Source organism: Lonchura striata, chromosome 28 (assembly GCF_046129695.1).
Source record: "Lonchura striata isolate bLonStr1 chromosome 28, bLonStr1.mat, whole genome shotgun sequence".
In the NCBI taxonomy this organism is placed as follows: Eukaryota; Metazoa; Chordata; class Aves; order Passeriformes; family Estrildidae; genus Lonchura; species Lonchura striata.
In genome coordinates, this window is record NC_134630.1 from 2854245 (window position 1) to 3135689 (window position 281445).

The window sequence follows — 281445 nt, forward strand, 5'->3', positions numbered from 1 at the left end:
CCCCCCACATTCCCTGCTGAACTAAGGGCGCGGGGTTGGGCGCAGCGGGGATGGAGCCTGAGGGTTAAACAGCCGCCTCGTGCTCACGAGTTCCACATCTGATAAAATGCTTGGAATCCGTCCCGAACGATGGCACACTGGGGCGGGCCGGGCCGGCAGGGTGGAGGCTGGGAAGAGCCCGGAGCCAGGGGAAATCGGGCATTGCGCTCCCTCTGCCTGTGAAATGGAGCCAGGATGTTCCCAGCCCCGGCTGCCCCCAAACAAGGGGGCAAAAGAGGGCGAGAGCGGTGGGAGGGAGCAGCAGGAACACCCCAGCCCACCCATGGGACCTGGTTTGGCCTCTCTGTCCCCTCTGCCAGGGGCTAGGGCACGGCAGAGGCTCCCTGGACGGCAGCAGAGGCTCTCCAGAAGCTCTCTGGTGGTGTGGGGTTAGACACAGCCAGGGCTGCAGCACCGGCTGATTCAAGCTCCAGCAGAGCCTGAAAGGACCAAACTGGGTTTGTTTTCCCCTGGCAAAGCAGATGTGATGGAAACCTCCAAGGGCTGGGTGGGAGGGAGCCACTGTGTTCCAGTGAAAATATTCCTGGTTCCTCCCTTGGCATTCAGGGCTGCTCTGGGTGCTGAGCAGGTGACTCTCTGCCATCAGCTCTGCCTGGCACAGGCAGTGCCCCTGGTTTTGTCCCTCTTGTGTTTTGCTGAATCTGGGGCTCTGGCTCCTCATGTACATACAGTGCTCCCATCACTGTGTGAGGGAGGCTTCAGCAGTGGCAACTATATCTTCTTAGGGACAAAAACTCCCAAAATGGGCTCAAACCCAGTTTGAGACCAGATCCAGGACCAAAAGGGAGACCCTGACAACCACAAGCAGCTTTATCCTGCCTGGACCTCCACTGCACCAGCGTGGTTTTGATGCCTCACCCACCCCAGGTCCTCAATATCAACAGGACACCCAGTGCAGAGGAAACTGTTGCATCACTGTTGTTGTGGCAACTGCAGCCAGGGCATCCCTGGAGAGCTTTTGCCCAGTGAGTTGGCAGGACAGATGGAAAGGACAGATGTTGCTCCACCATGTGGAAGGGAACTCCCTGGTGCCATGCAAGACTGACCCCAAGAAATTAAAGTAGGGCTTGGAAAATTGCATGTGGGGTATTTTGCATGAGAGAAAGGGAAGTTGTGCACAGCCATCAGAGCTGACTCCATCCCTGGGACTATGGACCACCAGCATCCTGCCCTGCCACTGCAGAGGCTCCGCTTGGGATATTTCATCTGATGGGAACAAACTTGCCTGCATTAACCTGCCTCGTGATCCAGCTTGTTATTGTCAGCTAAATTGGGTCAATACTGAAGATGAGCTGTTGCTGGAAGGCAGGTTCACATCAGAGGAGCTGATGTGCACCTCAAGCCCCTGTGCCAAGCACTGGCCCTCCCTGAGGGTCAGTGGACACATGAGGATGATAGAAGCTGACCTCACAGTAACCCCAGTGAGTAACCCAGTGTGGCATGAGCTCCAGAGGTGCCTTTGCATGAGGTTTGTGCACAGAGTGTCAGAGCACTGCTTGTGTGAAGTGTCCTTGGTGCATTAATGCCCTCCCTGTGTCCTCCCCTGCCTGCACATGGGACCCCCATTCTGGGGGATCCCTGACTGGGGCTGTGTGAGAGCAGAGGTGGGATGTGGGAGCAGCAGGGAAGGAGGGGTTGTGCCAGCTGCCTGTGGGCACCAGCTGCCCACTGTACACTCTTGACAGGGAAAAATTTATTTTCCAGTGCTACAGGAGCAGAGTTGTGTGCACAGAGCTGTGCAGAGCTTCCCCATTTCTCCCTATCCAAACTGGTTCATCTGGTGGTGCCAAAAAAATTAAATTCAGCTCTCAATTGAGCCAACCTGGATCCAGGACCTGCAGCAGGACCAACACACCTGGGAAGGAGATGGGAACCTCCACAAACCTCCACACCAGAAAAATTCAACTACTCCACACCAGAAAAATTCAACAGAAAATTTCAACTACTGCTGATCTGGAAGTGGATTCTTGATTCTCTGGAAGGGCCAGTGCTGCAGGTCACTGCCTGGTGTCTCTGGAAAATCATCAGTCTCTGGAACCCTGGCAGCACCCAGTGTGTCCTGGTGCAGAGCAGAGAGGAGCTGCAGGAGAGCACAGGGTGAGAGGGCAGAGAATGGGAATGGTTTGGGTTGGGAGGAACCTCAGTGCGACCCCCTGCCATGGCAGAGACACCTTCCACTATCCCAGGCTGCTTCAAGCCCTGTCCAGCCTGGCCTGGGACAATTTTAGGGATCCAGGGGCAGCCACAGCTGCTCTGGGCACCCTGTGCCAGGGCCTCCCCAGCCTCACGGAGAGGAATTCTTTCCCAAAATACCATCTAACCCTGCCCTCTTGCACTCAGAAACCATTCCCGTGTCCTGTCACTACCTGCTCTGGTCTGAAGTCCCTCTCGAGATTTCTTATAGACTCTCAGGACACCCAAAAATGCAAAAATGCAGAGCTGTCCAAGAGGACAGAGTGGCTCCCAGCTCTTGGGGATTCTCACATGTCTCAGGGGCCAGTTCAGCTCACTGAATCAGCCAAAAACAGGGCATTGCCCTTCCTTGCTTCCGTCTCTTCTTCCAGATGTAAAACTCAGAGAAATCAGTGAAAAGATGTCTGATTCAGGCAGGTGCTTCAAAATGACCCAGTCCCCACTACCTGCCAGGAGACATCAGCTCCAGCACTGAACCCCTGCATGGTGGCCAGATGGTTGGGATTCATCTGGGAAATCCTGGAAGCTTCCATTACTCTTTATTAGCAGCCCAGGAGCCTGCTTGGGCCACACAAGGACTTGGACGACAAACTGATTAAAGACCAACCTAACGAACTCAAAGAGAATTCTTTAAATGGAGCCTGCTGTGCCTTGGAGAACTCCTGCCATGTCTATTTATTTAAATTTAATGGAATTTTTGTGGTAAGCTAATTAAAAATGAATTGATTATTTAAGAGGCAGTCAGAGCAGTTTAAGCACTGCTGACTTGATGATTTTAGTGTTTTCCTTAGAAAAGTGTTCCTAGCTATGGAGCTTTCTGCACGTACAGACGTTTAAGGGGGAGAAAAAGGATACAAAGAGGGAATGGATGAGTTTGGAGCTGGCCTTGGAGCAGTTTCTGGATAAGGGAGCAGCCACGGGCACAGGAGCAGGGGCACATCCCAGCCCCCATCACAGAGCTATGCAGCTGCCCCCAATAAACAGCTCCTGTCTCTGCTGAAGGCAGAGGCCTGTCAGGAAATACAGGCGTTAAATAATGCACAAAATCCCTGTGCAGGGAATATCCTGTTCTGGTACTCGCTGGCTCTGGATGCATTTTGGGCATGGTGCATTCCCTGCCTTCCCATGAAGTACAGGGCCACAGGCAGTGACCCCAACCAGGACACCAGTTTGCAGCTCAAACAGTGGATGTCTCCATGCCACATCTCCATCCCAAAGGATTTGCAGAGGTTCACTGAATGCAGGAGGCTTTGCCTGGCCCTGGAGCCACATCCCAGAGCAGGAGCAGAGTGGATGTGATGGCATCGACACAGGGGCACCAAAGCTGAGCTCCATAGCCCCCAAGCTCCCCAGCATGCCTGAGCCACATCCTCTCCAGCACCATAAAAGAATGATGGGATTAATAAACTGGGGACAACAGCCAGGAGAGTCAGATGGCAAAAGCATCCTGCCCCGAGCCGTGTTTACTTGTCTTTGCCTGAGAAAGTGAGGAACCACAGGGGGAAGAGTGCCCAGCCCACACTGGCATGGCCGGGCAGCAGCTCCCAGCACCACGTCCACCACCAGTCGGATGGGGAAGGAATGGTTTTCCTTCCAGGTGCCATCTGGCTCTGCTGGACCCGACTGCAGGTCAGAGCTGGGCTCAGCCGTGCCCATCTGGGCTATGGGCACCTCCTCAGGATGCTCCTGTCCCACAGGGATGCTCATCCCCAGCAGACACTGGCTCCCAGCTGCTCTTCCAACCCTCAGATGGAGCCTGGCACCAGGCACAGTGTCATTGTCCCTGCCGGTGTGAGCAGGTGCAGTGGGGGGTGTGGATGCTGTGGTGGTGCTGGATGTCCTTCCCTCGGACTGCAGGACAGGGTGGCAGGGCCCCCAGATGTCCCTGCACCCCAGGCCATGCACATGTCCCTGGAAGAGAGAAATTATCACCGGAAAGACTGTGAAGGAGGAAGCTCTGGCCTGATTTTATCGCCCAGTTGGGCACCTATAGAAATGCAAACGGTGTCACCCTGCCCTGGGGACACCTATAGACATGGAAAATGCTGTCGCGGAGCCCATCACGGCCTCTATAGAGATGCAGCTCCCAGCCCCCGCCCAGGTGTCACCGCTCCCAGCCCCCACCCAGGACACTTCCCGGTTCTGTCCCTCTGCCCGGCTGGGGTGCACTCAGCCCTGCTCCCAGGTTACACCGTGTTGTAAGGCTGTAGCTGCCGCCTCAGTGCTCCCCATGCTGCTCTTGGTGCCCAGTGCTTGGTGTCTGTGGCTGATGGATTCTGTCCCCATGTCCCTCCTTCCCCGTGTCCCCCTGTCCCGTTGTCCCCTTGTCCCCACTGGACACTGCTGCGCACAGGGCTCAGCTCTGCTCCCCCATGTCAGAAAAGCTCCTCCTTGGAGCAGTGAGGAGCCCCCTGCACAGCCTGGCACACACACCCGTGTGCAATGGGGATGCCCCCTCTGTGCCCCACGTGTGACACACCCCACGACTGTGGCTGTGACCGTGTGGCACCGGGCAAAGCTCACACATCACTTGTGTGCAGACTTCACACCAAGAGCTTTGGGGGCTTGGTCCAGCGACCCATGAGCACAGCCTGGCCTAACACGAGTGTGCCAGCCGTGTGCCATCACAGGTGTGACAGCCCTGTGCCATGATGTGTGTGCCAGCTGTGTGCCATCATGTGTGTTACCCAGCCCTACAAGGCCACATGAATGTCCCATGCCAGCCTGGTGCTGTCACACAGAGTGTCCCACCCTTTTCTTGCCACACGTGTAGCACCACTGGGTTCATATGCCACCCTTGCTTTGTCATGATGGGGTTGCAGCCTGGCACCCCCCAAGCACCTTGTGCCGCCTCATGGTGTCACATGGGTGCTCCACCCTTACACAGACCCTGAGCCTCATGGCCACCCTCGCCCCGTCTAACATGTGACAATGTGGCCCGTCCTGCTCCCCTGTGCCACCCATCACACATCTGACAGCATGGCCTGTCCCACTCCTGTGCCCATGTGCCAAGCTTGGCCTTGTCACACGTCATGCCACAACCTGTTCTGCTCGCATGTGCTACTCTTGCCGTGCCACGTGTGTCACACCACAGGCCCTCCTGCTCCCATGTGCCACCCTCACCTTGTCACACATGTGTGACAGTGTGGCCTGTCCCTTCCTGTGCCCATGTGCCACCTTCGCCCCATCACACTGCAGCCCGTCCCGCTCCCGTGTGCCGTGTGCCACCCTAGCCCTGTCACACACGTGTCACACTGCAGCCTGTCCCGCTCCCATGTGCCACCCCAGCCCTGTCACACGCGTGTCACACTGCAGCCCATCCTGCTCCTGCATGCCATGTGCCACCCTGGCACTGTCACATGCGTCTGACACCATGGCCTACGCTGCTCCTATGTACCATGTGCCACCCCGGCCCTGTCACACGCGTGTCACACTGCAGCCCATCCCGCTCCCGTGTGCTATGTGTCATATGCCACCCTGGCCCTGTCACATGCGTCTGACACCATGGCCTGTGCTGCTCCCATGTACCATGTGCCACCCCGGCCCTGTCACACGCGTGTCACACTGCAGCCCGTCCCGCTCCCATGTGCCACCCCGGCCCTGTCACACGCGTGTCACACTGCAGCCCGTCCTGCTCCCGTGTGCCGTGTGCCACCCTGGCCCTGTCACACGCGAGTCACACTGCAGCCCGTCCCGCTCCCGTGTGCCATGTGCCACCCTGGCCCTGTCACACGCGTGTCACACTGCGGCCCATCCTGCTCCTGCATGCCATGTGCCACCCTGGCCCTGTCACACGCGTGTCACACTGCAGCCCGTCCCGCTCCCATGTGCCACCCCGGCCCTGTCACACGTGCCCGAGCCGCACCGTGCCGGTGCCACCCGTGTCACACCGCCCTGCCGGGGGTCCCGTGCCCGCGCGGGGGGGGCCGCGGGAGCGCGCGGGGCCGCGGGAGCGCGCGCGGCGCGGGGGCAGCTGAGGACAGGGGGAGGGAGGGGAGGGAAGGGAAGGGGGGAGGGACCGCGGGGCCGCGCCCGCCCCTCTCCCCGCCCGCCCCCTCCCCGCGTCTGTCGCGTCGCTCGGGCCCGGCCCGGCCCGGCCCCGGCGCCTCATTGTGCTTCGCCTCACGCCGGCCCAAGATGGCGGCGGCGCCCGAGAGCCCCGCGAGCCGCCAACGACAATAGAGGGAGGGACGGGACCCGCCGCCCCCCGGCACCGGCCGCCCCTCCCCGCCGCTCCCGCCGCCCCCCGCCCGCCGCACCGCGCCCACGCCCCCGGCCCGGCCCGGCCGCCGCACCCCGCCCCGGCCGGCCCCTCTAGCATGGTGCGGGGCCGCCGCCGCCTCGTCCTCCCGCTGCCGACATGGGCGAGAGGCTGGAGCTGCGGCTGAAGTCGCCCGTGGGAGCCGAGCCCGCCGTGTACCCCTGGCCGCTGCCCGTCTACGTGAGTATGGCCCGGCCCCGCACCTGCCCCGCGCCCTGTCAGCGCCCCGGCCCTGCCCCGGCCCTGGCAGCCGCCGGGCGATCGCTCAGCGCCGGCCCTTGCCGGGATCCGTCGGGATCGCCGCCCCCCGTGCGGGAACCCTCCCGCAGCCCCGGCCCCGGGTGCCGCCGCCGCTCGCCTGGAAGTCAAATCCCCAATTTCATTTTATAATTGGTTGACTAAACCGAAGGGCGGGGAGGAGGAGGACTGGTTAATGAAAAGTTTTCGTGTTTTCCTCGCGCTGGGCTCGTGTAACCGGTTAATAACCGGTGCTGCTGCGAGCGGGGTGGAATCCAGGGATTCTGGATGGGGGAATAGCGCTTAAATTATGAATGGCCTCGGGTGGTCGTGGGGACCCCAGGACCGGCCGCAGAGTGGGAATAAACAGCGGCCAGCGGCGGCTGTGGGTCTGGAGGCAGCGCCGGTGTCTGGGGCTGCCGCCAGTTCCCCTCCAGCCGTGCCCTTGGAGCTCCCCTTTTATTTATCCCGAGGAGAATTCGAGCCAGCCGCAATCCTCGTGCTTCCAAATAAAATGTCACTTGTCCTTGCTTAGCTACCGAGCGGCGTTTTTTCTTAACTTGCCTGACTTTCTCCCGAGCCCGGACGAGCGATGTGTGACCTTGATAACAATGTCCATGTTCAAATTAGTGACAATCCCACGAGAGGCGAAAGGCTCCGGGGAGGGTATTTTTGGATGTGTGTAGGCTTCCTATCAACCCTTGAGCAATTTCTCTCCCTAACTGCGTGTAGCCCCTCGGAGCACAGTTTGCAAAGGCAAAACGTCTCTCTGTATGTTTACTTGGCGCAGGCACTGTTGATTATCCCCGCGTTCCAGGCTGTGCTGTTGTACGTGAGCCGTTTCCCGGCGAGAACACGCCGGGACGCACAGGCTGGGGCAGCTGATACTGCTGATGTTGTTGCTCGCTTTGGCAATCGCTTGTGTGTGAGTGATTAGGACTATATCGCTCGTGGCAGGGAGAGACGGCTGCCTGCTCCTATCTGCCGCCTGCCTTTCGGGGCTGCTGCTGTAGCCGTGCCTTTCCAAAACATCCTCCATGCAGTGCTGTTCCCGGCGTGTCTCCCAGCACACACTGGTTAAACGCAGCCTTTCCTGTTTGGGCAGCTCTGTCAGTGTTGGCGGGCGCGCGCTCTGCTCAAATTGTCAGAAACTGAAAGTACAAGCGATGACCGGGTTCGGTTTTCCTCGCCAAATATTAACTCGTGTCCGCCCCGCCATCCACCCCCCCCTCTCCGAGCGGGTTGTGTGAAGCGGAGGTTAAAGATTACGCGGGACAGGGATTGTTCTGGGAGGGAGAGATGGTTTTATGTCTGTTCACAGAGACTCCTGCGGGCTTAAAAACCTAAAAACCGAACCCCCCGCCCTTTATTAAGGGTGAAACGTGTGTTTTGCAGCATTGGAAATAAGGATTTAGTTGGTTTGGGAGAACTTGAGCAGTTGTTTTTGAGGATGGCAGAATAAGTCGAATTTCTTCTCAGTTAATCAGAAATGCGGATGGTGGTGGTGGTGGGCGGGGGGTGTGATCCCCCCCATGTACTGAGAAATACCACAAACATCCTGCCCTTAAACCGTCCGCTTGGCATCGCCAGCTTTCCCAGAGTAATTCCCGAGTGGGTGTTTCACCCGGAGCCGAGCAGCATCGCGCCGCGGGGAGCTCCGGCGAGCGGAGCGCAGCGGCCGCGGCTCCGGCCGGACCCTGGGGCTCTGCACACAAATCCCCGTGTCCGTGGCAGCGCTTGGCCTGCTGACATCGTGCTCTGCTGAACTGCAGCCGCGCTTTCCCCGCGCTGGCGCGGCCCCGAGCTGCCGGCAGAGCTCGGCTCGCTTTGACGTAAGCAGAACATTTCTTAGTTTCACCGCCCGTGGTTCCGATGAAGCAAGGTGGGATAGCTGAGGGGAGGAAAAAAGAAACCCACACCACGCTGGTTCGAGGAGTTTTATTTAGCAGCGTTCTGGTTGCTTCCTGTTGTACTCTGTGAGACGTGTTTTCCGAGGAGGGCTGTAGGGAAAGGGAACGGGAAACTCACGGTCCCGGCAGGTTATTTTTGGTGAGAGCAGCAGCAGTGGCAGGGAGTCATCTTTCCCAACATCCGAGGCTGTGTAGTGTCAACCTGCTGCGTGCCCGGGCTCCGTGCTGTGATGTAACCCTGCCTTGAGTAACTTGGCTATTTTTATGCTCTTACTACATCTTAAATTAGCGGCGTCAGTGTTGCTGCGTTGAAGGCTGGTCTCTCCTATTAATGGACGTCTGGGTTAATACCGTGTCTCTTTATTGCTGGGCTGCTGCTTATTTCGTGTAGAATAGGAAAAGTGGGGTCTCTCCAGACTGCTGAGTCCGGATAATAGCCCGGCTGACAACCCTGTGCTTGTTGGGATGCTAAAAGAGCCGGGGAGGCTGATGTGAAACATGTATTTCCCTCCGAGTCTAATTAGGGCCGTGGGAGGAGAGAGAGCGGCGGCGGTGGTGCAGCTCCAGCCTCCCACTGGCTTCCACACAAAACTGAAAGTGCGGCTCCTTCCCCCGCCTTCCGCCGCCTCAAAGGAAAGGCCACGGTGCCCTAATGAAGCCGTGGTGAGCCGTGCTGGCCGTGCCACACTGTGATGAGTAAGTTGAATAGTGCATGGTGAGTAATCTCTCCTCATGACTCACAAAATATTTTCTGATGTTGACCTCTGTTTTTGTGACTGCCCCGCTTAATCAGAGCTGAAGTGAGTGTACTCTTTTGTGTGCTGGTTAACTCCTCGGCTCCCACGTATCTGCCCCACTTTTTGCTGGTGCCAGGTATCAAGAGACCCAGGGATATGGTGTTGAAATTTTAATTTTGATACTACGAAAGATACAGGCCTGGATAAAGGAAGTATTTGGGTGAGAGATCAGAGTTATTTGGCCTAACCAGTCTTAAATAGTCTACTGCTGGTGAGGATGGCATTTGCTGTCGTACTTGAAGTGTTGCTAAGCATAGCTTGGTACTCATAATTTAGATCTGAAGAGTTTAAGGGGTGAAGTCCCGTTGTGTAGTTTTAAGGCTTGCAAATATTTTTTTCCCTGAGAATTTTTCTTAAAATGGTTCTTTCTCTTGTCTCTGACTTCTACTATAGTTAAACTTGAGTATGGATTAGGTTTAAATGTAGAGATTTTTCGTTTTATACCACAGTAAGGCCTGCCTGATCTGTGAGGTGTCTCAGGTTGTACTTTGAACTCCTGACAAGTTCCTGTGTAAAATTGCAGGCTGTTGTGTGTGCAGGAGTAAGAAAGGGGTTGGGGTGTTGTGGGGTGGATCAGCATTACAGTCTGGTCTGGCAGGGTTCTGCTGATCTATGTGTGGCACCAGAGAGGGATTGCTTGCACAGAGAGCTGAGCAACAAGAGGCTCAGAGCTGCTGAAGCTGATAGTTGTCCCCAAAATCCATGTTTGCTGGGCTGCACCCTATTGGAGCAGGGAGTTGGTGAATGGAAAAGCCTGTTTGCAGTCTGTCAAAGAGAGGAAGCACTCTGTGCTTCATTGATTTGCTCTCCTTAAGGCCTGCACTGCAGGTTGGCAGTGCTCCGTGTCAGTGGGGACAGGAGGCACAGCCATGTGCTGAAGGAGGCCCTGCCTGTGCAGGGCTCTTGTGGCACCGTGTCCTTGACCCCGCTGGCTGCAGGTGACTCTGCCTGCCGTGTTCAATAGGGTGCAAGTCCCTTCCAGGTCCAGAATGAGCCATCTGCCTCTTGTGCTCTGTTCACTGCTGGGTGGCATTCCTATGGAAGGCCCTGCAAGCATCTCTGTGCATCAGGTTGTTGTGGGTTGTGTGGGGTTGAGTTGTGACAGCGCCTGGGAACTCCTCCTGCAGCCCCTGGGGATCCATGTAGGGTTGTACTCTGAGCAAATTATGGACTGTTTTGGCTAGGAAGAGACCTTAAAGCTCATCTTGTTCCACCCCTTCCATGATTTCAGGTTGCTCCAAGCCCTGTCCAAGCTGGCCTTGGCACTTTCAGGGATGAGGCAAATACAGCTGCTCTAGGCAACCTGTGCCAGGGCCTCACCACCCTCAGAGGGTTCTATTTACCATATGGTGATACCATTTTTTTTTTCATCTACCGATTTTATTCCCTTTTTCCAGCCTTTGACTGTCCCAGGAGGGGACAGTCCTGGTCATGCCACTGTGCACATCTTACCAGGGTGAGATGCCTCTGCCCTGAGCTGCTGGAGCTTAAACCTCCAAATCAGCACCTGTGATGAGAAGTCTGGCTTGAATAATTAATTAATTTGTTTGTGCTCCTCATCATTACTGCTGACTTTCCACTCAGCTGTGATGGCAAGAAAATTCTCATTTTCTAATTGAGTGTTGTCAGAGCATCACCCTGCACCTGGAGGTGTGTGTGTGGCTGCTACTGGGAGTAATGGGATACAAGCTTCTTACTACTAGATGCTTTACAGGTGGGAGGGTGCAGAGTGTGGGTTCTGGTTTATTTTCTCTCTGCTGTTGAGATCCGGCTGATACCATTCTGTCACCAAAGGAATGTGCAGGGAGACCTCAAGGGCAGGGAGTGTTAATGAAAATCACAGCCCAGCGGGGATTGTCACCTTTGAAATTAAAGATCAACGGTGGAGATGAATAACAAACCTTGTCTGAGAATTTAATCCTTTTTTTTGTGCCTGTCACTCAGCTTTCCTGGGAAGAGTTTCTGTGATGCATGGCTTTGACTTCCCAGGCATCCAGGCAGGTGTGGGAGTGCCATAGAATGGTGCCGTAGATGATTTTGGGAAGGACCTAAAGAAAACCTGAATTGTTCCCTTGGGGTTGGAGCTGCCCTGCTGCCGAGGGTGGTCCTGTGCATCCTCTGCCACAGATCCATGCCATGGGATCCTCATTCCATGCCCACTGCCCTCCTGTGGGATGAGCTGATGGGAAACACGTTTTGCACGTGCTGCTGGTTTTTCCCTGGGACCAGCCTGAGCTGGAGGGGGAAGGTGAAGCCCCACTGATCCTCCCTGCGGTTGGGAGTGTTGGTGCCTGTGGAGCTGTGTGTGGGGCGGCTCTGGGAACGGGATCGTTGGCAGTATCTGGGCTGGAAAAAAATGTTGCTGTGTTTTCAGAGGCGGCCCCCCGCCCTGCTCTGTGAAATGTGAGTCAGGTTCTGCCCGGGGCAGCCGGCCCTACAAAGGAGGCAGAGGAGGAAACTGTTGCTCTGCCTTTGCCAGGCAAAAACCTCCTCACCCCCTGAGTAATCGCCCAGAAATTCGGCTGAGTCTGGGGGGGTTTTCCCTGTTGCTGCAGCTTGTTGGGAAATGCTTGTGGGGATGACTAATCACTTAGCAAAAGCTTGTCTAGTGAGGGAAAGGTTTGAACGCTTGAGCACAGTTCTGATTTCTCAGCGCCTCTCTCTCTTTGCCTGACCTCCCCAGTTGTAAAAACACCTGGAGTGGGGAGAGCATGCAGCGTGAAGCTGGGAAATACTGACTCAGTCGTTTCAAAAGCACTCGGGTTCCTCTGCTGCCCAGCAGATCACAGAGCTGGCACAGTCACATCATTTTTCCTGCCCTTTTCCCCAGTGCCAGAGGGACTCGGGAATGTGCTCTTGGGGGGCACAAGAGCCCTACAGCGTTAATTGTGCAGCACGTGGGCAGCACAGAAGAGCAGTTTCCTTCTGGGCTTTACCCTTTGAAGTAGAACTTGCCCTGAGTGACAACCGGTGCTTGTTCAATGCTCAAACTCCTTTGTTCCAAGCCCTGACCCGTTGGATACAAGATAAATAATGAGTTCAGTTAGCAGACATTTTTTTTTTGCCCAGTGTGAAAAGTGGAAGTTGGTCTCTTGTCTTGCATTTTAAAGACCACACTAGTATTTATTTTATTATATAACTGATTTATCTGAAAGACAACTGTTGAAAGACAGAGTAGGTGTCCAAAATTGCTTGTTTTCCCCCTTTCATTCGTCAGCAGATGAGTGAGGATTAATGTTCTTGTCCAGGCCAAAGTTCCAGCCCAGGCAATTCAAATTTATCTACCAAAAATTCACCCATCAGCTCCAGTTGGACACAGCACTGAAAGCTTTCAGTGTGCCAAGGGAAATCCATGCCCCCACATGCAGCTCCAGCTCTTGTCCTTCATGGCAGCCTTATTATATATGGAGATGATTATCCTTTCAAGTCTCAGATACAGGACTGAATTGTGTTGCCTCTGGGAATTTAGGCAAAATATCTTACCTCTTGGTATGTGAGATTTATGGGGGATTTAATCACCCTTCTCCCCAGACATCCATATGTCTACTTTTGTACTCTTCCTTCTTTCTTTTCCCCCTTTCTCATTTATTTGCTTTTTTTTCCCTTCCTGCTTTGAGTTAACCTTTAACAGTCTGATTAAAGTTTTGCACTGTAATGATCAAGACCAGGATCAGGGGTGGGGTGAATTTTTTGTCACTTACAGTGTCTTTTATCACAGATTGATAATCATAAATTGTCTCAACATATTTTTGCTGAAATTATTTTCTCCTTCCTAACAGAAGGAGGAAAAGTTAATGTTAGGAATTGTGAACATGTTTACTTTCATGGTAATTATTAAAGACAAAACTAACTCTGAAGAGGAACAAGAAATAAAACTGAATAGAAGAGTTGGGCACATGCTGCTAGAGCTATCGAATGAAGTAGGGACTATTTTTAGAGCATAGGAAGAGGGTGAGTATATTTTACAGCAGGAAATGATGCTTTCATAGATAGGAGCAGATCAGTGAATAACGAAAAAGTTCCTGTTCAGAGTATTTTGGTTTGTTCATTTCACGAGTGAATGAGAGTTTTCTAAAAATTTACGCTGAAAGGACTTTGTAGTGTTGGATGAAAAGTCTAAGGAACTACTGAAGACAAAATGAAGCATTGGAAAACTTTTCTGAACCAAATCCTGGAGAAAGTTCTGAATTAAGTTTCTTAGTAAAAATGAATGGGTTTTAATAGTGTGTTATTTTCTGTGTACTGTGAAGGGCAGCTTCCTGAGGTTATGTAATTAATGTCTCATTTACTTCAAGCTCAGCAATATTATTAATATTTGACACTTCTAAAATTCTAACAACTGTGAGCTTTTGAAGCTTCTCATTCATTCCTCAGCTGGATTCCCACTGGGCTGCAGGTGGTTCTCCCTGGTTCCCACATCTGTTGGCAACCAGACCTGGGAGATCAGGTGCTGGCTCGGGGTGGCCTCTTACCTCTGGGGCTGAGTTTAGAGTCTTTGTGGATTTACCTTGGCTTCCACCCCTGCTCATTACAGCAAACAGTCATTTGAAATTCTGCAGTCTGTGAAGAATACATTGTAATATTGTAGGGTCATTTATAAGTCTTTAAAGTAAAAGCTTATGGAAATGGTTGGTGGCTGGAAGTTGATGTCTGCTGTTCAGAACCTCCACTGGATCGCTGCTGTGCTCCACAAGTTGAAGCTTATAAAGGAAAACACATATGTATTATTCCCTTTTTTTTTTTTTTTGTACCTAACAAAACTCCACTCCCAGTGAGCTCCAGAAAGAGTATAAGATTTTACTGCTCATTTCTGTTATGTGGAATATTTATGTGTATTAAGTAGGAGCAGAATTTCTGAGCTGTCCAAGACTTGAGTTATCTTTACAGAATATAAAGTGGTTATTTAAGATGTTGTCTCACCAGTTTTCCCTGCAGGAGATGGGGCTCAGGTTGTGCCATGAGCTTCCTCCCAGTTCCCACTGAGGGTGTGGGAAGACCCTGGGCTTGAGAAGGAGACGGTGGCTGCTTTCAGTACCAACAATTTTGGGACTGTGTGTTGATTTCTTCCCTTGGGTTCTGTGTGCAGGTTTGTTTCTGGCAGTGTGGATGATCAGAGATGTCTCCTGCTCTCCTGTCCTGCATGGGTTTCCCTGCTAGCACAGCTGTGGCTCCTGGGGGGGGTGCAGGCCTGCAGCTGAGACATCTGCAGGTAGAAATTGCTCTTGTCATCTCCGTTCCCTTGTGCTGAGCTGCTCTCACCCTTGGAGAGCAGTGTTTGTGAGCTGGGCTGGGTTGAAAGGGAACTGAGCAAAAACCCCACAAAGGTTTGGTTTTAGTTCAGGCCTCCCCTGCCTTTGCTGTGTGCGAGCACAGGCACTGCTGGTCCAGAGCAGGAGGTGACTTTTGGGGAAGTGGTGGCAGGGCAGGTGGCTGGGTGGGGTTAAACTGTCTGTGAAATGGTGGCAGGGCTGCCTTCCTCTGTTTCAGGGAGTGAGAGCCCAGCAGTTCCCTCTGTCCCAGAACAAGCAGTGCTGGATTCTTGTGCATGTGCACATGGGATCACCACAGCATCTGCCCCCTGCCTGCAGCTGCCTTGGTGTGGGCAGGGTGTGTCACTGCCTAAAACACACCTGGGAGGGCAGTAGGACACACCAGTGAATTGCTGTTTTACCAAAATAATTGCATTCCTCTATGTGTTCTGTTTATGTTAAAATACATTATGTTACTTATTCTAACATAAACATTATTTTAAGCTGTTTTTTGCATAGTAGAATTACTTCTTTCGTCTGGCTCATCCTGCTGTGGCTGTCCTGTGTGCCTCCAACACTCCTGCAGGCTGATTGTATGTTAATGGATTGACCCAGCCCCTCCTGCACGTACCAGGGGAACCATTCCCTCCTGCATCTGTGCAGTGTCCGTAGCAACAGTTGGGATTGCTGCGTGAAAGGCAAAACTGTGTTACAGTGCTTGAAGCAGCAGCAGTGAAAGTGCAATCCCTGTTGCAACCATGCTAAATCATTATCCAGAGCAGTTTGGATCTTCTTTCTCAATGCCTGTTTCCTTTGTTCGTTTATTTTGGAGCTTGGACCAACCTTTTCTTTTCATTTGAATGTCCTTATGTAGTCATTAAGGAGGCCATAGTGACCACTATGTTTTCCAGTTGGTTTTGTGTGACAGTAACCTAGAAACTACTGAAACTACCTCAGGCTTTTCTGCCTCCTGCTGTGTGGGAGATGGGCTTCAAAATGCAGTCTTGGGAGCTCTTCCTTCCCTTGTCTTTTCTTTCCTGAAACTGGGAGAAAAAGATGGAAACAAGGTATTCTCTGCAGGAGATCTCTTTTTATACATTCTAATAAAAAAGTATTCTTGTGAATGTCCTTATGCTTTCTTGATTAAGGGAATAACAGTAATTGGGTGGTTCAGAGGAGGCTTTTGGTCTTTGTCTCTTGTGGTAAGAAAAATTGTGCTATGGTTGTTGCTATGGAAGCTAAAATGGCACAATCTTGATTTGGGATAAAATCTGGTAACATTAAACCAAGTCCTGCTATCCAATATGGAATACTGCATGGAACAGGCTTTCCCTTTCCCTTACTCAAGGCTTAATTGGCATTTAAACACAAGACAAACACCTGAAAATGCTAAGTGGTGGGAGGCAGAGCTGGCAGGACATGGAGCCTGTGATCCTCCCTTCTTGAGCAGTTCCTGGCTGCTGCAGTGGCTGGAAGTGCTTTGGGTTTTCAGAGACTCTTGTGACCCTCTTGTGTTCAGGGTGTTGGCCATGGACGTGCCCTGGCCAGGGGGACTCTGCTGGTGGGTCTCTCTAGGTGGGTTAAGTGAAATTAAACCCTGTGGGAGGAGGAACACAAACTTGTGACAGGCTGAAACCCCTGGTTTGTGAGAGCATCTGTGTGCCATGCAGAATGCTGGATCTTTCCTGGCTCCCAGGGAAGCTGCAGTGGCTCATGTTGCCATTCCTGGTGTCCAGAGAAACCCTTATCATCCTCCCCAGATGGAAGGAAGCAAGGGGCTTGAAAGAGGCACTTGTCCCACCAGCATTCTGCAAGATTGATTGGCTTTTCCTAATCCATCTTTTTGATCTCTGCTAACCATCTTGTCTGCAGCTGCAACATCCTCTCCTTTGGATTTATGGACTGCTGCCTGGGGAGAGAGAGCTGCCACTGCAGGCAAGCAAGCTGTTGTTTAAAGCCAGGGGCTGGTGGGACTGACCTCTTTTGTTTTGCAAGTTAAATGGGTCATGTGGAGATCAGAATTTGACAAATCCCAATGACTTCTGTTAATCCATGAGTGGGGTCAGTGTCCAGGAGCTGGGAGGAGCTGGTGTTACATTGGAGGCTGGAAGTGTATCCAGGCAGGTCATTAAAAGGTACACAAGGTTGCCATTGAATTCTTTGTAACTGACTTGTTTCAGCTTTGGTTTAACACATCTGGCAGACCGGGGAAAGCTGTAGGAGATCTGTCCCTCCCGCTCTGCCCCTGCTTGACCACAGCTGCTTTTCACATTTCTGAAGAGCTGCTTTGGTCACCTGGCCTGTTCTTAGGAGAGGAAGCATGGTCTGGTGAGCCAGAACTGGCTCTGAAAGGGCAAGGGTTGCTTTGCTGTGGGACAGTTTAGTCTGGGCAGCCAAAGCTATGCCCAGATATGTTCCTGCCAATGAAGGATATGATAAAGGGTCATAAAAGTCTGTGTGTTGCTGGGAGAGTGAAAGATTGAAGGGGACTGAGCTGTATTTATTTTTTTTGCAAGAGCTTATCCAGGTTTTCACAGCATTTGTTGGCTGCTCAGGTCTGTAGGCTTTTTGTGCTACCTTTTCACTACCTGTGAAGATGATGTAGTCCCACAAAGATGCCTCTTTCAGAGAGTCATGGAATCCCAGATTTGGGTTGGAAGGGACTTTAAACTCATCCAGTACCACCCTTGCCATGGGCAGGGAGACCTTCCACTATCCCAGGGTGCTCCAAGCCTTGTCCAGCCTGAATGTGGCATAGCTTGGCATGTGGGGAAATAAAATTTAGAAAAATATGTTGTTCACCCTCAAGCCCCAATTTAGGCTTACCCCAAGGCTAGGCACAGTTTTGTAAGAAGAATTCAAATAAAAAAAGATGTAAATTTGGGAGGACACTGGAGTGGTGTTTCTTGCCTGCAGGCAGTGCTGGCTGCCCAGTTTAACTGAACAAATTCTTTGTGTTTGAGGATGGAAACCAGAACATTTAAAACTGTTGCTTTAGGTTACAGATTCACTTTAGACTATGGATTGTTGCACTGGGGGTTAACTGTTGTGTACAAACACACCCAGGAGTCTGGGATATGGTAGTGGATCACAGAATTAAATCAAAATCTTGCCATTTAAGTATCTTAAGGGATGTTAGTTTGAAGATTTTATGTAACCAAAGAAGCCACACCTGGAGAAGGAGTGTAGGGCTTTGTGTTCAGGGAGAATTACAAACCCTTCCTGCAGCCAACTTGTGGCAAAAATGTTCCCAGCTCTAATTTATACCTTCCCTTGCTCTTGAAGGGTGTTCTGTAGAGATGTCTGATTTGGCTGTTTTTAGTAGGAATTTGGTGCTTTGTAGAAGGAAGCTGTGCACAGATAGCTGAGCTGGGGCTGGTGCTGATCATGTCATGCACGCCGTCATCTCTTAGGGTTATTATTGGGGTGTTATTGGGGCTGCTTTAGTTTTCTCACCCTGGTGGCAGAGGAAGAGCTGTGAGTGCTGCTGAGTCCTGGAACATCCTGAGCTGGAAGGGACCCCCAGGGATCAAATCCAGCCCCTGTCCCTGCCCAGACCCCCCAACAGCCCCACCCTGAGCAGCCCTGAGAGCGCTGTCCAAACGCTCCTGCAGCTCTGGCAGCCTCGGGGCCGGGACCATTCCCTGGGGAGCCTGGGCAGTGCCCAGCACACTGAGTTCTGGTCATATTGGTGATTTAAAAATTTAATTTAACAAACAAAGAATGTGATCATAGAAAAGGATAATGATTGCTTCAATATGCATATTTGAAAAAAGCTTTTGGGCACTGTCTTATCTGGCTTTCAAATCACACGTTAGGACTTCTCATATCTGCAAAATACAAAATGTCTCTTTTATGAGGAGATGAAGGGAAAGATTGAACTCTTAAAAATTGCTCTGTGGTTCAACCTGCATGGCCTGAAGGGCAACACGAGAACTCAGCTCTGTGTGTGTGGGACAGGAGCTCTGAGTGCTGGGGCCACTGGTGTGCTCAGTTACAGCAGTGGGGCTGTTCCTGGCCCCAAACTCCTGTGCTGAGAGTTGTAGGAATGTGTGGCTGGAGAAACCTGTTGTAAGAATCACAAGGATGAAGCTGTTCAGTCCTGCTGGCTGAAACTGCTCCACTGTTTTCCATAGAATATGTTGGATGCTCTTTGATATGACTTTTGACAAAGTGTCTGCTTTCTTTCTGTTATTTTTTCCAATGAAATATCTTGGCAAAAACTATTGAACTTTCTCTGGGAACTCATGTTTTAATTTAAAATTCAGCATTTAGGTTGAGGACTAGAACTCTGTGAAAAGTTCAGCTGGAGAGAGTTGGCTGCAACAACTCAATGTGTGTTTAAGTTTGGTTTGTTTAAAACTTGTGAAGAGCTTTGGGCAGTCTCAATAATTACTGGAGACTGCAACTCTTTAAATACTTTCCACGTTAAAGAGATAAGGTTGATTGTGAAAGGCTTCCATTTATGTGGCTCAGAAGATTCCAAGGGCCTCTCAGACAACGTAAGTACAGGAACATTGGAAAGTACATGCAGGCCAGGAGCAGCACGTAGTGCTCCATCCCCTCCAGTGCAGGGAGGAGGGAAGGAGGGAGAGCAGCAGCCTGGAGTGGGAGGAGGGTGAATGGAGCTGCTCTTTGTGACAGGGAGCACCGTGGTGGCATCATCTCGTGACTGGGAACAGAACACAGAGGCTGCTTGAGCTCGGCCAAAAAGCTCCTGCACGTGGGATTCCAGGATTGATGGAGTGTGTGGGAGGCTCTTCCCCAGGAGCTTCCACTGCCAAAGCCCTGTGGCTGTCAGAGTCCAGCATGACACATGAGCACAACCTGCCTGCAACCCGAGTCATGGGCGCTGCAGCTGGGAAAAATAATATAAACGCCCTGAACTGAGCCAAAAGCCTCAAACTCAGAGCTCTGGCTGAACGGAAGAAGCTTCAGGCCACCTTTGGGGGTGCAGGGTTGGCTCTTGGCTGAGCAGGGTGAGGTTGATCAGGCTGCTGGTGCTGCAGCAGAGCAGGAGTCACCATCCATCCTCCCAGGCTGCTGATTCAGTGCTCATCCATCCCCTGGGGCTCTGAAGGATCCAGGTTAAAGCTGCTGCTCCCAGCTCTGCTGTGTGTCTGACCTGCACCACTGCATCTGCTTGGGGTGCTGATGGAGCAGGGTCAGGATTTGGGGGGGGGGGGTTCTGTGGGAAATGGATTTGTAGAGAACTTTCAAAGTTTGATAGAAGGTGTATACAGTATGTATTTGTCAAGTTTGAGATAAATGCTGACTTAGAAATGCCATGGAATGAGAAAGACATTGTTGAGAGAGAAATGGAACTAGAAATAAGTTTTGAAGGATGGCTTTACAAATAAAATTAGATACTTTAGAGAAATAGAATTATGAAAGATGCAGTGTAGTGGGACTCATGAGGGGTAGTTTTAGATGATTTGCTTTAAGGCATTTACATCTTGGTGTGACAAAAACTAAGTCAAGAAATGTTTATAATGTATTGTAATTAGGAAATAGTTGGTTACTAATTGTGATGAATTATAACATCTATATTGTTTCACCCTTCACATGAGACTAAAAATAGAATAAAAGTTTTTGAAACACCTCTCAGTTGTCTCATCTCTGGGTCAGAAAAGAGCATAATCCTACAGTTTCTATTCCATTTGCCTTTTGGTTGCCTCAGACTCTGCCAATGCCATAACCAATTGCCTGAGCACAGATGTGATGCCTGTTGCTGTTCAACATCTTTTCTGATTAAATCATACAACCATAATGATGAAACAGAGCTGGAAGTTTCTCTAAGAAAAGAGAAGCTGCTCTGTACTCCTTTCAGATATGTTTTCCCCTTCCATCAATTTTCCAGAGCAGCCAGCTCTGCTTTGAAGAAATGTAGGAGATCCTACTGAATTTTTAATTTTTTTTTTTTTTGCGAGATTTACTTGACACCTTGGGGGCTTCTCTGCTCAGCCAAAGTCTGTTAGAGAGCAAAGTAAACTTGGGAAGTGTTTCAGCATGGGGAGTTCAGCAGCAGTAGAAGTGGAACTGGTTTGGATTTCTTTACTCCTAGATAATGTCACAAACTAAGCTCAAAAGCCCCTTCTGCTTGGAGTTTCCACGTGAGGTTCTGCAAAGTTACTTAAATTGGCTGAGCCGTAGTTGTACATGTGAATTGTGATTTATTATTACTATTTTTTAGATTGAGTTTTTTACTTCTTAACCCAAGAACAGGAGAATCTGTTAATTAAATAATTTTTGTCACTTATAGGGGCGCTTTCATGAACAGCTGCAGGACAAGGGGTCTCTCATGTGCTCTGCCCACACTACAAGTGTCCAACCCCAGCAGTGGGGAATAGAACTTCCTCCCAGGAAATGGTTATGCCAGAATAAGCCTGAATTCACTTTTCCTGTATAATGTGCTTATGTTGATAAAGCAAATTGTGACTCTGCAGGAACACAGTTTATTGGGAGAGCTGGATAAGCCCAGGGGGGCTCTGCTGGGATAATTCTGCATGGAGTGAAACATGAACATTTCTGCCAGATGTTTATGGATGAGCTGCTGTCCTGGGTTATTCTTACACTCGGCAGCTAAGAAATGAGAAGAAAGAGAAGTTCTCCTCCCTCCTTGTCCCCTCCTTTCAGTGCACAGAGAAAAGAGGAGAGAACATGTTCTCTTTTATTTGTGCACTGAGAGGCAGGAGCAGGTTTTAGTTTGGTTGCTTTCCTGGTTTCTAGGCCAACATTTATCAAAAGAATTACCTGACATTCCTGGGAGACTGGATTATGGATGCTGCTGTTTTCTGTTGCATTTGGGCTGTCCCACCCAGGAGGCTGGAGGAAGCACAACCCCAAATTTATTCTGTGATGTTTGGGGTGCTGCTGTGGCACCAGCAAGTGGCCAGGACAGTGCTCAGCTAGCTCCAGGTTCTGTGTTCCATCCCAAGTATCCTGGCTACTGCTGTTGGCTGTTTTCCTTCTCCATGTTGTAACTGGAATTATTTGGTTTTCCTTGTGACTTCTAGATTTGGGGTTAACTTTTTGCCATCTGAAAAGAAAAGCTTTTTTTCTGGTAAAATGGTGTTCTGTCATAGCTTAAGTGCAGAATCCCAGACTGCTTTGGGTTGGAAAGCACCTTAGATGTAATTTAGTTCCATTTTCCACTGTCCCAGGCTGCTCCAAGCCCTGTCCAGCCTGGCCTTGGGCACTGCCAGGGATCCAGGGTGGGCACCCTGTGCCAGGGCCTGCCCACCCTGCCAGGGAACAATTCCTGCCCAATCTCCCATCCAGCCCTGCCCTCTGGCACTGGGAGCCATTCCCTGTGTCTTGTCACTAGCTCCCCATATTAAAATTTCCTCTCCTTTCTGTTTATGAGCCCCTTTAAGGCGCTGGAAGGATGGCAGACCTCAGAAATTCTTGCCTGTTTGTCCTGAGATTTTTAACTAGGCATTGAAAGGGCTGTGTACAAACTTCTTGGAATGAGAACTCCTGCAGGCCTGGCTGACCCCAAGTGCATGAAGTGGTTGTACAAGGGAAAATGTCTTTCATCCTGAAAATAGGAAAGCTGAGATACTGATGGAAAATGCTTCCATTTGACTCAGATCATGTCCTTTCCTGTCTTGAAAATGAAATAATCCAACCCTTTTCTGTTATCAACCATCAGTGGTTTTCTTCTTGCCTTCCCTTCCTTCCCCTGCCCCCAGTCCTCTGCTTTGTCACCTGTCTGCCCTTTGCTACAGAATTTCCCCTGGTAACTCTACAGAAATGACATTTCTGCAGCACTAAGCAAGGGAAGTGATTTGAGGGAGCCTTTGCACTTGTATTTCTGGAAAGGCTGTAGATACAAGACTCCTAATTAAAAGGTCAAAGCCACTTGCAGAAACAAATGTCTAAATATAACCCCAGCTTTGTGCAGATGGACTCTGGTAACCAAGGCTTCACAAGCTGGATACATCAATGTGTATAAGGGACTCCTGTGGCTTCTCTAAAATAGAACTTTTTTTTGTACAATGGTGCATATAAATGCAGCTCCAAGAGCTCTTTTTAGCATGAATTTGTGATAATTTGCTAAATCCACTTGTGCTTCTGTTGCTCCTGAATAAACTCCCAAATGAAATCAGCAAACCTCCATGTCCCACCCTGGTGTGGATGTGTGATGCTCAGGGTTTGGTGTGTTTTGGCTTTCAGTTCATGAGCAGGGCTGCATATCCAGGCCTGTTTCTGTGTGCTCTGAGGCTGTTTTTCCTGCACTGACATCTGCTCCCACTGTTTATTGGATGCTTTATTTTGGAAAGCCATTCCCTGTGCAAGAATCTCACTGCCCATCTGGAGCTGGGAGCCTGTGCCAGATGCTGGGCCAAGGGAATCAGCTGTTCATTGGAACTTGCAGTCAAGTACCTGCTGCATCCCAACAATCCCAAAGGCTTCAGTCCCATAATCCCCAGCCACACAGTCCCTGACTGCTGGCAATGACAAAGAAATAAGTAGAATGACACTTCCTTCATATCAATCAGAGACACTTGAAAAATTTATTTCCTTATGCCTTATTTTTTATTAGAGGGCTCATTTTGATGGCTTTAATGTGTGGAATTGAAAGGCTCCTTTCCCTGTATGCTTGGCACAAACTCCTTAAACACTGTGATTCCTATAAACTCCTGACAAACAGCACCTGATGTGTTTTTTTTTTTATTTCTGTTTAATTTCAGGACAAACACCACGATGCTGCTCATGAAATTATTGAGACAATTCGGTAAGTGCTCGGTGCAGCCTGCCTGGGACCCTTCCTGTGTCTCACTGCAGCTCTGGAAAGGGATGGCTGGAGTCAGGACATGCAGGAAGGCAGCAGTTACCATTTAGCAGCTCTTGAGTTATTTTCTAAGCTGAATTTGCTGCAATACAGAGTTCCCTGCCAAAGAGATTTTGTTTTATCTTGCCATATTCCATTCTGTGGTGAACAGAGTTAAAAATGAGTGGTGATGTTCAGCTTTAATACTTGTGGCAGTTTGTATTTGAGCTGTGGACAGAGAAGGTTAAGGGAATATCCTTGGCTTGATGTGTGATGTCCTGATCTTGCCTCTGCCCACCCTCTCTGTTTCCCCCGTTGCTGTGATCTTGCAGCATTTGGGTTGTTTGGCAATGATCTCCCTGTAGCATTGCTCTTAATCCTGCTGATAGAGTTGGAGCAGTGTGGGGAAAATGGGAGGATAAAGGTGAAAGACAACTGTGAGGAGCAGGAAGTCAGAGGATTTCCCAACACAGGCTCTCAGGACGTGACTTGCTGTTATTTCAGCAGGATTAGGAGAGGACTTGCCAAAGAACAACTTTTAATAAATGCTACACGAATTCCCCAAACACCTGAGGGATGAGGATGAGTTATCCCCATTACAAAGCTGCTCTTGTTAAATGTTTTAGATCCTTACAGGCTGCCCTTGGCTCAGCTCGGGGCTGTGTCTGCAGCAGGTTTTAGTGCTTGGGTGGTGCAGGTAACAGGTGAGGGAGGAGGTGTTTCACCTGCACAACCACCTGAGCTCAAAGTTTAGTCACACATGGCAAAGGAAAAAGTAGTAGGGAGCCTTGTGTGTTCCCAGTGTCAGTGTGAGAGAGCCAAGTGCTTGATAACATCACTCACATGCATGAAATCCGAGCATTTCCCATGGTCTGGGGTGGCAGAGGATGTGGAATGAGGCTGGAGCTGAACATTTTTCTCCTAAAGGAGTTTCTTTTTCAATCTACAAAATACTGCCACTGGTAGCAAACTGCTACCAGTTTGCTTAGACTGGTGGGGATAAATCCTGTGTTTTGGGGTTTTGTGGCATCACTTATCAGTGGGGTGTGGAGAAGGCCCTTTCCAGGGGGCTCAGAGGGGGTGGCTGGAGTGGTTGGTGCTTTCTGTGCTGGAGGCAGAGGGAAGCTGTCTTAGGAAGCAGTTGGGTCATGTTTCACAACTGTTTTCAGCAAGGTTGGAGTGAGCTCAGTGTCAGAAGCTCTCGTGCTGCCTTTGCCTTGTGCAAAGTGCCCACAGTGCCCACGGTGTTGTGAAAGTGGTGGTGAGGAAATGCAGAGGAGCCTTTACCTCATCAGGCAGTGGAGTCAGGAAATAGCCCAAGCTGGAATGGACACAAGGATCAAGCTGCTGGTAGGTTCCTGGGATTTAAGTTTGCAGGTAGAGCCCTGGTGCTTTTAGGGGAGATGTGAGATACCAGAAAAGGGCCAGCCATACATGTCCAAGTTCTGGTTTACAGTGGCCTGTGTAGTTATCAACCACGTGTGAATCACCCAAAAGGAACAGAATGCTGGATCTTTAGTATTATTTTTCCACCATTTTAATAGTGAAGAATGGAGCAACGTTCATGAGGAAGAAATTCTGTGATTCCTATTGGAATTCATCCTGTGATGTGGGTTTTTCTGATGCTGACAGTGCTTTCCAATTTGACATTTGTTGGGGGAAATTTGTGTGCAAAGCTTCTGTGGCTTTTAAATTGCCCTTGAAGGGAATTAATCTTCCTCCATTCCACAAGTGAAGCTCTCTCCTGTGAGCTGCCATTGTTGGATGCACTGCAAGTGGGCATGTGCTTCCCCTTTCTGATGGCCACAACACACTGGGCTGCTAATTCAGATTATCAAATGGACCTTTTATCAAAACAACTTGTAAAAATCGGGTTTGGTGTTTAAGGTGTAGGAGCAGTTTAGACACTCCTCAGAGGAGAATATCCTGGCACTCAGTGGTTGGTGACAGAGATTTTGGGCTGCTGTGAGAAATCTCTTCTCCACATTCAGCCTTGTCAAAGCTTCCTGCAGCATCAGAATTCTTTGGAAATGCTGCACTTCTGCATTTTACGTTAGATTAACATCAGCCATGACTTTGAGTATTTTTAGACACGTGGAATACATTTATCACCTCATTTTGAAGCTTTATGCTCCTGCTAGTGTCTACAGGCATCTTGCTGTTTATTCAGTACAAATGTGAACTTGTTCAGTTTCCTATGATGTCTGCCTTATTCCTAACAATAGTGTGAGCTCCCAGGGCTGCTGCAGTGTCCTCTCTCCATGTAAAGCAGTCCAAATTGAGACAAACCACCTTATTACACTTAATTGGCAATACTTCTAGTCATTATTTCTTCTCTCCTTCTAGGTGGGTCTGTGAAGAAATCCCAGATCTCAAGCTTGCCATGGAAAACTATGTTTTAATTGACTATGATACAAAAAGGTGAGAGGAATGTTTTTGTTCCCAGCAGGAGTTCAGGGTGTAGTGAACCAGTGTGTAACTGGTTATTCTTAGACACTACCAACTGAAGTTTTCTCTCAGAACTGGCTTCAGGCTCTGCTGGAGTTATTTTGGTAGGAAATGTGTAACAGCAACATTGGCAAAGGCAGTTGGATTAAGGACATAATTGGAAACTCCACAAGCTCCAGCCCAGCTCGGCTGTACGTTGAATTACTCACTGTGAAACAATGATCGGTATCTGTGCCCTTGGAGCACGGCCAGGGTGGGAATCTCAATGGTTCCTACTCTTGTAGTAACCAGGAATTCCTGTTCTCAGCAGGCCGTGGCAGAGCTGGGTGGCAGTGGGAGCTGCACCTTCCCCTCCTCGCCTTCCTGCTGGCTGGGGGCTGAATTCAAAGGTGAAATGCCCAGGAGTGTTGTGGGCAGCTGGAGAGGCTCTGAGGCGCCTCCGTTCCGTGGAGTTCATGCCCACAAGCAGTTCAGAATGAATGGCTCTTAGGGGATGTTGCCCTCCTGGCTGGGAGAGGCAGATCCTGACCTGTGGTGTGTCTGTGGAGACTTCTGAGGTTCTGTGCATGGACTGGGAAAAGGGAGGATGCTCAAGCTTCAGTTTATAAAAACCTCCCTGGATGCCTTCATGGGGAAGACTGAATTTATCCAAGTCCACAGAATGACTAAACTGTTAGAAGAAAGTTTACTGATGAAACTGCATTGCTGTGAATAGAATCCCAGAATATTCTGAGTTGGATCCCCAGGGATCATCAGCCCAGCCCCTGTCCCTGCCCAGCCCTGAGAGCGCTGTCCAAACGCTCCTGCAGCTCTGGCAGCCTCGGGGCCGGGACCATTCCCTGGGGATGGTCCCTTCCCTCGAGGGGAAGAACCTTTCCCAACCTAAACCTTCCCAGCATCAGATATTTCTGTCATGATCTGCTTCCTCCTCTCTGAATTTTCAATTGTTTCATTGCAAGGCTTGTTAGTCCCTGCCTTCCTCCTGGAAAATTCAAAAGGAGTAATCAAGGTCAAGAATCCCTTGCCATTAAAATCCATTAATTTGGATTTGTGGATTACTCCCAGCAGCTGCATTACTGTGTTTTTGTGGTTCTGGCACCCTCACCACACCATCAGTGTGGTTGGCAGCAATGCTGAATAAAAGTGAAACCCCTCTGTTCCCTAAAGTCTCCCCCCACTATCTTCCTGAAGCTTTTCAAGAAAGTAATGAACTAGAATTCTGGTAATGATTTCAGCCTTTTTTCTTCCTTTGAAAAAAATTTGTTGGAAAAATCACTGGCAGCAGATGGGCTGAGCCAAGGATGTGAAGGAGAAGCAGCAGGTTATGGAAATGCAGACAAACCCCATTGCAGCCTCGCTTTTCCCAGCATCGAAACAAGCACGGGCAGCTGGGAGAATTCATGGGAGAGGTGTCCTGGCCAGTGTAGTGACCCTGATCACAAGAGACTGAAGTGTCCTGATGTCCCCTGGCACCCCCTCCCTTCCCAGCTTTGGGAATGGCTGTGATTTAACGAAGTCACTCCTGCAACTCCTTGTATTGTTTTTGCTGCTGCTCTGTGGGTCTGATTACATAACGATTGATGTTCCCAGGAATATACTTTCTTTCCTGGCCTGAGATGAATTCATTTAATCCTCTCAGTTTGTGTCATTAGGGCATCTGCTGGGCTGACCATAATCCCATGGAGCTTTCCTGATGGGTGATGTTTTAGGCTGTGTTCTGGCTTTGTCTGCATTTTCAGTCCTAGGGTGAATTTCTGGAAAAGCATCTGCTTGTCTCAGGAGTGATTATTGTGGAGAACTAATAGCAAAAAGGAGAAAAATACACAGGGCTCTTAAATTTCTGTGCAGCTGAAAATATGGAGAAGAGGTTCTGAGAATACAGAACTTTACCAGGAAAAGGGCTGTACTCAAAATATGACTTACAATAAAGGAACTAATAATTTGTCATGTACTCCTGGTCTACTGGGGATTTTATTTAAAGGAAACAAAGTCTTAAATCTATGTATGTAATTACATATCCTGAGAGGAGCAAACCCTAAATACCTACTAGCCAAGAGGATGGAAAAGCACAAGGTTTTGCCTTCAAACCTGCCTGTTTTGAGCTGTCCTTGTGTTTTCCCCCAGCTTTGAGAGCATGCAGAGACTGTGTGACAAGTACAACCGAGCCATCGACAGCATCCACCAGTTGGTAAGTATTGAATCTGGCAAAAACCTGCCGTGGTTTTTGTGTGCCACCTTTGAAGTCAGGTTGTGAACAACAGTGGAAAGCTGGGACTGAGTTCTGCATCATTGCTCAGTTCAACATCAGTTCAGTGGGGATAGCAAAGAATAAAGGAGTGAACAAACCTTTACACCCATCCCAACTCTATTCAGTGTTGTGCTTTACATTGCCAATTGTTTTTTGCATCTCTTTAAATTCCCTATTATCACCTATGAAATTACCTGTTAATTGAGATATGACAAATGTGGTGTTCCAGGAACAGCCTGGAACATCAGCAATATCCAGCACTTCCAGTTTTTGGGGGGCTTGAGCTTGGTATTAAACTTATTTTCTTGATCACAGCTGGGCAGTCAAAGAGTTAGTATTGGAGGGATATTCCTACAGAAAGAAAGGGAATGAAACACCACTTTTTGTTCCCAAATTCAGAGCTGCTGCTCTTCCTTGTGCACTTCTGGCACTGTTATTTTGTCACTTGGAAACAGCTGACTTGCCTTTAGGAGGAAGGAACAGTTTATCTACATTTAACAAAGGGATTTCTCATATAGATTGACTTTTGCACAGGGAAATCTATGACTTATGGGTACTTAAATAATCCATATGAACTCTCCTGTGTGTTGTGGAAGTGATCCATGGCTTAGGAATTTCCTTGCCACAGTTCAGCTGCTCTGGCCTGTGGGATCACTAGCTAAAGTAGAATGTAATTTCAGGCCAATTTAATGAGCTTTTTGGTTCTCTTACCCCCAGAAATGGTTGAGCTGGAGGAAGCAAAACCTGAACAATGAATAATGTTACTATTCTTCTTAATTTGAAAGCATAGGTGGATTTTTTTCCTCTGCTGTGCTTATGGGAATTATTTGAAATATGCAGTATTATGGCAACAAGCCTTTTTTGCTGGGATTTTCTTAATATTTTGGGCCCTAAAAACTTGTGCTTATTTGGATTCAGGCACCTTCATGTCTGTGTTGGTTAATAGCTAAATATTACCAGCTATTCAGCATTTGCAGTTGCTATCTGAACTGGCAAACCTGATGGGCTTAATTTTTTCCTTCCCATCTGAATATCATAGGAAAGTTTAGGAGGGGTAATGGAATTGCCCTTTTTTGGTTTGTTTTTATCAAAGGGAGAGGTAGACATTTTTAAAACTTAACAACTTTTATGCTTAGGATGGTGTTTTTTTTTTTTCCTGAAGAAGAAAGGAAGCTTGATTTCCATCTCTTTCCTGCCACTCCCTGTCTGAGTGCATCTGATCCCTCCCATGTGACAGCTTCTGGAGCAAAATTAACCTGTTCTTGTGTTGTCAACATCAGTTCAGTGGGGATAGCAAAGAAAAAAGGAGTGAACAAAGCTTTACACCCACCCCAAAATGTTGTGCTTTACATTGACAATTGTGCATCTCTTCAAATTCTCCTTTATCACCTGTGAAATTACCTGTGAATTGAGGTGTGACAAAGTGCAGAGCAACTGCTGGTGTGCAGTTTCTGCAGTATCAACAGAGTTGTGTGGGTTGGGAGGGACCTTAAAGCCCATCCAGTGCCACCCTTGCCATGGCAGGGACACCTTCCACTGTCCCAGGCTGCTCCCAGCCCTGTCCAGCCTGGCCTTGGGCACTGCCAGGGATCCAGGGTGGGCACCCTGTGCCAGGGCCTGCCCACCCTGCCAGGGAACAATTCCTGCCCAATCTCCCATCCAGCCCTGCCCTCTGGCACTGGGAGCCATTCCCTGTGTCCTGTCCCTCCAGGCCTTGTCCCCAGTCCCTCTCCAGCTCTCCTGGAGCCCCTTCAGGCCCTGCCAGGGGCTCTGAGCTCTCCCTGGAGCTTCTCCTCTCCAGGGGAGCACCCCCAGCTCTCCCAGCCTGGCTCCAGTTCCATTCACTGGTTTTATCTTTAAGCAGCACCTGCAGCCCAAGCTGAGGGCGAGGGGCTGGGAGGGGACTGTCCCTCATTGCTCAGTGGCTTTGGTGGCAGTTCCTTGTCCCCACGGTGGGTTCACCCCCGTCCCTGCTGTCTCCTGCAGTGGAAGGGGACGACGCAGCCCATGAAGCTGAACACGCGTCCCTCCAACGGGCTCCTGAGGCACATCCTGCAGCAGGTCTACAACCACTCGGTCACAGACCCCGAGAAACTCAACAACTACGAGCCCTTCTCCCCCGAGGTCTACGGAGAAACTTCCTTTGACTTGGTGGCCCAAATGATCGATGAGATTAAAATGACAGAGGATGATTTGTTCGTTGACTTGGGCAGTGGTAAGTGAACCAATAACTCCTTTTTCTCCTTTGCTTTTGTTATAAATGAAAATTTGTCTAGCTAAATTTAAAATGAAAAAATAAAATATTTATTTGTAATCAAATTCTATCTAGCCAGCCACAAGAGAAGAACAGAACAGAGCCGAGCCCTGGGTCGGCCCTGGGTGTGCAACAAGAAGTCAGCCTCAGCAGAGGTTTTCCTCCATGCCCACACACCTCCATCCTGGCACAAACGGTTTTTATAGGGAAAATTCCGCCCGAGGCTAAGATTTCGGCAGTCAGTCTTTTCTTCCATTTAGAATTTATAAGTTAATAAGATTTTCTTTTTTGATAATGAAGAAGAACAATTCAGTGTCCAGAGTTGCTAAATCCCTTGATGAAATGTATGGGAACGCTGCATTCACATGGATCTGCCCAAAGATTTCCATGAGATCCATCTCGGGTCGTTCATGCGACGATCAGTGCCTGGGGTCCTCATATCTCTCCAGACATGGCTCATCTCTGGCTGAGCCACATCCTTTTACTTACAAATCAAGTTCCAATATACACCAGATTTTGCACAAAAGTGGGGGAGAATCCTAATACAAACGTATATACTCTAACAAATATTCAGTATCACATATATCATACTAGAAATGGCGCTAATTATATCTACTACACGTAACACTTTGCTGTGCTTTCTCTTTTTCTTTATACTTTAAAAACCCCATATTTGGGAAGCCAACCAGGACTGGGGGTTGTGTAATCCTTTCTAGATAATCCCCAAAGATGCTCCTGCTTTTTATGCTAGGATTAAGTGGACCAGACAAACACCCCAGACCTCTTTTCTGGTGGCAGTGAAATATCAGCCTGCAATGCAATAAACCCTTGTTACAAACCCCTGTGTTTGTGTTGGGATTGTTGGATACACTTGTGAAGGAGAAGCAATGTTAAAAATGATGTTTGACCCATAAAGTTGCATTCCTAAAGATTCATCTGTTTTCACTGGATTTGTTTTATGCCCTTTGTATCTGAAAATTTGATTTCTTGATCCTTCCCATGTGAAACACTTGGTGTGGAATCTGAAAATGAAGGGGTTTTTTTGCCTCTGACTTGTCAGTGTGTCAAAAAAGCTTTTATAGTTTACTTGAACAGTTGTGAAACCCCACCAAATCTAACCCACATCTGCAACAGAGTCGAGTTTTAAAAGGAAATTGATGTGTCTAGTTAGTGAGGAAACCAGGTATGACTCAAGCACATGTGCAACAGAGACACTGTGTAAGAAAATGTTCTTTTTCTTGGTAAATCTGGTTTAGAACAGGAGAGGAGTAATAAGAATTTCCCCTCTTGCCTGATGTGTTCTGAAGTTTTAACACATTTAAACCCAAACAAGTATGTATGATACAGGACTTCTGGGGAAAAATAGATTTTTCAAAAAAATTATATTTTAAATTTAGAAGGATATTTTAAATATTAAACGGCTATATATATAAATATTCAATATTTATGTATGGTACACATAATAAAACAATAGATTGTAGAACAATTAAATATTAAATTGTGTACTATTAAAAGAATAAGAATATATTAACATGTATGATAAAAATGTGAAATATATTAATGTATAATATATAATAAATATATATAATATGTTACATACATTATAATATATATTATATTAGCTATAACATAAGCTATATACAATATATTGATAATATATAGAACATATATATTATATATAAATATAATATACATATACATATATACACATATATATAGATATACATACATATATACATATATACACACACACACATACACACACACATATACATATAGATATATGTCTACAGGCTCTTCAGTGATTTTCTTACCTCTGTTTCCTCTCTCAGTGGGACTGACTGAAATTTCCTGTCAGGGACTGATGCTCAGATGAGACCTTTAGAAAAACATCAGAGCTGAGAAACTCCTTTTTCCATCTGGAGGGAAACAAAATCTCCACAGATTCTCACAATTGTTTGTCCAGGAAGGTTAAAGATCATATCTGGGAGTGCTGCAGGTTGGGTCCCAGACCCATGTCAGATACTTTAATCTGCTATCCCCAGAAATAAATCAGGTGTTTCTCACTCTGACCTTGGGGCTGAGCAGCACCAGGCAGTGGGAATGATTTTAGGAATGCCCAGTGCCTCCAGTGGGAGTGTCAGACCTGCCCAGTCCCACAGTTCACATGCTGTGGGAATCCAGGGCTTCCCTCTGGCTGCCCTGGGACCCTGGCAGGGCTCAGGAACCCCCCTGGACAGAGCACCCAGAGACACTGGCTGTGATCTCTGGCCATGGAAAAGAGTTTTCAACCTTACAGGATGAATTACCAGCTCTGAGTGTTTGATATTAAGTGTAGCACGGGTGCAAAAGTAAAATTTTAGGATTCTAGATAAGGGGTCCAAAGGGGACAAGATGGAGGAAATTGGGTGTGCCTTGTCCTTTTTCTCCTTCTTCATGCCCTCCATGTTTCACTGTGGTGTTGGCATTTTTCTGTTGGTTCAGGCTGGGCACACACTGTCCAACGTAGGTGACAGATATTGGCACGTTATTGTAAATCCAGCCCAGGGAGTTTCTGGTATTTAATGTTTGTAACATCCCACTGAGGGCAGAGCCCCACACGCTGCCCTGCAGGACAGAGCTGGGCAGGGCAGCAGAACATGTGAGAGATAAACAGAATAAACAACCTGGAAACCAGCACTGACTAATGATGGCTTCTGCTTTGGCAGCAGGCTGACAGACAGAGACTTTCTACAATCTTGGGATCATTAATACCTCAGATTCCGACAACCTGATGGGTTTTTTTTGTGCGCACTTTGCTCTGAAAGCTTCTCTCTCCTGGCAGTGCTTTCCCTGAAGGTGCTCTCAGCCCTGGGGTTTTTGTTCCCTGCAGGTGTGGGGCAGGTGGTGCTTCAAGTGGCTGCAGCCACAAACTGCAAACATCACTACGGAGTGGAGAAAGCTGATATTCCAGCCAAGTACGCCGAGGTGAGTGAGCTGGGCTGTGCTGGCCTGCAGAACTCCCTGCTGCAGCCCTGCTGCTGTCTGCTTCCCTGCTCATCCCTGCAGCAGCCACAATCAGCCTGCCATGCAGGGATGGGCCTGAGGAAAGAAGTGTGTCCAGTCTGGAGTGTTCAGAAGGAGCACTGGCATCTTTCCAGAGTGATTTCAGGCCCTGAAAGTTCTTCTTAACAATAAAGCCAAGGCCTGTTCAAAAGGGAGTGCAGTGTAAACTTCTCCCAAATACCATTCCCTGTCTGGAATGGCCCTAATGCAGCTCCCAGAGGCCACAGCATACAGCAAATCCAGGAATAAATTCACCAAACAATTAGTTTTAAAGTATTTTGAAGGCCATGTGTCTGCCTGTGGTGGTGATGCCCCTTTTTCAGGGATTTAACCAGAATTCCTCCTGAGGCCTGTGCTGGGTGTCTGGTGAATAACTGCTTAGCAGGCACCTTAGTGAGGAAAACCATAAAATGGCCTGAAGCTGCAGAAGGGGAGATTTGGATTAGAGATTAAGAAGGAATTCTTGGCTGTGAGGGTGGCACAGGGTGCCCAGAGCAGCTGTGGCTGCCCCTGGATCCCTGGAAGTGTCCAAGGCCAGGCTGGAACGGGTTTGGAGCAGCCTGGGATAGTGGGAGGTGTCCCATGGCAGGGGATGAACTGAATGATATTTAAGGTCCCTTGCAACCCAAACCATTCAATTTTTTGATAATGTTTTGATTGTTTGATAATTTTTAGTCATGTTTCTTTGCATTTCTAATTCTGTGCCAATGGGACATACACAGATGATGAGTTCAAGGCAAACCTGGGAGGCCACAAGCAAATAGGGAAGGTCAGTCATGGCTTACCACAAGAAGTTTGCTTTCTTCAGTAGCCTAAACAGAAACTGATCCCTCTGAATTGTCAAAGCACAAATACAGCATGAACAGGCTGGAAAATTATCCCTCTTGGAGGGAGGGAATAAATTAAACTCCTTGATCCTTTTCAGTGATGTGGTCAAAAATGCATAAACACAGTGGTGAGGACCATCAGTCAAGGACCTAAAAATCCACTTTGTTTCCCCTGCCAGGACTGAGTGGAAGTTTTTACCTGAAGGGTTCTGCTGTCCCTCTTGTGAGCATCCTGACTTTGGTTTGGAGCATTTACAAGACCAGGAATCCCCTCTGTGTCTACCATTAAATTAGAGATCAGCTTTATAAGGAAAAGTGAAATTCTCACTTTTACTAATGCTCCTTCCTGTCACTGTGCAAACACAAGGCTTTGGTGAAAACAGCAAACAAAAGAATGACCAACAAATGGAGAATTGGGGTAATCGCTGCTGGGGTACCTTCAGCCTTCCATGAGATTATTTCCCTGGTTAAATCCTGTCAGATTTAACAACCAAGGAGCTGCTGCAGTGTCGGAGTGTGTGGAGCTGCCTTGTGCCTCTGTTAGGGCCCAGGTTTCCTCCAAATATTTGTGGAAGAAGTTGGGTTGCGTTTCCAGTTAAATTGGCTGTGGCACCACATCTGTGGCTCTATGATAATAGTACCCTGATAATAGGTGGATAATAAAATTTGAAAAGCTTCACCTAAACAGATTTATTTTAGTGAAGTTGCCTTAATAAATTGAAATGGAAGTTCCTACATAAAAATACTGGGTATTTTTTGAGTTATCCTGCTCAGCTCTGGAGTGCTTTTGAACATAAAACATGTCTGTCCACACACAGTTTTGTTGAGCAGCTGATCAACCATCAGCTTGAGTTGTCAGTGGGATCAGAATTTCTGCTGGGCTTCTCTCACAGAATCACAAAATAGCTGGTGTTGGAGGGACCTCTGGCAGGGTCACCTGGAGCAGGTGACACAGGAATGTGTCCAGGTGGGTTTGGAATGTCTCCAGGGAAGGAGACTCCCCTCCAAATTTGGGTTAAATGCTAAAGATCAGCTGGGACCAGGCTGCTGGCAGGGTGGTGTGGGGATGTGTGAGGCACTGAGCAGTGTGGATCTGGGATTTTGTTCCTTTCTTCCTTCTTTGGACAATAAAAACCAGCAGCCCTGGTGTGTTTGGGTGCAGTTTGAAGCACTCTCAGTTTCTGTGGGAAGCAGGATTTGCTGCAGGATTCTCCCTGCTTGCTGCTGGGATGCTTTTCCTGCTGCTTTCTGCCTCCTCAGTGACCCCAGCAGACCTGCCCTTGTCCTGATTGTCCCTTTGCTCCCTGGGCTTAGGCTGGGCTCACCCCCCTCCTCCTTGTGGGATTATGCACCACAACTTAAGGCAGGGCTATTTTTAGTGCTGGGCAGTGTAAAGGCTTTTCTTAGAACATGGAACTTCTATGGGAAGGGGTGGGGGTGAAAATGCCAGCTTTGCCTTGGCCCTAAGGAAGTGAGGGTTTGGTTTTTTTAAGAAAACTGAACAGCAGGAGCTCTGTGTTTGCCTGGCCTTGGAATGTTAATGGCAAAAAACCTCCAACCAGACAGAATTCTTGGGGATCAGTGAGGGATTCAGAGCTGTGTCTCCATTGCTGTGATGGAATTGGAAATGTGAGGTATCCTAATAGCTGCTTTTGGTTTTCTTCCCTCTTGCAGACGATGGACAGAGAGTTCAGAAAATGGATGAAATGGTATGGGAAGAAACATGCAGAATACACAGTGAGTGATTCTCAGCTGCAGATTGGGATCCACACCTAGAGTTTGTAAAGTCCCCTCCAACCCTTCCTCAGGCAGCTGAGGCCCAGCTGCTCCCTGGTTCTTGTACTGATCCTGGGGATGGTGTTTCCAAAATCTCCTCCCAGACCCCTCTCTTTGTCTTGCCTGACATGGGGCATGGTGTTATTGGGACCACTTCCAGATATTTCCAGAAACTTTTGGAAGATTTATTCTTCTAAAATGTTGTTCTGATTGGGGCTGCCATGAGTCCTCTGTTAGTGTTAAATCCCCTTTCCCTTTCCCCACTCTCTCTCCATAGATTGGAGATTTTGCCAGGTATGGCAGCAGCTCCTTGGGGTTCTGAACTCTCCTGCTGGAAATAAGAGCTGAAGCTTTGGTTCTGCAGGCAGGGGAAGGTGTGGGCCCAGTTCTGGAGGGGATGGGGTGGCAGGGGGGAGGTTCTGGGTGGGTGGAGATTGGAGTAGGAAGCTCCAAGAACAGGTAAGAGGCTGGATGGTCCTCAGAGGAGGGTGGTGGGTGGTTAGTTCTGGTTTGGAATTGGATGCTCTGAAGGTGGAGCTGAAGCAGAAGCAGTAAAGGGGTCATGACAGGGGACCTTCCAGCCTGGGGCAAGAATTGTGTTGGAAATCCTTTCTCTTCCTCCTCATGTTTCTTTATTGTCTGAGGATGTTTTGCACTCCAAGGATGGTGTGAGGAATGTGTAAATCCATGCACTATCCTGTCCATTCCTTCCCTTTCCCCTTTTTTCCCCTTTGTAATTGTCTGTAAGAAAATCTGTACTCTGCTTAAAAACTTTCCAGTCAGGAGATGGATGTACAACAGGAACCCACTGTGGGTTTTTAAAAACACTTCTATTTGTGCTTCTGCCACTTTCCTGTGGTCAGGGAAGAGCATAGGGATCCTGGGTAGATCAGGGATATTTCCAAATATCCCAGGGAAGCTAGGTCACTACTCAGAGGTTGCAGCTGGCTATGTGTCCTGCATCCAGGTGTGAGCAAGGATCGGGAAACTGCTTTTTCCATCTTGCCTTCTTCCCTTCTTCTTCTTATTCCCTTCTTCTTCTTATTCCCTTCTTCTTCTTTTTCCCTTCTTCCCTCCCTGCAATGTCCCTGGGGTGGTATGATCCATGTGGATCCCAGCACTGTGGGATCAGTGGCAGCTTGGAGCTGACCAGCCTTTATTTCCCAATTTTCTGTCTGCTGGGACTCTTGGTGGCCTCATCCTGCAGTGAAGCTGCTCCAGCTGTCCCTTTGGAAAGCAGGCTGGGAAGATGATGGTCCCACCTGCCCCTAACACCTCCCTCCTGCAATTCCTGTTCTGGGCAGAGGGATTCCCTTCCAGGGGATGCTGGGCCTGCTCTGCAGCAGGATTGATAATTCCTTCCTGCTGTGGAAGCACTGGCAATGCTTTACTTTTCCTGAAGTGGCCATATGGCATTTTTCCATTGTGTCACCCAGCTGGCATGACTTGAAAGGAATTGTTCCTGAGGATGCTCTGCTTTTGGGCTGGGTAATTTAAGGAGTAGGAGAAGAACTTGGACTAAAATATTGGAAGCATATTGCTTGCCTTAGGCAGCATTTCCATATTGAGCATTCCAAGTGACAGAGTCTGGTGCTATATTGAAACAAAACTATTTATTTTTGCCAGGTTCTTTGGCTTTTATAACTCTGTTTTCTGCAGTGTTTAGAGTAAAATTTCCCTGAATATATAATCTGAGTTTTTTTTGAGAAGAGTTAAACAGTTGCAGCACTTCTTGTCTGAAGGACAGTTGGTTTCCTGTCACCTTGGAGTGATGCTTGAACAGAGATTTTGGGCTTTTACAGGAGGCACACAGGGCAGATTTTATTTAGTTTTTATTTATCAAACAGACTTTTGCCAAGCAGTTTATGTTCTTTAGGAACTCCTTAGCAGCATCTGCTATAGGTGAGTGTTAAACACAGAGCAAATCTGCTCATGATGCAGCTGGAGGACACAGGAAGATGTGGAATTGAAAGCCTGGTATCTTTGTCTTTCTGGAAAACAGCTTTATCCCTGCAAAATGTTTTGTGAGGTCCCAGAATTCCAAACGTTGGAGACAAAATAAGCACAAATTGAAATAGTCTGTCATCAGCAGAGCTCAGCTTGTGAATTCCACTCCAGTGTTAGAGGCAGTCATATGAAAAATCAGTGTTTTGAGAAAAATCAAATGCTGGAGGAGAAGAAAGCTTGGTGGGAGTTCAGTGGGAAGTATTTCAGAACCCACCTATAGCTCTGGCTGAACTTGGTGGATGGTGTTTCTCTCTTGCTCTGAAAGTAAAAACTGTGGTTCATAAGACAGCAATAAATCCTGGACATGGCCCTGCAGGATGGTGCTGGGTTTTTAGGTTATTTTAAGAGCCAAGATGCCAGTACAGTTAGAGATTTCCACCTCAAATGGATTTAGGGTTCTCCCTGAAAAGTGACCTGCTGAAAAGTTGACTTTTGCAGAGTGTTCCATGCTTGTTTGGGTTTGTACATCTCAACAGTTCCTTCTTACTTGGGAAATTATTATCTCTGTAGCTTTTCACCGTCTCTATCCTTCCCACCTAGTAGAATCTTCCTGAGGAATATTTTCTGTTCTTTTTGCCTATTGCAGCAGTCCAGGGGACTCAGAACCTCATGATGTTTTTGTGACCTGTCCCAAATCCTCCCAAGAGGATTTTTTCATATTGCCATTAAAAGAAAGTTGCTGGGAATGTAAACGAACAAAACCCCAGGACCCCCAAAACTCTCCAAACAATAGAGTTGTGTTTGAGCTCCCTTGTAGAGAAGGGCAGTCACTGTCACCTCACCAAATTGTTCTGCAGCCTTCAGATTCCCCTTCTGGCCTTGCCCATTGGATTGTTCTTGTTCCTGCTGGAAGTTCTGAGCTTGGAGCTGAATTCTGGAGAGCAAGGCCCAGTGCCAGCATTGAAAATAAACCCCAGTTGCCCAGGTGTATTTCCACCCTATTTTGACCACTATTATAGAAAAAAACCCAACTTCTTTAACCATGTTTCCACACAAAAGTGCAGCTTAATTTGTTCTGTAGCCACTTGTTGATAAAAGCACATGACAGTTCCCCATCTGCACGTGGCAAAGTACCCTGGGGGTGTTGGATGCCCAAGGCTGCTGAGCCACAGCTGGAGAGGGGGAAGATCCATGTGGGGCATGAGAGGAGTGGGAGGGATTTGCTCCTCGTGCATTGCCTTGGGAGGCTCCTGATCTCCAGCTGTTGTTGGTCACTGAGTCTCATAATCCTCTTAAATGAATATTGCATCCCCTGCTCTGCCTGGGAATGTGCAATTCCTGCTCATTTAGGGAAAATCAGATTCTTTGCTGCTCATCTCTCCTGCATTCCAAGGGGAGGATCCTCCTCTAGAGCTTTTCATCATCTTCAGCTTTTTGGACTAGAATGTCCCATTTGCAACACGTGTCTCTTTATTCCAACTCCTTTTATCTTCTTTCTCTTCTCATGGAACTGAGACGTTTCCAAGATTAACTGTACCCCACTCTTTTCAAGTAAACTTGTCTGAAGGAAGCTGGAGACTTTGGGAAGGTCATTAGGCCTGGCTAATTAACGAGTCTTTCTTGGGGAATTCCTGCATATGTGCAGCCATCCAATTAAAACCCAGCATGAAAATAAATGAAGAGGCAGATGGGTTTTCATGGTTTCTAACTGTAAATATCCTCATGTGGCCTCAAAATCAGAGCCACCTCAGGTATCTGGGGCAGGAGGCTGAGATTGCTGAGTAGCACAAAGTTCTTCTCTTCCTGGGCTCCCCTTGGAGAAAGTTTTTGGTATTTGTTTGGTTTTTGTTGAGTTCTCAGTGCCTGTGACCTGTTGTTCCTTTTTCCTGGGAGAAGAAAACACAGAGCAGATTTGCTCATGTTGTACCTGGAGGACACAGGGAGATGTGGAATGGAAAGCCTGGCATCTTTGTCTTTCTGAAAACTTTGTCCCTTCAAAAATGCTTTGTGAGGTCCCAAAATTCCAAACGTTGGTGACAAACTAAGCACAACTTGAAGGATCCCAGGCTCAGCTCAGAGCAGCTGGGAGTTGGTGCAGTCCCACATTGGACTCTGTTGAGAACCCGGCTTAGTTTTGTGTTTATTTACTCAGGGTTGTTATAACAGAATTCCTGCCCTGCTTCAGAAATCTTCTTTAGCAGGAGGTGGCAATGACTATCAAACTCAGCATTCCCAAAGGTGGTATTTTGGCTGGAGAGATGTCTCTTTCTGCTCCCAGGAAACCCCAGGAGTTTTGTGGCTGCAGGTGGTTCAGCCCTGAGGATCAGGGGTGACTTTTGACTTTGGGCATGGATCAGTGCAAGGTTTGGGGTGCCTTTCTGTCTGCTTTTCCTGTTCTGAGCAGAAACAGGGAACTGTGTGGGAGTTCCAGAGCCCAGGAGCTGCCTTGTGATGGTGACTGACACCACTTGCCCCTGAAAACCTCCTTCTCTAGGAGCTGCTCCCCGGGCAGGATGAGCCAGCTGTTTGCTGGTATTTTTGACCTCCACATTTCAGCAGGAAATTTGCTGTTTTGCTTTTTGAATATCCCTCCAAACGTCCCCTGTGGCTTTGAAATGATGCCACATTTTGGAGGTTTGGATTCGTGCCTCTGGTTATTTTTGAAAAGAACAAGTACCTAAAAATAACCATGTGTACTTTTCCAGGCAGAAATGCTGGGATTTTGGGAGCCAAGTGTTTGCACGGAGGCGGCTGCAGTGAGGCATCCTGCCTGTGAATTTATGGCTCCAGCAGCTCTCAGAGAGCCTCCCTGTCCAGCACTGGGCTGAGAACCCAGCCCTCCTCCCCAGCACAGCTGAGCTTCCCAAATTCCTGCTCTGCTCTTTCTTACTTGGGAAATTATTATCTCTATAGCTTTTCACCATCTCCAGCCTTCCCACCTGGTAGAATCTGCCAGGGAAATGTTTTCTGTCTCTTTTGCCTATTGCAGCAGTCCAAGGGACTCAGAACCTCATAATGTTTTTGTGTGTTTGATAAAAATCAAGTGCTGGAGGAGGGGAGTGCTTGGTGGGAGTTCAGTGGGAAGAATTTTGGGTTCCACCTGCAGCTCTGGCTGAACTTTGGATAGTGTGTCTCTCTTGCTGTAAAAGTAAAAACTATGGTTCATAAGACAGCAATAAATCCTGGACATGGCCCTGCAGGGTGGTGCTGGGTTTTTAGGTTATTTTAAGAGCCAAGATGCCAGTACAGTTAGAGATTTCCACCTCAAATGGATTTAGGGTTCTCCCTGAAAAGTGACCTGCTGAAAAGTTGACTTTTGCAGAGTGTTCCATGCTTGTTTGGGTTTGTACATCTCAACAGTTCCTTCTTACTTGGGAAATTATTATCTCTGTAGCTTTTCACCATCTCCATCCTTCCCACCTAGTAGAATCTTCCTGAGGAATATTTTCTGTTCTTCTTGCCTATTGCAGCAGTCCGGGGGACTCAGAGCCTCATGATGTTTTTGTGACCTGCCCCAAATCCTCCCAAGAGGATTTTTTCATATTGCCATTAAAAGAAAGTTGCTGGGAATGTAAACGAACAAAACCCCAGGACCCCCAAAACTCTCCAAACAATAGAGTTGTGTTTGAGCTCCCTTGTAGAGAAGGGCAGTCACTGTCACCTCACCAAATTGTTCTGCAGCCTTCAGATTCCCCTTCTGGCCTTGCCCATTGGATTGTTCTTGTTCCTGCTGGAAGTTCTGAGCTTGGAGCTGAATTCTGGGAAGCAAGGCCCAGTGCCAGCATTGAAAATAAACCCCAGTTGCCCAGGTGTATTTCCCCCCTATTTTGTCCACAATTATATAAAAAATAAAAACCTTTTTGAGCCATGTTTCCACACAAAATTGCAGCTTAATTTGTTCTGTAGCCACTTGAACTCACACCCTCTGTGTACCTCTGGCTGCCTCCCCCAGGCTGGTTTCCATCCAGTTGCAGGAAGTGTTACAGGAATCAGATGCTGCTGAGTGTATTCCTGCAGTATCTGTTTGAAAAACCTGAATAAAAACCTGGTCTGGCTTCTAAATTTAGAAGCAATACAGGCAGCAGCTCTGGAGGCGATTTCGCTGAGCTAATTATCCTGTTAGATAAAGCATCTCCTGCATTGTCTAATCAGATGAAAATATCTGTGTTACAGATGGTCCCTTCCATTCATTATTCACTAAGGAGATTAAGTTTCTGAGAGAGAGGAGGGACAGGGTGAGGGAGGGGACAGTGGAGGAAGAGATTGAGTGTGGCCCTGTGGCTGTCACCCTGTGGATGTGTCCCCTTCTCCCTGAGTGACCAGCACGGACCAGTTCTGCTGCTTCAGCAGATTGGACTTTCCTTAATCAGCTGGATTTTCCTTCCCAGTTCTTGTTTCACTCTCAAAATTATTGCAAACCACTGAGCTGACTGGGAGTTTTGGGAGATTTTTTTGGGATTCTCTGGTGGGTAAAGAGCTCCTTTCCTTCTTTTAGGGTGTCATTTATTGGTCCCTGCCCCAGCACAGTGGGTAAGGAGCTGGTTAAAGGTTCAGGCAGCTCAGTCCTTGTTGGAGGGGAGCATCCAGGAATCACTGCCTTGCTTCCAGAGGGAAAAAATAACCCATTTTCTCCCAGCCACAGTTGCTCATCTGATTATTTCTGTACTCCAGTGTTTTTCCTCGTGAAGTTTTTCCCTTGACTCTTGGCTAAGGATGAGCTGGGGAAGCAGTGACACACAAAAATAGATGTGTTTAAGCTGGGCTCTGCTTCATTTGAATTGTTAAATGGCTCTGGCTTGCCAAGTGTTCATCCTGCATGGGTGATATCAGGTTAAAACCTGGAGATTTTGGTTATAAGTGCTCTTTTAAGCACAGAGACAGGGCAAACTCAGAGTGAAACTGGACCCAAGTGAAGCCTAACAGCCACACAGGTTGGATTTCAAGACCTTTATGAAGTTTAGCATTTCAAAATAGTTTCGTGTTACGCTGCTTCTCTGTTCTCTTGCAGACTGTGATGTTTGTGGTTCCTGGTTTTCCCAATGTTTTTCTTTCCCTGTTAGTGTAGGAAAACCCTGTGGAGACTTTAGAAACTGGTGGTGTGGAGGATGCCATAAAGAAGCTGACTTGCAAAAGTTGTTAGAAAATAAACATAGTTGCTTGTCATGTGGTTTTTCTTTGACTTTGTCTTGGTTACTCAACCATAGAACAGTTCACTACAAGAATAAATAAGGCTGAGACAAAATTATCTCTTAAAATCAATCTAGAGGTGGTGTCCACATATAAGCACCCAGAAAAAAAAAAATCTTTCCTTATATGAGATGAGAAAAACTCTTCTTAGAACTTTTTTGATGTTGAGTCTCTGGATTAGATTGTGACAGTACCCAGCAAGATGTCCTTGGGCTGGATCTTTGAGTTCAGCTTCCAGCTTATCCTTTGTTTTTATTACAGCAGGGATGTCAGAGGTGCTTCCCCTCCCAGCAGGTGGGAGATCACAGGTAGTAATTCTGGTTTAACTCTGATTTCAGCCCAGCTGGTGGAACAGGTATTTCTGAATACCTTGAGCTAAACTTACCTGCTCTGTTCAGTTTCTAGCACTTCAGGCTCTTGACAAACTTCTTGATCTCTTGCCTGAGAACCTTGGATGTCCACTCTTGGCTCTCTTGTGTAGCAGCAGGACATTTTGGTGGTTTCCCCCTCCTTTCCTCCTGGAAGCAGCTCCATTCCTGTTGGCATTCTTTCCCAGTGGCTCAGGCAGGTTTGTCACCCTCTGTGTCCCTGCGTGGCACCAGGAGCTCCCTTTGGATATTCCCAGCCCTGAGGGATGGAAGTTGTTGCAGTGCCTGCACTGCAGTGCTGGCACTTTGGAGTTGGCAGTGATGAGAATTAGTGCTGGATGTGAAATCCTCACTCCTTCCCAGACAGAGAAATCAGTGCAGGAAAAGGATCCTCAGCAGTCGCTGCCGTTGCTTTGATGTTCCTGAGGTTCTGGCACAAACCATCATCTTCAAAGGGTGTCATCAGCATTAATTAGAGACTTGCACCTTATTTTTCTCTCCCCTCTTATCTTCCTCCCCCAACCCTCCTCCTGCCTGGCTTGTGGCACAGCACAAGAGTGTGGCCCATGGGCTCCTCTCTCATTTCCAGAACACGACTGAGGAAACATCAGTCTGTGCCAGAGCTCTGTGCTCACCTGGGATGTGGTGTCACCAGAAAGGTGATCCACAACCACTGAAGTCATAACTGTCCTTATTTGCAAACAAGGCCTTTTTATGTTACTTCATTTCCAACTTGAAAGTGTTAGAAGTGCTCAGGGTTTATATTTAGCACCACAAAAATCAGATTGTTGTTCGTGCAGTGCAGCAGGAGCCTGCATAAAAAAGAATCTGATTTTTGTGGTGCTAAATATAAAAAAATATATAAATATATAACATATATATATAAATATAAATATATATAAACAGCAGGAGCTGTTCCCAATCCATGCTCAGCCCCCTGTGCAGAAGCGGGGGGGATCACCAGCCCTGGGGGCCTTCAGGAGGCATTTACTCATCAGTTTTGTAATGGGTGCCAGCACTTTTGGCTTCTCCATGGAGCAGCCAGGGACCCTTCCCTGTTCTTCCCATGCAGGAGAGTGGCCAAGGGTGGGAGCAGAGGGGGAGAAACCTCAGGCTCAGCTCTCCCAGCTCCACCTCTGGCTTTCCAAAAGGTTTCACTTGTCCTTGTGGGGTCAGGGAGCTGGTGCAGCGTGTTTGTCCCTCTCTGAAGGGAGCAGGAGGGAACCCTGTTAACCTCTCTGTATTTCTGTGTTCTTTGTCTTGTTTTCAGCTGGAAAGAGGTGACTTCCTCTCAGAAGAATGGAGGGAGAGGATTGCAAACACAAGGTACAGTACAGCAGTTGAATGTTGCTTTCTGAGCTGGATATTTGAGAGTTTGTATAATGGAAATTGGGAGGCTGGCCAGCTTTTTATATAGAATTTCCATAGCAAATACCCAAAGTCTATCTGCCAACTCTTACACTGGCCTCTTTAGATCCTGTTTTCTGACTAGAAGAATGGCTTTGAGTGCACGTCCCATGATATTCCATACAAGGGTGTATCCAAGATAAATTCTGCTTATAAGAGGAGCACAAACCTCCATTTGTTTTGCATGTCCCAATAGTTCATGTCAGGGATTTTGGCAAAACACTCATTCTCTTGGCTATTGGGGCACACAGGCTCACTTTCCCTCTAATAAAAAGGAAAAGACCCAAGTGAGTTTGTTTCAATTTAAATTGAAAGTTCATTTAAACTAATTGTCTTGAAGATTTATTTATGTGGAGTACTGCACAGAGGGTTGGGCTCCTTTCTGAGGGAGCAGAAAGGGAGTAAATTTGTTAAAAGCAATAAAAGTCGTCTGTATTTTTAAAGCTTTGCATTCTTTCAGCCTTATGGGTAGAAAAAAATCTCTTTATTTTTATATGACCTTCTGGGCCACCCTGTTATGTGGGGGAATGGAAGGCAGTTGTCAAAGAGAGCACTGAAAGCCTTCAGAGTTGTGGCAATTTCTGGATTGCTCCCAAAACTCTGGTTTTGAGAGCCTGAAGGAGGCATCTGCCAGGCTGGTGACTCCTGCAGGATTCTGTCCCTCACTTTCTTCTGGAGGTGCCTTTTAATTTGTGGACAGACTTGTCCCAGCCTTGCAGCACACTTGGGTTTGGCTTTGTTGCTTGTTATTCCAAGTGCACAATCCTCTGCTGCCTGGGCAGCTTTCCTCTGACTTAATTTAAATTTTTTAGAGAAATTTTTGGCTGCAGGAACTCTGGCTGCACCCAGAAGTGCTGGGAGATGTTTGGTTTGTGTGGCATGGCACTCATTGTGTGTCTCAGTGCTGCTCCACCTCATTCTGGTGCAGGATCAGGGAATTCTGGAATGGTTTGGGTTGGAAGGGACCTTAAATTCCATCAAGTGTCACATCTGCCACGGGCAGGGACAGTTTCCTGTACCTCAGGCCCTGTTCAAGTCTGGCCTTGGGCACTTCCAGAGATGGGGCTGCTACCAGGACACAGTTCCTTGTGTGTTCCAGGGGATCCCTGTGCCTGTGGCTTGGCAAAGCCTCCTGGAACGAGGGCTGAGCCCAAGGGGATTCGGGGTTCCTGTGCCCTGCACGCACACACAGAATCCTGTGCCAGAGTGAACACTATAAAAACACATCTGCAGGCTCTGGCTTTTTCCCTTCCTCTCCTGGATGTTTTCTAGTCCCATTAATAAGTTTGGCTCTTTTGCAAGGCCTTTTTTTTTTTTTTTTTTTGGCACATGGGAAGGAGGAGGAAGAAACCCCTGCTAGCTTTACTTGCCAGGCAGGGTTTCCCAAATTTCCAAGAGCAAGGCGTAGCAAGAATAACTTTTTTCCCCTTAGTGAATAAACTTTTTTTTCATTCGTGGTTTTTAATAGCTTTGAGTACTGCTCTTAAACTCCCCGTGTCCTCGTTGAACACGTTTCATGTGTGGAGGCACTGGGAAGGGAGTTTTCCTGCAAAGAAATCAGTTCTTCATGTGGGAACAATAAGCCAGGATGGCTTTTATGCTTCACAGAATCCCAGAATATCCTGAGCTGGAAAGGACCCTCAGAGATCAAATCCATCCCCTGTCCCTGCCCAGACCCCCCAACAGCCCCACCCTGCCCAGCCCTGAGAGCGCTGTCCAAACGCTCCTGCAGCTCTGGCAGCCTCGGGGCAGGGACCATTCCCTGGGGAGCCTGGGCAGTGCCAGCACCCTCGGGGGGAAGAACCTTTCCCTGAGCTCCATGCCAAACCTCCCCTGACATGTTCATTCAGCCCAGAGCTCAACCATTTCCAAGAGGTGTTGAGGACTCGTGTTGCAGCCTGGGCACCAAATGGGCCCCAGGGACATTTAGACTAGGCTGATTAGACCTTTAAACTGAAGGGTTGTTTTCTTTTTTAATCTGTGGCATGTTTTGTTTCTTTCCCAAGCCCTTTTATAATTTGTGAGATTCTACCTCTGTGCAGATTTTTTTATTTTCATGTGATTGTTTTTTTCTGTGAACAACCCCTTCTCTTATTTAATTTCTTAACCCAGAAAGAAAGATGCAGCTCCTCTGTTGTGGGTAGGGCTGAAGTGCTGGGTTTAGGACAGGGAAAATGTTCAAAGCTGTCACTGTCCTCTGGCATTATGGGGAATTTGGAGCTGGAAGAGAAACAGATTGCCCAGAGCAGCTGTGGCTGCCCCTGGATCCTGGAAGTGTCCAAGGCCAGGTTTCAGGTTGGACAGGGCTTGGAGCACTTTGGGACAGTGGAAGGTGTCCCTGCCGTGGCAGGGCACTGGGTGAGCTTTAAGGACCATTCCATCCCAAACAATTTTATGATTCTAAAATACATTTTGATATTTTACTGTAATACTTTAAGTCCCCACTAAGACGTACCAGGAGGAAGTGCTTAAGTGCTTGGTGTTACTCTCCATGTGTTGGGTGACAGGAGCTGTTGAATTGGGGACAAGGAGGATTGTCCATGGTAAGAATGGCTGGGAAGGCTCCAAGTGGCTGTGGTGTGACTGGGGGTCCTTGTGGGGTGTCCCTTTATCCCTGATCTTTAACTGGATCATTGTTTTGCAGTGTTATTTTTGTGAACAATTTTGCCTTTGGGCCTGAGGTGGATCACCAGCTGAAGGAGCGCTTTGCGAACATGAAGGAAGGTAAATCCAGCTGGGAATGTTTTTCCCTTCTTTCCTGATTCCTGTGGGAGCTGGGGTGGGAGGGGGGCTCAGTTCCAGCTGGCAAAGCCAGGTTTTGGGGTTTATTCTGTGCCTTGGGGCCAAGTGTCTGCACCACAGTGGGATTTCTACTTCCCTCCTTTGTGTCTGCCCACACCTGCCTGGCTCCTTGGAGCATCCCCTCTGCTGGGAAAACTGGAGCAGGGTTGGGGTGAGAGGAGCTGCTGGTTCATCCTTCCCTCTTTTGGGAGCCTACAAACATCCAACAGCCAAGGCCAAACTTCCTGGATCCCTGGAAGTGTCCCAGGCCAGGCTGGACAGGGCTTGGAGCAGCCTGGGACAGTGACGGTGTCCCTGCCATGGCAGGGGTGGCACTGGGTGAGCTTTAAAGTCCTTCCAACCCAACCCATTCCATGATTCTTGGCTGCAGAGGCACAGCTTTGGAAGGCCAATCTGTAATTCCATACAGAATTCACTTTTTGCTTCTCCTGTTCAGAGCTGGCTCATTTAGAGCTGGCTGTTAACTCCTGATTTTGGAAATGCTCCAAACTTGTGGGGATGTGGCACCTGGGGATGGGGTTTAATGCGATGGACTTTGATGGTTGGACTTAAAGGCATTTCCCAACCTTAACAGTTCCACAATGCCATAAAAACTGGGCCACAGTCACTGGGTGCTCCTGAGAAGCCACGCTGCAGACTGGGGACACCCCCTCACCCCATCATGGCCTCTCCATTCCCCTGGGGGTCTTCTCTTTGCTCTTAACCACTGGGATAGCAACAGTTTTACTTGGTTGTAGCAAAAATGACAGAAATAACAATTTCTGAAAAGAAAAATATGTGGTGTGAACAAAGCAGCTGTGGTTTCCCATGGCACAGCTTTGTGCTGAAATAAATAATGTGACTTCTGGGCTCTGCTGCAAACCATAAAAACCCAAATTTAAGCTGTTTTCTTTAATTTAACTGGATTACTTTTTAGTTTTCAAACTTGTTTAATGATGGCTTGAGAGCAGTGGGAAGGTGGAGATGTTTCAAGCACCCTTTACAATGATGCAACCTGATTTCTCTTCCCAGAGTGTTCTTCAAGCTCTGCTGAATGACCCCAAATACCCATGAAATGGAGATTAGTGGCCTCTAAATTAAAGGGCTTTGGGGGCTTGTGTATAAAAGATCCCAAGTAGGATGGAGATAATTGAAATTTCTTTAAATTGCCACTGAGAATTAACATGCTTTTATTTCCAAGTGTTTCAAGTCTGTCATTTTAAAGTGATCCTTGATGTGTCACCTGGCAGGAATCATGGACTGGCTTTCTTGGGGCTGTCAGAATGAGAATTAAGGGATTTATTTATTTTTTAATGCTATACAAGGGGCAGTTTTATAGGACTGCTCTTTAGGGCTCTGTATTAGGTTATATTTAATAAGTAGTTACTTCTAGAACAAATAACGGAGCTGACTGTGCTCTTTGTTTTTTCCTCCTTTTTCCAGGTGGGAGAATTGTGTCCTCAAAACCCTTTGCACCTCTAAATTTTAGAATTAACAGTCGAAACTTGAGTGGTATGATTGCCCTTTTTATTGTTCATTACAGTTGTGGATGTTCATTATCTGAAAATGTCTGGGAGGGTGTTACTGCTTTTTAGAGTTGTTTAAGTAGAAAATGCTGTTGGATTATTAGGGCACACCAAGTGACGGGTACTTAAAATCAATTTAAAATGAGGAGAGGACAGTTTAAAATCAATTTAGATCAATTTAAAGAGAGGAGCAGACACTTTTGATGGGGTTTGTGCTGCTGTGTTTTGGTGTTGGTTCCATCAATGTGTCCCTGAGCTGCAGAGAAATGAGGATTTCAAGGGTGTGATTCATTTCTTCAGCCACAAAGAGCAGCCCTGACTCACAGGAGAGTTCCTTACACCCTCAATCCAGGCAGGTAAATCCCACCAGGCAGGATTCCTAAGGCTTAGAGGTTATGGAGCCAGGCTGGCAGAGCTGGGGGGGTTCACCTGGACAAGGAAAGGCTCTGGGGAGACCTCAGAATCCCTTGCAGATGCCAAGCCCTGAGATTTAAAGCCAAGGTGTTTGAGCAGTGGCCTTGATTTCAGTGAGAACAGAAACGTGTTCAGATGTGTTCAGTTTTTGAGGAACCAGGGCTGGAAGCAGGAACTGGGGATGAAATAATCTGCTTTGCTTCTGTGCTCTGGAGCCAGGCTGGGAGAGCTGGGGGTGCTCCCCTGGAGAGGAGAAGCTCCAGGGAGAGCTCAGAGCCCCTGGCAGGGCCTGAAGGGGCTCCAGGAGAGCTGGAGAGGGACTGGGGACAAGGATGGAGGGACAGGACACAGGGAATGGCTCCCAGTGCCAGAGGGCAGGGCTGGATGGGAGATTGGGCAGGAATTGTTCCCTGGCAGGGTGGGCAGGCCCTGGCACAGGGTGCCCACCCTGGATCCCTGGCAGTGCCCAAGGCCAGGCTGGACAGGGCTGGGAGCACCCTGGGACAGTGGAGGTGTCCCTGCCATGGCACTGGATGGGCTTTGAGGTCCCTTCCCACCCAAACCATTCCAGGATTCTGTGAAATGTTCAACTTTGAACATCTCCTGTGTGTGCCTTGAGCAAACAAACCTCTCCCAGACACACCCAGGCCCTGGTTCATTGCCAGCACAGGGTCGTGGTTTCCTTCTCCTCTGAACAGGCCAGATTGGATGTTTGGCAGCCTTGTCCTTTGCAAGGACATGAGCTGCAGTTTGAGGAGGTTTTGGGACATTCCGTGTGGTTGGTTATAGTTTTGACCTTTTTCAGACTTTCACTGTTGAAACTGGGGTGTCTGTGCAGGAGTTGGACTGATGCTCTTTGTGGATCCCTTCCAGCTTTTTTTAATGCAATTTCTCAAGCAGAAGAGTTGTCCATGCTGGGATTCACATTTATTTACTGTGTCCAGTGCTAAATTTTCCTTAAATCAAACCCCCCTCATTCCCTCCCTGTGCAAACGTGGGGAGCAACTCACTGAGTTCCAAATCTCAAGCTGTGCTGTCCAATTTTGGCCTAAGCTGCTTTTGAAGAATAGTAATTTTTGGACTGTCATGGAGTAAATTGTGCCCTTGGGAGTTATTTTTAAGCTGAAATTCTTTTGGATGTCCCACACATCAGGCACCCAAACCTGCACTTTTCTTCCCTGTTTGAAATTCTGTTCTGGGGCCTCTGGTGGTTTGGAACCTTGTTGAACCTTGAGTGCTGGCCTGCCAATTCTTTGGAGACATGGACTTGAAAATAAAAGGGGAAAAGGGTGGAATGATGCTCCTGGAACTCCTCAAGCCTCAGGAGAGCTGGGACCAGGCTGTCAGTTAGCTGATGAGGCAAAGGGAGCATGAGTGAAGCTTGGGCCCTCTTGCAGAACCCACCAGAGCTTGAGAAAATCCAAGGATGCCTTTGGAGATGTTTAATTAGACCTGCCCACAAAAATACAGGGCTTTGGCCTCTCAAGCCTTTTATTTCCTGGATTTTTTCTACTCCCTTCTCTCTCTGCTGCATTAGGGAGACTGAGGCCAGCATGTGCTGCTCTTTGACCTCAGAGCAGCCCTGGCTACCACTGCCATTTGAGCAGATCTTTATCCCAGCCCAGCCTGGATTCACTGGGAGTGTTTTCTAGAATGCTGAAGTTTCAGATCTCAGCTGTTATTTAATGCTGAATGGAAATGCTGATGTTAAAATTATATTGAGATGGTTAATTGGAGTTTGGATGGGTGAGAGGCTTAGCAAAAGGAGAGCCATCAGCTTCCCCAGTAGGAACCTTCCAGGGATTCAGATAAAAGGCCCTGAAAAAAGAATTACATTACTCTGCTACAAACAGGGAGAATTGTGTGAATAAATTTTGGGGCTTAATCCCTTTCTGAGACCATGGTTTGCTGGGAAATACCAACATCAAATGAGCTTGTGTGGGATGTGCTGGGCATGGGGCTTGTTCCAGTGGCCTGTTCCAAGTGACAGTCCCAGGGAATGCCAGCCCCAGCCATGGCCAGTGTCCTGCACATGGAGCAGGGAATGTCCCTGCGCTGCTGCCTCTGTGCTGCCCCATGAGCTTTTCCATTAAACTTTTATTCATCAAGGCTTCTTTTGGTGCCTGAGCATGCCTTGAGTCACGTCTCACCTGTCTATCAAATACTCTGATCTGGAGTATGAACATTTAAATAATTTATACAAAACACTGGAAAAGATCAAGCTTTAAGAAGGAGGCACCAGTTCCCTCAATAGCACTTTTGTCCTTAGCAGTTCCATCTGTAGGAAGAAGGGGAAATGTGGAAAGAATTGGGACAAATGAAAACAAGTATTAAAACGCGGTTAAAATAGTGGTTGAGGTTGCTGAATCCCAAAGCTTGCTTTTGGCCTCTTCTGGGTCATTTTTGTTTAATTAGAAACGAGCCATAATTTCTCCTGCAGCCCAGCCACTCGCTCAGTGGTTGTGGGAATGTTTAAGGCACATCCCCTAGCTATTAATTCTGGAGAACAAAATAAATATAGACAAGAAAGCAAACCCAAAACATGTTTATGCCCAGCCCAAATATGGGGCAGCTGCAGCTGAGAGGGGCTGGGCTGGTGACCTTCTGGGACTGTTTAATTCATTCCTGTCACACACATGTGTTGTTCCTTGGCAGAGTTGCCTGGGACACAGTTCTGCTGGCCAGAACTGACTCACTCTGGGGTGGCTGGCTGAAAGGTACATATCCCACATGTTGGTTTCTTGTGAGGTGCACGTAGCAAGAGAGTAAAAAATTCCCTTTAAACTCCCAGCAGTGTTTTCCTGCAGGATCTGCAAACCAGATTTCTCTGTGTTGGTGCCTGGCTGGTCTCAGCTGAGCTTTCCCCTCCCCTGCCTCTCCTCCCACAGATATTGGCACTATCATGAGGGTTGTGGAGCTGTCACCACTGAAGGGCTCTGTGTCCTGGACGGGGAAACCAGTCTCCTACTACCTGCACACCATTGACAGAACCATAGTGAGTACCAGGGCTGCCATGGGGCCAGGAGCCTGTGCCCTGCTCCAGGGCAGCATTTTCCAGCTCCACATCCTTCTGCCTGGGGCTTGTGTTCCTGTCCCTTTGTGCATTTACACACCTGAGTGTGCAAAGTGGCTGCTCCAGGGTTGCACACACCCTGGGGTTAAGGGCAGTGCTGATTTACTGAAGCTGCAGAGATTCCCTGATAAAATTCCTTCTGCAGCTGCTCAGATTCAGGCTCTCCTGCTGTCATTTCCTCACAGGGAAAGACTCAGTGGGGCTTTGATTCCTCTGTGGTGCACAGACCATATCATTCAGTCATTTTCAACCAGTAAATCTCAACTTTAGTAAAAGTCTCAGCTAGAAGCAGCCCAAGCTCCATCACAATGATGATGCATTCACTGCTTTTTTTTTTAATTAAAGAAAACTAAACCCAAAAAACCCCAAAACCAACCAACAGCAATAAACAACCCATGCAACAGCCCCCTCCCCCACCAAAAAAACCACAAACTCCCCACGAAAAAAAACACCCAAGCCCCTCATAAAACCCAACAAACCCTTTGGAAATGAAAAATTTTGTAGACAAATAATTTCTCCCGCCCCAAGGTTTTTGCAGTGGGATAGTAATGCTGTTTTCCTTACTCTGCTGTAGTCTAATAAAGCTTTTGTTCAGGAATGTGCCAGAGTGCAGATAAATGGTGAAATACGAGGGTGCAGCAGCTTCAGTGAAAACTTCATTGAAAATCAGCCTCTGCTGAGGGGAGATATGTGACACAAAGCTTTAAAACAAGGCCAGGCAGTGGTGGGGATGATAAAACCTTGTAGAGGTTGGATTATGCCCTGTTGCACAACAGGCTGGGTGCCTGAAAAGAATGAATGTAAATGGCTTCTTGATGTAGCTTATCAGAAGCAAAGCAGTCAGAATTTCTGCAGTTCTGCACTTGTTTTAAGCTAATATTTTATTCTTCTGTGTTCATCTGCCATGGCTTTGAGGATGACTCTCTTCTCTTTCTATTTTCAGCTTGAAAACTATTTTTCTAGTCTCAAAAATCCAAAACTCAGGGTAAGTTTCAGTCATATTCTGTAGAAAACTCAAAGTAAGGGAGCAGCCACTGTGAGGAATTTAATCACAGGTGGACAGAATTGATTGGAAATCAGATTTTCTTGGTAGGCAAAGAACATGGAGCTAATTGAAGGGAAGTCTCAGATGCCATCAAGCACTAATTCAATCATGTCCAAGGGATTTCTAATAGAGAATTAATGGGGCAGCCCCAAGGTGCTTTTACCTTGCACTGGAGGCCTGTAATGAGCTATTTCTTCATTAAAGAACTGGAATTAAAGAAGGGAATGATGGTTTGAATCTGTCCCAGTGCTCAGCTCCTGAAATGAAGCTGAGCAATGCTCTGAAATGTTCCTTTTGGGATGTGCCATTGGAGGCACAGAGTGAGTTGTCATTTGCTGCAGTCTGGGCTGTTGCACGTGGAATTAAAATGCCAGAGAGTTTTTGGGACTGTGCAGGGCTGTGTTAACCTGAAATAATCAATGGATTCCCAGGAAGAGAATTAAGTGAGGCCACTTAATTTAAAATTTCAGGTGAATGTTCATCCTCAGGCTGACTGGCTCTGTAAGAACAGGCTCATGGGGGCCCTGAAAGGGAATTATTTCAGATTGCTCCACTCAAATTTGGGACAAAAAAGACTTCTTAGAGGAAAAAAAAAATCAGGGTACTTCTGATGGTGCCTGCTTTTCACACTTAGACCTGCCACTGATAATGTGCTTAAATCAAAGGAGTGTTGGAATTGCCAGAAATCTTATGCAGATTAAATCTCACCTGGAAGGTGCAGGAAAGGCTTTGACTGAGCTCTTGGAAATTTCCTGTCTGAAATAAGTGAAATTTTCTCTGAACAGGGGAATTTCCTGTCAGCCTGGGAGAAAATCAGCCTGAAAAGTTGCTGTGTTATTTTTCTATTAGTCACCTCAATAAACTTGGCTGAAGCTGAATGAGATGATGATTAATGGCTTTGCCATTTCCAGTCGTGGAAGATTTTTGAAGTGTTACCATGAAATGTTGGGGATGTGGGGCAGCTATTGAATTATTATTATTATTATTATTATTATTATTATTATTATTATTATTACTACTACTATTACAGTTAATATTATTACTACTAATAATACTACTACTACAACTACTATTATTACTATTGTATAATAAATGTTAATAGTAATCATAGATTACTATTATCATTTATTATACAATAGTTCTATTAATAGAATTATTATTTATATAGTAATTATTATTTATACACACTATTTTTATATATACTCACTGTATATTTACATATTTATATATTTAATAATTAAGCAATGTATTAAAAAATAAGAATAATAGTAAAATAGTAATAATAATACTAATAATAAAATAATAAATTATTTATATATTAAATAATTAAGCAATGTATGAAATAATAACAATAATAGTAAAATAGTAATAATAATACTAATAAATAATAAATCAAAATTAAACCTGATACAGCAGGATGGGGCTGGGAGGGGAGAATATGGGAAGAGGTTGAGATATAATCTCTGGAGGTGGAAAAGGATTTGTTCTCACCTGAGCCAAGGGGAAGTTTGTTCCCTTTTCTTGTGGAAAATGAAGCTGGGAAAGAAGGTGATGTGTATTAAAAAGTGACAAACACATGAGCAAATGGTGAAATGTCCCATCCCTTCTCCCCAGGAGGAACAAGAGGCAGCTAGACGTCGTCAACAACGAGAAAACAAAAGTAACACAACGACTCCAACGAAGGTCCAGGAAAACAAGGTGACCCTCCTGCATTTCTGGCTGCTGAGTGTGCTTCCTGTGGCTGAGCACGAGCTCGTGCTCTGAGTCAGGACAAGCCTGGCTCTGTGGGAAGGCTGCTGGGTTTTACTCTGAGCACAAAAAATGTGCAGCTGTTGCTGTGCCCAAAAATATGCTGGAGTGAGTTAATAAAAGCTTCACTTGGGAGTTGCACCACTAATTTTGGAAAAGGAAAAAAAGGTGTTGCAAGATGAATAGTTGGTTGTCCACCCTCGCTTGCATCCAGCAGGAGTTTGCAGAGCTGTCCCTGAGTCACAGCCCACTGAATGGAGATCACAGTGTGCTGAGTCTCTTCTGCAAAGACTCATTTCCTTTCTTGGGTAATGCTGTGAGAAATGCTCTGCCTGTTCATGCCCAAAAATATAAAGTATTGATGGTACTCTGAGTTTTGAGTGAAATTCAGTTGAAGAATGTAGTCAGGGAAGGATGAATAATCAGCTTTTGTTAGACAGCAGGTACAGATTTAACAGAATCACTCAACAGTTTGGCTGGGAAGAACCTCAAAGCCCATCCAGTGCCACCCCTGCCACGGCAGGGACACCTTCCACTGTCCCAGGCTGCTCCCAGCCCTGTCCAGCCTGGCCTTGGGCACTGCCAGGGATCCAGGGGGAGCACCCTGTGCCAGGGCCTGCCCACCCTGCCAGGAACAATTCCTGCCCAATCTCCCATCTAATCCTACCTGAAGTTCCCCTCCCTCAGCATTTTCTTTTCTTTAATGAATTGTTGGACTAGACTTTTTTCTGACTTAAAGATGGGGCAACTGAGAGGTGCTTTAAAAACTTTTATTTCATTTTCAGTCTCATGAGAAGAGTGAGACAATACAGATATTATAATTCACACCGTCACAATCAGAAGCCAATTATTTCCTAATTACAATGCATTATAAGCATTGTTTGGCTTATCAGTTTCAGCTGCACCATGCTGTAAATGCCTTAACACAAATCATCTAAAATTACCCCTCATGGCTCCTACTACAATGCATCCTTCATAGTTTTATTTCTCCAAAGTATCTATTCTTTTTTGAAAGGCTACCTTTAAAAACCTGCTTCTGATTCTATTTCTCTCTCAATAATGTCAGTCCTATTCCATGGCATTTCTGAGTCAGCATTTCTTATTTCAAAGTTTACATACAGATACATACTATGTGAGCCTTCTGTCAAACTTTAAAAATTTTCTATAAATCCATTTGCCACAATGATTAAGTCCAGAAGAGAATGAGCCCAACCCCTTGGGAACAACTCTTATCCCAAGCAAGTCCACTTCCCTGGCAAGTTATTGAACTACAATGCATCATTTTCCTTTCATAAACATTATTTCTGATATTATATATCATATATATATATATATATATATATCATTATATATAGACCATATCAGAAATATATGTCATTAATAACAATGAAACACCATTATTTCTGATATATCATATATATGTAATATCATAAATGTATTTTATTAATAATGAAACACTAATATTTTTGATATTATATATATCAGAAATATATTTCATTTATAAAAATGAAACACCATTATTTCTGATATGATATATCATATATATAATATCATAAATATATTTCATTAATAACAATGAAACACTGTTATTTCTGATTATAAATAATATAAAATATATTTCATTAATAACAATGAAACACAATTTCTGATATGATATATATATATAATATAAGAAATATATTTAATTAATAAAAATATTTCACAAATAAAAATATATTTCATTAATAAAAAATAAATTTCTCAGCAACCATTATTAATGAGTGCTGAGAAAGAATGCTGCATATGGAGGTAGAAATGACCAAAGCTTTTCAAAATCTCTCAGGATTCTGGTGCTGAAGAAGAAAAAGCTGCAGCAAATTCTGTTAAAAAGCCATCTCCCTCCAAGGCCCGGAAGAAGAAGCTGAGCAAGAAAGGCAGGAAAATGGCAGGGAGGAAACGAGGGCGCCCCAAGAAAATGAACACGGCGAGTACTGAGCGCAAGACCAAGAAGAACCAAACTGCACTAGAACTTCTGCATGCTCAGACTGTCTCCCAGACATCTTCATCCTCTCCTCAGGGTGAGTGCAGGGGAGCTGGAAGAGCCTGGATAAGTCTCTGAAGCTCTGCTCGTGCTGGCTTTTCCTTTGTTGCCAGGTTGAGTTGGGTTTTGTGGCATGGCTTCCCACCTGGCAACGCTGAGTTAGAATCATAGAATCAAGAGCAAAGCTGCCCTTGAGGTGGTGATGGTGACGGATGTGCTCATGGGGATGTGGCTGGGATTCATGTGTTGATGGTGATTAATGTGTTAATGGTGGTGGTATGCTTGTGTTGATGGTTTTTGGGTGGATTAATGGTGATTGATGGTGATTAATGTATTGATGGGGCTGGGGGTGGGATCTGTCTGTGGGTACTGAGCCAGGAGCTGGGGCTGTTGCCTTCTCTGAGCTGCTGTCCTTGGGATGGATCACAGATACCTTTCCAAAGAGTGTGGAGCAGTGTGTGGACGTGTTTTGAGCTGTGTGTTGATGGATTAAGCTGCTGGATCTCCTTACAAATCGCCCTGTGTGCCCCACCTGGCAATGCTGACTTAGAATCACAGAATGCCATGATGGTTTGGCTTGGAAGAGACCTCACAGCCCATCCAGTGCCATGGCAGGAACACCTTCCTCAATCCCAGACTGCTCCAAGCCCTGTCCAAGCCGTGTCCAAGTGTCCTTGGACACTTCCAAGGATGAGTCCCTCCCAGCCCAAACCAACTCCAGGATTCTCTGCCATGTTTTCAGTGGTAAAGCTCCTTGTCCCAAACACTGAGTGCTGACCCGAGGTTGTGTTTGTGTCTCTCCAGATGCCTACAAGTCACCTCATAGCCCATATTACCAACTACCTCCTAAAGTGCAACGGCATTCGTCCAACCAGCTCCTGGTGACACCCACCCCCCCTGCACTACAGAAGCTGCTAGGTAAGGCCTGCCCACCTCACCTTTGGGCTCTTGCATGGGGCAGGAGGGGGATTATCTCCTCCCCACCTTCCCCGGCCTGCCCCACATCCTTTGGCAGCACCACAAGGTCCCCTTTTCCAGCTGACATTGGTGTTTCACTCTGTTTTCTTATGTTGGTTCAGCTCTCCTTTGGCACAACAGGCAGCGAGCCTGGATTGAGCAGGAGTAGTCAGAAATAGCTTTATTTGAAATGAAACCATTCTCTTCATCCTGGGGAACACCACTCCATTTCCTCTGCTGAGCTCAGCCAAGAAATGAGGTCCTGTCTGAGAGGCTGAGGTCACAAAGGGGTGGTTGGAAAATGCAAGAGGTGACTGAAGGGAAAACCTGGAGGCTTTTTTTGTTTTATCTTCTGCTGCCTGTCACCTCCCAGCTGTTTCTGGCTTTTGGCATTGGGCATGAGCCTGGCCAGGATGCTCTGGGAATCTGGCAGAGTGGTCCTGTGTGTATCAGAGATGTCCTTACCTTGTGCTCTCCTGCTGCTTTGCCAGTTGTGGCTGATTCCTTGTGGAAGAGAGAGAAAAAGACTGATATAGAGGGATATTTTATGGCAAAAGAGGGATTTAGAGGGATTTTTTTTGGTAAAAGAGGGATTTTGAAGGATATTTTGTGGCAAATGAGTGAATTTTGAGGGTTATTTTGTGGCAAAAGAGTGTTTTTGAGGGATGTTTTGTGGCAAAGGAGAGATTTTTCAGGGATATTTTGTGGCAAAAAACTGATTTTTGAGGGATATTTTGTGGCAAAAGAGTGATTTTTTTTTTTTTTTTTGAGGGATATTTTGTGGAATATTTTGTGGCAAAAGAGTGATATCTTTTGGTAAAAGAGTGATTTTGAGGGATATTTTGTGGCAAAGCAGTGATTTTGAGGAATGTTTTAAGACAGGGTGGATGAGGTCATGGCTTTCATTGGACTTGATGAATCTAAGAGTTCCTTTTGTGCCAGGAGAGGCATTTTCAGCATGTTCCTAAATCCATCCTGAATGGCTTAGTCTGACTTAAGAGTCCAAATCAAAAGCAAGGGAGAGACAAGTGAGGAGAGGTGGCCAAGGAGGAAATAGGGGTGAGCAGGGCCATGGCATTTACCCCTACTGAAATTCCTCATCTGATTTATTTTGCAGACTCATTTAAGATCCAATACATGCAGTTCATGGCATACATGAAAACTCCTCAATACAAAGCAAGTCTGCAACAGTTACTGGAGCAGGAAAAGGTGAGTCTCACTTTTTAACATTTCTAAACAAAATTACCAGACTCTGAGGTTCCTTGGATGTGGGGAGGAGTGCTGGAGATGGGAATTGTGTGCATTTACATCAGTCCTGCTTAGGCTGAACAACTGCCAGGTGATTTTGTTGATAAAGTAACTTTTTCTGTGTTTAAATTGCACAATGAGAGAGCTGCAACTCCCCTGTTCCCTGCGTGCCCCCACCTGGCAATGCTGAGTTGGAATCAGAGTACCACGATGGTTTGGCTTGGAAGAGACCTCACAGCCCACCCAGTGCCACCCCTGCCATGGCAGAGACACCTTCCTCAATCCCAGGCTGCTCCAAGCCCTGTCCAAGCTGGCCTTGGACACTTCCAGGGATGAGTCCCTCCCAGGCCAAACCAACTCCAGGATTCTATGTGCCATAGTTCATAGAACTTGGATTAAGAAACACAAAATGTCATCGCTGGTTGTGGGGAGTTAGCACAGCATCCTTGCTATTGCTATCAGAATTGGATTGCACTGATGAGCAAGTGTAAATGTCCCAAATCATGGACTGGGAAATGTGGAAAGGCAAGGAGAGTCCTGGAGCTGTGCACTGGGATGTTTCTCTGCCATGGAGCCACCAGCAGAGGGAGGAGATCTCCTGCCTGAACGCTCCTTGTCCTGCTTTGTCTCAGTTATGAATGATTTCATTGCTGTATCAGGTAGCCTTGATGAGTCTGTCCTGCTACTTCTGTGGAGGAGCTTTCACCATAATGCTCAGAATTAAACTTGAGCTTCCACTTAAAACCTTCCAGTGCCTAAAGGGGCTCCAGGAGAGCTGGAGAGGGACTGGGGACAAGGCCTGGAGGGACAGGACACAGAGAATGGCTCCCAGTGCCAGAGGGCAGGGCTGGATGGGAGATTGGGCAGGAATTGTTCCCTGGCAGGGTGGGCAGGCCCTGGCACAGGGTGCCCACCCTGGATCCCTGGCAGTGCCCAAGGCCAGGCTGGACAGGGCTGGGAGCAGCCTGGGACAGTGGAATGTGTCCCTGCCGTGTCAGGGCTGGCACTGGATGGACCTTAATGTCCTTCCAACCCAAAGCAGTCTAGAATTCTGTCCAGGTCCATCTTTTGGCATTCCCTGTGAAAACTTTCCTTCACTCTGTAGTCTTTGTGAGAGTGTCAGAAAAAAGCCACAGGGCTTTTTTATCATGTTTTCCACATTGGGAACTCTACAGAGGAGAGAGATTAACTTTTGCCACCCTATTCCTTACTGAGAAGTAGTCGATGCTGGTCTGGTGTTCATGGAAACCTCTTTTAATGTGCTTATTTCCATTTGCTTTCACAGTCAATCAGCACTTGGAACTTTCATCTTTTTCCTTAAGCAGCAGATTTTTCTGCTTGTTCTGCACTTGTCAGGAAAGTTAACATGAAGTGAACTTGTCTCCTGCACAAATGAAATGATGGTGTGCAAGGGTTGTACCCTGCACAGAGAATGAATCAGGAGTGTGGAAAAGTCATCACTTGGTGATGGTGTCCAACAGCTGCTCCACACTTTTAAACGTTAAAATGAGGAGTTCAGTATGAAAATATTTTTTTATGGAGTGTTACATGGCAAATTAAACCTCACAGAGGCAGAACTTGGCTGGGTGAGGGGCTGGGTATGGTCTGTTCAGTAACTCCCTCTTACAGGAAGGTTTTCAAGTACAATAAAAATCTCTCTGTAGTAATGATTTTGAAATCAGCTGCTGCTTCCCAGAGTGCCCTTAGATGGAGCTGTCAGCCCCTGCAGTGCCTGGGAAGGCTGAATGAAATGCCTTCTGTTGAAAACAGAAATGATTTTCCAGCATCCCCCAGAGCAGCCCCTTTAGCATTGCAGGGACTGTTTTCCCAAGCCAGGTCTGTGTGTTCCTGCAGATGGGGAATTTCCAGCACTGCTGCTTCCCTGCTTGGAAGATCAGTCATGGAATTATTAAGGTTGGAAAGGATCATGGTGCTGTTTGCCCTTGTTCCCCAGTTCTCCTGGAGCACTGGCTCAGTCCCTGCTTGGCCTCAGCAGCACAAGGTGGAGAACAGGATAATCCTAAAGCTCCCTTGTGCTTGCTGCACTAATCCTGCATTTGGGGCTGGGTAAATGAAATTCAGCCAATCCTACCCTGCCCTTTGGTGTGCATGGCCATGGACTGAGGGAGCAGGGGCTTGGTTAAGGAATGTTCTGGGCAGGCAATGTGCTGTGAGAGGCTCAGCTGACCTGCTGGAATAATGGTGGCACAAGTGGAAAACTGGTTTGGCTTATTTAGGACTTTGTTCCTGCCTCCCCCTCTCAGTGTATTTTCATTTCCTGCATCTCTTCCTTGAGTATTACACAGGGAAAGTCTGAACTGGGGCTCTGGGGATTTCGAGCCAGTTCCCTGTTTGGGAGCAGATTTCAAGCAGATAATCTTTTCCAGTTCTATTTCTTGCTCTGTGAGATGTGATTATTGCTGCTGCTTCACGATGCACTAGGAGGATAAAAATGAGTTTCTAAGAGTATCTTGATTGTATTTTACCATACAGGAGGAAAAACCTACTTAAAAGCTCTTCTCAGCTGACTTAACTCCACCAGTATCACACCCCAACAAATCCAGGCTCTCAGGAGTCTGGGGCAGGGCTGGATGAATTCTCCTGCATCCAGGTTCACTCCTAAAGTGCTCCACAAATCTCTTTGAGATGACCCATGCTGCAGTTGGTGCTAAAAGTGTGGTTTTTCTCTCTTGCAGGAGAAGAATGCTCAGCTGCTGGGAACAGCCCAGCAGTTGTTCACCCACTGCCAGGCCCAGAAAGAGGAAATCAAGCGCCTGTTCCAGCAGAAGCTCGATGAGGTACCTCTGTGCTGGGGGGGATGTTTCTGAGTCAGCTGCATGCCAACATTTCTGATGCAGAGCAGTCTCAGGTCTTCAGCTTCTGCTGTGCAGCAGATCAGGCTCAGAAAGGCCCAATCTGTGTCACTCTTTGGTGATGTTTTGTGTTTGTTGTGTGCCTGGTGCCCAAGGAAGGGGACAAATCACAGCCATGTGGGGTTTGGTGAAGGACTCATCCTCGGCTGCTCAAACAAACTCTGTGCTGCCAACCTAGCTCAGGAGCACAGGAGGAAAATGTGGGTGCTCTCCTCAGGGACTTATGTTGGCTGGCAAAGCCTAAATGCCAATTTTACAGGTGAAGGGATGGAACAGCAGCTCCAAGGTCCTTACATCCTTCCTTGTTATCCCCCAGCAGCCACTAAGTGCCTTGGAGAATGCTGGGGGAGGTCCTGAGAGCTGCAGAGTTCTGCAGATCTCCTCAGTGTCACTTGGGAATGGGACAAATCACCAGGAATGAGGGTGTCAGGACCTCATTGACTGTTCTCACCCTTCACCTTTTAGCTGGGAGTTAAAGCTCTGACATATAACGACCTGATCCAGGCTCAGAAGGAAATCTCTGCTCACAACCAGCAGCTGAAAGAACAGACAAAACAGCTGGAGAAGGACAACAGTGAACTCAGGAACCAGAGCTTGCAGCTGGTGGGTCCAGCCCCTGGGCTGGGAACAGGGGATGCTGCCCTTGGGCTGAGGACAGGGCACAAGCTGGGGGCCGAAACATCACCCAAGTGCTTAGGGTCCTTTGAAACAGAGGGAGGATGGGGGAAAACCTGCAGGAGTCCTTTTTAACCTTTGACTGACCCCATAGCAAGTCCTGAGGTGGCAGTCGGCTCTGGCTTCAGCTGTGTCCCCAGACAGCTCTGGATGTCACCGGGTCAGGATCTGGCTGGGCAGGGAGTTTGTGCAGGCCTTGCTCTGTGGTGCTTATCTTGGTTACTCAAACTTAGAGATTCATGGAACTCTAATATGGGAAAAGACCTGCAAGATCTTTGAGTCCAATCATCAAGCAGCACCACCACCATGGTCACTGAAAGTCCTCAAGTGTCACAGCCACTTTGTTGTTTGAACAATGCCAGGGTGGGGACTCCACCACTGCTCTGTGCCAGTGCCTGACCACCCTTTCAGTGAGGAAATTTTATCCATCTAAAGTTCCCCTGGCCCAGCCTGAGGCTGTTTCCTCTCCTCCTGTCCCTGTTCCCTGGGAGCAGAGCCCGACCCCCCGGCTGTCCCCTCCTGTCAGGAGCTGTGCAGAGCCACAAGGTCCCCCCTGATCCCCCTTTTCTTCAGGATGAGCCTCCTCAGAAGGTAGGTGAGGGGAATATCTGGATGTGGAAGCAGTGAGGATGGGTGATAACACTATTTTAGAAAGAGCCAGGCCACCTCCTGCCACACTCCCTAGCATGAAGCTGGCAGGCCTTTTCAGTGAGCTAAGAGGTTCTTGCACATTCAGTGCAAAGTTCCTGCTTTCAGCTGGGAGCCCAGGTGGTGTGCAGAGGTGAGAGCTGTGTTCTGACCTCTTTGTCCCTGTCCCTGTGTGTCCCTGCAGCTGAAGGCTCGGTGTGAAGAGCTGAAGCTGGATTGGTCAACGCTGTCACTGGAGAACTTGCTGAAAGAGAAGCAGGCCTTGAAGAATCAGATTTCTGAGAAGCAAAAGCACTGTTTGGAACTGCAGGTAGAGATCAAAAAACAAATGCCTAGTCACCAGTTTGGGGTACCCTTGGGCAATGGGCCAGTTATGGGTGTTACACTAAATATGATGGGTAAGGATGAGCCAGATGCTGCTTTTTTGTTTATTTTTTTTTTTATTCCCCCAGAGATTGAACTTTCTATTAGAGGATTTTAATAAATAAGCATGTGGATAACTTGTAAAGGCAGTAGATACCATCATCTGATTCCTTGGTGATGCTGTGGAAGGAGGAATCATGGTTTATCATTACATATAATTAAAAAATCACAAGCTGATGATTGTTATGTGTGCTCTGATCAGTTCAGGAATCACAGAGTCCCAGACTGGTTTGGTTTGGAAGAGATCTTAAAGCTCATCTCATTCTACCCCTGCCATAGACAGGGAGTCCTTCCACCATTCCAGGTTCCTCCAAGCCCCATACAACCTGGCCTTGGACACTTCCAGGGATAGGGTGGGAATCATTTCCCCCAGAGTGACATTTCTCATAGTGACAAGAAAATGAGCTCCTTTGTGTGAAGAGCTTTTCTTGCCCTGTGAGATTGTCTCCAGAGCTATTCCATCCTTTTGCTGGATGCCTTGGCATGGAGTGACTGTGCAGTACTTAGGTACTCCAGACTCTCTCTGTAAATTGGAGATATTTTCCTTTTGGTTTTAAGATCTGAAATGTTCTTTTTCAGGGTCTCTCAGCTACTCCCCTCACCTGGGCCTTTTGGTCTTAAGCTCAGAGCAGAAATTTTCTCTGAAACTTTGGGTCCCTTGTTCTGCATTGTTCCCAGAAGCAGAGACACCTTTACTTAGAAGAATTTGGAATCAAAACTCCATAATGTGATGGAACTATTAGGCATAGTATTTAATATTTGTTTTCCTCTTCATTTAAAGATCAGCATCGTGGAACTCGAGAAGAGTCAGCGGCAGCAGGAGCTGCTGCAGCTCAAGTCCTACACGCCCTCCGAGGAGCCCCTGCCAGTGCAGCTGCACAGCAAAAGCCACCTGAGCCGTGAGCCCGAGGCTGAGCACGGCAGGTTCCAGCTGGAGCTGGAGTGCTCCAAGTTCCCCATGCCCCACATCAATGGCATGAGCCCTGAGCTGTCCATGAACGGCCACGCCACCCCCTACGAGCTCCAGCACGCCTTCAGCCGGCCCTCGTCCAAGCAGAACACCCCCCAGTACCCCAGCTCCCACCTGGACCAAGACATCGTGCCCTGCACCCCCAACCACAGCAGCAGGCAGAAGGCAGACAAGGTGACCAGCCTGTCCCTCCCTGATTACACCAGGTTCTCTCCTGCTAAAATCGCCCTGCGCAGACACCTGAATCAGGACCACGGAGTCAATGGAAGAGCAACAGCTAATGAGATACAGAGGTGAGAGGGGTGGGGAGGGAGGCTGGATACCACAATAAATCACATGGACTCCATTTTGTTCATGGTGGAAAAAGCGCCTTCTTTATTAACATCACTCATTTTTATACAGTTTTATACATTTTTATACAGACCCTGTGTGTGACTCCAGTTAGTCAGTAGCTTTCTTTGTGAGTGGCTGCTCTGTAGCAGAAATCTTCTGGGGCCATCTCTTTTTGAGATGTGACAAGTCCTTGCCTCTCTGAGTGGAGGAGGAGTTCAAATTAGTTATTAACAAATTATTACCCTGTATTGATTGGTCAGTCAAACCCCTGTGTGTATGTGCAGGGAAAGTTGTTTGTGAGAGATAGTTTTCATTTTCCTATCTAAGAACAGTTTTTACAGGTGCTGGTTGTTTTTTACCTGGGAAGAGATTGTTATCTTAACGAAATGCTCACACCAGGATTGCTTTCACATGGGAACTTGCAAAGCGCTGGCTTGACAGGGCCAGCCACTGATTCCAGGAGAGCAGGCTTTTCTTTATAATTTTTCTACCTTACTGCAACAGGTGGTGGTAGTAGCACTGGTAACTTAGATTAGGAAAAGATATTTTTCAAAGTAGAGGTTGATCTATTTTAAAAAGGTTTTTTTTTTTTTTTTTTTGCATGAAAATGTGCAATGAGAGCTGATGGGGTAAATAAGGTGGGGCAGTGCCTTGAGTGTGGTACAGGAATTCCTTGTCACTGGCTTTTGGAACCTGACAATTGTATATCTGTCTTCCAGAGCTGAACATGTCAAAGAGAATGGCCTTACCTATCCAAGCCCTGGAATTGCAAATGGCATAAAGCTGAGTCCTCAGGAAACTCGGCCCTCCTCCCCTGCGGCCTTACCCAGTGCAGGAGAGAAGGTAAAGGATCTCCTGCTCCTCTGTGCTGCCCCTGGGGCAACAAAGGGCAGACTGGAAAAAGCAGCAATGGCCTGGAAAATGCAGGGTTGGCCAGGCTGGAAAATGCAGGAATGCTGCATTCTGTGGCCAGCTTGGCATGGGAAATGACACAAAATACAGTGATGCAATAAATCAGAGCTGGTCAGAGGGAGAGAAAGATGTGCTCCTTTCTGAGCACCAGTAATGCAGTGGGACTGCTGTTTGATCTGGCACGTGTCTGCTTGAAGTGGGAAAGGAGGCTCTTTCATAGTTATAAAAATAAAGAGTGAAAAATATGGTCCATGTAATTGGTGCAGCCATGGAGCATATTGGGGCTCACAGAGCAGCAGGTGCCCTGCAGTAGCAGGTTGCCATGGAAATGCATCTGGCTGCTACAGAGGGCCTCAAGATACAAAATCTGACATCTGAGTGCTTTTCACAGAGCTCGAACCAAAACACAGGGAAATGAGCTTGCCTAAGGCTTCCTTTTCCTCATGCTGAGGGCCAACAGTGGCCTTAATTTACCCATTTCTGTGCTGTGGGATGTTGCTGTCTCTGGAGCCTGGTGCTGGAAACCAAGCTGCTCCATGCCTGCCCTGTCTGATGTACAGTCCTACCTTAAAAAATTCCTTAAAAAAAAAAAAAAATTGAGTGGGGGAATGACACACACAAAGAAACAAGCAGGTTATTATTACCTAAAAAACCTTTTCAATATCCTGTGTAAGAACTTTGCTTTCTCTTTTGATTTTCCAGGTTTTGAGAGAGAGAACCTCTGTGAGTAATGGAGAAACTATCACCAGCCTCCCTATCAGTATTCCTCTGAGCACAGTGCAGCCCAATAAACTCCCTGTTAGTATCCCTCTGGCCAGCGTAGTCCTACCTAGCCGTGTTGAGAAGGTGGTGAGTAAGGGATTGTCAACACTTTCCATCCCTAACTAAAATCCCAGTGGGCAGGAATGGGGTGCTGTGTTCCAGGATCCTCCATGGGCTGCTAATCCTGGAGGTCTGCTCCTCGGGGGAGGCTGCTGGGGGATGCATCCTTATGGCTCTTGTTTCCTGCAGATTTTTCCTCTCCTTTCTCTGTGGGGTGAAGGTGGGTTCAGCCAGGAGGGAGAGCCTAGTCTGGAATGTGTGTCTGGGTGAAAAGCCTGAGAGTTTGTGGCAGAGGAAGCAGATAATTGCATGTGTCAATTAGTTCTTAGCCCTGCTTTCTGCAGGAACCTGGGAGAGAATTCTTCTGTCTCAGTCACCTCAAAGCTGCCTGTTCTCCTCACACATGTGCAGGGTGAGCTTGAACAGCCCCTTGGGGCTGTGATACCTCACATGTGAGTGGCTGCTCTGTAGCAGAAATCTTCTGGGGCCATCTCTTTTTGAGATATGATGAGTCCTTGCCTCTCTGAGTGGAGGAGTTCAAAAAAGCCTGGTCCAGTTTCTCACACCAGTTTGTCACAGAAGTGCTGCAGCAGAGAGCTGAGAAGCATTTGCTGCTTTTGCTGAGAGCTCTGAGTTAGAATCCATCCATGGCTCGTCTTTCAATCCCAGATTGGGAAAGCTGGAGTTGGTTCACAATATTAAATCCATTGCATTTTTCAGCTGAAGACTTCTGGCTTTAGCAGAACCAGAGTCTGCTCAGCTCTGGGTGTCTTTAGGGCAGTGCCAGCCCTGGGTGGCACCTCCCTGTTTGTTCAGGCTGCCATTTCAGGTGTTTTCCATGTTTAGGAGAACATCCTCAGAGAATGTCCCAGAGAACATGGCCTGAAGCACTTCATGTTCCCTTTTTGGGGAGCTTTGTGAGCACAGGCCTGGGGACATGATACAACCATCAGTCTCCTCCGTGCTGCAGCAGTGGGCTGAGCCATTCCTGCTCCTGGCAGAGCTGTCCTGAGTCTGAATATCCTGTGATGAGGAGCCTCTCTCTGCATGGTGCCTGCTGTGTGTGAGATACTACTGCAGTATAATTAATCGCCCAAATTATAATTTGGGGCCATGACGTGCTGATCCATGCTTTTCTCAAAACAAGCTGAATCTAGGGCCTACAGGAAGCAGAGCCACTTCCCGGGCAGATGTACTAATGAATTTGGTTTAAGCTGGAGATTTCTGATGCTGTGTCCTGAAATGCCTGTTTCTCTCCCCAGAGAAGCACACCCAGCCCAGTTCACCAGAGCAGAGACTCATCGACACTTGAAAAGCAGATTGGTGCTAGTTCTCATAATGGCATAAGCAATGCTGCTGGAAACAAGCCTCTGGCTTTGGCTACCTCAGGTAACTGCCTCACCTGTGCACAGCTGCTCCTCCCTTGGGGCAGCACCCAAATGCATCCAGCTGAGTTTTCCAAGCACTTCTTGCCAGGTTCTGCAGGCTCTGGAGTGCTGGATAACTCTGGGTGAGACCAGAAACTCATGGATGATGCTTTGATGTGCCTGCAGCTTGGGTGCATCTGGCATAAAGTGTTGGACTGTGTGCTTTTACTTGTAATTAAACAATTACTTCTGTAAATTCTGTGGGGATCCAGAGATTCCCACAGGTTTACAGTGTGGCAAACCTGCAGAGCATTGCACAGCTGTGTGCTGAGCTAGTGATCTGGCTCTGGAAGTTTTATTTTACAGGGTCTTTAAATAGCAAAATGAATTTTTTGGGGTAGGTTATGGAGGTGCCTTGTGAACAGCTGTAAAGGCACAACAACCTGGGTAGGAAAAGCTCAAATGGGAGAGGCTGGGGATCCCTTTAGGTGCAGACATTGCTTCTGACTCACTCATCCGTGGAAATCATGGTCTCTAGCTACTCTGGGAATGTTGTGGGCCAGGAAAAGTAGGTTCTACAGCTGCTCCCTCACCAAAGAGTGTTTTGTTCTCAGTGTTTACCATCCTGAGGGGCTTGGGTTGTTTCAGTATCTGTTTAGCAAAGGTCTTGGCTGCAGTTTTCTATAAAGCAAATAAGGTATTTAAAAAAAACTTGTTGTAAACCATTACCATGTTGTTCCCTTCTGCCCTTTTCATTTAGAGAGCCCAGGCCATCCTAGAGCCCTAAACCCATTTATGATACCCCATGACAAATGCTGAGTTCCCTTCCCAAGATTCCTCCCTTGTGGAATTTTTCTGCCATTATATCTTTGAAGGTCCTCTGTCACTTCCTAAGTCCCAGCCTTTTGTTGAATTTGGAGGAGATGGGCTGTGTGGATGGCAAAGTCCTCTTTTTGGGGAAGGGAAGGACTGAGTCTGGCCATCCATTTCCTTGATGAAAGGAAGGAGTTAAGAGTAGAGGAGCCCTGATTTCAAAAGGGGTAATAGTTCAAACAAAGCTTAAACTTGAATTCCATGTAAAACTGGGAGGAGTACGTGTTCTGTGGGATACCTCCATATCCCAGGTGAATTTTCCTGAACTGGCAAGAGAGCAGTGGAAGTCCCTAACCCCCAGCTGGCACCTCAGCACCAGAGAGCCACGTTCTCACTGCCCCGTGGAAAAGCAGCTGTGTGTTTCCTGTGCAACCCAGGGCCACTGGCTGTTCTCCAGGCAGAGCTGGAATCCCTCCTGGCCCTCCCAGCCCTGTACTCAGTGACCTCTCTCGCTCAGCCCCAGCAATGATCTATACTTTCCCTCTCAACAGGTTTTTCTTACTCTTCTGGCTCCGTGGCAGTCAATGGAAATCTTACAAACAGCCCAGCCCATCTTAACCATAGTGTTGATCAGGCAGCTCTGGACGACTCTGGGAGTCTCTTTAACTCTGTAGGGTCTCGGAGTTCCACTCCACAACATCCTTTGCTAATGATGAGGAACTCTGGGCAGAGCTCCCCTGCTCAGCAGCACTCGAGCCCCCGCTTAAGTGGCCCGGCCCAGAGCCTGGCAGGGGGACTGCAGAGTGCAGAGGCTCAGAAGATCTTTGCCGAAGGAACAAAGGGGGACCTGCAGTCTGATGCAGCGTTTTCAGATCCTGAGAACGAGGCCAAGAGGAGAATCATCTTTACAATCTCTCCTAATACAGGACATGTAAAACAATCCCCTTCCAGCAAGCACAGCCCCGTGCCCGGCAGCGCCCGGCCGGAGGGCGGCCAGGCCCACGCGCAGGACGGGAAGAAGCGGGGCCGGCGGAAGAGATCCTCCACGGGGAACGCCAGCGGGAACGCCGCCGTCTCCCCGAAACGCAAACCCCTGCCCTCGGTGGCCGGGCTCTTTACGCAGCCCTCGGGGTCGCCGCTCAATATCAACTCCATGGTAAGGGCCCACGGCACGAGCTGGGCTTCGGGAGAGCTCTTGGCATTTGGGGTTTAGAGGGTGCTTGCTGTTACCTGTTCCCCTTTCCCTGTGGAAAAGCTGTTCAGGAAAGCGTTCAGGCAAGGCAGTCAAATCCACACAGGCCACACTCGCCATGGCAAGTTCATCAAAGAGGGGCAGGAGGGCCTTTTGTATGATGTGAACATTTAAGAAGTTTAATAAGGGGCAGACAATAGGAGACAAGGATCACAGAGCAAAGGTTATTACAGCCAGGTGCATCTTGGCACTCAGCCAAGAGCACCCTGTTATTTTTGGGGATACCCCTTAAATACCTTTTTCCTTACCTCAGCCTGTTGCATATTCATAGACTTATGCATATCCATAAACTAGTTTGCATATTCCAAGAACTATTTAAATGGCCCCTCCTTGAGTTTGCCTTTTTAGAGCTTGCATGTTTCTTGGCTGGGTTTTGGTTCCTTCTCTTTATCACCTCCAGTTTGGGCCTTGGTGCTCACTTGTCTTCAGACAGTGAGTGCTGATGGTTGGCAGATCTGTACAGGTGTCCTCATCCTGTGTTCATGGGATGTTATCCCATCCAAGCAGGCACTTTAACACAAGCACACTTCTATCAGCTATTTCACTACTATATCTAAGCTTAATTAATAACAGAAATAAAGACTATATATTTATAACACAGTTACTTTAACATCAGGCATATAAAATCCATTTTAATATTTGTAAAAAGTCAATATTATAATATGTATCTATAACGTATGGTGAATTCCAGCAAGGTTTATTTCAGCACACCAAAGGAAAACCGGGGACAAAAGACAAACCATGTGCACTGCACAAGGTTTAAGTAGGGCAGGGCACAGGGGTGGTACCAAGGGCAGGGCAGAGGGCATTGGCTTTCAGAGAAGATGGGGCTGGCCATCAGGAAACAACAACCAAGCAGGAAAAGGGAAAGGAGAAACCGGGGGAAGTTGGAACATATGGGGGAAGGAACTGGGATGGATCAGTGTTGTGCAAGACTCCATGGGGAAGTCTTTTCTGTCCACTCAGGAGGGGAAAGTCTCCATGGTAAACTAGGGTAAGTCTCTCCAAGGCAAGGCTCTGGGGATTTCCCTGAGGGAGGAAGGAATTAGAGGATTCCACAAGGGATAAGCTCCAGGCTCCCAGGCTGGAGCTGGAATTGCCATGAAGGCTCTTTGCAGCAATTCTCCTGCCTCTCGTTTTCTCTAAGTTGGTGAACAGTTTCTGTTTGGGCAGAACGTCTTCAAAGAACTCTTTGCTGTCAGAGGATTAAAAATTAAAAATAATCTCTTCCCTCATGACAAAGAGCTTGTTTCTGCAGTGAAGTTGATTTTTGAGGCTGTAGATTCAATATTTTGAAAATAGTTTAAGCTAAGATTGACTAAACAGCAGAGGAGTGCCAGAAGCATATGGCATTCCTGCTAATGAAGCCAGCTAGAGAGTTGTGTGCATGTGATCCTGCAGTATAGTTTGAGAAGAAAAGTTTTATCCCAGGTTGTCATTTCTGATGTCAAACATGAAATCAAAGAATGAAAATTAGCTATTTTTCCAAGTTACATTGGAGCTTTCACCCATGTTCTAATGCAGGAAGTGGAAGACAGCAGCAGCAGTGCTAAACAAGCAGCTGTTGGATGTCCCAGAGCAAGTTAAAAAACCTGCATTAAAATCCTTAACAAGATGTTTTTCCAGGGATGCTCTCATGTGTAACTGCTTTCTTTCCTTCTCACCAGGTCAATAACATTAACCAGCCCTTAGAAATAACAGCCATTTCCTCTCCTGAAAACTCCCTGAAGAACTCTCCTGTTCCTTACCAGGACAATGACCAGCCCCCAGTGCTGAAAAAAGAGAAGCCCCTCGTTCAGAGCAACGGTGTCCATTACTCCCCCCTGACATCGGATGACGAGCAGGGCTCTGAGGATGAGCACAATAGCAGCAGGTGAATGCACAGGCACAGTTTCAGGATAGGGTTTCTCTCAGGGCTGATAACACTGCTCTCAGCAGGAGGGGTGTGTTTAAGCCTCTTTGTTCTCCCTGCTTGAAGGCCCATCCCATTATCCCAAACCTCTTATGTGGCTGAAGCTGTGAACAGGGCAGGTATTCAGGCAGTAGAATGGGGGAACCTGCTGCTGCTGTGTTTGGAAGGCTGGCAGGATCTGGCCTTGGAGATAACTGCTGGAAAAATAACTGAGAAATGGAGGAGACTGAGGAGAGGCTCCTGGGGGCTGCAGCTCCTCCCGAGGGGAGGCAGAGGGGCAGGGGCTGAGCTCTGCTCTGGGACAGCTCCTGGAGCCCAGCGAGGGCTGGAGCTGTGCCAGGCCTTGGCATGGAGCTCAGGGAAAGGTTCTTCCCCCCGAGGGTGCTGGCACTGCCCAGGCTCCCCAGGGAATGGTCCCGGCCCCGAGGCTGCCAGAGCTGCAGGAGCGTTTGGACAGCGCTCTCAGGGCTGCTCAGGGTGGGGCTGTTGGGGGGTCTGGTCAGGGACAGGGCTGGGCTGATGTGTCAGGACACAGTGACACATGTCAGCCACCACCCCCACCCCTAGCTGCACCTCCTGCACCCCGAGTCCTGCTGGCAGCCCCCCAAACCAGCCTGGTTTGCCCCTCTCCTCCCCTCGACTCAGGAGGGGGCTCAGCCCAGGGTTGGCAGGAGCCTGGGAGGGTCCTGGCACAGGGTGCCCAGAGCAGCTGTGGCTGCCCCTGGATCCCTGGCAGTGCCCAAGGCCAGATTGGATGGGGCTTGCAGCAGCCTGGGATAATGGAAAGTGTCCCTGCCATGGCAGGGGTGGAATGAGATGAGCTTTGAGGTCCTTCCCAATCAAACCATCCTATGGTTCTATGGAAAATAATCACTATACTAATGTGGTTCTACCTTTTGTTTTGAAAGAAAAATAACAAAGTTCTCTGAAGGTGTACTAATCCTGTCAAAGAGCAGTTAATTCTTGTAATAGCTGCTGCATGAAAGTTGTGGTGGGTTTTTTGATGCTTGTAAATTCCTTTAGTGACACAAAACTGTGGGGCTGAGTTGGTTATTTATACCCTCCTCATGATCATGAGGAGTATAGATTGTGAGGGGAAATGTGCAAGAAGGTTTGCTATAGGTGCTATAACCTTTCTATTTTCCCACTAGAATTGAGAGGAAAATTGCAACAATATCATTGGAAAGCAAATCTCCACAGAAGACTGTTGAAAATGGTATGTGTGAGGAATGGGAATTGTTTGTGGTCATGGCTGGACTTGGGGATGGGTGAAGCTGGCAGTCAGGGGGATGTTTCTCTCTGCTGCTGGACCAAGTGTCATTCTTAATCATCATTAAGCCAGGTGGCTGCTAATTACAGATTTTGGGTCACTTCTTTCTGTAGTCACAGGTCAGCAAAGCTCTGATGAGTTTCACTGACTCAGGGTTTGAGGAGGGACCTGTAGTACAAAAATGGGGAAAAAGATCAGTATTCTTAGATTTTCCAGAGTGTAAAACTGAATTTTAAATACTTTTATGACTTCACAAACATTTCTGCCTTTGGTTCAGAAATATAATTACAGACTGATAAAAGGTGGGCTTTGAAGGATAAAAAATGTGCGTGCTGCCCAGAGGAGGGTCTGGAGAACCAGGAGCAGCTGAGGGAGCTGGGGGAGCTCAGCCTGGAGAAAAGGAGGCTTGGGGACTCCTCACTCTCTACAACTCCCTGTCAGGAGGGTGCAGCCAGGGGGAATCAGGCTCTGCTCCCAGGGAACAAGGGACAGGACAGGAAGAAATGGCCTCAAGGTGTCCCAGGTGTGGTTTAGGTTGGATATTGTGGGAATTTCTTCACTACAACGATTGTCAAGCATTGTTAGGGGCTGCCCAGGGCAGTGGAGGAGTCCCCATCCCTGGAAGTGTTCAGAAAACCAATGGATGTGGCACTTGAGGACATGATTTAGTGATAACCATGGTGGTGGTGCTGGGTGGTGATTTTAAAGGTATTTTCCAGCCTTAAGGACTCTGTGATTCTATAGAACCCCCTTTTCAAGGGGCAGATTTAGTGAATGCTGTTTATTGACATTTGTAAACCTTCCCCCCCAACCAGGTGGCAGCATATCGGGGAGGAAACAAGCACAAAGCAACGAGAGCATGAACAGCAGCAAATGGAAATCGACTTTTTCACCGATATCTGACATCAACCTGACCAAAACCACAGACAGCCCCTTGCAGGCCGTGTCAGCTCTGAGCCAGAACTCCCTGTTTGCCTTCAGGCCGCCCCCCGAGGACGGGCTGCCCATGGACACCAAGGTCCCGGGACACCCCAGGAAGAGCCTGGCAGTGCCCTCGGATGGGCTGAGCCCTGGCACAAACCCCCCCAATGGCTTCAGCTACAACGGGGGCCTGTCCTCCGAGCTGGGCCTGCACGGCTTCATGGACGGCGCTGCTCTTCCACACAAAGCCGGGGATGGCTCGGCTGCCAGCTGCTCCCTGGGCTTCCCCTCGCAGCGAGGCAAGGAGCTGGGGGCGGCAGACACGAACCTGTTCCTGAACAAGAGGCAGCTGGAAGCTCTGGGCTCCAAGGGAGAAGAGCTGAGCCGGCCGGGGGTGAAGGGCAAAGAGCTCAGCGAGCTGAGCGCCCGAGCGGGGGGGTCCGTGGAGAAAAACTCTGTGCAGCACAACGGAAAGGTCGGCAAGGGAAGGGACCGAGACGTGGAGTTTAAAAATGGCCACAACCTTTTCATTTCTGCTGCTGTTTCGTCTGGTGGCCTTCTGAATGGTAAAAGCCTTTCTACTGCTGTTTCCTCAGCAGGGAACCCAGCGCCGTCTGTCCCGACGCACCATCCTTTCCTCAACACTCTGACCACTGGATCACAGTTCCCCCTCGGCCCCATGGCCTTGCAAGCAAACCTCAACTCGGTGACAAATTCCTCAGTATTGCAGTCCTTATTTAATTCAATGCCAGCTGCTGCCAGTCTGGTCCACGTGTCATCAGCTGCAACCAGACTGACTAATTCTCACACTATGGGGAACTTCTCTCCTGGGGTTACAGGTGGAACAGTTGGAGGTAGGCAGAACTCTTTCTCTGGTATAAGACAGGGCCTAAAGGAAAGTCTGACGCTGCCTCTCCAGGGGTGAAACCCTTTCATTTCTACAGGATGCGAAGCAGATCTGTCCCACATAACCAGTCTCCTCTCTCTCTCTCTCTCTTTCTCTTGGAATTGCTAGGATGATTTCAGTTCCCTACAGTGAAATCTCATGAGCTTTGTCTGCTAGATGAGCTTGTTGTACCACCTTAATGAAACAATACACCCAGACTTTGTGATTGATAATGTTTGCTTGTTCAGATGTTGCTGTGTTGGAACCAACTTAGGTCTGCCTGCAGGTAACAGATTTGACTTGTCCTGGTACCATGTTAAGGATCTCTCACTTGTCAACTTGAGTAAAGGTTGAGTTTAGGCCTTGAATGGATTTAGCATGATCCAGGAGGAGCAGAACATCAGAGGAGCTGGTGTTGGGAGCTCTGTAGATTCTGGCCCGTGAATGGACATGAAGAGCATTTCCTGGCCAGGAAGGGCAATGCCATATGCACCTTGCACTTCTGGGATTCTGCACAGGCTTGGCTTCTGTGGCCCACACTGGGGACAAGCTGGCAGGACCAGAAGATAGGCTGAACCTGCCATTTCTAAGTGTCTAGGGCAGTTTTTCTTATCTGTCCATAATCATTCAGGCACCATGTCGGGAAATCCTAACTCTCACATCTCTCAGCACGTAGATTTGCTGGAATTACACCTCCCCTCTGCTGCCCTGTAAGTGGGGGAGCAGGAGGGTGGGGAGGGAAGAGCAGCACTTTGAGTCTTCAGATAAGCAACTCTAAAGATCACTTCTAATCTCATCAAAACTCTGCCCGTGTGGTATAGAACTGACAGTTCTTGGGTCTGACCATTTTTCCTCGTGGCATTTAGAGGTTGGCAGTAGGAAAGGTAAGTGGAATCTTTTGTACCTCCTGGCCTGCACCATTATCTCTTCATTGCTTGCTGCCTTCTCACGCTGCATATTTTTGTATGGGGCTGTAACTATTATAATTTTGCTTTTGTTAGTTTGTTTCTTTTTTTTTTTTTTTGTCTTTTTTGTTTTGTTTCTCTTGTCACTTGAGACTGTACAAAGCCCATCTGTTGAAGCTGAGTTTTTCTCTCCTGTTTGCAGGTATTTTTAACCATGCGGTGCCTTCTGCCTCCTCTCCTCATCAATTTGGAGCCAGTTTCAGCAGCAGTGCTGTCTCTAGCAGCACCGTGCTAAGCTTAAACCCTCTGCAGGCTGTTGCCAGCACCTCATCCTCATCCTTCCCACCCTCTTCCTCTAATTTAGTAACATCTAGTGAGACTAGACCTGCTCAGCACCTCAACAGAGCTCCAGTGCAATCTGTCTTTCATCCCCCTCCGCCCCCTCCTAACGTGTCCTTGCCTCCCCCTCCTCCTTTACTCGCTTCTAACTCTGAGCCTGCTCTCCTGCAGAACCTGCCCTCCATCCCTCCTGGCGAGACGTTCCTGCCCTCCTCCTCTGCTCCTGTCCAGTCTAACTCTTCTTTGTCTATTAAACTGGCTTCTCTCCAGCACAAGCCCTCCCGCCCCTCCTTTACAGTCCATCACCCGCCCCTGCCCCGCGTGCTCCCGCAGCCCAACGCCGCTGGCACGGCCGCTATGTGGGTGACCCTTGGCATGCAGCCTCCTTATGCTTCGCACCTTTCGGGGGTTAAGCCACGATAAAGAGCTTGCTTAGCTAACAGTTCTTGTTTTGTAAGGTAAGGCCAGACACAAAACCAGAGGAGTTTGCGTGCGAGATGCTCACTGACGCTTCTTCCTTTGCAGAGAGAGGCCAGGGCCGGGCTCCGTGAAACAGAAACCTCTGAAATGGGGAAAATGAACCCTAAAATGGGGGAGAGAAACCTCTGTAATGGGTAGAGAAATCTCTAAAATGTGGGGAGCAAATCAGCTGGTGGCAGAGGATGGGAAGTGTTGGTGCTCTCTGTTCTGGGAGTCAGGATTTCTCGACAAGGAGTGCTCACAGGGGTAACTCTGCTCTGCGTCAGGGTTTTATTCAAGCTGAGATCTCTTCATAGAAAGAGAAAGTATTATTTCTGGAGGTAGTAGCAGGAGGAAATGTCTATTTTCCATGTGGTTTTATACAGTTGTTGGAAGAGGGTGTTGCCCATCTGATCCCCCTCCCCTCTTGCACAGCCTGTTTATCCCAAACCAGTCCTTGTCCGTAGCACTGAGGTGCCCAAAGGTGCCTCTTTGTGACTCTGTGTGACAACGTGGTGGTCAGTAAAAACTGCCAGGCAACAACAGCTGCTCTAAATAGTCATTGAGTTAAAAATCTCTAGGTTATAAGTTTCAGCCTTGCTTGGAGAGTAAATTCCCTGGGCCTGCAGTGCAGTCAGTGTCCCCTGCAACACTGGAAACACAACCACAGGTAGCAGAGAAGGGCTGTGACTCCCTGTCACTTCCCTGTGCTGGACTTGCTGCCAGGGCCAGCAGGAACAGCCCCAGCAGATGTTTTATTTTTGCTCACAAGCCCTGGGAGCACAGGGAATGTGCAGGGGGGAGTGGGCTCCACTCTCCACAAAGGCTGTAGGAGAGGAGGGTTCTGGAGGCTGTGTGCATTTCTCCTGCAGCAGGTATTTATTGAACTGTCTCTAGAGCTACTCCAGAATAAACTGTACCACCACAGAGCTGGGTACTGTGGTTCATGCAAAGACTCTGTGGCAATCCTGCTGTACCAACTTGTGCTTGCCAAGTGCATCCAGCGTGCCCAGCCCCAGAGCTGGCTCCGTGTTTTCCTTGTAGGTCTGTGATGTTGTTGCTGTCCACTGGTACCAAAGCTACAAACGTGGTTGAACACACTTTGCTGCTTATAAAACTCAATTACAACATACCTGAGAGAGCCTCTGTGCATTGTGTGTAGTGTCTTCCTCATCAAATTCCTCCTCAGACACCACAAACCCCTGGTTAGGCTTTTGGGAGGCACGTAAGTATTGCCAGGTCCTTCCCTGCAGGAAAGGGAGGCTGAGGAAGGGTTTGTGTGCCAGCAGAGAGGAGGGCTTGGAAAACCCCAAACAGAGAGAGGATGGGGATGGTGAGGAGGGTCAGTTTGGGGTCTCTGTGTGAGATCCTCTGTTGGAATTACCTGGAACTGAGACCATGCTGGACTAGGATCCATCAGGTGGGACAGTCCCTATCACTGAAAAATACTGAAAATAGAGACAAAGCACAGAAGGGACCTGTAGAAAAATAGCTGGGTGTCAAAGCTGGGTTGTGGAGCTCAGGAGCAGAAGTGATGGTACCAGAGGTGGTTGTGATCCCAAGCCCTGTGACTTGAAGCCAAGGTGTTTGAGCAGTGGCCTTGATTTCAGTGAGAACAGAAATGTGTTCAGGTGTGTTTAGTCCTTGGGGAAGCAGGGCTGGAAGCAGGAACTGGGGATGAAATAATCTGCTTTGCTTCTGTGCTCTGGAGCCAGGCTGGGAGAGCTGGGGGTGCTCCCCTGGAGAGGAGAAGCTCCAGGGAGAGCTCAGAGCCCCTGGCAGGGCCTGAAGGGGCTCCAGGAGAGCTGGAGAGGGACTGGGGACAAGGCCTGGAGGGACAGGACACAGGGAATGGCTCCCAGTGCCAGAGGGCAGGGCTGGATGGGAGATTGGGCAGGAATTGTTCCTGGCAGGGTGGGCAGGCCCTGGCACAGGGTGCCCACCCTGGATCCCTGGCAGTGCCCAAGGCCAGGCTGGACAGGGCTGGGAGCAGCCTGGGACAGTGGGAGGTGTCCCTGCCATGGCACTGGATGGGCTTTGAGGTCCCTCCCAACCCAAACCTTTCTATGATTCATGATGTCCCTCCCCCACAATAATAACAAAACTCAAAGCAGATTAACTTTTACTATAAAAAGGTGAAATACTGAGGGGGGAAATACCTTTTTTACTCTTTCCCCCTCACTTGATTTCAGTCCCATAGAAAAGAGTTCAACACAGCCACAGCTTGAAAATCTGCAGCATTTGGAAGGGCCACACGTCCCTTGGAACATCCATCCTTTCCTCTAATTGGGATTGGGTCAAGATTTGCTTCATCTGAAGAGGTCTTGGAGCAATGTAGGAATGACTGACACTTCTAACAACACAGCAAATTTTTGCCTTTTATTTAGATGAGTCTCCTCCTCTCCTTCTGTTGTGCAGGTAACTAGGATTTCTACCTCAACCCAATGTGACCTATGCAAGGACAACGTGGACCAACTTCACTCGGCTTCCACTGAAAGGTGCTCACCTGGCCTGTGCAGGGGTTTCTACTCTTACTACTGGACAAAACAAAAATCATAAAAAAGACCTAAACAACAGAGCAAACATTTACTGTGAATCTGACTAAAAAAAAAAAAAAAAAAAAGGAAAAAAGGCAAAAAAAAAAAAAGGCAAAAGAAATGCTTAAAGCTCCAGTTTGTATTGTTGATAGTTTAGATAAAATATTTATCTTTTTTTTAAAGTGAAAACAAATTTGACTTATTTTATTCCACCTAGATTCATAAATGCAAGTTATTATTATTAAATTCTCTGGATACTAAAGGACTGGCACACCAGCAGAGATGTAAAAGAGCCTCCTCGGTGCTATTTTGTCCGTCAGAACTGTGCCTCTGGTTTGAATCCTTGGTGCTGATTTTGGGGGGTTGACCAATGCCAAACCCAGTTTTTAAAGGTCTGCAGATTATTTATTCCCCTGACTGTGTTCATATCCCAAAATCCTCTTGGTTGGCAGCCGGGGCTGACAGAGGAATGAATTCTCCCCCTGGGGTTTGGCTCGGACTGAGCCAGGCCCATTTTAACTGGGTGGGTTTTAATTGAGTTTGTGACTAACGAGGGCTCTGTGCTCCCCTCTGGAGCAGCCTGGGCAGGCACAGCCCACGCAGGCACAGCTGGAACAGGAGAAATCCAAGTCCTGCCCCATCCAAACTACTTCCCTGGGCCATTTGCAGTTGCTGGTGGCGCTGGGGTCACTGTGAATTTTGGTAGCTGGTCTGGTAACTCGCTTCTTGGGGCTGGCCTTGGTGTTTGAGCAGGGTGTGTGCTGGCTGGTGCTGGTGCAGCCCTTTCCCCAGCGTTGGGAAGGCTGAACATTGTGTTTCTGTCCTGCTGCAGGCTGCAGAGTTTGCTCAGCTCGTTGTTTTTCTGTTCCAAGCACGACGTGTTTCCTTGGTAGGGTTTTGATACTTGACTCCAACCCGGCTTGGCCGTGTACATGGATTAACAAGGTGCATTTTGCTTTTGTGTTCCTTTGCTTTTGAGTAGGTTCCTGAATGGTAGTTCACAAAAACACCCTGACCTGGCTGCCTGTGCTGTCACTGTCCCCCTGGGGCAGGGACTTGCGTCGTGACTCGGTGTCGTGCGCAGGAAGGGCTGATTTTAAAGAGCTGTGATGAAAACTTCTAAGTTTCCTATGCTTTATTTCCTTTGTTTTTAGTTTGTACAATGCACAATGAACCTGTAAAAACTTATTTATTCAAGTGCACAAAGTGAGGAGGAGAAGGAGGATCCATTTAAGGAAGATCAGGCTGGTCTGAGTTCAGGCCGGGCCAAGCACCAATAAAGAAAACTACAGTAGAAAGGGGATTGCAACAGCAAAATGACTGGAAAAAAAATCACATTCAGGCTTTGGAAAACACCTCCCTGCTGATCCTGATGCTCAGAGGGGCAGCACTGGCTTTAAATCCCTTCTGGTGAGTCTCCCACTGCAGCAGTCAGGCACTGGCAGGAGCTCCGTGGAGCACCTGGGGTCACAAAGAGCTGCTGTGGGTTTGGGGTCATTGAGGTCCCTGTGCCCTCCTGGGCTCTCCTGCTGCCTGGATCCAGCAGGGTTGGAAGTGTTTGGAGAGGGGGTCAGGGGCTGCAGCAGCTCCCACCCTCTGCAGGGCTCATCCTGGGCAGTCTTAGAGGGGTTTAGGACCAAGTGCAGTTTTCTGTGGATTCCTGAGTGTGTCTTCCATGGGAGCCTCTGAGTGCAGCCTCTGGGGTCTGGCTTTGCCTCCTTATCCACTGGGAAGGGACTGAAAGTCCTGAGAGTTGGGGGCATTTTGGAATGTTTCTGCTTTGTGTGGGACAGGCTGTGTCCTGCTGAGAGACTGGCAGCATGAGGAAAACCTGGAAAAGGGCAGGAATGCTCAGAGGAAGAGAGGAACATCCAGTAGCTTCTCGTAGGAGCCAAACACAGTGTATGTCCTGGAATCCAGGAGCACAGTAACCCAGATGTTTTGCAGCTGGGAGTTGGGCAGCTCCAGCTTCTTCCCCAGCACACAGCAGAGTGCTGGGGCTTCTGGAGACTGTAAATGAGTGATTGCTGGAGGGACAGCAGCCTTAATTAATCTCCTAATTACCTGTCCCCCATCATTTTTATCTCTGGTGAAAGAGAGAGAGGAGGAAATTCAAGTAGAAGCTTTTCATCCCCCTGGTTTTATCAGATCCTTTCCTGCAGAGGGGCCAGGATATGGTGCCCCTTGGAGCTCTTGTGCCTCCCTTCACCTCCAGGAAGAAAACTCAGCTGCCATCCCTGTCCTGGTCTGAGTGGTGCCCAAGGCACTCCCAAGATTCCTGCTGGAGAAGGAACCAACCCACAGATCCCATGGAACCTTCGGTGCTTCCCAGCACTGCTCCAGGCCTGGCTCTCCTGTGTCACCCACCCTGCTGGCACCTGACACTCCCTGGATGGTGAGGAGGGACAGATCCCTGTGGGAATGATGTGCTCTGCATCCAGCAGCTCCGGAGTTCTGGGGAGCCAGGCTGAGCTGTCAGAGAGGTCAGGGTGGCCTGGCCACTGTCTCCTCACTGTTGGACTCGCTGATCTGAAAGATCTTTTCCAACTGAAACAATTCTGTGATTCCAGGACCCTTTGGAGCAAAGGCCTTGGGTGAGGAGTTTGTCCCCTGCTCTTTGCTGGATGCTGTGGAAAAGCAAAAAGCAAAGCCTGTCTGTGCCTCGGTGTCACCTTTGGTCACTGCCTTGGTGGCCAGGCAGTGTCCAAGGCAGGGCTGGCTCAGGAGCAGCCTTGGCAACGGGCAGCACAAGCCCTGGAGCTCAGCCCTGTGGCTGAGCCCTGCCACCCCCAGGATTTTTGAGTCTGTGACTCTCCAGATGTCGTCCGGGAAGGCTCAAGGGAAGCAGACCCAGGAGTGAATCTTTGGGGTTCCCAGCAAGGGATCCAGCCTGCCTGAGCATCAGCCTTCCCCTGCCTGTGCAGCACTGCCTGCTGCCATCCCAGTGCCTGCTGTTCCCACACTGGGAGGATCTGGAGCTGCTCTGGCCTTGCTGGTGTGCTCCCCCCAGCCCAGGCCCTGCACTGTGACTGCTCCTGGTCGTGGTTCCCAGATTGTGCTTCCAGAGGGGCCCTGCTCAGCATGAGCTGGGGAGCCAAGGGGGCTGTTTGGGACTGGTGCCTCGGCACTGGCTGAGCTGGGAGATGTTTTTGCCAAGAGATTGCTGGTTTTGTCTTCCCTCTCCCTGACCTTTTATTGCTTTGCCATGATCTAGGGCAAACTCAGCTTAAAATCGTGGACTCAGAGAACATCCTGAGTTGGAAGGGACCTGGAGGCTCATCGAGTCCAGCTCGTGCTCTGTCTGCACACTGGGAAGAGCTCTCACCTGGCTGAGGGCAGACCTTGGAGCTGCTGGGATCTGATCCATGTGGCCACAGCTGTGACCCCCCTGCTGGAACACTGGGCCAGGAGCTGAAACCTGTTTGCAGTAATTGAAGATCCTCTGGAGCAATCAAAGCCAAACAGCTCCAAAAAAGAGAATTTCTCCTGCTGGTGCTGGGTCCAGTCCTTCCGGGGCTGTCACACAATTCCCCCTCCTCCACGCCCCTGCTGCCAGCACAGGACTCGCCAGGAAGCAAAAACACATCTTGGAGCAAGTCTGCTGCCAAAAAAATGGAATTTCCTGAGTGCTGTGCTGAGGAAAACCTGTCCCTGCTGCTGAATGTCAGCCTTGAGGAACAAGACTTGCGTGGGCTCTTCCTTTCTCGGGCATTTGCCACCTCTGGCTAGCCAGGCCCAGTCCCCTGGGACCCAAGGTGCTGGGAGGGCTCCAAAGGCACTGGACCTAAATCTGGGATTTGCTGCAGATGAGCAATTCAGCAGCAATTCTTCCATCAGCCAGGGATGTGGGGACACGCAGCAGTTGAGGGAGAGAGTGGGAAGCATTGCTGAGGCTGTAGAGGCTGGATCCGAGCTGGTGCAGGGGGTAATGGGAATTGGAGGTGTCCCTCCAGCCCCTCTTGGCTTGGCACAAATGAGGCTGTTCCCTGCAGGAATGTGTGGATCAGTCTGGACAACCAGGGAGCATCTTCACCTCAGTTCAGTTGTGGATGCAGTGGGAGAGAGGAGGAGGAAAGCAGCTTTTTAGGGAAGCAGCAGGAGTGCAGCACATCCTCACTGCCCTGGCATTCTGGGATGAGTTCATCTCCAGCTCCTTCTGATCACCAGGAATTTGTGTCTCCTCAGCCACACAGACCAGAAATTCTTGTGCTTCCATCTCTTTACCTTCTTTGCTGTTGGGGACAGCACTTTATCTTCCAGTGCAGCCTTTGTGCTCCCTCTGCTCTTGGCTGGGCTTGGGCTCTGGGCTCAGCCTGGCAGGGAAATGGGATTCCCACTCACTGCTGGGATCAAGCTGAGCTTGGAGGGTCTGAGTCTGGGATCACACCCACAGTCCCTGAAGTCCTGCAGGCAGGAAGGTGGCATCACTTGGTCATGAATGGATTTATTCATCTCTTCTTGAATCCAGAGATTCCAAATCCCCAGGACTTGACACTCCTTAGTGTGAAACTTGCCCAGCTCTGGGTCGCACTCAGTTCAGCTGAGTCACTTTGTTCTTTCTTTAGTCAAATTTAATCCTTGAGGAAGTCACTTGAGCAATTGCAGCCCAGGAGTGGAAAGGTTTCCAGTCTGATCAGCTCTTCCATCCCACCTGGAACATGTCCAGCTGCAGCATTGCTCCGGGGCTGTGTCCCTGCCCTCACCCCTGGGGACAAGTTTCTTTCTGAGACGTGTGCTGGGGTCACTTCTTCAGCCTTCTTTGGGGTTGGACTAAATGACTTTTAAAGGTGCTTTCCAATCTTCTCAAACTGTTCTGATTCCCTGTCCAGACACATGTGAGAGGAGGTGGGTGAGAGCCGGACCTGCTGCTCCTGCACCTTCACCCCAGCCCTGTGGGGTACAACAGCTGGCAGCTCAGGTGCTCCCCACCACACTGGATTTACTGCCTGTGGTCACTGTTTCCATCTCATCCCAGCCTTCCCTTGGAAGGACATGGATCTTCCTGCTCTGCTGGGCTGCCCCTTCCAGGTCTTTTCCTGTGGCGTGGACAGGCAGCCCTGGGGTTCGGTCCTTGTTGCGATTGTGTGTTCAGAAAGCAGCACCTGCTACCCCCACTTGGTATTTTCCCATTTGGACGACAGTCCAGGCAGAGGAGAGGCCGAGGGACTGGGGGCAGGGACAGTCCCAGCGTGCAGAGCTGCTGGGGACACCCAGCCCGGGCTCAGGGAGGGCACAGCCGGCGCTTGCAGCTCCTCCGAGCCCTGCAGTGCCCACCTTGGCACCGGGAGCTGTGGGGTCTGTGGGATCTGTGCCCTCGGGATGCTCTGGTTCCCTGGTCCCCTCCAGCTTGAGCTGCTCTCAGGCTGCTGTGGTGATTCCCCTCCCTGCTCAGCCTTCCCTGGGCCCTTCCTCCCCTCCTCAGCAGGGATGGAGCTCCCCGGGGCTGCCTGTGCTGGCCCAAGGTGGCTCCTGTGGGACCCCTTTGATTCGGTGCTGGGATTCACCCTCTGCAAACCCGAGGGGTCTCTGTGTGTTTTGTCCTGGGTAACTCCACCCTGCAATGATCCCAACTCCCAGGCGTGGAAAATTCTGCTTTTCTTGTTTTGCCTGAGCCAAAAGCACAGAGAGGATTAAGGACTGGGAGCAGGGGAGGGCCTCGGACGGGGCTGTGAACCCAAAATGCTTTTGGGGAGCAGAAACTACACAGTGTTTTTGTGAACTATCTTTGCAGCACTGAGGAAAAATCACAGGAATTGGAGTTTTGGGAGTAGAGATGTGCAGTCAGTGTATGAATATTTGAAGTCTTACTGGTTTTAAAGGGTTTTTTTTCTTTTTTTTTGCTCCATTTCCATTTTCCGCTCCATGTGCGGATCAGGTTTTCACTAAAAGCTGTTTCAAAATGTTGTTGTGCCATATTTTATTTATCCTTATACATTATAAATATATAAATATATATTTAGACTGAATATTGCATTGAAAGATGCTGTTATTGGGAACTTCAGGGTTTAAACTTGAGACAAAAAAAATTGGGAAATAATTCTCCAGTACTTTTACTGTTTGGGACCTTCTTCCTGAAGAGGCTCCTTGAATTCTTTATGGTGTAAAAACAAAATCACATCTGAAAATTCCAAGTTTGACAATGCTAACCCTGAAGTTCTCATGTTTGTGATCCTTTGGTTTTCTTGAGGTACATCTGGTTGCTTTTCTGGTGCAGTCAAATAATTTTTTAAAAGGTTTTTGTCTCTGGAGTTATTGAAGAAAAGATGGAATGGGTTGATCCATCCTGCTTGGCTTTTTTAATCTATTAATCTTTGAAGTGATCAATTTCCGATTAAAACCCAACTTTTTAGGTCTCTGTTCTACTTAAACTTTTTAGGAGTGAGAGCCTGCCCTCGCTGAGTGGGACTTGGATGGGGAAAGCAGTAGATGATGAGGTTGCTGTTGCTCAGGAATTGATTAGTAAACTTTTAACTACTAATAAAAATCCATTTTTCAATGGATTTTTAGAAAAACCCATTTTCTTAGGACAGTGATATGGGATGTTTCCTAGTGAATAGGAATTAGTTTATATAGTTTAGCCTATTAAACTGAATTATTTAAAATTCAAACTTCCCCTAATTTATCTTTTTTTTTTTTTTTTTGGTTGGTTTGTTTTTGGATTTCTTTTTTTTTTTTTTTTTTTATACTGGTAAGTTGTTCTGTCATTCCTTTCATTCCTGCCTAGCAGTAGTGTGAATTCTGGTGTGTATATATGTATGTATAATATATATATTTCCACCCGGCCTTTCTAATTCTCCACAATGTAAGAGTTAGTTTTTGCTCCCCTCCCTCCACTTAATTTCTTGTGTCTCCCTTGATTTGTAATTGAAACGATGCTTTGAAGTTTTGTCTTTATATTAAAGTGTCTGTATTTTAATACACCGAGCTTGTGTGGACTTTCACTGCCTCAGCAGGAATGAGGAGGGAGTTGGGATTTGGGGATTTTGTGGGGGCACAGAGGGACAGAGATGCCTGAACCCCGCAGCACCTTCAGCCCTGAGGGTTGGGGACGCTGTGCTGGGCACTGGGGAGGGACAGAGGGCCTGGGGACAGCTCTGAGCCCGTCAAGGGACACTGAGGGGCTGGAGCGTGCCCAGGGCAGGGGCAGAGCTGGGGAAGGGGCTGGAGCACCAGGAGAGGCTGAGGGAGATGGGAAAAGGGCTCAGCCTGGAAAAAAGGGGGATCAGGGGGGACCCTGTGGCTCTGCACAGCTCCTGACAGGAGGGGACAGCTGGGGAGGCTGGGCTCTGCTCCAGGGAACAGGGACAGGAGGAGAGGGAACAGCCTCAGGCTGGGCCAGGGAGGTTGAGGTTGGAAATTGGGAACATTTCCTCACAGAAAGGTTTGTGAGGCACTGGAAGGGGCTGCCCAGGGCAGTGCTGGAGTCACCAGCCCCTGGAGTGTTGGATGTGGCACCTGGGGACAAGGGCGGCGATGGCCATGGCAGTGCTGGGTCATGTTGGACTTGATCTTTTTAAAGGTCTTTTCCGACCAACTTCCATGATTCCCAACCCATCCAAGCTTTGCTCCCTTTTAGCCAGCAGTGGCATCAGTGCAGCAACTCCACAGGCATCCAGGGATGTGTTTAAACCTCAGAGCTGGATGCCACAAACACTTCCTGAGCCAATTCCCTGCTGGAATTTAAATGAGACACAGCCCCAGGTTCACCCAGAGCCCCCAGCCCCTGGCTCTGCCGGGCCACAGCCTGACCCAGCTCCTCTTCCTACACAGGTTTGTCACCTGCCACTGGCCTGGCTCCAGCACCAGCTGGATTAGCTGACCTTTAAAGGTTCCTTCCAACCCAGATTATTCTCTGATTGTCTGAAAAAGCCTCTCCAAAGCCCCTGGTGGAGCCATCTCCAGCAGGGTCCTGAGCAGGAACCACCCCTGGTGCCCCTGGGCAGGCCCTGAGCTGGCTCCAGCCACCCCTCCCAGGGAGGTTTTGGTGTTGTAGAACAATTCTGACCATCACAAAGATTAAAACAGGATTTATTGGGAATGTTCACTGTACAACACAGAATGGCTTTCAGGGAGCCTAGAGCTGTCTCTAGCTGAAACACAACAAGCAAAGTCATCAGAATGTGAAAAATGAGCAATTGTCTGTAAATCGCCGACAGTTGATGCAAATTTCAAAGTATCTACAAAGTACCATCCTCCCTCCCTAAATCCCACCCTGTGTCCCAGCCCTGCCCTACATGGATCTGAGTCCCTGGGCCTGGCCTGGCCCTGGCAACTCTTCACAGCTTTTGTTGTACATTCAGTTAGGAAATGTCATTGGTGATGAACATTCAAATCCGTGTTGGGCTTTGCTCTTGCTCACCCAACTGTTCCCTGGAACAGCAAATAAAACACCATTTTCTGCACAGTGACACTGGAGGGTGGCAGCTCCACCTGGGGAAAGGTGTCCAGCGAGGAGGCCACCGAGTCCTGCAAGGCACAGGTGACACATTTGCTACAGTGGTGGTGCCCAGCTGAGAACTCAGCTCTGCTTTGTAAAACTGCAGGCTGGGCAGGATTAAAATGCCCTTTGGAGTCATCCAAGGATACTGATTCCCTAAAGCACAGGTCCTGTGTGTTCCTGCTCTTAATCCCTTGCTGCTGCTTCCCCTGGAGTTGCCATCTGTCTGCAACCCCCCCTGGATTCTGCTCCCTCCCTGCTGCCCTCGGCTGATCCCCCAGGACAGCTGATTTTGGTAATTTCTGGAGCAAGCACCTGGAATGATTCAAGGAAAAGGGAGTATTTGGGGAGGAAAAATGGAAAAATCTCAGCTTTGAGATAAAAACTAAAGCATCAGTGACAGTTGTCACTATTGGTACTTAGCTGCATGAGGTAAAGAGGGAACCATCAGGATGCCAAAGGCTGCAGTGTAGCCTCTGGTTTGGACATTAATTCTCAGCCAAGGAGAAAAAGACCCCAAAATTCCCTTCAAATCCAGCTCAGAGGCTGCTCCACCCCTTCCCTGGGCTGGGCAGCTGGAGGGGAACAACATCCAGAGCTGCAGCCCCCAAAGCCTGGGCCAAGCCCCTGCCCTGCCCCAGCCCCAGCCCCATTCCTGCTGCCAGCAGCCTCTGACAGTGGCTCCTGGGACCTTCCCCGAGGCCTTTCCTGGGAGTTTTCCCAGGCTGGTTCCAGGGAAGCTGCTCTGGCAGTCAAGAATCTGGGTCTGCTGCAGCCCTGGGTGTGGGGAGTGTCCTCCATGCCCCATGTCTGGGCAGTTTTCCTTGGTGCAGCCAGAGCCAGGGCGGGTCCTGTGGGGGTGTTGTTCCTAATCCTTATCTCTTCCCTGCAGGAGCTCCAGGACAGGCAGCCCTGGTTCCCTGGCAGCTCACTGTGACCTTGGCAGTTTTTTGGTCTGTCCCTTTGGACAAAGGGGACACACAGAGGGGAGAAAAGCTGCAGCAGTGGCTCAGGGAATGAAGGGTTAATGCCTGGCTGAGCTGGTGCATGTCGTGCAGCTCCATCCTCCAGCCAAAGGGAGCAGCTCCTGCCTTTGCCAGCTTCTCCATCTGCCTCTCCTCCCTGGGAAGCTGGATCACTGCAGAGCTCTGCAGACAGGCAGGATCACACAGGGATCTCTCCCTGTCTTTGTTCCCTCGTGCTCTGCAGCTTTGTTCTTTTGGATGGGCTTATCCAGCCCCCAGGAATGCCAGCACCTGCCCAGTGGAGGGAAAAGAAGACCCCAAGAGGCTGTGGCTGCACAGGGCTGATGTCCCTCTCCATCAGCTGGAGCTGTGGCTGAGCTGGCTCTTCTCTGGAGGGGCAGGAGGGGGTTAATTTGGAGCTAGAAATGCATCAGTCACATCCTCTTACAGCCAGGGATGAGCCTGGGATGGCTCCTGGGAGACTGCAGAGGATCCTGAGCCAGGGAAGCTGAGCAGAAGGGTGGAGCTGGCCCGGGTGGCCCCAGCACAGCCTGGAGGAGAGCAGGTGCTGGGAGCTGTGTCAGCCCCTGCCCCTGCCCATGCCAGGGCTGGGGGCTCTGCTCCCACTGCAGCATCCATGGAGCAGCTCAGCCCCCCAGGCTGGGGCACCAGGAATGTGCAACGAATTCCCTTAAAAAAAAATACAAAACATTGGGGTAATAAATAAAAAAGTCACGTGGTCACAGTGGGGAGCTGCTGTCCTGCTGGGATGGAGCCAGGAGCCAGGTGAGGTCACTGCCTGTGTGCTCCCAGCTGGAAACGAGCTTCCTCAGAGATCCCATACTGCTCCAGGGGGTCCTGTGGGGGAGCACAGGGAGGCACCAGTGAGATGCAGACAAAGCCCAGCAGCCCTTGGGACACACGGGACACAGCAGGGAGCCAAGGTCCAGGGGAGCCACAGTCACGTCCCTCCCTGGAGCAGGGGGTGAGCAGCATCTCCACCCATGGATCTGCCCAGGTGTGAACTGTTCCAGCTCTGCGCCTGTCCAGCTCCAAACCTTGGGCCACTCCAGCATCAGAGTGTGTATCAGAGTTAGGTGAGCACCCAGGAGAAGGTCTTCAGGTCTGGCTGTGGAGACCATGGCTCCCTATGGGATCTGGAATCTCCTTCCCACACACAGCCTGGGCAGGACTGGCAGCAACAGCCCCTGCTGCCAGCCAGAGCCATCAGCCACACCTGAGCTGCAGGGACTCACTCACCTTCCCTGTCATCTTCTGGATCTCGTTCCTGTAGAAAATCAGGCTCCTCCTCAGGAACTCGTAGCTGCAAGACAGGAACAGAGCACGGGAAGGGCTGAGCAGAGAAGGATGTGGGGAAGTTTCAGATGCTATTTCGAGCTGGAGGGAAGCTTGTCTGGGAGGAGACAAGCACTGCCCTCCCAGTTCCTGATCCCAGAACACAGCCCAGAGCCCCCAGCACTGCCCTGGCTCCGAGGGCTCAGCCCACCTGGCTCTCTTGAGTGCCTCAACCCACTCCTGGCACTGCTCCTCCGTGGCACACTCAAAGCAGTATTTCCTCTCTGGCTCCTCGATGAAACCTGCCAGGGACAAGGAAAAGGCTCCAGGCAGGTCCTGGCAGAGCTGCTGGTGCTCCCCAGACTCTGCCAGGCCACAATTAGCAGCTCTGTTAACGAAGATGAGGTGGGAATGAGTCTGCAGCCCCCACCTCCAGCCCCTCTCCCATTGCCTGGGTGGCTCTGGGTGCCTGGGGCAGCTGCCCACAGCATTTCCCAGCTTACAGCAGCCAGAGACCTTGGGAAGAGCAGCTTCCCAAACTGAGGGTGAATTGAACTGGACCACACGGCCAGATCCAGGACTGACTCCCTGAGGCCCCTTGCAAAGACACCAGGAATTTAAATCCAAGTGGGAACAGCCCTGAGAGAGGAACTGGGATACCTGCAGGGAGCAGCCAACAGAGGAGTTAAACTGCACTGGGAGAAGGCCCTGAGCTGCCTTTGCTGGAAGCTTTTGGGAACGTGGTATTCACATGGTACTCCCACCATGGAGAGCAGGTCCTGGTGCCACTCCAGTTCTTGACCAGGACAGAGCCAGGACATGCCACCAGTTCCTGTCCCCAAAGCTCTGCTGAGCAGACCCTCAGGGCTGCTGCTGCCAAGCACCTGGGTCAGGCTGCACCAGCACCTCGGGATGGGCTGTGGACACATCCCAACACCAGGTACCGCTGGGTTTAACCCTGCTCAGGAATCCTCCTCCACCAGAGCTCCCAAAATCCCTAAAGCCCCAAAATCCAGCACATGGTGCTCCAGGCTCAGTGTGTTCAGGCAGTTTGTGGGTCCTTTGGAAGCACAGAGCAGAACCACAGCTGTGCCTGGCAGCCAGGCCAAAAGATACAGGGATGGCCTTGGAGAAACATCCTGTTATTGTGGCCACATACCTCTGGCAGAGGGGAGAGCTGCGGGATGAAAGGCTGCTCCCAGGGGAGCTGGCCCAGCTGCCGCTGCACAAGGACGCACAGAGGGGAGGATGGGGCTGGAGCAGCTTTATCTGAGCCTCTCTAGGGTGTTTTTTGGATAAAATGCAGCAGCACAGAGCAGATCTGTCAATAACCAAGCTCCCCCTGCCAGAGATTCCACAGGCAGGCAGTGGGGCCTGGCTGCTCTTAGTGCTGCTCTGCACGTGCAGCTGTGCAAGTCCCTCAGGCTGTGCCATGGAATATCCCTGAGCTTTCCTCGGGATGGCCACAGGCACAGTGAGGAACAGCTGGCACCTGAGGAGGGGAAAGGTTGAGGAATTGGTAAAGTTGGAAATGGCCTTTAAGACCATCAAGTCCAACCATCAGCTCAGCACCACCAGGTTCACCACTCACCCCTGTCCCCAGGTGCCACATCCACAGATCTCCTGAACACTCCCAGGGATGGGGACTCCACCACTGCCCTGGGCAGTCCGTGCCAGTACTTCCAAACCTTTTTGGTGAGTAAATTTTCCCCAGTATCCAATCTAAACCTGTCCTGGGCACAACTGGAGGACATTTCTTCTTGTCTTGTCCTCTGTTCCCTGGGAGCAGAGCCTGACCCCCACCTGAAGGGCCCTGACCCCACTGAGGGAGAGGAGAAGGGCTGGGGGCAGTGACCCCACTGAGGAGGGGAAGGGCTGAGCTGACCCCACTGCACCAGGGAAACAGGGGAAAGCAGAACTGAGCATTCAGCATTCCCTTTCCCACCAGGGGAAGGCAAAGGGGTGCACAGGCAGCACTCACTGATGGAGAAGACGTTCTCCTCCTCTTTGGTGATCTTGCAGTGCTCCAGCAGCAGAGCTCCAATGGGCTGAAAACACATGGAGAGAAGGTTTAACCCACAGGGGCCCCAACACCACGAGGGCTCAACCCACGGTACTTCCCTGGAGCCTTTTAAGCAACTTTCACAAGCTGGTGCTGCTTTTGAATAATTCATTCTGATTGCACCATATTTCATGTTCCTTTAATCACCTTTTCATGCCAGTCTCACCTGCAACACTTTGCATTTGTTAATTAGGTGTCAATCATCTCTACTGGCTCAGTTTCAGCCTGGTCTTAACCACTCTGTGATACCAGAGAAAAACATTTGCTTTTAAAATCAAAGATGAAACATTTACTGTGACACCCAGAATAACCAACACTGAGCTATGCAAGGGCTGTCCTGGAGCCTTGCAAGTGTGAGCAGAGCTGCAGCAGCTGAGGATGACCAAAAAACCACCTGGTACTACTCAGGGACACGGGGACAGCAGGTGACATTGGCCATGAACAAAAGCAACCACAAGAAATCCTTGTCCAAGTGAACCAACATGTCAGAAGCAAATCAGGCAGCAGGGAAGGGATTGCAGACCTGATTTATCTTGCATTTCATACAACTCTTTGGGTTGGAAGAGATCTCAAAGCCCATCCAGTGCCACTCCTGCCATGGCAGGGACACCTTCCACCATCCCAGGCTGCTCCAAGCCCTGTCCAGCCTGGCCTTGGGCACTGCCAGGGATCCAGGGTGGGCACCCTGTGCCAGGGCCTGCCCACCCTGCCAGGAACAATTCCTGCCCAATCTCCCATCCAGCCCTGCCCTCTGGCACTGGGAGCCATTCCCTGTGTCCTGTCCCTCCAGGCCTTGTCCCCAGTCCCTCTCCAGCTCTCCTGGAGCCCTGCTGAACTGATGGAAGGTGGACCCTGCTCCAGCTCTGCCATGCACCATTTTCCCAGCCCACACAATCCAGGCATAGAAAAAGAAGAAAGGAGGAGGGGAACAAACCCCACGCAGAGGCCCAATCCCTACCTCAGCCTCATCGGTGCGGAAGTAGAAGAGAAAGTTCACCACGAGCTTCACCAGGCGCTTCTTCAGCACTGCAGGGGCACAAGGGAGCAGGGCAGGGCTGAGGCAGGGGCACGGGGAGCAGGGGAGCCCTGCCCACCCTGCCAGGGCCCAGCGTGGCGCTGACCCCACCAAGGCACCCCCCGAGGCTGCTCCCTCAGGGTGACAGTGTCTGAGTGGCCTCAGGGTGACAAAGCCCCTGAGCAGCTCCCGGGCAGTCAGAGCTCACAGCAGCAGCACCACGGGGCTCCAGGCACTCCAGGAAAAGCTCCGGATCCTGGGAGCCCTGCCTGGAGCTGCCAGCACGGGCGTCACCCCCACGGGACAAAGTCCAGCAGGTGCTCAGAGGACGAAAGGCTCAGGACAAGGGAGTGAGCACAACACTGCTTGTTTGCAGGGGAATTTTCTAGGAGATTTCAGGGAAGACCTTCTTCCCCAGATCCCCTGGAAATGGGGGATCTCCCTGGCCCCAGCCCAGCCCCAGAACCTCCCTGCACGCCCATACTGGAGCCCAGCACTCGTGCTCCCCACTGCCACACTCCAGCCCTCCCAGCCTGCCTGTCCCCAGCCCTGCCTCCCAGCACTCCCAGTCCTGCCCTGGTTTCCCAGCCTGGATTCTCCAGTACCCTCAATCCTCCCACCCAGCTCCCCCAGACCCTCTCCAGCCTCTTCCCCCAGCAGCTCCAGTTCTGATTCTGCAGTCGGGGCCCCTCAAGTACCCTCAGCCCTTCCCTGGTCCTACCCCAGTTTCCCACTCGTGATTCTCCAGTTCCCCCAGCCCCACCACCCACGGCACCTTCCCAGTCCCTCCCAGTATCCCCAGTCCCGACTCTGCCCCCCAGGTACCGCCGGTCCTGTCCCACCTTCCCCTGCCTCCCCCAGCACTCCCAGTTCGCCCAGTCCCGGCTCGGAGCCGCCCCAGTTTCCCCAGTATCCTCAGCCCCACCGCCGCAGCTCCCCTCGCACACCGCTCCCGCTGTCCCAGCCCTGCCTCCCCGCTCGGGGCCCCTCAGGCAGCGCCGATCCCCCCGCGCTCCCGCCCCGGTACCCCAGCCCCGGCTGCGCCCCGCGCGGATCCCGCTCACCGCTGCCCTTCTTGGGGACACTCATGCGGATCTCGGCCGCTTTCTCGGCCGGCTGCCGGGCCAGGGACAGCAGCTCCCGCTCGTTGTAGCGCATGGCGGGCCCCGGCCCCGGCCACGGCCCCGCCCGGGCCGCCCCAGCGCCGCCGGAAGCGCCCTCAGAGCGCCCGGAACGGCTCCGGGGCCGGAACGGCTTCGGAGCCCGGAACGGCCTCGGCGGGCCGGAACGGCTTCGGGGCCCGGAACGGCTTCAGAGCCCGGAACGGCTTCGGAGCCCGGAACGGCCTCGGCGGGCCCGGAACGGCTCCAGGGCCCGGAACGGCTTCGGGGCCGGAACGGCTTCGGGGCCCGGAACGGCTTCGGGGCCGGAACGGCTCCAGGGCCCGGAACGGCTTCGGCGGGCCCGGAACGGCTTCGGAGCCGGAACGGCCTCGGCGGGCCGGAAACACCGCGGAGCCGCGGGAGCGCGCAGGCGCCGGGGCGGGAGCGCGGCCGCGCGCAGGTTCGGAGCGGGGAGAGACCCTGAGGGGAGAGGGGGGAGAGGGGAGCTGAGGGGAGAGGGGCCATGAGGGGAGAGGGGGACTGAAGAGGGGCCGTGAGGGGAGAGGGGGAACTGAGGGGAGAGGGGGACTGAGGGGGAACGGGGCAGGACTGGGGGAACTGGGGAGTCGGGGCTGGGCAACTGGGAGTGCTGCGTGAGGAGAGACTGGGAGAGCTGGAAGAGAGGGACTGGGAATGCTGGGTATGGAGAGACTGGGAGAGCTGGGAAGCAGGAATTGAGAACTGGGTGAGGAAGGACTGGAGAGCTGGGAAAGGAGGGATTGCAAAAGCTGGGAGAGAAGAGACTGGGAGAACTGGGAAAGGAGGAACTGGAAATGCTGGGTGAGGAGGGACTGGAAAGCTGGGAAAGAGGGACTGGAAATGCTGGGTATGGAGAGACTGGGAGAGCTGGGTATGGAGAGATGTGGAATGCTGGGTGAAGGGGAATTGAGAGAACTGGGTGAGGAGGGACTGGGAGTGCTGGGTGAGGAGGATTCAGAGAACTGGGGGAGAAGAGACTGGGAGATCTGGGTATGGAGAGACTAGGAGAGCTTGGTGAGGAGGAATTGAGAGAACTGGGTGAAGAAGGACTGGGAGTTTGGAGTATGGAGAGACTTGGCATGCTGAGTGAGGAGGGACTGGAGAGCTGGGAAGGAGGGACTGGGAGAGCTGGGTAAGGAAGAATTGAGAGAACTGGGTGAGGAGGGACTGGGAGTGCTGGGTGGTCTGGGTGGTGAGGCTGGGGGAACTGGAGAATCACGAGTGGGAAACCAGGGTAGCACCAGGGCAGGATTTGGGTTACTGGGAGGATCAGCGGGGCAGGAACGGAGGCACCTGGAGGTTGCCGAATGCAGAACTGGGATGGAGCTACTGGAAAAGTACTGGGGAAACTGGGTGCCCTGGGTGGGAGGACTGGGGGTGCTGGAGAAACTGAGGGTGCTGGAAATGGAGGGACTAGGAGAACTGGGGTGGTGGGGCTGGGGGAGCTGGAGAATCACGAGTGGGAAACTGGGGTAGGGCCAGGGGAGTGTGGGGAGGATGGGGAAGAGCACCTGAGTGGGAGTCAGTGGGCCTTGACTGGCTGAATCAGGACTGAAGCTACAGGGGGATGTGGCTGGAGAGGGACTGGGGACGAGACACTGGAGAACTGGGTGCTCTGTGGGGAAGGATTTGGGGTTCCTCAAAGGTCTTTCCAGTGTTTGGGCTCCCTGTGGGGAGGTCTAGGCAGGGCTCTGACCTTGCTGAGGGCAGGGGGGACTCCAGGACCTCACCTGGGGCTTGGGGACATTGCTCAGAACCCCTGACCTTGTTGGGGGGCTTGGGGGGCTCTGACCCTCCCTTGGTGTTGGGGGTGGCCCTGGGGCTTTGGGGGTGGTGGGGGAGCATAGACCTGGTGGTGGTCAGGGAGGAGCTCTGGGGCTGTTGGTACCTCAGGTGAGGGGGGAAGGCTCCTCTGGTGGGGCCCAGCTGGGCTTGGAGTGGCTGAGGTGATGGGAAGGGCTCCGGGGGGATTTTCTGGATCCGTACTCGGCTTTCCCAGGTCGGTGGTGCCGGATGTGCTCCATGTGGGATTGCATCCCGTGCTGTGTGCCTGGGGCATGCCTGGGTGTCACCCCCACCCTCGCTGCTGCGGCTGAAGAGTCCTGTGGCTCAGTTGTCCCTGACACTCCTTCCTCTTGGCAGACTCCATTTCTCCAGGAGGAGCTGAAGCCCAGAAATCCCCAGCATGGATTTCCAGCACCGGCCCGGGGGTAAAACGGGCAGCGGGGGCGTGGCCTCGGCCTCCGAGAGCAACCGGGACCGGCGGGAGCGGCTGCGGCAGCTGGCCCTGGAGACCATCGACATCAACAAGGTGCAGGGGAGCCCCCGCAGCCCGGGGGACACCGGGCACAGTCACATTCATGGCATCCTGCAGTGCTTTGGGTTGAAGGGAGCATTAAAGCTCATCCAGGGACATCTCAGGTTTCTCCAAGCCCTGTCCAGCCTAGACTTGGACACTTCCAGGGATCCAGGGGCAGCCACAGCTGCTCTGGGAAATCCATGCCAGCTGCCCACCCTCACAGCCAAGAATTTTTCCCCAGTCTCCCATCTAAACCTACTCTTGGTCTCTTTGAAGCCATTTCCCTTTGTCCTGTCCTTCCAGGCCCTTTTCCAAAGTTTTCCTCTGTCGGTATAGGACACATGAAAGCATGACACAAGCTGCTACTATTGCAAAGGTGAAAAAGAAAGAGTTTATTTTCTGACTCCAGCATTTATACTTTTTTAAAGGTAACAGTGGATTGGAGGGTGCAAGTGCCACCTCTCCAATGACATTGGACAAACTACTAGTACATCAAGTTTCTCCACCTCTATGAAGGAATGCAGAACAATAAGTTGTTTACAGAAAGTTGTGTGAGAAAGTTCTCTAACAGAATGGAAACTCAGAAGGCTTTAGAAAATCTTAAGAATCAGGGCGACATTCCTCCAGTTCTCTTGGAGCCCCTTTAGGCTTTATGGTCACCCCAGAGCCTCCTTGTTTCCAGGCTGAGGTGTGGATTGGGTTTAAATACATCTGTTTCTGGGCATGTGGGGGTTGAATAAGGAATATTTAGGACAGAGTGACAAGGAGGTGCCAGCTCTTGTGTATCCATCTATTTCCAGTCTCCCCAGGGCTGGTTTGGGTTGTGGTGTTTCCTGCTACAGTTGGGAATTCTGTCACCACTGCACACATAGCTGCTGTTGGTTCTCTCTTGTTTCCTCCTCCTAAACCTCTCTTGTGCTGTTAATTTAAAATCTGAACTCAGCTACAGGATCCTAGGGTATCCTGAGCTGGGAGGGACCCTCAGGGATCATCAGTCCAGCTTCTGTCCCTGCACAGACCCCCCAACAGCCCCACCCTGAGCAGCCCTGAGAGCGCTGTCCAAACGCTCCTGCAGCTCTGGCAGCCTCGGGGCCGGGACCATTCCCTGGGGAGCCTGGGCAGTGCCAGCACCCTCAGGGGGAAGAACCTTTCTTCCAGTGCAGAACTCTGCAGTATTTTGGTTATTCTCTTATTTTGCCAATGGATTTTGCTCATAACTCGTCTGTCATTCTTTTCCCAGGACCCCTATTTTATGAAAAATCATTTGGGCTCCTACGAGTGCAAGCTTTGCCTGACGCTCCACAACAATGAGGTGAGGGGAGCACCTGCCTGTCCTGATCCTAGCAGCAGCAATTTGGGAATAACAGGAGCTTCAGCACGTGGGCAGTGACTGCTGAGACCTGAGGGGTGGTTAAACCTGACAGTGTGCACCAAGATCTTGTTGAAGAGTGATTTTCTTCTGAAGGTTCAGGAGTAGTGTAGATGAGCTTAGTCTTCTTCTGAGAATCTAGTAAAAAAGAAAGCTGTTCTTCTTAGAATCTGGTAGAGAAGGACTGCTCCTGGTGTTCTAAATCTCAGATTATATCTAAGTAAGAATACTTAGCTCCTCCCCCTGAGCAGAACATCTCACAATGAGATGATGTAATTTTATCAGTTATGTAGTGAGATTCCATGGCCCATTAACAAGAGATATCTCCCCAGAGGGAAGATTAGTTGTAGAAGAGATAAAGTAAGCTACCCAATAACAAAAAATAACTGCCCCACTTATATAAGAAACAAAATACACATTTATAACCCAAGACATGATGACAGCTCAGCAGCTGAGAGCAATCTGCACTTTTGGAGTGAGATTCCTCTGTGCTGAGGATTAAAACACCCTTGTCAGGGAGTGATGCAATCTTCCTGTGACAGGAATGTTTCAGTCACAGATTCATTTAACTTCTACCTTGGTTTTTATTTCAGGGGAGTTACTTGGCACATACCCAGGGGAAGAAGCATCAGACCAATTTGTAAGTTATCCTCTACCATAACTTTGTTCTCCATTACGGAAGCACTTTAATATTATGATGTTGGGTGTCTGTAGTCCTTTAACTCCATTGCACTCTGCCTGATTGTTATTTTACTGTGGTTCCTCATGCAGCCAGGAGGCACAGCCTGGATCTGCTTGGAAAATGGTGCTGAAGATCTCTATTTTAAGCTAAAGTTCAAATCCAGTTGTGAAATTGCTGAATGAAGAGAGAGAGAGAGTTTTAAAAGCAAATTGTGTGAGTCTAGTTAGGAGGATCTCTGTCTGCCAGAGCTCCAGGAGCATTTGGACAGTCCTCTCAGGGATGCTCAGGTGGGATTACTGGAGTCTCTGTTCAGGGCCAGGGGTTGGATTTGATGATCCCTGTGGGTCCTTCCAACTCAGGAGATTCTAAAATTCTGTGATCTGGATTTGTTAATACATGTTTGGAGAAATTTGTAAGTTTTGTTTTAAGGAATCCAGTTTGCTTTGCATGACCTATAGGTTTGGCTTTTTTTTTTTTCTTTTTTTTTGCTTTTTTTTTTTCATTTTGATTTCAAGAATTAAAGTCTTTCCAAATCCATCTGTGGAGCCTGGCCTCAAGGTCATCATGAGGGTGGATCAGATGGTTGAGTGACAGCCTTTAGCTGGGGGGAGAATGGATGCAGCTGGGGAAGGGAAATAGGATTTCCTGGCATGATTCCTGTGGAATGCTGTGCTGAGGGATTCAAACTGCTCCTGGCTTTCCTTCAGAAACAAGGGCAGGTAACCCTTAAATTTTAAATTAATCCCCAGGGCCCGACGAGCTGCCAAGGAAGCCAAGGAAGCCCCTGCCCAGCCTGCCCCAGAGAAGGTCAAAGTGGAAGTGAAGAAATTTGTCAAAATTGGGCGCCCAGGCTACAAGGGTGAGTCAGGGGTCCCTGATGGGCAGTGCCTGCCTGGCTGGGATGTGAATTATTCATTAGGCTTTTGAGCAGCTCTGTATCAGCTCTGAATTGGTGCTATGATCCTCAATTCAGGAAGAATGATGTGTAGAACTTCATGATATTAGAAGGTTAATTAATTACTTTATTGTACTATATTATATACTATTATGCTATATTATATTAAAACACTGTATTACACTAATAAGAACTATTACTAACTAACTAGAAAACTTGTGACTCTGCTGAGTCCTGACACAGTTGTATACTAATTGGTTAATTAATTTAAAACAGTATTACTAGTATTTAATTAAGAAATCAGCTTCTTAACAATTTCTATAACACATTCTAGATGTACATAAACACAGGCGTAGCAAATGAGATAAGAATTGTTTTGATTCTCTTTCTCTGCTTCTCCCACAGCCTCTCTCAGGAGAAATCCTTAGAGAGCTAAGTCTCTCTCTGTTCAGAGGCAATGTGAATACCACAGTTCTGCCCATGAATAAGATATGGGCTCTCTCCTGAAGTCTTTATTGTTTAAATTGCTCATGGAACATCTCTTTATGGCTGACAGGCAGGGAGAACCACGTCAATAATAGATGGGTGTGTCTCAGGCTGCCAGGGAGATGATGGCATTTCATCTCTCCTCCTTCTCTTGTGCTGCAGCACCTTTCATTAATGCTGTAAATCACTCACTCCATGCAGAGCTCATGGGGTTTTTTCTGTTTTTTTGGCCTTCAGTAGAAAATTTGGGTTTTTAATCTCACCAGTGGTTTGGTCCACAGCAGCTGAACTTCAGTAGAGGAGAATCATGGAATACTTTAAGTTGGAAAATACCTTTAAGATCATTGAGTCCAACAGTAAACTTAGCACTGCCAAGGCCACAACTAAACCATGTACCCAGGTGCCACATCTACAGGTGTTTTAACACTTCCAGGGATGGTGATTCCTGGACAGCCCCTTCCAATGCTTTCCAGTCCCTTCAGGGAAGGAATTTTCCCAATATCCAACCTAAATCTGGCACAGTTCGAGGCTGTTCCCTCTCCTCCTGTCCCTGTTCTCTGGAGCAGATCCCGACCTCCCCGGCTGTCCCCTCCTGTCAGGAGCTGTGCAGAGCCACAAGGTCCCCCCTGAGCCTCCTTTTCTCCAGGCTGAGCCCCTTCCCAGCTCCCTCAGCCTCTCCTGGTGCTCCAGACCCTTCCCCAGCTCTGCCCCTGCCCTGGACACGCTCCAGCCCCTCAGTGTCATTCTTGGGTTGAGGGGCCCAAACCTGCCCATGGCAGTGACACAATCCCAGAATGGTTTGGGTTGGGAGGGACCTTAAAGCCCACCCCACCCCACCCCTGTCATGGCAGGGACACCTTCCACCATCCCAACTCACTCCAAGCCCTATCCAGCCTGGCTTTGGACACTTCCAGGGATCCAGGGGTACCCACAGCTGCTCTGGGCACCCTGTGCCAGGGCCTGCTCATCCTCACAGAAGTAGCTTTGGTTAAAGATAATATGACATTTTGTTTGATAAATAGGAGAAAAATCTTGTAATATTTAATTCTTAGAAACTTTGTGTGTTTCCCAGGGCAGATTAATGCTGCTCTCATCCTGCCAGGGGATGTTCTCAGCTTTCTTATTTTTTTTTTCACAGTGACCAAACAGAGGGACCCAGAAACAGGCCAGCAGAGCCTTCTCTTCCAGGTAAGGGCAGGGTTAAAACTCTCCTTGTCAGGGTTTTCCAGGTAACACTGCTGCTACATGAGCACTTCTTTGCAGGATCCATGAAATCAATAATAATAATGAGGCCTTATCTTCCTAGTTGCTGCAGCTGATTGTGTTGAGCAAATCTCTGAGCTAAGCTATCAGGCTGTGTCGTAGGAGAGGAATGTGGAGTCTGAGGTGGATTTAAATGAGAATCACAGGATAGTTTGGGCTGGAAGGGACCTTAAAAAATTATCTATTTCCAACCCCCTGTGATGGGCAGGGACACCTTCCATGAGACCAGGTTGCTCTAACCTGGCCTGGAACATTTCCAGGGATGGAGCAGCCACAGCTTCTCTGGACAGCCTGTGCCAGGGCCTCCCCACCGTGCCAGGGAACAATTCCTTCCCCCATCTCTCCTAAATGTCCCCTATTTCAGTGTGGGGTCTTTAATCCCACACCATTCTGGGATTCTCAGCCCTTACCTCCGCTGTCTGTTTCCTTTGTATTGTGGATCGCTCTGGGTGTGCTCCACACTGAGGGATGTGTTTGGAGCAGAGGTGGGGGTGCAGAGGGGGGGTTGTTAATGCTGCCCTGCCCCCCCAGATCGATTACCCAGAGATAGCTGAGAGCATCATGCCCCGGCACCGCTTCATGTCGGCCTACGAGCAGCGCATCGAGCCTCCGGACCGGCGCTGGCAGTACCTGCTGATGGCAGCTGAGCCCTACGAGACCATCGCCTTCAAGGTGAGACCTGGCAAACCCCTGGGACAGTGCCTTGGTTTGAACAGACAGCTGTCTGCTAAGGAAGGCAGCAGCCTCCCCTGAAATGGAAAATGCAAACCTCCTCCCTCTGAATTATTATAATTTTGAAATTAAGGGGCTCTCGGGCAAAGATATGGGAGTAGGAATAACAGTTCTTTAACAGGAAAACTGAAAATACAAATGTAATAGTACAAACAAACAAAAAACCACTGCCAGAGTCAGAGCAGGCCATCGCGGCCTGTGGGTCAGGGAGTGGCTCAGCCCCATCCCAGGGGGGCTCAGCCCTCCTGCAGTGCCAGCTGTGCTTCTGCTGGAGCAGGATCCTGCACAAGGGGGGAGTTTTCCTCTGGAGCTCCAGGGCTGGGGGAGATGGGCCTGGGCTCCTCTGGGAATGCAGGGGGAAGAAAGCTGCTCCTCTGGGAATGCAGGGGGGAAGAAAGCTGCTCCTCTGGGAATGCAGGGGGAAGGAAGCTGCTCCTCTGGGAATGCAGTGGGGAAGAAAGCTGCTCCTCTGGGAATGCAGTGGGGAAGAAAGCTGCTCCTCTGGGAATGCAGGGGGCAAAGGCTGCTGTGCTGTTCCCAGGTCAGATTGGATCCAGGTAGGAATGTTTGGTTCCTCGCCTGGGCGGAGCATCTCCCAGTGGGATGATGGAATTTTATCAGGCATGTAGGGACACTCACTGGCCCATGAACATAAGTTAATTAATGGCTTATTAACAGAAGAGATCTCCTGGAGGGAGGATTGGCTGTGGGAGAAATAAAGAAAACTGCCTAATGAACAGAAGAGAACTGCCCCACCCCTAACAGATAGGAACAGGATACCCCTGTTTCCAACCTAAGACAGAGAGGAGTCCTGGAAATCTGGGAGAGTTCCCTTCCTGCCTTTGCCAGGTCAGGGGAGGGGACTGTCCCTGCCTGCTCTGCACTGGGGTTGCTTCACCATCAATGTTATGTGTGCTCACTGTGATATGAGGAAGATACCGAGCCATTAGAGAGTGTCCAAAGAAGAGACATGGAGCTGGGGAAGGGTCTGAGGAAAAAAGAAATTCAGCAGCAAATCCCAAAGCCAAACAGGACCCAGATGTCCTAGAAATCAGCAGACATCCAGAGAACCAGACCAAGGTGCCCAAGTTGAGCTCTTCTAAGGCAGGAGCATCCCTTGGGATGTGCACAGCAACTGTTCCATGCATCACAGCACGTCTGCGTCATCTCAGAGCGATGCAGAGAGGGACCTGGGGGTCCTGGTCAGTGGCAAGTTGGATCTGAGGCACCGCTGAGTCCTGGCAGCCCAAAGGGCCGCCCTGTCCTGGGGGCAGCAGGCCAGGGAGGGATTGTCCCACTCTGCTCTGCCCTGGGGCAGCCTCAGCTCCAGTGCTGGGGGCACTTTGGGCACCACAAGGTCAGAAGGAGCCAAAGCTGTTGGAGAGTGTCCCAAGGAGGGACACGGAGCTGGGGAAGGTCTGAGGAGCGGCTGAGGGCACTTGGCTCCTTCAGCTGGAGCACAGGAGATGAGGGGAGGCTCCTCGGGGCTGCAGCTCCTCCCGAGGGGAGGCAGAGGGGCCGGGGCTGAGCTCTGCTCTGGGACAGCCCCTGGAGCCCAGCGAGGGCTGGAGCTGTGCCAGGCCTTGGCATGGAGCTCAGGGAAAGGTTCTTCCCCCCGAGGGTGCTGGCACTGCCCAGGCTCCCCAGGGAATGGTCCCGGCCCCGAGGCTGCCAGAGCTGCAGGAGCGTTTGGACAGCGCTCTCAGGGCTGCTCAGGGTGGGGCTGTTGGGGGGTCTGGGCAGGGACAGGGGATGGATTTGATCCCTGTGGGTCCCTTCCAGCTCAGGATATTCTGTAATTAGATCCTAATGAACTCTCTGATGTCTGCGCTACCCTCATGGGTTAATGGAGTGGAAGGGGTGTCAGGCTGGAAGTCATTAAACCCCGGTGAGGTTTGGTGGAGGACTCTGGCATGAAAACCAGACTGTGCTGAGCTCTGGGGAGCTGTGAATTCCCAGTGTCTGGCACAGGCAGGAGCCTTCTGGGCTTCACTCCTCAGCTTCTGTGCAGATGTTCAGGGAGGGATTTTTGCTGGTTGTCCTTGACCGATAGGGAAGTAACTTAATTCTTTCCTGCCTCCACCTCTGTCTAATAACAGCCCTGCAAGGCCTGGAATAACTGTGCTTATCTCACAGGCTCTGGGGCTAAAAAGGGCCTTTGAGCTAATCTGGTGCTGCTGAGAATAGCTCTGTGTTCTCCTTTGGTGCAGGTGCCAAGCAGAGAAATTGATAAAGCAGAGGGAAAGTTCTGGACTCACTGGAACAGAGAAACCAAACAGGTAACTGAGGTTTTGTAATGTCTGTCCTCAAGGAGAGCAGAGCAACTGGAGACAGTGGCATCAGTTCTGTCCTGCTGCCTCTGCTGTTCAAATCTCCATTCTCTCAATGCACCTGTGCAGTGAGAGCTGACAGAGATCCTCCTGTGTGGGATCTTGGAGGGGATTCAGTTTCTGGCAGCAGGATGGGACATAAGTACCCAGAGGAAAGGAGGCCCAGGGGGAATGTTCTTGCTCTTCTAACTCCCTGACAGGAGGGTGCAGCCAGAGGGGAGTTGGGCTCTGCTCGCAGGGAACAGGAGAAAAGACCAGAGGGGAACGGCCTCAAGCTGTGCCAGAGGAGGTTTAGGTTGGATATTGGGAAAATTCCTTCACTGAAACATTGTCAGGCATTGGAACAGACTGCCCAGGGCACACCACACACCTGGAAGTGTTCAAAAAAGTGGTTGTGGCATTTGTGGGCATGGTTTAGTGCTGAATGTGTCGTTGCTGCTGGGCTGGTGGCTGGACTTGTTGATCTTAGGGTTAGGTTTGGATTTTCCCATCTTGATGATTCCATGATAAAAGTGCAGCACCATGTCCTCTCCCTGGCTCTGTGTTCCCTGCACACGCCTGGCTGAGGGAGCCTGGGGCTGGGGGTGCTCCCCTGTGTCCAGGGGACAGTGCCTGGGGGGTTCCCACCCCTCACAGTTCAGAGTCCAGTCACCCCTCACCCCTCAGAGTTCAGAGGAGTTAAAATCTGGGGCAGGACTGTGCCAATCACAGATACTGCCAGGGTTGGGACATCTGCAGGTAACAGGAGAGGCCTGAGCTGTGCTCTGGGGCTGAGAGCAGCTCCTGTGTGCTGGCAGAGCTGTCACCAGGTGCTGGCACTGCCCGGGCTCCCCAGGGAATGGCCCCAGCCCCAGGGCTGCCAGAGCTGCAGGAGCTCTCAGGGATGCTCAGGGTGGGGTTGTTGGGGGTCTCTGCAGGGCCAGGGGCTGCACTGATGATCCTGAGGGTCCCTCCCAGCTCAGGGTACTCCAGGATTCTGTCAATCTCTCATTAATTGTTCCCTTTTCTCTGCTTTCCTCCCATTCCCAGTTCTTCCTCCAATTCCACTTCAAGATGGAGAAGCCCCCGGCGCCCCCGAACCTCCCCCCAGGGCCCCCGACCGTCAAGCGGCCGCCGCCCCCTCCCCTGATGAACGGGCTGCCCCCGCGGCCCCCCCTGCCCGACTCCATGCCCCCCCCTCCCCCTGGGGGCATGGCCCTGCCCCCCATGCCCCCCTCCGGGCCGGTGCCACCCCCGCCAGTGCCCCCCCAGCTGCCCCCAGCGCCCGGGGTGCCCCCCCCTGCCCCCCTGCCCCCCATGATGCGGCCGCCGCTCCCCACGGAGGGGCCGGGCACCATCCCCCCTCCCCCTCCCTCCAACTGAAGCCCCTCATGGGCTCCATCCCGTGGGATTTGTGGCTTTTTAACTGCAGCTCGCCCCCGATCCCGGAACAGATCCTTTTTGTATGTCTGCAAACCTGACTGAGTTCTGTAGGTTCATTAAAAGGGTTTTGATTCTCCTTGGCCTCTGGCTCCCTGTGCTGTACTTTCCTTACCCTTTAGGTACAGGAAACATTCCCAGGCTGGTTGTATTTTGGAAATTCTCCAAATAGCAGGCAAAAGATTGGGAATCTCAAGGCATTCCCCTCCTGACTGGGTGTCTCCATCAGCTGGCTTGCCTATCCCCCCCAGGCTGCCTGATGAGTGTCCCATTAATTACCCCCCATTAATCAGTTTTGATTCAACCAAAGCCCTTCATCTCTGTTCATTCACTGAGGGGGGACACAGAAAGGCTCCTGTTACTGATATTTAATCTTAGTTTATTATTATAATTCATTAAGTGTCAGTACCATGGGATAGCACCTGCTGTCACAGGATTTTATTGTGTGCCCTCCTCCCACTGACAGCTCTGTTCAGGCAAGTTTTTAGTTCTCTGTGTTTGTTTATCCTGAATGTTTCCTTGCAGCCATCACTTGGTTCCACTAAAAAGCAGCAGCAGTTCTGCCATTTCTCTGCCCTTTCCCATGTTCCTGTCCCTGAACTGGGGGGTCAGTGGGGGATCCTGGGGGGCTCAGTGGGTGAGGGCATGGCTAGGGCTGGGGTTCCTGACCAGTTCTGGTTGTTTGAGGGCCCACAGGAGCCCTCCAGCTGTACCCCCTTGATGGGGGAATCAAAGCCTTCCTCTCTGCTGCTGGGCTGAGATGGTCCCAGTCAGTCACAGAATCCCAGACTGGTTTAATTGGGAGGGACATGAAATCCCATCTTGTGCCACCCCTGCCATGGCAGGGACACCTCCCACTGTCCCACGCTGCTCCCAGCCCTGTCCAGCCTGGCCTTGGCACTGCCAGGGATCCAGGGGCAGCCACAGCTGCTCTGGGCACCCTGTGCCAGGGCCTGCCCACCCTGCCAGGGAACAATTCCTGCCCAATCTCCCATCCAGCCCTGCCCTCTGCCACTGGGAGCCATTCCCTGTGTCCTGTCCCTCCATCCTTGTCCCCAGTCCCTCTCCAGCTCTCCTGGAGCCCCTTCAGGCCCTGCCAGGGGCTCTGAGCTCTCCCTGGAGCTTCTCCTCTCCAGGGGAGCACCCCCAGCTCTCCCAGCCTGGCTCCAGCCCTGGAGCAGCTCTGTGGCCTCTGTCAGCTGCTGTAGAAGTGACCTCGGGCTCCTCCAGCACTTGCTGTGGTGTCCATGTCCTGGTCCAGTTTGGGTGCTCCATCCTTTTCTGATGATCCTGAGCTCCAGGCTGCAAATACTTGGAAACTCATTGAAGGGTCTGGACCTTTTTTTGTTGAGACCTTCCCCCTTGCCAAAATCAGGAACTCTCTTGGGATGGGTTTCCAGGATGGTTTAGGCAGATGGCATTGGCAATTCCAGCTGTTCAGTGAGTCCAGGCATCTCATGGAGGGACAAGTCTTTACAATGGTGTGTGTGAGACTGTCTGAGGGAAGTTCTGAGTGCTCAAAGTCCTCAGGCTGCTGCTGCCCCTTGTGATTCTCATTCCCAGGATGAAGCCCTATTCCAAGGCAGCCTGGTGGGCTGCATGGTGAAGGTTTTCCAGCCAAAGAATGAATGCTTTCCATACATTTACTTATTTCAACCTAATATCTGCCCCTGTCCCCCTCCTCCTGCTCTGGCTCGCTCTCCCCTCCCGGTGTTTCGGTGCTGATGGGGTCGTACGTGCCAGTCCCCACGAGGATCCCATTCCAGACACTCATCCTCCTTTAGAAAACATCCAAAGTCAAGGCCGTGCATCCCTACGAGCGAGCGCAACAGTTTCGATCTTTGCACATTTCCAAAACGAGCTGCAGGCCCAAAAATAGAACAAAAAAAATGTTTCTTTGCCACCTCCCTCCTCCTCTGCAGCGCGACAGCCCCAGGGCGGCTCAGGGGAGGTTGTTGTGCCTCGGCCACTCAAGGCCACCCGTGGTTAAAAGGGAGAGCTGTCCTCCCTCTTCCTGCCGAGGGCTTGGGATGCTTGAGCTGCTCCAGGGAAAGCTGAGGTGGGACCATGAGCGCTCTCAGGGGGCTCCTGCTGTGCCTGGTGCTGCTGCTCCCCTCTGCAGCTCTGCCCAGGAAGGAGGGAAGGGATTCCCTGATGGAGCTGAGCCTGCTGGAAGCAGAAGGGAGAAGGGTGGGAAATGGAAGTCTACAGGAGACACCCAGGTCCAGGAGGGCTGCTGCCGCTCGCCTCTTCTCCAAGGCTGAGCCGGGAGCCAAGTGCCCGCAGGGGGTGGCTGAGGAGGGGGGCCCGGGCTGGTCCCGCTCTGGCCCGCAGCCCTGGCCCCTCGGGGGCCTGGAAGGGCCCGTGTGCAGGGTGAGGATGGAGCAGGACGGGGCCACCCCGAGGCAGCTGGAGGTGGTGGGTGTGCTCAGCCACTACGAGAGCAGCTTCATCAAACTGCTGAGACGGCGCCGGAGCTGGGACGGGAATTTGCCGGGCACCTTCGGGCTGTGCCGGCCCGGGGAGGCCGGGGCTGCTCCCCATCCCCTGCAGAGGATCCACGAGCACGTGCTGGAGCCGGGGCTGGAGAGATTCCTCGTCCTGCACCTGGAGGAAGGTTGGTGGGAGAGCCCCGCAGGCTCCGAGGTGGAACAGGGAGGGGAAGGATGCAGGGCTCAGGGTGGTGATGCTGTTTGCTGGCCTGAAGTCAGGGTTTTAAACACAGAATTAAATTTGGGGGTTGGGTTTCCCATTAAAAACAGTGAAGTGATGGAGTGAAGTGTTTCTGGGCATGTTTTTAAGGAGGTGAGGATGGCAGCGTGGCTCTGCCATCTGTCCCCACCTCTGACCAACCCCCAGGTGCCACATTCCAGCAGCGTTGGGCAACGCTCTCAGGGTGCACTGGGTGGGATTGTTGGGGTGTCTGTGCAGGGCTGGTGATTCTTGAGGCTCCCTTCCAGCTCAGGACATTTCTGTGATTCTTGGTGGCTTCTGCTCTGTTCTCATCAGTGTTTCTCACTTCCTGCCTTCACACGGCAGATGGGTTTGGGTCCCATCCCAGCTCTGGGGAGGAAGGAGGGGCTCGGACCCAGCTGCTGCCGCTGTGCCGGGAGCCCGGCAGGTGCTGATCTCCACTCAGGGCTGTGGAACAGCCCCGGGTCCTGGGCTGCTCCTGTAGCTTCAGCCTTATGGGAAAACCTCACCACGCATTCCCCTGTCCATCCCGGGGGCGATCCCGGTTCTGGAGAGGGAGTTACACTCTCCAATTGAATCCATAACGAGAGGACGGTGATTGCTTCTTTCGAACTGAAATCCTCCGCCTCTCCGCGGTTTGGGTTTTCAGCTGGACTCAGCAGTGCCGGCCGGCGGGGAAGTGGCGCTTCCCCGGGCAGCGGCCACGACGTCCCCGAGCCCCTGGAGAGCAGATTCCCATGGGGCCGGGGGGAGGCAGCTCGCCGGGTGCAGGGTGTGTCCCGCTCTCCATCTCTCTGGAGCCGGGGCTTTGCTGCGTCGCTTCTCCCCATTTGCTCCTGTCCCGGTGCTCTGGTCCCTTCACGGGCACAGGGCTCGCCCGAAGCCCCTTCCTCACCCCCCGGGGCCCCGCGGCGCCCGAGGGGATTCACGGCCGTGTCTCCCCCGTTCCAGTGCAGTGGGAGGCGCAGGTGAAGCTGCGGTTCCAGCTGGTTTTCCAGGCGGAGGTGGGACGGGCTGTGGGAGAGCTGCAGGCGGCCGTGATGCTGTTCTACCTGGGCCGCCGGGAGGGCCGGGGCTCCGGGTCCCCGCAGGAGCTGCTGGCCACCGGCCCGGGGCTGGCGCGGGACCAGGTGGGTCCGGGCCTCGGTGGGCGCAGGGGGCGGGAGGGGTGTCCCGGCTCTGCTGCCCAGTGCCACTGTCATCCCTCCCAGTCCACTCAACAGCTCCCTTTGCTATCCGTTCCCAATTCATTCATCCTTCCCCCCAGTCCATTCACAATCCCCTCCCAGTCCATTCAGCATCGCCTCCCCATCCATTCAGCATCCCCTCCCAGCCCCTTTGTCACCCCTCCCGGTCCCTCTGCCGTCCCCTCCCAGCAGCTCCGCCCGTCTCCCGCTCCCGCCGTGCCTGAAGATGGAGCTCTCACCCTGTCCGCAGCTGCCAGCGGGGCCACCCGGGTACCGGGCTGGGATCCCCCGCCTGCCCCTCGGGGGTTCACGGGGCTTCCTGCACCCCCCGGAGCAGCTCTGGGGCTGAGGGCGAAGCTCACAGTGCTCCCCACCCTCCCTGTCGCTGCTCCCTGGGCCACCGCGGGCTGGGCGAGCCGGAGCCCGCAGGGACCACAGCGGGGGCTGAGGTGAGTGTGTTCCCCCACTGAAGTCTCACCCACGCCCTCGGGGCTTCTGCGGTTTCTGCCTCGGTGCAGAGGCTCTGCCTCTCCAGGGACACGCAGTACCTGGCCCTGGCAGCCGCCGCAGCCTCCGTCACCCGCAGCGCGGAGCGGCTCCGCTTCTCGGCTTCCCTCGCCATCCACGGCGGAGCGGGAGGTAGGAACGGGGGGACGCCCTGGGGACAGCAGCATCCCTGCCCTCGTGTCCTCGCTTGGGCCCACAGGAGGTGCTGGGGACATGCTGGAAACCCCAGACCGACGTTCTCCCCTCTCGTGGCCGCAGCAGGTGCCCCCCTGCCCCGCACGGAGGTGCAGCAGCTCCTGTTCGGCTCTGATGACAAATGTTTCACCCGGATGACCCCGGTGCTGCTGCTGCTGGCAAAGTCACGGCAGCAGGAGGAGGAAGAGGAGGCTTTGGCCCCATCCTCCTACCTCTCTGCTGAGGGGGTGGTGGACACGGCTCCGTACCCACAGCTCAGGTCCGTGGCCTTCACTGCGGGCACGGGAAAACACAGGGGTTGGGAGATGAAGTGGGAGAGGGACAGCCCCAGCTGTGGGACCATGGATGGCTGTAGGGCACAGCCTGGTGGGACCCCCGGGCTACACGGGGGCCCCGTGACTCTCCCTGTGTTCTCCTTGCAGCCCACCCCAGGCTGGCACCGAGGAGCTGCCGACCCCCACTGCCCTGAGCCACGGCAACACCTCGTCCCCAGCGCCCGGTGGCAGCGCCCAGTTCCTGGCAACGCTGACCCGGTTCATCCGGCAGCTCCTGAGCTCCTCCAGCGAGCTGCCACCCCAGCCCAGTGCCCACCACTGGCTGGACTTCGAGGTGATGGAGAACCTCCCTCACCAGCTGCTCAACCTGTCGGAGGAGGCGGCGCTGGAGCGGTTGGTGCAGTCGGAGGAGCCCTCGGTGCTGCTGCTGCCCCAGGACAGCGGGGCCGTGCTGGAGCAGCACCTGGGGGACTGGCAGCCGGAGGGCACCGTGCTGCAGCTGCTGCTGGGCAAACTGCAGGTGGTCATCCAGGAGCTCAGGGACGTCCCGGCTTTCCAAGCCAACGCGGCGCTTTTCCAGCACCTCCTGACCTTCTGCTACTACCCAGCAGAGCCGGGGCAGGCCGAGGCGGCCGAGCGGGGGCCTGGCTCTCGGAAGCTGCGCACGCTGCTGCTGCTGAAGGCGCTGCAGTCGGTGCGGGCGCGCTGGCAGGAGCGCAGGAAGGTGCAGCGGCAGAACCGCAGCGCCCGGCACCAGGCGCACTGCCGGCTGCAGGAGCTCACCATCGACCTGCGCGACCGCCACTTCATCATCATGCCCACCATGTACGCGGCCAACAACTGCGAGGGGCCCTGCCGGCTGCCGCTCTCCGCACGCATCCCCAGCTACTTCTCGCACACGGTGCTGCTGCTGGGCATGCAGGACCAGGGCTCGCCGCTGCGCAGGGCTCCGTGCTGCGTGCCCGTGCGCTACTCGGACCAGCTCATCATCAGCCTCTCCTCGGACGGGCTGGAGATCCGCAAGTTCCCCAACATGGTGGCAGAGGAGTGCGGCTGCCGGTGAGGCTCCCGCCGGCCTCCCCGCTCGCCCCACCCCGGCCCCTCTCCCGGTTTGCCCTCCCGGCTCGGGATCTGGTGCTTCTCCCGAGACGGGAGCTCCCGTGTGTCCTTTCCCCATGGTTTGGCTCGTTAGCATCGCTCTGGTTCTGGGTTCATCCATGCCTGTCCCTGGGGCTGCTCCGTGTTCCACTGGGGATGTGCCCCTGCCGCTGCTGAGGGTGCCCGAGGTGCCCGCGGGCTCTGACTCGGCTGGGTACGGGCACGGCAGGGCCGTGGGTCGAGGACAAAACTTGGCAGATCCAGGCAGGACCATTCTTATTTATCGCTCACTCTCTGCTCCTGTAGTGGCTGGGAAGGGCAGCTGCTGCTTCCTCCAAGCCTTGCAGCATCCTCTGGCTATTCAGCCCACGGCCCATCACGGGGACCCCCTGTGACAGCAGAGCAAGAGGCCAAATCCCCTCGCAGAGACCAGCCTTGCCCTGGGGACACGTCTCTGTGTGAGCTGTGGCTGTGAGGAGCCGCTGGCCGTGTTCTGGGGCTCCCGGCCAGGTCACATCTGCGTCACCCCGCGCTGACCCTGCCAGGGGTGGGAGCGATCCCGTTACACCTCCCGGGCTGCTCACACCATTAATGGGAGCGGGAGCAACCGGCTGCCAGAGCACCTGCTCCACGTCCCCGCCGGCGTCAGCTCCGTCCGCCTGCCCCAGATCATCTTCCAGCTGAGCCCGGCCCTCAGCGGGGAGCCAAGCCCTTGGGAGCAGCTCCTGGGCTTGTCCTGCCTACACCTCCTCGGGTTTTGCAGTGTCCCCACGGGAGGCACGGCTGGAGGCTGGTACCCACCAGTCCCATCTCACAGCCCTGCAGGATTAACCCTGAAACCACACACACACATAACAAGGGACAAAACACATAACCAGGGACAAGGGCTTTTCTCATTTTCCTTTTCCCCCGCTATTTTTAAAAAGCATTCAGTTGAATACCTTATTAAAAATGAAAATAGTTTATTTTAACCGCTGTTGATTTAGCAAATACTGAAACCTGCCATGGGTCGGGGCTGTGAACTCTGGCTGTGTGATATTGCTCTTGTGTTTCCTTCCTAAAAGCGACTCGGAGAAGGCGAGGCCCGCAGGGATCCCCGGGTGAAGGGCTCCAGCCCTGCTCTGTCACCTTCTGGGCCACCCCGCAGCTATGGCACTGGGCTGGGTGAGGTCAGGGGTCTGTCCCTGGTGTCCCTCGGAGGAGGCTGCAGCCTGCTTCCGTAACCCAGAATATTCTTCTCTCCTGATTTGCTTTCAATAAAACCATTAACCAAGAGCTGCACAGTCTGGACACAACTCTGTTCACCCTGGAACCACGAGTGGAGGAGAGCTGCAGAGGGGTTTTGGGTGGGGATGGAGAAGTAAGGAGTCCCGAAGAAGCTCCTTCCATGAGTCCTTTCAGGTCGCCTTTGATCCAGGGGGGCCCAAAGTCCCCAGGGAGGCTCATGCCAGGCTCCTGGGCTGCTCTGCTGCTGCTCGGGGGTCCTGGTGTGCTGCCCGTGCCCAGGGGTGTCTCTGGAGAGCAGGCAGGGCCGGGGGTCCCTTGCCGGGGGCAGTGGTGGGATTGGATCCCCCTGGATCCAGCGCCATCGAGCCCCACGCCCACCCCGGCCTCAGTCGCGCCTCTTGCCCTCCCTGGCCCTGCCGTCCCTGCCCGGCGCCGGCTCCCAGGGCCTCCTGCCCTTCTGCTGCTTCCAGTCCCGCCTCGGGCTCTCCCTCGGGCTCTCCCGGCCACCCTCAGCCCTGCCGGGACGGCCCCTCCACCCGTCCCTCCTGGACTCATCCCTCTCCCGCCGTCTCTCCTTCCTCTCCTTCCTCTCCCGGTCTCGCTTCTTCTGGGGCTGCTGCTCGGCTTCCCTGGGGGCCCTGGGGGCTCTGCCAGGTTTGTCCCCCGCTGTCCTGTCCTTGGCTCGTGCCTCCCTCCTGCTGCTCCGCTCCACATGGACAGCACGGCCTTCCCGGGCTTTCTCCTTCTTCCCCTCCTTCTTCTTCTCCTCCTTCTCCTCCTCCGCTTCCTCCTCCTTCTTCTCATTCTCCTCCTCCTCCTCATTCTCCTCTTTTTCTTTCTCCTTCTCCTCTTTTTCTTCCTCTTCCTCCTCCTCCTTCTCCACTTTCTTCTCCTGGCTCTTCTTCCCCTCCATCACAGCCACTGGCACCTCGAGGACAGCTGCAGGTTCTTCATCCTTGTCCTCATCCTCATCCTCATCCTTATCCTCATCCTTGTCCTCATCCTTGTCCTCATCCTTGTCCCCATTCTTGTCCTCATCTTTGTCCTCATCCTCTGGTGTTGCGCGGCCAAACCACTTCTTGAAGATCCAGGGTTCTGCCTGTGGGGACAGAGGGGACCGGGAGCTGATGGTGCAGCCCAGGGGACTGGGACCCCTGTCCAGCCCTGCCCTGGGGACAAGATGCTCCCTGCCCCGGGAGGTGCCACCCTGACCCGTACCAGGTTGCTGTCAGCTTCGCTGTCATCGTAATCGTCACCGTCTTCATCATCACCATCATCCTCCACCGCGCTGCTCTCCGGTGGCGGCTCAGCCTGGGCGGTCACCGCCTCTGGGATCTCCGCCTTGGGGCTCACAGCCTCTGGGAGGGGACAGGGACAGGGACAGGCCACTGTCAGCTGTGGCATATCCCAGCCGGGGGCTCCCAGGGCCACCCCAGCCTGGGATGTGGCTCTGTCGCAGGCTGGGCCCGGGGGATCGGGGAGGGTCGGACCCACCGGGAACGGGAGGGGGCGGAGGCTCCTGCCGGCCGCGGGCCAGTCCCTCCTTGGAGCATGGAGCTGCAAGAGAGGAGGGGACAGGAGCCAGGGGCTGGCAGCGCGGTCTGGCCTCCCCTTCCCGCTCCGTCCGCCTCCCGACTCACCTTGGAGCACCTGGAAGGTGACGCTGAGCAGGGCGACCACGGAGGCCACCAGGATGCACTTGTTGAGGGTGAGCCCTTCCCAGAGCAGCGGCTCCTCCGCAGGGTCCAGGCTGGGCGGCTCCACCTTGCTCTGCACCGGGAGGGTCCTGGGGACTGGGACCCCCAGGGAAAAATGTTACTGGAGGGAACTGGGAAGAGGCAAAGGGCTCTGAGCTGGGGGGTGGGAAGAGCTCTTAACATCCTCCTGCACCGCCCACTCAGGACAGGGACAGGACAGGGACAGGGGACAGGGACAGGGACAGGGACAGGGACAGGGACAGGGGCACGGACGGGGACAGGGACGGGGACAGGGACGGGGATGGGGGTAGGGGCAGGGTCAGGAACAGGGACAGGGACAAGGGCAGGGGCAGGAGCTGCTCCTGCCACGTTTTGCACTGCAGGAGTGGGGACAAGAGTGTTCCGGGTTTGGGCCATGGTGGCATTAGAGTATCCTGGCGATCAAGCTGGGAAAAGCGCTGCCCGTGCTCCTCCTCCAGCAGCTAATCTGAGCAGGGTGGAGAGGAGGAGGAGGAGGAGGAGGAGGAGATGGAGGATCTGGCAGGCGGCTGAGGAGCCCCATCTCCATCCCCGTGTCCCTGATTTCCCCCCAGCTCCTCCTGTCACTGCTCCATGGCCAGACAGCGCCTCCCGGACACACGGGATTGTGCCTCTGTGGCCACCTGGGGCCAGGTGACCATTCTGGGGCAGGGAAGGGCTCCCCACACACCCACCTGGCGGCCCGGCAGCGCTGCCCTTGGCTCCCACCTTCTCCCCCCGCTTCTTCTCCGCCGCTTTCCTGTCCCCGCCGAGCGGGGCTGGCTCGGGCATGTCCGGCTCCTGTCCCTGCCTCGGGCTGCTCCGGGTCCTGCTGGAGACACCGCGCCGGGGACTCTCCTCTATTCCCTGCGGGGAGGGCACAGAGCGTGGCCGGGGCACGGGGACACGCTGCTGCGGTGCCCCGGGGCTGAGCCGGTGCTGCCCCAGCGAGAGGCACCAGCCCGGCTTCCGCAGCACCTGGGCTGAGTGTTCACCTCAACAGCCTTAAAAGTGGGGTGTATTTTACGCTATTTAAGCTGGATTTAGCCACGAGTTAGCCCCGGCACACGCGGGCGGGCTGGGACTGAGGCTCCCGGGCCGTGCTGGGGATGCCCCCGGGGCAGCCCTCGGGGCTGGACCGGGGCTGCAGCACCCGCTGAGGGCAGGCTCGGGCTGCGGGGAGCGCCGGGAGCCGCGCTGCGCTCCGGGCTCGGGGCTGAGCGCGGCTTGGTGGCCGGGCTGGGCGTTGGTCAGTGCCACCAGAGAGAGCAGAGAGAGCTGCCCACCGGCACGGATCAGTGACAGCGACAGCTGGGGGACCTTGGGCTGCCCCGGGATGGACGTGCTGCAGCACTGCCGGGCGGAATGTCACTGCGGGACAGCCCCAGCCCGGCCCCCGGCCCCTGGCCCGGCACAGAGATCCATCTCTGGCACCCCCCTGTCCTGCCCTGGCACAGGGATCCATCCCTGGCACCCCTTGCCCCGGTACAGGGATCCCCCCAGGCACCCCCTGCCCTCCTCTGGCACAGGGATCCATCCCCTGCACCCCCTGCTCTGAACAGGGATCCATCCCTGGCACCCCCTGCTCTGAACAGGGATCCCAACCCAGCACCCCCTGCCCTGGCACAGGGATCCCCCCAGGCACCCCCTGCCCTGCCCTGGCACAGGAATCCATCCCCTGCACCCCCTGCCCTGGCACAGGGATCCATCCCTGGCCCCCCCTGCCCCAGTACAGGGATCCCCCCAGGCACCCCCTGCCCTCCTCTGGCACAGGGATCCATCCCCTGCACCCCCTGTCTGGCACAGGGATCCAAACCCAGCACCCCCTGCCCTGGCACAGGGATCCAAACCCAGCACCCCCTGCTCTGAACAGGGATCCATCCCTGGCACCCCCTGCCCTGGCACAGGGATCCCCCCAGGCACCCCCACCCTGCCCTGGCACAGGGATCCCCTGGCACCCCCGCCCTGCCCTGGCACTCACATGGGCTCCACGGCTCTCCCCGAGGCTGTCGCTGCTCGCCGGAGCGTTGGCGTCTGTCACAGACCAGCACGGCACAGCTCCTGCGGTGACAAACCTGGGCAGGTGGGAATTGCCAGGACTGGGGGCCCTCAGTGACACCCCCAGCCTGCAGAGAGGGGACATCTGGCCCTGGTCCCCCCGCTGGTGTTGCCGTGTCACCCGTGGATGGAGAGAGGTGTCCCAAGTCAGGCAAACCCCCCCCCAGGCATCGAGGGGTGCAATGGGAGCTCTGAGCCCCAAAATGTCACCAGCCTGGATGTCCCAGGGGAGTGGCAGCCAAAGGGACAGTGACCTCCCTGCCAAGGCACGTGGGGGTCCAACAGCCCAGGGTGTGCTCAGACACCCCAAAAACACAAGGTTGGGCACTGGAAGGCCAGGAGAAATCAGCAGGAGAAATCCCAGGTACCATGGAGCAACCAGACCCCCAAAAGGAACTCAAGGGAGCTCAGGGAGGACTCCAGACCTTGTCCCAGCTGGGAAGTGAGAGAGCAAATGGAAGCCCAGGGCTCTGGCACCAGGAAGGGCTGGGGAGGCGTTGGGCTCTTGGGGTCCAGGGGTTTCTCTGTCCTGGGAGAGCTCCAGGGGTGGGAAGGCAGCACAAGGCCCCAGCAGCTCTGGCCTCAGCCCTCTTGGCAGCTCTGACTCCAGTGCCTCAGGTGCCACATCCTCCCCAGAAGGAAGAATTTTTGCCCCCTGAGAGCCAGATTTAGCTTATTTCCCCCCTGTGGAACACTGAGAAAAAGATACCAGTACCCAGGATGAAACCTACAACTCAATGTTGGAAGCAAAACAGACAAATAAGAGGAAACCTTTTGACCGTGATCTGAAAGATCTTTGCTCTCAAGAGGAAATAAAATGAGTCTTTGGTTTGTTTAAGTGATGTAAGTCTGATCCTTTCTGTGCCGGGAAGGGACGGAGCTGCCCCAGGACTCTCATGGGCCCTGGGGAGGTTCCAGACCCAGGGGAAGCAAAAGGTGGAGAACTTTTCCTCAAAGTGTTCCCCCCCACGTGCTTGCCCTGTGTTTGAGCTTCTCAATCATTCACCCTGGGTTTGGGCACAGATGAGCACCAGGAAGGTGGAGGAGGGCCTGAGCCTCTGCTCCTCTTCTCCCTGGCCATGATCACATTCCCATGGAGCTGGTGTCACACAGGTGTCCCTCAGTGCACGAGGTCACCCTGTGAAGTGACACCACCACTAAGAACCATCTCTGCCAGGCTGAGCTGTGTCCTGCAGAGTCTCACACACCTCACCAGTGGCCATGGCTCACGGTGAGAACAAGGAACCTCTTCTCCTGTCCTTCCTTGGCCACCTCTGAGCTCTCCCTGCCCACCTGGACAGCCCTTTGGTGGCCTCAGGGCATCCCAAGTCTTTCTCCAATGCTGCACAGGGACCATGTCACCTCGAGGCACCCTCACTAAATGAAGAGGGATCGAACACTGTGCCCACAGCACACCCCTGCTGGGCTCCCCAGCCCTCAGCTGGGCCCAGTGCCCTGTCACAGAGTGCCAGGCTCTTCCACATCTCCACCCCTTGGGCTTCACCCTGATGGAGGAGCCTGAAGAGCCTCCAGACCTGGGGGCAGGCAGGTGTCCTTCCCTGTCAAGTGCCTCAAAGGCATTAACTCGGCCCCAGAGCTGACCAGATCCATGTCCAGCTCTGTCCCCTCTGGGCAGGAGATGCCCTGGGAGGAGGTGGATGCACTCCAGGGCTCCACAGCCCACGCAGGATCCTTGTCCCCAGGCAGGATGGGCCGTGTCACCTGCAGGAACAGCCGTCCTGGGCTGGTGATCCAGGCACGGCCACTGCCCAGGCCAAGCAGGGCAGGGGTGGCCACAGTGCCACGGGTAGCCGTCAATGCCAGGGATGGCCAACAAATGCCAGGGACACTTTGCCCATGGCAAGGCTGGTCACCTGCAGCCCCCAAGTCCTTGCTCGCAGTGCCTCTGCCCAGGAGTGCTTCCATCCATCCATCCATCCATCCATCCATCCATCCATCCATCCATCCATCCATCCATCCATCCATCCATCCATCCATCCATCCATCATCCGTCCCTCCTGCCCGCTCATCCCGCTCCGGGCACTCACGCCCCGCACGCCAGATCCGCCCGTAAAGGCTCAAAATCGCAGGCACTTAACAAATAATCAGCTCCGCTCTGCTGCCGCTGGGACCTCTCCTGCACGGGCTCCCGAGGTCGCTTTCACCGCTGACTCACATCAAAGACACTTCCAAAAATAGTCCCCTGCCTGCCCCGCTCTCCCTGCCACCCTCGCCCCGGGACGGGCCCCGTGGCTCCCGCTCCCTCGCGGCCGCACAGAGCCGGGCTGCGGCCAGGGCTGCCCGGGGGCTGCCCCACACCTGGGCTTAAAAGGCACAAACTCCGTACCTGGGCTCGGCCGCCGCCTCCTCCTCGGCTGCAGCCCCCGGGCGGCCCCGGCTCTGCCGGGTAAAGAACAGCAACAGCTGCCGGAGGGAGCCGGAGCAAAATAGCGCCCAATCACCGCGGGCCGAGCGCCGCAAAAGGCAGCTCGGCCCCGGCCCCGAGCACCTGCGAGGGGCTTTGTCCCTCCGTGACACTCCCGGCGAGCTCGGGGAGGGGACAGGACCCCGGCCCCGGGTGTCTGAGGCAGCTGCGGGAGGGATGGATGGACGGACGGACGGACGGAGGGATGGATGGACGGACGTGGGTGCTGGGGGTGCAGAGGTGGAGCCAGGCACAGGTAAAGAGAGAGGACGAGAAATCCCCCTGGGGGCAGCAGCGCTCAGACAACCCCAGTGAAAACCCCGTTTTGCAGAGTTTGGAGAGGCCCATTGCCCTCCCACCCCTCTGATGTCCCCGTTCCTGTCCCCAGGTACCACAGGCACCTCCTGGGCAGGTGGGAGAGGGGATGTCCCATCCCGCCCACTCCCAGGATACAGAGAATGTATCCAGATCTTCTTCATCTGCTCCCCAGATGAAGAATCCCATCTGGGGAGCCCCCGCACCGGCCAGAGCAGTGGGCACACCCTCAGGAGAGTTTTCCTGGTTGTATTCCCATTCCAGCAGGGTCAGAATCCCATCTGGGGAGCCGCAAAAGACCCTCGGGCTCTGGCCCTGCCTGCGGGGGTTATCCTGAGCCCCCAGCTCAGCACGGGCAGGAACAGCCTCAGGCAGAAGCTCCTGTGCCAGGCATGTGGTGCAGCAGTGCCTGGGACCAGTTTGGCACACCCCACCTTGAGGACATCGCTCTTACGGAGAGGCTTCAGGCTCAAAAACCCCCCAAGCCCTGAAATTGCAACATTTCACACCTGTGATAGTGACATTTTTCTTTAGCAAGACCTAAGGGAGGAATAAACCAGGCGCTGCCTTTCCCCGGGCTGGAGCCAGGTCCTGCTTTAGGAGCTCTCAGCACATGGGCTCAGGAGCAGCCCCTGCTCCCCAGGGCAGGGATTTGCCCTCTCCGGCAGGGACAGGACTGAGCACACGGAGGGAAGAACAATGTGCCGTGGAAGCCGGATGGATGGAGGAGGGATGGGGCTGCACACAGCCCCCACACCGGCCAGAGCGGTGGGCACACCCTCAGGAGAGTTTTCCTGGTTGTATTCCCATTCCAGCAGGGTCAGAGCTGTTCACTGGCACGGCATTTGCTTTATAGGGAGGTGATGAAAGAAGAAAATCATAAACAGGCCAAATAAAATCCCTTTTCCTCTCAGTTAATCACGTTTCCCATGCTGCCCCCGGGTCTGTTCCCTGCTCCTGCCTCCCGTGGGTGAGCTGGTCCTTCCAGGAAAGATGCCAGGGGCTGAGCAGGCACCGTCTGCACTCGCAGAGCTCCGGCAAAACACCCTCCCACTTCACCCTTACATGGAGCCACAGGATAGCGATCGCTCCTCAGCCTCCCCAGGACCTTTCAACACCCCGTTCCCGCAGCGGGGAGGGACCGGCAGCGGTTCTGCCTCCACACGCGTAGCTCGGAGCAGTTCCCCGCGGAGCTGCAAAGCCTCCACCTCAATCGCACAATTTATCCCGGGCAGATGGAGGAAAGAGATTCCGGGAGGAAAATTCTTTCCTAATCTCTTGAACCCCCCCCAAATCCCGGCTTCTTCCGTGCCCGGAGCCTGGTAAAAATGTCTCTGGGAAGGGGTGAGCTCGAGGAGGGGGAAACCCGATCCGGCTGGGCGAGCAGAGGAGAGAGCCAGGTGGGAGAGCTGGGGAGGGCAGTGGAGCAGCGTCCAGGCCAAACAGCGGCCTTGGATTCGGCTGGATGACACAGCCCCTCTTCCCCGGCTTCCCGGGCTGTCCCCTAGCCTCTGTCCTCACCAGTTGTGGTCCGGGCTGTGCTGCAGCATCCCCTCACTGCCATGGCAACGCTCACTTCTCCTCCCACCCAGTCATCATCTCCCTTCTCCCCGTTTTTAATAACTCACAGTTAAAAGGCAATCAGAAAAGCATAAAATTAGTCACTGAGTATTTTTGGCACAGGTTGGTTCTGGGGATGAATCTTCTCTCAATTCTCACAATTCCCTCTCTCCCCAGAGCTCCCAGCCCCTGCCTGACTCTGTCTCCTCCTGCCACAGGTACGAGGGGTGGCAGATGCTCGAGCTGGCTGCTCAGGTGGCTTTCCCACTGTTCACCAGGCTGCCTGCAGGTTTCTCCTTGGATTTCATCCCTGGCTCCATCAGAACCTGCCTGACCATGTTCCCATGGTTTGTGACTCCAAAACACTTCCCAGCCTTTGGAGCCTTTACCCTGGGCAGAGCTGGGCTCTGGGCCTGATTTTAGAGATGGGAATTTGGATGTTGTCTGCCAAGCCAAGTGCCCTGGGCACAGCACAGCTCTGCAGGTAATGCCCAGCTCCAGCTGTGTCACCCCCACGCTGGCATTGTCCCTTGGGGGCCACAGGTCTGAGGCTGCACAGAGCAGGTCCCCTGCTGGCACCAACGACCTGCTGGAGATGCACGTGGAGCTCACCCAGGTGCTGCATGGACTTGTTGGAGGAGCTTGGTGTCTCCCAGCCCTCCACCCTTCCCTCAGATGTGGTTGGGGATGCATCCAGAGCAGGGCTGGTGGAAGAGAGGATCACAGAAACACCAAATTCTCCAGGAAATGGGGTGAAAGAGCACCTTGATTCCCTGCACAACCCAAACCCCAAAGGCATGGGTGTCCCCATGGCAACCTGGGCACAGCCCAGTGCTGACAGCAAAATTCCTCTTTCAGCTGGATCTATCATCTCCAGCTGGGGGGGAGTGGGCTGTGCAATGTGTGTGTGTGCTGACACAAAGCTGCTGCCTCCTTCCTCTGAGGAACAAAACGTCCACCTGGGAGATGACTCCTGCAGGAGCCACAGAGCTTTCCGAGCACTGGGGTTATTGAGGAGCACTTGGGAGTTTCAGGAAAGGAAGGAATGTCTCCTCTCTGGCAGCTGTGCTGCTCCTGTCAGATCCCATCTGTCAGCACGAAGATTTCAGATCTGCCAAGCTGAGCCATCTCCTTGCAGAGGTGTGGATAATGGAAGGCCTGGAGCAGTTTGGATGCTGGATGTTCCTGTGGCTCCACATCCCCAGGTGTTGCAGCAGGGCTGGAGGGAGCCAGCAGGAGATGGAGCATCCTCTGCATGAGCTGATTCCCACAGCTGATACCTGGACAGGCTCCATGTGTCCAGGAGGGCTGACTGCACATCATGGGCCTGCAAAGCTTCTGATGCCAGTTCTGATCAAGATCTCAGACCTTCCTCATGGCTTCAGGGATTTGGTTAAGCTGGAAAATACAGCCAAGGGGATCTTCTGTCTCCTCTCCTGGGTTTGAGGTGGTGTGGAACTGGTGAGGGAAGATGGGAGCTCTCTGGGCTGGTACCACCTCGGTTTAATGAACCACACCTTGGAGCATCAATGGGACAAGAGGAAATGGCCTCAAACTGCTCCAGGAGAGGTTCAGGCTGGACATCAGGAGGAATTTCTTCATGGAAAGGGTGGTCAGGCATTGGAAGGGGGTGTCCAGGGAGGTGGTAGAGTCACCAAGGAAAACTGGAGGTGGTACTCAGTGCTCTGGGCTGGTGACAAAGCAGGGATCGGGCACAGGTTGCACTCAATGGTCTCAGAGGTCTTTTCCAACCTAAATGAGTCTGGAATTCTGGGATCTTGGAGGATCTTCTTCCTTTTACCCTTTTAGCCTGGAGGGTATGCAAGCCAGAGAAATGATGGCTCTTTGTTTAAAGGGAAGGGGCCCAGGTAGGGAGGACACCCCACCACAGGATTTTGGGAGCAGATGCTGGAACTAAACATTCCACCAGCTGAGCATGGAAAAGGGGAAACATCTCTTAGAAAAACTCTCCCATGTCACCTCTGGCTTCCCACCCCCAAGCTGGATTCATCCATCCATCCATCCATCCATCCATCCATCCATCCATCCATCTATCCATCCATCCATCCATCCATCCATCCATCCATCCATCCATCATCCATCCATCCATCCATCCATCCATCCATCCATCCATCCATCCATCCTCCATCCATCCATCCATCCTCCATCCATCCATCCATCCATCCATCCATCCATCCATCCATCATCCATCCATCATCCATCCATCCATCCATCCATCCATCCATCATCCATCCATCATCAATCCATCCATCCATCCATCCATCCATCCATCCATCCATCCATCCTCCATCCATCCATCCATCCATCCATCCGTCCATCCATCCATCATCCATCCATCATCCATCCATCCATCCATCCATCCATCCATCCATCCATCATCCATCCATCATCCATCCATCCATCCATCCATCCATCCATCCATCCATCCATCATCCATCCATCATCCATCCATCCATCCATCCATCCATCCTCCATCCATCCATCCATCCATCCATCCATCCATCCATCCATCCATCATCCATCCATCATCCATCCATCCATCCATCCATCCATCCATCCATCATCCATCCATCATCCATCCATCCATCCATCCATCATCCATCCATCATCCATCCATCCATCCATCCATCCATCCATCTATCTATCATCCATCCATCCATCATCCATCCATCCATCCATCCATCCACCCTCCATCCATCCATCCATCCATCCATCCATCCATCCATCCTCCATCCATCCATCCATCCATCCATCCATCCATCCATCCATCCATCATCCATCCATCATCCATCCATCCATCCATCCATCCATCCATCTATCTATCATCCATCCATCCATCCATCCATCCATCCATCCATCCATCATCCATCCATCATCCATCCATCCATCCATCCATCCATCCATCCATCCATTCATCCATCCATCCATCTATCATCCATCCATCATCCCTCCATCCATCCTTGGAGCAGTGCTGCTGGACACACGCCCACCCCTGGCAGCAGTGTCCTGGTCACCTTCAGGGTCGGGGCTGTCTCACAATCCCCCCCAGTGATGGAGGAATCCTGCTGGGGACAGGTTTGGCAGAGCTGGGCAGGACAAGGAGCGGACAAGGTCCTGCTCCCTGGTCCTGGTCCCTGAAGGTCACGGTGGTCCAGCTGCAGATCTCAGTCCCAGGACTGGCTGGAGCTCTTGTCACCCAGCATGGTGACAAGGTCAGGCTGGCGGTGACACAAACCACACATGGAACACCTTTGTCACCGGTCAGGAGCTGTGGATGTGCTGTTGGGTGAAATGAGCTTGGCAGGGCTCTGCGAAGAGCAGAGAGGTGACAGAGAGGGACATCCTGCTGTGACATCGGTGTCTGAGCCTGAGCACAGCACAGGATCCTTCCCCGGGGATGGCTCCAGGACCTCCTGCAGCTTGTGGATGTCCCTGGGACCACACAGGGGTGAGGGACACCCCCAAGCCACCAGCCAGGGCAGAACACCACAGTGACAGTGGAGGGAGAGCCTTCCATGGGCTCATCCCATCACCCCCTGGAATGACCCGCAGCTATCTGGAGCAGCTCCACATTAAAGCCACTCTGCCCACCCTGGAATCCACGTGTGCCCTAAAAACTCCAATTCACAAATCTCAGAGGTTTTGCTCCTTTTCCCTGGCAGAAGGAGCTCATTCAGGTCAGTGGGGACAGAAGATCCAGATCCTGTGAAATCCTACTTTTAGCCTCAGCTCCTTTCCATAATTGTTCCATGATCCCTGTTCAAAAAGCTCAGCACCACTCAGGGTTGATCACTGCTCTCCTTAAAGATTTACAGCTGTCTGTCACTCCCAGGACATGACTCCACTCCAAGGAATTACTCCTGGAAGTGCCACTGGGGATTGGGAAAGTGGCCACGATATTTGTCCCACCAAGGGCTGGGGGCTGTGGCACACTCAGTCTGGAACAGCCATGCCACGGGAAACTGAGGCAAGGGGAGATATAGGGGAAGTGAAGCTTTGGGTGGAACAGCCTGGCAATATTGAATATCCCAATGATCACAAATCCTCCCCTTTTTGGCTTTTCTGAGGGATGGAGCATTGGTGCATTTACCCAGACGGGTTCTGGCACTGGGGGCTGCAGATCCCAAATCATTCCCAGTGAAGGAGCTGCTTCCCTCTGCTCTGAACAGACCTGGAAACAACCCAGGGCAGCAGGAATGAGAGGGTTCTGCCTCCTGTGAAAATAAGAAGCTGCTCCTCAGCTCCTCCCACAGAGCCACCAGCCTCTTTGGGATGATGGCACCCACTGGAGAGCAGGTCCTGGTGGATTTAACACCTTTCCCAGGGCTCCAGGTTGGCCCCACAGGCCTGAGGAGCCAGTTCTGAAGCAACAAATCCATGTCCAGAGAAACATCCCTGTGCCGTGGGGATGCTCCCAGACTGGGCAGCTGCGCTGGGAGCTGCTGGGCTGTGGGACATGGGGAGGGAGGAGATGTTCCAGGCAGGCTTCCCATCTTAAAAGGGTCATAAAAGTACAAAATTCACCATAAAGTACAGCAGAAAGTCCTGCAGGGACAGCAGAAATAGCAGGAACTTCCTACCCACCTCCAGACCTCAGCTGGGGTTTCTCAGTTTCTCTGGGCCTCCCACCCTGTTCCTCTGTTATCAGACCAGAAATTCCCAAATTAAAACTTAGCAGCCTCCAAAACCAGGGGCAGAGATTTCACCCTCTGCTGTCCCCTCCCTGCCTCACACCATGGATTTCTCAGTTTCTTTGGGACAGTCTAGGAAGGCTGGAGGGGTTTGGGTTCCCTCTTTATGCCCTTTCCAAGACCAGGCCTGTGCTCTGGGCCTCTTTGTCCCTCTAAGGCACTTGCTGGGGTCCTCATGGAGGGGCTTTGTCTTCTCTCTGAGGTCTGGAAACTTTGATGATGACTTTACCTCTCCAAAATTGTAGCTGGCATCCAAACTCCTGTATTTATTGCGGGACAGAAAGGGCTGGGTCCTGGGGATGAGGTTTTCCACTGAAGCCCCTTCTGCTCCAGCTTTCCCTCTTCTTACTTTCACACAGCAATGCCAAATGTAATATATTATGTAATGGGAACAAGCAAGAACCAAACCAGCAAGGACTCCAAACAGCAGGAAACTCCCTTTCCAAAGCCACATTCTTAATGAGTCAGTTTTCTCCCATTTTTGCTCACCACCCTTTAAGACCAAGCTTTGTCCAGTGCTGGCCATTCCAGTGCAATGAGGAGATGCCACAGCTCAGGATCTTTAATGTTTTCCAGTTCTTCCCCAATATGTCCTTGCTGGACACCTGTTCCTAAGACATGTCCTGCTCAAACCACAAGATTTGTGTTTAAAATAAAGCTTGAGCCTCCTCAAGGCACCAGTGACCTGCAGGAAAGCCAGGGTATGACTGGAAGGGAAGGGAGAGATGGACAGAGGCTCACCCTCCTTGCCATGACCCCGGATCCTGGATTGCCATCAGCCTGGCCACACATCAGGAGCCAGCTCCACCACACCAGGGACAGCACGGTTTGGGCTGGAGCAGCAGCCAAGCAGTGAAATGTCTCCTCCACCCTGGAGCACAAACACAAACCCTTGGGAGAGCTGGGCAGGGCCCATCCGTGTGGCACTGAGGGCAGGGACGTGGCTGTGTCTGATGTCAGGGTCACTCTAACACCCACAGGTGCCAGGGCTGTGCTCTGGGTGCTGGACTGGTGCTGGGTACATCTGAGGCAGCTCCACTGAGTCAGGGACTCAGAGTTTGGGTTGGGATGGACCTTAAAGCTCATCCCATTCTACCCCTGCCATGGCAGCGACACCTCCCACTATCCCAGGCTGCTCCCAGCCCTGTCCAGCCTGGCCTTGGGCACTGCCAGGGATTCAGGGGCAGCCACAGCTGCTCTGGGCACCCTGTGCCAGGGCCTGCCCACCCTGCCAGGAACAATTCCTGCCCAATCTCCCATCCAGCCCTGCCCTCTAGCACTGGGAGCCATTCCCTGTGTCCTGTCCCTCCAGGCCTTGTCCCCAGTCCCTCTCCATCTCTCCTGGAGCCCCTTCAGGCCCTGCCAGGGGCTCTGAGCTCTCCCTGGAGCTTCTCCTCTCCAGGGGAGCACCCCCAGCTCTCCAGGGGGTTACAGGAGATTTAGAATGGAATCACAGAGCTCACAGGCATCAAAAAGGCCCAGCTTTAGGACTGTTCCTCCTCCTCAGCTCCCTGCCAGCACCAGGGGAAAGCAAATGTCCTACAAAAGCCAGGGTGCATCCACCAACTTGGGATTAATACAAAATCAAGTGGAATCTTTCACTGAGTGACAGAGAAGAGGTTTCAGGGATGAACCTCGAGTGGCATTGCCCACCTGGCTGGGGGAAGGTGATCCAAGGGATTGGACAAGCACCCCCACCCAGGCAGCTCCCAAGTTCAGCAATCATCCAGCCTGGAGCACTGGCCTGGTTTTTAGGCTGTGTTCTCACCAATGCCACATGGAGATGTGAGTTCTGAGCCTTCTCTTCTCCTTCCTGCCCAAACACCCTCGCTCCCACACAGCCTGTGCTGCACTTTGGGCAGGGCTGTGATCACACCTTGGATCACAGAGTTCAACACAGACTGAAGTGGTTCCCATGATCAGATACGACACCAGTCTGGTATTTGTTGGCAGAAAGGCACAAAGGAATGAAATGTGCCCCAGGATGGGGCAGGAAGGTGCAGAGACATGCAGGAGAAGGGCAGCGTGCCCAGGAGCTGAGGCAGGAGCCTGCAGGCTCTGGTGGAAACAATCCTGAAAGTGATGATGGAATTATTAAAACATGGAAACACGGGTGTAGGAGTGGGCAGAAGAGCAGGAGAGGAGCTGCTGCTGCCCAGGCTTCTCCCAGCAGAAAGGTGGGCAGTGCCCCTGCCAGCCAGGATCTGTCCCTGAGAGAACCCTCACATCCCAGGGGAGCCAGGCTGGGAGAGCTGGGGGGGCTCCCCTGGAGAGGAGAAGCTCCAGGGAGAGCTCAGAGCCCCTGGCAGGGCCTGAAGGGGCTCCAGGAGAGCTGGAGAGGGACTGGGGACAAGGATGGAGGGACAGGACACAGGGAATGGCTCCCAGTGCCAGAGGGCAGGGCTGGATGGGAGATTGGGCAGGAATTGTTCCCTGGCAGGGTGGGCAGGCCCTGGCACAGGGTGCCCACCCTGGATCCCTGGCAGTGCCCAAGGCCAGGCTGGACAGGGCTGGGAGCAGCCTGGGACAGTGGAGGGTGTCCCTGCCATGGCAGGAGTGGAATAGGATGGGATTTAAGGTCCTTCCAGCCCAAACCATTTTAGTTGCTGTGATCTCTTGTCTTCAGACTCCTCAAGTGACCAGTGAAGATTCCATGACTTTGTAGATCCCAAGGAGAGGAGCAAGGACCTGGATCCAGGTATAGGCTCCATCCTGGGAAGGAAATGGAGGCAGAGCAGCTGGAAGGGGTTTGGCAGGGCTTGGCAGGAGTTCTGTGTCCTGTCCCAGCCCCACTTTGGCTCAGCTGCCCTTGAGTGGGGCTCCAGTGAAGCTCTTTAAGGGACATTAAGGGACATTAAGTCTCCAGGATCAGTGTTTAGGCATCACTACCCACACTTCCCCCATTCCCTCCTCTCCCCCCCTGTGCCCAGTCTGCCTCAGCTGGGGGGGACCAGACCAAAACCAGCAGAACCCTTCTGCTGTTTTCTTTGACTGCTTCACTAAAATATCCACCACAGCCTGAAAGAATTCCCTCCTTGAGGCCCAAGCCAGGCCCCAAATGAGAGCCTGAAATCCACGAGGAGGTTTTTCCATAGGAAAGGCAGCAGGAGTCTCGGGCATCAGCATCCCCCAAATCCAAACCCCACATCTGCCAGGTTCAGGGAGAAGCCAGGTCCTGCAGGACACGGTCCCCGAGCCACGCTCAGATCCCTGCAGTGCAGCAGGTGGTTTCCTGCTCTAGATATCCAAGGATTTCAACAGCAAAAGTAAGGAGAGGAGAAATCACCTCCCCCCACTCCCCTCTGCCCTACAAAGAAGTGGGGCATGAGATCTCTCCATCCCCACCAGCCCCTTGTGGTGCTGGTGGATGCCAAACACCGCCCATCTCCAACAGCCTGCTGGTTATTCCCACCCTCCACAATGCCAGGAAGGTGCTGCAGGAATTTGTGGGGAAAGGGGCAATTCTTCCTTTTCATACTCACAGAAGCCATCCCCAGATGTCTGGGACAAAATCCAAACCCAGCTGGGGGAGAAAATCCCCACAAATTGCCGGGATCTGGTCTGTAGATCTCTCGGATCTTCAGCACTGGGATTTTCTGTCCCACAGCGACCAGGACCAGAGAACCATGGAATCATTATGGTGGGAGAAGATTTTTAAGATCAAGTCCAACCATCAAGCCACCACCATGGCCACCACTGAGCCACGTCCCCAAATGCCATATCCACACTTTTTTGGAACACTCCCAGGCAGACACTGTGCTGGCCCAGAAGGTGATGAGAAGGTGTCTCAGGCTGGAAATGGGGCTGTGTATTTGATTCCTATCTGGCAGAGGAGGAGCAGTTCTCTTGTGTTCATTGGGCAGCCAATCCTCCCTCCAGGAGATCTCTTCTGTTAATGAGCCATTAATTGTTAATTATCTTCTGTTCATGGCAGTGAGTGTCCCTGCATGGCTGAGAAAATTCCATCATCCCACTGGGAGATGCTCCTCCCAGGGGAGGAGCCAAACATTCCTACCTGGATCCAATCTGACCTGGGAACAGCACAGCAGCCTTTGCCCCCTGCATTCCCAGAGGAGCAGCTTCCTTCCCCCTGCATTCCCAGAGGAGCAGCTTTCTTCCCCACTGCATTCCCAGAGGAGCAGCTTCCTTCCCCCTGCATTCCCAGAGGAGCAGCTTTCTTCCCCCTGCATTCCCAGAGGAGCCCAGGCCCATCTCCCCCAGCCCTGGAGCTCCAAGGAAAACTCCCCCCTTGTGCAGGATCCTGCTCCAGCAGAAGCACAGCTGGCACTGCAGGAGGGCTGAGCCCCCCTGGGATGGGGCTGAGCCACCTCCCTGACCCACAGGGTGTTGGGTCCTATTTTGACCCTGTTAGTGGTTTGTTTTCTTTTTTTTTTACTATTACATTTGTATTTTCAGTTTTCCCTAATAAAGAACTGTTATTCCTATTTCCATATCTTTGCCTGAGAGCCCCTGAATTTTAAAATTATAATAATTATAATAATTTTCCATTTCAAGGAAGGCTCCTGCCTTCCTTAGCAGACACCTGTCTTTTCAAACCAAGACAGAAGAGAATGAGGAAGAAACCCGGAGAATGAGGAAGAAACCTGGAGAAAGCAGCGCCAGAATCCCCCTGGGAGTGTTTTGCTCCTGCACTGGGAGGTGAATGATCTCACCAGAGAAGCACCAAAGCCTCTCTGCAGGTGAATGAGCAGCAGAGCCAGGCTGGGACATGCCAGGACAGGCCGTGGCACAAGGAAGAGCTGGCATTTTGACTGTGGGGAGCTCGACACCCTGAGCTGCCCCGTGGGAATTCCTTTTAAACTCAGGCTGGGGAGGAACCTGGGTGAGTAATTGCTCCGTGGCAGGTCCAAGAAGTGAATAATATTCCAAGAATAAAGGTTAAAAGCCTGGAGACTCCAATGAAAGGCGCTCTATAAATAGGATGAAGTGGGCAGAGCAGTGGGAATAACAGGCAAAAAAACCTGATGTGGAAAAGGGTTGGGAAGGATCTGACACCCATGGTGGGATTGGACATGGGCTGGCTCTGCAGAACAGATCCTATACATGTGTCAGTATTTTGGGGTTTTATTAAAAAACAAATTCGGTGCACCCCTCAGGGGGCATCTTGTGCCTGTTGGGAGCTGCTGCAATGTGGGATTTGTCCCTGGATGTTGTGGCTGGGACAAGGCAGCAGCAGGACAGGAGGTGCAATTTGGGGTTTCCATCACATGGGACAACTTCTTCTGTGCCCAAGGGAACTGGAGGAGTTTCCTTTCCCATTTTTGTCCCCCATTCCCATGTCCCTGGGACATGGCCTTGCTGCCAATGTGGCACAGACCCTGCATCTCCCTCTTCCGCTCCCATGGGAAAGTCATCCCTCCCAGGGATGTTTATCCTTCCTTCCAGTTTACCTGCTACATTTATCAGAAGGAAGGGTGAAGTCACAGCACAATTTATAACCACAACCACTCTGGTTCTTTAAGAAAGACAAACTTTTGTGCAGAACTGGGCTGTAAAGGAGCCAAAGCTGCTCAGAGGCCTCAGAGGATGTCACTGTGCAAATGTCAGCTCGGGGCTTAAGGCAGCAAAAAGCCTTGCCAGGGAATTGCTGTGGTGCAGGGCTGATGCTTGGAAAGATCATGCTGTGTTTGCAGGAAGCACCTGCACCCTCACATCTCTGCCAGCAGCTCTTGGTCACCTCAGAAAGGGACAGAAAAGGAAGAAAAAGGGATGGGAGTGGGAGCACATGGTGTAAGTGGAAAAGCTTCCCCAGGAGGAAAGGCTGAAGAGAGGGAAATGTCAGCTTGGAAGAGAAACAACAACCCCAGGGAGCTCTGGAGAAGGAGCAGTTTCCCTCTAATCCACAAAGTACGGAAATTTGGGTCCAGATGTAACTGGAAAGCGACAGGCTGAAATCCAGCAAAGGTCTCTTCATAGAATCCTGGAGTATCCTGAATGGGAAGGGATCATCAGCCCAGCCCCTGTCCCTGCCCAGCCCCCCAACAGCCCCACCCTGCCCAGCCCTGAGAGCGCTGTCCAAACGCTCCTGCAGCTCTGGCAGCCTCGGGGCCGGGACCATTCCCTGGGGAGCCTGGGCAGTGCCAGCACCCTCGGGGGAAGAACCTTTCCCTGAGCTCCATGCCAAGGCCTGGCACAGCCCCAGCCCTCCTTGGGCTCCAGGAGCTGTCCCAGAGAGTTCAGTGCCTGCAGAAGGGACTCCTGTGTCACCCTGATTCTTAAAATTTTCTAAAGCCTTCTGAGTTTACATTCTGTTAAAGAATTTTCTCACACAACTTTCTATAAACAACCTATTGTTTTGCATTCCTTCATAGAGGTGGAGAAACTTGATGTACTAGTAGTTTGTCCAATGTCATTGGAGAGGTGGCACTTGCACCCTCCAATCCACTGTTACCTTTAAAAAAGTATAAATGCTGGAGTCAGAAAATAAACTCTTTCTTTTTCACTTTGCAATAGCAGCGGCTTGCATTGTGCTTTCACGTGTCCTATAGCAACACTCCTGGGTCCCACTGCTGTGGGATGTGGCTGGAGCCAAGTGTTCCATACTTTGGGAAAGGGTTAAAAACCCACCTGGAGGAAGGCTCTGTGAAATCAGACTCTGGGATCTGGTCTGCAGATTGATGGGATCTTCAGCATTGGGATCTTCTGTCCCACAGCAACCAGGACCGGAGAACCATGGAATCATTATGGTGGGAGAAGATTTTTAAGATCAAGTCCAACCATCAACTCACCACCAAATTTGTACTTGAGAGCCCAAATTCAGACTCCAGATCCCAAAGCTGGGAAAGCTGGTCACTCTTCTGCCCAGCCTAGCCTTACTCCCTGACTCCAGGGCAGATCCAGCAAAGGCAGAAGGTTTACAGGAGCTCTGGAATTGTGTGCAAGGTTAGAACTGGGGCCCAGATCTGCACATCAAAACAGATTCCCCATAAATTACTCTGTTAAGGCTTTTCATAAAAGTTTCACAGGGGAAAGATTCATGAGGAACCTGTAATATTTAATTAAAGGGGAGAAACTGATCTCGCTGTGAAAATCTTCCTGACCCCATGCCAAGCTCATCCCTGACTTGATTTATGGGGCATAAACAGACCAGAAAATGGCATAAGTGGTAAAGTCGAGGAACTTCTGCCAATTTGGGATACAGAGATGTGCCAAGGGAAGGGGATTTACAAACTAAGTAAGGCAAAGGTGGAAGTGCAGCAAGAAAACAGGGAATAAACTCCTGGGCACAGGATGGGAGGATCCAGCCTCCAACTGCTCTTTGCTCCTACCCTCAGTTCTTCCTCTTGGCATGAAGGTCACTGCCAGGAAATTCCCTATTGCTAAAATGACCTGTGTCCTTCAGGCTGGAATCCCACATGGAAAAGTGTCACAGCTCTGACTCTGGTGGAACTGACACAATGACTCTGGACTGACACATGTCCACCCCTCCCATTGCCAGGGGAACCTTCCACCCGTTTTGCTGAGGTTTCCCTGCCCTGCTCATCTCCCTCAGTGTAACAGTGCCCACGGTGGAAGGCAACGTGTGCCCAGAAAGGGATTCTCGGTGTTATTCACATGGAAAAAATGCTGTGGGATTGCTTCAGTCCCGGAACTAACTGGTCCCATGAGCTCAGCTCACGATTCTTGATCCCTGAGTGGAAGAATTTCCAAAAGTGAGGAGGGAGAGGCTGCTGGGTTTGTGCAGAAGGGAGCAGGGAGGCTGCAGTGAGAGATTGCTGGGAAACAAGATTGGCTTGGAGAGAGCTCAGCTGAGCCTGGCTCCCCACACCATTCCAGAGCAAATTGGGAATTCAGGGAATTGGGACCCCAAGAGCCACAGAAACCTTCTGCTGGGGATGCCTCTGATGAGGAATTCACCAGCCACTAAATGGAGCAGCTCCCCACTACCAGGGAAAAGAGGGAAGTGAGGAATTCAAAGGCCAGGAGGGAGAGGAGGTCACCGCAGAGCTCCTCCAGCTCAGCAGCAGTTTCACAAATGCTTTAAAGAACTTGAAATAAAACACTTTCAACACCATTCCCTGATGGCCTGACCAGGCCTGGGCACTGCAGAGGAAGCTCAAAGCTCAAGGTTTTGGGAAAAAAAGGTGAACAAATATAGAAGAATGTCAGCAGCAGCTCCCTGATTGTTCAAGCAGATGCCTCCAGCTCCTTGGATGATCCTTGTGGGTCTCTTCCAGCTCAGGACATTCCATGATTCTACAATTCCTCCTTCCTTTGGTTGCTGTCAGAGTCAGGATTTTGCAACAAAGCTTTGAGTGTAGGGAATTGCCATGGCATCAGGTGGCTCCTGTCACATCCCTGGAGCATCCCACAGCCCCAGCTGAGGACCTGGGATGTTCCACCTCCTTGGGAAGAGGCTCTCACCAAGTTTCAGAGATACCAGGGGGCACAAGAAGGATTTCAAAGCAGAAGAAAAAAAATCAGAAAGGCAAATACAAGGAAATAAAGCCCAACCCAAGTTCCTCAGGTGCAAAAATGTTGCAGGAGCCAGACTGAGCATGATCCACTTTCATATTCCCACAACCAGGAATCATCCTCGATCCAGTGTTTGCATTCCCACAAGCAAGAGTTATCCTTGATCCACCCAGCCTGTAACTCCATTCCTTTACCTTCATCTCTTTCACAGCACTCCAGCCAAGCCTCTGCCTTCCTCCTGTGCAAGTGCCTGGCTTTGTCAACAACTGCTCAGTCAAAAATTCAATATCTCATTTTCCCTTGTTTTTAGGGACAAAACCAGGTCCAGCACAGAGTCAGCTCCTGTTTCTGCCCTGAGCTTTCCCACCTCCATCCCTGCAGTGCAGCTGGGGTCGGGGTGTGTCCCACAGCACCAGGGATTGAGCTGGGAATGCAGGGGCGAGGGAAGGCATAATTTAAAAAGAATTTAAGAAAAGGGAGTTAAAAAGTCATCCCAGCCAGCATCAGTTCCTAAGGAAGCTTCTCAGCTGTGTAGACCTGAGATTTTTCTTTTCTTACATCCCAGAATGTTGTTGGCAGGACCACCAAGAAAATACAACGAGGGTGAGAGTGGGAGGTAAAGAGAAAAGCTGGGCAGCACTGGGAGCAGAGGGAGGAAGGAATGCAAAAGGAAGAAGGAAAAGAATCGGGGACGTGGGCGAGCAAACGAGCCAAAACTTCGGGTTAAAAAAGCAGGGTCTGCAAAAGGCAATGAACGGAAAACGGAGCAGCCCAGAAAAAAACAAAACAAAACAAAACAAAAAAACCCTGGGGAAGAAGCAGCCCGGGCAGCCTTGGAGAACCGACCCACAGTCTGCAGGATGGCGACTGGGAGCTGGAGTGTGTCCCTGTCCCTGTCCCTGTCCATCCCTGCCTTCCCCTGCCCAGGGAAGTGTCCCCGAAGCTCCAGAGGAGCTCAGGGATGGAGCAGAGCCCCCGCGGGAGTGGGACCAGCCACGGGCACCTCTCCCATCTGCTTTTCCTTGTGCCAGATGGGCAGGGGAGGAGGGAGGGAGGGAGGGATGGGGGATGGAGCCGCATCGCTGGGATGGCGGGGATTCATTTCTTCCCATTCTTTTCCCAGTGCCATTTAAGCATCTGGCCCCAAAACGCTTTCTGATTGCTCTGCTTGCCCCAGTGACACCAAGGCAGGAGCCTTGCAGAATAAATCATTTAGAAGCAGAGAGAGAAAAAAGCAGCAGCTCCGACCCCAAAGGCACAGACACCTCCCTCCTCCTCCTCCCCCTCCCCTCCCCGCATGCTTTGGAGCTGCTGGAGCAAAGGGGAGAGCGAACAGGAGTAATTTTCCACGGATGCAGGGAACAATCGAGCCCCGCATGGTTTTTCTGGTTCAGATGCTTCCCTGCAGCACTTCGTGCTCATCCCCGGCACACAAAGGCGATGCGCATGCAGGGACCGGTCGTGTCTTGCTCCAGCCGCCGGTGCCGAGGTGCGGGGGACGGGAGGAGCGGGGGAGATGCTCCAGCTCGGCTCCCTGGGCAGGGGATGGCTGGAGCCGGCTCTGAGTCAGCCTCAGGCAGGCCGGGCACGGCCCCTGCCCGGCCCAGCGACGGCACAGGGGACGGGGCACACTGAGGAGGCACCCGTGGGTTTAGGGTTTGCGGTTTAGGGGCATCTTCTTGGTGCAGAGAGAGTCTGGGGGAGGAAGGAGGCCACTGTGACTTCACAGCGGCTTTTGCTTCAGCCTTGTGCCCGATTTCCCCTGGGATCCAGCCCCCCCACTCACACGGAGACTCCCTGCCCCATCCGAGGGCTGCTCCCTGGGGACAGGGGGTGCTGGTGCTGAGGATGGATCCTGGCACCACCTGGGGGGAGGATTTAGAGGGGAGCAAGGAGCCCTGGGCAGCCTCAGCACCATCCCCGACAGCCCAAAGGGGGCTGGACAGTGGTGAGGTGCAGGCAGGACCTGGGAGTGGGCTCAAGTCCTGAAGGACAGTGGGGTGAACTCCAAGCCAAGCAAAGCCATGCCAGGATCCTTTTTCTCCTTGGTCTCTGATTCTCTTCCCATCCCGACTCCTTTCAAAGAATCCTGGAATGGTCTGTGTTGGAAGGGACCTCAAAGCCCATCCAGTGCCACCCCTGCCATGGCAGGGACAGCTTCACTGTCCCAGGCTGCTCCCAGCCCTGTCCAGCCTGGCCTTGGGCACTGCCAGGGATCCAGGGGCAGCCCCAGCTGCTCTTGGCACCCTGTGCCAGGGCCTGCCCACCCTCACCCATCTGATATCCCATCTAGCTCTGCCCTCTGGCAGTAAAAGGAGGGAGGAATTTCATCTCTGGCTCCAAACAGCACTCTCAGTCGCCCCAGGAGGAAGGGTCCTCAGAAATCCCCTCCCCATGTGTCAAGCCTGTGAAAAGATCAACTTTTATAGCCCAGACCTGCCCCAAGTAAGAGCTTCAGACTTCTGAACCAAAAAGAACTGTGAAATGTCCATCTCTGGGGCCTGAAGGACAGGAGAGGGCCTGGTTTGGTGTGGCAGCTTTGCTGCTCTTGCACATCAAATCATGGCACCATTTCTGAGCCCCTTTTGGCTCCTCTTCCCTGGGGTGTGCCTGTTAAACCCTCTGGGAGCACTCAGGGCTGAAGGGACAACACCTCTGGTCTTGTGGGAATCCTGTCGAGAGGATCCTTAGTGCTGGCTGTGAAGAAATATGAAAAGCACTCATTTTCCACAAAAAAACCCACAAGAATTCTTAGTTCCTTATCAAAGATCAGTGCAGAGGAGCTAAACAGACTCAGACTCCTGCTGGGAGATCTCTAAGCAGCATTTTTGTGGTGCAGAGTGAGGTTTTCCTTCCACCAAACTCCTTCCACCTCCATCCTCCCGAGCCAGGGGCTCAGCCAGGGCTGGTTTGGATCCCTTTGCCAGAGCACTGGAGGAGCTTCCAACAGAACATCAAAGCAGAGACCCACAGGGATCACAGGATCCAGTGTGAGGATCCAATAGCAACATTTAGATGGGAGATTGGGCAGGAATTGTTCCCTGGCAGGGTGGGCAGGCCCTGGCACAGGGTGCCCAGAGCAGCTGTGGCTGCCCCTGGATCCCTGGCAGTGCCCAAGGCCAGGCTGGGCAGGGCTGGGAGCAGCCTGGGACCGTGGGAGGTGTCCCTGCTATGGCAGGGGTGGGATGGGATGGGATGGGATGGGATGGGATGGGATGGGATGGGATGGGATGGGATGGGATGGGATGGGATGGGATGGGATGGGATGGGATGGGCTTTAAGGTCCCTCCACCCCAAAGCATTCCATGATTCCATGATCCTTGTCAAATCATAACCCTACCATGTAGATGTGCCAAACACTTCCCTCCTTGCTCTGCTTGGGTGCTTGTGCTTTTTTAGCTCTGTTTCCAACATCCAGCAAATGAATTTAGAAACATTTGGGTTTTACCTAAGAGGTGATGGCACTTAGGTGGTCGTGGAGAGATGCTTTCTGTAAATAACTTGTGTGGGAACGATTCTGGATGGCTGAGAGGCTTCCTTGACAAGAAGCAGGGAAAGAAGAAAGGAAGATTTACAGAGGAAAGTCTCAGTTTGCTTTGCCTACCAAAACAAAAGGGTTGGATTGCTACACACAAAAGCACCAAGAGAGAGCCAAGATGCCAATTTAAGCATAAAGACAATGCTGGCATGAAACCAACTGGTGAAAAAAAAAAGGCTAAAATAAATAAAACTGGAATTAAATGGAGCTTTGTAACTCTGAGAGCTCCCAGCATGTGCAAGGGACACACTGGGGGCTGAAGGGGGAGCTCTGTGCCTTTATGAATCCTTGGACCATACGTGGACAGCAGAATTGGGCTCAGAAGGTCCCTCCCTGCCCTATGCCTCCAACAGCAAACACATTCCACATCCAGGTCTCCAAACTGGGAAGCCAAACCTTGCAGGTGGAGAATGCTCAATGTCCTCATAAAGCTGCACCAAGAGCTCTTGAAACCTTCTCAGATGAAAAGTCAGTCCAAGGATTGGGAATGCCTGGGAATAGGAGCTTTTCACAACATTCTAACAAGCAGGGATCTGGGAGAGCCACAACAATAGCTGATTTCCAAGAAAAATGAAGGACAACTTGTTTTCCCAAATCCCAGTTTCCTCCCAATGCGTCAGAGCTGTTCTACCTGGAGGTCAGGGGAAAAAAAAGTCATGGAAAAAAAGGCCTCATTGGAACTAGTAAGTATTTTGGATGAAAGAAAAGACTCTGGATGTGTCCTGGCTGAATCCAGTGAGGACAGACTGGAGAGAAACTGCTCCTGCCTGTGGGAAGTGAGGGATGAACAGCAACCATGGGCTGAAGGGGGAAAACCCCAAGTGCTTCGTACTGGTAAAAACAGCAAAGTATTGGAAGGGATTGTGCAGGGAAAGGTTGGCCTCCCTCTCTCTAAAGGGTTTTCTGAACAGCTTTGTCAGGAAGGGTTCCTGAAAATCCCTTCCTTTTTTAGGGCAGGATCTGGGTTATTTATCCTACAATGGCAACTAACACCACCTGTGAGCCAAAATGGGCTCCTCTGATCCCCTCTGTCCAAAGCTGGACACTGAACTGCTGCTGGCTGCCAGCAGGGACCCTCCCCATCCCACCATTCCCGAAGCAGCTGGAACACCCTGGTCCCAGCCTTGGGATCACAGTTTGCACCAGAATGATAAAGGCTTAATCATATTAATTAACTTTATTTGCATTGCTTTGCATGGAAGCTTCAAGAAAGGCTTGTTGTTAAAATTCAGTTTTCTAAATCCCAGGGACACTGAGAGCAATGATAGAAATAACCAGAGTTTTGGTGCCATTGTGTCATGTGGCAATGACAGGAGTGGCTCCTGTCCATCATTGAGAATGATAAAATAAATCAATTTTTCTATAAACTGATAACCTGCAGCCACATCCATAACATGGGGAAAAGCATCCAGTTGCTCCCAGCAGCAATATCCCTGACCACAGTTAAAACCTTAAAATTGCAGAACATAAACCTGACAATGCCAAACAGCAGGGAAACTACGGGAAAATAAGGCAAGTATGATAGAAAAGAGAATTAAACATGATTATCACTGCCAAAGTGATCTCCCATACTTTTAAAGTCGACAAGAGATAAATTAAAAAAAAAAAAAAAAAAAAAAGGAGAGTTGAGGTAGGATTAGGACAGATAATTTAGGTTGAAAGGAACATTTTGCTTTGGAATATTGTTTACAAGGGAGACTTTCCAGAACTGCTCCCAGCCCATCTTCCACAGAGAAGGGGGGGAGCAGCAGAGTGAGATCAGCTCCCACCTCAGCTCTGCCTTCTCCCACCCTCAGCTTCCCAATCCCCAGGGACACAGGGTGGTGACAGCTCCAAAGGGGTGGCAGGGTGCCACAGGGAGAGCCTAAACACACAAACCTAGGCTCCCTGTCTCAGGTTGGACTCCATGATCTTTAAGGTCTCTTCCAACCTCAAAAAACCAAAAAAAACCCCACAAAACAAACAAAAACAACCCCAAAAAACCAAAAACCAACCAACCAAAAAAAAAAAAATAAACCCGAGACCCCAGGGATGCTGTGGGATCCACCCTGCAGAGATCAGGTTTAATGTCAAGCCCAAGCCTGGGTTTAGCAGAGCTGCAGAGTGGTGGCCCTGGGCACATTGCTAAGGCCTGAGCTGCTGACTCCCATTGCTTCTTCCACATCCCATTCCTTCAAGGATTCCTGGTGACATTTTCCTCCCTAAAGAGCCCAGCGAGGCTGAAGGCTGAAGATGGGCTGAGAGTGCCCAGTCCATGGTTCTGGACCGGGGATGAGGCTGTGTGTGAAGCCAAACAAACACAGGAACGTTGAGGGGAAGGAGGAACTGAGAGCTGAGAAATGAAAGTGCTGTGGGACAAAAGAGCAGGGAAGCAGTGGAAAGGCAGAGCACCACTGGAATCTGGAAGGATTTACTCACTGGACAATCCAACAGGGAAACTCTGACCCAAAACCAGACAAACATTCATAAGGGGAATCAGAAATGTGCTAAATACCCCAGAAAACAGATTTCACAACGAAATCTCAGCTTCTGTCCAGTTTATTTCCAATACTCACAGCCATTCCCAGTCTTCCATACAGCTCTGAGGAGGGAGATTTTCAGCTCATCAACTGATGTAGCTGGCAAAAGTCACCATGAGCAGGAAATCAAACTAAGTAGGTCACAGCTCAAAGCCTGAGCAGTAATTTCAAGGGTCTTTACCTTCCTTATGCCACCTCTTTATCTTCCAGCACCTCAGGAAATCTGCTGGTCTCATTAAGAGCTCGGGGCACGTGCTCAGCTCTGTTGGAAGTGGGGTTTTGCCCTCCCAAAGAGGAGTCAGGGTGTCTGTGTGTGACACACACAGCAGGACACATGGGAATAAACAGCTCCCTAAGTCTGGTTCCTCTGGAAATAGCAGGACAGGCACCACAGGAGCGTGGCTGTGAAACACTGCACTGCTCACCCCTCTCCTTGAGCAATGAACCCTTCAAACCTCAGCTTCTCGCAGAGTTAATGGCCAACAGGAGGCAGGGGAAGTTAATCTGTATCTAGAACAGCTCCATAAATAAAACTGGAAAATTCTGGCACTGAACTAGAGCTGCTTTCATTTCAAAGCCTCCACTCCTGAGTGTGGTGGCGGCCTGGGAGCTTCTTTGGTGGCAGTTTGCTGCCAGTCCCTTAGGGAGCACCAAGTCTTTGGACTTTGGTTTGTCACTTCCAGAGGAGGTTTGTCACTTCCTGGGGAGATGCCAAGGCCTGTCCATGCTGGGGGTCTGCTGCCCACCCCCTTCCAGAGAGGATTTTTGGCTGCAGAGGCTCTGGGTGGGCAGGTTGCTGCAGGGAGGGCTCGTGCTCACCAGACCTGTCACGCTGCCACCTCTCCCCATACTGGAAGTCAGGAGTGTTTTTAAAAAAGATGTAAACAAGGGAAGCTGCTCAGCTGGGCAGGCTCCAGCCCTGCTCTCACTGCAGGGATTGCTGACAATCCCAGCACACAGAGCCCTGAGTAAATATTGGTTCAGACACGGATGCAGAGAGCACGAGGCCGCCTGCAGCTCAACAAACAGCCCGGCCAAAGCAGCTTTCCCCAGGCTGCACCTTCCTGTCCCTCCTGCAGCCCAAAAACCAGCCTGGCAAAATAAACTTTTCACCAAAGTTGGACCTTCCTCTTCCTCCTGCAGCACCCCAAGGGCTGCCCTAGCCCTGAGCACAGGGATTTCTGGCCAGTGACAGAATCCACGTGGATTATCCCCAAAATAAAGCAGTGTGGAGCACAGAGAGGTGGAAGAAATCACATTGCCCGTTGGTCTCTGGCTGGCTCTCAGAGTGAACTGCTTCCCTCAGCCCCAACTCTCCAAGGGGTGAGCGTGGGACAGAACTGATTCCAGGCAAAATAACCTTCCCTGCCCTCCAGGCCTGCTCATTTTATTTATGGGAAAATATGCTCATTAATGCTCTTATCACGGGCAGGATCTAATCGGGGGCGGGGGGTGGGGGAAGTCTCCTTTGAGTATCTCCACGTTAATGAGCTGCTGGGTGAGATGTTCCAGCAGGCAAAGCTCACTCTGAGCTCTGACAGAGCAGCCTCTGCACAGGTCTTAACGCTCATCCTGCTGGCAGCTGTTTGTTTGGATAACATTTCCAAACGAAATTAGGGGTTACAAAAGCAGAGCTGCACCGTGCGCTTCCTCATCCCTGAGGCTGCCTGAGCCAAGCACAAGAGGAACTGGAGGAAAACAAGCCAGGCTGCCCCAATCCCCTTCCCCTTCCCAGCACGGGCTGGGCAAGGGGATTGTCCTGCTGGGAAACCTGGGATGGTGCTGGATTCTGAGAGGGGGGGAATGGGAACAAAAAATAAACTCCTAAATCCACCACACAGGCTCCAGCAAGCAAGAGAGGGGAAGGAAAATGTTCATGGAGGAATTCCAGGGAAGCTGAAATGCTGATTATGATGGGATCGATTGTGGAAGGGTTTGCACAGGGTTTGCTCAGGACCCCAGTGCCCTCTCCATGCAAACAGGAGGGACAAGGCTTCACCCCCTCCCTGAATTAATTCCCCTCTGTGACTCCTCAGCAAGAACCAGAGCTCCAATGTGGGAAACAGATTTGTAAAAAAATCTTAGAATGAAGAAATTTACCCACAAAGGGTAATTTTAGATGACTGGCCTTAAGGCATTTACAGCATGGTGTAGCAGATAGACCAAGAAACACTTCGTGTAATTAGGAAATAGTTAAGTTCTCATTGTGATGCTGTGAATTATAACACCTCTATTGTCTCACCTTTCAAATGAGACCGAAAATGGAATAAAAGTTTTAAAAATGCCTCTCAGATGCCCCATCTCTGGATAACTAAGAAAAGGGCATGAAAAATCTCAGAAAAATCTGAAAAAATCTCAGAAAAGGGCATCATCCAACATTCATCACCTCTGGGTAACTCAAGAGAGGGGTTGAAGCCGAGCTGCCTCTGGCCCAGCAGAAACGAAACAGAAAATGGGGTGGGGAAGGGAGGCTGTTGCAACGTCTTTCACTCGATTGTGTTGCAACCACCTCCAAATTCCTCTGAGCCATTTGTTCATAACTGGCAGCAACAGCCAGAGAAAAATCAATACAGGAATCAGTGGTGTGGAACATTATCCCTAAACTGCAGAGCCATAACATCAAAGTGCCCCAGCACGCTTCCCAGAAATCATAGGGTGCTGCCCTCCTTGTGGCTCCTGCTCTTGGCCAAGGCCCTTTCCAGCTGATTTCCTGGTCCCACTTCAACCTCCCCCCTCTCCCCCCACATTATTTTTATGTGGAAACTGGTCCATTGGATCCTGCAAACTCAAAAAGAACAACTCAGTCTTTCCCAGGTGCCCAGGTGATGTCGGATTCCACCCTTAATTCAGATAAATGAGAATTTACAGCATTTTAAACATCTATTACCTCATCTGCATTCAATCTCTCTTCATGCCAGCTGTTTTGAAGTGGAAAAACAGAGATCCAAAGGTTTGGTGTTTTTTTTTTTTTTTTCTTTTGTGAGAGCACAGACTTTTTTTGTTGGCCTGATGACTGTTTTGTTCTAGTTCAGTATCTCACAAAGATCTTGGAAAAACAAATTCTTCCCTGTGCTGGTAAACACCTGAAAATTTTGGCTTCGTTTGGCAGAGTTTCTTTCCAGCACAAGTGGGTCTGCAGAAAACCTGACCTTCAAATGAAATCATTCTCACAGGGATGATAATTTTCAGCTAGAATTTCCAGCTAGAAAAGGTGTTCTAATTACTTGTCCCACAAAGATCAGAATAGATTCTGACACACTAAAGAGTGATTTAGTGGGGGAGTATTTAAAATTAGATAACTGATACTTAACTGTTACCTGTGAGGAGATGAACCAGAGTATTAAGGAAGGAGAGGGGCAGATTTAAGAGCCATTTTTTTTATTAAGACTTATAAAATATAGGTCTGATAAGTGTAGAAATATTACTCTCCAGTGTTTTGATAAAGCCTCACAAGCTTTTGCTGTCTTTTGTCTCCACAGAGAGCTGACCAACAGGAACATTTAAATTATTCCATGACTAAATGAGAGGGTGAAGTCATCACAGACAATGATTTCTATGAAAACATGTCCTGATGGACATCTCTGTCCTGTTTTGGTGCTTGTCTGCATCTCCAGACACCTCTCAAAACAAAGAATAAGCAGAGTTTTCTTGTAGTGGAATAGAGAGAGAAGGCGATCAGATCTACTTGATTTTAAAGCCTGCTTCAATAAATCAATAAATTAATATATTTTATTCCCATTTTGGGGGAGGTACTAAATGGGCACTGCTATGCATGGAGTGCACATGCTTTGGAAGGGAGCTCATGTTTTTCTCTCATGTTCTTCCCTCGTCAGCAAATTGAAGCAGGATGAATTCCCCTGATGCTGCTAAATGCCACAAACATCCATTTCCACCTTCCAGGAGAGCCCTGAGAGCGTGATGCAGCAAAGCACGAAACACACAGGGCTTTCTGCTACTCTCACAAAGGATTTTTGTCCCATTCCCCCTCCCTGGAGCTTTGCTGCTCCTCTAGAACACAGATGCAGGAGCAGCCTCAGCTCCAGCAGTGGCAGAAAACCAGGCAGAAGCAGCAGTTTTCGCAGCTGCGTGATTTAATCCTGCTTTAATCACCTGAATGACTGAAGGGTTTATCTTTCCTTCTTGGAATAAATGATGTTACAGAGCTGTGGTTCCAACGTGCAGATTTCAGATTTATGAGTGTTTCAGCTCCTGAACATCTTTCTAAGCACTGATCTTGTGCAATCTGATCACAAACACTTGCACACCTGAAAACACAGGGAAGAGGGAAGACAGTTACTTATCCCACACCCATTTCTTGCTCTAATAAAAACAACAGTTTTGAATCTGCTTTACTTCCTGTGCTGCCATAAATTCATCTTTCAGTCTATTTCACAAAGTAAAACCCATAAAAGCTTGACAAAGAATCACTGACTGGTGAGTTGAGCTATTGTTTGAGACCTCTTTTGTGAAAAGAGGGTAAAAAGCAGAAGGAAACAAACTAAGAAAGGAGAATCTTGGAAAATCAACACCTTGGCTTTTCTCAGCCTGAAACAATTTCAACTTAGATCGCTAACAGAGATCAGTTTGTTGGTTCTTCTGTCCTTTCCTCAGTAACTGCTCTGGTTATTGAGTAACTCAGGCTGTACAAGATTCTTTCCCAGGAGGTTTCAGGCAGCCCAGTTGCTGTGACCTGCTTGGGGTAAGAGCACAGAGCAACTGGGACCTGCTGGGGCTCTCTGGAGAGATCCCTCAACAGCTGAGAACTGACACCAGCTCCTGGCTGTGGGACTGGGAGAGTCCTTGGAAATGCACTTGTTGGAGAGGGGAAGGCTGTGGTAGATGGAATGAGGAGGACTTTGTGTGTTTGAGGACACCTGCACAGGATTTGGGATGAAGGTGATGGATGAGATTCTGTTTGCAATGGTTGTAAAAATGCAATGTAATAAAGAAATAAAGAAGGATGCAAAGCTGTTGGAGAGTGTCCCAAGGAGGGACACGGAGCTGGGGAAGGTCTGAGGAGCGGCTGAGGGCACTTGGCTCGTTCAGCTGGAGCACAGGAGATGAGGGGAGGCTCCTCGGGGCTGCAGCTCCTCCCGAGGGGAGGCAGAGGGGCAGGGGCTGAGCTCTGCTCTGGGACAGCTCCTGGAGCCCAGCGAGGGCTGGAGCTGTGCCAGGCCTTGGCATGGAGCTCAGGGAAAGGTTCTTCCCCCCGAGGGTGCTGGCACTGCCCAGGCTCCCCAGGGAATGGTCCCGGCCCCGAGGCTGCCAGAGCTGCAGGAGCGTTTGGACAGCGCTCTCAGGGCTGCTCAGGGTGGGGCTGTTGGGGGGTCTGGGCAGGGACAGGGGCTGGATTTGATCCCTGGGGATCCAGCTCAGGATATTCTGGGATTCTGTGAATCCTCCCTGTGTATTGAAAGCTGCTGTGCTGGGCTGCTCAAACTGTCAGGGTTCAGTGCCCCCTGAATTAGGTAATTCCAGGGACTGCGATGCCAAACTGGGAATGCAGCTGGAGCAACAACACTGCTGCAGAGTTATCCTGCCACAGGAGGGGCAGTCATGGCAAAAACCAGCTGGGGATGGCAACATCCCTCAGCCTAATCCCGAAATTGTGAGTCAGAGGCTTCTGTGTGAGGATTTCTGAATCAGTGTCCGTGCTAAAGTGGAAGTTGGGCTATCTCAGCAAAACTGCAGCTGGAACTAATCCCCCGTGGTGTTTAACACAAACCCAGCACAGGTTGGCTGGGCTTTTGCAGAGCTCCTGGAGCTCTCCAGGCACTCAGCTGTGAAATGGAGTGATGGACCATGGAGGTGACAGGGATTCGAAGGGCAAAGCTGTTCCCAGTTCTTAGGGAAGAGGAAACAGCTGCAGTGCTGATTCCACTCACACAGAGCCGTTATAAGGAGTTACTACAGGATTATTACAAGAATAATAAATGCCATTATTGGAAATAATGAAATCTGTCACCAAATGCTAATGTGGCCCTTCCACCCCCTGACACCTTCAGCGCCCAGCAGGAAAACCTTCCTGACACAACACATAAACCAGGAATTGCTAAATCCCCTCGGCTGTGTTCTGTGTGGTCCGGATATTCCGGAATTGCAGCTATCCCATTGTTTCAGGCTGGACTCTGGGCAATGCATTAAACAGAAGAGCTTCCCCTCCATAAATCATCACCCTCGAGGGTGAGGTGAGCACAAGCTCCGTTTATGTCGTGTTCTGGGAGCTAAGGGCAGATGCCTGCAGCAGGAAAAGGACTTTCTTCTCATCCCTTTTACTTTCCAGGACTCCCAGATTTTTTCCCTGGCTGCTGGCCGGGCCAGCCTTCTCCTCTGAGCTGCAGGAGAGCAAACACTCTTTTATTTTGGCACTTTATTATTTGACATTTTGTTCCATCCTGGGTTATCCCAGCAGTTTTGGGACACAAAAGGTGGGTGGAGATTTTAGACAATGACCCCTCTGCAAAGAGGAGCTGATCAATCCATTGTGCTCAGAGCTCCTGGATGAGGATATTTTCAAGCAAATAAAAATAAGGTAGTAATAAAAGTCCCTCAGAAGTAACCAAATGCAGCTCTGGTAGCTGCAGGCAATAAAACAGGTGTGTTATGGCACGAGTTGATGAAGAAAAAAAGAAATGCAGCCATCTACAAGTTCTTTTAATGGAAAACTATGATTTTTTAAACCATTACAATGTCTCTTTAGTAGTTTTATTTTGTTCTAGAAACACCTTTCCCCATTTAACTTACAAGGCATCCCTGCCTGCAAACACCATCACTTGCACCATTATTTTGAGCTCTCTTTCCATACAGGATAAAATCCATAGCTCAGGATGTGCCCTGGATGTGCCTCTGCCTCGATTTTCAGGCTGAAACCATCAGAAATAGCTCAACCAAAGATTTAGTTCCCAAACCCAAGGGAATGACGACCTATTTTTGTGCACATTTTCTACTTTAAGATGGATTTTGAAGACTGACCCTCACCCCCAAGGCATGAAGCTCTGTTTCCATCAGTCCCATCCAGAAGAGCAGTGGGGATGTCCTGTTTCCAAATTCCCATCCTTTCCTCCAGACTGTTCTTGTCGTGAGACTGCAGAAAGACCCAACCACATCCCCAAGCCTCGGATTTTCAAGCCCCTGGCAGGAGATGGAAAGCAGAGGGCATGGGTTTACAGGGATAAGCCCAACTTCTGCTGTGCAAATAACCAGATTTTACCCACTTCTTCATGAAGGCACAGCAAAAAATCCTTTTTAGCCTAAAAGATCATCACCGTCAACCATTCCCTATCCCTAGTCCCTGACTGATCCATTAACCAACTGTTCCCCATCCTTATTCCCCTATAAATCCACAATCCAACCATTCCCCATCCCTATTCCCCTATAAAGCCACAATCCAACTATTCCCCATCCCTATTCCCCTATAAATCCACAATCCAACCATTCCCCATCCCTATTCCCCTATAAATCCACAATCCAACCATTCCCCATCCCTATTCCCCAATAAATCAATTCCCCATTCCTCATGCCTACTGCCTTATAAATCCATAAACCAACCCTTCCTCTTCCCTATTTCACTATAAATCCATGAACCAATCTGTCCTCATCCCTATTTCACTAGAAATCCACGAATCAACCATTCCCCACCCTATTCCCATGTCAATCCATAAACCATCCATTCCTTATCCCTTTTCCACTATAAACCCATAAACCAACTGTTACCCATCCCTATTCCCCTATAAATCCTTGACCTAACTATTCCCCATCCCTGTTCCTTTATAAATCCATTAACCAGCTCTTTCCCATCCTTATTCCATTCCAAATCCACAAACCAACTCCTCCCCATCCCTATTTCCCTATAAATCCATAAACCACAGCGAGGCCAGAGGGGACCCCCGACAAAACCAGCTCACAACCCCCACCCTGACTTTTCAGGGAACCTCCCCGCTACTTGCGGTGGGTTTATTATTAGTTTTTAATTCAAAGTTTCCCTCAGCACCCAGCTCCGTGAGGGCGGGATGCCGTCCCACAGGCGGTCCTGCGGCCGCCCCTCCGCCGCTTGCAGCCCCAGGGCTGCACCCTACGCATCCATCCGTGTTTTTCCATGACTCCTCACGTCTCTCCCTCCCTGTGCTCCCTCACACCGCGCTCCTCCCCCGGCCCCCCCGGTTACCTCAGCCGGGCGGGGCGCGGCCGCGGGACTCGAACCGGCGGCTCCGAGGGCAGTGAGGGCTCGCGGGGCGCCCGCCGCCCGCTGCCCCGCCAGGCCCCGCCCGCCCGCGCCGCGCGCGGCCAATCACGCGCCGCTCCCCCGCTCCTCCCGCGCGGCAATCCCTAGCCGATATCCCGCCCTCCGCGCTCCGCTCAGCCAATAGAAAGCGAGATATTCTAATAGACACCCAAACTGCCCAATAGAAGCCGTCTCCCCAGCGAGGGTGTGGCGCGCGCTGAGGGGCGTGGTCTCTTTGGGGGCGTGGCAGAGGAAGGCTATATAAGGAGGCGGTGGGGCCGCGGTGCCATTTTGTGTAAGCAGCGCCTGGGGAGTGGGGGGCGGAGGCGGCGGAGGGTTTCGGGGTTCGGACCAGAGCGGCCGGATGGTGAAATCCTCCCTGCAACGGATACTCAACAGCCACTGCTTCGCTAGAGAGAAAGAGGGGAATAAAAGCACCATCATGCCCGCTGTGCTGAGCCTCAGTACCGGACAGAGCAGGTGAGGCGGCGCGGCCTCCCTCAGCCTCGCACCGCTGGGCCCTCGCTGCCTCCTTCCTCTTCCTCGTCCTCGCTGTCGCCTCCCTGGTGGCCGGAGAGGGGCGGGGGACGCTGCGTGGCCAGCGGGGGAGGGGCGGCCTGGCCCCGCCGCGCGGGGAAAGGCGGTCGGGGAGGGTGGAAAAAACACAAAAAAAGGTGATTTTTGAGGCCCCGGCGCTGTCCCGGCCCTGGGAGGGGCACCCCCGGGCTGGGAGAGGCTCCGGGCAGGGCTGGAGGGGACCCGAGGGGAAAACAGCAATTAAGGAAAGATATCGAAGGATTGGAGCCTGTTATCCCCTTACGTAACCGTGGATACTCCGCAAAACTAATCGAGGGTAAGAGTGTTACGAGAGCTGTTGGTTAAAAACGCAGCCGAAAAGATTAAATACCCCCCACAGGAAGAAAGAAAATACCTGAATTAAGGTGGCTGGCGTGGAGCAGTGGATGCTCGGGACATCAGTCTGCCCTTTCCACCTCGTGTGTGGACTGTGGAAGGAGTTCTTTAACCGTTTTTCTGTTTAACTGCGGGATAAAGATTGTTTTTTTTCCTCCCTAAGAGCATGTAAATATCGCTAAAACATATTTATAGTTGCAAGCCTTCCTTCTGCACCACCTTTTTGGGGAAGAAAGGTGAAATTATTGAATATTGCCACAGCACACTTTTGGAAAAGGTTTTTTAAGGTTTATTTGTAAGGGAAATCAAAGACGTACAGTTCACAGTCATTCTCAGATAAAAATAAATAATGTTGGTACTAAAGAAAAATATGCCTTTCAAAGAGCTTAAAATAATGGGTTGGATACTCATTTAATTAAAATAATGCATTCAGTTAGCGCAGATTTTGTATTTTTTAATAAAACTTCGCAGTTGTTACCCTTGCTTCATATTAAAATATAATTTACTTTCCAGCACGTAATATTTAATCTCTCTGCCCATTCCCAGCCTTTCTAATAAGGATTATTCATCACAAGTTTCAAGATCATTAAAAAAAATTGCCAAAAAAACAACCAAACAAAAACCCCAAACCAATCCAAACCCCGCAACTCGGGTGCAAAATGGTGGATTATTTTGTAGCTGTTTATTCGGATTTGCAAATGGCTGCAGTGGCTGCTGCTGGCACCCGGAGACAGGACGATTGTGAAAATTCCCCCAAGGGCCTCGATTGCTGCATCTGCTGAGATGACGCAACTCAAGAGTGGAGCCTGCGGGTGAAGGATGGTGCAGAGGGAGGGGCCAGCGCTGCTCTGCCTCGGGAGGAGTGAAACAGCCTTGGGAAGGATGGGGAGAAACTTAAAAATCTTCCTCGAATCTTCAAAAATACGAGATTTTTCTCCTCGAGTGCTGAGCGTTGTGGAATCGCTCTGAGGAGTTCAGTGGAAAGAGGTTTGGAGGTGTTTTTGGAGGTTTTGCAGAGTTTCAGGTGTGGCCTCGGCCACACTGGAGGTGGAGATGATTCCCTGGGAAGGTCTGGGAAATACCCCAGGGAAAAGTGATCCCTGCCTTGCTGGGCTGGGGGTTTGTGCTGCCTCAGAGCAAGGAGGGCAGGAAAAAGCACATTCCTACAGAAAGCTGCTTCTCCTGAGGTCAGAGCAGGCCTGCCCTGGCACAGAAACACACCTGGCTCACTCAACCTGAGTTTTCACTCAAAATACTGCAGTGGCAGCTCCTTGGGCAGTGTCCCTGGTGTGGAGCTTCCTTTGTCCTCCCTCTTGCAGTGGGAGGAGTCCTTTGGCCTAGGTTTGGTTTTTTTAACACTCTTTAAATCCTGCGAGTCCCAGGGCTTTGTCCAAGCCTTCCTGCCTGTGTAACCATGCTCCCTTTGCAGTTCCAGGGTTCCCTTCAATTGCTGTAGTAACCTGGGTCCGGGGCCTCGGTGGTGCTCCTGATGTCCCTCACCCACCCCTGAAGATCCCAGGTGGGCGAGGGAATAGTCAGAGGGATCACAATCTTTCAGCTAATTTATTTTATTCGGTGAGTACGAGGTGCAAACAGCTCGTGGTGAGCTTGGCAGCATTCCCTGCCTCACTCCCTCCTCTGGAAATGAACAGGAAAATAATTCTGCCCTTCTCCCTGCTGCAGGATAATCGGCTGAATGTCACAGAAGAACTAACACCTAACAACAGGACAAGAATTCTCAATGTCCAGTCAAGGCTTACAGATGCCAAACACATCAGTTGGAGAGCAGTGCTGAACAACAACAACCTCTACATTGAAATTCCCAGTGGTGCTCTGCCTGAGGGGAGCAAGGACAGGTGGGTCAGGGAAAACTTGGCTGTGGGTTAGCACGAGGTCTCTCAGGGCAGTGGGAGAACACTTTGCTCTTTGTAGTTTGAATGTTTAGTTTCAGTTCTTGAGGCTCTCTTGTGAGCCTGGTCTCAGGGAGGACCAGCCCAGAGTCTGGGATTTCCAGGCTGCTTCCAGTCCGTCACTGCAGCTCCTTCAGCTTTTTCTGTGCCACTGAGGAGTCTGCCCTTGAGTTCTGCCTGGGGTTCAGGGATCTGGAGGTGTGAGGCTCCAGCCTCCCCTAGGAGTTCCTGTGTGGATTGGCTCTCAGGACCTTGCTAACTCCCTCTGAAGAAGCACTTGCTGCAAGAACTCTGGGATTGTTCAGACAATGCTCAGGGTGGGGTTGTTGAGGTACCTGTGCAGGGCCAGGGGTTGGCCTGGCTGATCCCTGTGGTCCCCCTCCCATCCCAGGACATTCCCTGTTCCACAGGCACTGAGCCCCTGGTGTTTCTCTTGCAGTTTTGCAGTTCTTCTCGAGTTTGCTGAAGAACAGCTCCGAGTTGAGCATGTGTTCATCTGTTTCCACAAGAACAGAGATGACAGAGGTGGGTGTTCCCTGCGCCTCCAGAGACACAAAATACCTTTTGGTGGAAATTTAAAGGTTTTTTTTCAGTATCCCGTGGGTGAAACCTGTCTCCTGCTTTATTTTCTAGCTGCACTGCTCCGTACTTTCAGCTTTTTGGGCTTTGAGATTGTGAGACCAGGGCATCCCCTTGTCCCCAAGAGACCAGATGCTTGCTTCATGGCCTACACGTTTGAGAGAGACTCAGCAGAAGAAGACTAGATTGCAATGTTTGCCTCTTTAGAGCTTTCTTGTTGTCTATAAAGATGATTCTGTAGAAATTTTGTCAACATCTTATTCCAGTCTATCTTAACTCCTGTACGAAACCTTGTGTGACCCAGCTGCTTTGGTGGTGAGATGTTGAAAATTTCAGACTCCACATCTTTCTCTGGATTTTGTGCGCATGTTGTGGTTGTGCAAAAATAAATGCTCCCTCCAAATTTAGCAGTATATTTCTTGAAGTTTAATATTGTGTTTGTGATACTGAAGTATTTGCTTTAATTCTAAATAAAAATTTATATTTTACTTTTTATTGCTGGTTTTAAGCTGTTTAAAGACTTGCACTCTTGAAGAGGTGGCTCTGGAACTGCCCCAACCATTAAAAGTTGCAGGTGTGGAAAGGCTTTGCTTGTTCTTTGCTTGACTGGAACTCGTGGGTGTGCTCTGACAGGGCTTGGAATAATCCAGCAATCCTGGAAAGGTCTACTTTTAGTGAGTAATTAGCAGGCGTGCTAATTAGGACCAGTGGTTGCCTACTCTGCCAATGTTTTGTAGGATATCCAGGGTGTGATTTGGTTGGGAAGCCTCAAGTGGAATGTGATCAGCTCAACCCATGGCTGCTTTAAATACCAAATATGCAACTTAAATACCTGGAATTTCAGTGTTTCCCTAACAGCGCAGCCTTTCCAGTGTGTGTAGGTGACTCCAGGAATTCTGGCTGTGAGCTGGGAAGGTTTGTGGCACTCCTGCAGCTCAATGTCATTGAGGCTGGGCAGGTTTCTTGGGGTTTGTGGTTGAAGGGTGAGGAGGGGGCTGTGCTGGGGCTCCACAGACACCCCTTGGTGTTCAGGATGGTGAGCAGAAGGGCAGAGGGGCTCCTTGTAATGCTGGAATTAACAACCTTGAACTGAAGTTATAGCAAGTCTCCAAAGGGGCTGAGCTTTAAGGTGTATGATTTCCATGTTTTTCAGTGCTTGCAGGCCTGTTTGGCACTATTGGAGCTGATGAATCTTTCCTCTATAAGACCTTGGAGCAGGAAACCCCTGGCATGGGTTTATTTCACCAGGTTCTCTGAGTGCTGTGAAATGTATGAGTAAGGCCCTAAAGTTTCCCCCACAGCCCATCCCTGGGCTCAGCAGTGTTAGAATCCCATGGAATACACTGAAAGAGCCCCTGGAACTCCGTGGAGATGCAGCACAGAGTAACCTGGGGCTGTGTGAGCAGTGGTGTGGTGCAAACTGGGGGCTCTTGCTGGGCTCGTTAATTGGCTCTTCCCAATTCTCTCTTGGCCCTACATTTGTGCTCATCCTGGACGGATTTTTTGGAAGGCCAGTGACAGGGCTCTGGGAAACTGCACGAAGCTGAGCTGGGGGAGGTTTGGCATGGAGCTCAGGGAAAGGTTCTTCCCCCCGAGGGTGCTGGCACTGCCCAGGCTCCCCAGGGAATGGTCCCGGCCCCGAGGCTGCCAGAGCTGCAGGAGCGTTTGGACAGCGCTCTCAGGGCTGCTCAGGGTGGGGCTGTTGGGGGGTCTGGGCAGGGACAGGGGCTGGGCTGATGATCCCTAAGGGTCCCTCCCCACTCAGGATATTCTGGGATTTCTTGGTGGTGGCATGACCAAGGGAAGGTGTCCTTGTTTTGCTCAACAGGCTGGCGCAGGGCAGAACTTCTGCTCTGGTTATCTGGAAAAATCCCTGTTCTCCTCTGTGATGTGGTACCTGTGCCACGTTCTGCTCTCCACAGGGACAGGAGTGTGCAATGTGCCTGGTCCTGCCTCCAAGGGATGTTTTGGTGACTTTGGATGCTCCTTGCAGAAGGGGAGGGGGTCACCCACGCTGGAAACCAGAACTGGGGGGCTGTGGATCCTTGGAGCTGGCGGCCTGGGGCTGGGCAGGAGCCACGGGAGCGGGTTTGGCTTTGTCTCCCCGGGATGAGGGGCTGTGCCGTGGCCTTTACTGCCCTCTGGGAGCCGCGGCAAACACTGCAGGAGAGCCTGGGACAGCAGGGCTGGGCTCTCCCGGGGCGCCTGCAATGAGATCTGAGCCCCATCTCTGTGCCTGGCAGTGCCCGTGCCAGGGTTGATGGGCTCCAGCCTGGGCAGGGAGACTGCACTGGGACATTTGGGTGCTGCTCCAGTGGGAGCAAACCAACCCTGGAGCTGGGACTGAGCTGCTCCCTGCAGGGTCCCAGCTCTGGTTTGTTTTTGTTTCTTGGAGCTCAGGGACTCCTAGGAGGAATCCTCCCCACTCCAGCAATGCCCCAGGCTCTGCTGACTGTCCCGTGGGCACAGCAGACTTGGGGAGGCTCTGTCCCACTGTGTGCACAGCCCTGCTGCTGGCAGGTGATGGAGTCACTGAATCATGGAACTGTTCAGCCTCCTAAGACCATCGAGTCCAACCATCACCCCATCACACTAAACCATGTCCCCAAGTGCCACACCACACACTGCTGGAACATTTCCAGGGATGGTGACTCCAGCACTGCCCTGTGCTGATGCCTGATCACTCTTTCAGTGAAGGAATTTCTCCTGATACCCAGCCTGGGTGGCTGTGAGTGGATTAGTAATTGCTGAGGAATAATTGAAATGACCTTCACCATGCTGCTCCCTCGACATCCGTGTGGATTTGGGGACTGAGTCCAGGTCCCATGTGCTGCAAGGTGTTTCACAGCAAGGAGCAGATGCCACAGCCCTGCCTTGGTGCCCATGAACTCACCTGAGCTGTTCACCAGAGCCCATGGAGGCTGTCCTGGGTAATCACCACCAGGAAGGGCAGTTTGGCTTTGTGTTCCCCTCTGGAGCCATCCCTGCACTGTGTAATGCTGGCAGAGAAGCACATAAAGGACCAGGGTTTGAGAGGCTCAGCTCCAGGTTTTATTGAAGCTGTATTTTTCCCTTTAAAATGTCGTATTTATTAGTGACTGTGCCACAAATTGTCTCTGGGAAGCACAGGCTGAAGGAGCTGTTGTTTCTCCTCTGCTGTGATGGGTGGTTTAGAGTATTATTTAAAACAGCAAAAACCTGGTGGCTGCAAAAACGCTCTGAGGAGGTTTTGTTCAAATTCTGAACCCCATAAACTTGGGATTATCAGCCACTAAATTGGTGCCTGGGGTTCCCATCCAGCTGCCTTTCTCCAGTTCTGATAAACCAGACTTAGAGTATCAAGCAAAAATTTTCTGAGGGTATAAACCCACACTTAGTGGTTTTACACACGTCATCATCCATGGCCTAAGGGGGGAGTGGGTTTAGGTTTGTAGAGCTTTCCCAGCAAAGACCTGCTGGGATTTCTTAGGAACTCGTGGATTTCATAGAATCACGGAATGATTCTATGAAAGGACCCTAAAAATAATTTCGTTACAACTCCCCTGCCATGGGCAGGGACAGGTTTGGCCAGGCCCTTGTGAGCTCTTGGCTTTGAGGAGACCTTTGGGTAGGCTGTACTGGGGCTTGGTTTAGGGAGCATAGAGAACCTCGGTGACCTGGTAAAGCGTGTGTTCAGTGACCCCCTGGAAGTATAGGCAGCACAGCCACTCCTCCAGGCTGGGGCTGACCCTGGCCCCAGCTGAGTTCTCTGCAAACCTCAGGAGCAGCAGAGCCCTCTTGACCTGCAGCCAGCTCTGGAGCAGCTTGAGGCTCTTCCTGCTCCTGGCAAAGAGCTCCTGGCGTGGCCCCCAGAGCAGCACCTGCAGGATGCCCCTGGCCTGCTGGATGGACACCCTCTGCTGAGGCTCCCTGTGCAGGAGCAGCGTGGCCAAGCGCTTCAGTCCCGCCGAGTAGATGGACAGCGAGGGGATTTCGGGAACCCTTTTGCTTCTGAAGCCCAAAATGTTCTCCAGGGAGATGTCCACGTGCAAGATCTGATAGATCAGCCTGCACACGTTCAGCTCAGCTGCTGCTGGAGGGGAGGGTGCAGAGAGAGCCTGGCTCCAGTCCTGCTCCTGGCTGCTGGAACAGGGTCTTTGCTTCTCTTGCACCTTGAAGAAGCTGCTGATGAGCAGCCGTGGGAGGGACAGTCCCAGCGGCTCCTTCTGGCTCTGGGGGGGACATGGGCACTGCACCAGCAGCAGGTTCTCGGGGCACAGGTCCCCCTGGGCCACGTTCTGTCCCCGGAGGTGCTCCAGCCCCATGCAGAGCTGCAGGAGGAGGAGGCAGCTCAGGCGCTCGTAGTGCCCAGGGCTGGTCCTGTGCAGAGTGTGGGAGCCCTTCACAAAATCTGCCAGGGTCTGCTGAGGAACCTCGGCACAAAGGAGCACCTGCAGGACGGGCTGGGGGGCAGAATAGGCTGCTTCCTCTCTGGAAGGGCCCTGCCTCTGTGTTCCAGGGATTCCTGGGAGCACCAGCTCCCGAGGGAGGTGGTCGGTGAAGCGGCCGAGCAGGCGCTGGATGCTGCAGTGTGTCCCCAGGGAGCTCTGCACCCCCAGGCTGGAGCAGCACGGCTTGGGGACCTGCAGGGACACACAGGACAGGGCCAGCTGTGCAAGGACAGAGCCTTGATCTGCGCTGGGCCACCCTGCCAGCTCAGGGCCACCAGCCCTGCTGTGACCCACACATGGCGCTGGGGTCCCCCTGCACCCTCTGAACCCCGGAGTGGAGCCAGGATGGCTTTGAGCAAGAGCTGGGACATGAGGGGTGGGGCAGCCCCCAGATGGGCTGGGCTCTCCTGGGCAGCCAGCTCTGCTCCAGCCTCTCCTTTGCACGTGCTGGCCCCTCTGGCTGAGTCGGCAGGACATGTCCCCCAGAAGGGCCGATTTTGACGTGTCCCTTGACCCCAGGGGAACTGTCACCCTCATCACCCATGCCCTGCCAGCACCGTGTCATCCAGCAAATGCAGAAGTGGCTGCAGGAAGGGGAAGTGGCCCCAGTGTCGTGTTCCGTGGAAAAGCCAACGCTCCTGGGTCTCCTGGCTCCCTCTGCTCCACCCAGGCCTCTCACCCCGATTCCCCCCTTACCTTGGCTGCAAACTGCAGCTGGCTGTGCTCGAAGGTGAAGCCCACCCTGAAGTACCAGGCGTCCCCGCTCTGGCAGCAGGGCTGGGGGTTCAGGACACTGAGCGCTGCCCAGCGCTTCCCCACCAGCTCTGCCTCCAGCAGCTGCTGCCTCTCCTCGGGCCCCACCAGCTTTTCCTGCATGAGAGCCGAGAGCCGGGCCAGGGAGGCCTCCTGGCACCCCAAAACCACCCCACAGACCCCAGCCGGGCCCTCCAGGAGCTGCCCCAGCTCCCCGTCTGCTGTCCCAAATGTCAGCTCCTTCAGGCTGGCTGGGGGGGCTCTCTGGGGGCTGCTTCGGGCCAGCGGCTCCCCCAGGCTTTGGGACTTGGTCAGGGGCTTCTTGGGTGCCCAGGAGGGTCTGTCCCGCGGGGGAGCCCCCTCCCCGGGCTGCAGCTGGGCCGGGGGGATGCTGTAGAGGATGCTGCCAGCCCGTGCCTCAGGGTCCTCATGGCAGCGCTGGGACGGTCCCGGCTCCGGGAGGGACTCGGCTCGCTGGAGCTGCTTTTTGGGCAGCGGGGGAGGCAGGGGGTCCGGCCCGGGCTGGGGGAGGGGTCTCCCGGCACCTTCCCCTCGGCTGGCCTTGCGGGGAACGAGGTGGGCCCGCAGCTCTCCTGGGGAGGGAGGGACAGACGTGACAGGACAGACAGGACAGAGGAGACGAGCGGGACGGGATGGGATGGGATGGGATGGGATGGGATGGGATGGGATGGGATGGGATGGGATGGGATGGGATGGGAGTACACCACGTTATTCTTTGCCTCCTACATATTTCCAGCCCCAAAGCCACACCCAACACCAGCCAGAGGGGTGACACCGGGGGAGGACAGGGACAGCAGTGCCACTGGCCGAGGTGACACCTCGGCAGGCAGGGGCACAGCGGGGTCCGGAGGTCACTCACCCACGTTGCTGTAGATGAGGGCTGAGCCGGGGGGCCGAGGGGGGCAGCCCCCCGGCGTGTCGGGCATGGCAGTGCCCAGTCCGGGGGCCCTGCACGGAGCCGGGGGCAGCGTCACCCCCGCGGCTCCCGCTGCCTCCGGTGCCGGCTCGGAGGAAGAATGCGGAGAAAAGGGGAAGCAGCGGCCTGGGGAGCCTTGGCGGGGTGGTTTTGGGGAGAAACACGGGGAGTTTGGTGGCCCAGTGACTCCAGTTGCCGCGCTGGGAAATCCTGGGGGTGGGAGCTGGCCCGAGGGCTCCAGACGCACTGGTTTCCACCTGCACGGGACACACCCGTGTGTGCCCAGGGCCCGATGTGTCCTCGCTGGGTGACCCCAGGGAGGCCACAACGCTGGCAGAGGTGTGGGACAAGAGCAGGAGAAGCCTTTGACACCCCCAGCCAAATCTGGAGGACAGGACAGGGGTCTGGGCACAGGGAGGGAGCAGAGGGAGCCCGAAGGAGGAGGCCACTGGGATGGAGCCGCTGGTTTCACTTCCCTGTCCTGGCGCTGGGCTCCGGCTTTGGTGCCACCAGCGATACCGAAACCACGGTGGCTTTGTCTAAACCTCCCCGTTCTGCCGGAGCGTCCAAAGTTCAGCTGAGCAACCCCAGCCGGCGCCCCCACTCCATCCCCAGTGCCCCCGGGACCCCACGAAGCGCTGGGTTGGGGCAGCAGCCGTGCTGAGCCCCTTTGCAGAGCCCCCCGGTACCTGTGCGGTGTCCCTGGCAGCGAGGGGGTCCCACGGGGCTCCAGCTCCACATCCCGGAGCCGCAGCAGCTCCCGCTGCCCATCCCAGCCCCTCCTGGCGCTGCCCATGGCGCGCTCGGGGCTCGCCCCGCGCTCGGCAGGGCAGGATGTGCTTTCAACACCTGCTCGGGTGGCTGAAGGAAGCTGGGGTTTGGCTCAGCCGGGTTTGGCTCAGTTGGGGTTTGGTTTAGTCAGGGTTTGGCTCAGCTGGGGTTTGGCTCAGCCGGGGTTTGGTTTAGTCAGGGTTTGGCTCAGTTGGGGTTTGGCTCAGCTGGGGTTTGGCCTCGCTCCCCAGAAGCCCCCGGAGCCCCCTGGCATCGCTGCGGCCCTGGCCATGGTCACCGTGTCACCATCAGTGCCACCTGTGTCCCTCAAGCTGCTCCTCCTTCCTGGATGGCTCCAAGGATGGCTTTAAGGGTGGCAGCTGCTCTGAGGAGGGGATTTCCCCCCAAACCCCCCTCAAGTCATAGAATTAATTCCCCTTCCTCCAGGTTATTGCTCTGGGTGGGTTGGCAAGGAGGAATATTTTCGTTTTCTTCCACGGACCAAGGTTGTGGGTTCAGTTCCTGTTAGAGTTGGAATTGATGATCCCTGTGCTTCTCTTCCAACTCAGAATATTCCTTATCTGTGATCTGTCTTTTTGCTGGGGTTTCCTGCAGCCATTGCACAAGAGGAGCCCAGCCCTTGGAAAACACCTTTATTTTTGTCTCCCAGATGCTCAAAGTGCACCAAGTGACCCAACTCAGCTGGAAAATATCGTCCCATTGGTGTCATGAAGTCACTTTTTAAACACTCTAAACCCGAAATATTTCAATATTTCCTCCCTTCTAGTCACTCTTTTGAGTTATCAGTGGTGCCACTGTGGGTGCTGTGGGAAGGCAGCTGCAGGATTTCTCCTGGGGGGCAGCGAGGTTGGGATGAGAAACGTGGGAAATGTGGGTTTCCACGAGGAAAGTGGAAAATGTCACTGCTTGAGCCCCAGAACAGCAGGACCCCGGATCCAGACACCTCAGCAGGGCTTTGGGGGCCGGGGTGGGATTTGGGGGGTGCCGGGAGCCCACAGCTCCCTCCCCGTGTATTTATTTCTGTATTTCCCAGGGGGGTTGTGGCTGTTGGCTGGGGCTGGGGCCGTTTCTGGGTGCTGAGGCCGTGTGTGAGAGCTGATAAAAAACTCCGTGGGGCTGAGTCACGCTTGGATCCAGCTCAGGGAGGAGGAGCAGGGCTCTGGGAGGGGACAACGTCCACCCCACATTGCACCAGCAACCCAGACTGGTTTGGGTTGGGAGGGACCTCAAAGCCCATCCAGTGCCACCCCTGCCATGGCAGGGACACCTTCCACCATCCCAGGCTGCTCCCAGCCCTGTCCAGCCTGGCCTTGGGCACTGCCAGGGATCCAGGGGCAGCCACAGCTGCTCTGGGCACCCTGTGCCAGGCCTTCCCCACCCTCACAAAAAAATTTGTTAGAAGCATCACTGTTTTTTCCCTAATAAATAAAATTACCTTTAAGAAGCACCAGAAAATGGTAGGAATAAAATTCTAGAATTCCTGCTATGCCTGTGACCCTGCCAAGCTGGACAGAAGTGGGCAGGGAAAGAGGGACAGCCAGGAACTACCTTTTGGCTGTGAAATTCCTCATTTGTCTTATTCCAACCAAGGAGAAAATGCCAAGTTGAAAAGCCACCCAAGCCCTTAACAAGGACACCCGTTTCCTGTTGCCAACCTCTGCAGGACTGTGTAAAATGCGGATTTAATGGAGCATCCCTGAGTCCTCTGGTGGGTTCTGCTGCCTGTTCCAGGTGGATAAATCAGCTGCAGGACATGGTCCTGATGGCACTGACAGCATTTGCAGACTGGTCCAGGAGCTGCTGAGCCCTTTCCCCACTGGATTTTGGGGGACTGATGCAGGGAAGCTTTTCTTAGCTCCAGCCTCTTTAGTTTGTAAGGAAATTGGATTTTCTTCCCAGTGGGAGATAGGATCTTTAAACGCAGCCACTGGAAAATTTTCTGGCAGTTTTCTAATTGCCTTTATTTATTTTTTTTTTCTGAGTTTTTTTTTCTGTTTGGGTTTTTTCTTTTTTTTTTTTTTTTTTTTTTTTTTTCCATGACATCACTCAGCAGCCCGTGGGGCTGTGGGGACGCTCCGAGCTCAGCTCAGGGTGGGCTGGGCTGATCCCTGGTCCACTGAACCCACCCGGGCGCTCTCTCAGCATCTCCATCCTGCAGCTCACCCCCAAAAGGAGCAGGGGGTCCAGCCCCGGCTCCCACGGTGCCCCCACACCCCGGGCACGGGCAGGACGTGTAACCTCGACCCTGAGCCACGAAACGCATCTTGAAGCAGGAAATGAGAGCAAAACCCCAATTTCCTCCCTCCGCCCGCGGCAGCTCTCGCCCGGCCCGTGGGGGCTGCAGCCTCGCGGGGGTTTTGGCAGCCAAGGCCGCCGCTCCTCGTGTGATGGGCAGGGAGCCGGGAGCCTCCCCGGCCCCAGGGTGTGTGAGGGATGGGATCCCGGGCTGGAGCGGCCCAGGGCTCCTTTCCCCAGCAGATGGAGGCATTGCTTTGCTCCCAGTGCCAGCCCGGTTCTGCGAGAGCCGGGACTGGGGCTGGCAGGGGACAGGGCGGGCACTGAGCCTGCAAAGGGACACGGGGGGATTTGGGGAGGGGCAGTGACCCCTTTGGGGAGGACACGTGTCCCCCTCAAACATAAAACTGGTGCGAACATAACCCTACCCCATGGCAGGTGCAGCTCACGGGGATGTGGCATCTCCGAAGGGTAGCAGGTTAAAATAATGATGTTTTTACCCCAAAAAACAATGGATGGAATGGTTTAAAATATCTGTGTTTCAGTGCGGATGTACTCCTGTTTGGAGTCTCCAAGCACAATTGTGCTAATATATAGAGGGACCAAAAAAAATCTGCTTTTTTTGGTAGTTCCTGCAGTTGCAATGGGTGATCTGGTCCATGGGAACAGTTTGAGTTCGGGACTTTCTGTAATCTCTTGGAAGCCCTGGATGCTCCAAGGCACCGTTTTCACAACTTTTTTTCCAGCTCCTCTTTCTCTTTGGCCAAGGGCACCCCGGGCTGGCTGAGCCCGTGGTGGGGACAGCGGTGGCAGCCGTGCCAAGGGCAGGGGTGGCTTTTGGGGGGCCAGGCTGTGCCCTGGGGCTGGGAGGATGGGCAGGGCACTGGAAGGGTCACTCTGTGGAGGAGAAACCCCCTCCCTCCCCCTCCTCACTGGCTCCTGCCCCACAGCCCCACTGCAGTGCCCACACCGTGCCTCAGTTTCCCCTGGCATATGCCCAATTTTCCAGCACCATCCAAAAATTTGGCTGCCTGTGTGTGCCTGTGCACATCTGTGCACTCTGGGGTGGATGTGATTCCTTTTAACCCCGCCAAATCCCAATTTTCCTGCCAGCACAACTCGAGGTTCTGCCTTTGCACCCTCCACTTTCAGCACACCCTTCTAAACACCGAATTAATAATTAATAATTGATTAATAGCAGCAGCAGTTTGTTAGCACACGTGCATTAATCATTTATTAGTTATTAATATGGACTTTGGTACCCTTGAGGAGGTGGTTTCAAATTGTTTATGTGGGGTTTGTGGGACTGATGGTGGGGATGGACTCAGGGGCTGCAAATCCCAGCAGAGCTCCGGGAAGGGGGAAAGGTCTGCTGGAATTCCAGGAGCTTCCCAGCTTGCAGCAGGTCTGGAGAGCTCCAAGGTGTGAATTAGGGGGCTCCTGCCCTTTCCAGCTCCTGCTCAGGCTTTGCCCACTGATTTTGCCTTTTCTTATTGAGGCATATGGGGAAGAGAAGGGGGATAAAAACCCAAATGAGCCACAGAACTTCCTTTTTTCCTTTTTTTTTTTTGTTTTTGTTTTGCTCACAAATACATCTCACATGCTTGTTACATAGAAAACTGTGCCAGGTCTGCACTGCCCTTGGCTCCCACTGTGAGGGTCCATGCCCGACCCACTCCCACCCCACTCCCACCCCCTTCCCAAGGTTAAAAAAACGCCAGACACCAAACAGGACCCTGGTAGGACACGGCATGCACGGCTGGGGGCGAGGGGCACCAGGCATGCAGGGCCACGGGGACAGCTGGGGCCACGGCAGGGATGATGGATGGATGGATGATGGATGGATGGATGGAGGGATGGATGGATGGATGGATGGATGGATGGATGGATGGATGGATGGAGGGATGGGTGGATGGATGGATGGATGTAGCTCAGGGATGGATGGATGGATGGATGGATGGAGGGATGGATGGATGGATGGATGGATGGATGGATGGATGGATGGAGGGATGGATGGATGGATGGATGGATGGATGGATGGATGATGGATGGATGATGGATGGATGGATGGATGGATGGATGGATGGATGGAGGGATGGATGGAGGGATGGGTGGATGGATGGATGGATGGATGGATGGATGGAGGGATGGATGGATGGATGGATGGATGGATGGAGGGATGGATGGATGGATGGATGGATGGATGGATGTAGCTCAGGGATGGATGGATGGATGGATGGATGGATGGATGGATGGATGGATGGAGCTCAGGGATGGATGGATGATGGATGGATGGATGGATGATGGATGGACGGATGATGGGTGGATGATGGATGGAGGGATGGATGGATGGATGGATGGACAGACGGATGGATGGAAGGACAGATGGATGGAGGGATGGATGGATGGATGGATGGATGATGGATGGATGGATGGATGGATGGATGGATGGATGGATGATGGATGGATGGATGGATGGATGGATGGATGGACGGACAGACGGACGGATGGATGGACGGACGGATGGATGGAGGGATGGATGGAGGGATGGATGGATGGATGGATGATGGATGGATGGATGATGGATGGATGATGGATGGGGGTCACCCCGTGGCAGCAGAACAGGGTTAGGGGGATGTTCTGAGCAGCCACTTGTGCCCCACAAAGCTCCCAACCCCTCGGATGCTCCGGTGCCACCCCAGGATGCCCATCAGGGAATGGGCAGCTGCCCCCTCCAGCTCCCAGCCTGACCATCACTGGCTGGAGAAGGGACATCCAGCTGGGGAATATCCCTGCAGGAATAGGGACAGAGGTGGCACCTGCAGCAACCCCAGGGTGCACATGGGAGGAGGAAGAGGAGGAGGAAGCAATGAATTCCCTGGATCCTCCAGGTCACATCCAGGCTCTTCCATTCCAGCTTCATTCCTTCTCCCACACACAAAAATCCACGCCCTGAGGCCAAGCCAGGGCAAGGCTGGGAAGGGGTGGGATGGGAAGGCAGGAACCACTCCTGAGGCAGCAGGAGCAGCCCCAGGGACATGGACTCGTGGTCCTCAGTGCCGGAGGGTGCAGGATCTGGGATGGAGGTGTCAGCCAGGACATTCTCCTGGATTGCTTCTTCCCAGCTTTTCTCTCCTCTTCTTTCCTGGGCTGTAGGGCCTCCCTGTACAGGTTGAACCAGGTCCTGCTCTCCTGCAGATTCTGACTTTGCAACTCCAAGAAAATTAACCCAAAAGTCCTTTTGAACCCATAGGAATCCCAACCCCCCCCATCGGGTGGATGCAGAGACAGGGGGGACCTTGCATTGCCCTGGGGTTGCTCTTCCTGATTTTAATGATCTTGGCCTCATTTTGCCTTTTTTCCCCCCTTTTTTTTTCTTGCTGACACCTCCTCAGAGCCTGGCCCTGGAGGACTGTTATTGCTTGTGCAGAAGTGTCCCCAGGCACCCACATTGACAGATGCTGGATCTTAAATCCACGGATGAAAAGCTCTCAAGGCACATTTGTGCCCGGGAGTGGGGGGGGTCTGTCTTTGCCAAGGGGCTGGGGTTCCCCCCAGCCTGGCACAACCTCCCCAGTCCCGCATCACCCGGAAGACATTTCTCTTGGAAATTCATTAAAAAAAAGAAAATTGAACGAAAACCCCTACCAACAACAAGAAAAGAACCACAAACAACTACCAGGAAAATTTTCTGAAGAGTCCCTTACAAAAAAAGGGAAAGGATGGTGGGAAAACAGGAAGCATTTTTCTCCCAGGCCCAAACACTGTTGATCTTTTGGCTCAAGAAATGCATAGTTGGTAGCAAAAACCTCGCTACATCAGGAGCCCCTGGGACAGCCCCTGAGCCCTGAGGGCTCTCCACAGGGCTGAGACATCGGGGTCATCCCTCCCTGACCCTGAGGTCCCCACGCTTCTGACCATGCTGGCTGTGGCACCTCTGTCTCCAGCCATGTCCCAGCATGGCAAAGTCACTCTGCCAGCTCCGGGACACGGCCGGTGCTCCCACAGCCCTCCCAGCCCCGCTCCCCGTGCCCAGGGCTGCAGAAAATGGTTCTCCTCTGGGAGAGGCTCAGATCATCTTCATGTTGAACTTCCTGGCCCCTCCTTGGCCGGTGGTGGTGGTGGGACCGTCCACCTTGCGGAAGGAATATTCCACGGAGAAGTTGTTCTTGTGCTGCCCCCGGCCGCGGCTCCAGACGAAGAGCAGGAGGAAGCAGAAGAGCACCACGCCCAGGAAAGTGATGCAGCCCATGGCCGTGGAGACCAGGATGGTCTTGAGGTCCAAGGTGAACTTCAAGAAGACCTGGGTGTTGTTGTGGAAGGTGTCATTGAAGTCGCTGAGGTACAAAGTCCGGTTGGCGTGGTGGGCGCCGTCGGCCGGGCGCCCCTTGACCGTCAGCGTGGCGAAGTAGGTGTCGTTGCCACCGGCGTTGCTGGCGATGCAGATGTAGGTGCCGCTGTCCTGCACCTGGGCGAAGCGGATCTCCAGGGTGCCCCCAGGCAGCACCGTGGCCCGCCCCGTGCTGCGGGTGGTGATCATGCGGTGCTGGGGGGACACCCAGGCGATGGAGGGGTCGGGCTCTCCATCGGCCCGGCACAGGAAGGACACGGACTGCCCCTCCCGCGCCGTCACGTGCTGCAGCTTCCGATCGCGGATCTTGGGCTTCTGGCAGGTGAAGTACTCGAAGAGCACCGAGTCCGGGAAGTCGCGCAGGGCGTTGCCCTGGATTTCGGGCGGCGAGGAGCACATGGGCTGCTGCCCGTCGAAGTTGAGCGTCTTCCGCCGCTGCAGGATCCAGAGGAGCCGGCAGTCGCAGGCCAGGGGGTTCCTGTCCACCCGCAGCGTCTCCAGCGTGTTGACCGAGTGGAAGGTGCTCTCCTCCAGCGTGGACAGGAAGTTGCTGGAGAGGTTGAGCAGCCGGATCTGTCTCAGGCCGGAGAAAGCCTGCGGCTCCACGGACACCAGGAGAGCGCCCACGATGTGGAGCTCCTGGAGCCGGATGAGGTCTTTAAAGGAGCCTTTCAGCACAGTGCTAATGGGGTTGTAGGACAGGTTGAGGTACCGCAGGTACACCAAGTTCCTCAAGGCAGCGGCGGGCACGGCTGTGATGTTGGTGTAGGTGATGGAAAGCGAGGTGAGGTTCAGGCCCTGGAAGCTGGTGGGGGACACCTCCTCCAGCAGTGGCCAGTTGTCGATCTCCAGCTGCAGGAGATTGTAGAGCTTCTTGAAGTTCTGGTCCTCCAGTGCAGAGATGCTGAGGTGCCGGAGCCGCAGCACCTCCAGGTTCTGGAGGTAGGACAGCGACTCGGCCGAGATGGAGGTCAGGTTGCACTTCTCAATGGTCAGCTGCTCCAGGCCCAGCAGCCCCGAGAAGGCGCGCTGGGAGATGTACACCAGGTCGTTGTCACCCACCTCCAGGCTCTTCAGGTTGCGCAGGTCCTGGAACATGTAGTCCAGCAGGATGACCAGCTTGTTCTCGCTGATGTCCAGCAGGGTCAGATTGGTCAGCTTGGTGAAGACCCCCGGGGGGATGAGCTTGAGCTGGTTCCCCCGCAGCCGCAGGGTCTGCAGGTTGAACAGGTTGCTGAAGGCGCCGGGCTCCACATTGGAGATGATGTTCTCGCTGAAATCCAGCTCCTCCAGCAGCGGGTACGGCGCCAGGTCGCCGGGGTTGAGGCAGCGGATGCGGTTCTTGTTGAGCTCCAGGACGCGGGTCTCGGTGGGGATGCCCTCGGGGATGGCGGTGAGGCGCTTGCGGTGGCACAGCACCGAGCGCAGCTGCGGGGCGCACTCGCAGCGCGCGGGGCAGGCGCCCGCCCGCGGGGACAGCAGGACCACGTGCAGGGCCAGCACCGGGAGCCACCATGTCATGGTGTGGGGCATGGTCTAGGGGCTCACTGCTGTTCTGCCTTGTGCCTGTGACAGGGAGAGAGCCGAGTCAGCGGGGCAAGGTCCTACCCGGCCCCCCAGATCACCTGTCCTGGAGCTGAGACTGGGCACTGCTCCCCAAGCCCGTGGGGCTGGGGAGGCCCTGACGTTCCCCCCCTTGCACAGCCCCCTGAATATCAGGCTAGCCCAGAGGTCTGAGGCTGTGAGGGGAGGAATATCAGGAGATGGCAAAGATTCCCAAAAGAGGCTCTTACCCCAAAATATGTTGGTGCAGCTCTCTTTATTCTGTGATGTCCATGGGGAGAGCGATGCAGAGGACGAACAGGAAATGTCAGGGGTTTATCCAGGCTTTGGACAGGGTGGGCTTCCCTGGCTCTCCACCAGCCCTGTCAGGGCAGGAAGGAGGGTCCAGGGTTATCTGATCAGAGCCACAGGGTCCCGGGGAAGGGGAAATAGAGTGCCCATGAGCTCACTGTAACAAGGCCCCAGTCCCTCCAGGAAACCCTCTGGATCTCTTCCACCTACCGTGCAACCTGGGGATCCTGCCCTGCGCAAAGCCGGGATAAACGAGCCTCACTCTCCATCAGAACAGGGAAACTGAGGCAGAGGGAGAGGTCTGTGAGAGAAGCCAGTTCTGCAGAGCCTCTGCTCCCACTGGCTCAACCCTCCCTGTGCGCCTGACGGTGCAGGCACGGGTGGAGGGGGTGGTGAGCACCCCGGGATAATGCACAGACACCCCCAGGGCAGGGCAGGAGCAAGGAGGTGCTGGCAGAGACATTGCCAACTCGTGGGATGACACAGGTGGGATGCCCCATTCCCTCTGCTCCTGGTGTGAGGTCTCATCCAGTGGCACAAATTACCCCCAGGCCCCCGGCTTGGAGGGGTCCTGTAGGACAGGGGACGTTCGGTGCCACATGTAGGGCCTGGTCCCCGTCCCTGTCCCTGTCCCTGTCCCCTGTTCCCTGTCCCTGTCCCCTGTCCCCTGTTCCCTGTCCCTGTCCCCTGTTCCCTGTCCCTGTCCCTGTCCCTGTCCCTGTCCCTGTCCCTGTCCCCTGTCCCTATCCCTGTCCCTGTCCCCTGTCCCTGTCCCTATCCCTGTCCCTGTCCCTGTCCCTGTCCCTGTCCCTGTCCCTGTCCCTGTCCCTGTCCCCTGTCCCTGTCCCTATCCCTGTCCCTGTCCCTGTCCCTGTCCCTGTCCCCTGTCCCTGTCCCTGTCCCTGTCCCTATCCCTGTCCCTGTCCCTATCCCTGTCCTTGTCCCTGTCCCTGTCCCTGTCCCTGTCCCTGTCCCTGTCCCTGTCCCCTGTCCCTGTCCCTATCCCTGTCCCTGTCCCTGTCCCTGTCCCTATCCCTGTCCCTGTCCCTATCCCTGTCCTTGTCCCTGTCCCTGTCCCTGTCCCTGTCCCACCCTCTGGTCTGGGAGCACAGATTAGGGTGGCCCCCGCAGATTAGGGTGGCCCCGGCACAATCTTTGCCGAGGAGGATTAACCCCGCGGCGCCGTGCCCTGGCTGCCCTCCTTTCTGCCCTCCTTTCCAGGGATTAGCACTTCGCTACTGCTTTCCCTTTTCTTTGCTTCCCCTTTCCCACTCCCTGTCCCCAGCCGTGCCCCAAATCTGCCAGGCTGCCTGGAAACGCCACCGCAAACTCCTCAGCCACCTTTCCTTAATGAAGCACAGTCATTAACCTAATTAAGTGGCAGAGATGCTCGGTTGGGGAGCTGTGGGGTGTTTTTGAGCCTGGCAAGAGGATATTGGGGGTACCAAGAGCAGAGCCAGCCCCTCCAGCCACCCCTGGGGAGGTGCAAGGAGTGGCACTGACACCTCCATCATGGGGGGGCTTTGTCCCATGGCTCCCACAGCACTGGGACAAACTGGGGTGCAGACCCCGAGGGGTGGTTCCAGCCTTTCTGACCTCCAGGGAGCCCCTCTCACACTCCCGTCTGCCCCTCGGGGCACCCCAAACCTGTCTGTGGGAGCCCAGCAGGATGTGGGGTGAGGGAAGAGGACGATGTGACATCTGTGGCTGCTCCAGGCCGTCGAGGTTGAGCAGTGCTCCACCTCAGTGCCACTGCAGGTCCTCAGTGCCTAAAGATCCCCAAAAGGCCCATCTTGAGGTGGCTGCTGCTTGGTTTAGGGGGTGACAGGAGAGCGATGGGGACCCCAGATCCCACAGAGAGGTGACACTGATGGAGCAGGGTCAGCAGCCCAGCATCTCCTGCTCCTCACACCCACTGTGCTGATAAAGGACACCAAAGGCTGATGTCCCTCCCTCCTGTCCCCATGGGCTGGTGGCACATGGGCACAGCCTCAGGGGGCTGTGACTGGCTCTGTGTGCTCAGGTCTCGGGGAAGGAGGCAATCTCCATGATAATTTCTTGTCCTGATCCTGTTATCCCAGAGCAGCAATCTCTGGGATTAAACCCATTGCTCAAGTGCAATTTTGGAAGGACGGGAGATGATCTTCAAGGAGCGTTTGGACAGCGCTCTCAGGGCTGCTCAGGGTGGGGCTGTTGGGGTGTCTGTGCAGGGACAGGGGCTGCACTGATGATCTCTGAGTGTCCCTTCCTCTCAGGATATCCCAGGGTTCTGTGACCTTTTGCAGATGTGTGGATGTGGCACTGAGAGACAAATGGTGTCCTTGGCAGTGCTGGGCTTGACCTCGATGATCTTACAGGGATTTCCACTCTCACCAATTCTATTCTGATTCTATGACACCTTTTTCCTTCATTCTCTGTGCGTGTCTTAATTTTGCCACATTCTCCTTTTTCTTCCAACGAATCAAACCAAGAGGGAAGCGTCACCATTTCACACAACCACAGCATGAGCAGCTGGGTGAGAGGGGGGTGGGCCCACCGACCCCACTGCTGCCCTTGCCCCTTTCTCCCCTCTCCAGCACTGCTCAGCTTCACTGCTTGCACCAAACCCCCTTTGGGGACTGGACACCCCAAATGTCACCTGGACACTGGAGGTGCTTGGCAGCCCCTGCTTTCCAGGAGAGCCACTTTGTGAAGGTTCTGCCAGGCTGGTGGCCCCAGGAACCTGAGCTGGTTCAGGGGTGAGGTGGGGCAGCTCCTCTTGGTCCCCCTGGTTCTGGAGGCCCCACTCTTGCTCTGCCCTGGGGCTGCATGAGAAGGATGCCCCCAAGCACAGCCTGCAAACCCACAGGACAAAACCCTCCCCATTTATTTTGACACTTTTCCATCCTATTCAGTGTCTCTACACTAAATAAAGGTACACCTTTAATGGTGCCCCCGTGCCCACCATCCCTCCCTGCCAGCACTGGGGGGATCCAGCCCTTCCCCTCCCTGCCTGAGGCTCTGCCCCGTGTTCATTATGGATGAGCCCGGGGTAACCCAACTCCACTCCTGGTTCCTACTCTGGCCACCTGATCCTCTAAGCAAAGCTCCAGCCCCACTGGAATTGCTTTTCCCTGGCAGATGGAGAGCGGGAACCACAGCCCTGGGCTCAGCTTCCCTCTCCAGAGCCAGAGCATCAGCCAGCCCTGCAGCCCCCAGCCCTGGGCTCAGTTTCCCTGTCCATCAGCCAGCCCTGGGCTCAGTTTCCCTGTCCATCAGCCAGTCCTGGGCTCCCCTTCCCTGTCCATCAGTCAGTCCTGGGCTCCCCTTCCCTGTCCATCAGTCAGCCCTGGGCTCAGTTTCCCTGTCCATCAGTCAGTCCTGCAGCCCCCAGCCCTGGGCTCCCCTTCCCTGTCCATCAGTCAGCCCTGGGCTCAGTTTCCCTGTCCATCAGCCAGCCCTGCAGCCCCCAGCCCTGGGCTCAGTTTCCCTGTCCATCAGCCAGTTCTGCAGCCCCCAGCCCTGGGCTCACCTTCCCTGTCCATCAGCCAGTTCTGCAGCCCCCAGCCCTGGGCTCACCTTCCCTGTCCATCAGCCAGCCCTGGGCTCAGTTTCCCTGTCCATCAGCCAGTTCTGCAGCCCCCAGCCCTGGGCTCACCTTCCCTGTCCATCAGCCAGCCCTGGGCTCAGTTTCCCTGTCCATCAGCCAGCCCTGGGCTCAGTTTCCCTGTCCATCAGCCAGCCCTGCAGCCCCCCAGCCCCACCCATGGGTGCTCCAGTGACCCCACAGCAAACCCCACAGCTGGATGAGCCATTCCCTGCAAATCCAGGCAGACCCGAGGTCAGGAGCAAGGCTGGCTCTGCTGGCCCCCGGCCATCCTGCAGAGGAGCAGCACAGCCCCTGTGTCCCCGCAGGGACAGCCGGTCCCTCTCTGAGCCGGGCGGAGCCGGGCTCTTCATTAATAGCTCATTACGGCGATTGTGCAGCGCTCTCCGGGCTCTCCCGGCCCCTGGGGAGCCAGGGCAATTAGGATCCAGAGCAAGGCCTAGATAGAGGCTCTTCTCCTCATTTAATTTGTTTTTAAAAATAACAAGCTTGCTGCATGCAGCGCTGGGGACAGAGCCAGCAAAGCCCGGGGCTGAGGGGCTGCGACAGGGGAAACAGCAGAGCAATTTTGGGACAATTTGACAATTTTGTGAGCCCCTGGAGCCTTCCCTGCTTCATTCCCTACTTCCCCACCAAGATTTGTGACTATTGAGCTTGTTTTGTCCCAGCCACCAGCAGCACAGAGGAACTGCTGCTCTCCAGCCACCCTGGCTTGGGGCTCCGCAGGGAAGCTGTGGCTGCCCCTGGATCCCTGGAAGTGTCCAAGGCCAGGATGGACAGGGCTTGGAGCAGCCTGGGACAGTGGAAGGTTGGTGGAATCAGATGGTTTTTAAGGTCCCTTCCATCCCAAACCATGACTCCTGCAGGTGGGATTTGGCTCCCCCTCCGCCCTTCAAACACCTCCTGCTCCTCTGCCACAAGCTTGGCCCTGCCAGCTCTTCAAAGAGCAGCTGCTCCTCATTGGCCATTATTTCTCCCTTTTTGTGAATAAAGACCAAAAAATCAGCCCAGGTTGCCATTTCCAGGTTCCTCTGCTCAGACATCACATGAACACAAACACCTCAGTCAGAGCAAGGTCTTGTTTTATCCTTCCCATGACGTGCGGGATGTAAAATGCTCCTGCTGAGCCCCTCTCGTTCCAGCACCCCATTGCTGCTGCTCCAGACCCATGGTGGGGGCCAGGGGCAACCAGGGGTTGCTGCTGCATTTTTCCAGGGATGCAGGGAACCCCGGGAGAGGATGGAGACCCCAAAGCAGGGAGGGAGCAGAAAGTGACGGTGGGATGTCCACCCTGAAAACATCAACAGGGGGATAACCCCAGTGCTCTGTCACATGGGCATCAGGGAGCTGCCAGTGCCAGTGCCTTGTGCCAGTGTGTCCCAAACTTGGCATGAGACAGGAGAGGGCTCCTACAAACACCAGCAGCAGCCAAGTGCTGTTGGGAACACCCCGAGCGCTGCCCAGCCCTGCCTGGCAGCCGAGTGCCCCGCGCCATCCTCGCTCCCTGGCTGCTGTCCCCAGCCTGGTTCTGTGCCAGGGAAGGCAATGCCAACCATGCTGGGCTGTGCCAGCATCCTCACAGACACTGTCACCCTGCTCGGCCCTGGCCTGGGGTTGGGGTGGGATGCAGTGTCCAGGCACCCCTGCAGTTCTCCCCAGCTCACTGACAGCTTGCCAGGATTGCTGCTGGACTCCCCTTCAGATCAAGCCCCTGTGCTTCCCTGTCCTGGGGTGTGACCTGGAGGAGATCTCGATTGCCAGGAGCAGGACTTGGCTGGATCAAGCAGGCTCCATGGGCTTGAACCTCCCCGAGCTGCTGGCAGGGGCTCGGAGCAGAGGATGGGGCACTCGGGATCTGATGCCAACAATTCCCTGGCTCCAAGCTCTGCCCATGGGGAAGGGAAAACTGCAGCCAGAGCTGCCCCAGGACAGAGCTCCTCCAGACCTGAAGAGGAGCCCAGGCCCCAGTCCTGTGCCAAAGCCCTTCCAGACGTCTGCTTCTTCTTCCCTGCTGGAAAACCCCGAGCCCTCAGTCACACCTTCCAAAAGCACCCTTCCTCCTGAAATGGCAAAAAAATGAGGGTCCCCGGGGTCTGCTCCATGCTCAGCTTCACTGGTGACACCACCCACACTGATGGTGGCACCAGGGGTGCTGGGGATCCCCTGGGGGTGCCTTGGCATCGTTCAGAGCTGGCAGAGCCCAGTTTGATGCCCAAAGTGAGCTCAGGGAATCCAATTGTGTTTTCCCAGCTGTTGCTGCAGCTCACAGCAGAGCAAGGTTTCCAGGGGCACTGAAATGAAGACCAAAGGTGACCTGGGCCACCCTCCAAAAACAAACCAAAAGCTCCTGCAGCTTTATTTTAGCCCTTGTCTCGAGTCTGCAAAGTCAGTGGGTTTGGAGCCACGCTGAGCTTGGCCAAAGCCCAGAAAAGACAGGGGGGCATGGGGAGGAGAGAGATGATGGGGAGGAGCTTCAGGAGCATCCCTCGGACCTTCTCTGGCTCCTGGTGTGACACCAGCAGGCTTCTCCCTCTGCACAGGGCAGCAGAAACATCCTGGCTTATGCTGGGGTGTGGAGGGGATTAAATCAGAGCTGAGACAGAAACAAAGAGGCAGAAACTGGAGGGTCAAAGGAGGCCAGGGATGTGCCCAAGCCTCAGCTCTGGTGATCAGGCAATTAGCAAGCCAAGCATGAGAATAAATAATCCAGCTGAAACAGGGAGAGCAGGACAGAGCTGGCAGTAAGAAGGAAGGAAATCAATCACCAGACCTAATGGAGAATTATCCAGGAGAGAGAGTTATTCCTAATCCCATCAGGGGCTGGCTGGGAAACAAATTCTCCTGGCTCTGTGGCTCTCAGCACGCTTTTCTGGGTCAGGGCTGGGCTGGGCAGGCAGGAGGGCAGGGCTGGAGGAGCAAAGGGACAACCAATGGCTCCAGGGCATCTTGCTACCCTGCAGGACCTGGCGAACACCTTGAGGGTCCTCAGGCCAGCAGGTGACCAAGTGGCCATCCCCAAGAGCCCTGTGGTGTCCGTGCTCCTGCTGTCACCCTCGTGTCCCTCTCAAGCTGCTCAGGCAGAAGCAGATGTTGCTGGCACAGCATGGGAATGGGGAGGGAGCGTGGAAGGAGCTGTCTGTGCAGGAGCCAGGCGGTGGCTGGGTCACCACAGAACGTCCCCGGGTGTGACTCCAGGGACAGCTCGAGAACATGAAAAAGCCACAGAAGGGAGTTATTTTGGTGAGTGGCAGCTGCTGCCTCTCACGAGGCTCCTCCTGCTCAGCAGCCCCAGGTCTTGGGGCAGCCAAGCCAGCGCTGGAGCAGCTCCCAGGGAGGCAGGATCCGCCCTTCCTTCCCAGCAAACCTGGTGTCTCCACGGTGTCTTCCCACCCCAGCATCCCATCCCGAGTCCCCAGCAGCTGTGGCCACAGGACTCCCCACTCCTCTCCCACGTGGGAACTCCCAGCCCTCGCAAACCCCAGAACCGAGGATTCCCTGACGAGCCACGGCACCAAGGAGACGACCCGAAAGAAGCCACGGCTTATTTTTAGAGACAACCTTATGATTCCTGAGCACGTGGCCCAGGCAACACTGCACAGGCAGCCCCAGATTGGCCGCAATCTGCTTTTCTTCTTGACAGACATCATGTCTGAATCTCTATCTCCACAAGATGCTCCCAGGAGAGGAGACATTTAGAGACGACCACAACGCACAACATTTCTGAAAGGTCACTGCCTGCACCAGGCTGTGAGGAGCCGAAGCCACTCATCAGCAACAGGGGCTTTAGGGAGGTGTTTAATATTCCATGAGCATCTCTATTTCTCTACCAAAGTGGATAACACTTCTAAAAGTAGGGGAGGGGGGCAGGGCAGGTGGGTGCTGGGCTCGTTTCCACCCAAGGTGGGCTGGCTGAACCACCAGTCAGAGCTGGGAAATGGTGGCTGAGAGTGAACCTGACCCAGATCTCAACAGCCTCAGAACCTGCCAGACCAGAGCAGAGGCTGAGCTTGACTCCCCCTTTTCAGCTGCATCCCAGACCACCCAGCTGCCACCAAGCTGTTCCACGAATGCCACCAGGAACCCTGGAGCTGAACCCCACACAGGGCTGTGGTCCCTGCATGGACAGCAGGGGCTCCTTTTTTGAGGGTTCAAGTGAGAAGTTTGAATTTGCAGAAGCCCATTAACATCAGGGGCAGGATGAGGAGGGGCTGGGAGGCAGCTGCAGGGTGACTGCCCATGTCCCACAATGCCAGGACTTCCTGGTGTTGTCCCATCCCAGTCTGTTACCAGGACTGGGTGCCGGCCACAGCCCCCACGGTGTCCTTATCCCTGAGCACCAACCCAGCCAGCAGCAGGGTGCCAGCCCAGGTCTAGGAGACTCCCACTGCCAACCCAGCTTTGTCCTCTGCCACCAAAGCTGGGCTTTGCCAAGGTCCCCATCCAAGCCCAAAGGTGCCCATCCAAACCAACCTGTGGCCAAGCTTGCCCAGTCTCAGGTTTCTCCCCAGCCTGGGAGTGGGCACAAGGAACCCAAACCCCTGGCAGCTGTAGTGTCCATGTGACATTTGTTGCTGCTGGAGGTACAAACCACGAGCCCACAAGAGCCCCAGCAGCACAAATGTGACAGCCAGGCACAGAAAAAGCAGGGCCACGCTCCTGGCAAGGGCTCCTGCCCCCAAAGAGACACGAATACAGAGCATTAAATGAGAGAGGGGAATTTGCTCCTTCCCCTGCAGCTGCCTCCCCCTCCTGAGCTCATCCCTCACCTTCTGCACCGAAACAGCCTGGGAGCAAACCGAGGGCAGCGTGGCTGAAGCCATGTGAGAGGGGACAGAGGGACTGTGCCAGAGCCTGGCCAGGCAGGACATCCCCAGGCACAGCACCGGGGCCGTGGTGGGGACACCTCCGGGGGTGTCCCCTCCTGCTGGGGGGACACATCACCCCCAGGGGCTCTGAGCAGCAGGGAGGACGTGAGACCTTGTCACAGGAAGGGACCCTGTGCCTTTGCTGCTCCAGCCCAGCAGCTCGGTAAGAATGGAGGTGCTGGGGCAGGAGGATGAATGAGGGAAGAGGAAAGCAGAGGCACCATTAGGCACCTTTCAGAGCACTGATGGATGACACTGCTCAGGGGCGTGCAGGGCGCTGGGATGCTGACTGCAGCCACCCCCAGTGCCAGCACTGGTCCCAGGCTGGCCAGCAGTGCCCAGCAGAGCCCTGCCCTGCTGCTGGACAGTGATTCCTGGTGATTTCAGTGCCAGCTGCCTCCCACGGGCTTTGCCCCAGCACACGACCTCGTTTGTCCAGCGGGCCCAACCATGCCAGCCCTCGTTAGATCAGCTCGTTCATTAAGCTCAGTGCTTCAGGAACGCTGGCCTGAGCCCCTCGGGGGGGCTGGCACATAAATCACCCCCTGATTGCTGTCACTGCCTGCCAGTGCTGGACCTTTGATGGCAAAATCTCCTAATCCCTCACCTGAGCTGTGGTGACACCGATCAGGGCAGTCCCTGCCAGCCCTCCGAGCTCCTGGATAAAACAATGGCTCTTTGCAGCCTTGACCCACAGGGAAGACCTTGTTCCTGAGGGCTCAGCCCCATGGGAGCCTTCATCCATGGCAGGGGTGCCCAGCAGGGCCAGCTGCCCTCAGGAGAGGCAGCCTGGAGTCCTGGCTGCTCCCTGCACCTCGGCAGGGTGATCCATCATTCCAGAGGCTTTAATCCGACTGGACTGCTGGACATGTGGGCAGAGGAGCAGACTGACAGGCCAGACTGATGGACAGCTGCCTGCTCCAAGGCCAGCAGGGACAGGCAGCCGTGGCTGGGAATCAGCCTGGTCCCAGCAGGACTGCTCAGCTCTGCAGAACCCGGCTCGGAGCTCTGCAGGGGAAAGGGGCAGAGGTGGAGCCCCCAGTCTGCTGGAAACCCTGCTGGAATTCCAGCCAGGAGCAGCACGGAGTGACAGCTTTCCCTTCCCCTCCCAGCTCTGCTCAGCATCAGTCCCGGGCTGAGAGCATTTTTTAAGACCTGTCTACAGCTGCTGCTTCACTGGAGATTTTATTGCCAACCCAATTATGATCATGGGAGCAGCGAGAGCAAAATGCCACTACGGGGGTGACATCCCAATCCATCCCTGCCGCGCCGGACCAACCCCTGAAATAACCCCGGAGAGGGGAGGGGGACAGGGGCATTCACCCCAGATCCCTCCTGGCCTTGCTGCTCAGATTCCAGAGGGGCCCAGCAGAGCCTGGGGGGGTCCAGCTGTGCCACCCCCAAAACCCCCGGGCTGGAGGATGGCAGCAGTGACATTTGGAGCGAGACTCGCTGGCGTCAGGCCCCAGATCTGCGGCTGCAGGGCATCAGCTGGGGCCGGAGCAGCTGGAGAGCAGCTCCCTTCCCATGTGCAGCCCCAAGAGGATCCCAAAAGCCAAAATCTCCACGGGGGAAGGGAAAGGGGATGGCAGGGCCATGTGCCTTCACTCCCTGTCTGGCACCTGGACAGCAGAGCAGGGGCAAAGCCTCCAGAGCTCCTCTCTGAGCTGATGAGCTCCCAAATCCCAGGAAATCCACCCAAACCCCAAAGCACAGCTGCACACGGATCCTGGCACGGCCAAGGCTGAGGGCCCAGCAGTGTCCAAGGCTGGGGTCCCACTGCTGCCTGCTGTGGCATTCACATCCTCTGGACACAGAGACATAATTCTGTCTCTCAGGAGAAGCAGAGAGAGAAGAAGAGAAAACAATCTTTATCTCTGCTCCTTTGTTTTCCCCATGTGGAATGTGGTGTGGAGATTTTTTACCTGCAGTGATTGCTGGCTGGATTCTGGTGAAGGATGTTTGGGGTCAGTGACCAATGGGATCCAGCTGTGTCTTAGACTCTCAGCAGAGAGTAATGAGTTTAAGTTAGGTAAGTAAGAAGTGAGTATGTAGAATAGGATAGTATATCTTTAAATAGTATATCAATGTAATATAGCATAGTTTTAATAAAGTTTAAAAATTGAAATAGTTTTAAATATTTATTTAAAATAAATATCCCTCAGCCTCCTGATCTGGAGCCAGACATCATCATTTCTTCCCTGAATCCGGGGCTTGCTGCATTTTTTTACTGCAGCCTGCCACCAACCCTGAGCAAGTGCCTGAGCTCAGCAGCCCAGAGCTTCACAGCACAGCTCTGCCTGAGTGGCTTCTGGCTCGTTCTGCGTGGTGACAACAGGCTGGAGATCTCCCAGCTGCTCCAGGGACCCACGTCCAGCCGAGGGCTGCTGCTGCACGAGGAGGTGGGGACGAGGAGCGGGCAAATGCCACCAAGCAGGGCTGGCCACGAGGTTAAAACAAGCTGGATTTTGAGTGGCCCAGTGCACAACCCCCAGTCCCACCGGAGCCCAGGGAGTTCTCACCGTTCTGCACGTCCGGGGCTGCTCCGACATTGGGATCTGCTGAGACATTGGAGCCTGGCCATGTTCAAATGGAGAAGTGTCCAGCACAGGCAGCCTCGGCTCCTCTGCACAGAGAGCACAAGGAGAGCACTGTCAGTCACCTTCCCCCCGTGTCTGCCACAGAAATCCCAAATAAACCCCTCCAAAGTCCAGGGATGCACTTCCCAGAGAGAGGGAGCATCCTCAGTGCTGCTCCAGCCAGATGTGTGACCTGACCATTGCAGCTTGACTGGTTTTATCTATAAAGATACAAATATTATATTTTTATTTATATATGGATAAAATATTTTATATGTAAAATAATTCTATCTCTATACATATTATGTATTTATATATAATATATATATTTATATTAATATATAATTTAATAAACATTACAAATCTATATTTTATAATACACATTTAATATATATTATATATAATACAATATATTATGTATCATATACTATATTACATAATAGAGTATATTCTATACTATTAATATTATAGATTACAATTATTATTATATATTATAATAGAATATATAGCATTGTATTATTTCTATATTTTAAAATATATAAATATTATAGATTTATAGTTTATATAAATATAAAATTCTATCACACTTTGTGCCCTGCAGGATCCTCTCCCCACCAGGAGAGCATCTGAGCCCAGCCCTGCCGTGGGTAGCTCTGGCTGGAGCAGGGAAGACACGGCACCGCCCTTGGGGAATCGTGTGCAGGGACTGCAGGGGGGCACTGAACCCACCCAGTGGTGCCCACTGCCCAGGAGGCCTCGATTCGGGGGAGATTTCACCCAAACCTGGAAGCAGAAGTGCCACTGGCCGGACCCCCAGCCCCGTGCCCACCCCCTGGGCTTTTTGGGGGACCTGGGGGGTCGGGAGATGCTCCCAGCCCTGCTGCAGCGGATGCTGAACAAATGATTTGCTGTGGCTTTACCCAATTGCTTTGAGCTCTCTGGATCAAACTCAATTTGCCTGTTGCAAAGAAAAAGGGAATTTAAATAGCTCCTTTTGTGCGGAAATCCTGCTTAACAGCCCTCAAACGTCCCCGGCTGGGTCTGCAGCACACCCCCGCAGAGACGCGGCTGCAGCTCCGTGCCTGCTCCGGACCCCACTCCGGTTGGAAGCTGCGGTTCGGGTGGGCAGCAGAGGGGTTAACTCCTGCTGGGAGAGCTTGGGCAGCCTTAGGCAAAGGAGCTTTCCAGGCAGGGATTTGCTGGGGAACGCAGAGGAACGAGGAGCCGGCCCTGGGGGCACAGGGATCACACCCCCGGCACATCCCCGAGCCACGAATGCCGGGGGGATGGAGCTCTCCATCCCCGTGAGCTCCTGCAAAACCCAGCGGTGTCCACAGGCTGCTGCGGCTGGGTAAATCCTCCCTTCTGGGGTTCCCGGAGAACTGTCAGTGCCCAGCTTCTGGAAAAGCTAAAATTCTGCCAGGAAAGCAGCACCCAAAAAATCAGAGAGATTCCCTTCAAACCTGCAGGTTTGGGCTCTGCCGTGCAGGGACAGTGCTGAGGGTTCAGTGCAGGACTTCCACCAGTGCCTGGCAAGCCCAGCTCATTCCCTGCTCCACATCTTCCCTTCCTGCTCTGCCTCAGGGACCCAAACTTCTCCCTGCAAAGGCAGGAACCCACAGTTCCAGATCCCAAAATGTCCCAGTTTCAGTGGGATACACTGAGTTCTCCACCCCATCCAGTCCCTAGGTGGCAGGGATGCAAATCCCATGGGATACACGGAACTCAGGGATGCTCCCAAAAAAAGGAACAGCCCTAAACCCCCCACAGCAACAGGAACCTCCTGCCCTGGGCAGGCCAGAGCTTCCTGCTGGAGCCAGGGGATGCTCCAGCCCCTGCAGGAGGTAGGGCTTGGACAACACGGACAGCTCAGGGATCCCAGCAGGATGGACAAGCTCAGGATTCCAGCAGGATGAAAAAGCCCAGGAACCCAGCAAGACAGGAAAGCCTAGGATCCCAGCAGGATGAAAAAGCCCAGGATCCCAGCAGGACAGGAAAGCCCAGGATCCCAGCAGGATGAAAAAGCCCAGGATCCCAGAAGGATGGACAAGCCCAGGATCCCAGCAGGATCCCATCTCCTCAGGAACGTGCCCTGCAGCACAGGGAGCTGGAGCACAGTCTGGGTGTAACTCTGACCCAGCACCTGAAATGACAGCAAGAATGACCCAAACCAAGCTCTGAGATGCAGAAACGACCCAGAAACACCTGAACCCACCCTCAGCACCTGTAGGAGGGAGCTTGTGGCACCTCCAGCTGACAGCTGGTGCAATTCCACAAGGAATTTGCCTCCAGGGGATACAGTGTGTGTGCTCTGAGGGCCTGGGGCTCCAGGGGCTGATGCACACGGATCTGCTGTGGATCCCTGGGGCTGCTCCAGTCCTGGGAGATGGGATAACTGGGAGGGAAGTGGGTTTGGTTCTCTTGCAGCACCATGTGTGGGACTCACACACTCAAATATTCCAGCAGGGATGGAGGAGGCTCCCCTCGGAACCAGCCCCACCCGAGGGTAAAATCCCACCCACAACAGCTCAGCCAGGCTCCAGCTCTGGGGATGGAGAAGGTAAAATTTCAATCCACTTCCAGCAGGCTGGACACAGCCACGTCTTTACTGCAGACCTGCAAACTGCAGTCAGCCCAAATGTGCTCAGCTCCTGGCCCTGAGCAGCATCTCCTGCCCTCCCTGAGAGGTTTCACTCCCAGCCCTGCCTGAGCATGGGGAAGATGGAATTTAAGCTCACTTAGAGACCACCTGAGCTTGGCTTGTCAGGTGAGTCGGTCATTCCCAGCCCTGGGAATGAGCTGATGGTCTTGGCATTTGTTTTTGGCAGCTCTCAGGTCACTTAGCAACCTCTGTCTCAGGTTACCTCCGGGGGTTTTGTCTGCAAATACATTTTAATCCTTGTGAAATGGGACCCACCAGCTCGTGGGTGAAGTGCCTAAAGCCTCCTTTGGTCCCACGTGGTGACACCAGCACAGCTCCCTGGCCCTCTATGCTTGTGCCACCAGGGTTGTTGTCACCTTCTGCTCCTGTGCTTTGTGTTTTTTTTTACTCAAAACTTGGATTTAAACTCTTTTCTGGGCTACTCAGTGGAGGAGCCAGGAGAGGATTCCCCTCTCCCTGGGTACCACATGGGACCTGCTTCTCCATCAAGGAGCTTCCAGTTCTGCAGAGGGGATCCCCTTGAACAAAGAAATTCAGCAGCAAATCCCAAAGCCAAATAGGACCCAGATGTCCTAGAAATCAGCAGACATCCAGAGAACCAGACCAAGGTGCCCAAGTCGAGCTCTTCTAAGGCAGGAGCATCCCTTGGGATGTGCACAGCAACTGTTCCATGCATCACAGCACATCTGCCTCATCTCAGAGCGATGCAGAAAGGGACCTGGGGGTCCTGGTCAGTGGCAAGTTGGATCTGAGGCACCGCTGAGTCCTGGCAGCCCAAAGGGCCGCCCTGTCCTGGGGGCAGCAGGCCAGGGAGGGATTGTCCCACTCTGCTCTGCCCTGGGGCAGCCTCAGCTCCAGTGCTGGGGGCACTTTGGGCACCACAAGGTCAGAAGGAGCCAAAGCTGTTGGAGAGTGTCCCAAGGAGGGACACGGAGCTGGGGAAGGTCTGAGGAGCGGCTGAGGGCACTTGGCTCCTTCAGCTGGAGCACAGGAGATGAGGGGAGGCTCCTCGGGGCTGCAGCTCCTCCCGAGGGGAGGCAGAGGGGCAGGGGCTGAGCTCTGCTCTGGGACAGCTCCTGGAGCCCAGCGAGGGCTGGAGCTGTGCCAGGCCTTGGCATGGAGCTCAGGGAAAGGTTCTTCCCCCCGAGGGTGCTGGCACTGCCCAGGCTCCCCAGGGAATGGTCCCGGCCCCGAGGCTGCCAGAGCTGCAGGAGCGTTTGGACAGCGCTCTCAGGGCTGGGCAGGGTGGGGCTGTTGGGGGGTCTGGGCAGGGACAGGGGTTGGGCTGATGATCCCTGGGGGTCTAGCTCAGGATATTCTGGGATTTGATCATTCCATGGATCCCAGGACACCTGATAGTGCCCCAGATCCGGTCAGTGTCACACAGCCCTGGTATCCAGGAGCATTAAGCCAGAGACTTTTGCTCATTAGTGTAATTAATGTCAGATTACCCAGCCAGCTGAGCTTCCAGCTGACCTTTAGTTATTGAAATATCAACAACAAAAATGACACATTACCACGGGGAGGTGTCACAGGCTGCTCATTTGAAATCCTCTCTCAGTGACAGGCCCCCAAAGAGTTTCTTTCTGCAAAAGTAAATGGGAAGATTTGGAAAATGTTCAAGGAAGGAGGAAGAATTCAGCTCCACAGAAGCACAACAGGGACACAGCATCTCCCAGCTTTAGGGGCACAGCCAGAAATGACTGCAGGGAGAGAAATGGAAGGAGAAATGAGGCAGAGCTGTAAAAAATGAAACAGAGAGAATAAAAGATCTGTTTCTTAGGAGTCTTGGGAATGTCACTGAGGTGGAGACAGCAGAGCCAGGACTGAGGCAGCAGGGCCAGGTCCCCAGGCCATGGAGTGATCCCTGAACGAGGACAGCTCTGCCCAGCACAAAGTCGGGGCAGCAGCACCCTGAGCCAGAGAGAACCTCAGGGCATGGAAAGAAACCCCAAAAACCTGGCAGCAATGTCTGATGCTGGATGAGCCTGACCCAACAGATCACAGCCCCATTTGTCACTGCAACAGCAACAACCTGGACCCGGATTTCCAGAGGTTTCCAGATGTTGGTGCAGGCTGAGCAAGGCAAGGGAAGGCAGCAGTGCCAAATTGCTTTGCCACAAGGCTGGTGCTTGATGTAAAAGTGACCCTGAAGGTAAGAGGTAAGACCCTGAAATTTGTTTTCTCTCAGGAAATGATGCCTCAGGTTTGAGCTTTTATAATTTTCAGGTTCTGTGCTGCTTTAGTGTGTGGGTCTGGGCTTCACATTTAAGGGATGGTAAACTCTCTGCACAGAGCAGGGAGACAAAACAATTCTTGCTCCAGCTGGGCACCAAGGACAAATGATCCAAATCTCAGCCCAAGAGCACAAACAACGTGGAATGAAGAGAGAAAAACAAGAAGGATGGGACTGCAGGGGTTAGAGCTGGAATTGGACAATTAACTGCAATATGTAAATGAAGCAGAACTTATACAAGTGAGAGACCCTGTGAGAAGTTGTGCATTTTGTGATCATTTTAGCTCATTGCGGGTGTTGCCCTGGCTGGGCTGGAGGGTCCAACCCCACAATAACTCCTGGAATGACTTCCAGAGCACTGGGCATGGCTGGCAGGGATGTTGGCATCACCCACTGCACTTCCCTGGAGCAGCCCAAGGCTCCTACTCCTCATCAGGCCCAGCAGTAAGGACTAATGAAGGCAGGATTCTTTTTCCCCACTCCATCAGTCACACGTGGTTAATATTCCTGCTTATGGAAAAAGGTCACAGTTTCTCTCTCGTTTATGTCACTCCACCTTTATTTGCAATTGCAGGGTTCTGCTCCTTTTCCATCCCTAATTAGTTCAATTACAGGGGCCCTGCCCCAGCCCCCCACCAGGCACAAGTCCGGGGCCACGCTGCCTCTGCTGGGTCTCCCTGTGGAAAACTGACCCAAGAACAGCCCTTTTTTCCTCTGGCAGCACAGAGGGAACCAGATGGACTTTCCTTCAAATGAGATTTAAATGGAAAAACACAAACTAGCTCCTTGTGCCAATATTGAAGGGTTGGTGTCCAGCTGTCCTGGGCAAGGGGAAGGTCAGCCCGGGTGACCCTCTGGAAAAAGAGGCCAAAAGCATCAAACACCCTCACGGTTTGCTCCTCTGGCTGCACCACTGAGAAGGGGCTGGAAATGATTCCTTGAACTCTTCTGATGCCTTGTGAAGGCTGCTCTAGAACAGAGACTGACAGAGCTAAAGAATAAAGCAGGGATTTATTAAAAGGCCTCAATGGATCCACCTTGGGCAGCACAAGAGCCCAGCCAGGGCTGCACCCAAGATGAACCAAAATGGTCCCAAAATGCACAACTGCTCACGGGGCCTCTCACTTTGATCAGTTCTGCTCCATTTGCACGTTGGAGTTCATTGTCCAATTCCAGCTAAAGCATGAAGTCCCATCCTTGTTTTTCTCTCTTCATTCCACGTTGTTTGTGCTCTTGGGCTGAGATCTGGATCATTTGTCCTTGGTGCCCAGCTGGAGCAGGAATTGTTTTGTCTCCCTGCTCTGTGCAGAGAGCTCAGCATGCCCTCATGTGAAGCCCAGACCCACACACTAAAGCAGCACAGAACCTGAAACATAGAAAAGCTCAAACCTGAGGCATCATTTCCTGAGGGAAAACAAATCCTCTCACCTAAGGTGAGGTGTTCCACCACGGAGTGTGGCTGAGGGAGTTCGGATGCTTGGGAGAGCACCTTTAGCTCCCCTGCCCTGTAAACCTCTGCTGCTGCTGCCCTGCGAGGAGCACAGTGAGGAGCATGCTCAGGAGGCTTCAGAAGATGGAAAAAAGCCTTCCCAAGGCTGCCTGAATCCCCCTCAGTCCCTGCTCCATCCCCACTGGTGGCACCTGGCCAGGCAGCTCCGTGTCACAGCCACAGCTCCGGGTGCTCAGGGCAGCTGATCCCACAGAGCCATCAGCCCTGCTGGCTACTTCAGTCTACAGACAAACCCCCTCATCCTGCACTGAAACAGCAGCCAAATGGAGAGGAAAAGCAGCCCAGGCCTTGCTGGAGCTTTCTGGAGATGCCAAGGATGGGAACTGAGTCGGAGATCAGGCACAGCCCCGCTGCAGGTCACTGTTCCTGCTCCTTCTTCCCTCCCGTGCCTGCTGGGACTTGCTGGGTGAAACAGCCAGGATGTCCCACACTCCCAGCCCTGAAACCAGCAGAGCTTCACTGCAAGGACACAGGAGAGATCCAACAGCCAGGAGTTGGGAGAAATCCATCCCAAACACGTGGACTGAAAACCTTTAAAAGCTTTAAAGCGTTTAAACCGAGGACACTGCAGGGACAGAATTTGGGGTACTGGGATGGGCTGTGGCTGAGCCCCATCCCAGTGGGTGCAGCTGTGAGAAGCAGGTGAGCAGCACTGCCAGCAATGAGCCATGGAGTGCCCAGGGCTGCTGATCACTAAGGGCACACAGGAGCAATGCATGAACATGAGGGGGATAAAAGGATGGGCTGAAGAACAAGAAGGGCAGATGCTTGCAGCCCCCTGAAGCGATGTGATTTCATTCTGGATGGGTTGAACATTTCTGAAATTGTCTGATGATCCTCTGTGTATCGTGGCTGTCTCAATCACAACATGTGCTGTGACACTTCACTACCTCCCTGGCAGGAGCAGGACTGTCCCCAGCACCCAAACTCCCCCCAGTTCCCTGGGAACATCAGGGTCCTGTGCCATGACAGGGACAGTGCTTGGGCTCAAATACGCCGAGGGAAGGACAATATTTGGCTTAATTTTTTCCTCAATTCCCTTCCCACTGAATATTTTCTCTTCTCCTTTCCAAGAACTTCCTTTATTTCTCCCTGTCTCCCTCTAGCAACAGTATCTGGGAGAAACAATGAATTTTTAATAGGAGGGGGCGGTGGGAAGAGGCAGACCCTGAGGCAAGAAGAGGAAACATTGATCTGTTAAATCACCCCCATCATCAGCAGGAAAACCACATTTAAGGGAGAGGGAGCCACGTGAGGACCACACAGCTGGGTCGTGGTCCCCCTTTTCTCTGAACCCAGTGGATGCTGTACAAGTCCCAGCCAGGGTGAATCCTGCTCAGAGGAGCTCTCCCAGCCACCCCACACACCCCTGGCCATGGCTGATGTGGGGCTGGGGGTGCAGGACCCCCAAGCAGCCCCTGGCACAGGGAGGAGAAACAGGGTTTTTCCACCTTCCCTGGCAGGGTGGGCAGGCCCTGGCACAGGTCATCCAGAGCAGCTGTGGCTGCCCCTGGATCCCTGGCAGTGTCCCAGGCCGGGCTGGATGGGGCTTGGAGCTGCCTGGGACAGTGGGAGGTGTCCCTGCCCAGGGCTGGATGGGCTTTAAGGTGCCTCCCAACCCAAATCATTGGGGATTCCATGATCCCAAAGGTGAGGTGTGCCCACCTCCTGCTCCCCACTCTGCTCTGCAGGGCCAGGGCTCATCCCCACGGGGCTGAGGATGCCCAGCTCCCCTCCCTTGGTGCCTGGCCCTGGCTCCCCACCACAGCCTGAGCCTAAATATAGTCCCTGGTTCTCTTTTCTTGTAGACACAACCGGTGCTCTGAGTCAAAGTCCTTTCCCATGAACTCACTGTTGCTTAATAAAGCACAAACCCTCGGAGACCTTGATGCTGAGATCTGTCATTTTAATTCCCAGTAACACTTGTTCCTCCCCACTCCACTATGTGGCCGCTGCTATTTTGGTTGGCACATCGGGAGCTGAACAAGGAGCCCCGGCGCTCCAGATCCGAGCTGGGCAGAGCTGGGACAGCTTTGAAAACCAAACCCTCCTGATGGATGGGGCTGCAAGCCGCAGCCGAGCTCGTGGTGGCATGAAAATTCCAGGGGGAGGAAGGCAGGGAAGCAAGGGAAGAGCTGGGCTGAGGCAGAGGAAGGAGAAGGGCACGCTCGGAGAGACGGATCCTGCCTCTGCCCCCGGCATGCCCCGGCCTTGGGGTGCCCATGTGGATGCCAAGGCACCACAGCAGCCTGGGGATCACAGCCCAGACCCTCTGTGCTTTGTTTTTAAGCCATCCCTGGTAAAGCTCTTTCTGTTTGCCCAAATTCTCCACCCCAATCTCTGCTCTTTGGTTGTTCTGGGGGGAATTTGGTGCTGTCCCCAGCACGCCCATTTTACACAGAAAAGAGGGAATGGCAGCTGCTGCCCAGCCTGGGGAGGGCTCTGCTCCCACCACCAGGGCCATTTCCCCACTTTGCCCCCCTGTCCTGCCCAGCCTCAGCCCCTCTGACACCCCACAGACCTGGGGCACCCACGGGGTTCCAGCTGCAGCCCCAAACCCCACAGCTCAAATGGGATCCGAAGGAAATTCCAGCACATTCCATTGCCAATGGCTGAGCAAAGCTCTGTCCCACTCCTTATCCCTGGTCCCATAACCCCTGAGCCAAACCTCGTGGAAGCAGCTGCTTTGTGCTTCAAGGTAAACCCTACAAAAACTTCAACCAGAAGCTTTGTCAGCTGAGGGTGCCCAAAGCCCAATCAATTTCCCTTCCACAGCCACTGTGGCTCTCAGCAGCGTTTCCAAGTGTTTTCGTGGGATTTATTGCTTTTCATCTCCTCTCTCATCTCTGTTCTGATCATTTCTGCCCTCGCCTGTTTGTTTTGGGGCTTTTCCAGGACTCCCAGAGCGGCCCTTTGGGCTCAGGCAGCACCTCCCACCCTCCCTGCAGCCCCACGCACCAGAGACACCCTGCAGGATGCTCCCTCTGCTCCCACCACTGCTCCACAGCCACACGCAGGCAGCAGGAGTTTGGCTGCCTGAGGGTCTGTGCCACCCTCCAAAGCCAGGCTCCACACCACAACTCTGTACAGCCAGGGAAACTGAGGCACGGCATGCACACCGAAGGCTTTTGGAGCCTCGTGGCGAATCAGTGCCACTGGGGACAAGCCCAGGGATGGCCTCACTTGGCTCCCACTTCCCTTCCCTCGGGGCTGTGCCTTTGGGAGCGTGGGGAGATGTTGCTGGTGCCAGGAATCCCACCGGGCTGCCCACGGGAATCGCTGTGTGCTTCACATTCCCAGCGTTATCCCCGGGGCTTCCCCATCCCATCCCATCCCATCCCATCCCATCCCATCCCATCCCATCCCATCCCAGGGATGTGAACGCAGCAGCAGCACGGCTCCGAGCTGCCGGAGCAGCCCAGCTCCTCTGCCTTATGGCAGCTCCGGCTCCTCAGCGAGAGATGAGGAGCCACCTGCTCCCTGGTGGGATGCTGTGGTGGGGGGAAGCAGGAGCGAGCCAACAGCCAAAAATCCATCCTAACAGGAGTGATCCAACAGCCAGGAGTTGGGAAAAATCCATCCCAAACACGTGGACTGAAAACCTTTAAACGCTGAGTGTGGCCGGCGCCGAGTCCGTCTGCACCACCGGGCTGTGAGTCCAGAGTGGAATTCGGGCCCAGGAGGGAAGAGCAGGGACTAGGTTTGGGTCTTGGAGCCAGGAATGAGTTCTCTGGTGAGGCAGGATTAGCTCAGCTAATAAAAGCAGACATTCCTGAGCTCTAAACACTACAAAACAGGAAAAAAGCCCCTGGCCCTGCTATCTTCAGCCAGCGATCAGCAAAAGCGCATCCCCCCGCGAAAGGCTGAGCCTGGCAGGAGAGGCTGAGCCTGGGACATGCCCCAGCCCTGCCCAGCACAGCCACATCCCACCCTCAGCATCGATGCCCTGGATGGGTGAAACGCGACCCAGCCCCTGTTCCTCCTGTCCTCCTTCTCCCTCCTCCAACAGGGCAGAATAAAAGCAAAATCGTCTGATTTTGAAGCTGCTCTGCCTCCTGCTCCCTGCCCTCGGGACGCTCCTCCAGCTGTTTTGGAGGATGGGCATGGGAGAGCATCTTCCCCCAAGATCAGCACAAAACCCAAGTGCTTTGGGAAAGGCTGCAGACACCTGAGTGGGGTTTTTGCAATGTGAAAACTGTCAGAAATCTTGGGTGGACCAAAAACCACCTCTCCAAGCCGCTCTGGCCAAAACCCAGCCGGCTCCACCTGTCCTCCAGCAGCCCGAGGCAGCAGCTCCACTGCCTCTTCTCCACGAGTGCCACACAACCAGGGGTGATAAAAACATCAGCACAAAATTAAACCAGATCACCCCAGGCTGCCCAGCTGGGCCCCCGCTCATTTTCAATTATTCTCCCATTTAAGGGATGTGCAGCACATTCCCTGCCATGCCCCAGGGTGCCAGGATTTTATCCCATCTCCATCCTGCAAGGGGTGATGGAGCTTTGGGGTGCAGAGAACCCCAAGGGCCTCACATTTCCCAAAGGGTTATTGCAGGGTTCAACACCTGCATTTGGGATTTTAACCCACACACAACCACATCACTGCTGGGCAACTCTGCTCTTGGAAGGCTTTTTGGTTTTAATGCCTCGTGTTTTGATGGAGAGGATTGTAGGATCTCTCCCTGCCTGGATGAGGCTTTTCCCACCCCTGCAGTGGGACTGGCATTGGGTTTTGGGGTCTCCATCCTGCAGGCTGCAAATCCCCAGGCAGGGTGAGGGTGCATGAGAGACCATCCATAAAACCAAGCAGCAGCCAGGAGCTCTGCTAGGCCCGGGCTGGTGTTCCCCAGGCCACCAGACATTCCCAATCCCGGTCACTTCCCTCTCCAGCCGCTCTGGCTCCAGTTCTCCTCACTCCCAAGGGCTGGGGTCGTGCTCTGGGTGCTGCCAGGCTGAGGAGCCCGGCACGGCTCCACTCTCCATCTATTTCACAGGCACTCTGCCTTCTCCTGCCATCACATCCCTTCCTGGTTGCTCTTTTCTCCTTCCCAAAAACCTCATTTCAGGGTAGGAACAGAAAAAGCAGCTGCTCCTCTGCAACCACTGCCTGTGTGAACGCCGGGGGAATTGGAGCACCTTTTGTCAGGTTTTAGCTGAAATCCACTTTGCAAGTGGATTAAGGAACTGGCACAAAAGTACTCTGGATGGAGAGTGGGAAGAGGAAAAAGCTGCTATTCCAGCACGGCAATAGGAGCCAGGAATGCTGCGCTTGCTGCCTGCTCCATTTCCCCGAGAAACACAACCCGGTAACATCGGCGGCTAAACCAACCCTGGGAATTTTCGACAGGAGAATCCGCTAAAATCCGGGATGCTCGGGGAAGAGGCAGGAAGGGCCCTGGGGTGGCGAGGAGTGCGGACCTGCAGCGCCGGGGGGAAAACGCGAGCGGGAGGAGAAGGGAAAAGCTTTCCCGACGCCCGGCGATGCTCGGACCCGCTGGGCTGTGCCGGGGAGCGGGGCTGCGAGCGGCGGCCCCAGCCCTAACGGGGCGGGGGGGGACTGCGGGTACCGGACCCCCGGGAGCGCCGGGGATGGAGCGGAGCAAGGGCGGGATGGAGCCGGCGCCGAGGCGACACCGCCGCCACCCCCGGTGCGAGCCTGCCCGGGGGCACCGGCGCCGCCCGCCGTGCCGAGCCCCCTCCCCGGGCACGGCCGGGGGCTGCGGAGGGCCTGGCGGGCGGTGGGCACAGCCGGGCAGCCGGGGAGGGATGGAGGGAGGGATGGAGGGAGGGATGGAGGAGGCTGCGCGTCCCCAGGGGCGGCGGGGGCTCGGCGGCCGCCCCCCGGCGCCACGTGTGCGGCTCGGCACGACCCTCCCCGGCCCGGGACCCCGCACTCACCGCTCGGCGGCCGCGGCGGGGCTGCCCGTGGCGCGGCGGCGGCGCGGGCAGAGCCGCAGCCCCGGGGGCGGCGCGGCGGCGGCTCCGGACGGACCCCGGCCCGGCCCCGGCCCGGCCCCGGGGGCGGCGCGGCGGCGGCAGCGCCTCTCCAGCCGCGCCGGGCTGCGCGGAGCCGCCCCCCGCGCCCCCCGCCCGGCCGGGGGAGGGACGGGGCCGGGGGCGATGCGCGGCCCCGGGCGGAGAGCGCAGGGAAGGGCACGGGGGTCTCCTCCCCGCGCCGCCGTGGGCAAAGGGGAGAGGTTCCCCCGGGCAGCCTGGGGTGTTCAAGCCTCGAGTGCCCTTCCTGAAGTCCCTGACCCCATGTCAGCACCGTGGGGTACCCCCGAGCATCCCGCCTGGGGTACACAACCTCATGCCAGCACCGTGGGGTACCCCCGACCACCGTGCCTGGGCTCCCCCAGCCCCACTCCGCACACCTGGGTACCCCCACACCGCCCTGCCTGGGCTTCCTCCACCCACAGGTACCCACCTGCCACCCTGCCTGGGGCCCTCAGCCCCCTAGCAGCACCCCCAAATACCCTCCCATCCCATCCCATCCCCATGAGAGCCTGTTTGCATCCCTCTGCCCAGTGTCCCCTGCCTGCCCCAGGGCAGGGTCTGGGGGCCACCTCACCTTGAGCTGCCCTCTGCACTGGAGGTGGAGGTGGTTGTGGATGAACACAGCCATTTCCCGTCCATCCCATGTGAAGCTGGGGCAATCGGGGCACAAACAGAGCCGTGACCCCAGGAATGAGCGCAGCCCCCAGCCCAAGCAGGGCTCCTGCGTTTGTGCCCCCACACTGAGCTCCACTGTCCCTTGCAGCAGTGCCAGGGAGATGCCAGGCTCACGGGACAATGACCTGGAGCCCCCCACAGCATCCCCATTCCCCATGGGAACAGCACTCACCATTGCTACTCCTCCTTGGAGTTCTCCTCTTGCTCCCCTTCGCTCCTGCCGGAGCCTCCTGAGCTGTGGTGATTTGGGTAATTGGGCTTTGAGGATGGCAGAGGCCAATTCCCTCCTTGGCTCTGACTTCCAGGGTGGAATTGTTGCTCCTCTCCCATCACCGCTCAGTCCAGGCTGGCCTTAGCCTTGCTGGTCCCTGGCCTCAGGGGCTGTGGGCAGCTGATGCAGAGCGTCCTGTGCCCTTGATGTGCTGTGTGCCAGCTGACCAAGCACCACCTGAGCCATTCGGTGACATTTGCTGCGTCTGACAGCGCTTTTCAAGCAGGGTTTGGCAGCATCTTCTTCACTTTACAGCTGAGGAAACTGAGGGCAGAGCTCAGGGGGAAGGAACGGGGCTCAGCACTGAGCACCAGGCGGGTCCAGCGCCGTGGTTTCACCTGGACTGGCTCTGTTGTGCGGGATTTTGTCAGGAGAAATGCCAACAGCTCTCCCAGCCTGTCAGTTCCACTCCCAAATCCCATCCCTTGCTGCAGCCCAGCGCTTCTGCTGATGGAGGTTCCTGGTGCCTCCTGCTGCTCGCTTGCTCCGGGATGTGGATTTATAATTTCATTGCAGGAACACGCAGCTCGGGCTTTCCCATTTGAGCTTCAGCCCCAGCCTCAGCCCTGGATCTGCGGTTAAAACCAGGAGATTTATGTGGCTGGGAAGGAATTTCATTGCTGTTTTAAACAATATCAACTTATCTCCTTAGGAAAAGATGAAAAATCTTCTGTGGCCGGTTTAGTTGGGGATGGATTTTTAAGAGGCTGGCGTGGGGGGAGGGTGTGCTGGAGCAATCCACGTCTCATTTCCATTCCCCAGGATGGAAGGTGATTCTGGCTAATTTGAACACAATCATTAAGCTGCTGTATCAAAAGACAAAGTCAATTAAGCAGCGTCCCCCCCCCTGCCCTGGCCCCTCAGGCTGCGCTGTTTTAATCAAGGATGGGGGAATTGCTGCTGCTTCCCCACAGCTCCCGATCCCGGTGCTGGGAGCTGATTTTGCCTGGTGGAAGATGCTCTCCTGCCTGCTGGCAGGGGTTAGAGGTGATTTTGGGGGAGCAGACTGCTGACAAATGCACTGGAGGAGCCCCAGGAGCGGGCTGCTTTGTCCCCTCCCCGAGCACCTCACCAGAAAATCAAATTATTTGTGTCTTACTGTGCCCCCTTTGTGGCATTATTTTATTCTGGGGGAAGCCAAGGCACAAACTTGGATAAGGGAGCGGGCAGGTTGTGGTTCAAGCCTGGGCTGTAGGTTTTGGCTCAGCCCTGCTCCCCCTCTGGGCTCTCTCCCCACCCATTAACTCCAGTGCCTTTCTGGCATTATTTTGGGCTTTGAGGAAGGAACAGGACAAAGCTGTGGAGGAAGAGCACCGGGCTGAGGTGACCAGTTCTGCTTCCCCAAGCCGGAGTCCAGCACAGGACATTGCAGAATCCCATGGGGCCCTTGATCTTGTGCTCCAATTAATTCAAATTGGCTTCAATATGAGCATAGATCCAAAGGGATCTTAGGCCAGGAGCCAGGGACAGGATGGGGAGGAGGTCCCTGCCAGGGGCTGTGGCATCTGGGGTGCTGAGATGGGACCCAGACCCCACCTTAGGGAGCTTTACCTCCATCTGTCACCTCTGTCCCAAGAGCCTGGCCCTAAACAAAGACAGCAGCCCCACAAATGAGGATGGGGACCCATAAATCACCAAAAATCTCCAAAATCTTGCTGAGCATCGGGATTGGGATGAACGGGGCCAGCTGGGAACACAAATATTATGGAATCATATAATCATCATAGTGGGAAGAGACTTTCAAGACCACCCAGTGCAACTGTGCCCCAGTTTGGGGGGACACACAGAAGTTGCAGGACCCTGGGGCTGCCCCTGCTCCAGGGAGGGTCCATGCCTTTGGAGATGCTGTTCCAAGTGACCCAGCTCTGGGAGTGTCTTGACAAGTTTTGCTGCTTTCTGGGGCATTTTCACACAGACTCAGCAAAAAGATTTAGGGAAAAAAAAAAAAAAAAAAAAAAAAAGTGTGAGAGAAATAAAAAAATCACAGCTGCTCTGGCACACGCTCAAAATCCCAAAGAGTTTTTGAGTGAAACGTGCCAAGGGGAGAAAAATAATTCCAACAAAGTGAGAAGTAAAGTCCCTTTTGCCGCCAGTTTTCCCTCCGTGGGGAAGTGAGGGATCTTTCCCTGCTGATCCCAGGATCCAGAGCCTCTCCTTGCCTGCAGGTCCCTGCCAGCCCCTCCTGCCTGGTCCCCTGCCAGCCCAAATGCAGCATTCCAGCACTGCCAGCTCCAGTGACAGCCCGAGAGGTTTTTGTCCCCATTCAGGATGCAGCAGTGGGAGCCACGTGCTGACAGCAGGCTCCTGGAGCCCATTCATTTTGCCTAATGGGAACCTCGATGGGCTCCTCGAAGGAGCCAGCTGGCTGCTCCCACTCCATGTGGTCCTGCAGAATTGGGGTTTTGGGGAGCCCCCTTTGGTGCTGGGCTGATGCCACGAGGGTTTGGGGGTGCCAGGGAGCCAGTCCTGGCTTGGCAGCCCAGATCCCCCAGCCCCAAATGCCCTTGAGCAGAGCCAGCCACACCACAGGGACTGGGGACAGCACTGTCCCCAGGATTTGGCCCCCAGGGCTGAGCTGGGGGTTTATTCTGTGCTGACCAGAGGCTTTGCAGTGCTCCAAACATCACTGGAGGGTGACATCGCACAGCTGGAGGGCACCAGGGACACCGCTCTTTGTTGTCCTCTCCATCCAGCCTGGAGCCACCCTCTCACAGGGTGAGGTGGGCCCAGGAGGTCCCATGGGCTCACTCTGGCCTGGTCACCCACCACACCCAAAAACGCAGCTTCTCCTCAGCTGTGCACTCTGGCAGGAGTCAAGCATGGAAAGTTGGGGGGCACAGCCCCACTGTGGGCTTTGGGGGACACAGGGAAGAGTGGCTGCCACACCACGAGTGACATCCGTGACCTGCTGTGCACAGAGCTGGGGTTGTTCCCCTGCAACTGGGGCTGTTCCCCTGCAAACCCTCTTGTTCCTCCTCCAAAGCCCTGGATTCCCCCTCCAAACTCTTGTTCCTCCTCCAAAGTCCCAGGTTCCCCCTGCAAACCCTCTTGTTCCCCCTCCAAAGCCCATTACTTCCCTCCCTCTCTGCCCTGACCCCAAAGTCTGTGTGTCTGCACTTTAGGTCTGTTCATTCTGAGCAGGAACCCCTGAGGGGGGACAGTCCCACCTCGTGTTCCCTGCCAGAGCCCCGGGTGAGCGGCCTGAGCCCGTGACTAAGCCCAGTTACTTTTAATAAATATTTGGTAATAACAATGGAAGTTTCTTTGGCCAGGAACCTGCTGTTCTGAGCTGTGCCAGGCAGAAGCACCATCAGGTGAAGGGTTTTCATCCAAGCAGGAGGGAAAGGGACCTTTCCCCTCCCTCACTGCTGGGCTTCAAGCGACAGCAGTGCTGGAATTTCACCTGCCCTTCCTCCCACTGCAACCCCTAAGTGAGCCCTCATGTCTGGGTCCAGCTGTCCCTTCTGGCACTGAAGTCACCCCAAGGTGACAAACTCCACCAAAGAAGGATTTCCTCCCTTTTTTAAGGGCCAGTTTTGCAGAAACATCCAGCCCCAGCCGGCTTCAGCAGGAGCTTTGCAAGGCTCAGCAGCCCTCAAACCTGGCCTAGCACTTCCCTGCTCAGAGAAGGATCAAGCAAATTATCTCTGGTTGCCCAGCACAGGCTGCATTTCTCCTGCTGCACAAATTAGGCCACCCCAGGTCCCATTTGCAAGGCCACCCCTGCTTTGCTGGGGATCAGGGGGGCTTGCACAGCACCCAGATCACGGGCATGGAGCTGGGCACGGCCAGACATGGAGCTCGTGTCACCCTCCAGGGTTGCCCGGCCCCACAGAGCCCATGGCCGAGGGTTCACTGCCCAGATAAGAAAGATATTGAGCCATGAGAGTGTCCAAAGGAGGGCAAGGAAGATGAGGAAGGGCTGGAGGGGAAGCCATGTGAGGAGCGGCTGAGGGCACTTGGCTCGTTCAGCTGGAGCACAGGAGATGAGGGGAGGCTCCTCGGGGCTGCAGCTCCTCCCGAGGGGAGGCAGAGGGGCCGGGGCTGAGCTCTGCTCTGGGACAGCTCCTGGAGCCCAGCGAGGGCTGGAGCTGTGCCAGGCCTTGGCATGGAGCTCAGGGAAAGGTTCTTCCCCCCGAGGGTGCTGGCACTGCCCAGGCTCCCCAGGGAATGGTCCCGGCCCCGAGGCTGCCAGAGCTGCAGGAGCGTTTGGACAGCGCTCTCAGGGCTGCTCAGGGTGGGGCTGTTGGGGGGGTCTGGGCAGGGACAGGGCTGGGCTGATGATCCCCTGGGTCCCTTCCAGCTCATCTTATTCTGTGATTCAGTGATTCTGTGATTCAGTGGTTCTGTGACTGTCCTGCCCATCCACACCAGGATGTCCCCATTACTGTGCCAAGCACACCTCAGCCCTGATAAAAATAAGATATTAATAAGTGGATGTCCTAGATTACGTGGACAAGAAGGGAAAATGTTAGGGGTAAAATCTGAGGTGTTCATCTGTAGAGTGCACCCCACAGCCCAGCCACTCGCTCCCCAAAACCCCTGAGCTCAGGCAGTCTGGGGCAGCTGCATTTGGAGCCTGAAATGTTCTGCTCCCCACTGCTTTTGGCTGGAGCAGGGTCCCAATGCGAGGCTTTCCCACCCCAGGGACTCCCCCAGCCCCAATCCTGTCACTGCACTGTCCCCGGGCTGCTCTCAGCCTGGCAGGGGACCCCTGGGGACACAGGTGGCACTGCCACCCTGCCTGGCTGGGCAGCAGCAGCAAACCCTGCTGTGGAGCCAAGGATCACCGTGGGGAGGAGGAACCTGGGCTGGCAGCGGCTCCTCTGCCAGTGGATCCTGGTACCTGCAGCACCTTCCTGGATTGGCAGAGCAAACAGAAACTACGCAGCTGCCAGGATGGGAAAATAACTGGGCAATGCTGGCCCTGCTGGTCGAGGGGAATAAATCATCAGGTGTGGGGAATAAATCCTGAATATCCTGAGCTGGAAGGGACCCCCAGGGATCATCAAATCCAGCTCCTGTCCCTACCCAGACACCCCACATTCCCTGGGGAGCCTGGGCAGTGCCAGCACCCTCGGGGGGAAGAACCTTTCCCTGAGCTCCATGCCAAGGCCTGGCACAGCTCCAGCCCTCGCTGGGCTCCAGGAGCTGTCCCAGAGCAGAGCTCAGCCCCTGCCCCTCTGCCTCCCCTCGGGAGGAGCTGCAGCCCCGAGGAGCCTCCCCTCAGTCTCTCCTCTGATGAGAACAGTGAGCTGTGGTTTTTTTTCCAGGCGATTCCTGCCTCACCAGGTCCCAGGTCGCCTCCCCATCCCTCAGCAAGCTCAGGGCTGGATCCGTGTGCTGCCGTTCCCGGTGGGATCCCAGCGCTCCCCCACTCCTGGGGAGCTGGGGGCGGCCACTCCGCTGCCTCCCCGCGAGGAAATTGCTCCTGATGGAATCCAGCCCACGCTCCCCGAGCCGCAGCGTGCGAAGGAACGCGCTGCCACCCCCGTCTCCCTCCTGCCTCTCTCTGCGAGTGCCATCACATCCCTCCAGCAGCTCCCAGCTCCTTTCCAAATACCATTAGAGCGATTAGAATTCCAGGCACTGCGGTGCCACCGAGGGCAAACACGGCATTTGCACCTTCCAGATGGAAATGTCCCCGTGTCCCCGCGTCCCTGTGGCACTGACCCGCAGACAGAGCACGTTCTAATCCCCTTCATTCATCTGCTTGGCCTCATCAGCTCCCAGCTCTGGGAGCTGCTGGTTCCTGCTCAGGGATGGGGCCATTCTGCAATGCTCCTTGTCCCCAGGGAATCTGAACGGGATTGCACCTGAAAACCCCCAAATCCGTGCCTGTCTCTGGCCGGGTTCTCATCCAGGGATGACTCAGGCTGGACTCAGGGCAGGAGGGATCTCACTGGGGCCACCAGCCAGGGACATCCCCCTCAGCCTCTCCTGGTGGCTCCCTCCCAGCTGGCAGCGTGTCTGACCCACCAGTCTCTGTCTTGGGAAAAAAAGCTGCCACTTGGCACGAGTGGCTCAGGGCCACATCCCCCGTCACCAGCAGGATTGTCCCCATGTTGGGAAGGAGGAGACCCACAGCAGCAAACTGGAGAAGAGCACCCGCACCCCAGCACGGGCTCAGTCACCTCCCAGCAGGAGCTGCCCAGCCCCTCAGCTGTGCCCAGGTGACAACACACTGTCCCTTTGCCTGCTGGAGGCTCTCAAGGTTTTCCCATCCCTCTGCTTTGAGGGATGTGCCCTTCCCAGTTCCTTTCCTGCTTCAGGGCCGTGCTGAGGCAAGGAGGTGCCAGTCCCTAAAATTCTGCTTCTTCCCTGTCCTCACATGGATCATACCCAGCATATGAACTCAAACAGCAAGGGAAGAAGTTCCCCCTGTCCCCATCTTTTCCTGCTCTCCCCAGTCCAACACATGGGGTACTGGTTTCTTTTTTTTGCTGCCTACTCTTGCTCCTTGTCCTTAGAGTGGGATGGGAGCTGTTAGGTTGAAAGACAAATTATGCTGGGATGCAGTGATGGCAGAGCTGATTCATCAGCCGGGGGGGTCTACAAGGTCTAATTTGGGAGGGAGGATCGCTGACGAATCCTTCAGTAACCAGGAAGACTTGGGAAACTTTTCCTGGCTGAACACATCATTAATTTCCCCGCCCATCCAAGAGCTGGGATGGGGAGGCTGCCATGGTTAGGGAAAAGGTTTTAAACAGGAAATGTGTTCTCAGGAAACAGCTTCAAATTTTCTGGGTCATCATTCATTGTTGGACTGGGTGATCTCACAGATCTTTTCCAGCCTCAGTGGTTCCATGGTTCCAAAGCCTCTGGGGGCTTTGGCCAACACCAGGATGAAGATGATGGTTTCTCTCCTAGGGAATCCAGCTGCTGCCAGATATTGAGAGTCTCTTCTGAAGATCCACAGTGCTGGACATGCTTTACCTGCCAGAAGAACCCTTATTCCTTGAGCTCTCCACAGGGACCAGGAGCAGGTTCCGGAATGCTCTGGCTGCCCTGATGCTGAACGGGGTTGGATGTGGCTGAAGGTGGCTGTGGAACATGAAGGAATTTCTCCAGCTTGATGTTGTGGGAACTGGCTCAGGCTGGCAGCTGCCAGGCAGGCAATTCCAGCCCCTCTGGCAGCCTTTGGGGTTTGAGGAGACACTCAGGGCTGGGCTCTGGGCACTCCTGGCTGTTCCCACATCCCCAGGGGAGCTCTGGGGTGGGGGCACTGTCATGGAATGGGGCTGGAAGGAGGATTTTTGGGAGCTGTCAGTGCTGGAGGTGAGAACAGGCCTGGCACCCAGCCAGCATTATTAGTGTCTCACTTCCACAGGCAACAAATCCACCCACGTCCTCCATGGAAGGAAAAAATGTTTGGAAACAAGAACTGTACCTGGCACAGGGATCCAGAGACGCTCTCCTGGTGCATCTCCCTGCACCCCATGGCCTTGGCAGGATGGGCAGCAGTGTCCAAGGGTCCCCATCATCCTGTCCCTGCTCATCATTCCAGCAGCAGCTCCCGGATCCGTGGATATGCGAGAGGGGTGGAGGTCGCTGCTCCCTGCCTCGCTCTGTGAATTATTAATCCAGCAGGAGACAGCTTGGACTGGGAAACCTTCCCCACCAGCCATCCCCCAGCAGGCAGGAGCACTGGGAATGGACTTTCCAGGCTGTGCTGGGTGGACTGGCCAGGGGTTGAGGCACCTGGGCCAAGCGTGGTCCAGCCTGTCTGCTCCACCCTCGAGCCACGTGGAATTCAGGGCTGCCCTTGCCCTGCTCCAGTTTCTCTGCTCTGCCCGGGGGTAAATCCTGCACCAAACCTTGGGGTCCTCCTGGGAAAGGCCTGAGCACAGGGTGGGGGTGCTGCAGAGCAGAGGGTGCTCCCAGGGGACCCAAGCCCAGCTCCCAGCACGGGGTCCTGGCGTGGGGCAGGTACCAGGGGGATTCAGCAGGGCAGAGATAGACTCAAGAAATGAAGCCTCAGGTTTGAGATTTTGTATTTTTCACATTCTGTGCTGCTTTAGTGTGTGGGTCTGGGCTTCACATGAGGGGATGCTGAGCTCTCTGCACAGAGCAGGGAGACGAAACAATTCCTGCTCCAGCTGGGGACCAAGGACAAATGATCCAAATCTCAGCCCAAGAGCACAAACAACGTGGAATGAAGAGAGAAAAACAATCAGGATGGGACTGCATGGGCTGGAGCTGGAATTGGACAATTAATGCCAACATGTAAATAGAGCAGAACTTATACAAGTGAGAGGCCCCGTGAGCAGTTGTGCATTTTGTGACCATTTTGGCTCATCTTGGGTGCAGCCCTGGCTGGGCTCTTGTGCTGCCCAAGGTGGATCTATTGAGGCTTCCTAATAAATCCCTACTTTATTCTTTAATTCCATCTAGTCTGTTCTAGATCAGCCTTCACAATGCCTCCCCCTCATGCCAATGCTCTCCCCTCCCAGCAGCCAAACCCTTGGAGCAGCCCCTGCCAGCCCCCAGCCTCACCTGCACTATCCAAGCACCCCCTGAGTATTCCCCTCCAGCATCCCACCCCAGCATCCTGCAGAGGAGGGAGGAGGGAGGGCAGCTCGAGGCTCCAGGCTGGTGCGGCTTGTGCCACCTCACCTCCAGTGACAGCTGTGGCCACCCTGGTGACCCCAATGTGTCTGCTGTCCTCCTGTCACTCTGTGTTTGTGTCCCTGCTCCCAGCCTCCTCTGTGGGGAACAGCCAGGGCTGCAGGCAAAGGGAAGCTACTGCTGACTTTTGTGTTTTCCCAAGCCATTGGCTCTGGTGGTGTCTTCTAAACAGATTAAACTTGGATCCCAGCCTGAAGATCAGCTGATGGAGCTACTGGGAGGCAGAAAAGGGGTTTTGGGGAGCTTTTCTGAGTCTGGGAATCAGGTGGGAATTTTGTATGCTGGGGATAGGGAGGCACAGGTGGTCCAGAGAAGCTGTGTCTACCCCTGGACTCTGGAAGTGTCCAAGGCCAGGCTGGACACTGGGCTTGGAGCACCCTGGGGTAGCAGAAGGTGTCCCTGGCCATGGCAGGGGTGGAATGGGATGATCTTTAATGTCCTTTCCAACCCAAAAATTCCATGATTAGCAGGGATCTGATCCTTGGCTCTGAAAGGTGCAGAGATGCTGGTGCTGGAGCTGTACCAGGGCCCACCATGGGTGTTGAAGGTGTTTGTGGGGAGCAGCACTTCTGCTTGGATCACAGGAGCCTGGGGACACATCCACATCATCCACAGTGGCCACGGGCTGGTGACATTGAGCTGAGTGTCCCTGCTCCCCCTCACAGGGCCGGGGCCACCTCCAAGCTCTGCTCCACCTTGGTGTCCCCTCATGAACAACATCCCCTGTTGCCCTGATTCTTAAGATTTTCTAAAGCCTTCTGAGTTTACATTCTGTTAGAAAACTTTCTCACACAACTTTCTGTAAACAACATGTTGTTTTGCATTCCTTCATAGGTGTAGAGAAACTTGATGTACTAGTAGTTTACCCAATGTCTTTAGAGAGGTGGCACATTCACTCTCCAATCCACTGTCACCTTTGAAAAAGCACAAAAGTTGAAGTCAGAAAATGAACGGTCTCCTTTTTTACTTTGCAAATAGCAGCAGCTCACGTTATGCTTTCCCGTGTCCTGTAGCAACAGTCCCCTCACTCAGCCTGGTCCCTTCCCAAAACCCCCCCAAGGCTTCATCCACTGAAGCCCCTGGAAGCCCCCAGGTGTCTCTCACTGAGAGGAAGAGAGGTGAGTGCTGAAGTCATCATCCAACACCCAAGGCAGCATCTCAGTGCTCCCCACGGCTGACAAAAACTGTTTAACTTGGTTAAACTTTGCGAGTAACAACACTGTCACACCACCGCTGTCATTAATCCTTGCTAATTGTTTCTATAATTAAAAGCCCCATTGTGTCTTGTCTCTCCAACATGATTTATCAGAGAGGGAGCACTCTTGCATGAATGATGCACGGCTGGTGGGAGGACATCTGCTCTGGGCTGCCTGCATGGAGGGGAAATGCATGGGGGCTGCTCCCTCCCCCAGCCCGCTGTGCACCTCAGCCTCTCCAAGCCGAGGATGAAATCCCAATCCCTGAGACACCCCCTGGCTTCCCAGATCCCAGGGAAAGGATCTTCCCCCAGAGGGTGCTGGGCACTGAACAGGGAATAGTCCCAGCCCCATGGAGATGCACAGCCCAGAGTGGAATCTCTCCTTTTTCCACGGCTCTGGGAAGATTTTACAAGTCTCAGGAGGAGCAGGGGCAGTCAAAACAGGGCAGAGCAGCCACAGTGACATCAAGAAGGGTCTTGAAACGCCGATTTAAAATCAAACCCCACAATGTGAAAATTTGCATTCTTTCTCCTTAGCTGGGGTAGTTTTTCTAGGGCTGCAGTCACCAGACTAAACAGCATATTTAGCAAGCTTCAAGTGGCACATTTCACTTAAATCCAAATAGATTTTACCCTGTTAAATTTCCACTCTGTCTCATTCTGAACCTCCAACACTGCCACAGCAGCTCCTGCTCAGCCTCAGCAATTCTGTTCTCCTGAGGCAGCACCTGGACATTTATTTACAAAGTTCTGGGGACCAACAAGGTCCCTCAGGTCATTCAGCTGTCACAGGGCTTCGTTGTGGCCTCTCTTGGGAGATGAAAATGTCCTCAGGGGCAGCTCCAACCTCTGCTCTGGGACAGCTCCTGGAGCCCAGCGAGGGCTGGAGCTGTGCCAGGCCTTGGCATGGAGCTCAGGGAAAGGTTCTTCCCCCCGAGGGTGCTGGCACTGCCCAGGCTCCCCAGGGAATGGTCCCGGCCCCGAGGCTGCCAGAGCTGCAGGAGCGTTTGGACAGCGCTCTCAGGGCTGCTCAGGGTGGGGTGTTGGGGGGTCTGGGCAGGATTGATGATCCCTGGGGGTCCCTTCCCTTGTAGGAGCTTCCATGACTGATCAACATCAGGGATGGGATTGTTTCAATCCTTTGTGCAAAGCCTTTGATCCCCCAGTGAGATACAGCCAAGGACAGAACTCACTCCTGAGTGAAAGCAGCAAAAGAGGAGCCCCCTCCTTCCCGGGGGCGCGGGAGGGCTTGGCTTGGTGTCAGCAGATCATGTTCTGCTCTGCTGGGAACTGCATCAAAAACCTGAAACCAGGTGGGAGGAGCTGCTCTTTGCTGCTGAAGGAGGTGGGCCTTGGATTCCTTCTCTTGGAAACCCTGGAGCCTGTGAGGGGCCTGGCTGGGAAGTGCAGCAGAGGATTTAAACCTGGACAGTTCCATGGCTGGTATGAAGCCTCCTTAGCTGGGGGGCTGCTCCTGAAAAGGCATTTTTGGTGATAAAGCTGGGGGCTAGAAGTCACAGAATCTGAAAGGTTGGCAAACCCTCTGAGATACTGAGTCAAAGCACTGCCATGCCCACCTGTGTCACCAAATGCCACACCTCTGCTCATTTGCCAGCAGTCCCCGAGGTCCCAGCAGTGCCCACTGAGCTCTGCAGGGATGGGGCAGGTGCTGGGAGCTCCTGGAAGCAGCAATGGCATCGAGGGGAGGATGCTGGGCCAGCCAGGGTCCCTCGGGGACAGAGCAGTGACCTGCAGCCTCTCCACACTGCCTGGGTTCCCCTTCCCAGGGCTGGGATGTGGGGACACACCACGAGTCACCTCCTCTGGGCAGGAAAGCATCCACAGCTCTCAGGGAGGTCCCTGGGGAGACGGGGGTGTCACAGCAAGGAGGGGACAGGTGACAATCCACATACCCACCCTTTTTGGTGTCCTGAACCAGCCACAGGTCCCTCTTCCCTTGCAGGCAGATCCAGGGCCAAGAAACTCAGTGCAATCATGGAATGGTTTGGGTGGGAGGGGATTTTTAAAACCACCTCGTTCCACCCCTGCCATGGCAGAGACACCTTCAGCCTGGCCTTGGGCACTGCTAGGGATCCAGGGGCAGCCCCAGCTGCTCTGGCCTCTCCACCCTCCCAAGGAAAAATTCCTTCCCAATATCCCATCTAAACTTCCCCTCTTTCCATTTAAAACCATTCCCTGTCACTACATACTCTTATAAATAACCTTTCTCCAGACTGGCTCATCCTTGACCCCTGGGGGCTCCTCTGCACCCCCACCTGAAGGCCCCTCGAGGGCACAGGTACCAGGAGGTCCCACACTGGCACCAGCAGCTCGACTCCATGGTACTGACCTCATCCCTCCTTCCCTCTGTGGGGTGGGGATGGGAACCATCCATAGCTCCCAGGCTCTCCTGTCACCTCCCAATTTTCTAAGCAAATATCTTGCAGCATCTTTAAATGAAATATGAACAAAACCAGCGAGTTTTGGGGAGTGCAGGGCTGAGGATAATCAGACTTGAAAATGACTCTGCTTTGTGGGCTGAGTCACACCTAATGTATGTGCATGTTAATGCTGCCCTTCCCAGCTGTGCTTCCAAGAGCTTTCACTGGGCTTGATCTGGGAAGGCACTGGGAGAGAGGCACAGCTCAGCTCCCAGCTCTGCTCAGCAGGACTGTTTGCAGGGGAGGGGGGGTCTGGCCTGCTGGATACCACTTTTCCCTCATTTTTCCATCCTTTTTTCCCTCACTTTTCCCACAGTGTGACACAACAAATCTCCAGGCCTCAGCTGGACGCCAGCCCAGCCGTGGCATCTGCTGTAGCACCAGTTCCTCCCTGCCACCCAACTGTGACCAACAGCTTGGAGATGCCAACGAGGGCAGCAACACAAATATGGGCTCAGAGCCTTTGGAAAACATCAACATCCACAGCTCTCACCGGCCAAAAATATCTGGGCTGGGAACTGTGCACCTCTGAGGGGATGGCTCCATGTTCAGAGATGCTGGGGATGGCCAGAGTGCTCTGTCACTGTGGGCACCATCTGCTCCCAGTTACACACATGGCTGGAGCCCTCCTCAGGGGTAAAACGCTGCTTAGCTGGTCCAAGGCGTATTTGGGCTCCCAGATCCAGATACCCCCAGGGAGCAGGGTCAGCCCTGATGCAAATCCCTCCCTGGCATGTGCAAAACCCCAAAGGCCAGCTTGAGACACAGGGCTGGTCCTTCCTGCACGTCCCTGAGTGAAGCAGAGCCAGCACCTGCCCTGTCCCTGCCCACCCCCGTGCTGTGTCCCCAGAAAGGCACAACATCATTCCCCAGGCACCCAGGACTGGGCACCTCACCCTGAACCTGTGATACTTTGGGAGAGGAGCAGATATGGGGACAGATGTTTGTCCCCTGCAGCTGTAAAACCTGCTGGGCTTGGGGCAGCTGGAGCTCCCCACAGGCTGGGCTCCCCAGGGACACATCACAGCCTCCCTCATTCCTGCTGCTGTCACGGGGGAAGATAAAGCTGGGGTTATCAGTGGGAGCTGTCACCAGCTGCAGGCAGGAACCTCACACAGGTGACAGCACCAGAGGCTGAGCAGGACACACAGAGAGACCCCAAATTACCCCAATCCCGCGAGGATGGAGTTCCCTGGCTCTGAAAGCTCCCAAAGCTTTTGAGGAATGACAGAAGCATCTGCCTGCTCCTCCTGCTGGTGGCTCTACTGGTTTTACTGGGACCACACCAGCACAGAGGTTCCCACTCTCCTGTTTTGCTTTTCACATTGTGGGAGCAGTCGGGCACAGAAGGTGGGGCTGGAAGATTCGGGGTTGGGTTCAGGGGGTGCTCAGTGCCTGCCCCTCACTCCTGGAATGGGGGATTTGAGGATGAATTCCTCCAGGAGTAACTCCTAGAGGAGCAGGAGACTGAAAAGGAAAGAGAAACCCAGTGACAAGTGTTGTGGTTTCATATTTTCCCAAAACAAAGGAAAATTTTGTAATTAAAATCATGACCCATGAAGATGATTTTGCTGGAAATGAACCCTTTGGATCACTTTTTGCTAGGAAAAAAAAGAAATTCCTGCTGTAATATCAGATCTCACAGTTAATATTTAACCTCACTATTTCCAGCGTGCCAGGGCTGCAGCTGAGCACATCCCCCCTCAGACCCCAGCATCACCTGAAAGGACAGACTGGAGCAGTTTGTCCTCTGCTCCTCATAGGAAAGAGGAAAATGCTCCTTCCAGCCCTGGGGCAGGGTTGGAATGGGGCTCCTGCCCTTCTCCATTACCAGCGATTGCTGCTCCCCCCTGGCTGAGCACAGCCTGCCTAATCCAAACTCCAGCCTAATTATGGCCAGGGCACAGAGCCAGCCCCCCGAGGAGGAGAAGATGCTAAGGAGCCCCAGGGGACCCCTGGGACCCCCTGTCCCAGCCCTGCCACCCCCTGTCCCAGCCCTGGGACCCCCAGCCCTCCCTGCTGCCCATGCCAGGCCCAGGGTAACCCGCCACCGGCTTCTAATTGGATTTGTTCATGCTAATTATGATCGCTTTCGCCTCAATTAAGCCATTTGTTTCCCACACAGCTCTCTCAGCACAGGTCTGAGCCCTTCGCAGGCTGCTTGGGCCACGTGTCCTCGCTGCTCCCTGACTGTCAGGGTCACCTCTGCTCATCCCTCAGGCTCCCTCAAGGTCCCCACTCATCTCCTCGTCCCCATTAACCCCTCCTTTTCTCTCCCTCTCTCCTTCCCATCCTGCCACAGCACCTGCCTGGCTCTCTGGTGGCCCTTGCCGAGGACACAGGGCTGTGAAAAATGCATATTTTATGATTGGCTTTTCACAAATGTTACAATGAATGTTATATGTGTAACATTAGAAAGTGATGCTGTATTAATTCTCTTAAGTAGTGTGTTAAATGTAGTTTTAGGTTCCAAAATAATGTTAAAATAGAGACTATGTATGTGGGGGAAGTTTTGTTTTAGGAATGAGATACTTGCTTTGAGGAACACCTAAATCTTCCAAAGGAGAGGAATTTATGGCTTCTTATGAGAAGCTAATTTCTTCAGGCCTTGCTCAGACTTGAAGACCCCATGGGGATTAAAGGAACAGTTCCCATACAACAGACAGAGTTTCTTGTTTAGAATAGAATGTATGTATAACCATGAAGGTGTATGAATATGCAACAAGTGTATTGGTTGAAGGGTGATTCCTTTGTTCACAAAGGATGCTTTTTGTGATTTAGTGTCCAAGAGCATCCGGACGTCCATAATTCTTTACTTTTTATTGTCTTGTAATTGTCCTAACTCTAAGCTTTATTAGTATTAATATTTTTAAAGCATTTTATTTTTATTAAACTTTGAAAATTTTAAAACCAAATGATTGGCACTTTTCACAGGGCCAGCGTTGGTGGCACCTCAGAGCCACCGAGACCAGACAGGCCCAGGAGGTCAGGAGGGAGCAGAGCCCAGCTCTGGGATCCACATCCTGTGGGGTTCCACCATCCCAACCCTCTGCTCTGCAAGAGGGGCAGGGAAACGTGGCCAGGAAAAGCAGGAGAAAAGGGAAAAGGAAAAGTGGGGCCTTGGGAAAAGGAAAAACACCCAGCCCTGGGAAAAGGAAAAGCAGGGTGTGGAAAACGCCAATCACTTGGTTTTTAAAATTTTTAAAGTTTAATAATAATAATAAAATGGTTAGTAATACAAGTAGAGTAATAAAGTTCAGAGTTAGGACAATTACAAGACAATAAAAAGCAAAGAATTATGGACATCTGGATGCTCTCAGACACTTAAGTCATGAAAAGCACACCTTGTGAACAAAGGAATAACCTTAAAAGCAACAGCCTGTTGCATATTCATATATCTCATACACAATGCATAAATTCCTTGCAAATTTAGAACTTTTCTGGTTTTTGTCAACTTCTCCTTAATCCTGTTGGTTCTACAAAGACGGAGAGAAGGTGGAAGAACGTCTTTTCTGATAAGGAGGTTGTAACTTTTTATGGGCCCCCTTTGCTGCCATCTCTGTGTGAGGAGTTCCTTGATTATCTCATCTTCCTGCTTGAGCTTGTAACAAATCCTACATCACAGAGTTTCTATTTTAACATTATGTTGTAACCTAAAACTACATTTAACACACTACGTAAGAGAATTAATACAGCTTCACTTTCTAACATTACACATATAATATTCATTGTAAGATTTGTGAAAAGCCAATCATAAAATATGCATTTTTCACAAGGGCAAGGAAAGGCACTGGGCCTTGGGAAAAGGAAAAGCACCAAGCCTTGGGAAAAGGAAAATGGGGCCTGGCAAAAGGAAAAGCATTGAGCCTTGGGAAAAGGAAAAGCCGGCAAGGAAAAGCACTGAGCCTTGGGAAAAATGAAAAGCACTGAGCCTTGGGAAAAATGAAAAGCACTGAGCCTTGGGAAAAATGAAAAGCACTGAGCCCTGGGAAAAGCAAAAATGGGGCCTGGCAAAAGGAAAAGCACCAAGCCATGGGAAAAGGAAAAGCAGGCAAGGAAAAGCATCGAGCCTTGGGAAAAGTGATGGGCCTTGGGAAAAGGAAAAGTGGGGAAAGAAAAAGCACCGGGCCTTGGGAAAGCAATGACTGAAGATTTCCAGGAGGTGCAGAGATGGAGATGGGGGAAATCTGCTCCTCAGCAGGGACTGAGGGGGAATCACACAAAATCTGGGCCTGGATGATACCAGGGCTGTGCCCAGGGGCAGCAGAGGATCAGCTGGGCACAGCCCACAGCCTTTCCCTGTGCTATAGATGCATATTGTAATATTGGCTTTTCACAAATATTAAAATGGATTTTATATGTGTAATGTTAAAGTAACTTTGTTATAAAGACATAGTTTTTATTTCTGTTGTTAATTGAGCTTAGTGAAATAGCTGATAGAAGTGTGCTTGTGTTAAAGTGCCTGCTGGGATGGGATAACATCCCATGAACACAGGATGAGGACACCTGTACAGATCTGCCAACCATCAGCACTCACTGTCTGAAGACAGTGAGCACCAAGGCCCAAACTGGAGGTGATAAAAAAAGGACTAAAACCACAACCAAGGAATGTGCATGCTCTAAAAAGGCAGACCCAAGGAGGAGCCAGGCTAAGCAGTTCTTGGAATATGTAAACCAGTTTGGGGGAAAAGCTTACTATGCATAAGGATCTATGAATATGCAACAGGCTGATGTAAAGGAAAAGGTATTTACGGGGTGCCCCCAAAGGTACTGAGTGCCAAGATACACGCCATAATTTTTGCTTTACTTGTCTTTGTCTACTATTGTTCTATATTAAACTTTAAATTTTCACAGGAGAATGTGTTTTTCACACCTGGAAATGAAAATGCCAAGGAGGAATAAGTGCATCCCCATCCAACCAAAATTCATTAAGCTGCTTCTGGCACCCTCCAACACTGAACCAAGGGGGCTGCACCACCCACTGTCCCTGTGCTCCAGCTGGAAAAACAGGCAAAAACCCCCACAGGCCAGGAAGGAAGAACAGGAAAAAGGAGAGGGAGGGAAGGGATGCTCAGAGGGACTCCATGGCTTGGGCAGGACAGACTCTCCATCCCTGCCCTGCTTCACCCAGACTTGGAGAGGAACCAAATGTCCCCAAAGTATCACACAGATCCCATCCGATAGCTGCAGCACCACTAAATAGCCCCAAACAGCCTTTTAACCCCAAATCTGCATTTCTGGGATGCATCAGTCCCCATCCTTCTGCAAAGGGACTTGGCTCATGTGCACACAGCATTTTGAGCAGCTCAGTGGTTGTGGGAATCCAGAGCTTCCCTCTGGCTGCCCTGGCAGGTCTGGGACCCTGGCAGGGGTCAGGAACCCCCCTGGACAGAGCCCCCACAGACACTGGCTGTGATCTCTGTCCATGGAAAAGGGTTTTCAATCTTACAGGATCAATTACCAGCTCTGACTGTTTGATAGAAGTAATAATTAAGTGTGGCACGGGTGCAAAAGTAAAATTTTAGGATTCTAGATGAGAGGTCCAAAGGGGACAAGCTGGAGGAAATTGGGTGTGCCTTGTCCTTTTTCTCCTTCTTCATGCCCTCCATGTCTCACTGTGGTGTTGGCATTTTTCTGTTGGTTCAGGCTGGGGACACACTGTCCAACGTAGGTGACAGATATTGGCACGTTCTTGTAAATGCAGCCCAGGGAGTTTCTGGTATTTAATGTTTGTCACATCCCACTGAGGGCAGAGCCCCACACGCTGCCCTGCAGGACAGAGCTGGGCAGGGCAGCAGAACATGTGAGAGATCAACAGAATAAACAACCTGGAAACCAGCACAGACCAATTATGGCTTCTGCTTTGGCAGCGGGGCTGACAGACAGAGACTTTTACAATCTCGGGATCATCAATACCTCAGATCCCAACAGTGGTGATGCTCCTGAGGTCACCAACAGCCAGTGCCACCCCCAGGTGATGGGGCGTCTCTCCAGGCTGAGCCTTCACCCACTGAGGGCCATCATCCCACTCCTCCTCCTCACAAATGGGCCACCACCTACCTGCTGGGCTGGACTCAGGGGTGACCTTGGGATCAAACACCTCTGCAGCTGCTTCTCCAAGCCATTTACTTCCTCCATGCTCAGCTGAGGAGGTGCCTTCTTCCTAAATTAGGGCTTAAGGTCTGGGAAGATCAGAATTAATTTGCAGCTGAGTTCAGAGGCACATTTAGGGCTGTTTCCTTCCTCAGCACATAGCATCATCTCTCTGCAGCCTGACCCCCAGGCAAGAAGCCAAGCTTGCCCTTCATCCCCACATCCAGGCTCCTAAAGCTCAGGAGCAAGAGGAAAAGCCAGGCCAGATTCCAGAGAGAGCTTTGTGAAGGACATTTTATTAACTCCTACTGCAGAGGAGGGGAGAGCTCTTGTACACAGACAAAGAGCACCTGAATTAATGCTGAACCCAGAATAATATCCAAGAGCTGCAGGATCAGCTCCTTTATCAACCTTTAACAAAAAAAAAATCTTGCTGTTACTCAGCAGTAATGAAAGCAGAGCTGTTGTGGCTGCAGATAACACCAGGTACGAGGCACTGCAGCTTTGTGAACGCTTGAGTGTCATCACTCAGGACTGTTAACGGTGCACAAAAACCAACCTGAGAGAAAACCAGCCCTGCCTGATCCAAACCATGCCCCGCTGGAGCAGAGGCACAAGGAACCAGTGCTGGATCTCTGGCCAGGCTGTAAAACAAATTTTAGAGTGCCAGGGAAGAGTCCAAGGGCTGCAGCTCCAGGAAAGGTGTCCTGACCCAGACACAAGTTTAAAGCCCCAGAATTTCCACCTTTTCACTGTTATAGTAAGGTAGAAAAAAAAAAAAATATATAAAGAAGAGCCTTATAAAATCAGACCTGCTCTGGCTGACCTGTCACTTCTCCCAAGTCAAGCTATCACTTTGCAAATTCCCATGTGGAAGCAATCCTGGTGTGAGCAGTTCATTAACATAACAATCTGTTCCTGGGTGAAAAAAAAACTGGCACCAGTAGAAACTGTTTTTACACCATTAGATAGAAAAGTAAAAACTATCACAAACTACTTTCCCTGCATATACATACCAAGAGTTTGAGTGACCAATGAACACAGAATAACTTGTTACTAACCAATGAAAGCAATTAGCAAGAAATCTACTAACCAGTTAGTCACACAGGAAGTCTGTAAAACTGTATAAAAAGGAGTTATGTGAATAAAGAAGAACCTCTTTTTTCCACCGTGAAGAAAATGGAATCCATGTGATTTATTCCCATAGTTCAGTGGACAGAGAAGGCTTTGGAAATATCAGTGAAATCCAGCAGGAGAAGCCACCATGGTGCTGCTTTGACAGGCAGGACAACCTTTAATAAACCTGGTATTAAAATCCCAAATCCCAGCAGGGTCTGGGGGCCAAGACCCCTCCATTCCCCTTACCTGCCTTCAAATTCGCTGGGATTTTGAATTCCCACTCCTTCCTGCAGCCCACAGGTATTGGGACACGAGCACCACCCTGGGCACTGTCCCCTCTGAGGGTTTCTGCTCCTTCAGAGCTTGGGGCAAGCACTGACACAACCACAGGCATTTCTGTCACAACCACAGGCATTTCTAAGCTTGCCTGGCCCACCCTGGTTAAACCAAACTGAGGGCTCAGCTCCTTCAGCCCCACATCCCTGCTGGAGGGTGCCATGGTTTGTTGCTGTCGAGGCAGGATGGGAATCAATAGACTTGACTCAGAAGGCTGTCAGAGTAAAACTCCACAGTTTATTCAAAATACACTGCTCTTCTATACAGAGCTTCATGAGGGCCAGCTCCATTGGTCCTGAAGTGAAAACAACTCTCAGCATTGGTGCAGAGTGCTTGATGCACAGTGATAGAACTCAACTATAAACAATGTGAAAAACAAGAGATATAAAGAATTATTTACATTGTTTTCCAACTCTCCCAGGCTTCTGCCTGGCTAGAAACTCTCCGTTTCTCTCTTTGACTGAATCTGAGACCCACATTGGTTCATTTTAGCACTTGGAGCATTGTCATCCCAGTGGATTCCCACACAAAGCCACCTCCAGGCACTGGTGCCAGATGCAGCCTCCAGGCATGCCCCGAGCAAGGATCCAACCTCCCTGAGCTGTTCCCATTCCCTCACCCACATTGGGAGGAGCTGCTCTCTTTGCAGCCTCAGATTTTGGGACTTGATCCAGGCAACAGCTCCAGCACTGGGCACCCTCAGGTCTCTCCAGAGCTCTGGGTCACATTCAGTCACCTCCTGATCCCAGCCTGCTTTTCCAGACCCCAAAATCCCTATTTCCTTAGAGGATGGCTCCTAGGATTGACGTAGAAGGAGAAGTTCTGTGCACAACTCCCAGATAAAGCAGAAAAAATACAAACTAAAAACCTCAAGGTGCTCACTACAAAACACAGCCTCTGTGTTAAATTATTTGCTTTTTTCCAAGGGATTATTCCAGTGTTCTTGGGGATGCCAGAAGAGAGGAGATTCCCTGGAGGCACCACAGCCAGCCCAGGGAACAGCCTGGGTGTCCAAGCTCAGGGATTGCCCCATGGAAAGCCCCAGTGCTTCCCAGCCTCTCTGCACCTTCAGTTCTCCCCCTCCCATCACATTCCAGCATTCCCAGAGCCATCCCCCTCTCCCATACATCCTGAGGAACCCCTCCCCAGGAGGAATCAGAGGGAAAGGTGCCCCTGGCAGCCCCACACCCTGTAATGCCAGCTCCAGGTACCAATAGAGCCCAGCTGATGTGAAAAAATAGGGCGATTTTATTATAAACTTCAAAAAAAGGAAACAAAAAACATGAACACAGCATTTAACTGCACATCCCCCTCAGGGACACAGCTGTCCCAGGGAATCAGGCACACTGCAGCCCCAGAAGGTCCAGGTGCACAAGTCAGGCTTCTTAGTTTCCCTGGAAAACAGGAGATTTTCCCCATAGCACTGCCTGCCCTCACTGACACTGGGGACAAAGCAATCCCCCAACCCTCCACTTCCCAGGGCAGCAGCTTCCTGGGAATGAGGAGGGCATCCAGCAGTGCTTTGGGACCAGAGCAGCGAGGGGAAAGCTGCTTGTGGTGAAGAATTCCCATATTTTCTGCTGCAAAATATCCGGGGCAGGGAGTCATGAAAGGCTTGTGGAACCTGCTGGCAGTGGCCCTGGGTCAGAGGTGCCAGAAGTTGGCATCTGGCACTGCTGTGAGTGGGCACACCCAGCACCACCCCACCAACACCTGGGGACTGAGGCTGTGTCCCTACACAGCGACTGGAGCCCCTCCAAACCCTTGGCAGCAGAGCTCTGTGAGAAAGGCTCAGAGCCTGGGGACATCCAGGGGACTTGTGCCACCTCCCCTGCCCCACACTCAGAGGCTGGGATTGTCCCAAGGGTCCTTACCGCATCCTGGGATGAGCTAGTGTCACAGGCTGTGTCAGACTCCTGCTCACTGCTCCCATCTCCTTGTGGTTTCTGGGCATCACCACCGACCACATCTGGAGCATCCCCCCCACTGCTGGCCACAGCTGGATCCTCTGCTCCCGGCTCTGGGGGCAGCACGGAGCCCTGGGGGTTGTGTGGCACAGGTCAGAGCAGCACAGAATCCACAAGGGGTTCGTGGAATCCAGATCAGAGCAGCCCCAGGCTCCCTCCTGCTGCAGCCAGGGGCTGAGGGGAAGCCTTGCAGGCCAGGACTGATGCCGTCCCCAGGAACACTCACCTGGACAGCTGAGAGCTTCAGCACGGTGTCCCCACCCTGCTCCTCCAGCTCCAGCTCAGTGTCATTTTGGGACTGGTACTCGTCACTGTCCGACTCCAGCTCTAAGGGCTGGGGGGAAAGAGGCAAAGGGAGGCTCTGAGGAAGGAACAGCATGGGGAAGAAACACCAGTCCTGTCCCAACAGCACTGCGAGCCACGGCCAAGGGTGACAGAGGTGCTGCCTAGCAGGGACATCAGCCAAAAGGAAACCCTGGGGATGAGTGGGGCACCCCCAAGCTCTCAGACAGTGCTGGGGTGATGGTCAAGTGCTCCTTGGACACCCTGTGCCCTCAGAGAGGGGAGAGGAAAGGAAACCTCTGCAAGCTCCTCCACAGGAACACTCCCAGGTCCACACAGAGGCCAAACCATCTTGGAATCGCTCAGCAGCCACAACATCTCACCACATATGAGACATCCTCAGGGTCATCCTCTGGCAAGTCCCTCTCCAGCACCACAAACCAGGGCTCCTGCTGCTCCAGATCCACATCATCCCTCTTCCTCTTGCTGGATTTGCTGGCTGGGTTGATGGGAGCCTCCTGGATCTCTGCAGGGATTCACAGGAGGCACAATCACCACACCCAGAACAAATCCAGCACTTTCCCCAGCTCCCTGCAGGAATGCCATGCTGAGTTCCTCCCAGCTGCAAAGCCTCCAGATGTCCCAGGAGGCTCCAGCTCTTACCCTTGGATATGTTGCTCTGGCCCCAGTCTGCTGGGAGGTAGCCCAGGAAGTTCTGGATGCTGGTGGGAGTCACAGAGAACAGAAGGTGCACGAGCTTCCCCCAGCGCTTCCTGGCCAGCAACCCAGGCCTGCTGGGGGACTGGGATGGGGGGCAGAGTTTGCTCCTGATGGTCCCGACAGGGAGCACCAGTCCAATCCAGACAGATGCTTTCTGAAGGAGCTTCACCTGCAAAGAGAGGTCCATCAGCACATGGGAGAACTTCAAGGTGTTTAAAGCCCTCAGGGAAAGCCTTAAACTCTGCTCTGTGACAGCATGGAGCTGAGACTGGAACCAACTTCAGCCAGAACCTGTTGGGTTGTTCTTTAGTCTCAACACACTCCCATTTCTTCTGATCCAGAGAGGGAGAGAAATGGGAATGCTACGGCCACCAACAGCTGAATGGGAGCAAGGCAAGACCAAGGAGAAAAGGCTGGGATAGGGAGGAAAGCAGAAGAAAAGTAATGGAATTGTTTGGGTTGGAAGGGACCTTAAGGATCACCTGTTCCACACCTTATCCTGGGCAGGGACACTTCCACAATTCCAGGGTGCTCCAAGCCCCATTCAACCTGGCCTTGGGAACTTCCAGGGATCCAGGGCCTCCCCACCCTCACAGGGAAGAATTTCTTCCTGATGTCCAATAATGTGAAAAGACTGAAAGAAGATAAATAACCTGACAGAAAACCCCCAGAAACTGCCAGTGTTGAGGTTTTAGCCACCCCCTCCCCAGCCTCAGCCTCACTCACCGGGTACTTGACCAAGCTGAGCTGAAGGACCTGGCCCAGGAACCTGCTGGAGAAGGAATCACCGCTGGTGGGGGGCCTCATCTGGAGAGGGAGAAAGAGAAAGGTCAGAGCCTCCAGCCCAGCTCTGAGAGTGCCCTCAGCAAAAGCCACCCTTGGTCAGAGGCCAGACCTGCTTTGGGGGCTGCTCCATAGAGCCCAGAGTGGACATAAACCTGGCTTAGCCCCCCTGTGGCCTTCAGGGTACTTATAGGTCCTGCCCCACTGCTCCTCATTACCCTGATGAGCTGCTGGCTCTGCTAATTGGTGGGGCAGCCCAGGACCCTCAGGTGGGGGTTGCCCTGCTGTCAGAACTGGGGACTCCATTAAGGGCTCTCGGTTAGGGCTCATTTTCTCCCAGTTTGAGGTCTCCTCCTGGAGCTTACCAAGGCTCTAATTTGAGATCTCCACCTTGCTCTGTGCGGGTGCAAAGAGATGAAGGTGATGAGATGCCAGAACCTGCCCTGCTGAGCCTCCCAGAGATGGGAGACACTGGATCCCAGGGAGGGGAGGCCCCTCTGCATCCCCCTGCTCTGTGCCTGCACAGAACTTTTCTTGTCTGCATCATTTTCCCAGCAGGACCCACCCTGAGAGTGCAGGAGCTTCCTCAGCTGGGGGAGAGAGGCAGGAAACCCCTCCCAGCCCTGCCCCTGCCCCGCTGCACAGGGGGAAAGCAAAACCAAGAGAGCAGCTTCATCCTCTGTCGGAACCCCGGCCTGGTTCAGGGGCTCCGTGTGCTGGAAAAGTCTCCAACCCGAGCTTCCCAAGAAAGGCTCAGCAGTCTCTGTTGTTCGGTCTCAAGGCAGTTTATTGCAAGTTATCTAAAAGATTTTCTCCTTGGGCTGCTGTGGTTTGCTCACAGCTCAGGCAGAGGCACACACACACCCTGACATCCTCTCTGACCCCGACGGCTTCTTCTCTCCCACCCAGGGCTGCTGCTGTCTTTTATATGGGACATTACGTGTGACATGGTTACAGTTTTTCCCCAATGCCTATTACCTATATTAAATGGTGCTTTTCTACTCTAAACCAATCCATAACTACCAACATCACCAAGAACATGGAGGTGAGGAAGGAGAAAGAGAAGAAACAGGACCGGCCTACATTCCTCCATCTTAAAACATCTGACCCCCATGTACAAAGTCAAAACCCCCCTGTACAGGTGTTAAAACCCCCTTGTACAGCACTAAAAAATTCTTCCCTCTACTTTGTAGCTACTTCTACTCTAATATCTAAACTTTTGTGACTCCTTGTTCTACCTGCAAGGGTGGTAAATCATTCCATGGCTTGAACCCAAAATCACAGCTGTTTGCAGCTGCCTGCCAGGGTCTGAAATGCTTCTGACCAGGGCCTGGAACCTCCAAAAATGTCTGAGGGACATTTTGAGTTGCAGCAATGCTCCTCATCCTCCCTCCCGCTGGAGGCACAAAGCCTCTTCCCCATGGCCTGGGGACTGCCTGGGGCTGTCCCCCCTCACTCCCGGCCCAGGGGATGGGGGCCCAGGGATGCTGTGGGAAGGAGGCAGCGCAGAGCCCGGCAGGGCTGGAGGAGGCACCGGGGGTGCGGTGGCTGAAGCCGCCGCTGGCTCCGGCTGTTCTGTGTAGGAGATATAATTCGTGCCATTTCTAGTATGATATATGTAATATTGAATATTTATTAGAGTATACACATTTGTATTAGGAGTCCCCCCCACCCTTGCAAAAAAACCTGGTGTATATTAGAACCCAATTTATAAGTAAAAGGATGTGGCTTGGCCAGGGATGGGCCATGTCTGGAGAGATCCGGGGCACTGATCATCGCGTAAACAACCCGAAAATGATATCATAAAAATCCTCGGGCAGATCCATGTGAATGCAGCGTTCCCGTAAATTCCATCAAGGGATTCAACAACTCCGGACACTGAATTGTTCTTCTTCATCACCAAAAAAGAAAATCTTATTAACCTATGGACTCTGAATAGAAGAAAAGACTGACTGCCGAAATCTTAGCCTCAAGTGGAATTTTCCCTATAAAAACCACTCGTGCCAGGATGGAGGTGTGTGGGCATAGAGGAAAACCTCTGCTGAGGCTGACTTCTTGTTGCACACCCAGGGCCGACCCCGGGCTCGGCTCTGTTCCTTCCTTATGGCTGGCTAGATAGAATTTGATTGTAAAATAAATGTTTTATTTTTCATTTTAATTTGGCTGGGCAAATTTTCATTTATAACACGGCTCATTATCCCCTCCTCATCCCACGCTCTGAGCAGCACCAGCCACGCCTGGCTGCAAGGAGGGGGAATCAGAGGAGGAAGCAGTTCCAAGCTCCTGACTTTTGGGCTGGGGACAGGGCTCTAAATCCTCTGCAGCTCCCCAGCCCCTCTGCACCCTGTCCCCAGCTGTGAGACTGAGACCCCTCTTCCCTCCCTGTGACCCTTCTGGAATGTTCTGGCACCAGTTTATTTCAAGAAAACCAGTTGAACTGGGCAGATACTCAGAGTGTTCCCAGTGCCTCATTCCTGCAAAGTGTATCAGGAAAAATGGACAGCTCTTCCCTTTGGTCTCAGGGGCTCCAGTCTGGGTCTCCGATTCAGTCAGAGAGAGGAACAAGAGTTTCTAGCCAGGCAGAAGCCTGGGAAAGAGTTGGAAAACAATGTAAATAATTCTTTATCTCTCTTGTTTTTCACATTGTTTATAGCTAAGTTCTATCACTGTGCATCAAGCACTCTGCACCAATGGTGTAGGATATTGTCACTTCAGGACCAATGGAGTTAGTCCTCATGAAACTCTGTATAGAAGAGCAGTGTATTTTGAATAAACCGGAGTTTTATTCTGAAAAAACCCCAAACAAACAACAACAACAAAAAAAAACCAACCAAACAAAAAACCAAACCAAGAGAAATAAAAAATTATTTACGTTCTTTTCCAGCTCTTTCCCAGGCTTCTGCCTGGCTAGAAACTCTCGTTCCTCTCTTTGACTGAATCTGAGACCCACACTCCAGTGTATCCCTGAGCTTCTCTGCTCCCTGTTCTCCAGAATTCCCACTGGAACTACGGAATTCAGGATCTATTCCTTCTCTTCTTTTCCTCCTAACCAGTTTGCTGCCATCACGGGTCACACCCCCTCCAAGGGGTGACAATTTCCATGGGCCGGGAGCTTTGCTGGACAGAGCTGCAGTGTTTGTCCACCACTCTCGGTGCCCCTTCCTTCCACCTGATGCCCACGGGTGACTCATCCCCACTCCTCCGGTGACAGAGCCGGTGGTCCTGCGTGGCAGTGTCCTCAGCTGTCCCCTCAGCTGTCCCCTCAGCTGTCCCCTCCATCCGCCTGTCCCTGGGCCTCAGCAGGGCACTGGCGGTGCTGTCACTGCGTGTCACCAGCCGGGGGTGGCCACGGAGCATAAATCCCCTGCGCTGCCCAGCCAGCCCTCGGGGCCACCATGTCCCTCTGTCCCCCTGCACTCCAGGGCGGTGGCTCCAGCAACATCTTCTTCCCCGTGGTGACCCCCAAGCACATCCCACAGTTTGTTATCCTGCCCCTGGACACCTGCAAGAAGCAGAGATGCTCAGGCAAGGGCACCGGGGAGGGGACAGTGTGGGACTCAGATTCAGTCAAAGAAAGAATTTCTAGCCAGGCAGGAGCCTGGGAAAGAGCTGGAGGAGAATGTAAATAATTCTTTATCTCTCTTGTTTTTCACATTTATAGTTAAGTTCTATCACTGAGCATCAAGCACTCTGCACCAATGCTGTGAGTTGTTTTCACTTCAGAACCAATGGATTTGGTCCTCACGAAGCTCTGTATAGAAGAGCAGTGTATTTTGAATAAACAGGAGTTTTACTCAGCAGCCTTTTGGTCTGGTCAGAGTCTCTTCATTCCCGTCCTGCCTCGACAGCGACAGGACAGGGCAGCTGGAGGGGACGGCTTGGAGGAGCAGCTGGGACCCGGTGGTGCAGGATGAGCACAGCTCTAACTCATCCTCTTTTAACTCATCCTCTTTTAACTCATCCTGTGCCAACCCAGAGCCCACCGCTCGGGCAGCTCTGTCCCTGCCACACCTCCCCAAGGTCACCACGCCGTACGGCTTTGTCACCCTGGGGTGGAGCTCGCAGGTCACCGCTGAGGAGGCGTTTTTCCACTCGGGCTCAGGCCACCCTTGGGGTCCTGCTGCCAGGACACGTCCCAGCTGCAGATATCTGGGGATTCCTGCTGCTGAGGAAGACTCCGGCATGGGAGGAAGCCAGAGGGTCCACAAGCAGCCAAGTCCCCGTGCCAGCGGTCACAAGGATGATGGAAGCAGCCCGACCCAAGCAGGGCTTCCCCTGCCCAGATGTGCCAGAGACAGCCAAATAACAGAGGCTCTGGAAAGCCAGGAGCAAGGGAAGAGGGACAGGAGGTTCCTGGGCATGGACTGTCCAAGGAGCAGCTCCCTGGAGCTCCCCGTGGCGACAGCCAGGAAGAATTTGTTCCAGAGGATCCTCAGGAGGCACCTTGTCCACCCATGGCAGCTCAAGCCTGGGCATTTCACTCTCCACTGACTCTGCAAAGCAGCTCCCAGGAGCTGAGGCTCCCTAAAGACCTGGGGAAGAGACACTTCTGTCAGTGCCTTAGAACACTGAGAGCATCAGGGTGTCACCTTCCCACAGGGGACCGCCTGGAGGTGACATTGCTGCAGGGCACAGCAGTGTGGGGAGCACAGGGGCTGTGGGTTTGTCACTGCTCAGAGCCTGAATAAAAGTGCAAACATTTAATCTGAGCTGTCATCCTCTCCTTTTTCTGGTGCACTCAGGTGTCACCAGGGTGTTTTGGTGACCCCAGCACCCCCTCCTGTTGTACCCCCAGGCTCAGCAGCTCCTGAGCTGAGAGCAGGTTCTTGATGCTCTGCTGGAATGCAGAGCAGGGGACACTGAGCCCCAGGACCTGCAGCAGGCCAGGAGGGAAGAGTGACCACATCAATTTTCCAGCTTTGTGGCCATGACATGCAGTGTTTGAGCATGTCAGGGTCCCTGTCCCAGCCTTGCAGGAGGGACCTCAGCTCCAGGACACTGCAGCTGTCCTGAAACAGTGACCCCTCACCATTCCAGAGGGTGCAGTTCCCAACCACTCCTAACCAGCTGTGATAAGCAAGTCTCACTTTATTGACTGTTCCCTCATAAATGGCCTTTATTTTTTTTTTTTTGCTTTTATTGAGCAGCAGAACCTGCAGTGCCAGAATTAAAGAGTTCACGGTCAGCAGTGTTTGGGGGCTGCTGAAGCAGAGTGTCAGCAGTGCTGGGCTGCTGCCAGCTCTCCTTCCAGGGCTCTGATTCTCCAGGAGACCCCTGAGAGGGGCAACTGGGAGGGCTGGAGCCAGTCCAGGGGTGCTGGGAGTCGCTGAGGCCCCTGCACAAGCAGCAATCAGGATTTCCTGTGAGCCATTAAGCAGGCAGTCATCAACCCGGTTTGCCTCCCACCCCTCTGTGGCTGTGTCACCTGGGCCACGTCAGTGACTTTGTTTTCCTCACCCCTCCAGTCTGGTTTGACCCTCAACTCTCTGTTGGAACTGCCACTTCCAAGGGAGCTTTTCCTGCAGTGTGCAACACAAAGAGCCCTGGAGTCCCTGCTCCCCTCCAGATGGGGCTGCAGGAAGCACCAGAAGCCAGAGGATCCATCCCAGTGCTGTGGAGGGGGTGGGAGATGGTCAGAAGAGTCCTCCTGCATGGCTCCTGCAGGAGGTGGCAGCCAGCTCTGCTGGAAGGGGAGCTGGGATCAGGGATGTGACAGAAAATCCACTCCCTGCTTATTCCGAGGAGCACTGGCACTATGGAGCGAGTCAGGGACCCAAGCTCTGGAAATTTAAATTGATCTCCAGCTCCTGAGGGCATCGTCTCTGCTCAGCACTTGGGGCTGGGAGGGCAGATTGAGTTACCAGGGATTAATAAACGAGCTCTTATCAGTGACTCGGGCTGTGAGAGCTGAGCGTGTGTGTGCTCCGAGCTGACAGGCGACTGGGAATTAAACCTCTCCCCTCTCTCCTTTGATGCTCGAGCTACTGCAGAACAGTGAGTGGCTGAGTGGCTCAGCATCTCCTGGGGAAAACACGGAAACAACTCCCCTGGAGCTGACCAAACCTGTTGTATTTACCAGTTAAACCTGGACATGGGGAGCTGCGACTCCTGGGCTTTATTCCTTTCTTGGGGATTGTGAAAAATGTGTATTTTATGACTGGCTTTTCACAAATGTTACAATGAATGTTATATGTGTAATGTTAGAAAGTTATGCTGTATTAATTCTCTTAAGTAGTGTGTTAAATATAGTTTTAGGTTATAACACAATGTTAAAATAGAGACTGTGTATGTGGGGAAGTTTTTTTTTTAGGAATGAGATCCTCGCTTTGAGGAACACCTAAATCTTCCAAAGGAGAGGAATTTATGGCTTCTTATGAGAAGAAGCTGATTTCTTCAGGCCTTGCTCAGAGTCAAAGATGCCAGGGGATTAAAGGAGAGAGTTGACATACAACAGACAGAGTTTCTTGTTCAGAATAGAATGTATGCATAACCATGAAGGATGTATGAATATGCAACAAGTGTATTGGTTGAAGGGTGATTCCTTTGTTCACAAGGTGTGCTTTTCTTGACTTAGTGTCTGAGAGCATCCGGACATCCATAATTCTTTGCTTTATTTTGTCTTGTAATTATCCTAACTCTAAACTTTATTATTCTAATTGTATTATTATTTTTATAACCATTTTATTATTATTAAACTTTAAAAATTTTAAAAACCAAGTGATTGGCATTTTTCACAGGACCTTCCTGGGCTTCCAGGAACTTTTTAAAATGTCCTTTATCTTGTCTATAAAATATAAATCCACTCTGCTTCCCAGGTGGGTTGCAGGGCTTTGTTTCATCCTTGTTCCTAGTACCAGTTCCTTGTACCCAGTTCTCTGGTACCCTTGCAGGATTTCCCAAGGGAAGAAATATTCTGTGTTCCTGCAGCCTGCCATGGTGCAAGATGAATTTCCTCTGAGTGTGCCAGCATGGGGATGATCAGCCTGGAGAGAATCACGGGTTCTAGGAGTTTAAAATGGTTGCAGTGGCAATTGCTGGCAGTGGGAGTTGTTCCCTGGCAGGAGTGGAGTTGGGGCTGAATGAGGATGGAAACAAATTCCCTGCAGCACAGCAAAGGTGCTCTGTGGTGGAATTGTGCCTCTGCCTGCCAGGTTCCAGCTCAAGGCACGTCTCCAGGCTGTGAAGTGAGAAGGACAATATCCCCCAGTGCCTCTGAGATTTACAGGATGCCCTTTCCCTGCAAACCAGGCAGGGAGGACATTACAACAGGAGGTATCAAGATGCGACAAGATAAATTGTCATTACCAGCCACTGATCATCCTGCCTGGGCCTGCTACATTTTCTAAATGTTGTTTTGCTCTGACTCAGAATTTCCTTCCAGCCTCCTGCAGGTAGAGGAAAGCTCAGGGCTAATTATCCCCTCCTCATCCCACGCTCTGAGCAGCACCAACCACGCCTGGCTGCAAGGAGGGGGAATCAGAGGAGGAAGCAGTTCCAAGCTCCCGACTTTTGGGCTGGGGACAGGGCTCTAAATCCTCTGCAGCTCCCCAGCCCCTCTGCACCCTGTCCCCAGCTGTGAGACTGAGACCCCTCTTCCCTCCCTGTGACCCTTCTGGAATGTTCTGGCACCAGTTTATTTCAAGAAAACCAGTTGAACTGGGCAGATACTCAGAGTGTTTCCAGTGCCTCATTCCTGCAAAGTGTATCAGGAAAAATGGACAGCTCTTCCCTTTGGTCTCAGGGGCTCCAGTGTATCCCTGAGCTTCTCTGCTCCCTGTTCTCCAGAATTCCCACTGAAACTATGGAATTCAGGATCTATTCCTTCTCTTCTTTCCCACCTAACCAGTTTGCTGCTATCACAGGTCACACCCCCCTCCAAGGGGTGACAATTTCTGCCTGTCAACAACCTCCAGTGCCACTAATGTCACCTGTTGCAGGTGGCTTTTGGCTGTGTTGGACACGAGGAGGTCTCACAGGAACCCAAGCAGAGAAATCTCGTGGAGAAATCCCATTTCCCTGTGATTTTTATGCTGGGGAGCACTCGGCCTTGCTGGGATCGATATGGAGCTGCTGCCTGTGCCAAGAATTTACAGTCAGTGTCGGTGCCTGGGGCTGAGATAAATCCCTGCTCGGGCTCATTAGCTGCACAGCTCCTCTCCCAGCTAATTGGGGCTGCACAGGTCAGGCTCTGGCTATGACCCAGTCTGCTGCAGGCTGGAGTCCCAGTCTGGGCAGCAGGGATGGACACCAGGGTATTCTTCATTCCCATGGAGCTGGGCATGCAGTTTCCCACCTGGTTCCCCAATGTGCACTGCCCTGTCCTGTTGGAATCTGAGCTATCGATGATCCTGAGATTGTAAAAGTCTGTGTCTGTCAGCCCCGCTGCCAAAGCAGAAGCCATAATTGGTCTGTGCTGGTTTCCAGGTTGTTTATTCTGTTTATCTCTCACATGTTCTGCTGCCCTGCCCAGCTCTGTCCTGCAGGGCAGCGTGTGGGGCTCTGCCCTCAGTGGGATGTGACAAACATTAAATACCAGAAACTCCCTGGGCTGCATTTACAAGAACGTGCCAATATCTGTCACCTACGTTGGACAGTGTGTCCCCAGCCTGAACCAACAGAAAAATGCCAACACCACAGTGACACATGGAGGGCATGAAGAAGGAGAAAAAGGACAAGGCACACCCAATTTCCTCCATCTTGTCCCCTTTGGACCCCTCATCTAGAATCCTAAAATTTTACTTTTGCACCTGTGCCACACTTAATTATTACTGATATCAAACACTCAGAGCTGGTAATTCATCCTGTAAGATTGAAAACTCTTTTCCATGGCCAGAGATCACAGCCAGTGTCTGTGGGGGCTCTGTCCAGGGGGTTTCCTGACCCCTGCCAGGGTCCCAGACCTGCCAGGGGGCAGCCAGAGGGAAGCTCTGGATTCCCACACTGGCCCAGTTTATCCAACCTTCCACCCGTCTGAGCCCCTGACACCCCTTCTCTGCCCTCCAGCACCTCCAGCAGCACTCCTGCACTGCAGCTTCAGCGGTGCCTGGATGCTCCAGCTTCTCCAGGGAGCTGCATTTCAGCTCCTCAGCTGGCAGGCTGTGTGTGAGCAGGTAGAAATGCCTGGATTTGTCCTCATTTATTCCCTGAATGGCTTTGTTTGGTTCTTTTCATTACTGTAAACACCTGACAGCCGGGCTGTGCTCACTGCCTGCGTGTGGCTCTGGGAAGAGCTCAGCATTCCTGCTGGGCAGAGCCCCGGGAGCCTCAGGGCAGCAGCTGCTCTCTGCTCAGCCGTGCTCACAGGCACAAACCACTTTTCCAGCCTGGCTCAGCTGCAGGACCTCTGTCCCCAGCTGGGAGTACAGCCAGGTCTGTGCTTTTCCCTGCAGATGCTCCAAGAGACCCAACCGTGGCTCTTCTGAACAGGAAAGATCCTGCCTGTGCTCCCTCCTCGGGGTCACTTCAAACCTCGCCCTGAGCATCTGTTGCTCTTCACAGAATCCCAGACTGGTTTGGGTGGGAAGGGACTTTAATAACATCCCATTCCACCCCTGCCATGGCAGGGACACCTCCCACTGTCCCAGGCTGCTCCCAGCTCTGTCCAGCCTGGCCTTGGGCACTGCCAGGGATCCAGGGGCAGCCACAGCTGCTCTGGGCACCCTGTGCCAGGACCTGCCCTTCCTCCCAGGGAAGAAATTTCTCCTAATATCCAATCTAAACCTACTCTCTGTCAGTGGGGAGCCATTTTCCCTTTTCCTGTCCCCCAAAGCCCCTGGAAATTGTTTCTCTCCTTCTTTCTTGCAGGCTCCCATCAGGTTCTGGAAGGCTGCAGTGAAGTCACCCCAGAGCTTCTCTTCTCCAGGTGAACAATCCCAGCTCTGCCAGCCTTTCCTCCCAGCAGAGCTGCTCCATCCCTCTGCTCATCCTCTGCCCTGGCTCCAGCTCCTCCCTGTGCTGGGCCCAGGGCTGGGGCAGCTCTGCAGGTGGGGTTTCACCATCTCCATCCAGCCCAGCCCTGTCCCTGCCCAGCCACCCCAACAGCCCCACCCTGAGCAGCCCTGAGAGCGCTGTCCAAACGCTCCTGCAGCTCTGGCAGCCTCGGGGCCGGGACCATTCCCTGGGGAGCCTGGGCAGTGCCAGCACCCTCGGGGGGAAGAACCTTTCCCTGAGCTCCATGCCAAGGCCTGGCATTGCTCCAGCCCCTCCATAAATCCAGCTGGAACAATCCACATCCCTTTCCTTTGACATCTCCAGCTCTGTGCTGAACTGGAACATGAGAGGAGGCAAGCACTGATTTTATTTCCAGCTATAATTTATTTGTGGGTCTCAGATTCAGTCAAAGAGAGAAACGGAGAGTTTCTAGCCAGGCAGAATCCTGGGAAAGAGCTGGAAAACAATGTAAATAATTCTTTATCTCTCTTGTTTTTTCACATTGTTTATAGTTAAATTCTATCACTGTGTGTCAAGCACTTTGCACCGATGCTGTGGGTTGTTTTCACTTCAGGACCAATGAATTTGGTCCTCACAAAGCTCTGTATAGAAGAGCAGTGTATTTTGAATAAACCAGAGTTTTACTCAGCAGCCTTCTGAGTCAGAGTCTCTTCATTCCCGTCCTGCTTCGACAGCGACATTTATTGATTTGTAGGACACAAAAAAACGAGCAGTTGACACGGATTAGTGCATCTCCTCCTCCTTCTCACTGTCCTTGGGCAGCCACCTGTGGTGTTGTGAAGCTGCTCCTGGGAATCATCTCGCATCCTGGGATGCTGAACTGGCACCAGCAGCACCACAGAGCTTCCGAGGGCTCGGTGCTCCTGGAAAAACTCCTGCTTTAACACCAGGAAAGGTTCTTCCAGCATGGCCTGAGTCTGGAAGAGTCTCCAGGCTGTGCAAAAAAAACCCCAAGGCTGGGAAAATGATTTCTTGCAAATGCAGGTTTTCCCAAGGGTGGGCACAGCTGTGGGCTGTGACTCCTCCATGTCCAGACAAGCCCATGGAAGAATGCTGGAGCTCACCCTAGGTCAGGGGTTCCGTGTGGTGGAAAAGTCTCTCCTCTAACCCAAGCTTTCAAAGAAAACTCAGCAGTCTCTGTTGTTGGGTCTCAAGGCAGTTTATTGCAAGTTATCTAAAAGATTTTCTCCTTGGGCTGCTGTGGTTTGCTCACAGCTCAGGCAGAGGCACACACACACCCTGACATCCTCTCTGACCCCGACTGCTTCTTCTCTCCCACCCAGGGCTGCTGCTGTCTTTTATATGGTACATTACGTGTTACATATTTATGGTTTTTCCCCAATGCCTATTACCTATATTAAATGGTGCTTTTCTATCTTTTATATGGTACATTATGTGTTACATGTTTACAGTTTTCCCCAATGCCTATTACCTATATTAAATGGTGCTTTTCTACTCTAAACCAATCTGTGAGTGCCAACATCACCAAGATCATGGAGGTGAGGGAGAAGAGAGAGGAGGAACAGGATTCCCTGAGCTCACAGCCTGAACAGATAGATCTAAGTTAAAAATGTAATTTCAGTTTATTCTATCAGCTCATCCTTAGACCTTGCTGGCCTTTCTCAGAGTTGCCTCCAACCTCTGAACACTCCTGGATCCCTGGGATCTCTCCAAAGCTGTTGTCCCCTCCCTGTCTGTGCCAAACCTCTGCCCTTCAGCTTTCTCTCTGCATAGCTTGGCAAAATTCGTGTGAGTGCAGCCAGGGAGGGGAATGAGTTTAGCAGAGGTGACAACTGCACATCTTCATCAGCAAGGCTGAATTACTGAATTATGGTCCCCTAGAGACCACCTGCTGCTTCCGCCCCACCTTCCCCACCTTTCTAGCATGTAAAAGTGCTTCAAGAACTTCTAACCCAGCAGTGCCCCCCCTTCCAAAGCCATTTTGGAGTAATTTTTGGAGTCATGAGTCATTTTAAAAGATACACGGTTCACCTTTGTAGCTGCTTCATGTTAATTGCCTCAAAAAGAAAAAAATAAAAGGGAAAAAAGAAAGGAGCAAATTCATTACTTTTCTTTAATTGCCCACAGAGCTGGGTGTGCTGTGAGGGAGAATTTAATTTAGCTCAGAGATGGTTTTCATTAGTGGGTAAAGGAGGAGAGGTGGTGTGGGCTGATTTGTCCCTGATCAAAACAGCATTTGGTGAAGCTCTGGAGAGTCTGGAGCTGCTTGGGGGGATGAAACAACCCAAAGCACTCCTTGGTGACAGCTGCACTTGGCTGTGCCCAGCTCCCCTCTGTACCCCACTGGAGGTTGCTCCAGGGGCTGGGAATCCTTGGGATGGAGCAGGGAGGGAGCTGAAGGGGCTCTGTGCAGACACCTCCTGCCCTCACACAGGGTTTACATGGCAATATCAACATTTCTGCCCCAAAGAGGCTTCACCCATGCAGCTCTTGGGCTGGGCAGGGACAGCTCAACCTGGACTCACCTGAGCTCTGCAGAGACAGCCAAAACTCTGAGGAAACTGAGGCACACAATGTGTAACTCACCCAGAGCTGATAAGGTTCTCTGGAAGCCATTCCCTGTGTCCTGTCCCTCCATCCTTGTCCCCAGTCCCTCTCCAGCTCTCCTGGAGCCCCTTCAGGCCCTGCCAGGGGCTCTGAGCTCTCCCTGGAGCTTCTCCTCTCCAGGGGAGCACCCCCAGCTCTCCCAGCCTGGCTCCAGAGCACAGAAGCAAAGCAGATTATTTCATCCCCAGTTCCTGCTTCCAGCCCTGGTTCCCTGCAAACTGAACACGTTTCTGCTCTCACTGAAATCAAAGGCACTGTTCAAACACTTTGGCTTTAAATCTCAGGGCTTGGGATCTGCCAGGGGCTCTGAGCTCTCCCTGGAGCTTCTCGCCTCCAGGTGAACACCCCCAGCTCTCCCAGCCTGGCTCCATGGCAGAGGGGCTCCAGCCCTGGGAGCAGCTCCAGGTCCTCCTGCTGCTGTTCCCCAGCTCTGCAGGCGGGAGGAGGAGAGAGGAAGGAGAAACAAGGGGATGCTTTGAGTCTTTTCAGAAGCAGGGAAGGGTTTTGCAGATGGAGCTGTCAGGGAATTCTTTCTCTTTGCTCCCTTTGCTGTCCCCCAGGGCTTGGTGGCACTGCAGGTGAGAGCAGCACTCCCTGTGATCCCAGGGCTATCTCCAACCTGGCGCTGGAGGCAGCTGAAGCTCCTTGGGGTGTGAAAAATGCATATTTTATGATTGGCTTTTCACAAATGTTACAATGAATGTTATATGTGTAATGTTAGAAAGTCATGCTGTATTAATTCTCTTGCGTAGTGTGTTAAGTGTAGTTTTAGGTTCCAAAATAATGGTAAAATAGAGACTATGTATGTGGGGAAAGTTGTTTTTTTTTAGGATGAGATACTCTCTTTGAGGAACACCTAAATCTTGCAAAGGAAAGGAATTTATGGCTTCTTATGAGAAGAAGCTAATTTCTTCAGGCCTTGCTCAGACTTGAAGATGCCATGGGCATTAAAGGAGAGAGTTGACATACAACAGACAGAGTTTCTTGTTCAGAATAGAATGTATGCATAACCATGAAGGACGTATGAATATGCAACAAGTGTATTGGTTGAAGGGTGATTCCTTTGTTCACACGGGATGCTTCTCATATTGTCCAAGAGCATCTGGATGTCCGTAATTCTTTGCTTTTTATTGCCTTGTAATTGTCCTAACTCTGAACTTTATTACTCTATTTGATTATTATTTTTATAACAATTTTATTATTATTATTGAACTTTGAAAATTTTAAAAACCAAGTGATTGGTGTTTTTCACAGGAGGATTGCAGCTCCTCTGGTCTCCCCCTCTGCAGGAATCCGCAGCTGCCTCGGGGGCTCCTGCCAAAAGCTGTGATTTGTGGATAGAAGATGACTTTAGCCAAGTTTGCTCAGACTTTTGTGTACATGATGGTTCAGTCAAGATTGATTTTTATGGTTCAGAAAATGATTGATTTTATTAGGAAAAGCTTCCTGATGAGCAACGTTTCCTGCTGCTCCTCAGCTTTCCAATGAGGTTTTTCTCTCAGAAGGGTTGAGATAAATACGTATATATATATATATACACACACATACATACATACATACACATATTTGTAATATATAATAGTGTATATATATGTAATATATAATAGTATATATATATGCAATATATAATAGTATATATATGCACTATTATGTATTACATCTAATATTATATATAAAATGAATATATAATATAAATATAAATGAACACAGTAAAATTATTATATAGTATTAATATGTATTTGTTATTAATTATTAATATATATAAATATATTAAAAATATATAATAAAACTATATGTATTTTTATTCATAATTTATTTATATTTATTATTTATATTATTTATGACATATTATGATATAATATGTAATGTACATATGGAGTATTATATAAATATAGAAAAGTATAAGATATAATATATAAATAAATATAAATAAAAATATATTAATAATATGTATTAATATATATTGATTTTTATGTGTCAGTTGGGTCCTATATCTACCCAATTAATGAGATTAATCTTACTGATTTTAATTGAGGCGATTCACTGGCTGGAGATGAAACAGCAGCTTATTTATCTGCTGGATCCTGGCCAGACAATGCAGCAGCTCAAGGATCTGGCCCTTTCATTTCCCAACCTGCTGCAGTCAGTGCAGGAACCCTGTCCCCTCAGTGCTGGGAGTTTTTGGGGGGTTTCCTGCTGTTATTTCAGGCAGTGTGCCCAAGAGGGAACAGTGGGATTGATATCCAGGGAACAAATCCAGGGGTGATGGTGGTGGGGAGGCCGGGCAGGGCAGCTGCCAGCTCCCATCCCGGGCAGCCTGGTGGAGCTGCTGATCCCGGAGCTGCGCTGGGACACGCTGCCAGGAACAGCCAGGAATGCATTGGCAATAAAAATTGTTTACACACAGAGCTCCTCACTCTGCTGAGAGGGACCATAAATCCTGATTTGATGTTCCCCTGGGTCCTGCCTTCCCAGAGAGTGCAGGTGTGAGCTCATGGAATCCTGGAATGCTTTGGGTGGGAAGGGACCTTAAACCCCATCCCATCCCAGCCCTGCCATGGCAGGGACACCTCCCACTGTCCCAGGCTGCTCCCAGCCCTGTCCAGCCTGGCCTTGGGCACTGCCAGGGATCCAGGGTGGGCACCCTGTGCCAGGGCCTGCCCACCCTGCCAGGGAACAATTCCTGCCCAATCTCCCATCCAGCCCTGCCCTCTGGCACTGAGAGCCATTCCCTGGGTCCTGTCCCTCCATCCTTGTCCCCAGTCCCTCTCCAGCTCTCCTGGAGCCCCTTCAGGCCCTGCCAGGGGCTCTGAGCTCTCCCTGGAGCTTCTCCTCTCCAGGGGAGCACCCCCAGCTCTCCCAGCCTGGCTCCATGGCAGAGGGGCTCCAGCCCTGGCAGCATCTCCGTGGCTCCTCTGGCCTGGCTCCAGCAGCTCCACGTCCTCCTGCTGCTGTTCCCCAGGCTGGGGCAGCTCTGCAGGTGGGGTCTCACCTGAGCGGGGCAGAGGGGCAGAATCCCCCCTCCCCTGGTGCCTTCCCTGGCTCTGTGTCCCAGTTTCCTGCCCTGTGCCCATCTCTCTCCTCTGCTGCCCTGGTTCAGGGCTTTCCAGCAGAGCCAAGAGAGGAAAGGTGCTGCTTGCCCTACAATTGAAATATCTGTGGGTTTTTCATCTTTGTGATCGGCTGAGAGCCCCTCTCCTAGTTTTATTTTTCCCCTCCAAATTCTTTTAAGTGATTTCTTTCACTGTTTGCTTCTCTTTCTTCTCCTTTTTCCTCCCTGTCTAGTTTAACTCCACCCTTTTTTAGCCAAGGCACAGATCAGAGTTTTTTTTTAAGCAAAACCCTCCTCACGCCTCTCCTCCAGGTGCTGCCTGGAGCAGCAGTGAGGCCCCAACCTCCTTTTCAGCTGCTCCCTCCCAGACATCCTCAGCTTTGCAGAGAAGCTCAGGGGATCCTGAGCCATTCCCGAGGGAAGGGATCCATCCTGCCCCATGCTCGGCTCCAGCCCCAGCCCTTGAGCTGCTCTCAGATCCATCTCTGGCTCCAGGAGGAGTTTGCACCCAGCTCCATCAGCATTTCTGTGCCAGGCAAACCATCAGGAGAAACCTTCTTTGGGGTGGGATGTTCCACCCTCTGTAAAAGATTGATTTGATTAGGAAAAGCTTCCCGAGGAGCAACATTTCCTGCTGCTCCTCAGCTTTCCCATGAGGGGTGAGCTCTGCTCCATGTCCCAGCACGAGAGGCAGGACACTGGTTTGGGTGGGACATGGGCAGTTCCCAAGCTATTTTTATCTGAAGCGTCCCTAAATTTGCTTGTAGTTTTCAACACTTTTTGGTTGGGAATGCAAGGAGTTAGAACAGGCAGCTGCCAAATCATAAATTCCTGAAATATCCTGAATTGGAATGGATCATCAGCCCAGCCCCTGTCCCTGCCCAGACCCCCCAACAGCCCCACCCTGAGCAGCCCTGAGAGCGCTGTCCAAACGCTCCTGCAGCTCTGGCAGCCTCGGGGCCGGGACCATTCCCTGGGGAGCCTGGGCAGTGCCAGCACCCTCGGGGGGAAGAACCTTTCCCTGAGCTCCATGCCAAGGCCTGGCACAGCTCCAGCCCTCGCTGGGCTCCAGGAGCTGTCCCAGAGCAGAGGTTGGAGCTGCCCCTGAGGACATTTTCATCTCCCAAGAGAGGCCACAACGAAGCCCTGTGACAGCTGAATGACCTGAGGGACCTTGTTGGTCCTCAGAACTTTGTAAATAAATGTCCAGGTGCTGCCTCAGGAGAACAGAATTGCTGAGGCTGAGCAGGAGCTGCTGTGGGAGTGTTGGAGGTTCAGACCCTTCTTGATGTCACTGTGGCTGCTCTGCCCTGTTTTGGCTGCCCCTGCTCCTCCTGAGACTTGTAAAATCTTCCCAGAGCAGTGGAAAAATGAGAGATTCCACTCTGGGCTGTGCATTTCCCAGTAGAGTCAGCTCCCGCAGGAAAAAAAATCGATCCTTCATGGACAGGAGTTCAAGAAGTGGGAGAAAAATATTGGTATTTTCTTTGAGGGGCAGAAGATAACGCGTTCTTAAATTATTCATGGGACCCTCCTGGCAGCACACGCCACACAGGAGAGAAGTCTGCTTAAAATTCTGAGCCTGCTTATGCAAGGGGAATAATGATTAGACTCATGTAAATGCTAAAAAAGGAATGTCTTACCACTAATTAAACCTATTTATCTTGCACAGCTCGAGCAGTTAACAGCCCAATAAAAGGTATCACCGTGTAACAGGGTGTTTATTTATCAGATGATTTTTCTGAGTGTGAGGGCCTCTCCTTTACAAATGATTTGATGAAAGAGCAGATGGCACATGAAGATAAAAAAAGCCTGACTGTTGCCCTGGATGTGAGCTCCGAGTGAGGCAGCTCCACTGAACATCATCATTAATATTTAAGGGCAGAGCGAGGCTTCCTCAGGACATGGAGCTGTCTCCTGAACCAGAGGAATGTGAGAATCCTGGGATGCTTTGGGGGGGAAAGGACCTTAAATCCCATCCCACCCCACGCCTGCCATGGCAGGGACACCTTCCACCATCCCAGGCTGCTCCCAGCCCTGTCCAGCCTGGCCTTGGGCACTGCCAGGGATCCAGGGGCAGCCACAGCTGCTCTGGGAAATCCATTTCAATCAATTTTCCCTGCCAGGGAACAATTCCTCCCCAATCTCCTGGATAAAATTTCTTGCCAGAGCTTGTCTAACGCTGCCCTCTGGGGTATCTCAGCTGGAGAGGGAACCCCACACCAGCTGGACAGTCAAGTGATCCCAAAGGTCAGGAGGTGTCAGGACACACAGCTGGGTCACCCCACAACAGCTCTGCAGTCCTGGATGAGGTTATCTGTTGGAATCTGAGGTATTGATGATCCCGAGATGGTAGAAAGTCTCTGTCTGTCAGCCCCACTGCCAAAGCAGAAGCCAGAATTGGTCTGTGCTGGTTTCCAGGTTGTTTATTCTGTTTATCTCTCACATGTTCTGCTGCCCTGCCCAGCTCTGTCCTGCAGGGCAGCGTGTGGGGCTCTGCCCTCAGTGGGATGTGACAAACATTAAATACCAGAAACTCCCTGGGCTGCATTTACAAGAACGTGCCAATATCTGTCACCTACGTTGGACAGTGTGTCCCCAGCCTGAACCAACAGAAAAATGCCAACACCACAGTGACACATGGAGGGCATGAAGAAGGAGAAAAAGGACAAGGCACACCCAATTTCCTCCATCTTGTCCCCTTTGGACCCCTCATCTAGAATCCTAAAATTTTACTTTTGCACCTGTGCCACACTTAATTATTACTTATATCAAACACTCAGAGCTTGTAATTCATCCTGTAAGATTGAAAACTCTTTTCCATGGACAGAGATCACAGGCAGTGTTTCTCGGGGCTCTGTCCAGGGGGTTTCCTGACCCCTGCCAGGGTCCCAGACCTGCCAGGGCAGCCAGAGGGAAGCCCTGGATTCCCATGGTTATCCCACGTGTAGAGGTGTTCCAGACTGTGGGACCTGGCATGGAACATCTGCTCCAGGCCGTGCAGGAGGACAGCATGGGGAGGTCCCTGCCAGCAGCCCCTTGGTCTCCTGGCTCCCCGTGAGCAGCTCTCCGAGGCCCTGAGCTGCTGCAGGTCTCTCCAAGGACGTGGAACAAACACAGCTGACTTCCAGAGCTGGAGCAGAGGTGACCTCCTCTCTGGAAGTGCTGACTGAGGCAGGACCTGCCTGCACTGTCACCTTTGTCACGCTGTGTCCCCACCCCGGGGAGGGCCAAGTCAGCAAATGGAACGGGGCAGGTCTGTCCCCTCCGTGCCAACACCTCCACTCAGCTGGTTTTTTCCAAGGACACGAGTTCTGGAGAGATGATTCCAGCTCCTGGATGTGGCCTGGAGGGCAGTGGCTGTTTGCTGCAGTGTTCTGCTGACGTGGGCAGGGGAGGGGGTCTGGAGGGAACGGGAGGAGATGAAAGGCAGTGCTGGGAGCAGGAAAGAGCTGCAGTGTCCCTGGGGAAGCAACGAGGAGCGAGAGAGGAGAGGGAATGAGAGAGGAGGGAGCTGTGTAGGGGGAACTGGAGCTACAGAAAGAGCTGGAACTTTGATGTTGAAGTGCTCAGAAGAACAGGCTTCACATGGGAAAGGCTTTGGAAGGTTTGGTCTCTGAAACAAAGAGCAAAAGCCAGTCTGGAGGGATCCTGAAGGATCAGAAGGGATGGGAATATTGATTTTTAGGTAAAAGGAGTCAGGAGAGCTCCTGCTCATCAGTGGCCTGGCCCCATGTGGCCACACAGACCCCCCCACCCCTGACCAAGCACTGCCAGCAGATCAAACCAGAAGATAAATTGTGTTACAGATACAGCCTTTCCTGCTGGGGATGAAGCAGAGGGATTGGGGGGTTCCTTGAGCTGGGAGGGCACACAGGACCATCCCTGTGGGTACACCCAGGTGACCTTTCACTCTTGAGCCCCCAGAGCAGTTTGAGAAAACCTGGCTGGGTTTGTAAAGACCCAGTGGCCTCTGCCCATAGGGAAACCAGTGGCTGAAAGTGCAGCAAAAATCCCTGTTCTGAGAATATAATTTATCTGTTTTTATTTATTCATTCAGGCTGTAGGTGTTCAAACCTCAGGAATCACACTGGCTCCTTCCCATGAAGTTGCTAATCCCTGTGGAGTGCCTGGGAATGACAGGTTTTTTAGGAGTGTGATACCTCAGGAGAATTTCAAAAGGAATTTCATTCAAATGTGATTTTTTTCAGCACAAGATGATAAGGTTCACCTTTCCTGTCCAGGCTTTATTTTTTTTTTTCCCTGAAAGAAAAGCTTCCATTTACCTCGGGGTGTCATTTTCTGGGGATGGGTTTTGTCATTTGTTATGCTGTTAAACTCCCCACTGATCCATTGTCAAATTCTTGTCTCGAGATCACAACCATGACAAACTGCAACAGCCTTCAAGGCTCTTGTCAAAATCCATCTGGACTTTTCATGCTGAAATTGAGTGTTCCAAAGACTGACTTTGTTCCTAGAAAGAAAAAAACAGAGAAAATTTCTTGGTTCTTCAGTGTAGGAACATGTCAGGTAATGGATCCTGTCATGATTACATTGATACTGTAAATAAAAGGTTTTTAAAATTCCAGCTGGATCTCTCTCTTCCAAGTCAGCAGAGCTCTCTGAAGAGGCAGGAGGGGATAATTCCCCACGTTTTCAAGGGTTGTGTCAGATGTTTCCATGAGCTTTGCAGGCCTGATCCTTGTGCTGGTTCCAGATCACTGTGGGATGCTAAACCACGGAGGGGAAGGGTCTGGCAGCAGGGAAATCACAGCCCTGGGGAGCAGGACCTGGGGGTGAGGGTGGACAAGAAGCTTGAGGTGTCTTGGCTGTGCATTGGTGGCCCAGAAACCTCCCCTGTGCTGGGCTGAGTTCACAGAAGTGTCCAGGGAGGGATTCTGTTCTCTGCTCTGCTGCCTCAGGCCCCCCATTGCTGCCCCAGCCTGGGGAACAGCGGCAGGAGGACGTGGAGCTGCTGGAGCCAGGCCAGAGGAGCCACGGAGATGCTGCCAGGGCTGGAGCCCCTCTGCCGTGGAGCCAGGCTGGGAGAGCTGGGGGTGCTGCCCTGGAGAGGAGAAGCTCCAGGGAGAGCTCAGAGCCCCTGGCAGGGCCTGAAGGGGCTCCAGGAGAGCTGGAGAGGGACTGGGGACAAGGATGGAGGGACAGGACACAGGGAATGGCTCCCAGTGCCAGAGGGCAGGGCTGGATGGGAGATTGGGCAGGAATTGTTCCTGGCAGGGTGGGCAGGCCCTGGCACAGGGTGCCCACCCTGGATCCCTGGCAGTGCCCAAGGCCAGGCTGGACAGGGCTGGGAGCACCCTGGGACAGTGGAGGTGTCCCTGCCATGGCAGGGGTGGAATGGGATGGGATTTAAGGTCCTTTGTCACCCAAACCATTCCATGATCCTCTGAAATTCCCTGAATGTTGGCTTTGATTCCAGCCTGTTTCCATGCTGGCCAGGCTGTGGCTGGACTCGGTTTGCAGCAGACAAAAGTGCAGTGACAATGACAGCATGGCAGACACGGGGCTGTGTGTGGCTGTAGTAACTTTGTAGTAGCCCTGGAGGAACCTGCACCTGCTCCCCCCTCACAGCAGAAGCTTCACATGACTTCCAGCTTCTGCCAGCAGAGATCTGCGTGGCCAAAGGGTCAGTGTCCCTCAGGATGGGAGGTGGAGGAGGAACCTCTGAGCCTCCTTTCACAGCCCTGAGGTTCCCATGGCTGTAAATCTCTGTTTTCAGAGCGATTGGTGGCACAAAGCTCATCTGAAGGCAAACACCGTGGATTTCCGAGCTGACGCTGCGGGCTGAGCAAACTTCTCCCCACCACAAAGGTTTCAACACTCAGTTCCTCCTGGGGCTGAAGTTCAGCTGGAGGTGCTGGAACTGGCACCTCTCCCTCTCTGTAGGCACTTTCCCTGGTGGAATAAGCTGATTTTTATATCTAGCTTGTCTTTTGTCTGCTCCAAGAATAGGAAAGTGAGTGAAAGGGATCTGTTCCTGTAGGGTTGATGTTCAGCTCACAATGTCCATAGAGTTATGGAATGGTTTGGGGGAATCCTTAAAAGATTTTTAAAGAACCACCCCTGCTATGGCTGGGGACACCTTCCACCTCCAAGCCCCATCCAGCCTGGCCTTGGGCACTTCCAGGGATCCAGGGACAGCCACAGCTGCTCTAATCTAATTGAGCTTCTTTTAGTTACATGAGCTTAGGAACTCATCCCTTGGGATAATGGGAACCAGCCTGGATCCCACAAAAGCAAAGTCATCTTCTGTCTTCAGGCACTCAGACTACCCAGGAAACACCCTGGAAAATAATATCCCAAATCCCAACGAAGTCACAGGGAATCAGGCTGGGACAAGGTTCTGAGCAGTCAGCTGAAGGGGGGAATTGAGTTGAACCTTTGATAATTGGTGTGAAAATTCCTGGCTGAGCCCTTGTCCTCTTTAGATCCATTACAAGAAGGTTGGAACCTTGTCTGGGTCTGCCTGGCTCAGTACAGACACAAAACTCATTAGCTCCACTGAGAAAAGCTTTCAGAAATGCACATAATTCAATTAGACCATCAAAAGATGATCTGATCACGTCAGCTCAATTATTCAGACTTGGTCAAGCTGAAATCTTTCCTGTCACCTAAACTGGGAGCTCTGTGCTGTGCCATCCCTCCCATAGTAACAGCTCTGCTTGGGAGGTTTATCCAGGACCTTATTCCTGATTTTTGGATAAGGAAATTCCCTAAGTTTGATATCAGAGAGACACAGGATGGTTAAGGTTGGAAATTACCTCCAAAATCATCGAGTCCAACCTTCAACCAAATCTCAGCCTTATTTCCAGGGATGGGGATTCCTCCACTTCCCTGGGCAGCCTCTCCCACTGCCTGGCCACTCTTTCAGTGAAGATATTTTGAGGATATTAAAGAATATTAATCAGAAGGAACAAAGGCATCCAGGACAGCACAAGTTAGGAACAGATGTGGTGTGGGCTGGAGCTCCTGCAGCTCGGGATTCTCCCAACATGGATCTGGGCACGGAAGCTCTGCCTGCCTCCCATGGAGCTGCCTTTTGGCAAAATCCTCTCTCCATTTCATGGTGCTGCTGCCTCTGTTCCCTTTTCCTGCTGTTCCTGCTCTTTTTAAGCTTCTCCATCCTCAGGGCAATTCTGCTGTCCTTTCCCACGATCCCCACAAACTCAAATGTGAGATGACAGAGTTTGCCACCATGTCTGGCAGTCCCAATGTGTCTAATCCAGGGCTAAAGGAAAGGGGGATATTTTGTGCACTGGCAAAGCAGTCACTGCTCCCTCTCCTTTGATTGCACCATAAATAAAGCAGTAAATGTGACTCATCCTGGACTTTCAGTGAGATATTGAATGGAAGGCCAGTTGGGAAGTTAAAATTCAGGTGGAAGACCCTCAGTTGGTGATGACCGGACACAGGATGAAGGGATTCTGATCATTTATTGAAAAGGAGACAAAAACCTGCAGCGGTTTTATAACATCTTCTGGCCAAAGGGAGCTGCTGAAACCATTCATGTTTTGAAGAATTTTCCTGTGGTTCTTGTTGGCTTGGACAGAAAAAAACGGGGGAAAAGGGACTGAAAGGGAAATAAAAAGGATAGGAAGATATTGAAATATAAGGTTTGAGGTTGGCAGCTACTCTGAGCCAGGAAACCTGCAAAAGGAAAGGGAAGAATGTGGGTAATGGAAATTATAGATCACAATTATGGGATCATGGAATCTCCTGAGGAGAAAGGGACCCACAGGGATCATCACAGACACCCAACAGCCCCACCCTGAGCAGCCCTGAGAGCGCTGTCCAAACGCTCCTGCAGCTCTGGCAGCCTCGGGGCCGGGACCATTCCCTGGGGAGCCTGGGCAGTGCCAGCACCCTCGGGGGGAAGAACCTTTCCCTGAGCTCCATGCCAAGCCTCCCCTGAGTCATTTCCAGTGGGAGCACTGGAGTCACTGGGGTCTCAGGACGTGCACATCTTCTTCTCACCCCTCCTGTTCTGGGAGAGGACCTGAGATGTGGCCTTGAGCAAACCCCTCTGTCCCAGCCCTGCTCTGTGTCATTCCTGACTCCAGACTTTGCCTGGTCTCCATCAATCCCACTCTTTGAGGTGCTCTTCTAGCACCCAGCTCCCACCAGGTTCTCCATCTCCCCAAAAACCTCTTCCCCTGTGCAAGGTGTTGCAGCTTTTCCCTCCAAAGCTGCCCTGCAGCCAACGCACCCTCCTGAGATCGAAACCAGTGAAACCAGTGGCTGAAGGGTGCACGGCCCAGCCTTTCAAGCTGAAACCACCCCAAAGATACAGAGAGCTCGGCCCTGACCAAACAGAGCTCTGAGAAGCACTCATTGTTCTCGGGCACAGCCCTGGGAGTGAGGATCCTGGGAGGAAGGAGCATCCCAGAGCCAGCTGGTGGAGCCTCTGTTTGTGCTCCTGTTTGCTCTCTTCATCTCGGAGATTTCCCAAAGCCTCCCACTCTGGCAAAGCAAATAAATGACAAGTGCTGAAGGAATCCTGAAGAACACAGGCCGTGGCAGCCATGAGCCCAGTGCTCCACACAGGATGAAAATCTGCTCCATCCACAGCTCCTCATTGTCACATCAAGGCGTCCCCAAACTGGTAATAATTCTGTGATCCACATAAGGTTGATTAATCATGATCTTTATTAAGAAACTTATTGTTTTTACAGACAGTTATGATACAGGTAGACCGAATTGGTCTAAACTCCATCACCATTGGCTAATTAAGAAATCACCCTTTGGTAAATGAATCTCCATAACACATTCTGCATGTTCACAATGCCAGGTGCAGCAGGTTAAGATAAGAATTTTTTCTCATTCTTTTCTCTGATCTTCTCACAGACTTTCTGAAGCAATGCCTGGGAAAATGGGGTGTTTCTGTGGCCAGAGAGCTGCTGCCACACCTCATGGGCATTTTTAGATCCTTGTTTTATCCCAGGGAGCACTGGTGAGGAGATGGAGGCTCAAAGCTGCTCAGATGAAAGCAGTGTGGTGCTGTCCCAGTTCTGTGATTGAAGATCTCCACAGTGAAAACTTCTCTCACTGGTTGGAAATGACATGGAATCATTGTAGAGTCATGGAATGGTTTGGGGTGGAAGGGACCTGAAGGATCAACTCATTCCAACATTTCCCTCATTCCAGGGGCACCTCCCACTGTCCCAGGCTGCTCCCAGCCCTGTCCAGCCTGGCCTTGGGCACTGCCAGGGATCCAGGGTGGGCACCCTGTGCCAGGGCCTGCCCACCCTGCCAGGAACAATTCCTGCCCAATCTCCCATCCAGCCCTGCCCTCTGGCACTGGGAGCCATTCCCTGTGTCCTGTCCCTCCATCCTTGTCCCCAGTCCCTCTCCAGCTCTCCTGGAGCCCCTTCAGGCCCTGCCAGGGGCTCTGAGCTCTCCTGGAGCTTCTCCTCTCCAGGGGAGCACCCCCAGCTCTCCCAGCCAGGTTTCAAGAGATAAAACCCCAAAATGTAAAATTTAGAGGCAAACTTTCAGCATGGAAAGAGATGAGCAGCTCCAGAGCCCAGCAATTCTTGCAAGAGGCAGAATTCCTGCACAGATTTAGTGAGGAGTGAATAGGGGATGGCAGCAAATTATGGCTTAGAGAAAATTATTCTAATGTGAGAGAGTTTTGAATAGTCCCTGATATGAGAGGGTTTGGAGGAACTTTGAAAGGACAGAAGAAAGGCTCAGCTGGGCAATAGGATGGCAGATGAATGTCAGTGCAATGTGATGCTTGTGGGAAGGAAGAGTTTGAAGTGTTCCTGGGTTTCATGCATTGTAAATCAACTCCCAGGCCTCAGTGTCACTGGAAAGAGCTCATTAAGAAGCATCTGCTCAGCAAAGTGTTCTGGCCAGGAAAGCAGGATATTTAAATGTGGGGTTTATGTAATGATGAAAATATTATAGAGCCATCTATTCCACTAGTGGTGAGCCCTCCTCATCTGAAGCTGAGTTTTCAGTCAGTTCTATTAGGAAAATGTAAATCAAGCTCAAAGAGTGCAAGAAGAAATGCTAAAGACTTGGGGGATTTCCATATGAAAAGAGCCTTCTTACACTATTGCAACTTCAGATAAGACATTACTCATGGTAAAAACTGAATTTCCTTCAGTAATGAATAGGATGGGATGTTTTAAAAATGATCTTCCAAACTACTCTGCCACAAGAATGAGGAGACACTGCCATAAATTCAAATAAGCCTTTTATGTTGAGCACCATTAAAACTCAGATGAGGCACTTTGGATCAGCAAACTCGTTAGTTCAGCTCAGTGATTCGTGCTCAGGAGCTTTGCTGGATTGCAGGAAGAGTTTCCTCCCCCTCCCACAGACCATTGCATGCAGATAATGCCAATTCTCACAAGTTCCTGTGGAATTTGCAGTCCTGGATTATTCCTTGAGCCAGAGCTCACACTCCTAATGCTCCACTGAAACTGGGATCCACTCAGTAGGACATTTCCTGCCGGAAACATCCAGAAAAGCTCTGGAACACAAAAAAAAAAAACCCAAAAAACAAAAAAAACCCACAAAAAACAACAAAAAAAACCCACCAAAAAAACCCACTCAGGGCTGGCTGCTGCCATCCCCCTGCCAGTTCAGCTCCACACAGAACAGTCAAGGAGAGGAAAATTCAGTTGACATTTACAGCTTTATTTCAAGCAGTCCCAGGTAATTCCTAACCCTCCAGCTACTCCTTTTACAGCTTGGAAGAATAATCCATGACGTTCCAACTGCAGATACTCCTGGACCTGAGGGAAGAGCCAGACCTGGGTGGGAACCTTTAAAAACCCCTTGAGGGAATTCCAGGCATTCTGCAGGTTTTTTGGGGACACCTCTGCTGCATTGCAGGTGATAATTCACCCTCAAGTCTAAATGTTGCGTTTTAGGATTGAGTTTAATGGTGAATTTAGGGCAAATTAAGTGAGACCTACCCCAAATGTACCTTCATTTAAAGGATGCTCCAGCTTGTACCCATGGCACAAGGTGACCATGACAAAGCTGTGGCACCCACAGGGATGTGAGTGAGGTCAGAATGTCTCAAGTTCTACCTGGAAATGTTCAGGATTTCCACCAGGAGATGGTCGAAGTTAAGCTTCCCTTCCAGAGCCACAGGCCTTGAGATGAATGCTGGGAGAGCTCTGGAATTTGGGTCTTCCCAAAACCAGGCAGCTTAGGCGGAGCAGAAGGAACAAAGAGATGTTCTGGGATTGCTCCAGAGCTCTGTGAAGGGATGGCAACAGTGGGATTACACAAAAAAGTCTCAGTGTCACAATTTGTCCCAGTCAACTCCCCAAAGAATCCTCTGGTTTGCAAGATTCCCCCTGCTGCTCCTGCACAATCCTCAGGAATTACCATGAGAGGTTTCATTTCTTGCAGAGAAATCCACACCCCCAGGATCACAGAGCTGCCCTGACAACACACTTCAAACTCAATTTTCCTCCCTGCCAATCTACAGGCTCCAAAAGCCACTCTCCTTCCCAGAGAGTATTCCCAAGCCCTTCTGCTGAGGTAATTTTTGTCTCATTTTGGTTTTGCTGTTGTTGTTTTAATTTTATTTGTTTTTATTTGTTTTTGTTTGTTTGTTTGTTTGTTTGGGTTTTTTTTTTGGGTTTTCTTGTGGTTTTGTTAGTTTTTTTTTTTTTTTGGTTTGCAGGAATCCCACTCATTTTCAAGCCATTGAAAAGCTCCCTCAGCAACACAACCTCTGATTAAAACAAGGAAGATCTGTAACTACAGGACACGTGAGAGCACGACACGAGTCGCTGCTATTGCAAAGGTGAAAAAGAGGAAGTTTATTTTCTGACTCCAGCATTTATACTTTTCCAAAGGTGATAGTGGATTGGAGGGTGAATGTGCCACCTCTCCAATGACATTAGACAAACTGCCAGTACATCAAATTTCTCCGCCTCTGTGGAGGAATGCAAAACAATAGATTGTTTACAGAAAGTCGTGTGAGAAAATTCTCTACAAAAATGTAAACTCAAAAGGCTTTAGAAAATCTTAAGAATCAGGGCAACAAAGATCATCTTGGAAAAGCTGACCTTGGGAGTCCTGAGGGCACTGGGGATTCTTCCTCTCTGTATATCTGCAGTGTGGCTGTGGAGGAGAAACCTTGAGTCTTGTCCAGCTTTTATAGAATCACAGAATGGTTTGGGTTGAAGGAACCTTAAAGCCCATCCCATTCCACCCCTGCCATGGCAGGGACACCTCCCACAGTCCCAGGGTGCTCCCAGCCCTGTCCAGCCTGGCCTTGGGCACTGCCAGGGATCCAGGGTGGGCACCCTGTGCCAGGGCCTGCCCACCCTGCCAGGAACAATTCCTGCCCAATCTCCCATCCAGCCCTGCCCCCTGGCAGTGGGAGCCATTCCCTGTGTCCTGTCCCTCCATCCTTGTCCTCAGTCCCTCTCCAGCTCTCCTGGAGCCCCTTCAGGCCCTGCCAGGGGCTCTGAGCTCTCCCTGGAGCTTCTCCTCTCCAGGGGAGCACCCCCAGCTCTCCCAGCTGTGATTCCCTGTGGGAATCCAGGGCTTCCCTCTGGCTGCCCTGGCAGGTCTGGGACCCTGGCAGGGGTCAGGAACCCCCCTGGACAGAGCCCCGAGAAACACTGCCTGTGATCTCTGTCCATGGAAAAGAGTTTTCAATCTTACAGGATGAATTACCAGCTCTGAGTGTTTGATATCAGTAATAATTAAGAGTGGCACAGGTGCAAAAGTAGAATTTTAGGTTTCTAGATTAGGGGTCCAAAGGGGACAAGATGGAGGAAATTGGGTGTGCCTTGTCCTTTTTCTCCTTCTTCATGCCCTCTATGTCTCACTGTGGTGTTGGCATTTTTCTGTTGGTTCAGGCTGGGGACACACTGTCCAACGTAGGTGACAGATATTGGCACGTTCTTGTAAATGCAGCCCAGGGAGTTTCTGGTATTTAATGTTTGTCACATCCCACTGAGGGCAGAGCCCCACACGCTGCCCTGCAGGACAGAGCTCGGCAGGGCAGCAGAACATGTGAGAGATAAACAGAATAAACAACCTGGAAACCAGCACAGACCAATTCTGGCTTCTGCTTTGGCAGGGGGCTGAAAGACAGAGACTTTCTACAATCTCGGGATCATCAATAGCTCAGATTCCAACAAGCCCCCAAGGAACTCTTTCAGTCTCTGGTAAAACAAACCTCATTTCAATGTTTAGAAACATTTACAGACTTTTTACATTGCAATATTTGAAGTTGGTCCAATTTCCATGTATTTATACATTCAGGGAAGGAGCCATTTTCTGTTGTTCATATAAAGGGCAATTAACATGAAACAGAAAAATGCAAATTAAAGGTTTCCATCTGGGTATTGCTGGAAACCAGCCTTGCACAGGAGCCACTCCCTTTGCCTACTCAAGGCTGTGGAGTGATTAAGAGATGAAGTAATGAATTTAAATATTATCTGAGCTTAAAAACCTCTAAATTTCACTCTCAGTGAAACTGAGCTTCAAGCAGGGGACGCGGACCCTGTAACCTCAGCTGTGGACAGTGCTGGGTTCTTCTGTACAGACATTTGTCCTTTAAAAAGCCAATATTGTCCTTTAAGAAGCCAAATATTCTCTGGTTTTTTAATGCAGAAAACTGTCAAGGTTTTAAAAGGTTTTAAAAATCTCCAGCTGATACTTTCTCTGTGATATTTTCGAGCTTTCAGAAATTGTTGTTGAATGCCTGCTGCCACCCCATCAAAGTTTGGGGTTTGAAATGTTTGATGCACTAAGGCTACACCTATGTGGGAGCTGAAATGCCTCTTTTTTTTTTCCTGTAATTTCAAGCTCTCTTTTCATTCCAGTGTGGAGTGAAATGCCATATTTAAGAATTCAGCATGGAATGTGGTGTTTTAAAAGTTTTTTTGAAGTTACTCTGTTGTCATTTTGACAGCCCTCCTTGATGTCCTTATTGTACTTTATATTACATCAGGCAATAATTTTCATTGCAAAAATTATTTTGAAAGGAGAGGTGGAAATGCGAAGTTCTTGTCATGTGAAAATGGAACATTTCAGCCTTATTTGCATGTTTGACTCTGCATTTGGAATATAAAGGGCAGAACCCAACACAATCCTGCTGAAAGCTGGGATTTCAGTAAAGCAGCGTTTTTATTTTCTAGAGGAAAACAGAAAATCCTGGTCAGCTACACAAGGACTCTGGATTGGGTTGTTCCTGGCTGATCCCATTTGGCAGTTCCCAAATCCTTTGGGAATTTCCCAGTCCCAAATCCCAATCCCAAAGCCAAAAACCACCCCTTTGCCTTGGCTTTGCCCTCAATGAAGGTACAAACCCTTCTCGGGTCAGGTGGGAGATGTTCACCTCAAATATTCCATATATTCAGTAATCCCCAAAGAAGGTTTGGCCACATCAGAGGAGCTGGGAATGGCTGGGAATGAAAATCTCTTCCCCTTGACCACTCCAAGATGCCCTGGGGAGGGGGTGGAGGATTCCAACCTGCTCACATCAGACCTGGCTTACATCTTGGATGATCCCTGCTGGAAGAAAACCTAAAAAAGGCCTCTTTAATATGAAATATTTCCAGTATCAAGCCTTGCTGTGTTCTTGTGAACCTCGGGTGTGACAGAGCTGGTTCTTGTAGTCACAGCCCTCTTTTGAAAAGCACCAGCCCGTGCTGCCCCAATTAAACAGGTGGAAGATAGAGGTGCATGCCAAGGAATCCTTGGTGGCAGTGACATTTTCATCTCATTTCAGTTCATTAAATGCTCTCATTTTTGTGCTTTACAGCCTCCCTGCTCTCACCTCTTGAACTCACCTCTTTTGCAGTGTGGGGACAAAACCTCACTCGGCTCCTTCCTATCTAAACCAGGTGCCTGGAGCTTCCAGGCTCTAACCTGGCAGGGGTTTGTTAAACCCTTGGGAGAGCTGAATGCCCATAAATATCTGTCTGCAGGAATGCCCAGAGGATGCTCTGGCTGCTGATGAAGGAGCAGGGTCGGGGAGGGGGGAAGGACTCCAGGCCTCTCCAGGTGAGGATTCCCAGCACTGAGGGATCCATCAGCAGGACCAGGATCTCAGCTCTCCCATGGGCAGCTCTGCACGTGGAAAAACTCTCTGGAAAACAGAGACAGGAGCCAGGGAGAGGCTGGTTCAGCTGGAGCACAGGAGATGAGGGGAGGCTCCTCGGGGCTGCAGCTCCTCCCGAGGGGAGGCAGAGGGGCAGGGGCTGAGCTCTGCTCTGGGACAGCTCCTGGAGCCCAGCGAGGGCTGGAGCTGTGCCAGACCTTGGCATGGAGCTCAGGGAAAGGTTCTTCCCCCCGAGGGTGCTGGCACTGCCCAGGCTCCCCAGGGAATGGTCCCGGCCCCGAGGCTGCCAGAGCTGCAGGAGCGTTTGGACAGCGCTCTCAGGGCTGCTCAGGGTGGGGCTGTTGGGGGGTCTGGGCAGGGACAGGGGCTGGATTTGATCCCTGGGGGTCCCTTCCAGCTCAGGAAGTTTTGGGATGTTTAGAAAGGCGTGGCCCAGGTGGCAGCTGAAGAGGAAGGTCATCAACTCACCTGAGATCTCTTCAGCCAGGGAAGGAGTGAGTAAGCAGCTCTGTGAGGCTGGGGGTGCCAAAGCTCCACAGGACATTCCTACACTCAGCATCCTCCTACCAGGCCAGACCTGAAAAAAGGATCTTTTCCCTGTATAAAGTCACAGAACTGGAATGGAAGATACCTTAAAGATCATCCCATTTCACCCCCTCCATGGGCAAGGACACCTTCCAAAAGACCAGGTTGTTCTAAGCCCTGTCCATCCTGGCCTTGGACACTTCCAGGTTCGGGGCATCCTTTCTATTCCTCAACATCTGGAAAAACAGGAACTGAACTTTCCCAGGCCTTTGTGGTGATTAACCCCTAGAAGGTGGCAAAAGAGATTTTAGAAAGAATGACTGTTGTGAAACTTTGGGTCATTAATAATGATCTGGTTCCCCACACGCCCCTGGCAGACACACACAGAGTCTCCCCTGACTCACAGCCTCCTGAACTCTGGTGTTGCTCCTTCTCCAAGGATTTTTGCTGTTACCTCTCATTCCTTACAAGGTTGGCCTCTGACTCTTCTCATGCCAAGAATGATCTGGCGTGGGCAGGGCCTCAAAGCTGTGCTGGGATCACTGATCTTATCCTTCCTCAAAGAGCTCAGCACAGGTTTGTGTCACACAGAGGCCAAAATTCTGCAGTTCATGCTCTTTCCTGCTCAGCCAAGGGGAGAATTTGGGTTGAAGATAATTTATATTAACATTACATCACCTGCAGCATCATTTCAGCAAGAATTTCTGGGCTGGAGGGAGACAAATGGGCTGCAGGAGCTGCAGGAGCCTAAAAACCATGGGGGCAATGACACTGACACAGTTCTGTTCCCTCCCCTGCTCAGAGCCCCTCCGTGAAATCTGGAACTGTTCCTGCTGATGGAGAGGAAACGGGAAGACAGATTTCCCTCTTCCTGCAGGGAATATTGAGACAGAGTAAAAATTTAACAAGGTAAAAATCCATTTAAATTTAAGTAAAATGTGCTACTTTGAGCTTACCAAATATGTTATTTAGTCTAGTGATTGCAGCCCTAAAAAAATACCTCAACTAAAAAAAAAATAAAATACAAATTTCCACACTAAAAAATAAGAGATAAAAAAGACTCCTCAGACCTTAAAACAGACAGGGCAAAGTGACCCAAGAGTTCTTTCTATACTTTCTGACAAAAACAAAGTACAAGTATAACTATCTATAAGTATAATGTAAAATCAGCAACATAAATATGCATTAACCTATCATAAAATTCTATACATATAAAAATTAATAAGAGTAATAAAAAAAATCAAAATTTCTCAGAAGTACACATGTCCATTAAAAAACAGTAAGTCCCAACATGCGTCCACAGTGCTGTAAATAAACATACCCATTCCCTACAAATCTTTATTGTGAAAAACACCAATCACTTGGTTTTTAAAATTTTTAAAGTTTAATAATAATAAAATGGTTATAAAAATAATAATACAAATAGAGTAATAAAGTTCAGAGTTAGGACAATTACAAGACAATAAAAAGCAAAGAATTATGGATGTCTGGATGCCCTCGGACAATACGAGAATCATCCCTTGTGAACAAAGGAATCACCCTTAAACCAATACACTTGTTGCATATTCATACATCCTTTATGGTTATGCATACATTATGTTCTAAACAAGAAACTCTGTCTGTTGTATGTCAACTGTTTCCTTTAATCCCATGGAGTCTTCGAATCTGAGCAAGGCCTTAAGAAATCAGTTTCTTCTGATAAGGAGCCATAAATTCCTTTCCTTTGGAAGATTTAGGTGTTCCTCAAAGCGAATATCTCATCCTAAAAAAAGAAAAAAACCTCCCCCCCTCATATAGAGTCTCTCTCTATATAATTTTTTTTAAACTACTTAAGTCTTCATTTTAACTACAAAAGCACAACTAATCAATATAACATAATCCATATAGTAACTATCTGCGTAGAGCCATATAATATGCCTTTTTCACACTTTGATTGCTGAGGAGATCACTGCTGGCAAAGCAGACCTTGAATTTCAATAGTTGTAAAATAGGGAGGGGTCTTGGGCTGCATTCCACAGAATTGTTGAGGTTGGAAAAGACCTCCAAAATCCTAAAATCCAACCTTTCGCCAAATCTCCCTATTCCTGCTAAACTACACCCCCAGGTGCCACATCTGCTTGTTTTTTGAGCTCCTCCAGGGGTGGTAACTCCACCACTTCCCTGGACAGCCCATTCCAATGCCTGAGCCCTCTTTCAGTGAAGACATTTTTCTTGATATCCAACCTCAACACCCCTGGTACAGCTTGAGGCCCTTTCCAGTGTGATGCAGCAGGGAAAGAGGTGACACTTGGAAAACCAAGAGGCTGAGCTGGGCTTATGAGTCCCAGATTTCAGTGAGACTCAGGTTTTAGGTCAGGGTTTGGGATCAAGACCTCCAGGACAACACAGGGCTCACACATCCACATCAAAATCCATTGCCTGGACCTTCCTACAAGGAGGGCTGGAAATGCACCTGGAAAAATCTTATTCTCCTCTGTGGGACTGTGATGTTGCACAACTCCAGGCATTTGTGCTGTTTTCTTTCAGAAAAGCCCTTTGGACACATGTGGGACTCAGATTCAGTCAAAGGAAGAAACTCAGAGTTTCTAGCCAGGACAAGGCCTGCGAAAGAGTTAGAAAAGAATGTAAATAATTCTTTATCTCTCTTGTTGTTCACACTGTTTATAGTTAAGTTCTATCACTGTGCATTGAGCACTCTGCACCAATGCTGTGGGTTGTTTTCACTTCAGGACCAATGGATTTGGTTCTTGTGGAGCTCTGTATAAAAGAGCAGTGTATTTTGAATAAATGGGAATTTTACTCTCACAGCCTTCTGAATCAGAGTCTTCTTCATTCCCGTCCTGCCTTGTCAACAACAGACACATAATCACATAATCAGCATTTAGCTGTATTGTTTCCAGGCTGAATGGAGGGAAAGGCCCCCGGGTGAGACAATGCAGAGCCCCTGCCCACACTGACCCAGCTGGGCTGGGAACCTCAAACCACCCCAAACTCCTGGCCAGTGCTTTGAGAGCACCTCAAAACCATCAGGGAAAGGTTATTTGGGCTACTGCAAAGTTGACACCTCATTTCTTGTGAGGGGGAAGTGTCCACAGAGGATGGCAGCACATCCTTGCTCCTTGCCTTGAAATCAGGTGACACTTCCAAGAAATTGCTGCAGTGAAAAGAGCTGGAGCTGCGTCTGGGGGTGTCACCTGGGTGCTGGGACTCCCCCCTTGTGTTTTCCATGTTTTTCCCAGTGAGGAGCCCATGGGGACACAGCGCTGGGGTTTTTTCAAAGCTCAATAGAGAATTAAAGATCAATTCTGCATCCTAAATATCCAGGGCCCCTGCTCACTGAGTGTCTTGAGGAACCTTGGGATGTGAGGGGCAGCTGAAGCTCTGGAGCTGAGCTCTGGAGGCTCAGCCTGGAGAAAAGGGGGACCAGGGGGGACCTTGTGGCTCTGCACAGCTCCTGACAGGAGGGGACAGCCGGGGGGTCAGGCTCTGCTCCAGGGAACAGGGACAGGAGGAGAGGGAACAGCCTCAGGCTGGGCCAGGGGAGGTTTGGTTGGACATCAGCAGGAATTTCTCCATGGAAAAACAAGGTGTGAAAAACAAGGTGTGAAAAACAAACTTTACTCTCTTGGTAAAATTTACAAGTTTAATAAAGGAAATAAAAGATAAAGACAATAAAGTAAAGATTTACGGTTGGGTGCCTCTTGGCATTCCACCAAGGGCACACTTGTTATTTTAGAAACACTTTTAATTTACTATTTCTACTGTATCAACTTGTTACATATTCACAAACAATTATGCACATTAAAACTTTTCCTTAAACGAGTTTGCTGCATGTTTTAAGAATTATTTAGTATGTCTCCCCTTTGGAGACATACATTTTAGAGCGTGTGTTTTTCTTGGCTGTGGTTTTTGTCTGTTATCATCACCTCCAGTTTTTGGGCTTTGGTCTATACATTTTATTGATAGTAAGAGTTGATAGTTGGCATGTTAGGAGTAGGGATCTTCATCATATGTTCATTGAATGTTAACTAAGTAGGTATTTTAATATAAGAATATTTGTATTAGTTATTTTACTACTATGTCTCAGTAGTTAGCAACAGAAATAAAAACGATATCTTTATAGCAAATGTACTTTAACATTATATATATAGCATCTATTTTAATATTTGCCAATAGCATATATAATATAATATAATATAATATAATATAATATAATATAATATAATATAATATAATATAATATAATATAATATAATATAATATAATATAATATAATATAATATAATATAATATTATATTATATTATATTATATTATATTATATTATATTATATTATATTATATTATATTATATTATATTATATTATATTATATTATATTATATTATATTATATTATATTATATTATATATATATAATATGTATTTATAACAGTGGTCAGGCCACGGCAGGGGTTGCCCAGGGAGGTTTGGAGTGCCCATCCCTGGAGGTGTCCAAGGAAGGCCTGGGGGTGGCACTCAGTGCTCTGGGCTGGGGACAAGGTGGGGATGGGGCACAGGATGGACTCATGACCTTGGAGGACTCTTCCAACCTAAATGACCCTGGAAAATCTGTGATGCCAATCACAGATTCCGAAAATCACAGAAATCTGAAATTCCAGCCTAAATGACCCTGGAAATCTGTGATTCTCTTCTATTTCTGGTTCTAGGCCAGGCCCAGCCCAGCCCTGCCCTTCCAATCTGCAGTTTGGGAGCGCCTGGGATCATTTTTGCTTTACAAATGCAAATCCAAGATCCTTTTTTGTTCTGGGGCAGGTGCTGCTGAACCAGAGATCTGAAACTTTTGTGTCCTCCCACCTGCAGCAATAACATCATTCCTGCCTCTGGAATGCCCTAGGGAAAACGGATCCATTTCTGCTGCTACTTCCCATCAAGGTTCACACAGCAGGTAAAAAAAAAATGGATTTATCTCAATAATTTTCTTTAATCCATTAATTAGTCAGACTGGCAATCAAATATTTTTTTACTATTATACAATCAAATTATCTTTCTTTCCCCAAAGCTTTCCTGTATAATAATTTCTTCAGGTTTTTGTCCATGTGCATTTAAAAATAACACAATAAATCAAGAATTTATTTTCTAGATATTTGTTACCTGCAAATAATCCTTACTGAAGGCAATTCTGCACAATTTCACTGTAGCTGCTTTTTTGACAGAGGAGCTTAAAATAATTCTAAAATTACCATAGGAACAATTAATCCTCAAAATCCCACTGTCAGTAAATGGCCAGAAAATAATAATTTACATATAAAGATGTGGGAAAAGCTTCAGGGTGTTATGATGGGCTGATCCATGTGTGAGTAAATGCTCCCAAAAAAAGGAGTGCTTCAAGGTTTTAATCAAGGAACAATTTACCTCTAAAACCTTTCAGCCTTGAGCTATATTCTCACCTGTAATTCCTTTTAAGTTTTCAGAAGTAAATTTGTGAAGGTTTGGTAATAATTGTCATGTTTGCAGAGATCCTGAGAGGGAAGGCTAAAGAAATATTTTGGTCAGATATTTTTGCTAAAAAGTTGCGTGGAAATATCAAGGAGCAGCTTTTTTCCAATCACTCTTTAAGTCAGTGTTGTAAATGGCAATTTCAAGGTTGCCATCAGAGGATCAGATTATTAAAATCCTTATTGTCGTAATTAGTGTGAAATAAATGCTGTAAAGACTCTCAGAGAAAATATATTTATGTGTAGGTACCATCATAATGCATCAACACTTGACATCACCACTCTCTTTCTTCTGGAAAAGCATTGTCTCACTGTTTTACTGCTTTTTATCCATAAAAAGAAGCTTCTCAAAGAGAAAATTAATGCACTTTCTGCCCTAAAACCTTCAAACTTTATGCCTGAAAATTTAGTCCTTCTTGTGCATCCTCTAAAACATGGAAAGGTGCTTTTGGGAAGCTTTGGGATAATTTTCAGGGATGTTTGGGAGAGATGAGGATCTCAAGAAGGGATTTATTTCACTACTGTCTATGTCAAAATGACCCCTCTGGGACTGAAGCAGCTCTGAATATCGTAATTTTCTGGTCAAATAATGTGGGAACTGGACGCCCACAGATCTGAGATGTTGCTGTTGAAGCAGGATGGGAATGAGAAGACTGACTCAGAAGGCTGCTGAGTAAAACCTTGGTTAATTCAAAATACACTGCTCTTCCATACAGAGCTTCGTGAGGACCAACTCCATTGATCCTGAAGTGAAAACAACTCTCAGCATTGGTGCAGAGTGCTTGACTCACAGTGATAGAACTTAGCTATAAACATTGTGAAAAACAAGAGAGATAAAGAATTATTTGCATTCTTTTCTAACTCTTTCTCAGGCTTCTGCCTGGCTAGAAACTCTCAGTTTCTCTCTTTGACTGAATCTGAGAACCACACTGAGATACTTCACTGGAAGGGCTTTTCCCCAAATCCCAGAGGAACAGGATGGATGTGGATCCACAGAAGTCCCTGGATCCATGCTGGGAATCCTTGACAGCGTTTCTGGGACCTGGAGCAGAACTAGAGGAGCCTTGAAGGTCCATTGCCTTCAGTGACATTTCCAAGGAATTCCCTCGTGCCAGTTTTGGGCTTCTTTTTTCTACCTCTGTCAAGGTCGGGATTGAAGGTACTTGAGATGATATTTCATGTTCGGGCTTAGATGTTTCATATTTCTTATCTAAGTTACAGTCTTACAGCAGTGAGTTCTGCAGTATTTCACTAACAAGGTAGAAAATGGCCAACTAGCTTTCGTTACAAACTGTCCAATTAAGAAATGACACCTAAATTATTTTCACTTTTGACCCAATAATTAATCGCTCAAAGTCCACAATGTGGATCTTTCTGTCCAATTACAAAAATCACCTAAACCCATGGAGGAGAAGGAGAAGGAGAAGGAGAAGGAGAAGGAGAAGGAGAAGGAGAAGGAGAAGGAGAAGGAGAAGGAGAAGGAGAAGGAGAAGGAGAAGGAGAAGGAGAAGGAGAAGGAGAAGGAGAAGGAGAAGGAGAAGGAGAAGGAGAAGGAGAAGGAGAAGGAGAAGGAGAAGGAGAAGGAGAAGGAGAAGGAGAAGGAGAAAGAAGGTGAAGGAGAAAGAAGGAGAAGGAGAAGGAGAAGGACAAGGACAAGGACAACAAGAAGGACAACGAGAAGGAGAAAGACAACAAGAAGGTGAAGAAGGACCAGCCTTTGCCCTAAAACCTCCATCTTGTTTATATATATATATTACTGTATTCTAAACCCTTCAACTCTAAGTTTTCCACCCTGTGATATTCCACATTTCAATTCAAACTCCACACCCACAATCCCAGTTCTGTCATTCCATTTTGGAAGCTTCTCCACGGCCTCAGGTCAATGCAGTGTTCTCTTGGGGGTCAGTGCCTGTCAGCACAGAAAATCTGAAATTCCAGCCAGAACTCCAACACCCTCAGGCACATCCTCCCCTCTCAAGCTGCAAGAATGTTTTCTGGGTGTCAGTCCCAGTGGATTTTTGCAGTTTTGCTGTCACAGCCACTATGCACAAGGGGATCATAAATGGGAATTTGGGGAATTTTCTCCCCAAGGGTGCTAGGGCAATCAAAATGTTCCAGCTGGAGATTTTAGGTGAGAAAAGAAACCAATGTGATGCTCAATTTTAGAATTAATTTATCCCTCCAAGCAAAGGGAGGGATCCATTGACAAAGGGAAAGGACAATTCCCAGCCAGCCAAGCCTGCTGACCTCTGGCTTGCTTTTCCCAGAGCTGTTCCACCTGGAATGAGTTCACCTAAGCCCAGAAACAGAGCTCAGTAAGAAACCAGGTGACAAAAGATTCCTAATCCTTCTGGAGGCTCCTTTGTCATTAAATCTCTTCATAATTGGCTCTGAATTAATCATGTAACTCCCCTGACCTCGGGATGGTCAGTGGAGCATTAAGGAAGAAAATTCCTCAGTTTTGGGGCTGTGTGAAATCCTCCTGTGCTGAGAGAGGCAAATCCAGTCCCTCTCCTGGGCGGCTCTGCCAATGCTGCTGCTCCAGCCCCAGCAGGCTCTGGGAGCTGCATCTGCATGGGATTTGGATACTGGAATGGTGGTGGCCTGTTCCATGGACAATCCCAGATTGGTCCATGGACAATCCCATTTTCATCCATGGACAATCCTGGCCTGGTCCATGTGCAATTCCATCCTTATCCATGGGCAATCCCAGCCTGTTCCATGGACAATCCCATCCTCTTCCATAGATAGTCCTGGCCTGTTACATGGACAATCCCAGCTTGGTCCATGGATGATCCCAGCTTGGTCCATGGACAATCCTATCCTGATCCATGGACAACCCCAGCCTGTTCCATGGACAATCCCAGCCTGGTGCATGGACAATCCCAGCCTGGTGCATGGACAATCCCTGTTCTGCTGCATTTATTCCCCTTCCCTTCATGCACAGCCCGGTGCTTATTTGCCCCAACACTGAGACATGTGGGCTCATCCACTTGTTTGAGGAGAATCCCAGAATATGTTTGGGTTAAAAGGGACCTTAAAGCCCATCCAGTGCCACCCCTGCCATGGCAGGGACACCTCCACTGTCCCAGGCTGCTCCCAGCCCTGCCCAGCCTGGCCTTGGGCACTGCCAGGGATCCAGGGGCAGCCACAGCTGCTCTGGGCACCCTGTGCCAGGGCCTGCCCACCCTGCCAGGGAACAATTCCTGCCCAATCTCCCATCCAGCCCTGCCCTCTGGCACTGGGAGCCATTCCCTGTGTCCTGTCCCTCCAGGCCTTGTCCCCAGTCCCTCTCCAGCTCTCCTGGAGCCCCTTCAGGCCCTGCCAGGGGCTCTGAGCTCTCCCTGGAGCCTTCTCCTCTCCAGGCTGGACAATCCCCATTCCCTTGGTGTTTCCCTGGTTCTCCATCACTCAAGTCCTCTCCATGGACTCCTCTGGGCTCTCTCCAGCAAGTCCCTGCCCCTGCTCTGTTGGGGACACAGTGCTCTAAGGGGGGACCACCAGAGTGGGGCAGAGGGATGGAATCAAAGCTGTTTTGTTCCTCTCTGAAACATCCCAATCTCCAGAGCTAAACTTGGATCTTCTCCCAGGAGAGAAGGGCAGCAGGTGCATTCCTTGTATCTGCATCACTGCCATGATTATTCACGTTTGCTCCCTGTGCAATAATTCTATATTTGTGTAGGAATTTCACACTGCAGGGAGGTTTTAAATACTTCTGCTCACTGCAGAGCTGATCCCAGCACGGAATGTACTGGGAAAGGAAAGGAATGAGCACAGTCAGAGGCACAGACCCTGTGAAGCACATTCATGTGTGCACAACCATGGCCCATAGGAGTTCCAGGAACAGTTTTTGCCTCCAGCTAAATTGGTCCTTACTGGCTCTAAATGTGCTTGGGTAAAATATCATCATTTATCTGCATTGCTGAGCTGGTGACATCAGCACAACTCGTTGTGATTTTGGATTCTTTCCCTGCTGACCTCAAGGATTTAATTGGTTGGAAAGGGCTGTGGATTTCTTTTGTCCACCTGCATTTCCCAGGACAGCTGGGGGGTCTCTGCTGTGCTGGCCCTTGGCTGAGGCAAGAATAGCCTCAGATAATTCATTATTAGCACAGTGGAGCTGGATTCCTTCTCATTTATTTCAAAATCTGCAAGAGCAGCTCCTTCCCTGGGGCCTCCCCATCTCTAAATCTCTGCCAGCACAAAGATGTCATGACAAGATTCACTGGAGGCTTAAAGCAAGGCAAATATTTGAGTTTAGAACGTCGCCATTTCCTGATGGGTCCTTTCTATCCCTGAAGGGCCACACGAGGCCAACACAAACTTTTCCTTGTAGAAATATTTAGTTTTGTTTGCAGAACTGACCAATTGTTTCAGATGGCAGTGAGATTAAGAGCTGTGCAATCCACAGATTTCCTTAAAACTAAGGAAAAAAATCAGTAAATCCTATCCTTTGATTCCAGATATAAAAAACACTCACAACTTTCTTGATATTAAAAGCGGATTGAAGTTGAAGGGGAATTGTCTTCCTTGCAGGTTTTGGGCTCTGCTTTTTCAGTCAGCAGGACAAGCACCCAGCATTGTGTTCTGGCCTCATCATGACTAATTTCAAATTAGGTACATAAAAGAAGCCAAACTGAAGGGTAATACAGAAATGGGAGGTTTTATCTCCAACTTTTCCTCCGTCTTTGCTGTCTGAAAGAGAAGAAATGCAGTTGGCAACTCTCAGGGTAGAGATTTGCGTGGACTAAGTTCTGTTTGTATGAACAAAATCTCAGTGTAATGTGATATAAGGCAGATTGATGTTCAACCAGAGAGGAACAAACATCCTTTGGTGTGCTTTTATCCCCTGAGTAAATAACCCTAAGAAACTGCAGAGAGTTCTTTAAGACATTTCCTGCTTCTTTCTTAGATCTTTCCCACATTAGGGACACTCTGCTCCTTTAAACTCAATTTATATTTCATTTAGTAGAGTTCAAAAAAATCCTTCCAGTTTGAAAATGTAAGATGGAGGTGGAACAGGACAAGCAGAATATGGACTGATTGTTCTTCCTACATTTTAAAAGCCTGTGATTGCTGGATTATTGTTGTAAGAACTGCAAGAGGCAAGAAATGCAAATCCATGTATTAATTTCAAGAAAGGCTGAGTGAGTTTTCTGCCATGCTATCTCAACTCTTGAATTTGGAGAATTCTTTGCTTTCTATATTTATTTATTCCCAGTTGGAACAAGTCTGTAGGGACAACACGTGGCCAAGGAGAACCTGAGCATGAGCTAAGAGACAAACATAAAACAGGGACATAAAATCACAGAATTAAGGTTGGAAAAGACCCTTAAGATCATCCAGTCCAACCACTAACCCAGCACTGCCAAGGCTATCACTCAACCACGTCCCCAGGTGTCACATCCACACCTTTTTTGAACAATTCCAGGAAGGTGACTGCACCACTACCCCGGGCAGCCTCGTCAGTGCTTTAAACAACACAAAATTAATCCTGATATCCAATATACAATGTCTGAACCTCCTCTGGTAGAACTTGAAACCATCCAGTGCCTGAAGGAGCCGGCAGGAAAGATGGACAGAGATTGTTTCCAAAGGCCTGGAGGGACAGGACACAGGGAATGGCTCCCACTGCCAGAAGGCATGGATGGATGGGATTTTGGGCAGGAATTGTTCCCTGGCAGGGTGGGCAGGCCCTGGCACAGGGTGCCCAGAGCAGCTGTGGCTGCCCCTGGATCCCTGGCAGTGCCCAAGGCCAGGCTGGACAGGGCTGGGAGCAGCCTGGGACAGTGGAAGTTGTCCCCACCCCTGGCACTGGATGGGCTTTAAGGTTTCTCCCAGCCCAAATAATTCTGGGATTCCATAATTCTCTGATTTCCAAGAGAGGAACAGGAAGGAGAAGTCCAAGAACCTGTCACAAATTCAGGAATTGGATCTACATGAGGTCGCTGGGATCTGGGAGGTACCACCCGGTTTTGATCTTTTCATTGTCCATGATTTTCACTCCAACCCCCCAGATTTCTTTGTGACATCACAGCCTGGGAGTGGAATCATTACAGCTGGGACAGATCTTCAAGCCCAAGCTCTGAACCCCCCTCAGGGGGTCTTTGTCCCAGATCACCAAACCTGGTGCCAAGGGGTGGCAGGGCTGAAACCCCCACCCGCCTCTCCCCCCATCTCAGCACCTTTCAGCCCCACCTTGAGCTGAGCCAGACATTGGAAGGGCCATGAAGGAGTTCCAGTTTCATCTGGGAGTTTAAAACAGGCTGAGGGGCTGGGAAGGGCTGAGGAAGTGGAGCCAAAGCACAAAGCACAAAGTGCCTGTGGCCACCGAGTCGTGCACTGGAGAGAGACAGGGAGACTGATTTGGTGATCAGAATCTGATTTATTTGTGGGCTACAAACACTTATATACTATTTCAGGGAGACTGGTAATGCTTACTGCAATGATTAGGTTAAAATCACCTACACAAACTTATGCATATTTCAACATCTACTGCCTGCAGAGTTTAATTAGATTTTATTTTTCCAGTAAATGTGTCTGATTGAATCTTCTTGCTATCTTCATTTAATTCTCAAAGTTCTGTTTGCTCTTGCCAAGGCATCCTGTTAGCAAATCTCTTATGCTAGCCAGGTCCAAAATCCATCATCTGTCTTGTGTCCCAAACATCCCAACATTGCACACACGCCCCTGCTGTGGGCACAGGGGTGGCACAGCTCTGTGGGATGGGGCACCACCAGAAGAGGGTTGGTGTTGGAATTATGGCTCCTCCAAGGAGTCAAGACAAGGCTTCTGGGAAGTTCAAATCAACTGCTAGACTAGAAACATTCAGAAAAAAAAAAAAATCTTTTTTTTTTTCTTCAGATGAAAGGTAAGGAAAGAGGTAAAAGCCTACAATAACAGGATAAGTTCCCAAACAGCCTTAGGGAGAATATCTACTGTCTGAAATTATGCCAGTTTTAAGATTCCCCAAGAAATGGTGGATTTTGGGTCTGCAATTAAAGGTTTTCTCCAGGCTTATGGATTCTGTGATTCCATGGATCTTTGTTTGTTCTTCGTTTGTCTCTTTGCTCGTGCTAAGGCTTGCCTTGGGCACATTAAAGATGCCAAGTGTAACAAACCAGGGCAGCAAGGAATGAGATCATGGGAAGTGCATGGATGTCCCAGCAAGTGCAGTCAGGGTGGGAAAGGAAGGGCAAACTCAGCTCAGAAAGGGTATCAAATATTCAGGGATGAGGGGAGGAGGATTGGCCAGCTGCATCTTGGGGGAAAACAAGTTTTAACACCTTTGGAACATGGGAGAGACAACTCAGGAGGGCTGCAAGGAATCCCAGAAGCACTGAGGGTGGAAAAGGCCTTCCAGCTCATCCAGTCCAACTGCTCACCCAGCACTGCCAAGCTCACTGCAAAACCACATCCCCAAGAGAAAAAGCAATTTTCAGCCAGGACTCCCAGCCCCAAGCGCCACATCCACAAAGCTTTTAAATCCTTCCAGGGCTGGTCGCTCCAGCACTGCCCTGGGCAGCTGTGCCAGGGCTGGACAGCCCTCTCAGGGAAGCAGTTTTCCCATATCCAATCTAAACCTCCCCTGGCCCAGCCTGAGGCTGTTCCCTCTCCTCCTGTCCCTGTTCCTCGGAGCAGATCCCGACCCCCCACCTGTCCCCTCCTGTCAGGAGCTGTGCAGAGCCACAGGGTCCCCCCTGAGCCTCCTTTTCTCCAGGCTGAGCCCCTTCCCAGCTCCCTCAGCCTCTCCTGGGGCTCCAGCCCCTTCTCCAGCTCTGTTCCCTGTCCAGGACGTGCTCCAGCATCTCAAGCTCTTGTGAGAACCCCAGCAGTGACCCCAGGGCTGAAGGAAGTGCCCCAGCAGTGCCAGAATGGGGTCACTCCCTGCTCTGGGGCTGTGGCCACACTGTGACTGGCACAAACCAGCTGCTGTTGGCATTCTTGACCACCTGGGCTCAAGTTCAGTTGTTGTCACCAGCTCTCCAAGGAGCTTTTCTGTGGGAATCCAGGGCTTCCCCCTGGCTGCCCTGGATGGCCTGGGACCCTGGGAACTCCCCTGGACAGAGCCCCGAGAAACACTGCCTGTGATCTCTGTCCATGGAAAAGAGTTTTCAATCTTACAGCATGAATTACAAGCTCTGAATGTTTGATATCAGTAATAATTAAGTGTGGCGTGGGTGCAAAAGTAAAATTTTAGGATTCTAGATGAGGGGTGCAAAGGGGACAAGCTGGAGGAAATTGGGTGTGCCTTGTCCTTTTTCTCCTTCTTCATGCCCTCCATGTCTCACTGTGGTGTTGGCATTTTTCTGTTGGTTCAGGCTGGGGACACACTGTCCAACGTAGGTGACAGATATTGGCACGTTCTTGTAAATGCAGCCCAGGGAGTTTCTGGTATTTAATGTTTGTCACATCCCACTGAGGGCAGAGCCCCACACGCTGCCCTGCAGGACAGAGCTGGGCAGGGCAGCAGAACATGTGAGAGATAAACAGAATAAACAACCTGGAACCAGCACAGACCAATTCTGGCTTCTGCTTTGGCAGCGGGGCTGACAGACAGAGACTTTCTACAATCTCAGGATCATCAATACCACAGATTCCAACACTTTTCCAGCTTTCCAGCCCCTCTTCCCCTGTCCTGGAGCTGCAGGGGCTGGTGGGACCCAAGGCCAGGACCTGGCCCATGGCCTGGTTGACCCTCCCAAAACTGGGCTCATCAGCTGAGGGATCCCGGGCTTCTTTTAAACTGCAGAGCAGAATTGAATTTTCTACAGAGTCTGTGCCAGGTATGGAATAATCCTGGGATCTATCAGCTCCTACAAGCTGGCATTTTATATTTCACTGGAACAGACTGGAAGGATCCAGCTAATTCAATGATGCCACAAAAGAAAGACTCCCTTTGAACTGTGCTGTTATAACTCATTAGACAAAGTGTCCTTACTTTAATTATTCCAGATGATGGCAAAAAGATTAATTTAATGTTCTACACAAAAGATGTCAAGGTTAATGATTCAATCAGGAACAAAACTGCTGGCAGGGAGAAGCCTCCATATGAGAGATGTTTGATATGAAATGAATAAAAAGAATTAAAGATTTAAGAATGGAGGATGGCACAATAACCCAACCTCCCCCATAAATGCTGTATTTTCCATTGAGGTTCTTCAAATAAACAAACCTTTGCTCTCCCCATTATATTTTTCTCCAAACAAATTCACTCAGACCTTTATTTATTCCACAAAGTGCTGGAAAAAGACATGGAGCTGGTTGCAGGGGGTGGTGTGAAAATCAGCCTGTTCAACGGCAGCGTGTGTCACCCAATCTGTCCCTTGGCTCCGTGCCTGCAGGGCTGTGCAGAGCCAGGCTCAGGGTGGTATTTAAAGCTCTTAATTCATCCCACAATCTCAGTACTACAGCAGTTGAGTGGAATGAAGATTTTTTTTTTTTCCAATCAAATCTGACTGTCTGTTTTCCTTGTGTGAAGAAATCACCGGGTTGAAGACACCAAGGGGAACTCCCCCACTGTGGGAATTGTCACAGCTCTCTGAGATTCTCACTTCTGCTTAATTGGAGCAAATCCAGAGGAGGTCACCAGGATATTCAGAGGGACTGAGCAGCTCTGATGTGAGGAAAGGCTGGGAAAAATGGGAATGTTCAGCCTGGAGAAGATAAACTCTGGGAGGACCTCAATGTAGCCTTCCACCACCTGAAGGGAGCTCCAAGAAACGTGGAGACAATTTCCAAGGGCCTGGAGTGACAGGACAAGGGGGAATGGCTTCAAACTGAGAGAGAGTAGGGATAGATTGGATATTAGGAAAAAATTCTTGGCTGTGAGGGTGGGCAGGCCCTGGCACAGGGTGCCCAGAGCAGCTGTGGCTGCCCCTGGATCCCTGGCACTGCCCAAGGCCAGGCTGGACAGGGCTGGGAGCAGCCTGGGACAGTGGGAGGTGTCCCTGCCGTGGCAGGGGGTGGCACTTAGTGGTTTTTAAGATCCCTCCCAGTCCAGCCCATTCTGTGATCTTATGGGCCTAATTAATTATAAAATTACAACTAGAATCCTAATTTTAAACATGTCTTTAGTAGAGCATTTGAAAGATGCTTAGGTGTTTAATTAGGGAGGGATTAAAGCTTCAAAGAATTAAAATACTGATGTGCTCAAGGCTGGACTTTGGCCCAGGGATGGTCACCAGGGCTGTGCTTTGCCTTGTCCCCAGCTGACCTGGATGTGCAACTGCACCAGCTGGGCTTTAGGGGGAACAAGGACCAAGCTCTGGTTTCACAAGCTAAACACGAGGTTCACCAGGTCCCTTGAATATTTGAAATTGAATCGTAGAACCATGGAATATCCTGATCTGGGAGGGACCCCCAGGGATCAAATCCAGCCCCTGTCCCTGCCCAGACCCCCCAACAGCCCCACCCTGAGCAGCCCTGAGAGCGCTGTCCAAACGCTCCTGCAGCTCTGGCAGCCTCGGGGCCGGGACCATTCCCTGGGGAGCCTGGGCAGTGCCAGCACCCTCGGGGGGAAGAACCTTTCCCTGAGCTCCATGCCAAGGCCTGGCACAGCTCCAGCCCTCGCTGGGCTCCAGGAGCTGTCCCAGAGCAGAGCTCAGCCCCTGCCCCTCTGCCTCCCCTCGGGAGGAGCTGCAGCCCCGAGGAGCCTCCCCTCATCTCCTGTGCTCCAGCTGAACGAGCCAAGCGCCCTCAGCCGCTCCTCAGACCTTCCCCAGCTCCGTGTCCCTCCTTGGGACACTCTCCAACAGCTCTGGATCCTTCTCACCTTGTGGTGACCATTTTTTGTCAAATCTGTAAAAACTGGATGTAAAATACACTGGAAAATCTCATTATAAAGCCAAGCACAGCTGATTGAACCTCTGTTCCTTGTTGCTTTTTCCTTCTGGTAAATGTTTGGCTCTTTTATTGTGAATTGCTCCAACAAAGCCCCAACACTTTGTGTTTTCCTGCTGCATGGTGACAAGGGCCAACCTCTCCCTGCACTCCTCCCACAAAGGCTTTTGTGTTTCCATGTTGCTAAGGAGGGAAGGCCTGGGAGCTCTGTATCTTGTTGGCTTTCCCTACTCCTCCCTCACACCTGTGGGTCTCAGATTCAGTCAAAGAGAGAAACTGAGAGTTTCTAGCCAGGCGAAGCCTGGGAAAGAGCTGGAAAACAATGTAAATAATTCTTTATCCCTCCTGTTGTTCACATTTTTTATGGTTAAGTTCTATCACTGTGCATCGAGCACTCTGCACCAATGCTATGAGTTGTTTTCACTTCAGGTCCAATGGAGTTGGTCCTCATGAAGCTCTGTATAGAAGAGCAGTGTATTTTGAATAAACCGGAATTTTGCTCTCAGCAGCCTTCTGAGTCAGAGTCTTCTCATTCCCGTCCTGCCTCGACAACGACAACACCCCAAAGGGCTCTGTGGGACTTCAGCCTCTACCCCTTGGCAGCCTCCACGACAAGGAATGAACTCAGCACGGAATTTAATCTGTAGTTAAACAGCAAGACAGAAGGGAATGGACAAAGGGAAAGATTTTCAATGCTCTGCTGTGGGACTACAACAGTACCTGGTGCAGCTGAGGTGCTGCTGAATTGTCCCAATAAAGGGAGCCCAGGCTGGGGCAGTGCAGGGCAGGGACACTTCCCAACATCCCAGTCTATTCCAAGTTCATCCAGCCTGGCCTTGGGCACTGCCAGGGATCCAGGGGCAGCCACAGCTGCTCTGGGCACCCTGTGCCAGGGCCTGCCCACCCTGCCAGGAACAATTCCTGCCCAATCTCCCATCCAGCCCTGCCCTCTGGCAGTGGGAGCCATTCCCTGTGTCCTGTCCCTCCAGGCCCTTCCAAACAGTCTCTCTCTCTCTTTCAAGTTTCTTGCAGGCTCCCTTCAGGCACTGGAAGGTCACAGTAAGGTCACCCCAAAGCTTCTCGTCTCCAGGCGGAACAATCCCAATTCTCTCAGCCTTTCCTTACAGCAGAGTTTCTCCATCAGCAGCAAATCCAGCAGGAAAAGCCACCCCAAACTCACGAGGGGGCAAGTACAGGACAACCAGTCCTGCCATAAACTGCTGGCTCAGCTTCAAAAATGCCTGAGCATTAGTTAATCCTTTATGATTGATGTTGTCTTTTATTCCCACGTTTTGCTGCTTGGTTTTCTGAGGTTTAGGATGGCCTCTAGTGGCCCGCAGGATGTGCGAGGTGAGACCCCCTTTGGTTTGGCTGAGCAGAGCAGGCACAGAGCTGGGACACGGGGACAAAGCCAGGCTTTGCCCAGGCTGGCACTGAACGAGCTCCAGACAGCAAATCCTCCCCTTGTCAAATATGAAATACTAAATATTAAATAATAAATTAAATAAAATCAGCTTGATAGGAAAAGGGGAATGGGTTTAAGGCGAAGAAGGGGAGGTTTAGATGGGATATGGGGAAGAATTTGTTGGCTGTGAGGTGCTGAAGGACTGGCCCAGAGCAGCTGTGGCTGCCCTGGATCCCTGGCAGTGCCCAAGGCCAGGCTGGACAGGGCTGGGAGCAGCCTGGGATGGTGGAAGGTGTCCCTGGGTGACTTTAATGTCCCTTCCCATCCAAACCAGTCCATGATAACCTACGAGATGCAATTTTCTCTCTGCAAAAAAACACTGAGCATTTCCCAGCTATAATTTAATTTCTTCTCTCTGCAAAAGCTGCTTTTGCAGAATCTCTGCCTAATTAGGGCAGCAGCGACGTGATCAGGTTTAAGGTTTGTGTTTAACGGCGTCACTTGGGTGTGAAATGAGATCAGTGAGCTCATTGTGGTCCCCAAAAGACGCATTTGAACATCTCCAAGCACTGCTGGGACATTCAGGTACCTGAACATCCCCTGGAGCAGGGCCAGGAGGAGTCACAGCCCAGTGGGGTCATTGCAATGCTGGAAATCAGGAGGAAAAGCAGCTCTGTTGTGGAACTCATCCCAATTCATCCCTCTGTGGTGAGAATGGAGCAGGAGAGGAGGTGATGGGCATCCCAGTCTCCTCCAGAACCCCTGGCTCAGCACATTCTGTCCCAAGTCTGAGCTGAATTTTCATCACAAAATCACTCAGGAATAATTTCTTTTTTTCATTAGTAATTTTCCTTATTTGAGGAAAAAGTGGTGTGAGGGATTGCCCCTGCAAAGCCAAATCTTCTCCACGTGCTCTGAGAAAGGTTTTTGGGGGGAGAGACCCCTTGAGTGACCACCTGGCTCTTCCCCCACAGTCATTTTGTGTCACCAACACATTTTCTCATGGTCAGTAATGGTTATGCTGTTCTTGGAGATCAACTCGTTACACAAAATTCATCTCAAGAACCCCATTATTTATTTCCTGATTTAAAATCCAAATGCTTTTCTATTCATGTTGCCACAACCCCATTTTTACACCCGAAATTTCCCCAAACAAAACCTTATCCAGGCCATGCGGGTGCACCTGAGGTTTTGAAATGGATTCCCAACCCAAAGTGCATTTTTGTACTTATAGCTCAGCCCACTGGGCCCCAGTTCTGCCCATATAACAACAACTTCCTAAACTAAGGAGGGTTTAAGGTGTGTCAGCTTCTCAGCCAACCCACCTCAGCTTGCATTACCTGAGTGACTTCCATAACATTTGGAATTTGCTTGCAGGGGCAGCAGAGGTGTGAGGAGCCCGGAACAACCTCTCACTCAGACAAGGAGTCTCAAGGCAACAACATGACTTGGAAATGTTGCTCTGGGCAATATTTGACACAAAAGATATTCATAATCCTGGCATTTTATTTCAGCACGTGCACAGCAACAGGTAGGATGGACCTTGTTTTCCTTGGATTCCTTGGATTCCTTGATTTCTTTTTCATGGAATGCTCTAGGGAAACTGAAATTTTAATTGAGGTGGAGGGTGAAGATTTTAAAGATTATATAAATGAATGTGCATTTATAGGTCAAATATATGGCTAAATATTTTTTAAAGTTTGGATTAATATCAACAGAGTGCATTTAAAAATTCCTGTAAAATATCTGCACCTGCACGTGCACGCAGTGCAGAGGCAGGAACTCAAGGCAGAAGGTAATGAAACACTTTCCTTATTACTAAATAATCCACACTGTGGATTATTTTGGGGATGAAAAAGAGACAAAAAAATCCCAAATAATGAAGACTTGAGCATATTCCCTGTGGTGGGAGGGGAGGTTTGCTGTGTGCTTTCAGAGATGTAAAAGGGGACAGGAGTGGCGACTGACAGAGCCACACATGCACTGGATCCTTTGGAATTGGAAGTTGTCCTTCCTATTTTTCCTTCTGGGTACCCAAAGGAAGGAGAACTGAATGTTTCAAATCTCTTTCAAACTGAAAAAAAGGGGAATTTAGATGGGAGATTGGGCAGGAATTGTTCCCTGGCAGGGTGGGCAGGCCCTGGCACAGGGTGCCCAGAGCAGCTGTGGCTGCCCCTGGATCCCTGGCAGTGCCCAAGGCCAGGCTGGACAGGGCTGGGAGCAGCCTGGGACAGTGGGAGGTGCCATGGCAGGGGTGGGATGAGATGGGATTTAAGGTCCCTTCCCATCCAAACCAGTCCATGATTCTATGCATGGTTCAGGCAGCAATGAGGCCCAGATTTTTTCCAGGAAGAGTTCAGGGAGAGACTTTTTAACACTTGCTGGGATTGTGCCCAAGTTCCATTATTTGGATAAGCCAAACTCATTACAAAACCCAAACCCATTATCTGCAGTGATTTCTTTGCCCCTGAATGCAAATATCTGATAATTGAGAGTTGAGCCCCCCCCCCCAAAATTGTGCCTGAAGTTTCTTTCTACATAAACCTGTCTTGATGCTTCAGCACTCAGGGGTAAAACTGCAGTCGAGCCTAGGACTATAAGAATATCAAAATTATTGTGGTGTAGGAAATAACTCCTAGAAGAAAGGTTTCATTGCATTTTTAAAGCTCTAAACCTCCCAAATTTCTCTCACATAGAGGTTCTACCAATATCTGACATCTTAAAATGCTAGAATTAGGTGACTAAAGCAACAACAATGAGGTGGAAATTCAGAATGGAAAGAAAAAAAAAGCAAAAAAAAAAAAAGATAAACTCTTTACATGAGGTTATAAAACAAACAAAAATGTTTAAATCCAGACAGGTTGGGTGGAACTTGGAGCAACCTGGGATAGTGGAAGGTGTCCCTGCCTGTGGCAGGGAATGGGACTGGATGTGCTCTAGGGTCCCTTCCAACCCAATTCTTTCTATGATTCTATAAATATATAAATTATTGCAGAGAAGCCTCTGACTCCTCTTGGGCTGCTCCCTCCAATGTGCCTCCCATTCCTGATAGTGAAGGATTTTTTGGGCAAGAGGGATTCCAGTCCCTGGCTGGAACAGTCTTGGCTCTGCTACACCCAATGGCTGTGTGTGGAGCAGGTGGATCAGGAGACCTGGATCAGATAAAAGATCCCAAAAGAAAAGCAGGAATCTCAAAACTCCAGAATCACACAGAATCTCAGAATATCCTGAGCTGGAATGGACCCCCAGGGATCATCAGCCCAGCCCCTGTCCCTGCCCAGACCCCCCAACAGCCCCACCCTGAGCAGCCCTGAGAGCGCTGTCCAAACGCTCCTGCAGCTCTGGCAGCCTCGGGGCCGGGACCATTCCCTGGGGAGCCTGGGCAGTGCCAGCACCTTTTGTAATTAATCAAATCAATCAATTAATTCACTGAAAAAATGAAAAAAATCCCCAAATTTACAAAAGTCGTCTTCTCATATTCCCAATCCTGGTTATTGAGTCCTCTCTGTTTCCCAGCAGGTCTCAGGAGGTTGGTGCCCAGAACGAAGGAGGTGGCGGCGATCGGGGAGAAGCTGCCAGAGGTCAAAGTCTCCTTGTTGGGATCTGTGGCAGCATCAGAGGGGAACTGTGGGTCTGAAACGGGCACAGGGACAGCCCTGGGTGACAGATTTCTGCCCTGGTCCCCTCTCCTTGGGCAAAGCACTATGGATGAGTTGGTCCCACAGCCCCTCAACCCCTCGCTGGTGCTCACAGAGCCCTCGAGCCACGGCCCAAAGCCCCCCGTGACACAAAGGGCACACACATCGCTGTCCCCTCGCCACCAGGGTGACAGTGGGGACCCTCCCCAGCCTCCTCCTGCTGCAGCCCCCGACGCTGAAGGATCTTCTCTCCTCCCAGCCCTGCACATCTCCATCAGTGCCAGAGCCCAGGACTCTTCTGCAGCCACCCTTTGGGCACTCACAGGTCTGGTGGCACCTGGGGATCCTGGAGGGACCCCTCCAATCCTTGGCCCCAGGGGGCTGCCCAGGATTGAGTGCAAGAGGCCACTGAGCTCCAAGGACACCTCCGGGATGGACAACCTGTCCTGGCCACAGAGCACCACGGCAGGTGAGGGCTTTTATGGATTTATTAAGAGTGATCATCTGATTTTGTATTTTATGTAGTGTTTGAAGCAGTTTATCTGGGTGCAGATTATCATCCTTCTAGTAGAAGGTCAAGGAATGAGATGATCTTTAAGGCTTCTTTCAACCCAGCCCATTTGGGGATCCTGTGAACTATGTCTTCCTTCCAAAGTGTTTTCTTTCCTCTCCCAGTGTCACCTGAAATGTGTTCATACCCCTTAAACCAGGAAGATTTCACATGATTTCTGGAAACCTTTCCTCTGTGGTGCACTATCTGTGTGTGGTTACTCCCTCAGAAACTCTCCCTGGGCTGTGGAATGGTTTCAGTTCTTCCCTGCAGGCTCTGGATTCCCCACATGCAGAGCAAGGGATGTTGGGGGTCACTCAGCAATCAAAGGTTTTTGTTTGGTTTTTGTTTGAGCACCCACTCACAGGAAACATTGTCCAGATTCTCCTTTTAGCTTTCAACACTGCATCATGTTCTAATTTTAGGGAGTCACCTGCGTCACAGGTGGGTTTGGGTGTGGGGTGCACCTGGCAGAGGATTTCTGTTCAGACAGCAGTGACAAACTGAGGCCATGCCCTAATCCAGAAGTAAAGGAGAATAAAATAGGGGGAACCACTTCCTTGCACAGCCCCGGGATGGTTTGGATTTCAAATGCAGTTCTCAGTTAATGCCAGCAGAAGGAAGTATTTGGTTACAAAACCAACTGGTAAAACCTGATAAATCAATCAAGAGTTTAGTGAGTGTTCACTGACATGGGACAGGAAAAAAATGAAAGTTGTTATGAATTCCTTCTCAAGCTACTTCATTCCCACTGAGCTTTCCTTTTCCCCAGCAGCACAAGTGCAGGGATTATCCTCGTTTCAGAGCTGAAGTTCTCTTAAGGAAGTTAATTCCTGGTTCAAATGGCAGGTTTAAAAATGAAATTATGAATTAACCCACAGCTTTTCTTAAGGTGCTGCATTCCTCCCAGACCATTAAAGCTTTCCCTTCACTTTCATTTACTGGTGAAATCAGGAGTGTGTGCAGCCAGGTGTCCCTGCCAGGGAGGTGCAAACACCCACTTCTGATAAAAGGAAACCGTGCTGGATTATGTAAATGTGACTGCAGGCACATCATGAAAGAACAGCTCTTGTTTCAAGGGCTCTCGTGTAATCCCCTGCAGTAACCATCACCTTTATATCACAAAGGCGTTTGGTATAGAACCTATTGCCACGAGGAGATTTTGCCTGCAAAACTTAATTGAAATCTTATTTTTTAACAGTATCAGGCCTCCCTCTTGGTGCTGGTGTGTGTGGAGCTTTTCCATCCAGGATTTTGAGACTCAAGCTAAAATAAGCAGAGTCCACTGGGCTGTTTGTGCTTAAAATTCCAAGTGAAAACAGGGTGGCTTGTGCCTTTTTGCTTAACCTTGGAGACCCCCAGAATCATCCCCAAAGGTCTCTTGTTTCAATTTTATTATTTTAGTTACATCTGGTTTATCTACCTTGAAAGATGGGATGATTCTTCTCCAAAGTTGGGTTGATTTTCCCATTTCCCTCCAATTTATCAACCACTTTTACACAGGCAGATGAAACCAAAAACAGATCACGTCAAAGAGGCGACCCAGGCAGAAATGAGTCGTGAATCACAAATTGTTTCTCCCTTAGTGACACTTGAGGAAAGGTCAAGGATGTTCAATTTACCCAATTCTTGCACAACCAGGCAGGAACGGGCCCACGTCAGTCCCTCACATTGTGACAGGTGTGCTTGAGGTAATTTCAGCAATTCTGGGAGGAACTTTTAATCTGTCTGTGTTATCCAAGCAAGAGGGTCTTTGTATCACAGAAATTTTGCAGACAAATAGCATTTGTGTGAATGAATCCAGGCTTCTAAAACCTATTTAGTTTCTCAGTTAGGAAAACTGAATTTACATTAATTTTGTTGTTAATGTATATGCCAGTGTTTACTGGTTCTTTACATGGGAAAAAGAATATTTTTAATGTAAATTATCTCCAGCATTTACAAAAAACACTTGGATATTCAAAGCAGAACTGTCCCCTACAAATTGTGCAAGTATAAAATAACTTTTTAATCCAATCAAACTGAACATTTCATTAATAACTCATAAAAACCTTCAGCTGAGTGAATTAGAATTGATTTTCAGAGAATTTCCAGGCCATCCAGAAAACATTTACTTTTATTCAGGCATCTGTTGGAAAACTGTCCCTCTAAACCTAGAACTGAGCTGCTGCTGAAGCTTCTCCATCAGGGGTTAAAAAGGTTTTGGGCCTTTCCTGAGTGCAGGGTTTAGGGAGAATTAAATAAAAAATAATGGAAAATACAAATAAGAATTTATTTATTTTTCCTGGGCTCAACTTGAACAAGAAATGTTGTGTTTGGAAGAGGTGTGAAAGGAAAGAGAAGCAGGACTCAGGAAAGAGGGACGAAGGAACCCAAACCCAAAGAGAGTCTGTTCCCCTGTAGATTAATCCTGATCAAGAATTAAAAGGATAAAGCATCAAACTCAATATTGGTGATGGCTGAAAATAATTGGAAACCTTTTTAATTCTCATCTGGATTCAGGGGTGTGGCAGTTCCTCCTTAAGCTTTATCTAACCTTAAACTAGCCCACGGATCTGCAAGAGCAACACGTGGATTTGCTGATTTTGCCACTTTATCCGTGGGTGTACCCCTGGACATTCCCTCAGAGAATTTCTCCTGAATCCCTTTGTCCATTCTCCAGGGGAAAAAATCCCAGGGGATGACTGAGACCGTGCCAGGTTTGCAGTTTTGGCAGTGGATGCACCTTGGATGCCGAGGAATGAGTGCTGGGAAGGAAGGAAGGATGACCCCGAGGGGCTTTTCTTATCAATCACCCCGAGCTCTTGCTGCTTCCAGCGACCCACGAAGAGCATCAGGAAATGTTTGCTCTTTGTCACTCACACCAGAGCCGTGCCACGGCAATGTAAACTCAAAGCCCAGCCAAACTCCTGTCTCCACGTCCACCCTGAACTTAAATATCTGCGAGATGAATGTGTGATTGTGGCCTCCAAGGGTGTAGACCTGTCCCCATTCCTGCTCCTTTCATGCTCAGATTCACTCCCGCTGACCTTTTCAAGCAGAGAGTTTCTTATTTACCTTCCCTAGAGGGAAAGTACCAGGTTCTAATTTGAAAATCCTCGGGTTGTCAGGTGCAGGTGTGGCCCAAACCTCCACCAAGGGTTGGTGTTATGCAAGGGGCTGGAGTTTAAGAACGTTTCGCCCTTGACCATCACACTCATCGTGTCCCCTCTGGTGTGAGGGTCACTCCTGTGCTGCCCAGAGCTGCAGCTCCCCAAAGGGAATTTGGGAAAATTTCTAATCTTGTCAGAAAATTCTAATCTTGTAAGAAAAAAATAAAAAGGATGGATTGGACGATAAATTTATCCCGATCGAAGATGAAGGTTTTGTGTGTTATCATTGTATTGTGCTGCTCTTTTGGTAAGTTAAATTTATTGAATTATTTCTATTATTAAATACTTTATTTAATTACTTAATTGGAAAAAATATCTAATTAACTTTTTTATTAGAAAAACTGTCAGTATATGTTTCTACGGTTGAACAGATTTTGTAGATTAAATGAGCACTAAAATTAAAACCAGGTTTTATTCCCATCTAATCAATTCAAGCAACAATGATGATTAAATCTATCCAGAATTTGTGATACAACTGAAAAACCACAAATCACTTTGGAGTGATGGGCTGATCTTGCTCATGGTCTTGCCAGTTTTTAGCAGTTCTACTCATCAGTTTTTTCATCAGTTAAAATAAGAAAATAAGAGAGAGGACAATATTTTTTTTTCTGATTTATTGAACATAAATACAGAGGAATTGCCAAAGCTGAGCTGATCTAATTTCATGGAGCAAAAGCCAATATAGAAATTGCAACATTTGTTTTAGCACGCAAAGTTAATTTTGTTTTCTGAAAAGAAATGAATGAGACGTTAATATTTACTTTAGAAACGGCTCATCTACATTCCTTACTTGAGTTTTGAAATCATAAAAGAGGGAAGAAATTCAAATCATAATTGTTAATAGAAAATAATCAAGCTAAAAGTATTTTGATAATTTTATAATGTTTTCCAGGTGTGTATTTTTTGAAAAAGTGGGTAAAAATGACATTATGGATGGCAATGAATTGACAGAAGGTCTGGAGTGCTCCAGTCTTTGAAATCATATTTCTTATAACATGAAAATTAGCTTTGGAAATGTCTCTGAATTTAAAATCTAGAAGGCATTTAATAATCTAAAATTTCATTTTTTCTAAAATCAAGCTGGAATTACTTTATTTCTACACAGAGAACCACTTTTTTGGTAGTGGTTACTCAAAGGTTTATAAATTTCATTTTATGGAATAAATAGGACACTTAGGACCTGAAGTCCCAGTGACTTACAGAACTCTCCCAGAGTTAATTAATTAATTAATTAAAATTACTAGAGATATTTTAAGTGCATTGGTGCCAACATATAAAATGTCTGTTCACACAACCAGCAGCTTAATTGAAACTAGTTTTAAACTAAAGGCAATTAAAGCTGTTTTAATTCTGAGTTAGAGGGGAAACACTAGAGCTAAACATTGCTTTAAAGTATATGGGCTCAAAAACACTTGGAGTTTTTAATATTAATAAAATTATGTTAATTTAAATTAATATACTATGTTTTGGTAAGATTTAGGCTGTTTTTGTCCGTGCTGGTGAATAGAAATCAGCTTGAGGATTCCTGCCAAGAGCCAGATTTTAAGTGCAAGTGGATGTGAAAATATTAAAAAGGTTTTTCCCACTGCACTGCAAAAGAAATCCAGTTTTGGAAACTCCTGTTAGGAATTTCTACCTGGACTCAGGAAATCCCTACTCTTCCAGTGAGGAAACTTTGATATTTTGGTGAATTCTTGTTGGAGTGGTGTTCCTTTAGAAGGACAAGGGTCACTAACTCTAGACTTTGCAATTCAAACTGAATATTTTAATGTCTGCAAGATTAGTGCTGAAATATGAATATACCCAATTACTGTTAGAAACTGTGGTTCCAGGTTGATTCCCAGAGGAGTTTGGGATACAGAGAGTTGGGATATGGAGAGTTTAGCTCTGTGCATCACCAGATCCCCCTGCCAGGGGGGTGTTTGGTCCCCTCTTTTAGCATCCTGAAAAATCCCTCATAACAAGTCTATTAGGCACGACCAGGAATGGCTTAAATCCTCCAGGTAGTACAGAAAAAAAGGAGGAGATTTAACCATTCTCTAGATGTTTATATAGCAAATAATATATAATATAATATATATATATATGCTTATATTTCTATTTATAATTTATTTTATTTATATTTTCAATGTTATATATATTTATATTTATTTTCTATTTATTTTCTATTTCTATTTCTATTTCTATTTCTATTTCTATTTCTATTTCTATTTATACTTGCATTTACATTTAAATGTAAATGCATTATATATATATATATATATATATATATATATATTTATAACACAGAATGGTTTGGATTGGAAAAGACCTTATAGCCCATCCAGTTACAAGCCCTGCCATGGCAGGGACACCTTCACTGTCCCAGGCTGCTCCCAGCCCTGTCCAGCCTGGCCTTGGCACTTCCAGGGATCCAGGGGCAGCCACAGCTGCTCTGGGAATTCCATCCCAGCCCCTCCCCACCTGCACAAGGAAGAATTTCTCCCCAATATCCCGTCCATCCCTGCCCTCTGGCAGTGGGGAGCCATTCCCTGTGTCCTGTCTCTCCAATGTTTTTATGTGCTTCCATAATTCTGAAAACTCTGTAATGGTCAATATCGTGACATTAATGTGAATACAAAAGACAAGGACAGGTCTGTGAGTAGAAACAAAGCTTGAGGGGCTACTACCAATTTACTCACTGCCACATTGGCTGCCCCCTCCTTTCTCTGACTCTCCTCTGACCCTCCATTCTGTTCTAACATTGTTATTACCACACCTGTTATTTGTAATAGTCTGCTGTTTTCTAAGCCCTCTCATGCACAGAATATTGGAGCATCATTTGATTGAGTCTGGAATCCAGAAAGAAAACAGAGATTTGGGAATGAGGAAGAGACAGGGCATTATTTTTGTAAATAACAGCCAGAGCTGGGCCTTGCTCTGGGCTGGATCATGGGTGACAAATCCTGCTGAGAGGGACAGCTCAGTGCTGTGCTTTGCACAGTGTTCCTGTGACCACACAGCCCCTTGTTGGAGGGTGCCGCGGGAGACAAGACTCATGATATCATGATCATCAAGTCTCAGTTTATTGTGACAGATTACACAGTTTATATATGTTTGTTAATTAGCTCATACATATTGCAAAAGCCAAGCTCATGATTGGTTGCTATGTGACTTGTACTATTATCTTAAAAGTATCTTTGTGAATGATACTTGCCTGTCCAGCTGGCCTTGCAGCTAGAACAGCTTAGTATTTCTTTGTTCTTCTCTATCTACTTCTACATACCAAGCAATTTCAATATCCTGCTTTCTGCACACCATCTACTCTTCAGGGTCATGGGAACTTTGCAGCAGTCACGTAGCCCTCCCTATTTGGATTAATTTTACAGTATCATGTCCCCTGTTGTTCAACCATTCCTCTGTCAGGCTCTCTTCAGCCCCTGACAGTGCAGGTGGCTCCAGGAGGGTGCACATCAAACTCAGGGAGTGCAGGTAGAAGAAATACCTGCAAAAACCCCACAGAAACTCCTCCCTTCCATTGTCCACCTGGTGAATTGTGACAGCAAAGAGATTTGGTGTGACTGCCTGGGTCAGGTGAGACCTCACCTGCAGAGCTGGCTCCAGCTTGGGGGATCACAGCACAGGAGAAAGAGTCCAGAGGAGGCTCCAGGGGGATCAGAGGGATAGAGCAGCCCTGCTGGGAGAACTGGGGTTGTTCAGTCTGGAGAAGAGAAACTTTGGGGTGACCCTGTGGCCTTCCAGAACTGAAGGGAGCCAACAAGAAAGATGGAGAGAGAGAGAGAAACACAATTTCCAAGGGCCTGGAGTGACAGGATGAGGGGGAAAGGCTTCAAAGTGATAGAGATGAGTTATTAGGAAAAAAATCAGAAGGTGATGAGGCCCTGGCACAGGTTGCCCAGAGCAGCTGTGGCTGCCCTATTCCCTGGCCCAGAAGTGTCCAAGGAGACAGGGTGTGCAGGCTGGACAGGGTTTGGAGCAAGCTGGGATAGTGGAAGGTAGGGATGAAACAAGATGGGCTTTAAGGCAGGGAGAAACCAAACTACGGCTAAACTATGATTCCATGAAGTTGTTTGTGAGGATGTTGGGATGTGATAGTGATTCCTTACATTTGAAAGAGCTTGGTCTGCATCCCCCTCTCCCTTTCTCCATCCTTCCTCTCCTAACGGCACTACCCGAGGCAGGATGCCAGCCCTGCTCATTTCCTGGTGGGTGTCAAGCCCGAGCATTACTAATGAGCCTGGAATGCTTCACCAGAAAAGAATCTCCTGAGGTAACACAACCAACCTGACAGGGGAGAGACCGGGGTGTGATTCCAGTGACAGATTATTCATAGAATGAGCCCCTCCTTAGGACCACACCATGGAGATGGTTTGGAACATTTCTGTGCACCTCAGGGGAACGGGGGAATTTAATTGGGGTGACAAACCCATGGCTATTGTGTTGTCGTCACTGAAAGTGCCATGGATGAATAGCAGATTTTTTTAGGTGTTGCCAATTCAGAAAGCGTGAAAAAACCAGAGCATGAATATGTAATGGTTATGTAAAAAAACAGCTGGAAAAATGTTGGACGTGTTCAGAGTATTTTGAAAAATGTTGGACTTGTTTAGAGTCCTTTTCTTGACCCCTATATTCACCTATTTAGGTATCTACTACTCTGAAATCTGGGAATTAACAGGCATGACTGATGTCCCTCCGTGAAATATATATTTAAATCCCAAAACAGCTCAGTTTTCTAGAGAAGCTGCTCCAGAAAACTCTGAACAGCCCGACTTTGACCCTGTTTTCCATGGAAAACTGGGGACATCAAGAAGATGGGGTTGGGTAGAAATATGGTTTCTTCTTGGAAAGGAAGGAGTTTGGAGAGTTATCTGCTAACTAGATTTACTGCAAAAAGCAGAAGAATCTTAAAACTAATTACTAAATAATAACAAGACCATATAAAATAATAAAGACTTAAGAAGTAAGAAAAGGAACAAACTGGTACAGCCTGATTCAATTTCCTTTCTGACAAAAAGTCTCAGCCAAAAGAAAACCCTCAGTTTGACTAAGAATTTAATCAGAGAATAATTTTTAACAGTGCGTGACATAACAGTTTCCTAAAAGAAGAAATCATCCAGGGTGGAGGCAAATCTTCATAGATGGCTGTTACTGTTATTTTCTGGGTTTGGATGAGAAAGCTTGAATTAAAAATATGTAACAATTAATGCCTAGCAGTAAGTGAGATTACATTTTAAATGCCATCAGTTCTCCACCTTAGTTGCTCCTAAATAATTTGAATGGAATGATAAATTTTAGGAATCTTGCAAATATTTTGGAAGACAAGATAAGAATAAAAATTATTTGTAAAAAAAATGAATGGCTCTTCTGAACTGCAATGGAGGAAACTGGGATATCTTGCACATGCAAATGCAGATGTTCAGCTACAAAGAACATTCTAGTTTTACTGTTCTCTGAAGATCTGAGGTCTGGCACTCAGTGCCATGGTTTAGTTGAGGAATCAGGGAATGGGTTGGACTCAGTGATCTTGAAGGTCTCTTCCAAACTTGTGATTCTGTGATTCTGTGATCTCTTCAGAGAACCTCCAGCTGGAAATGTCTATTGATTTAAATCCGTGAAGGAACAGATACAGTGCAAGAGGTTTTGTGATAACACCACTGTTGAAGGTGTAAAGGTCCAGTGATCACTCAACCTGTTAGACTGAGTCCAGAGGAGGCCACCAAGATGAGCACAATGACAGAGCAGTGGGATTGTCCAGCCTGTAGCTCCAGGGAGACCTTAGAGATCTTCCCAGTGCCTAAAAGGGCTTCAAGATAGCTGGAAAGGGACTTGGGACAGGACACGAGGGAATGGCTTCAAGCATTGAGAAGGTTGATTTAGGATATGCATTAGGAAGGAATTGTTCCCTATGGTGGCACAGGGTGCCCAGAGCAGCTGTGGCTGCCCCTGGATCACTGAAAGTCCAAGGACAGGCTGGATGGGACTTTGAGCAGCCGAGAATAGTAGAAGTTCTTTCTGCCAGGGGAATGAACAAAAGAACTTTCTAGACACCGTCCAACTCAAATCATTCTGTGATTCTCTTTTAACATGATATACAGCAGTTGTAAATCAGCATAAGATTCCTCAGTCACTCCTTTTATTAATATTGGATAAGAGGAAAATATAGGGACATTTTTCAAAATAAAAAGGATAAAATAAATATCTAAAGAGTGACGTAGTGGAAACAGAAAAAAATGCAATAAGAGTATACAAGAAAAAAAATGGATACATAGGAAATCGTATGAATAATAAAGAGAATTAGAGCAGAGGTTTTCAAAAACAATCAAAGAAATTAATTTCTATAACAGGAATTTCTGATATGACAACTACAAACTCTGAGACCAGCACAGTGCCCACCTCCATGAGAACGGAATTCTCCACCACAACTGCACAGTCCACATCACGTCCCGAGTCTACGGCTCCAGCCTCTACCACTGGAGCAGAGACGTCTCCAATCGAGACAGCCTCCACAGTCGCCTCGCCAATGGAACAAACCTCCAAAGGAGAGACTTCAGCCACGACCACAATGCAATCCAGCCCAGCTGAGAGTTCCGTGAGTCAGCCGGTCACCACTGCAGCTACCGAGGCCAAAACCTTGAGCACCACTGGCCCTGCCCAAACGGTGTCCTCTTCTCCTGGGTCAAGACCAACTTCTGCCGCCACTTCTGGTCTTCCTCTGAGCTCTACTCTGGAGATCACTTCCTCAACTCTCAGCACATCGACACCCACCACCAGCACAATTCCTGAGACAACCTCCACAGGTGCTGTTGAGGCCACATCACGCATGGAGTCCACCACTGTCTCCAGCACCACATGGCCCGAAGGCACCTCCTCGGCTCTACAGACCACAGCTGAACTGGAGTCTACGACTTCAGTCTCTTCATCTCAGGCAGAGCCGTCTCCACTTGTGACAACCTCCACAATGCTGCTGACCACAGCCAAACACTCCAGCCTCATGACTTCAGCCACCACTCCAGTCCAGTCCAGCCCTACTGTGATATCTGCTCATGACCAGGTCACCAAAGAAGTGACAGAAACAACTGTGACCACAGGGATGCATGCCCAAACATCATCCACTGCTCTGGGGAAAAGGCCAACTTCTGGCACCACCTCTTCTCTTCCCCTCCTCTCTACTCTAGAGAGCACTACTCCATCTCTCACCACAGCTGCAGCCACCAACACCAGCACCGTATTTGAGTCAGCCTCTGCAGCTGCTGCTGAGGGCACATCCACTGTTGGGTCCACCTCCACAAAACCGGAGGGCACCACCTTGACTGTGCAGGGCACATCTCAGCCTGAGTCTACAGCTTCAGCATCTCCATTTTGGCCAGAGACATCTCCACTTGTGACCACCTCCAGAATTCTGTCGACCACATCAGAAATCTCAAGCCTCATATCTTCAGCCACCACTCCAAGCCAAACCCAGCTGACTGAGAAATCTCCTCGTGACAAGGCCACCACAGAAGCAGCACAAACAAAGGTGACCACTAGCCTGCAGGCACAAACATCAGCCACTGCCCCTGGGACTAGCCCAACTTCTGCCACCACCTCTTCTCTTCCTAGGAGCTCTACTCTGGGGACCAGTTCACCAGAACTCAGCACAACTACAAGCACCAGCACTCCGCTGGAGACAAACTCTACTCCTGCTGCCACGTCAGCTTTCACCTCTGAGACCAGCACAGTGCCCACCTCCATGAGAACGGAATTCTCCACCACAACTGCACAGTCCACATCACGTCCCGAGTCTACGGCTCCAGCCTCTACCACTGGAGCAGAGACGTCTCCAATCGAGACAGCCTCCACAGTCGCCTCGCCAATGGAACAAACCTCCAAAGGAGAGACTTCAGCCACCACCACAATGCAATCCAGCCCAGCTGAGAGTTCCGTGAGTCAGCCGGTCACCACTGCAGCTACCGAGGCCAAAACCTTGAGCACCACTGGCCCTGCCCAAACGGTGTCCTCTGCTCCTGGGTCAAGACCAACTTCTGCCGCCACTTCTGGTCTTCCTCTGAGCTCGCCGGTCACCACTGCAGCTACCGAGGCCAAAACCTTGAGCACCACTGGCCCTGCCCAAACGGTGTCCTCTTCTCCTGGGTCAAGACCAACTTCTGCCGCCACTTCTGGTCTTCCTCTGAGCTCTACTCTGGAGATCACTTCCTCAACTCTCAGCACATCGACACCCACCACCAGCACAATTCCTGAGACAACCTCCACAGGTGCTGTTGAGGCCACATCACGCATGGAGTCCACCACTGTCTCCAGCACCACATGGCCCAAAGGCACCTCCTCGGCTCTACAGACCACAGCTGAACTGGAGTCTACGACTTCAGTCTCTTCATCTCAGGCAGAGCCGTCTCCACTTGTGACAACCTCCACAATGCTGCTGACCACAGCCAAACACTCCAGCCTCATGACTTCAGCCACCACTCCAGTCCAGTCCAGCCCTACTGTGATATCTGCTCATGACCAGGTCACCAAAGAAGTGACAGAAACAACTGTGACCACAGGGATGCATGCCCAAACATCATCCACTGCTCTGGGGAAAAGGCCAACTTCTGGCACCACCTCTTCTCTTCCCCTCCTCTCTACTCTAGAGAGCACTACTCCATCTCTCACCACAGCTGCAGCCACCAACACCAGCACCGTATTTGAGTCAGCCTCTGCAGCTGCTGCTGAGGGCACATCCACTGTTGGGTCCACCTCCACAAAACCGGAGGGCACCACCTTGACTGTGCAGGGCACATCTCAGCCTGAGTCTACAGCTTCAGCATCTCCATTTTGGCCAGAGACATCTCCACTTGTGACCACCTCCAGAATTCTGTCGACCACATCAGAAATCTCAAGCCTCATATCTTCAGCCACCACTCCAAGCCAAACCCAGCTGACTGAGAAATCTCCTCGTGACAAGGCCACCACAGAAGCAGCACAAACAAAGGTGACCACTAGCCTGCAGGCGCAAACATCAGCCACTGCCCCTGGGACTAGCCCAACTTCTGCCACCACCTCTTCTCTTCCTAGGAGCTCTACTCTGGGGACCAGTTCACCAGAACTCAGCACAACTACAAGCACCAGCACTCCGCTGGAGACAAACTCTACTCCTGCTGCCACGTCAGCTTTCACCTCTGAGACCAGCACAGTGCCCACCTCCATGAGAACGGAATTCTCCACCACAACTGCACAGTCCACATCACGTCCCGAGTCTACGGCTCCAGCCTCTCCCACTGGAGCAGAGACGTCTCCAATCGAGACAGCCTCCACAGTCGC

At 51.5% G+C, this 281445-nt stretch overlaps 7 protein-coding genes across 15 annotated transcripts; 4 read left to right on the top strand and 3 right to left on the bottom strand.

The window, feature by feature from the left end:
- Positions 1–6555: 6555 nt before the first annotated feature.
- On the top strand, positions 6556–85942 carry DOT1L (DOT1 like histone lysine methyltransferase). 5 transcript variants are annotated; one of them, XM_021528254.3, is made up of 28 exons: positions 6556–6694; positions 23404–23447; positions 25830–25904; positions 28056–28119; positions 30166–30394; positions 33306–33400; positions 35980–36042; positions 44854–44909; positions 47635–47714; positions 49215–49283; positions 52600–52706; positions 53728–53769; positions 55444–55527; positions 57401–57635; positions 58403–58516; positions 59673–59764; positions 62500–62601; positions 63142–63279; positions 64184–64309; positions 65204–65685; positions 66445–66568; positions 67340–67486; positions 68722–68848; positions 70191–70795; positions 72559–72764; positions 73955–74019; positions 74889–75848; positions 80002–85942. In XM_021528254.3, exons 1-28 carry the CDS (start codon positions 6614–6616, stop codon positions 80007–80009), a joined length of 4620 nt encoding a protein of 1539 aa, XP_021383929.1. In that variant the 5' UTR covers positions 6556–6613; the 3' UTR covers positions 80010–85942. The 5 variants fall into 5 exon arrangements, with proteins under 5 accessions (XP_021383929.1, XP_077644907.1, XP_021383932.1 ...); XM_077788781.1 differs by having other exon boundaries at positions 72643–72764; XM_021528257.3 differs by having other exon boundaries at positions 70566–70795.
- Positions 85943–88132: 2190 nt separating this feature from the next.
- On the bottom strand, positions 88133–95284 carry PLEKHJ1 (pleckstrin homology domain containing J1). The gene is made up of 6 exons (XM_021528302.2): positions 94960–95284; positions 93839–93906; positions 92800–92866; positions 91030–91120; positions 90783–90846; positions 88133–90380 (listed from the first exon to the last, which is right to left on the bottom strand). The coding sequence occupies exons 1-6, from the start codon at positions 95051–95053 to the stop codon at positions 90315–90317; spliced, it is 450 nt and encodes a 149-aa protein (XP_021383977.1). The 5' UTR covers positions 95054–95284; the 3' UTR covers positions 88133–90314.
- A 64-nt stretch (positions 95285–95348) lies between these two features.
- On the top strand, positions 95349–106597 carry SF3A2 (splicing factor 3a subunit 2). Of its 2 annotated transcripts, none has more exons than XM_077788784.1 (9): positions 95349–95458; positions 97180–97348; positions 98577–98648; positions 99299–99345; positions 100137–100246; positions 101907–101956; positions 102563–102703; positions 104974–105042; positions 106123–106597. In XM_077788784.1, exons 2-9 carry the CDS (start codon positions 97223–97225, stop codon positions 106453–106455), a joined length of 948 nt encoding a protein of 315 aa, XP_077644910.1. In that variant the 5' UTR covers positions 95349–95458; positions 97180–97222; the 3' UTR covers positions 106456–106597. The 2 variants fall into 2 exon arrangements, with proteins under 2 accessions (XP_077644910.1, XP_077644911.1); XM_077788785.1 differs by lacking the exon at positions 95349–95458 and adding an exon at positions 96150–96169.
- Positions 106598–108579: 1982 nt separating this feature from the next.
- AMH (anti-Mullerian hormone) lies at positions 108580–113743 on the top strand. The gene is made up of 5 exons (XM_021528304.2): positions 108580–109129; positions 110158–110336; positions 110912–111032; positions 111162–111354; positions 111518–113743. The coding sequence occupies exons 1-5, from the start codon at positions 108580–108582 to the stop codon at positions 112431–112433; spliced, it is 1959 nt and encodes a 652-aa protein (XP_021383979.2). The 3' UTR covers positions 112434–113743.
- Positions 113744–114080: 337 nt separating this feature from the next.
- Positions 114081–148063, bottom strand: JSRP1 (junctional sarcoplasmic reticulum protein 1). Its single transcript, XM_077788725.1, has 8 exons — positions 147952–148063; positions 145084–145238; positions 117392–117471; positions 116106–116277; positions 115336–115488; positions 115190–115252; positions 114914–115053; positions 114081–114794 (listed from the first exon to the last, which is right to left on the bottom strand). Exons 1-8 carry the CDS (start codon positions 147960–147962, stop codon positions 114081–114083), a joined length of 1488 nt encoding a protein of 495 aa, XP_077644851.1. The 5' UTR covers positions 147963–148063.
- A 1412-nt stretch (positions 148064–149475) lies between these two features.
- On the top strand, positions 149476–153181 carry OAZ1 (ornithine decarboxylase antizyme 1). The gene is given in 6 exon segments (XM_021528261.2): positions 149476–149674; positions 151536–151593; positions 151595–151681; positions 151790–151962; positions 152456–152541; positions 152650–153181. Coding segments are annotated over 6 exon segments (651 nt in total). The 5' UTR covers positions 149476–149558; the 3' UTR covers positions 152781–153181.
- A 10107-nt stretch (positions 153182–163288) lies between these two features.
- LINGO3 (leucine rich repeat and Ig domain containing 3) lies at positions 163289–192982 on the bottom strand. Of its 4 annotated transcripts, XM_077788786.1 has the most exons (4): positions 191283–191329; positions 183157–183225; positions 178921–179024; positions 163289–167659 (listed from the first exon to the last, which is right to left on the bottom strand). In XM_077788786.1, exon 4 carries the CDS (start codon positions 167624–167626, stop codon positions 165812–165814), a length of 1815 nt encoding a protein of 604 aa, XP_077644912.1. In that variant the 5' UTR covers positions 167627–167659; positions 178921–179024; positions 183157–183225; positions 191283–191329; the 3' UTR covers positions 163289–165811. The 4 variants fall into 4 exon arrangements, 3 of the variants coding, with proteins under 3 accessions (XP_077644912.1, XP_021383937.1, XP_021383938.1); XM_021528262.3 differs by lacking the exons at positions 183157–183225; positions 191283–191329 and adding an exon at positions 192229–192972; XM_021528263.3 differs by lacking the exon at positions 183157–183225 and having other exon boundaries at positions 191283–191355.
- Positions 192983–281445: the final 88463 nt, after the last annotated feature.

Excerpts from the sequence above, each read along its gene's own strand:
- DOT1L (XM_077788783.1), top strand. The coding sequence starts at position 6,614 with ATGGGCGAGAGGCTGGAGCTGCGGCTGAAGTCGCCCGTGGGAGCCGAG. Across the intron at positions 25,905-28,055 it reads ATTGACTATGATACAAAAAG|CTTTGAGAGCATGCAGAGAC; the intron begins GTGAGAGGAATG and ends GTTTTCCCCCAG. Across the intron at positions 52,707-53,727 it reads ACACCATTGACAGAACCATA|CTTGAAAACTATTTTTCTAG; the intron begins GTGAGTACCAGG and ends TTCTATTTTCAG.
- PLEKHJ1 (XM_021528302.2), bottom strand. The coding sequence starts at position 95,053 with ATGCGCTACAACGAGCGGGAGCTGCTGTCCCTGGCCCGGCAGCCGGCC. Across the intron at positions 91,121-92,799 it reads GGAGAACGTCTTCTCCATCA|GTTTCATCGAGGAGCCAGAG; the intron begins GTGAGTGCTGCC and ends TGTCCCTGGCAG. Across the intron at positions 90,381-90,782 it reads TCCAGAAGATGACAGGGAAG|GACCCCCTGGAGCAGTATGG; the intron begins GTGAGTGAGTCC and ends GCTCCCCCACAG.
- SF3A2 (XM_077788784.1), top strand. The coding sequence starts at position 97,223 with ATGGATTTCCAGCACCGGCCCGGGGGTAAAACGGGCAGCGGGGGCGTG. Across the intron at positions 99,346-100,136 it reads AAGAAGCATCAGACCAATTT|GGCCCGACGAGCTGCCAAGG; the intron begins GTAAGTTATCCT and ends ATTAATCCCCAG. Across the intron at positions 100,247-101,906 it reads TGGGCGCCCAGGCTACAAGG|TGACCAAACAGAGGGACCCA; the intron begins GTGAGTCAGGGG and ends TTTTTTTCACAG.
- AMH (XM_021528304.2), top strand. The coding sequence starts at position 108,580 with ATGAGCGCTCTCAGGGGGCTCCTGCTGTGCCTGGTGCTGCTGCTCCCC. Across the intron at positions 110,337-110,911 it reads CGGGGCTGGCGCGGGACCAG|AGGCTCTGCCTCTCCAGGGA; the intron begins GTGGGTCCGGGC and ends GCCTCGGTGCAG. Across the intron at positions 111,033-111,161 it reads CATCCACGGCGGAGCGGGAG|GTGCCCCCCTGCCCCGCACG; the intron begins GTAGGAACGGGG and ends TGGCCGCAGCAG.
- JSRP1 (XM_077788725.1), bottom strand. Across the intron at positions 115,489-116,105 it reads CAGCGCTGCCGGGCCGCCAG|TCCCCAGGACCCTCCCGGTG; the intron begins GTGGGTGTGTGG and ends TGGGGGTCCCAG. Across the intron at positions 115,054-115,189 it reads TCCGCCCCCTCCCGTTCCCG|AGGCTGTGAGCCCCAAGGCG; the intron begins GTGGGTCCGACC and ends GTCCCCTCCCAG.
- LINGO3 (XM_021528262.3), bottom strand. The coding sequence starts at position 167,626 with ATGCCCCACACCATGACATGGTGGCTCCCGGTGCTGGCCCTGCACGTG.